The sequence below is a fragment of the Lissotriton vulgaris genome, chromosome 2_1 (genome assembly GCF_964263255.1).
Source record: "Lissotriton vulgaris chromosome 2_1, aLisVul1.2, whole genome shotgun sequence".
Classification (NCBI taxonomy): Eukaryota; Metazoa; Chordata; class Amphibia; order Caudata; family Salamandridae; genus Lissotriton; species Lissotriton vulgaris.
Genome location: NC_141687.1, coordinates 50235281 through 50484212, shown reverse-complemented (window position 1 = coordinate 50484212; position 248932 = coordinate 50235281). Strand labels below are relative to the sequence as shown.

General features: G+C 49.2%; 2 protein-coding genes across 2 annotated transcripts; both read right to left on the bottom strand.

Annotated features, from left to right (window-relative positions):
* Positions 1 to 45059: 45059 nt before the first annotated feature.
* On the bottom strand, positions 45060 to 183668 carry LOC147729535 (motor neuron and pancreas homeobox protein 1-like). The gene is made up of 4 exons (XM_086958445.1): positions 183270 to 183668; positions 181597 to 183220; positions 80644 to 80804; positions 45060 to 45799 (listed from the first exon to the last, which is right to left on the bottom strand). Exons 2-4 carry the CDS (start codon positions 182024 to 182026, stop codon positions 45479 to 45481), a joined length of 912 nt encoding a protein of 303 aa, XP_086814571.1. The 5' UTR covers positions 182027 to 183220; positions 183270 to 183668; the 3' UTR covers positions 45060 to 45478.
* Positions 183669 to 241989: 58321 nt separating this feature from the next.
* Positions 241990 to 246955, bottom strand: LOC147729534 (uncharacterized). The gene is made up of 2 exons (XM_086954007.1): positions 246204 to 246955; positions 241990 to 242071 (listed from the first exon to the last, which is right to left on the bottom strand). Exons 1-2 carry the CDS (start codon positions 246953 to 246955, stop codon positions 241990 to 241992), a joined length of 834 nt encoding a protein of 277 aa, XP_086810133.1.
* Positions 246956 to 248932: the final 1977 nt, after the last annotated feature.

Here is a 248932-nt window from a genome sequence, read left to right as displayed (position 1 = left end):
TAAAGCTCAGCGTTCCTGGCGTTCGTGACGGGCGGGCGGCACAGAAGTAACAGGACTCTGTCTTTTCCTTCTTGCCCAGAGAAGACAAAGACAGTGTGTGGTGATCTGTATTGCCATTGCTGTCATCCCATCACCCTGTGATGTCACTCCTTAGATTGTCCTGTACCGAGGATTCCTCCCCAGTGTTCCCTGCTTGGCAGTTGCTGCTGCTGTGTCCTCCCCTCAAGCTGGACGGCTCTCTTCTCCTGAATAAATCCTGAACCTAAACCAACTGCCTTCGCCTCATCTTTACATTGGCGACAGAGGATGGTCAGCAGCTCTTCAGCTGCTGTTAAAATCTTCAGGACTACTTCATCACGGAAGCGTTTTGATATTCAGGACTTTTTATTATTCTTCTCATGATCTTCATCGTCATGTGAGTACATTTACAGATTACTTTCTTCGCTGCACTCACTGAGAGCCGTCGCAGCTACAGAACTCTCTTCACCGCAATTGACCCTGCCCTGCTACTATTCTGCCAATTGAATTCTTCTGCACGTCTTTTATTGCGCGTCACCCAGCTTTGTGCCGTTCGCCTTTTTCTCTGTGCCAGCCCGCTCCGCTTCCATCAACTAACTTTCACCAGGCTTTTCGCCACACTTCCAGACTTTCCTACCTTTTCCTTCGCGCCTGCCACACTGCGCGCATTCTCCTCCGTTGTTCCTCTCTCCTCGGGCTGTGCCTCAGAGTGATGACGTCGTAGAACTCTCACGTCCAGGCTCCGTCAAGCAACCCAGCGTCCCAACGCATCAGGCGTCTTCCTGTTCCACGCACGCCGGTCACCATAGCAACTCAGACGCTGTTCCTTCTTCCAGTCACTGCTTGACTTCGTAACGTCACAAAGACTTTCCTTCGCTACACTCGGCTGTTCAGACATCGAACTTTGCAACGTCACAAAGGCTTTCTTCATTCATTACGCTGATGCGCACAGCTCTAGCGCATAGCAGATTAAATTACTCACAGCGGATTAAGCATTTTATTCATTCATTACGCTGATGCGCACAGCTCTAGCGCATGGCAGATTAAATTACTTACAGCAGATTAAGCATTTTACATGTTTTAAAAAAAAAACTTCTACTTCAACCTCGCGCTGACGCGCACAGCTTTCACGTTTATCATCATACTTCCACACTTATGTTCTACACGCTCATGTCTACATTACCTTCGTTTACACGCTGATGTGCACAGCATTTGCACACTGACGTGCACAGTTTTTATACACTATTGTGCACAACTTACACGCTGATGTGCACAGCATTTGCACACTGATGTACACTACGCTATTGTGCACTAATTACACGCTGATGTGCACAGCATTTGCACACTTTTGTGCACAGTTCTTACAAGCTATTGTATACTTTATTTGTTTTTTTTTTGTTTTTCTTTTTGCTAGCTCATTTCTTTCTATTTTAATCCTTCATTCAAAGAGAAAATAGAAGATACCACAATGCAAAGCGTTTCTCCCCCAGCTCCATTTCTTCAAACTCCCGGTGATCCTCCTCTCGAATGGAAACTATGGTTAAGATCCTTTATGGCCTACTTGGGTGCAATAGATGGTCTTAGATATCGAGCTGAAAGAAAAAAGAGTTTAATGTACTATCATCTGGGTGTCGAAGGCCAGAATGTCTTTGATCATCTCCCACCTTATGTTCCTCCTCCTGGCGAAGCTCCTGATGAATTCGACATAGCCATAGCCAAGTTAGACAAATACTTTGTTAAAACCAAAAACATGGTTGTTCATCGTTACAAATTCTTCACCAGGGCTCAAAAACCTGAAGAAAGCATTGACACTTTCGTTACCGCCTTGAAAATTCTAGCTTCTAAATGCGAATTTGACAATTTCACCTCTCAACTTATAAGAGATCAGCTGGTTGCTCGTTGTTCTTGTAAACAAATCCAGGGGAAGTTGTTATCATGCAAGGATCCTTCTCTTGATAAAGCTATTGACATAGCCAAGAGCATTGAGACTTCCTTGGAAGATTCCAAACAACTAGAAGTTTCCCTTTCCAATACTTCTATTTCTGGTGCTGTTTCCACTAAAATGCCTGCTCCTTTCAAGACTTCTAATTTTGTTCCTCGTGATTCACGCGGTTATTTTAGGAGAATGGGAAATACTAGCACAAGAAGACCCTTTATGCCTAACAGACAATTTAACAGTAACACCTTTTGTTTTAGATGTGGTTCTTCTTACCATTTTTCTAATTTCAAAAATTGTCCTGCTGCCAACCAACAATGCAGTCAATGTGGCAAAAATGGTCATTTTTCAAAGGTCTGCATGAGAGGTAAAAGAGGTGATGTACGTTGTGTTATGAATGAGAACGATTCTTCCCCTGATTTAAATTCTCTTGAGCATTCATCTGAATATTCTGAATTTGATGTTACCAGTCAGGAATATGTGGTTGTTGTGAAAGACAATGATATTGTTAGCCGTACTTTCCTTGTTCCTGATCCTGAAGTTGATGCCACTATTGACAAATGTCATATTCAACTACTTGTAGACACCGGTGCTCGCATCACTATTGTCTCCTACGATAAGTATTCTCACTTCTGGCATGACAAGTGTTTACTTCCTCCTGATGTTCTTTCTGTAGCCTTTGAGGGAAGTAGAATTAATCTTTTAGGTTATTTCTGGGCTGAGATTTCCATTTTTAGCAAATTTATCAAAGGAAAGGTTTATGTCGCTAAACGGGGCATCAATGTATTGGGTCTCATTCATCAAGCAGAGTTTGGTGTCACCATTAAGCCTGGTTTACCCAACCCTGTTTTTATTGAAGAGTGCAATATTCCTCATTCTATGTCTTCATCCCCTGCCCCCGTATGTAACATTTCGAATGATAAATCGTGGGAGCACAAATATAAAAAAGTTTTTGAAGATCGCCTTGGTAAAATCACCAACTTTCAACATTTTATCAAGGTCAAAGATGGCATTACTCCAGTCAAACACAAACTCAGAAATGTCCCACTCAGTATCAGAGAGGACTTGTCCAAACATCTTAAATCTCTGTGCGAACAAGAAATTATTGAGAAAGTTGAATCGACATTATGGCTTTCTCCCATCGTTCTTGCTAGGAAAAGGTCTGGTGACCTTAGGATGTGTGTGGATTTACGCAGTCTCAATCAGGCTATCTGGGTTGATGGCTTTCCTCTCCCTCGTATTGAGGATTTAATAGCAAAAGTAGGTTCATCCACTTGGTTTTCAAAATTTGACTTAAAGGCGGCCTACCACCAGATTGAGTTGCATCCTCTCTCACGTCACCTCACTGCCTTTGTTACACCTGATGGCGTATTCCAATTTCGTCGTCTTCCCTTTGGGTTGGCCTCTGCTGCCGCTGTTTTCCAGCGCATCATGTCAGAAATGTTTGAGAAACTCTCCAATGTGGTCGTCTTTCAAGACGATATTCTTATTTTCACTCAATCTGAGAACGAACATGACAAAGTCATTGACCAGGTCTTTCACATTTTGGAACATAGAGGCGTGACCTTACAAAAAAGCAAATGTGTTTTCAAAACCAGAGAAGTGGAATATCTTGGTCATATCATCTCTGAAAATGGCATCAAGCCAAGATCTGGTCTTGTCAAAAGCATCATTGAAGCTCCCGCCCCTTCCAACAAGGAACAGCTTTTGTCCTTTCTGGGTCTCTGTGAGTTTTACTCAAAATTCATGAGAGACTATGCCAAGACCACTGAGTGTTTTAGGCTTTTACTTAAAAAAGGTGCCACTTTCAGCTGGTCTGATGAGTGTGAAAAAGGTTTTCAACTTATCAAGAAGCACATTACCAACGCTCCTGCTCTTCAACCTTTCAATGGCAACAGAGAAACTGTTGTCACTGTTGATGCCTGTGAATATGGCTTAGGAGCTGTTCTTTCTCAAATGGCCTATGGTAAAGAATTTACCGTTGGATTTGCCTCCAGGACTCTCCGTCCTGTCGAAAGGAAATACTCCGTTATAGAGAAGGAACTGCTTGCCTGTGCTTGGAGTGTTGAGAAATTCAAGTCTTATCTATGGGGTAGACCGTTCATCCTTCAAACTGATCATCGTCCCCTTGTCGATATCTTATCAGGCAGAAACGTCAATCGCACCACTGCACGATTGGCTAGACTTTCCACTAAGCTTTTGGAATTAAATTTCAAGGCTGTTTATATCCCTGGCGGCAAAAATAGACGAGCAGACTGCTTGTCAAGGCTACCTCTACAAGAATCGGATGAGAATGACGAAACTGATATTGAGGAATGTTTTGTGGCCAACATCTCCCAAACGTCTGTTTCTTTCGCTGAATGTGACTGGATCAAGGCTGTCGAGAATGATGTCATCCTCAAAGATGTCATCTCCTTCATACAAAAAGGTTGGCCTAAAGAAAAAACTCTTTCTCCTGAGCTTCAAATTTATTGGAAAATTAACTCTGAACTTTCCTTGGAGAATGGTAAAATTGTTAGGGGTGATAAGTTTATTCCCCCTTCTGTTTACAGAGAGAAAATTATCACTGATGCACATTCCGGTCATCTTGGTGCCACCATCACCAAGAGAAACGTCAGATCGAATTTTTGGTGGCCAAGTATGGACAACCAGATTACTGAAGCCATCAAACTCTGTTCACGTTGTAACACTAGTGACAAGGTCCTCATTTTAGAAGGTGTCTCTAATTCTGTTGTTCCCCCTCCCGCTAGGGCCTGGCAAAAAATTGGTCTGGACTTCTTAGGTCCGTTCCATGTCCTTCCTAATACTTCCAAATACTACTTGGTCCTTGTTGATCATCTTTCCAGGTGGGTCGAAGTCGAACCTATCAATGTTCCTAACTCCAAGAGTGTTATTGATTGTTTGAGCAGAATCTTCCTCAGGGAAGGGTGTCCTGAAGAGATTCTCACCGACAACGGGGTTCAATTCATTTCCAAAGAGATGGGTGTCTTCCTTAACAATTGCTGTATTAGACATACCAGAACTCCGTTGTATCATCCCCAAAGAAACGGCAAAACCGAGAGATTTAACAGAGTCATTGTCGAATGTGTGCAAGCTGCTTTCAGGTCAAATAATTGTATCTTTCAAGCTGTAAAAGATCTTATATGGTCTTATCGCATTTCTCCCCATATTGCCACAGGTTTTTCCCCTTTCGAGCTAATGAGAGGAAGAAAAGCTTGCTCCCAAGCTGTCCCCTTTTGGATGGTCAAGAGTCTCCACCGGGGCTGTGATTTGGAAGCAGTATGGGAGTGTGCCAACAAAAAATCTTCTAGTTCTCTACCTTGTTCTGCTGTACCTAGAGAAGAGTCTTCCCATAACATTCATCCTGGTGACTGGGTTAGAATCAAGAATCCTGTCTTAGTTAAGAAAGGCCTTTCGAAATTTCTTGAATCCCAACAGGTTGTTGATGTTCGCAAGAATGCTGTCAAACTGTCTAATGGCAATTGGTGGAGCACTTCTCGGGTTGCCAGAGATCCCTCCCGTGCAACTGCTCCCTCATCTAATATCAATGTTGGCAATGGTTTAAAAGTTGATTCTCATGTTTGTGTTGACAATCGTTTAAGGAAAAGTTCGAGGGCTATTGTGAGGCCCAACAAATATCGTGATTACATCTGATTTGCCTTTTTCTTATTGTTTTACTATGTTCCTTAAATTGTTTTTTTTTTTAAAAAGGGGGAGGTGTGTGGTGATCTGTATTGTGTAAAGATGAGGCGAAGGCAACATTCATCCTGGTGACTGGGTTAGAATCAAGAATCCTGTCTTAGTTAAGAAAGGCCTTTCGAAATTTCTTGAATCCCAACAGGTTGTTGATGTTCGCAAGAATGCTGTCAAACTGTCTAATGGCAATTGGTGGAGCACTTCTCGGGTTGCCAGAGATCCCTCCCGTGCAACTGCTCCCTCATCTAATATCAATGTTGGCAATGGTTTAACAGTTGATTCTCATGTTTGTGTTGACAATCGTTTAAGGAAAAGTTCGAGGGCTATTGTGAGGCCCAACAAATATCGTGATTACATCTGATTTGCCTTTTTCTTATTGTTTTACTATGTTCCTTATATTGTTTTTTTTTTTAAAAAAGGGGGGAGGTGTGTGGTGATCTGTATTGCCATTGCTGTCATCCCATCACCCTGTGATGTCACTCCTTAGATTGTCCTGTACCGAGGATTCCTCCCCAGTGTTCCCTGCTTGGCAGTTGCTGCTGCTGTGTCCTCCCCTCAAGCTGGACGGCTCTCTTCTCCTGAATAAATCCTGAACCTAAACCAACTGCCTTCGCCTCATCTTTACATTGGCGACAGAGGATGGTCAGCAGCTCTTCAGCTGCTGTTAAAATCTTCAGGACTACTTCATCACGGAAGCGTTTTGATATTCAGGACTTTTTATTATTCTTCTCATGATCTTCATCGTCATGTGAGTACATTTACAGATTACTTTCTTCGCTGCACTCACTGAGAGCCGTCGCAGCTACAGAACTCTCTTCACCGCAATTGACCCTGCCCTGCTACTATTCTGCCAATTGAATTCTTCTGCACGTCTTTTATTGCGCGTCACCCAGCTTTGTGCCATTCGCCTTTTTCTCTGTGCCAGCCCGCTCCGCTTCCATCAACTAACTTTCACCAGGCTTTTCGCCACACTTCCAGACTTTCCTACCTTTTCCTTCGCGCCTGCCACACTGCGCGCATTCTCCTCCGTTGTTCCTCTCTCCTCGGGCTGTGCCTCAGAGTGATGACGTCGTAGAACTCTCACGTCCAGGCTCCGTCAAGCAACCCAGCGTCCCAACGCATCAGGCGTCTTCCTGTTCCACGCACGCCGGTCACCATAGCAACTCAGACGCTGTTCCTTCTTCCAGTCACTGCTTGACTTCGTAACGTCACAAAGACTTTCCTTCGCTACACTCGGCTGTTCAGACATCGAACTTTGCAACGTCACAAAGGCTTTCTTCATTCATTACGCTGATGCGCACAGCTCTAGCGCATAGCAGATTAAATTACTCACAGCGGATTAAGCATTTTATTCATTCATTACGCTGATGCGCACAGCTCTAGCGCATGGCAGATTAAATTACTTACAGCAGATTAAGCATTTTACATGTTTTAAAAAAAAAACTTCTACTTCAACCTCGCGCTGACGCGCACAGCTTTCACGTTTATCATCATACTTCCACACTTATGTTCTACACGCTCATGTCTACATTACCTTCGTTTACACGCTGATGTGCACAGCATTTGCACACTGACGTGCACAGTTTTTATACACTATTGTGCACAACTTACACGCTGATGTGCACAGCATTTGCACACTGATGTACACTACGCTATTGTGCACTAATTACACGCTGATGTGCACAGCATTTGCACACTTTTGTGCACAGTTCTTACAAGCTATTGTATACTTTATTTGTTTTTTTTTTGTTTTTCTTTTTTGCTAGCTCATTTCTTTCTATTTTAATCCTTCATTCAAAGAGAAAATAGAAGATACCACAATGCAAAGCGTTTCTCCCCCAGCTCCATTTCTTCAAACTCCCGGTGATCCTCCTCTCGAATGGAAACTATGGTTAAGATCCTTTATGGCCTACTTGGGTGCAATAGATGGTCTTAGATATCGAGCTGAAAGAAAAAAGAGTTTAATGTACTATCATCTGGGTGTCGAAGGCCAGAATGTCTTTGATCATCTCCCACCTTATGTTCCTCCTCCTGGCGAAGCTCCTGATGAATTCGACATAGCCATAGCCAAGTTAGACAAATACTTTGTTAAAACCAAAAACATGGTTGTTCATCGTTACAAATTCTTCACCAGGGCTCAAAAACCTGAAGAAAGCATTGACACTTTCGTTACCGCCTTGAAAATTCTAGCTTCTAAATGCGAATTTGACAATTTCACCTCTCAACTTATAAGAGATCAGCTGGTTGCTCGTTGTTCTTGTAAACAAATCCAGGGGAAGTTGTTATCATGCAAGGATCCTTCTCTTGATAAAGCTATTGACATAGCCAAGAGCATTGAGACTTCCTTGGAAGATTCCAAACAACTAGAAGTTTCCCTTTCCAATACTTCTATTTCTGGTGCTGTTTCCACTAAAATGCCTGCTCCTTTCAAGACTTCTAATTTTGTTCCTCGTGATTCACGCGGTTATTTTAGGAGAATGGGAAATACTAGCACAAGAAGACCCTTTATGCCTAACAGACAATTTAACAGTAACACCTTTTGTTTTAGATGTGGTTCTTCTTACCATTTTTCTAATTTCAAAAATTGTCCTGCTGCCAACCAACAATGCAGTCAATGTGGCAAAAATGGTCATTTTTCAAAGGTCTGCATGAGAGGTAAAAGAGGTGATGTACGTTGTGTTATGAATGAGAACGATTCTTCCCCTGATTTAAATTCTCTTGAGCATTCATCTGAATATTCTGAATTTGATGTTACCAGTCAGGAATATGTGGTTGTTGTGAAAGACAATGATATTGTTAGCCGTACTTTCCTTGTTCCTGATCCTGAAGTTGATGCCACTATTGACAAATGTCATATTCAACTACTTGTAGACACCGGTGCTCGCATCACTATTGTCTCCTACGATAAGTATTCTCACTTCTGGCATGACAAGTGTTTACTTCCTCCTGATGTTCTTTCTGTAGCCTTTGAGGGAAGTAGAATTAATCTTTTAGGTTATTTCTGGGCTGAGATTTCCATTTTTAGCAAATTTATCAAAGGAAAGGTTTATGTCGCTAAACGGGGCATCAATGTATTGGGTCTCATTCATCAAGCAGAGTTTGGTGTCACCATTAAGCCTGGTTTACCCAACCCTGTTTTTATTGAAGAGTGCAATATTCCTCATTCTATGTCTTCATCCCCTGCCCCCGTATGTAACATTTCGAATGATAAATCGTGGGAGCACAAATATAAAAAAGTTTTTGAAGATCGCCTTGGTAAAATCACCAACTTTCAACATTTTATCAAGGTCAAAGATGGCATTACTCCAGTCAAACACAAACTCAGAAATGTCCCACTCAGTATCAGAGAGGACTTGTCCAAACATCTTAAATCTCTGTGCGAACAAGAAATTATTGAGAAAGTTGAATCGACATTATGGCTTTCTCCCATCGTTCTTGCTAGGAAAAGGTCTGGTGACCTTAGGATGTGTGTGGATTTACGCAGTCTCAATCAGGCTATCTGGGTTGATGGCTTTCCTCTCCCTCGTATTGAGGATTTAATAGCAAAAGTAGGTTCATCCACTTGGTTTTCAAAATTTAACTTAAAGGCGGCCTACCACCAGATTGAGTTGCATCCTCTCTCACGTCACCTCACTGCCTTTGTTACACCTGATGGCGTATTCCAATTTCGTCGTCTTCCCTTTGGGTTGGCCTCTGCTGCCGCTGTTTTCCAGCGCATCATGTCAGAAATGTTTGAGAAACTCTCCAATGTGGTCGTCTTTCAAGACGATATTCTTATTTTCACTCAATCTGAGAACGAACATGACAAAGTCATTGACCAGGTCTTTCACATTTTGGAACATAGAGGCGTGACCTTACAAAAAAGCAAATGTGTTTTCAAAACCAGAGAAGTGGAATATCTTGGTCATATCATCTCTGAAAATGGCATCAAGCCAAGATCTGGTCTTGTCAAAAGCATCATTGAAGCTCCCGCCCCTTCCAACAAGGAACAGCTTTTGTCCTTTCTGGGTCTCTGTGAGTTTTACTCAAAATTCATGAGAGACTATGCCAAGACCACTGAGTGTTTTAGGCTTTTACTTAAAAAAGGTGCCACTTTCAGCTGGTCTGATGAGTGTGAAAAAGGTTTTCAACTTATCAAGAAGCACATTACCAACGCTCCTGCTCTTCAACCTTTCAATGGCAACAGAGAAACTGTTGTCACTGTTGATGCCTGTGAATATGGCTTAGGAGCTGTTCTTTCTCAAATGGCCTATGGTAAAGAATTTACCGTTGGATTTGCCTCCAGGACTCTCCGTCCTGTCGAAAGGAAATACTCTGTTATAGAGAAGGAACTGCTTGCCTGTGCTTGGAGTGTTGAGAAATTCAAGTCTTATCTATGGGGTAGACCGTTCATCCTTCAAACTGATCATCGTCCCCTTGTCGATATCTTATCAGGCAGAAACGTCAATCGCACCACTGCACGATTGGCTAGACTTTCCACTAAGCTTTTGGAATTAAATTTCAAGGCTGTTTATATCCCTGGCGGCAAAAATAGACGAGCAGACTGCTTGTCAAGGCTACCTCTACAAGAATCGGATGAGAATGACGAAACTGATATTGAGGAATGTTTTGTGGCCAACATCTCCCAAACGTCTGTTTCTTTCGCTGAATGTGACTGGATCAAGGCTGTCGAGAATGATGTCATCCTCAAAGATGTCATCTCCTTCATACAAAAAGGTTGGCCTAAAGAAAAAACTCTTTCTCCTGAGCTTCAAATTTATTGGAAAATTAACTCTGAACTTTCCTTGGAGAATGGTAAAATTGTTAGGGGTGATAAGTTTATTCCCCCTTCTGTTTACAGAGAGAAAATTATCACTGATGCACATTCCGGTCATCTTGGTGCCACCATCACCAAGAGAAACGTCAGATCGAATTTTTGGTGACCAAGTATGGACAACCAGATTACTGAAGCCATCAAACTCTGTTCACGTTGTAACACTAGTGACAAGGTCCTCATTTTAGAAGGTGTCTCTAATTCTGTTGTTCCCCCTCCCGCTAGGGCCTGGCAAAAAATTGGTCTGGACTTCTTAGGTCCGTTCCATGTCCTTCCTAATACTTCCAAATACTACTTGGTCCTTGTTGATCATCTTTCCAGGTGGGTCGAAGTCGAACCTATCAATGTTCCTAACTCCAAGAGTGTTATTGATTGTTTGAGCAGAATCTTCCTCAGGGAAGGGTGTCCTGAAGAGATTCTCACCGACAACGGGGTTCAATTCATTTCCAAAGAGATGGGTGTCTTCCTTAACAATTGCTGTATTAGACATACCAGAACTCCGTTGTATCATCCCCAAAGAAACGGCAAAACCGAGAGATTTAACAGAGTCATTGTCGAATGTGTGCAAGCTGCTTTCAGGTCAAATAATTGTATCTTTCAAGCTGTAAAAGATCTTATATGGTCTTATCGCATTTCTCCCCATATTGCCACAGGTTTTTCCCCTTTCGAGCTAATGAGAGGAAGAAAAGCTTGCTCCCAAGCTGTCCCCTTTTGGATGGTCAAGAGTCTCCACCGGGGCTGTGATTTGGAAGCAGTATGGGAGTGTGCCAACAAAAAATCTTCTAGTTCTCTACCTTGTTCTGCTGTACCTAGAGAAGAGTCTTCCCATAACATTCATCCTGGTGACTGGGTTAGAATCAAGAATCCTGTCTTAGTTAAGAAAGGCCTTTCGAAATTTCTTGAATCCCAACAGGTTGTTGATGTTCGCAAGAATGCTGTCAAACTGTCTAATGGCAATTGGTGGAGCACTTCTCGGGTTGCCAGAGATCCCTCCCGTGCAACTGCTCCCTCATCTAATATCAATGTTGGCAATGGTTCAAAAGTTGATTCTCATGTTTGTGTTGACAATCGTTTAAGGAAAAGTTCGAGGGCTATTGTGAGGCCCAACAAATATCGTGATTACATCTGATTTGCCTTTTTCTTATTGTTTTACTATGTTCCTTAAATTGTTTTTTTTTTTAAAAAGGGGGAGGTGTGTGGTGATCTGTATTGTGTAAAGATGAGGCGAAGGCAACATTCATCCTGGTGACTGGGTTAGAATCAAGAATCCTGTCTTAGTTAAGAAAGGCCTTTCGAAATTTCTTGAATCCCAACAGGTTGTTGATGTTCGCAAGAATGCTGTCAAACTGTCTAATGGCAATTGGTGGAGCACTTCTCGGGTTGCCAGAGATCCCTCCCGTGCAACTGCTCCCTCATCTAATATCAATGTTGGCAATGGTTTAACAGTTGATTCTCATGTTTGTGTTGACAATCGTTTAAGGAAAAGTTCGAGGGCTATTGTGAGGCCCAACAAATATCGTGATTACATCTGATTTGCCTTTTTCTTATTGTTTTACTATGTTCCTTATATTGTTTTTTTTTTTAAAAAAGGGGGGAGGTGTGTGGTGATCTGTATTGCCATTGCTGTCATCCCATCACCCTGTGATGTCACTCCTTAGATTGTCCTGTACCGAGGATTCCTCCCCAGTGTTCCCTGCTTGGCAGTTGCTGCTGCTGTGTCCTCCCCTCAAGCTGGACGGCTCTCTTCTCCTGAATAAATCCTGAACCTAAACCAACTGCCTTCGCCTCATCTTTACATTGGCGACAGAGGATGGTCAGCAGCTCTTCAGCTGCTGTTAAAATCTTCAGGACTACTTCATCACGGAAGCGTTTTGATATTCAGGACTTTTTATTATTCTTCTCATGATCTTCATCGTCATGTGAGTACATTTACAGATTACTTTCTTCGCTGCACTCACTGAGAGCCGTCGCAGCTACAGAACTCTCTTCACCGCAATTGACCCTGCCCTGCTACTATTCTGCCAATTGAATTCTTCTGCACGTCTTTTATTGCGCGTCACCCAGCTTTGTGCCATTCGCCTTTTTCTCTGTGCCAGCCCGCTCCGCTTCCATCAACTAACTTTCACCAGGCTTTTCGCCACATTTCCAGACTTTCCTACCTTTTCCTTCGCGCCTGCCACACTGCGCGCATTCTCCCCCGTTGTTCCTCTCTCCTCGGGCTGTGCCTCAGAGTGATGACGTCGTAGAACTCTCACGTCCAGGCTCCGTCAAGCAACCCAGCGTCCCAACCCATCAGGCGTCTTCCTGTTCCACGCACGCCGGTCACCATAGCAACTCAGACGCTGTTCCTTCTTCCAGTCACTGCTTGATTTCGTAACGTCACAAAGACTTTCCTTCGCTACACTCGGCTGTTCAGACATCGAACTTTGCAACGTCACAAAGGCTTTCTTCATTCATTACGCTGATGCGCACAGCTCTAGCGCATAGCAGATTAAATTACTCACAGCGGATTAAGCATTTTATTCATTCATTACGCTGATGCGCACAGCTCTAGCGCATGGCAGATTAAATTACTTACAGCAGATTAAGCATTTTACATGTTTAAAAAAAAACTTCTACTTCAACCTCGCGCTGACGCGCACAGCTTTCACGTTTATCATCATACTTCCACACTTATGTTCTACACGCTCATGTCTACATTACCTTCGTTTACACGCTGATGTGCACAGCATTTGCACACTGACGTGCACAGTTTTTATACACTATTGTGCACAACTTACACGCTGATGTGCACAGCATTTGCACACTGATGTACACTACGCTATTGTGCACAAATTACACGCTGATGTGCACAGCATTTGCACACTTTTGTGCACAGTTCTTACAAGCTATTGTATACTTTATTTATTTTTTTTGTTTTTTTTTTTTTGCTAGCTCATTTCTTTCTATTTTAATCCTTCATTCAAAGAGAAAATAGAAGATACCACAATGCAAAGCGTTTCTCCCCCAGCTCCATTTCTTCAAACTCCCGGTGATCCTCCTCTCGAATGGAAACTATGGTTAAGATCCTTTATGGCCTACTTGGGTGCAATAGATGGTCTTAGATATCGAGCTGAAAGAAAAAAGAGTTTAATGTACTATCATCTGGGTGTCGAAGGCCAGAATGTCTTTGATCATCTCCCACCTTATGTTCCTCCTCCTGGCGAAGCTCCTGATGAATTCGACATAGCCATAGCCAAGTTAGACAAATACTTTGTTAAAACCAAAAACATGGTTGTTCATCGTTACAAATTCTTCACCAGGGCTCAAAAACCTGAAGAAAGCATTGACACTTTCGTTACCGCCTTGAAAATTCTAGCTTCTAAATGCGAATTTGACAATTTCACCTCTCAACTTATAAGAGATCAGCTGGTTGCTCGTTGTTCTTGTAAACAAATCCAGGGGAAGTTGTTATCATGCAAGGATCCTTCTCTTGATAAAGCTATTGACATAGCCAAGAGCATTGAGACTTCCTTGGAAGATTCCAAACAACTAGAAGTTTCCCTTTCCAATACTTCTATTTCTGGTGCTGTTTCCACTAAAATGCCTGCTCCTTTCAAGACTTCTAATTTTGTTCCTTGTGATTCACGCGGTTATTTTAGGAGAATGGGAAATACTAGCACAAGAAGACCCTTTATGCCTAACAGACAATTTAACAGTAATACCTTTTGTTTTAGATGTGGTTTTTCTTACCATTTTTCTAATTTCAAAAATTGTCCTGCTGCCAACCAACAATGCAGTCAATGTGGCAAAAATGGTCATTTTTCAAAGGTCTGCATGAGAGGTAAAAGAGGTGATGTACGTTGTGTTATGAATGAGAACGATTCTTCCCCTGATTTAAATTCTCTTGAGCATTCATCTGAATATTCTGAATTTGATGTTACCAGTCAGGAATATGTGGTTGTTGTGAAAGACAATGATATTGTTAGCCGTACTTTCCTTGTTCCTGATCCTGAAGTTGATGCCACTATTGACAAATGTCATATTCAACTACTTGTAGACACCGGTGCTCGCATCACTATTGTCTCCTACGATAAGTATTCTCACTTCTGGCATGACAAGTGTTTACTTCCTCCTGATGTTCTTTCTGTAGCCTTTGAGGGAAGTAGAATTAATCTTTTAGGTTATTTCTGGGCTGAGATTTCCATTTTTAGCAAATTTATCAAAGGAAAGGTTTATGTCGCTAAACGGGGCATCAATGTATTGGGTCTCATTCATCAAGCAGAGTTTGGTGTCACCATTAAGCCTGGTTTACCCAACCCTGTTTTTATTGAAGAGTGCAATATTCCTCATTCTATGTCTTCATCCTCTGCCCCCGTATGTAACATTTCGAATGATAAATCGTGGGAGCACAAATATAAAAAAGTTTTTGAAGATTGCCTTGGTAAAATCACCAACTTTCAACATTTTATCAAGGTCAAAGATGGCATTACTCCAGTCAAACACAAACTCAGAAATGTCCCACTCAGTATCAGAGAGGACTTGTCCAAACATCTTAAATCTCTGTGCGAACAAGAAATTATTGAGAAAGTTGAATCGACATTATGGCTTTCTCCCATCGTTCTTGCTAGGAAAAGGTCTGGTGACCTTAGGATGTGTGTGGATTTACGCAGTCTCAATCAGGCTATCTGGGTTGATGGCTTTCCTCTCCCTCGTATTGAGGATTTAATAGCAAAAGTAGGTTCATCCACTTGGTTTTCAAAATTTGACTTAAAGGCGGCCTACCACCAGATTGAGTTGCATCCTCTCTCACGTCACCTCACTGCCTTTGTTACACCTGATGGCGTATTCCAATTTCGTCGTCTTCCCTTTGGGTTGGCCTCTGCTGCCGCTGTTTTCCAGCGCATCATGTCAGAAATGTTTGAGGAACTCTCCAATGTGGTCGTCTTTCAAGACGATATTCTTATTTTCACTCAATCTGAGAACGAACATGACAAAGTCATTGACCAGGTCTTTCACATTTTGGAACATAGAGGTGTGGCCTTACAAAAAAGCAAATGTGTTTTCAAAACCAGAGAAGTGGAATATCTTGGTCATATCATCTCTGAAAATGGCATCAAGCCAAGATCTGGTCTTGTCAAAAGCATCATTGAAGCTCCCGCCCCTTCCAACAAGGAACAGCTTTTGTCCTTTCTGGGTCTCTGTGAGTTTTACTCAAAATTCATGAGAGACTATGCCAAGACCACTGAGTGTTTTAGGCTTTTACTTAAAAAAGGTGCCACTTTCAGCTGGTCTGATGAGTGTGAAAAAGGTTTTCAACTTATCAAGAAGCACATTACCAACGCTCCTGCTCTTCAACCTTTCAATGGCAACAGAGAAACTGTTGTCACTGTTGATGCCTGTGAATATGGCTTAGGAGCTGTTCTTTCTCAAATGGCCTATGGTAAAGAATTTACCGTTGGATTTGCCTCCAGGACTCTCCGTCCTGTCGAAAGGAAATACTCCGTTATAGAGAAGGAACTGCTTGCCTGTGCTTGGAGTGTTGAGAAATTCAAGTCTTATCTATGGGGTAGACCGTTCATCCTTCAAACTGATCATCGTCACCTTGTCGATATCTTATCAGGCAGAAACGTCAATCGCACCACTGCACGATTGGCTAGACTTTCCACTAAGCTTTTGGAATTAAATTTCAAGGCTGTTTATATCCCTGGCGGCAAAAATAGACGAGCAGACTGCTTGTCAAGGCTACCTCTACAAGAATCGGATGAGAATGACGAAACTGATATTGAGGAATGTTTTGTGGCCAACATCTCCCAAACGTCTGTTTCTTTCGCTGAATGTGACTGGATCAAGGCTGTCGAGAATGATGTCATCCTCAAAGATGTCATCTCCTTCATACAAAAAGGTTGGCCTAAAGAAAAAACTCTTTCTCCTGAGCTTCAAATTTATTGGAAAATTAACTCTGAACTTTCCTTGGAGAATGGTAAAATTGTTAGGGGTGATAAGTTTATTCCCCCTTCTGTTTACAGAGAGAAAATTATCACTGATGCACATTCCGGTCATCTTGGTGCCACCATCACCAAGAGAAACGTCAGATCGAATTTTTGGTGGCCAAGTATGGACAACCAGATTACTGAAGCCATCAAACTCTGTTCACGTTGTAACACTAGTGACAAGGCCCTCATTTTAGAAGGTGTCTCTAATTCTGTTGTTCCCCCTCCCGCTAGGGCCTGGCAAAAAATTGGTCTGGACTTCTTAGGTCCGTTCCATGTCCTTCCTAATACTTCCAAATACTTCTTGGTCCTTGTTGATCATCTTTCCAGGTGGGTCGAAGTCGAACCTATCAATGTTCCTAACTCCAAGAGTGTTATTGATTGTTTGAGCAGAATCTTCCTCAGGGAAGGGTGTCCTGAAGAGATTCTCACCGACAACGGGGTTCAATTCATTTCCAAAGAGATGGGTGTCTTCCTTAACAATTGCTGTATTAGACATACCAGAACTCCGTTGTATCATCCCCAAAGCAACGGCAAAACCGAGAGATTTAACAGAGTCATTGTCGAATGTGTGCAAGTTGCTTTCAGGTCAAATAATTGTATCTTTCAAGCTGTAAAAGATCTTATATGGTCTTATCGCATTTCTCCCCATATTGCCACAGGTTGTTCCCCTTTCGAGCTAATGAGAGGAAGAAAAGCTTGCTCCCAAGCTGTCCCCTTTTGGATGGTCAAGAGTCTCCACCGGGGCTGTGATTTGGAAGCAGTATGGGAGTGTGCCAACAAAAAATCTTCTAGTTCTCTACCTTGTTCTGCTGTACCTAGAGAAGAGTCTTCCCATAACATTCATCCTGGTGACTGGGTTAGAATCAAGAATCCTGTCTTAGTTAAGAAAGGCCTTTCGAAATTTCTTGAATCCCAACAGGTTGTTGATGTTCGCAAGAATGCTGTCAAACTGTCTAATGGCAATTGGTGGAGCACTTCTCGGGTTGCCAGAGATCCCTCCCGTGCAACTGCTCCCTCATCTAATATCAATGTTGGCAATGGTTTAAAAGTTGATTCTCATGTTTGTGTTGACAATCGTTTAAGGAAAAGTTCGAGGGCTATTGTGAGGCCCAACAAATATCGTGATTACATCTGATTTGCCTTTTTCTTATTGTTTTACTATGTTCCTTAAATTGTTTTTTTTTTAAAAAGGGGGGAGGTGTGTGGTGATCTGTATTGCCATTGCTGTCATCCCATCACCCTGTGATGTCACTCCTTAGATTGTCCTGTACCGAGGATTCCTCCCCAGTGTTCCCTGCTTGGCAGTTGCTGCTGCTGTGTCCTCCCCTCAAGCTGGACGGCTCTCTTCTCCTGAATAAATCCTGAACCTAAACCAACTGCCTTCGCCTCATCTTTACACAGTGTCCACTTGTGCTCTGCCGCTTCAGCTGCCCCCTCATTCTTTCCCTCTTCCCGTCATGCAGTTCCTCTCCTACTGAAAACTGTGCCTTCAAGGAGCGGCTCTTACTCTTTCCTCTCCTTTCACTTCTTTGCTCCCCTGTGAAATGGATCCATTAAAGAAACCCACTTTTGCTGGAAGTATCGTATTATTTTGACATTTTAACTCCAAAGTAAGCAACGGGGAAAAAAGGTTAAAACTATGAAAAATAAGTAAAGTAAGACAAAGTGGTAGCAAATTGGCCAGATTGATTTTATTCACACCCAAACGCATTAGTGCCACTTTTACTGAGTTTGCGTGAAGCGCTATTTTTGTTTTCTTGTCTTTGTTTTCCCGGGCTTGGAACTAGTGCACCAATCCTGGAGATACTGCAATGCCTCGTAGTCATGTCCTTAACTTTTCAGGCAAAAGCGCTCACTGACTTCTGAATAGTGAGTGTAAAATCGTTAAGGTAACCCTGTTGTTCTTGCTTACATTATGCATGGTTTGCTAAATTTAGCATTCCCTATGCGTGTTTGCTTTTTTCAAGATGTTACTTTTTTTTTGTAGGCCGCATATTGCTCTTGTCTAGTGACTAATTGAGCTGCATCCAGGTGTTTATAGCGGGCAACAATTGGGTTGTAGTTTAAGGCAGTGTGAGTTTTTCTCAGTGGGGCAGTTTGGTGTTCAGTGGGGGAGAAGATGTGACACTATGGCCAATGCTGCTGAATTTGGAACTGGGGAACCAGGTTCAGCCTTAATAACCAGTCCACCAGGCCACTCCTGAGGGAGCACAATCCCATGCTAGACCTTAGAAGGCTTCGCAAGACCTTCAAACCCTGGTGTCTTAGCACCAGCAGGTGGACCCCAGCATGACAAGTTTTAAGTTAACCTTCAAGGCTTCTCCACCACAATACATACTGAAGTTCAGTTCCAGTCTTGCAGGCAGGCCTATGAAGCAGCACACCCTAGAACAACAGAGACTCTGTCACTGAGGTCACAGGACCCTTGAGAAGGGCCAGCTCTAGGGCATTGCAACTGGTGTGAAAGCACCAGGTGCTAACTTTGGGTGGCCAATTGCAAAAACAACAGTTGATGGACAGAATGCAGAACAATGTCTTACATTCACCCCAGTACAGAGATCTGGGTCTAAATCCATCGTTTTTTTGCTCACCACACCACCCCAGTTCAGACATGGCCATATGCAAACCAGCCTTGACCCTGTGCCTCATGGGAACAGTCCAGCCCGAACTGCCAAGCCATGTCTTCCCTGGACAAGAATCAAGCATCCTAGGAACGGTTTCTGGCTATCAGCCATCTTCAGCCAGGATGGCTTGACTCCAGTGACGTGGAGAGCACGGGACATATGTCTGAGCATACCCGTCCCACTCGGGGTGACAATTGCAAAAACAACAGTTGATGGACAGAATGCAAAACAATGTCATACATTCACCCCAGTACTGAGAACTGGGCCTAAATCCATCGTTTTTTTGCTCACCACACCGCCCCAGTTCAGACATGGCCATATGCAAATCAGCCTTGACCCTGTGCCTCATGGGAACAGTCCAGCCCGAACTGCCAAGCCATGTCTTCCCTGGACCGGAATCAAGCATCCTAGGACCGGTTTCTGGCTATCAGCCGTCTTCAGCCAGGATAGCTTGACTCCAGTGGCTTGAAGAGCATGGGACTCAGGTCCGAGCATACCTGTGCCACTCGGGGTGACAATTGCAAAAACAACAGTTGATGGACAGAATGCAGAACAATCTCATACATTCACCCCAGTACAGAGATCTGGGCTTAAATCCATTCCACACCGCTGGAATCAAGCTATCCTGGCTGATGACGGCTGATAGCCAGAAACTGGTCCTAGGATGCTTGATTCCGGTCCAGGGAAGACATGGCTTGGCAGTTCGGGCTTGACTGTTCCCATAAGGCACAGGGTCAAGGCTGATTTGCATATGGCCACGTCTGAACTGGGTTGGTGTGGTGAGCAAAAAAAGATGGATTTAGGCCCAGATCTCTGTACTGGGGTGAATGAATGACATTGTTCTGCATTCTGTCCATCAACTGTTGTTTTTGCATTTGTCACCCCGTGTGGGACGGGTATGCTCAGACGTGAGTCCTGTGCTCTCCACACCACTGGAATCAAGCTATCCTGGCTAATGACGGCTGATAGCCAGAAACCGGTCTTAGTATGCTTTATTCCGTTCCAGGGAAGACATGGCTTGGCAGTTCGGGCTTGACTGTTCCCATGAGGCACAGGGCCAAGGCTGATTTGCATATGGCCATGTCTGAACTGGGGTGGAGTGCAAAAAAAAGATGGATTTAGGCCCAGATCTCTGTACTGGGGTGAATGAAGGACATTGTTCTGCATTCTGTCCATCAACTGTTGTTTTTGACTTTGGGTGGAGTCATCATTTCTGCAAGTATATTTTTGTAGTTGACTCATGGAAAGGTAGCTCAGAGGGTTAATGTGCCACCTGCAAAGAACATGTACCATGCAGATCACAAAGTGCACATAATATAAATAGGTCAGTGGGCTACTGCTTTTCCTTTTATTACTTGCAGTTTATAAGTTAAAATCCTAACATAGAACAGTGAGATATTAACTGTCATCTAGGAGCTGCATACAAACTGCAAGGTATAAATTAGAGTGTTATGTTTTTACCCCTAGTCTTTGATTATCCTAATGTTGCAAAGAGTGTTCTTTTGGATAGAAATCAATTCTGATTATTAAAGAGAACCCCCATCCATGGTATTATATTTTACTTTATGAGTTTGTGTTTCTCCAGACCAATCACTATTAAACTATATAGCCTACTAGTATGGTGTCATGTGACTCCTCCACATTGTAGTCCTTAGTCTTATGTAACATTTTCTATACAGTGATTTACACACATATTGATTGTCACTGTGTAATGTGTGTGATGTAAAGTGCTCTGACACCCTACACTGGTATGAGTGGCTCTGTAAATCAAATTAAATGCTACTGAGAGAGAGTGTGGTTATGGAGACTTGAGGGGCACTGTTAAAGGGTGGTAGAGAGGGAATCCGTGGCGGAGGTGGTCATTGGAGGGCACCAACAAACATTAATGCACAGGGCGCCATCAGTGCTAACGCCCGCCCTGCCCTTGAGGCCAGTCTGCCTCACCGTAGGTAACTCTATTGGCCTTATTTCAGCAGTAGTAGCTGCACCACACCAGGGATTGGCAACGCAGGAGTTGCACTCAAACCAAACTAAGGGCCCCATTAGGATGCCGGGCAGATCGCCACTGTCATGCAGGCGGTGGCGATCCGCCCGACATCCTTCCCCCGCCCGACACCCATTTCCCCCCTCCATATTACAATGGCGGGAGGGACCGTGGCGGACGGCAAGACCATCCGCCGCTTTTCCGCCCGGTCAAGGAGTTGACCGGGAGGAAAAGGGTTTCATATGGTGGTGGTGCCTGTTTGACACCGCCAACCATATTAGGGTGAAGGCTGGGACATGTTTTTCTGTGGCGGCAACGCCGCCACGGAAAGGCATGCGGGAATGTATTGTGGGGGCCAGTTGCGGGCCCCCAGGGACTCCAGGGGGTTGGGGGGTGCACATGGGGGGGTACCTATGGTACCCCCCTGCACTTCACTGAACAACGTGACCGGCACCGCACGGTGCCTGTTATGTTGTGAATTGAAGTGCACAATGTGCATTTTTAGCATTGCGTCAGGCGGTGCTTGCCGCAATGTTAAACATGCGGGATGCGCCTGCCAGTGTGTCGGGCGCATCCTAATGGCCCCCACAGGACCGCCGCCCTTATGGCGGGTGGTCCCGTTTTACGTCGGGATGGCGGGCGGACTAATGGGCCCCTAAGTTCGCAAACTTTACAATCTCTCTTCTTCATTCATAAGCAATTTTAACATGTGCTGCCTGCTGTGTGGCCACTGGATTAATTATGCAACAAAGGAGGACAAAAGTATGCCACGGTGTTGACTAAATTATGCATAAAAAAAAGGTTGCAGCACAATGCAGTATATTTCATGATATTTCATTATTTTGACGTGTTCCCACGCTAACCCTATCGGGAAAGATTCTGCCTTATTAGTACCAATGTAACATAAAATGTAGCAGTGAGAAATGTGATCAGTCAATTTTTACATTAGGCCATCAACTCTGCAGCGACACAAGTCCCATTTTTTATAAACTTTTGATACGTTTGAGCTACAAACAATTTATTAGTTTAAAATGGTCGGATCATGCAGCAGATCCTGCATTATGGGGCAAATATGGCAAATTCATAATTATATAGAAAACATTTGCGAACTAGGATATTTTGCCATTTATGTTTGAACTGCCATTGTGGAAAAAGGGAGAGGTGCTGATAATAGAAACTCCATGTCTCGGAGACAAATCGCTTGTGTTTCCACATTTTGTCGTATTTAGGACATTCTGTGATTAGAAGCATATTCCACTTTCTGACTGTATTTTAATGTAATTAACTCATTATAACCTTAATTAATAATGTGTATCCATTGGTTGATTAAACTGGGCAGTGAAATGCCGAACAAATACTAAAAATTGCGATGGTTGCGCATTCTTGCCACACCTCTGGCTCCGCCAACTGATCCAATCCTTGGGTTATTCCCACCCTCCGAGTCTCCGCCCACAGTTCCTCTGCTTTTTTCCCCCCTCTTCGACCACTGCTTTACCCATATGGCGTGGACCTGTGACATGATAGCCCAGTAGTGGCGGACCATCCTTGCTGAACTGTCCAGCATGACCCAAGCCACACTTACACCCTTGCCATCGATTTATTTATTTATTTATTTATAAATTTATAGAGCGCCTGGTGACCCGTAGGCATCCCCGCGCTATAGAGTTGAAATAACCAGGAGGAGAAAGGACCGGAAGACTAATTGGGGAATAAGAAGGTTTTTAGTTTTTTCCTGAAGAGGGCGTGGCAGGGTTCCAGACGCAAATGGCTCCAGGACTCGTTCACAAAATCCTATCGTCTTGCGCCGTTTCATTGCTATCTCTTATTTGCCCTCTAAAAGGGAAACTGCCATCCAATGGGGTAGCAGGAACTGGCCCACACAAAGAGCGTGGATCAATAGTTTATTGCACTGTAACACAAACAGCGAATTGTACACAAGTCTGCAGCCGCCCACATCAAGACCTCGCAACATATGGCGGCCGCTGTGAAGATACCTTCTCACGCCTGAAGATGCTGTCAGCTCACAACCCCAGCAATGCCACCCCTCCCTGATGATGGCTGCACGCCTGCATGGAAGGGGGGTGAGATGCATTGCTCATCCTGTACTTGTTGATTCATAACTCTGTGCGGTACCTTTCTTTTTGCAAAATGCAAAATAAAGTTTTTTTTAAAAATTCCATACATATATATATAGTCAGGAACGATTACAACACCTTCCTAACTAGACAAACTAGCAATCTCAAACAGCACAGTGACAAGCATTACTTACTTAATCTCTTAGGACCAGCAGATGGGGCCAGGTGCAACAATCTTTTTTGGCGCCCCACGACCTCCTTCTCCACGGCTTCCCTCACAGCCAGTGCGGGCCTTAGCACTGGTGGCGCCCTGGGCGACAATATTTGTTGCCCACATCTACCACGGATTCCATCTCTAACACCCTTAACGGTGCTCCTCGAGTCTCTATAACCACTCTCTCTCAGACTGATTTCGTTTTATAGCACCGCTCATACCAATGTAGGTTGTCGGAGCACTTTAAATCACACACACATTGGGACAGAGACAATCATACGTGTAAATCAGTGTATAGGAAATGTTAGATAAGACAGAGGACTACAAGCTGTAGGAGTAATATGTCATCTATACTGGTAGGCAGGATAGTTTGAGTCCTTGGTCTGGAAAAGCACAAATTCATAATTTAAAACAGAACATCACTGTTAGGGGTTTTCTTTAATAATACAAATTGATTTCTTCTACCCAAATGAACCCTTTTTGCAAGTTTCGGATAATGAAAGAAAGGGCAAAAAGACATATAGGTCTAATACATACATACCTTGTAGTTTGCATGCGGCTCCTTGATGGCAGTTAATAGCTCACTGTGCTATATTGGAATTTTAATTTATAAACTGAACAAAATTAAGAAAGTATCCCTGGGACACAAGCAGTAACCCACTGACCTATTTACATTATATGTATTTTGTGATCTGCGTGGTACACATTCTTTGCAACAGGCACATTAACCCATTGAACTACCTTAGGATGAGTTAAAACTTCCACCAGACAAACCTACGATCTCGCTCCAGCAGGAACATTAATCACTGGAGTGATCTTGACGTTTTTATTGATGGCTGAAAATTGCTGGAAACAACGAATGACGCAGCGGGTGCTTTGAAAACGAACATATTCTTGTAAACAGGGCGCCCCCACCCCAAGTGGGCGCCCGGTGCGATGGCACCGATCACACCACTCTAGAGCCGGCACTGACCGGGAGATCTCTCAATAATGCCCCCAAATCAGGGGCGTAGCTCAGAGGATGTTGTCCCCCCCACCCGAATTATAGCTGTACTTTAACCCCAAACTATGAGTTAGGGACATTTTCCCTGGTGGGCAAGGGCTCGCGGCACCCTTTCTGCGTCACGCCCACACTATTTTCAGGCACCATTAAGACGCGGCCAGGCGTCTGCAACCGGTGCATGGACACAGGGGCTACCCACTCACCTGGCCGTGCACCGCCTAGCGCTGCGGCGGGCACAGCCTCAGGTGGGCGCTGCCCTTGAGGCGAAGGTGGCGTCTCCGCGCGCGGCCGAGTATGGAAGTGCGATAAATGCACATTTAATGGCATTTGTCTATGTTTACACCGTGAGTCATGCTGCAAACCCGCCGTAAATCACCAAGGAGAGAGCGGCGGAAGAGGGGGGGCTGGCTGCGGGCCTGGGGTGGGCAGCGATAAATCACCAGCGGCAAAAAAACACGCTTTACAGCCCCCGCCGCCGCCAGCCCAGGAGCAGGGATGGAATCGCGGCGTTTATCACTTTAATAGAGGTACTTTGGAAATTAAAGCTGTCGTCCTGTCACGGAACGGATCTAAACACTGTGACACCCTGGGGGGCCAAGCGATCCCTCGTCCCCTCCACCCTCTTCTCGCTTTTGCTGTCTTTCATTCCATTATAGTTACAGTCAGTAAATACTGGTTTGATGCGCATCTCACAGATGTGTGTCTGTCCTGAAGGCGTGTCACGCGGGTCGGATAAACGAGCTATTTCTTTTGAGATGCATGACACAATAACATCTTGTTTTTCATCTAGGTCTTCATACAGCGCTTTGTTCCGTTCCTAAGCGCTGTACATGACAGGGTCACTGTTTCCCCTTTTAACGCGACTCTATTTACCGACCTCGGAAGGATGAAAGCCGTGCCAGCCATGGCAGTGTGTGCACTGGCTGCTGCCGTAGTGATGCCAGGGGCCCTGGGCAGCGTCCTCTGACAGATGAGTGTTGGCACAGCCTGACGTCATGGCATTCCTGGCTTCAGGGCTCAATCAGGGCTTAGGGGTTTCTTATTTGTTTACAAATTACAATCAGTGGGCAGAAAAACCAGGGGGCTTATTTATCAGGACCCTGCATCCCATTTGCGTCAGGTAAGGTGGTCCTTGCGTGACGCAGAGCTCTCATAAAGCTCTGTGTCGCCACCAAGCCTGGCTTTGAGGAGCCTCATGAGTCATGAGTGAGGCGACGCTGCGCAAATGTTGCGTCGCCTTACTCTGCGCCCGAGAGGCGTTCCAAAGGCGTTGCGGTGGGTATCCCACACAAAAATCAGGGGCCCTTATTTATGAGGCCTTGCGTCAGTTTTGCGCCGCCGGTGCGTCACTTTTTGTGACGCACTAGTGGCGAACAAAATGCGCCTTGTTGCGCCATATTTAAAAAGTGACGCATCTAGGTAGATGCGTCACTTTTTAAACCCCTGCGCCACATTATACCTGCGTCAGGTATAATGTATGCAGAGGGGGCGTTCCCCCGCAAAAAGCCTCGTAATAGTGATTTCACTGCGTCACTTTTAGGATGCTGTTGCGTCAAAATCTTGCGCCTGCCTCACAGCAGGCGTAAGACTGACGCAAGCCCTTTCACATGGGGCTTTCCCCATGTGAAAGGACGCATTGCTGGAGTTGCATCACTTTTGTGACACACTCCAGCAATGCGTCACTTTTGCGCTTACAGATGCGTCAGAAATGCTGATGTATCTGTAAGTCCTTGCGACATGATGCGCCATACATTAAATATGACGCATCATTGGTGTCGCAAGGAGTGCGCAGTGAAAAGTGACGCATCGCTGTTTTCACGCAGCGATGCGTCACTTTTCATAAATGAGGCCCAAGGAATGTGACGCTGCCGCACATTTACAAAGTGATGTAAGTCTGGGGAAGTGCCGAATCCGTACACCCCCCCGAAGTGAACATTAACGAGGAGAAATACGTTTCTTTCAACTCGTTTCTCCTCTTCCATATGTGATGCTTCCTGCAGCACTCATAGAAAGAGGAAATCACCTCGTATGATTATTTTTGTTCAGGAAGTTGCCCCTTCTTGCACAAAAACAATCTCGCCTGCTACAGAGGCACCCTTGCACCATGCTGTAAGGATGCCTGCGTTGGCGCTAGGCTGCTGAAACTGCGCCAGCGCAGGGAGAAACAACAGGAATGCACCGCAGTGGATATATACGGTGCATTCCTGCCCTTTCACTGTGGCGTAGGGCAGCGAGGCAAGGTACCTTGCTGTGCTGCCCTGCGCCAAAATGCCATGAATGAGGCCTCTTGCGTGGGAACAGACACCTTACTAGTAGAGTACAACATCTGCCCACAGCTGTCCTTTCATGTCTACAAACTTGGACTCAATATATCTGCAGCTCTTGGTGGAAACCTGCACCACAAGTAGGTTTGAGCCCCTCTTCGGGACCCCCTGGAAGCATGTCCTTCCCAGAAGCATCTATCAGAATGGCGGCTTGCACGCGATGTCCATTAATGCCCGCCCCTTCACCATCTGACACTCACCGAAGAGAGGGTGCGTGGTTTCTCGGGCTGGATGACTCGATCCACTGGTCCAGGTTCTGTCTGGTGCCTCCACTCCATCTCCATCCTGCTGTGTGGCAGCCTCTGGGTACCAAGGCGCCATGGGTAACAGTGCCGCACTGGGCTCCTCCCTCCATCCTGAGGTGCGGCAGCTTCTGGGTACCAAGGCAGCATGGGTACCAGTGCTGCACTGGGCTCCTCTCTCCATCCTGCGGTGTGGCAGCCTCTGGGTACCAAGGCAGCATGGGTACCAGTGCCACACTGGTCTCCTCTCTCCATCCTGCGTTGTAGCAGCTCTGGGTACCAATGCAATACGGGTACCAGTGCCACACTGGGCTCCTAGCTCCATCCTGAGGTGTGGCAGCCTCTTGGTACCAAGGCAGCGTGTGTACCAGTGCCGCACTGGGCTCCTCTCGCCACGCTGAGATGTGGCAGCCTCTGGGTACCAAGGCAGCATGGGTACCAGTGCTGCACTGGGCTCCTCTCTCCACGCTGAGGTGTGGCCGCCTCTGGGTACCAAGGCAGCATGGGTACCAGTGCCGCACTGGGCTCCTCCCTCCATCCTGAGGCGTGGCAGCCTCTGGGTACCAATGCAGCATGGGTACCAGTGCCACACTGGGCTCCTCCCTCCATCCCTGGCTAGGGGCAGCCTCTCGGTACCAAGGCAGCATGGGTACCAGTGTCGCACTGGGCTCCTCTCTCCACGCTGAGGTGTGGCAGCCTCTGGGTACCAAGGCAGCATGGGTACCAGTGCCGCACTGGGCTATTCCCTCCATCCTGAGGTGTGGCAGCCTCTGGGTACCAAGGCAGCATGGGTACCAGTGCCGCACTGGGCTCCTCTCTCCACGCTGAGGTGTGGCAGCCTCTGGGTACCAAGGCAGCATGGGTACCAGTGCCGCACTGGGCTCCTCTCTCCACGCTGAGGTGTGGCAGCCTCTGGGTACCAAGGCAGCATGGGTACCAGTGCTGCACTAGGCTCCTCTCTCCACGCTGAGGTGTGGCAGCCTCTGGGTACCAAGGCAGCATGGGTACCAGTGCCGCACTGGGCTCCTCTCTCCATCCCTGGCTAGGGGCAGCCTCTGGGTATCTGTGCAGCATGGGTACCAGTGCCGCAGTGGGCTCCTCTCTCCATCCCTGGCTAGGGGCAGCCTCTGGGTACCCATGCAGCATGGGTACCAGTGCCGCACTGGGCTCCTCCCTCCATCCTGAGGTGTGGCAGCCTCTGGGTACCAAGGCAGCATGGGTACCAGTGCCGCGCTGGGCTCCTCCCTCCATCCTGAGGCGTGGCAGCCTCTGGGTACCAATGCAGCATGGGTACCAGTGCCGCACTGGGCTCCTCCCTCCTTCCCTGGCTAGGGGCAGCCTCTGGGTACCAAGGCAGCATGGGTACCAGTGCCGCACTGGGCTCCTCTCTCCACGCTGAGGTGTGGCAGCCTCTGGGTACCAAGGCAGCATGGGTACCAGTGCCGCACTGGGCTATTCCCTCCATCCTGAGGTGTGGCAGCCTCTGGGTACCAAGGCAGCATGGGTACCAGTGCCGCACTGGGCTCCTCTCTCCACGCTGAGGTGTGGCAGCCTCTGGGTACCAAGGCAGCATGGGTACCAGTGCCGCACTGGGCTCCTCTCTCCATCCCTGGCTAGGGGCAGCCTCTGGGTATCTGTGCAGCATGGGTACCAGTGCCGCAGTGGGCTCCTCTCTCCATCCCTGGCTAGGGGCAGCCTCTGGGTACCCATGCAGCATGGGTACCAGTGCCGCACTGGGCTCCTCCCTCCATCCTGAGGTGTGGCAGCCTCTGGGTACCAAGGCAGCATGGGTACCAGTGCTGCACTAGGCTCCTCTCTCCACGCTGAGGTGTGGCAGCCTCTGGGTACCAAGGCAGCATGGGTACCAGTGCCGCACTGGGCTCCTCTCTCCATCCCTGGCTAGGGGCAGCCTCTGGGTATCTGTGCAGCATGGGTACCAGTGCCGCAGTGGGCTCCTCTCTCCATCCCTGGCTAGGGGCAGCCTCTGGGTACCCATGCAGCATGGGTACCAGTGCCGCACTGGGCTCCTCCCTCCATCCTGAGGTGTGGCAGCCTCTGGGTACCAAGGCAGCATGGGTACCAGTGCCGCGCTGGGCTCCTCCCTCCATCCTGAGGCGTGGCAGCCTCTGGGTACCAAGGCAGCATGGGTACCAGTGCCACACTGGGCTCCTCCCTCCTTCCCTGGCTAGGGGCAGCCTCTGGGTACCAAGGCAGCATGGGTACCAGTGCCGCACTGGGCTCCTCTCTCCACGCTGAGGTGTGGCAGCCTCTGGGTACCAAGGCAGCATGGGTACCATTGCCGCACTGGGCTATTCCCTCCATCCTGGGGAGTGGCAGCATCTGGGTACCAAGGCAGCATGGGTACCAGTGCTGCACTGGGCTCCTCTCTCCATCCTGAGGTGTGGCAGCCTGTGGGTACCAATGCAGCGTGGGTACCAGTGCCGCACTGGGCTCCTCCCTCCATCCTGAGGCGTGGCCGCCTCTGGGTACCAATGCAGCATGGGTACCAGTGCCGCACTGGGCTCCTCTCTCCACGCTGAGGTGTGGCAGCCTCTGGGTACCAAGGCAGCATGGGTACCAGTGCTGCACTGGGCTCCTCTCTCCACGCTGAGGTGTGGCAGCCTCTGGGTACCAATGCAGCATGGGTACCAGCGCCGCACCGGGTTCCTCTCCCCATCCCTGGCTAGGGGCAGAAGACCTCCGGCACTATCGCTTCTGGCAGCCTCTCTTCAGTAAGCTGAATGTGACCTTCATGTGACCTTGGTAGATAAGGCATGACTTGTGTGCCCAGAGGCGCGGAGCCCTTCAGGAGCATCTGTGGCAGCTGATGTTCCTTCTTGTAGACCGTCCTTACATCTGGTGGGATCTGATTTGTTACTTTACAACATGTGTCCGCTCCTAGGAGCCTCTCAGGTCAGTGGAATTGCTGCTAACAGGATTAGTAATAAGCCAACCCACAAAGGAGGGGCGCAGCCAGCCAATCAGAAACCACTCTGCAAACTGCCAATGCTTTGGATCTTTCCGAATCACGCTGATGTGGACACATTCACGGTATTTCACCTGAGAGCGGCTCTTCTTTTTCTGAATCATTGTTGTGAAACAATCGGCAGAGTTTCCAGGTGCCAACCACGTGCTACATCCCGTTGTCTTCCAAAAAGAGGACAATCTCTTGGAATGAAACAAGTGACAGGGGTCCAGGCCCTCTGGGGTCATTCTTTATTCCACAACTTTTCAACCACCACTGAACAACTTTATGAAAGCCGGACCCTGAGAGGTGGGAACGAGAGAGGAGCTTCACTGCCAGGTGACACCGGGACAGGCGGGGCGCAACCCCTGCGCCCCGCACCCCAGGCTGCCGGGAGGACCCCGGCCTGTTGGGGTCGCTGTGCCTCGCAGCTGCTCCGGTGGGGCGAGGTCAGGCTTGTGATACAATGGAAGATACGCCTATTTATGGTCCTAAAGGGAACCGTCTTCGAAACTTCGAATAGTATTTTACTGACCAGTACATTGAAATTAGTTTCATGTTGAGAAAGTTGGATCACAAAATATAGCGAACAGAAATATGGAATACCAAAATGAATCATTTTTTTAATATCATTACCCTAAGCATCACCTTCTTATACACTTCCGGCCTGCACTAACTTTCCGCATTTCCGGCTGCCCCCTGCCCCCGCTGCTGGCGCTGGGTTGGTGCCAAGGCCGAGGATGCGCCCGGCGTGCGCCCGGGCAGACACCGGGTCCGGAAGAGGCTGGGCTGGGCCTCCCCTCTTTCGACTACGTTTTAAGGTATTTCTTTTATTACATTTTTGGGCTCTTGGGATTTTCCAGTGAATGTATTATGGGGAAACGTAAAAGAACTCCCCTGGGTCCTACTCCTGGCACCCTGTCCCCTGGCTAGATTCCCGCAGCCGGCAGAGGGGGTGATAAGCAAGGAGACTGAGCTGGCTGAGAGGCCCCCCTCCTTGTCACCCCGAGCTGTGCTACACATCTCGCAGGAGCCGTGTGATGTTTTAACGGTAAATAATGGCCCCGCTCAGACCATGAAAGATAAGAACCAGGGGCTGTTGACATTTCAATCGCCCCAGGCATTACTTCTGGCATCAGGGGCGGCCTTAGGCCTGTGCAAGCTGTGCACCTGCACAGGGCCACCAACCCCCAGGGGCCACCACGCCAATATATATCCTTCATATAATAATCCGCTGAGGATGGATACATTTTTGCGTGGCGGCCCCTGGCAGGGATTCCACTTCCAAACACCCTGACCCCCCCCTCTTCACTGGCCTCCGCGCTCTGCTCCTCCCGGACCCCCTCTTCCGGACCCCCCTACCTACGCTCCCTGCCCAGGGCCGCCATGAGCCTAGAGCCGCCCCTGCTGGCATGGAGCATACAGATAATTTGGAAGGGGTGCACCCCCCACTCAACCAATCTCCAGACAAGAGAGGTGGGGGGGGAGGGGCGAAGAGCCAAGGAGGGAAGAGGAAGAGAGCAGGGGGGACAAAATCCAAAAGGCTGCGCCGCTCGACCCTCAATGTTTCCGCAAAGCCCAGGATAAGTTATATACAAAAACAATGTGTTGACTGGAGGGTAATAATTAGCTTCACTAGTTGAGGAGGTCTCCAAGTGCGCCCTAACACCCCCAAGGATGCGTTGAGCCCTATTTTGACCTGTTTAGAGAAAACCGAGGAAAAACTGTCTAATCTGAACTTTGCCTGTGCTCAGGGTCGGCCGGCTCGGCCTTTGCTCCCCGGATTGGTTGGCCCGGTCTCCCACTCCATGTCATGAAGTGGGCTACAAGCCCCAGGGGAGTTTGATAATTCTTCTGGGGGGCAATGATTCTTGAAAGAGGGGCATGGTGTGAACCTAGGGAGAAACATCACAGATCACAAAGAAATGTCAATTAGAGAGGTGGGGCTTTGGGCCAAGTCAAAGCCCCCCTTGGCTTGTCAACGAACAGTCCTGCTTGTCCTCAAGAGCCTCAGAAGCTTCCAATGCTGCAGCCCCCCCTCGGGCGCTCATTCCCTGAGGCCGGATATGAGGGAGGACCACGGCCACCCGATGAATGAAGGGTGCATTGGGTACATGGTAGGCTGGGGGGAAGGGTCCAGGGCTGTCGCACAGCCAGATGATATCATGCGTGCTCGGGGAGTATCATGGGTGGGCAACACTCCCGAACCGGACAGTAACAATAGATCACCCTCGCTTCACCAGCGGGAAGGGCTGAGGGTGGCCTTGCAACTTTTATATCAGTTCAAATTCCATTGACTGAGGTCACAAAAGTTTGGTCTTCATCCAGTATTCTGATGAACCTTCTAGCCTTCCCAATTGAGCAGTGGTGGCTGGTGAGATTTGAAAGTGCTGTGGCGTAAAGTGTCCGTGGGAGAGCACTGTGGCGAGCGAGCGCAGCGAGCAGACCCGAACAATTATAAAGATGGGTTTGGAAAATTTTGAAAAATGAGTGGACAAATGGTGCATTTCCAAGCAAATGTGAGAAGCAATTGTGAAAGTGCAGTTATTACATTAATAAAGGGATGTCATATTACAACATGATAGCTGCTTATTCAGTATAACCACAGTGCATGTGTGCCTCACGGAGCCTGGTCGGGTGTGGGCTGTCCATAGGTCGGAGGTGTAGTGTTGGGGGTGATTGGAGGATGGAGTTCGATAGCCCTGAGGTAGCAGCAGGCGGCAGCCACCACCACCATACATCAATCTTCCCTCTTTGCCTCCAGTCTCCACCCGTCCCCCTTTAAATTGGCACCACCAGAATCTTACTCTTATTACAATAACTAGTAGGTGGTACCCCAACTCAATGGTACTTACACATGTAAGCGGGGGCTGTACACTTGTGCTAGGTCAGCAGGTTTAGGCTTGCCATAATTATGTTATGGAAGTTATTTAGCATCCAAGTTAAACATCTAAGAAGGTGAAATGGCTTCCGAAGTGCTGGACACCTGCGTATCACTTGTCTGTAATATTGGTTATTACTAAAGTGAAAGGTCATATTGTATTTTATACTTTGTACAAAAGAAATTGTCTTTTTCCCGACAGAACCACTCCTCCTACATCGAGTACGATGACTGCGCTCAGCCTCAGGTGAGTCAGCTTCCAGGTTTGATGCGATGGCGTCGCGATGATGATGATGGCAGTGCAGAACACGCCGCACTGCTCTTGCACTCAGCAATACTGGCATGAATTGCTCGATCGATCGCGTGAAGAAGTAAAGTTGAAGTAAGTAACTTAAACTATACACACTGCAGAGCCAGTCAGAGGCCTCCCAGCCAGGACAACGAGGTACTTGACTCGAGTCAGTGCTCCTCCAGGCTGACTCTCTCTCTCCAGACTGACACTCACACTAACCCACTTTGCAACAGCAAATGGGATGGCATGTGATTGTGATGTGACGTAAAGACGTACGCACGGAGGGGAAGGGGAGTACCCATCCCGGAGAAGAGAGAGCAGTGCTGATGACCATGACCAATCACTGCACGGCCTTACAATAAAGCCATGCAGTGATTGGTCATTATGCCCGCAATGCTCCAGGACATGCCCGAGTCCCCGACTCTGCCCAGTGACGGAAAGTAGCCAATCCAGGTACTGCGCTGCTGCCAAGCCTAAAGCAGCACTTGGATTGTCCTGGGGCAGGTGACCTCGCCACTCCTTAGGCGGCAGTAGGGCTGCGGCTTCGACCCACCCCCTCCTCAATTTTTGTACATAGATAGTGGCAAGTCCCTCAATACTGCGCATGTCAGGCTGGCTAGGGAAAGGCACCCGGCCAACCCGACATGCGCATTTTTGCTGCACTGGCTCAGGAATACCAGTATGCCGCAAGCCAAGTTGCTCCCACCCCCTCACCCCCGAGTGACGTCACAGTAGGAATGCCCGCGGCCGTGGCTGTGACAGACAGCTTGCTGCCGTGCCGCGGGCTGAATTTTTTTACTTAGGACTTAGTGCTGCTGCTGCCAGTGGACACTGGGGGCAAAATAATCAGTAGGACGACGCCCATATAATGGAACCGGCAATGCTTCTTTCATTGCCTGATACTTTTCATTTTCAAATTTACTTTTTTTAATTGGTTATATGCTTTTTAGAATGTAAAGTTGCTTTAACAAAGTATTTGTGGGGGCAATTTAGTAGCTGACTCCGCTACGTGGAGGAACGGAGCATGTTTTTGATGGAATGCGAAGTTAACAAATCTCCGCAAACTCTGCTAGCAAAGCAGAGTTCATTGCCTAGGCCTAGCTTATATTTTTGTCGGCCAAGCATTGTGGTGTTACACTACTGACTTGGGGTCCCCTGCCTCAACAAGTGAACATTAATTATATTATGTTTGTGTGTCCCTAAAAATCTTCCCACTTATAGATTGTCTGCACACAGAAATATTAAACATACATGCAGTCACTCTCAGTAGAAAACAAATCATATTTTATTGTGAGTCACTAAAATGACAAACAGAGCCTAGAATGTGACTGCGATACAAAAGGGGATGATGGACGGAGCGTTTGAGCAAATCAAACACTCACCCCAAGTCAACTGATCTGGGTTTAATCCATCACCATTCTTTAGTTCACTCAGCCACCCCAGTTCAGACATGGCCATATGCAAATCAGTCTGACCCTGTGCCTCATGGGAACAGTCCAGCCCGAACTGCCAAGCCATGTCTTCCCTGGACCGGAAACAAGCATCCTGGGACCGGTTTCGGATTCATAATCCTCATCAGCCAGGCTATCTTGAATCCAGTGGCCAAGTGAGCAAGGGACTCACGTCTGAGCATACCCTACTAACTTAGGGCGAACAAAGCGATACAAAAGGGGATGATGGGCGGAGCGTTTGAGCAAATCAAACACTCACCCCCAGTCAACTGATCTGGGTTTAATCCATCACCATTCTTTAGCTCACTCAGCCACCCCAGTTCAGACATGGCCATATGCAAATCAGTCTGACCCTGTGCCTCATGGGAAGAGTCCAGCCCGAACTGCCTAGCCATGTTTTCCCTGGACCGGAAACAAGCATCCTAGGACCTGTTTCGGATTCATAATCCTCATCAGCCAGTCTCTCTTGAATCCGGTGGCCAAGTGAGCAAGGGACTCACGTCTGAGCATACCCTGCCAACTTAGGGCGAACAAAGCGATACAAAAGGGGATGATGGACGGAGCGTTTGAGCAAATCAAACACTCACCCCCAGTCAACTGATCTGGGTTTAATCCATCAATATTCTATAGCTCACTCAGCCACCCTAGTTCAGACATGGCCATATGCAAATCAGTCTGACCCTGTGCCTCACGGGAACAGTTCAGCCCGAACTGCCAAGCTATGTCTTCCCAGCACTGGAAACAAGCATCCTGGTACCGGTTTACGATTCATAATCCTCATCAGCCAGGCTATCTTGAATCCAGTGGCCAAGTGAGCAAGGGACTCACATCTGAGCATACCCTGCCAACTTAGGGCGAACAAAGCTATACAAAAGGGGATGATGGACGGAGCGTTTGAGCAAATCAAACACTCACCCCCAGTCAACTGATCTGGGTTTAATCCATCACCATTCTTTAGCTCACTCAGCCACCCCAGTTCAGACATGGCCATATTCAAATCAGTCTAACCCTGTGCCTCATGGGAACAGTCCAGCCCGAACTGCCAAGCCATGTCTTCCCTGGACCGGAAACAAGCATCCTGGGACCGGTTTCGGATTCATAATCTTCATCAGCCAGGCTATCTTGAATCCAGTGGCCAAGTGAACAAGGGACTCACGTCTGAGCATACCATGCCAATTTAGGGCGAACAAAGCGATACAAAAGGGGATGATGGACGGAGCATTTGAGCAAATCAAACACTCACCCCCAGTCAACTGATTTAGGTTTAATCCATCACCATTCTTTAGCTCACTAAGCAACCCTAGTTCAGACATGGCCATATGCAAATCAGTCTGACCCTGTGCCTCATGGGAACAGTCCAGCCCGAACTGCCAAGCCATGTCTTCCCTGGAATGGAAACAAGTATCCTGGGACCGGTTTCGGATTCATAATCCTCATCAGCCAGGCTATCTTGAATCCAGTGGCCAAGTGAGCAAGAGACTCACGTCTGATCATACCCTGCCAATTTAGGGCGAACAAAGCGATACAAAAGGGGATTATGGACGGAGCGTTTTAGTAAATCAAACACTCACCCGAATCAATTGATCTGGGTTTAATCCATCACCATTCTTTAGCTAACTCAGCCACCCCAGTTCAAACATGGCCATATGCAAATCAGTCTGACCCTGTGCCTCATGGGAAGAGTCTAGCCCGACCTGCCAAGCCATGTCTTCCCTGGACCACAAACAAGCATCCCGGGACCGGTTTCGGATTCATAATCCTCATCAGCCAGGCTATCTTGAATCCAGTGGCCAAGTGAGCAAGGGACTCACGTCTGAGCATACCCTGCCAACTTAGGGCGAACAAAGCGATACAAAAGGGGATGATGGACGTCCTCGGAAGCTTGTTTCCGGTCCAGGGAAGGCATGGCTTGGCAGTTCGGGCTGGACTGTTCCCATGAGGCACAGGGTCAGACTGAGTTACATATGGCCACGTCTGAACTGGGGTGGCACAGTGGGGTAAAGAACGGTGATGGATTAAACCCAGATCTGTTGACAGGGTGTGAGTGTTTGATTGGTTCATATGCTCCGTCCATCACCACCCCCTTTTGCACCGCTTTGTTCGCCATATGTTGGCAGCGTATGCTCAGACGTAAGTCCCTTGCTCACTTTGCCTATGGATTGAAGCAAGCCGGGCTGAAGACGGCTGAAATTCCAGAAACCGGTCCTCGGAAGCTTGTTTCCGGTCCAGGGAAGGCATGGCTGGGCAGTTCGGGCTGGACTGTTCCTATGAGGCACAGGGTCAGACTGATTTGCATATGGCCATGTCTGAACTGGGGTGGCAGAGGGGGCTAAAGAACGGTGATGGATTAAACCCAGATCTGTTGACTGGGTGTGAGTGTTTGATTGGTTCATATGCTCCATCCATCACCACCCCCTTTTGTACCGCTTTGTTCGCCATAAGTTGGCAGGGTATGCTCAGACTTGAGTCCCTTGCTCACTTTGCCTCTGGATTCAAGCAAGCCGGGCTGAAGACGGCTGAAATGCCAGAAACCGGTCCTCAGAAGCTTCTTTCCGGTCCAGGGAAGGCATGGCTTGGCAGTTCGGGCTGGACTGTTCCCATGAGGCACAGGGTCAGACTGATTTGCATATGGCCATGTCTGAACTGGGGTGGCAGAGTGGGCTAAATAACGGTGATGGATTAAACCCAGATCTGTTGACTGGGTGCGAGTGTTTGATTGGTTCATATGCTCCGTCCATCACCACCCCCTTTTGTACCGCTTTGTTCGCCATAAGTTGGCAGGGTATGCTCAGACGTGAGTCCCTTGCTCACTTTGCCACTGGATTCAAGCAAGCCGAGCTGAAGACGGCTGAATGCCAGAAACCAGTCCTCGGAAGCTTGTTTCCGGTCCAGGGAAGGCATGGCTTGGCAGTTCGGGCTGGACTGTTCCCATGAGGCACAGGGTCAGACTTATTTGCATATGGCCATGTCTGAACTGGGGTGGCAGAGTGGGCTAAAGAACGGTGATGGATTAAACCCAGATCTGTTGACTGGGTGTGAGTGTTTGATTGGTTCATATGCTCCGTCCATCACCACCCCCTTTTGTACTAGAATGTGACTGCAGCATGTTTTTAGGTTGAGCCTGGCAGCGCAGGTGCTGTTGCGAGGCATGCTAATTTGGAGTATGGCTTTGAAGCCACGCCCACTCGCCACCTATATTTGTCATTGGCTTGTGTCATTTTCCTTCGTAAAGGCTGGCTGTAAAATCGTGATTAGGCTTGTTGGTCCCTCCTTGGTACTAACTTGTCCACATTTGTAACCTCCCATGTAGACTGGCCCTTTTACTTCTGTTGCGACATTGTATGTTTTGATTTAGACTGTAAGCACTCTTTTCTATAATGAGTTTCCTCGCCATGCGTGCTTTTACTTTCAATCAGCCCTGGACAATGGCCGCAGTTTCTTTAAAGTGAAATAGGTCTCGCTTTTACAAGAGTTGAGCGATTGCCATTGTAAATGACAATAGCTTAAACTCTCGTAAATGCAAGACCTATTGCATTGCAAATGCTTGTTTATATATTGCATCACGCTTAGGATGAATAAACTGGTGGGTGTCTTGCAATGGATGGCATTTTTGAATGTGATCATTGGCCTCATTTGCAGATTTTTGGTTATTTATTGCATTAAGAGGATTAGTGGTTGTTTTCTTTCTCCATCAGTTCCCCTGGATAGAGCTCTGCCCACCCATCCTGTCTGCACTTTCAGATTAGTGGGTAGTCACTGGGTGGGTCACACCCACCTGTGTAAGGCCACCTTAGAGTGGAGATCCCTACTCTCAATTTTCAGAAGAAGATCCTTTATTTTGTACATCAGTCTGAAACCTGGAGCTCAGAAAGCGTATCCACCTCTTGGTCTGTCTCCCGAGAGCGGGCAGCACAGGTTACTTTATACATCACGTGGAAGTGCTGACCTCCCACCACAGCTCTGCTGGGCCCAGTGTCTTTCCACATCCCCAGAAAAATACTGTGGGGCTTGAGTATGAGAGCGCTGCATCACTTTTGCACCACGTAAAGTGGTACATGCGTGGCGCAGGGCTCTCATTTCGATTTATGAACTGATTTAAAGCCGCCCTGTAAGGCTTCGAATGGCCTCATGGATCCTGAGTGAGGCGACTCAGTGCAAATTGCTGCGTCACTTTACTCTGCACCCAGGAGGCGGTCGATGGGCGTTCCGGTGGGTTTTTCCACACAACACCCATGGAATTTGACGCTGCTCCAGATTTAGAAAATTATGTAAACCTTGGGAAGCACTGAATCCGTATGCCTCCCGAGGTGAGGCGTAACAAGGAGAAATATGTTAATTTCTCCTCGCTTTTTCCCTCTTTCCATGTTGCTGCATTTTGCAGCCCACATGGAAAGAGGAAAACGCCTTGTAGGATTGTTTTTGTACAGGAACCTACACAAAACCAACCCTGCCTGCAACGGCGACACCCTTGCACCTTGCCTAAGTTGGCACCAAGCGGCCGCACTGTGCCAGCGCAGGGAGAAGTGACAGGAATGCAGCGAATTGCTTAAGTACGGTGCATTCCAGCCCTTTCACTTTAGCACAGGGCAGCCCAGCAAGGAGCCCTGCTGCACTGCCGTACATCAAAATCCCATAAATGAACCCCTGTAGTTGTCGAATATGGCCCCTGTGTCCAAGACCAGGGACAGCAATTGAGGCAGAGGTTCCCCGCTGGGAAAAGCCCCATGACAGACAAACCCACATCCAGGAGGAACCTGATAACCCATCTCTTCAAGCCTACAAACGGCTCTGCTGCCAGTCAGTCAGGTCTTAATAGCAGTCAGGTGTGAGCGTTGTGCAAGAAATCCATCCATGTATTCATTCATTGGTCCATCTATCCATCCATCCATCCATTGATTCATCCATTATGGGATTTCAGCCCTGGCTGGCTGGAATGTGGAAAGTGGGGTTTGAAATGTGGATGGTGCCGGATACCAGGGTGCAGCTGGACGGTGATGTACTGCCGAGGAGCACCTGCTCTGGGTGTACAGGATGACACCCAATGCGGTAACCCATCTCGTATTTTTGAGAGGTCACGTTCCTGGGTCCAAACTATATATGAATGGATGGGCAGATGCTCAATTGGTGCATCACGTTTGTCTGGAGTCGTTAATGTAAGGAAAAATGTGAAAAGTGAATGTGAAGTTTGTCCTCAAAGAAGTGGTTTGCGAGACCTGGTTGTAGTTAGGTGGGTCAAAGTTCAGAAACTAAGGGCCACATGTACGAAACTGTGAAATAGCGAGTTCCTAATTGCGATATCCTTCGACTCACAATTTGGAAATCATTATCACAAATGCATGACACTCTTTTGAGTTTCATTTGCGATTCCCAGTGGGTGGCAAATAGACCTATCTCATGAGTATTAATGAGGTAAGTCTCGGTTTGCGACCCATTGGAAATCACTAAAATCATAGGGATGTTGGCCTGCTGGGGTCAGACCCCATGTATGTGATTGCTTTTAAATAAAGCAATGTTTTTTAAATGCAGCTTGTTTTACTTAAAGAAAAGCTGGATGCATTTTTAAAAAAAAGGAAAAGTTAACTTTCCATTTTTTAAGAGTAGGCAGTGGTCCCCGGGATCACTGCCTGCTCTTAAACAATGCATTTACAAACATTCACAAAGGGTAAGGGATCCCTTGGAGAGCCCTTCCAGGTTGAAAATGGTTTATCACTAATTTGAAATTGGCAGTATATTGCAAATGTTTTTCAACTGCATTTTGGTCGCAAAACATTGACACATACTACTGTGATTCGGTATTAGGAAGGGACGCCCTAAACACACACCATTCTAATACCGAATTGCAAACCCAATTTGCTGTTTGATAATAGGTTACAGAATCACAAAGTGGGCTTTCTACATCCCAAAAAGCCTCTTTGCATTCACAAATGGACAAATTGCTACAGGTTATGTCATTGGTGGTGAACACCAGGAATGGCAAGATATGAATAAAGACAGAATTGCTGGTGAACCCCGGAAGAAGGTGGAAGTTGTAGATGCTTGTTCCGGAGCAGCAGAAGTCCTGCAGAAAAATTAGTCAAAGCCATTGCAGAGAAGTGCACAGGAAGACACATGGAGACAAGAACGTTTTAAGCATTACATTGTAGGTAAACAAGGTTTGTTTCGTTCTACACACTTGCTTTTCTTCGTATTGCACATCGGCTTATTTATAGTGTACTTTTGTGAAGTATTTGTTATGTTCTCAATGCCTTATATTGATTTCATCTTTGTCTTTATGATAGGTATTTTTATTTGCATGTTAATGTTTCACTTTTTGCTGTGGCTCGTATTTATTATAGTAAGGGGGAAATGTGTTGGAATTGCAGCCCTGGCTGGAATGTGGAATTTGGGGGTTGGAATGTGGAAGGTGGGGTTTGGAATGTGGGAGGTAAGGATTGGAATGTGGAAGGTGTGGGATTGGAATGTGGAAGGTGGGGTTTGGAATGTGGAAGGTGGGGATTGGAATGTGGAAGGTGGGGATTGGAATGTGGAAGGTGGGGTTTGGAATGTGAAAGGTGGGGATTTTGATGTGGTAGGTGAGGATTGGAATGTGGAAAGTAGGGTTTGGAATGTGAAAGTTAGGGATTGGAATGTGGAAGGTGGGGATTGGAATGTGAAAGGTGGGTTTGGAATGTGGAAGGTGGTAATTGGAATGTGGAAGGTGGGGATTGTAATGTGGAAGGTGGGGATTGTAATGTGGAAGGTGGGGATTGGAATGTGGAAGGTGGGGATTGGAATGTGGAAGGTGGGAATTGGAATGTGGAAGGTGGGGATTGGAATGTGGAAGGTGGGTTTGGAATGTGGAAGGTGGGAATTGGAATGTGGAAGGTGGGATTGGAATGTGGAAGGTGGTGATTGGAAGGTGGGGATTGGAATGTGGAAGGTGGGTTTGGAATGTGGAAGGTGGGAATTGGAATGTGGAAGGTGGGGATTGGAATGTGGAAGGTGGTGATTGGAATGTGGAAGGTGGTGATTGGAATGTGGAAGGTGGGTTTGGGATGTGGAAGGTGGGAATTGGAATGTGGAAGGTGGGGATTGGAATGTGGAAGGTGGTGATTGGAATGTGGAAGGTGGGGATTGGAATGTGGAAGGTGGGTTTGGAATGTGGAAGGTGGGAATTGGAATGTGGAAGGTGGGGATTGGAATGTGGAAGGTGGTGATTGGAATGTGGAAGGTGGGGATTGAAATGTGGAAGGTGGGTTTGGAATGTGGAAGGTGGAAATTGGAATGTGGCCGGTGCAGGGATTGCAGGGTGTCGGTCTAGAGCGATGTACTGGTGGTCGCTGTATGTACTCGCACCAAGGATAAGGATTCCCTTCCCTGCTTTCCCACACCTTAGCATCTTCTGTCCCCATCCCATGTCCTGGGCATTCACTCCTTCATCGAATTGATGTTAGTTTATGGCTTGCGATACTGCATCAAGCTCCTGTTACGATTTCAACCAATTGAGAAATTTAATGGCAACCATACGTTAAGGACACCAAAGCAAAGAGTAAGGGGCCTATTTATGAGTGGTTTGCGTCACTCTTCCACCACGCAACATGGTGCAAGTGCGACACAAACGATACATGTCATTTATGAAGCCGCGCAAGGCCCCTTTGCACGGCCCTCAGTGGCTCCATCCATAAGGAGTAAAGCAACGCAGCACAAAACGCTGCGTTTCCTCACTCGGACCTGGGAAGGTGTCCCATGGGCGTTGTGCAGGTGTTCTCATGCAACTCTCATGTTTTTTGACTCTCAGATTTACCAGAACTGGTCGGCCTCGGAATGAGCCGAAAAGTGTTGCCGTCTCAGGTGACGCGTCACGACGAGGTGTATAATTATATCCCCTCGTTACTTCCTCGGTCTATGCGTGCTGTATTCTGCAGCACACATAGGAAGATGAATATACCTCTAAAGGATCAGTTCTGTGCAGGATCACAAGATTAAATAGACGAAGACTGCAAATATCTATTGGGGACAAACCAGAGAAATCTATGTTTAAAGTTTTCAGGTCCAAAGCCGTGCAATGCCTTGAAAGCAATACACAGGGGCTTGAATTCAATCCAGCTTTTCTACAGGAAGCCAGTGCAACAAAGGCAAGGCGTGCGATACGGACTGATGTTTCGGGATGGCCAGCAGCAGTCGAGCAGCTGCATTTTGGAGAACCTGCAGTTTGTTTCGAAATCTTTTCTGGATATTAAAAAAGAGCTCACTGCAATAGTACTTTTTTGACAACATAAGTGCTGAAAGGACCGTTCCCTGCAGGTCCTGTGGAATGAAAGGCAGGTCTTTCCTGAAAGTGTTTAACATGAGAAAGCAAATAATAATAATAATAATAATCCACATTTGTAAAGCGCACAATCACCTGTTAGGGTCTCTAGGCGCTAGGGGCCGTCGGAAAGATAAAGTAAGCTAATGCCTAGAGTGACATGGTGCTGAACTGATCTGCCTCCGGAGCCTGGGATCGAACCGTGATCCCAGATTCCGGAGTCAGTCGCCCTAGCCGCGACGCCACACCTCTTCCAAAGACAATGTGATAGAGTTTATTTGGACTTCAAAGGATAGCTTATAATCAAAATACACTCCTACATTTTTTTACCTTGGTACCTGGGAAGGGGAGCTCTCCCAAGTGCTGTTGCCACTAATTATGAGAATTAGGAGACCAAAAAGAGGTATTCCTCCCGAACAGCAGGCTCTCTGTCTTTCCAGAGTTTAACTTCAGACAGTTACTAGATACCCAGTTTCCAATTCCACACATACCATCATGGAATCAGGGCTGGACTGGCCGTAGCGGGCACCGGGCGTTTCCCCTATGGGCCACCAGGGTGGAGGGTGGTTTTAGATCCCTTGGGGGGCGTTTTTGTTACCGGGGGATGGTTTTGCAGCGTAGCCTGATTTCCTCTGAGGCAATAAGCAAAGCTAACTCAGTACTGTGCTGGCTTCTAAAGCCGTCTTGTGTAGCATCTAGGAGATCGTTGTTCTTGATAAACAATTTTTGCAAGAAGGGGAGCCGTGAAATTGACCTATAATTATTATGGGTTCTTCCAGTCTTTTTTTTTAAGAGGAAGAATGGAGGGCTTCTTCTTTGGGGAAGTGGCCTTCTGTAAACATCCTATTAAAGATGTCTCTCAAATGATTAGCCGTGATGTCAGCTACTAAGTGAAGAGGACAGGGATTCAAGGGGGACCCTGACCTTTTTTGGCAGAGAAAGGTCTGAACCATAGATTCTGAAAGGGGTTAAATGCTTCCAAGAGGGTGTTATTGTCCAATAGGCCATCAGAAGATGTGGTCCCCACCAATGTGGGAGATGTTATCTCCTCCTCAGATTTCCCATTAGCGGTATGATTGTAGGCAAAGGTATTATAAACCGCTTTGATTTTATTCTGAAAAAAATATGCGAATAAATTGCAGAATTCTTGATTGACTTAGTTATTTTTTGGTTCTGGTAAGTTGCTCAGCTTGTTCACTGTTGCAGAGTTCTTTTGGGACGTTCAGTGAGGCTTTTATTTTGGCAATGAAGTAACAAGATTTGGCTTTAGAACCATAACTTTGGTGGCCTGGATAGCCATTTTGTAAGAAATTTTATCATAGGGGTCATTCCTTTCGAGCCTACGACATGCTTATTTTTGGCTTCTGAGGTTGTCGTTGAACCAGGTTTCAGAGAAGGAAGTCCTTTTATTATTGAGAATTTTAATAGGGGCTAGCAAATTAACATTTCAGGAAATCCATTTATGATAGTTATTTTAATAGCCTTGTCTAAGTCTGCAGAAATCTCAGGTATAAATTTAGCGAAATGCGCTTTAAGGGCCTCCGGAGTAATTTGATGCCAAGAACGTCTTAGAGTTCGGCGTGGTAGAGAGTGGGCAGTAGGACCCCCAACGTCCATACTAAGGTGAAACATAACCACAGCTTGGTCCGACCAGGTGAGGGGAAGGATGGATGTGACTCTGAGGTTGGGGTTGTCAGAATAAATCCTATCTAAACAATGGCCGGCAACATGTGTGGGTCCTTTTACCAGATGAACAAGACCCGCTCTTGCCAAGGAGTCAGTAAAAAGAATGCCATCACTGTCTAATGGCTTTTCCAGATGGATATTAAATCCCCTAAAATGGTATAGTCAGTTACATTGACTTTAATGTCCATCAGCTGACTACTGTTGTTCAGAAATGCTGCTCTAGGGCCCGGGGTCTATAGATAAGAGCCCCGTTGAAGCACTATTGATTTCTCTGAGTTATTTTATATGAAAGCGCTTCATAGTCTGAAATGGCCTGCAATGGCCCGAAGGATGCCTTGAAATAATCCCTGTATATAATCCCTAACCCCTCACCCTTTTCCCCGGACGATCTAGCCTAGAGATGACAAAATTACGGGGAGAAGCCACGATGAGATCCGGGACCGAGGCAATATCTGCCCAGGTCTCGGTGATAAATGTTATTTCTAGCGAATGAGTCTCTTGAAAATCGGCGAAAGCCAGTGCATTTTCAACACAATGGTAGGTGTCTTGCTCCCATTACGTCATGACGTTTCACAAGAAAAGAGACCGCCTTGCACTGTAGCAAATAGCTTTATCGAGAAAACATGATGCAATTTAAGACAGTATCGTCCATCCCACTCCATCGTCCCCAAATTACATTCACTGACACAGAATAATTAAGAGATAAATAGAGCAATGATGCCCATAAGTTATTCAGTTCTCTGAGAATAGTGTCCTCTCAGAAAGGAGGTGAGCAGTGACGCTCTGCCGTCCCTCCATGCTGCCGTGCTCACCCGCTCTTGCTGAGAGCGGCGGCCATTTTGGAGTCTGTTGCTCTGTTTTGCCCTCCGCCAGCTTGAGAAGCGGCGGCCCCAGCATGGACACGAAAGACCATGACTATAAGTAGTCTGTTTAATGTAGTCTTATAAATAAATGAGTTCATGTGTCTTAACCATGCTCCTTCATCTTGTCTGTTGTACCAAGCCACGCGCCTTCATACGGCAGACATGATCCGCCCGGCGGGACTAAGCTCCACCTCTGAGCACGAGGAATCTGGGCTGTAGGCCAGGTCTGCTGTATGGTGTAAGAAGTCCGGGCTGCTCTGGTGCTGCTCCAGGTCCACGTCCTCCTCGTCCTGGTCCAAATCTTCCTCATTGTCCTCCTCGGCCTCCGTTGGAGCACGCAGCTCCTGGGCAGGCTTGACCGAGGCCTTGCTGCCTGCTTTCTGCTTCTCCACCTCGGCTTGTGCCTGTTGCTCCTTAGCTTTCCGGCTCCGCTTCCACTTCATCCTCCGGTTCTGGAACCAGATCTTTACCTGTGGGAACAAGAAAGGTGTTTAGATGAGTTCTGAACCAGGCAGTACAAGAAAAGGCTCACGCTTCGGATCATGGACAGTGACCCCATCAAGCATCACTGCGCAGTGGTGAAGAAGCCATATACATGGGGCCCGATGTAGGTCGGTCGGTAACGGCCGAAAAGCGGTATTTTCGGCCGTTACCGACCGGTATACCTGAAATGGTATGTAGGGGCACAATTTTACAGAATCGGTAAATTTACCGATTCGGTAAATTTACCGATTCTGTAGAATACCGAATCGGTATTTTTACCGATTCGGTAATTCTCCGATGTAGGTGGGACTCTTCAGAGTCCCAGGAGCCTTAACGAATCGGTATTTTACCATCAAATCCAATTTGATGGTAAAATACCGATTCAGGTGCGCATGCACATGTGTGCATGCACACCTATGCCATGTGACAGGCAGACCTGCCCTTAGGGCAGGTATGCCTGCCACATGGCACCCGTGCCTGTTTTGGGGGTGCCAGAGGGTGTCAAAGTGACACCCCCTGCACCCTTGTGTGAATCGGTATTTACCGATTCTGTAAATACCGAATCGGTAATGCCCATTCATTCCTATGGGCTTTGAAGCCCATAGGAATGAATGGGCATTACCGATTCTGTATTTACAGAATCGGTAAATACCGATTGTTAAAGATTCGGTATTTGAACATCTGGATATACCTACATATCCACACTTTAGATTTACTGATTTTTAATTACCGAATCGGTAAAATTCGGTAATTAAAAATCGGTAAATCTAATTTACCTACATCTGGCCCATTGTTGCTACAGTATACTCCCCTCTTGGAGGTGGACACACTATGGGCCTGATTCATAGAACTAACTTAAGACAAAATCCTAAACTTACTACCATTTTGGTATTCCCAGAAGGCACTTACTCATTGATGAGTAAGTGCCTTCTGTGAACACAAAAATGAGTAAGTGTTTTCTGTGAATACCAAAATGGTAGTGAGCTTTGGATTTTGTCTTAAGCTACTTCTGTAAATCGGGCCCTACGAAAGCCGAGGTTTGTCCCACACCTGCTTTACTCTTCTACGAAGTGATACATTGATACATGGACACCAGTGTCACAGAACGTGTGCTGCGCCTATCTAGTCTGCTCATCTCCATCAGTTGCAATACGAAGAACCCCACTTAACGTCCTGCATCGCTTTGGTCTCACACTATGATTACTCCCCTGTGTCTGCCATGTGCCTTCTGAACCTTGTTGTGGGTCTGGCCCTGTAGCTTCCTATGTCAGGTGATCCCCCCTCTCTACGTTATGTCGTTCCCCTGGTTTGAGAGTTGTGAAGCTGTGAGTCACCCCTAACACCACTGTCAGCAGCTTGACTGTACAGTAATAACCCATCCCCCTACGGGATCCGTGGACAGACACCTACACTCCAGCTCTTCCAAAAAGTACTATCCGCACTCGTGCCACCGTGGCATTCCAGAATGCCAAGTACGGGGAGCGTGAGAAGTTTAACGCATAACGGAGTATAGAGTGTTGTACACTTAGAAGGACAGTGTGAATAAGAAACAACAGTGGAGGAACCTTGGGACATGTAAGGAAACAGGCTCTTTAGCACCTTCCATGCTGCCGTCGGCCAATCGCCGACGTGGCCCCGCCCGTTTTGCGGAAGTGCCGTACTGCCGCAAAATCGCAGCAGCATGAAACGGGTTAATAGTTTACAGCAAATGTCTGCCTCCATTTTGACTCCTTGTGTAATGGCTCTGAAATGCACTGAGCTTTCTAAACAGGACTCCGTGCGTGTGCTCTGCCTCTTAAAAGGGTGTACGTTTAATTGGTTTGTCCCAGATTGGCATTGCTGAACTTACTTGTAAGTCCCTAGTGTATGGTACCAGGGGTGCCCAGGGCCTGTAAGTTAAGAGTGTCTCCCAGGGTCTGCAGCACTGGTCGTGACACCCTGAGCGGGACAAGGTATAACCGGGCTCCCAGTGTGTCACTGCAGACGGGAAGGGCCGCCTTTAACTGCTAACTCAACTCTGACATTTAAAGTAATGGCAATGACCAAACCTCCTGTTTTAATGTATGTAAGTCACCCCTTTGGCAGGCCTGATGAGCCCTAAGGCAGGGGGGTGTATGTTAAAAGGTGAAACATGTAAAAAAAAAAAAATCAAAAATTTCTTTATTCGGTTTTCAATTGGTACAAAACCATAAAAGTACAGATAATGTTTTTGAAACACCGAGGAGTTTCAGTAATACAAACATCTATGAAACAGTAAAAAATAAAATTCATTTAGGACTATAACAAGTCATAAAATACACGTGAACAGTCCTTTAAAATCAATATGAACATGTGCTTTTACATGTTACTGCAGTAAAAACCTTAAATTGTCATTTTTACTGTGAAAAGGTTAGTAGCCCCATAGGCAAGTGCAGAGTTTCAGGCTGGCACCCCAGCCCTGCTAACCTCTGAGCGGGACTACTAAGGTTGGAGCTGTTTGGTATCAAAAGAATCAGGGCATTAAATCTGATTCAATAGTTACATCAAATTTAATGTCAATGGTCTCCCAGTGATGATGTATTAGGTCCTTTTTAGGTTTCGCTGGGGGGCGGAGCCGTTAGGCTCCTCCTCCAGAGAAATCTGTAGTTTCTAGTATGGGTGACTTGAACACGCCTCTCTGCTTCATTGGCTAGCTCCATAAATGGAGGCTAGCCATTGGAACAGAGAGGCGTCCGTCAATGCCGGACCAGACACGGGGGCGTTCCCGAGATTCTTTGGCTTTTGCCGACGTCACGCGACGCCGGGAACGCCCCCGAGTCTGGTCCGGCCGGGCCGTGCTTGCTGCTGTCCTGCCTTGTGTCCCTCCTCCCGCCGTCCCCACGTTTCCCGCCTCCCTCCCGCCGTCAGTTCCTCTCGTGTCCTTTCCCGCCCCCCTCCCGCCCCCTGTGTCCTCTCCCGCCCCCTCCCGCCGTCCGTTCCCCTCGTGTCCTTTCCCGCCCCCCTCCCGCCCCCTGTGTCCTCTCCCGCCCCCTCCCGCCGTCCGTTCCTCTCCCGCCCCCCACTGTCCTCGTAGGTGCTTGTTCTGTCTTCTGTCACTGTCTCTCTCAGTTCGTCTCACTGAGGCCCTGATACGCACCTTTCGCAGGGGAGGGGGGGGGGCGTGCGCTCAGTAGGAGAGAGCATGTAGAGCACTGCTGAGACCGCCCTGTTTTTCAGCTCCTCGCGGGGGATGCTTTCAACGCAAACCACCCCTCCCCAATCCTTCCCGGAAAGCAGTCTGCTGTGATAGGGAGACCTTGTAATCCACGCCTTAGGCCAGGCAAAGCACAGAGGCGTGGCCCCGCTCTCATCGCTGATGATTGGTTAAGGTTGCCTGGCCTCGACAGGACCGCCTCAGGGTGTCAGGTCACGTGCCCCGACCGGCATCTGGAGTCAGCGTGGAGACAGTGTGCAGTGCGAGGCGTCGCTCTGAGGCGCTGCACCTGCCGCTTCAAGGCGCTGCTCCTCGACGCACCATGCTCCCTGCAGCCTACCTCCTCCTGCTCTCAGCCCGGCTCCTCGCCTGTCCTGCAGCCGCCAGCGGTGAGTCTGCAGCGGACTGTTGCCGGGGCGATGCTCCGCTCTGTGCATGAGACTGACTTTATTATTATTTGTTGAAGCTTTATACAGCGCCCACTCGTCCCGCAGGCATCGTAGCGCTGCAAATGAGCAGCAGCGACGTCACACAGAGTATCAGTCAGTTTTTTTTGGGGGGGGGGGGGAGGTTGGGATGCCGAGCCCACACCGGGACTAGAACCTGGCTTCGAAGGGGCAGCGCTGGCTGTCCGGTCTCAGCCTCCCCTTAACAGGGATCACAGGGAGGGTTGGAGTCGCTCACCTCACCCGCAGGAGGGGATGCTTCAGCCTCGGGGCCAGACTCCCTCCGGCTATGCATGGCAGACACGTGTCTACTACTGCACCGCAGGCAGAAGCGCGTCAAATAAATGAAGGCATCCTCCTAGTGCAAGCACGGAAAATGTTTAATGGAGGGAATGGAATCAGCACTTTATTCATGTCATTTCGTTTCAAAAGCTTTATTCGGTTTGTCAATAACAACCGTATAAGCAATCATTAAAGTACAAAACTATGGTTAACAGCCCTCAATACATTCATCATGGGTAACTTTATGTACAACCTAAACAAAATGTATTCGTGCAAAATCGCATAAAAGTGCCAAGTGCTAGCTATATAAATTGCATGATGTGCACATGTCGCAATAAGGTACCATATGCTCCTCTTCCTCACGCTGGCATTTGCAGTAAGTCCCGCGGGGCGCACTCATCTTCGTGGTGTGTCGAGCCACGCTGGGGGGGACGGGAGCGGTAAAGTTGGAAACTCCCGGCGTTTGCAGCGCTCATGCTAAAGAGGGGGAGGGGTGGAGCGGGGGGCCCACGCCGGGTTTCATGGGATGCCTACTCAGCAGGGTGAACGATACGTGTTCAGGTTGCTTCCCCCGCCCCCTTGTCCCGCTGAAGAAACCAGGGCAGTAGAGTCAGGTTTATGGCCGCGGACTGATTGAGCCTCCAGAGCCCTCGTGTGATCCACTTTTCAAGCGTCGGTGCCAATAATGTGCTGGGTGCGTTGTTTTCTTACCACCAACCCCCTCTAATACCTTTTGTATGGTAGCTCTCTCGCTTCCCAAGTTTCAAAATGGCCCTAAAGCGCTACGTGCAGCGAGGACGTGGCTCCTTCGAGGCGCATGGCTCTTGCTCGGTAAAAAGTTTTTGGGTCCCGGTTTAGTTTTCAGGCCCCCACTCTGAGAGCAAAGTACGCTTTAAGGGGCTCCTTGGGGGGCGCATACCCCCAGGGCAGAGCGTGCGGGTCTGTGCTAGTCTCCGCCTCGGCGCCCTGCAGCGCTACCTGCGGCTCCCCGGGGGTGCCTTCACAGCTGCTCCCTAAGTGGTTAATTGGCTGGGAATGGGCGGCTGCGCCCTGCTCCCGCCGCAGGCCCGGATGTTTGCCCTACGCGCCTTACCTGCTCTGTTTACTCTGCAGCCAGAAAGCTAATCCCTGGGGGTCATCTGGACAGCGGTGTTTCAAGTCCGTACAAGGAAATTGCTGCCATATTTTCATTAAAACAAAAAAATAGCAATTATACTATTTTTACACTTGCCTCGTGAGTTTATTCAGATCTCAATATTTTTGTTTGATTGTAGAAAGCAATGAATGGTCGTGAGTATATGTAAAGTGACACCCTCACGCTGCGAACATTACCGAGTGTTATTGTTAGTCCGAAGCCATGCTGTGAAGTAGGTTTTCGTAGAGTTTAGGTTCCAGGAATAAGTTGACACCTCTGAGTACAGAGTAGGGGCAGGTGAAACCAGTTGGCTACAGTAGTACGTTTAAACTTTATATTACAGTAACGATATGTTTTAAGTTTTTTCCCACTAAAAAATTGTTGTATGCCCAGGTATTTAGCATTGACAACAGCTAAACGCTGTTTTAAGTCATTGTATTGTCTGGAATATTGATTAATAACAGGGCACAAATCCTTATCAAGGTGAAGCAGCAGCTCCTTCACAGAGCCAGGACTCAGGCCCCAAGGTCAGGGTTCACATCTCTATAAGATGAAGCATCAAGTGACTCCCAAGGCCAGGCTCTGATTCCAACCAAGACCAAGGGGGGCTCTTGTGTGGTGTGTGTGGGGGGCTCTTGTGTGTGTGTGTGTGGGGGGCTCTTGTGTGGGTGTGTGTGTGCAAATGCAATACGTCTTGCATTTGCGACAGAGTAAGCTATTGGCATTGTAAATGAGAATGCCATTTATTTATCTGTTTTCAAAACCAACACATAAATAAAAAGTTTGTCATTTACAATGCCAATAGCTCAAACTTTTCCGAAGGCGAAACCGTTGCATTGTAAATGCTTGTTCTATGATGAGTCTGTCAATCCACAAATGACGAGGGTGAGCGGACTGGAGGCGGAGCGGCCCGGAATGCAGCAAAGCTGTCCCTGAGTGCACGGGGCCTGGAGGACTGCTGAGAAGTCAGGAGCTGCCGCTGATGAGGAGCAGGGTACTGGGCGCCACTCGCAACCTTTGTGGCAAGCCGCGCCTGCCGCAAGAACGTCGTGTTGTAGCTGGTGGGCTCCGTGACTCAAGTGGAAGGCGGCCGGCAGCATAGAGGGGCTCCCGAGCAAGGTCGGAGGTGAGCGGTGGAGGCCTGAGCAACCGAGAACTGGAGCCGATCGGCGCGGGAAGGCGGACTGAAGGCGGGGCGGCCTGGAATACCACAGCGCTGTCCCTGAGAGTGCGGGGCCCGAGGGGCTTTAGAGATGCGCCCGCCCATGTAGTTGCAGTCCCAGGAGAGGAGAGTGACTGCTGCGTGAAGCGCTACTGAAGGCCGGTAAGGAGTGGGACCCAGGGCAGATCGGGAGGCCCCAAGGAGACGCTGACACACCTGGGCGGGAGGCTGCATTGAAACGCCTGAATAGACTGCGATAGGGCTGAGAGGCAAGCAGAGGCGAGCTGAGAGGTAGCCAGTGGAGCCCCACAGAAACCCTGCTCTTGGGAAGACTGGCGCCTCCAGAAGCCTGATAGCCACCAGTAAACCCGGAGTTCGCCAGCAAACAGCGCCGCTCCAACACCGGGACCCTGCAATAAATGTGACTGAACTCGAGCATTAGCATATGCCCTGGCGCAGCACGGGCGCCGTTTTTGACAAGCTCACTGGCAGGGAAGGGTCGGGGGGCATCACTTTCTCTGTGGCTCATACCCATACCTTTGTTTCTGCAGTTTTCGGCGGGGGGCATCTTCCTTCCATACCTCCCCTCAGCCGCCGCAAGCATCATCCGCGGCTGCCGAACGAGGGGGGGTATACCGGCCCTTACAAACTCCTTGCAGACTACATTACCCAGGAGCCATAGCGGCGCGACACGCCGCCCAGTGACATTTCGCGCCAGGAGGCGCTTGAAAAGCAGTCCACCCCCCACGTCGCGGGATCGCGCACGGGTCAGCCCAAGCCCTTTGTGGCCCTCAGAGCACCGAGGAGGCCGGGTCGGGGCACCCCTCTTGGATGGTCTCTTAGGACTAAAGATATGACCTGAGGTTTGCTTAAATAGAGACCAACTATTTAGAGCCTACCAACAATTGTTCCTGTTTATTTATTTATTTATTTTTTTCCGTAGCCCTCTAGTCTTTTTAAGACCTCCTAGATATTCATTATTCTCACTCAAGGTTTGCAGCTGGGTCATTAGCTAGTCGCACCATGACTTCTAAAGGGTCAGCCAAACAATCTGCCTCGCAAGGAGGGCCATTAAAGGGGACACTGGACCTATATTTAACTAGGGTAACATCGGCATTTGAGTCAATAGAACATAGCCTCCCTAAAGACACCTTAGGTAGCAAACGATACCCTCCAATCCTAATTGACTCGCCAAACTCTTTATTACAGAGGGAATTAAACGCAATTTGCAAAACTAGGTATATCCCCATTGAACAGGGATTTGAACAATCCAGCCGTACAACATGCCCTACGGGTACTGGAAGCCCTCCGTTTAGGAATTCGCATCAACCTAATAAAAGTCCACTGGATGTCCCAGTTGTAATTACAGATAAAATTCCCACCCTTAGCACATCCTTATGTTCCTTCCCAGAGTATAAAACGTAAAGGAATGAAATATAAGGGGAAACCATCAAAATATCGAAAAACAACTCTAAATCGCTCTTTGGTTACTGTCACCACCACCCCCGAGATACCCAAAGCGGGTCAAATACTGGAAACCCCTATATCCCTTTTACCATCTATTTTGTTGGCCCACATTGAAAAATTGGTAAACACTCTATTATCCCCGCTCATGGAAAAGGTTAGAGAGCATTGGGGAAAAGCTCTCAACACTAGACAATAATACTAAGCCAACTAAGCCAAACAAGCAACCTCAGAGAACTGCTGCCACAAAAATGTCTGACACGACAGCACACAATAAAATTGCCCAGAATAACCCTCTTGATCCTGTACTGTCAGTTATTAAAAACAAGGAGGTAGCCAATGAACTGACAAAGGCCCATAGCTCTGTTCCCAGAGCTGGGCGGTCGAAAGTAGGTAAATGTTCTGATGGGCTAGCCGGGAGTAATAGATCGATAAATTTACCACCAGAGGCAGCACCCTACGTATGTGTCCTCGGGGGTGCCTGTGCTCGCCACCGGGAAGATTGAAGGTCACCAGGACCTCAAAAATAAAGTGCAGTTCTGGCTGACAAAAAATAGACCGCTTCCATCCAACATTAACGGGACAACCCTAAATGTTAGAAGGGTGGGGTGGATAGGCTCCCGTCCTAAGAACATAACGGGAGACCTGGTCATTGTCAACTTCCGGGACAACTTGGTAGTCCCCTACCTACAAAGCTGGGAGCCACAAATAGGAGATGGGCCCATATCAACACTTGAATTGTGTGATTTTTACCCAAGATCTGCATATTCGCCAAGCACTAGGTGGAGTGTAGAGGGATACCACTGGGAGGGCAGGAGGGGCCCTGTACCAACTAGTTATCAGCAGTTACCCCCCCATAACTCCCAGAACCTACCCCTTGGCCCAGATATGTTACCCTGATAGATCAAGGACTTTACTCCTATCAACTTCGTATTGTTTGATTGTAAGGAAATCTGATGTATTTTTATCTTGAATTTTATTGTCATTTTAATGTAAATGATTTTTGTATATTGTACGCTTTTATGGTTAATAATCTTAACCGAATAAAGTATCTATCTATAAATGTCAATGGTGGGCAAAGTCAACTTTAGAAGTTGCCATTTCAGTTGTCCAAGGTTTCCAAGGCTCCCCTACTGATGTACACATGACTCATACTGAAGACAGCTTTCTGCCCTCGTGGGGAGATGAGCTAATGACTCCCAGGGAAGGACACAATAGAGGCATTCATGGGAGAAATATTTTACCAGTGCAGTAGTGTATGCGGAACCCCGCAGATACATCCCCAGGTGAGGCACACCAATGTGGATCACAAGAAGTGGTTCAACTTTCGTTTGTAGGTTTATGTTTATTTCATTTTCGTAATTTTTTCACGTTATTCATTTTTAAGGTATTTCAGTCTGATATTGACAGCATATCAGAAGACAACGAGTGTTGATAAGCGTTAACACATGAACAATTAGACTCCAATGCATTTCGGGCATGAGTGCCCTTGGTCACGGAGAGCTGAGGAGGAAGAAAATAAAAGAGCGATGGTAAGGGGACATGCGATAATTACGCGGGTCGGGGAATGTATACTGGTGCTATGGTGTGTGGGTTGTCAAACAACTTAAGTTAAAGTGCTCGAGGCTAAAGTGAGGTAAAGGGTATGTGAGGGAAGTATTACCGCCGGTGAGAAGGTCTATGTCTAAGAAATACACTCTCGCTATAAAGTAAAGCCTTACTTCAGGGTTACGCGTGGCGCGCAAAGACGTTGTCTGTCGGTCATCCGTTCGTTGTCTGATGTGCTCGTGAAACAAGCCGTTTAATATTTACGTAAACAGTGATGACGGACTAGCGCCCGATGGATATGGGGGCCATATTGGAGTGGTGAAAACTAAGAGACAGTGCAAGTGGTGCTGGAAAAAAGGTACATGCAACGTAAAAAAAGTTGGAAAGTGAAGGAATAGAAGAGAACAGAGAAGCAGCTAAACATTACATCATAAACGGTGTTATAGGTAACAGCTAAATTCAGTACGATCATTAAGCCCGTGGGGCTTCAATGTTTGTAGAAGGTAAATCCATTCAAGTTCTCTCTTCAATAACAATTTGGTATTGTCAATGCCTTCTTTCTTAGGTACGATCTCCAAGATTATGAATTTCAATTGGGCGATGGTATGGCGTGCATCCACAAAATGCATAGCAATATTGGACTTTTCCGATCTCAGTCTGATGTTCGACTTGTGCTCATTGAGACGAGTTTTAATTTTGCGTTCAGTTTTGCCAACGTATAGTTTGCCACACGGGCATTTCAGAGCATAAATCAAGTTGGTGGAATCGCAAGTAGCATCAACTTGGAGTCTGATGTTGTGTCCTTTCATAGGGTGTTGTATCTTATTGCCTTTAATCATGCTGTTGCAGTGATTGCAATTCAAACACGGCTGAGTGCCACGATGATGTACAGGTGACTCTGTGGGTCTGGCCAAGATTTCTTTAATATTTCGGCTCCTAGTGTGAGCAAATATAGGCGGTTCATTGAAGATGCCCTGAAAATCAGGTTCATTCTGCAGTATTGGCCAATGTTTCCATATGATCTTTTTGTACGCTGCACTCGCTGTGGAAAATTTGGACACAAGTACCATGCGTTGCTCTATGTTTTTATGAGTCTTGGCCAGGCTTTCCTGCCTGGATATGTTGGCTACACGGGATTGTGCATCTTGAAGAACAGTGTCGGGATAGCCACGTATCCGAAATCTGTCTGACATTTCCATGATGCGTTTGTCAACCATTGTCTCATCAGATACGATGCGCTTGACGCGCAGCATTTGAGAGTAGGGAAGATGTTTTTTCAGCGAGCCTTGGTGGAAGCTGGCAAAGTGGAGGGCATTGTTACGATCTGTGCTCTTTCTGTGAAGATCAGTGACTAATCCATCAGGAGTGTTCTTGATGTGAACATCTAGGAAAGCAATGATCATATGGAAACATTGGCCAATACTGCAGAATGAACCTGATTTTCAGGGCATCTTCAATGAACCGCCTATATTTGCTCACACTAGGAGCCGAAATATTAAAGAAATCTTGGCCAGACCCACAGAGTCACCTGTACATCATCGTGGCACTCAGCCGTGTTTGAATTGCAATCACTGCAACAGCGTGATTAAAGGCAATAAGATACAACACCCTATGAAAGGACACAACATCAGACTCCAAGTTGATGCTACTTGCGATTCCACCAACTTGATTTATGCTCTGAAATGCCCGTGTGGCAAACTATACGTTGGCAAAACTGAAGGCAAAATTAAAACTCGTCTCAATGAGCACAAGTCGAACATCAGACTGAGATCGGAAAAGTCCAATATTGCTATGCATTTTGTGGATGCACGCCATACCATCGCCCAATTGAAATTCATAATCTTGGAGATCGTACCTAAGAAAGAAGGCATTGACAATACCAAATTGTTATTGAAGAGAGAACTTGAATGGATTTACCTTCTACAAACATTGAAGCCCCACGGGCTTAATGATCGTACTGAATTTAGCTGTTACCTATAACACCGTTTATGATGTAATGTTTAGCTGCTTCTCTGTTCTCTTCTATTCCTTCACTTTCCAACTTTTTTTACGTTGCATGTACCTTTTTTCCAGCACCACTTGCACTGTCTCTTAGTTTTCACCACTCCAATATGGCCCCCATATCCATCGGGCGCTAGTCCGTCATCACTGTTTACGTAAATATTAAACGGCTTGTTTCACGAGCACATCAGACAACGAACGGATGACCGACAGACAACGTCTTTGCGCGCCACGCGTAACCCTGAAGTAAGGCTTTACTTTATAGCGAGAGTGTATTTCTTAGACATAGACCTTCTCACCGGCGGTAATACTTCCCTCACATACCCTTTACCTCACTTTAGCCTCGAGCACTTTAACTTAAGTTGTTTGACAACCCACACACCATAGCACCAGTATACATTCCCCGACCCGCGTAATTATCGCATGTCCCCTTACCATCGCTCTTTTATTTTCTTCCTCCTCAGCTCTCCGTGACCAAGGGCACTCATGCCCGAAATGCATTGGAGTCTAATTGTTCATGTGTTAACGCTTATCAACACTCGTTGTCTTCTGATATGCTGTCAATATCAGACTGAAATACCTTAAAAATGAATAACGTGAAAAAATTACGAAAATGAAATAAACATAAACCTACAAACGAAAGTTGAACCACTTCTTGTGATCCACATTGGTGTGCCTCACCTGGGGATGTATCTGCGGGGTTCCGCATACACTACTGCACTGATATCTACAGGTGTTCAGACGGATAACACCACCCTTTGAGTAGCACCCAGAACTTTGAAGCCTCATTTTGAACTATACTAATCTCGTTGTGCACCCTCCCACTTCCACTATTTAGAAATATTTTACCTCCCTCCTGCAAGAAACCACACGAGTGTTAGCCCAAAAGGCGAGCTTCAAAGGAGAAGCCGCCTTTGAAGGGCAAATGGGTAACACTTAGGAGATGGGCACCCAATGGTTTAGGCAGACAGGCTGGCACTGGGGACAGAAGAGGAGAGTCCAGTGTTCAAACCGTTTTTTTTCCAGGGACGTATAGCCACTTGGTAGCCACAATTCTGGGGGTGGGCTAAGGAGCTCTGATTGCCATGAGAAGGTCTCATCATGTTGGGAGTGGGCAGAATGGTGCATCCTGAGATAGCCAGGTGCCACACTTCCCAGGAAGTGGTGATCAAGAGGGAGGGAGCATGGGAACCCATTGGCTGCCAAACGCATCCTACCCTAAGGGCATTTTATGAAGGTAAATAGGACATCCCTGGCAATCAGACCTCATATCTCGACCTACTTGAAAGAAGTTCTGTAGAAAGACTGCCCTCTTGCACCGAAGGACCAGCAAAGAGGGGCTGCACCGCCGAAGACTGCACCCACTGCACATGGTTGCTAGCGAAGAGAGGACTGTGCCTGCTGTGTCCTGCTGAAAAGGGAGTTGTCTCCTGGGCCCAGTCAAGCCAAGAGACTCCAAAGTCCAGCTGACTGGCCCCCTGTTCGCAGCACATGGACACAGCAGCTGAAGAAGCTTGCTGGGGCAAGTTGGTAGCCTAAAGACTTCAAGTCGCTACCACCACCACCGCCGTGCAGCACCATGGACCAGGAACTGATGCACAGAGTTGCACCCAAGTTTGCTGAACCTGGGAGTGCTGTTGGAGAGTTACTGAGACCCTCAGAAGGTGACTTATCGACTCAGGAAGGACTGGCCTGTGACTACAACACCTCGACCCTGCAACCAGATGGCCCTCACCATCTTCGTGGACCTGAGGAATCCCTTCAGGAAGACCACCATTGATTGCACCACATCCACAGCATCCTTGGAGCATTTTCTCATCCTTGCTGCCTATCATCAGGACCACTCCATAGCAATCCATTGCAATGAGGATGAAGTGCCTGGAACTACTGGAGGACTGCTTTTTCTGTGAAGGTAACTATTCTTGAGAACCTTGCCGGTCCCCCTTACAAGCTCCTTGCCTAATTTGGTCCCTCCAAGTACGTTTAACCCTCTGCATTGACACTTATCTAAGTTTTCCTTGAAAAGGTTTTTAAGTGTCAAATTTGTTGAATTTGTCAAAGCTTGTTCACAGTTGCGTGAAAGCATTTTGATTTATTATTGCTTGTAAAATCTATATCCCCGGAACTCTCTGGTGGATCTTTTTAGTTCTGATGTCTAAATGCTTATACAAATACAGTCTATTGTTATAAATTGGTGTCGGATCTCTTGAGTGTTGTGCTGATTTTTTCTTCAATTCTTTTGGTGCTGTTCAAATGCTTTACATGTGTCCCTCTGTGTAAGTCTTGCCGCCCAGAGGCACAGCTGCCCAGGGTTGAGCGGAGGGTTTTTCATTTGAAACCAACTGGACCTGAAGGGGTTGGTAAGTGTATTACGCAGCGAGGTCGCACAACCACAGCATATTATACACCCCATTTCCTCACAGGACACACCACAGACAGTGTGAGGAACTTAAGGCATAGCACACTACAGGCAGTACGAGGTGCATGTTACACCCGGAAAGACAGTGTGAGGAGCTTGAGGTACAGTACACTATAGACAATGTGAGGAGCTTGAGGTACAGTACACTATAGACAGTGTGAGGATCTTGAGGCACTGTACACACCAGACAGTGAGAGGAGCTTGAGGTACAGTACGCTATAGACAGTGTGATGAGCTTGAGGTACAGTACACCAGGGGCGGTGTGTCCCTGAGGGCGTGGGGACGTTGCCCCACTCATTATATGGCCCCCTGGCACAGTCTTTCAAATCATAGAAAACTTACTTTACTAAACAAAGTCATTCACTGAAGAGCGCCTGAGGCAGGCCCTGGTGAAACCAGTCTGGCCGGGACTGAGGGGGTGGGGCATGTATTGACAGGCAGGTATTTCACCAGCCAGGGCAGCATGCTGTGAACAGTTGGCCCCAAGTGCGCATGTCGGGTTGGACGGCTGCCTTCCACCGGCCAGCCCGACATGCGTACTGGAGGCATCTCCACCTGAGCATTAATGAGCCAGGGGTGACTCAAAGCTGCAGCCCCTGGCCTCAGTAATGAGCGGTGAGGCCGCCTGCCCAGCCAATCCTAGCGCTGCCGTAACAGCAAGAGCAGCGCCGGGATTGGTTCAGAGAGAGACGCGTGCGTTGGTTACATGGGGTCTCCCTGGCAGTATGTGCTGTGATGTCACGTGAGCCAACGAAGGCTTCGAAGGAGGCTGTCTCTCTCCCCCATTATGGTGCGACACGAACACGCTTCGAGAGACAGCCTCTGGCTGCTTGCTGTTACGGGCCTGCGCCTCGGCACGCATTTGGAAAGTAAAGATTGAGCTCAGCTGCTTTAAGTTGAACAAGAGGTAAGTGAAAGCAAGTTTAATTAGTGAGTGAGTTCCTTGTTAATTAAGCAAAATGTGCCAGCAAACACAAAAGAATACTAAGGGCCTCATTTATGAGGCTGTGCGTCACTTTTATGCCGGCGGTGCGTCACTTTTTGTGACGCACCAGTGGCGTAAAAAATGCGCCTTGTTGCGCCATATTTACAAAGTGACGCATCTAGGTAGATGTGTCACTTTTTTGTAAACCCTAGCACCACATTATACTTGCACCGGGTATAATGTATCAATCAATCAATCAATCATTGCATTTCTAAAGCGCGCTACATACCCGTGAGGGTCTCAAGGCGCTAGGGGGTGGGGCCGCTCCTGATCGAAGAGCCAGGTCTTGAGGAGTCTTCTGAAGGCCAGTAGGTCCTGAGTCTGTCGTAGGTTGGTTGGGAGAGTGTTCCAAGTGTTGGCGGCGAGATAGGAGAAGGATCTTCCGCCGGCTGTGGTTTTCTGGATACGAGGGACTGTGGCGAGGGCGAGGTTGGCTGAGCGGAGGCTTCGGGAGGGGGTGTAGAAGCTGAGTTGGTTGTTGAGGTACGCTGATCCGGTGTTGTGAAGTGCTTTGTGTGCGTGGATGAGGAGCTTGAATGTGATCCTCTTGTTGACGGGGAGCCAGTGCAGGCCTCTCAGGTGGGGTGTGATGTGGCTGCGGCGAGGAACGTCGAGGATTAGTCGAGCTGAGGTGTTCTGGACTCGTTGTAGTCGTCCCAGGAGCTTGTTTGTTGTTCCAGAGTAGAGGGCGTTCCCGTAGTCGAGTCGGCTGGTGACGAGGGCCTGGGTGACGGTCTTTCTCGTGTCTATAGGGATCCATTTGAAGATTCTGCGGAGCATTCGGAGGGTGTTGAAGCAGGACGCGGAGACCGCGTTGACTTGCCTGGTCATGGAGAGGGTGGAGTTGAGGATGGCCCCCAGGTTGCGTGCGTGGTCCGTGGGTTCCGGGGCTGTGCCTAGTGATGTGGGCCACCAGGAGTCGTCCCAGGCTGATGGGGTGGGTCCGAGGATGAGGACCTCCGTCTTGTGTGAGTTCAGCTTCAGTCTGCTGTCCTTCATCCAGTCGGCTACGGCCCTCATTCTTCTGTGGAGGTTGGCTTTGGCGGTGTGGGGGTCTTCGGTGAGGGATATGATTAGCTGGGTGTCGTCGGCGTAGGAGATGATGTTGAGGTTATGTAGTCGTGCGACGTGGGCGAGAGGAGCCATGTAGATATTGAACAGCGTCGGGCTGAGGGAGGATCCATGTGGAACGCCGCAGATGGTTTTTGAGCGAAAGGGTGGGAGGCGGACGCTCTGGGTTCTGCCGGAGAGGAAGGATGTGGTCCAGGCCAGGGCCTTCTCTTGGATGCCGGCGTCTTGGAGGCGTGTTGATAAAGTGCCATGGCAGACTGTGTCAAAGGCTGCTGATAGGTCCAGGAGGATGAGGGTGGCTGTTTCTCCTTTGTCCATCAAGGTCCTGATGTCGTCAGTGGTGGCGATGAGGGTGGTCTCGGTGCTGTGGTTGCTGCGAAAACCGGATTGAGAGGGGTCCAGGATATTGTTGTCTTGTTGTATGCAAGGGGGACATTTTGACGCAAGAAAGGGTCATGGAAGTGACGCAGTGAATTTTTTAAGATTTCACTGCGCCATTTCTTGGCTGCTAATGCGTTAAAATCTTACGCCTGCTTCATGGCAGGCGTAAGACTGACGCAGGCACTAACGACATGGGACTTGCCCATGTGAAAGTACACATTGTTGGAGTTGCGTCACTTTTTTGACACACTCCAGCAATGCGTCACTTTTGCGCCCACAGGTACGTCAGAAATACTGACGTATCGGTAACTCCTTGCGACATGATGCATCATATTATAAATATGACGCATCAATCATGTCGCAAGGAGTGCGCACTGAGAAATGACGCATCGCTGCTTTCACGCAGCGATGCGTCACTTCTCATAAATGAGGCCCCAAGTGTGCAGCTAAAACACAAAACAGTATTAAAGATGAGAGCATGTGGCCTAATGGCTAGAGCGGGTGACCTTGAAGCTGGGGAACAGTGTTCGAGTCTTGGCAGGAACCTGGGGAAATCACTCCCACGCCTAACAAAAATGAGTGTCCGTCTGTAATGCAACTGGTGCTATGTAAAGCGCTCTGATACTTTCGGGTGGAGTTCGAGCTATATAAACCCCCCAAAAAAGTGAGCAGTCAAAAATGCTGAGCGGTCCTCAGCTAGGTTTTCTTAATTAAAATATATATTTACTATACCCTATTGCACGCTAGTATTTCTATAGCACCTTCCTACCTCTTTTCGAGGCACCAAAGCACCTTCAAGAGGGTCAGATGAGTAAAACCGGGTTCTCTAGCCCTTGGATGGGAGAAGGCTGCCAGCTGTGGTAACACGTGCTTGAGTTGAATGTTGGTCCCTGCGTGAGACCGGGAGAGCGTGCTCCAGCCCTGCTGCAGTGCCGCGTATGCACGTCTGTGCCTGTGTAGGAATGTGAGGTTAGGAATACAAGGACCATTGATACGCCGGACACTGTGGTCTGAGAATCAATTGAGCTGTGGTCATTGACGGCCCTTCTCTTTGAGAGTACATCTCAAAGCTTGGGGTGTTTTTTTGGCAAAGAGCATAATTTGACACGGGGCTGTCCCGGACCCGATTTTTTTTACTTAGGTTATATAATCTGAGTTTGGATTGTAAAAAGGTTGGTCCCATCACCTGGACCGTCCAATGTGCAAGTCTAACACTCCGAGCACCCCTCAACCCCGTGTCCCCCCAAACATGCTTGTAGAAATGTGATAAGTGGTGCACTTTACAGTCCGTATGTGCACATATATGTCCAAGGGGGCGCTGCTGTTTTTGAGCTGTCCAGTCTAACATTTAATTTACGCCACAGAGCTAGCCTGCACATCACAATGACACCCAACAGCTTACAACCAGTGCAGGTAAGTGCGTCGCATGTTCCCCTGGCCCTTTAAGCCACCTATATTGCCCCATTAGCTTACTGGGCTAGCCTGGTCCTGGGACTGTTGCAGCTGTCTGGTGAAACGCTGCAGGGTTTTTACTGGAGTGGTGAGAGGTATTTTTGCAAAAAGACATTTGTGAGTTTGTTATGTGCTGCTGTTTATTGCTTGGCAGAGGATGCGGCGTAGGGGCCAGAGCTGCCGACTTTGGAGCTGGGGAACGGCCGGGCTGGAGTCGCGGCGTCCTCTCAGCACCCTGTGATTCTGGGCGAATCCCTTGACCTCCTCGAGCCTTTGAAAGAACAATGGGACAGACATGACACTTTATGTTTTTGTAAAAGAAATGCGCGATTCGACCACAACGTGTCGCTGTCGGCCCATTTCTGGACGTGGTAGGCGAAACCATTCAGGAAAACGGGGTGGAAACATGGGGCCTTATTTATGAAGGACTTGCGCCGCCGGTGCGTCACTTTTAACATAGGAAAAAGTGACGCACCGGCGGCGCAAGTCCTTCATAAATAAGGCCCATGCTGCGCGCTTACTGAAACTGGTTCGTTTCCTGAGGTCGAGCCAGGCCGCCAGTTCGGCCCATCATTTTTACCGATAATAGCGGGCGGTTTCAGAGCGCAACGGAGCATGTCACATGGATGTCACCTCTTTTCTGATTGATTGATTTGCTGGAACGCATAATCTCTCTATTTTTGTAGATTCTATAAGAATGTGTTGTCTTTTCTTTCTTGTGTGGTGCTCTTCTGTTTACATGTTTCGCCCATTCCGAGTTTGAAAGCAATTTGCTGATTGGCAGTTGTTTATTGCTGGCTTGAGTCTGCCAAGCCCACACTACCCTCACACACCGGGTACACAGTGGGGTTGCAAGGGTGCCACTGGCTCAATCAGGAGCTCTCTGGCCAGAGGGCTGTGCTGAGGGGTCCCCCTGGAGGTTGGGCCCCTACCCCCGCACCGCGGGGGCTGGGGGGCACGTGTTACACCCCTGAGGGTGCCAAGGTCCTTGCTGCAAGCCAGGCTGCTCATCCCTTTGTTTGGTAGTAAAAAAGGAAGCTATTTAAGGTGCCTAGTAGATCCCTTACATCCCCCGGTGCTACTGCACCTGACAGACTATTGACAGTCATGCCTCAGGTACACAGGTACCCATCTGCCTCCTGCACCCATGGGCATAAATATACTTTACAACCTCTGAAGGTACAGAAAAGTGCCCAGTTGGCACAGTATTTGCGATAAAGTACCCCCTGCCATACATTATAGGGATATTGAAAATCACCAAAGAGTCCCTTGTCCATATAGAAGAGCTCATGCATTTTGAAGTGAGTGTAAGGCCAGAAAAAGTCAAAAACACTTCAGAAAATAGGAGAGGACTTAATGAGTGTTGGTGCGTTTCTTTCATGAGCCTCAAACGCGGTCTTAAAACTCTTCTCTTCCAATGTCAATGCCTCCCTGAGTCTCTGATTCCTTTCAATGTGTCCAGTGCAGACTCCAGTGTTATTAACTATCTGCCTTCAGTGTCGAAGAATATATCGGCTGGGGCATTCCACCTGGAGCCCAGAGTATCTCTTGATTAAAATTATATTCCCACAAAGTCCTTTGCTCCCAAGCTTTTAACCTTGGGATCATAATTCAGGCAAGAAATTATTTGCATTAAAAACCAACATTAGCAAAGGCTTGTTTAGGTTTGAGTTTTGTAAAACTTTATTATTGGGTGGGCTGCCAGGCCTCACAATACAAATAAAGATACTGGCCTAAAGCCAAATTATTTTTGGGTCTTTAAAAAGCACACGTGACCACACTAGACTCTGGAACTGAAAGGAACTAATTTGAGTGTGGTTGCGCTGCATGTGGGAGGGCAGAATGGCGTCACCCAGTCATTCACAGTGAAATAGCCAATGGCTGAAGTAGGCGGACCCGTTCCCCCATATTTTATGCTGTAGTGGGTGGAATCAAACTGGGAATGACACAACAACAGGTCATTGGATGAAGAGGGATAATTGAAAGCCCTTTTAACTAAGTACATTATGTGTATAATTTTGTAAAATGAAAACGTCTTGTCTGGTACAAGACCTAAAAAGGGTCTGCTGGTGACCAATAAAAAGTAGCCATGGCTGTCTGTTTGTGGCCTCATTTTTTTAAATTAGCTTTGCTGTTCAGTTCATAACTTTTTGTAGTCCACCCGTCTCTTTGTCTGGAAGCCAGGGTAAGTTGTGTGGCGATGATCTATATAAAATGCAAAAAGAACAGTTGATGGACAGAATGCAGAACAATGTCATACATTCACCCCAGTACAGAGATCTGGGCCTAAATCCATCGTTTTTTTGCTCGCCATGCCATTCCAATGTGGACCCAGCCATATGCAAATCAGCCTTGACCCTGTGCCCCATGGGAACAGTCCAACCCGAACCGTTAGTCCAGGTCCTCCCTGGACTGCAAACAAGCATCCTAGTACTGGTTTCGGGTTTTCAACCCTCACCAGCCAAGATATCTTGACTTCCAGTGACATGGAGAGCATGGGACCCACGTCTGGGCATACCCGTCCCACTTGAGGTGACAAATGCAAAAAGCCATGTTACACAGCTTTAGAGTGCTATGTTGTTTAACTGTTTCTATACTTCACTGGCTTCTTTATTTGTGGTTTCAAGGACATGTCAGTATTAAACAGCACTCCTAAATTCCTGATTTTACAATTTCTTTGGATTGCTTATAAGTCATGCCTGGACATGGCCGTTGCCACAGTGTTTTTATAAAATATCATTATGTTAAAATCCTGAATTCGTAATCAATAATTTAGTTAGTCTGAAAAATAAAAAGACAATGACAACCACAAATTAGGGTCCGGGGAGTGTGAGAATTGAATGACTCAAGACCTGTGCAAGAAAGTGGAGGAGGTGAAAGGGGGTTTTGATGGGCTAAAAGGGGAAATTGCAAGAAGCATAGTTCCGGTGGGCTTCTTTGTAATGAGTGTCCTTATTTTCAATAGGTCCAACAGAACAAGTATCTCAGACTTTAGACCAGGGATCTCCTACCTGTGATTACTGAAACAGACCAAGAGCTACTAGTATTACTAGTTTGATAATAGTTACCTCATCAGACAAGATTACTTTAGAGCCCACCATACACCAGCGATCCCCTCAGTGCGTTCAGACTGGTTGCCAGCGGTATTGTAAATAAGGCGTTAATATATGAATTCCTCAAAATGAGTAATACATAACAGCCATAGCTGCAAGGCCTCTCTTTTATCCCTACTTGGAAAAAGTCTCCCCAATGTCACATGATTAATCACTCAAATATTAGTTTTAAAAATGTACTTTGGAAATTCAGCCATTTTCTCCAAATAGGTAAGGAGTTCTGGTGGGATTCACAATGCCTCTGCTGGTGGGATTCACAATGGCCTCTGCTGGTGGGATTCACAATGGCCTCTGCTGGTGGGATTCACAATGGCCTCTGCTGGTGGGATTCACAATGGCCTCTGCTGGTGGGATTCACAATGCCTCTGCTGGTGGGATTCACAATGGCCTCTGCTGGTGGGATTCACAATGGCCTCTGCTGGTGGGATTCACAATGCCTCTTCTAGTGGGATTCACAATGGCCTCTGCTGGTAGGATTCACAATGGCCTCTGCTGGTGGGATTCACAATGCCTCTTCTAGTGGGAATCACAATGGCCTCTGCTGGTGGGATTCACAATGCCTCTTCTAGTGGGATTCACAATGGCCTCTGCTGGTAGGATTCACAATGGCCTCTGCTGGTGGGATTCACAATGGCCTCTGCTGGTGGGATTCACAATGGCCTCTGCTGGTGGGATTCACAATACCTCTGCTGGTGGGATTCACAATGGCCTCTGCTGGTGGGATTCACAATGGCCTCTGCTGGTGGGATTCACAATGCCTCTTCTAGTGGGATTCACAATGGCCTCTGCTGGTAGGATTCACAATGGCCTCTGCTGGTGGGATTCACAATGCCCCTTCTAGTGGGAATCACAATGGCCTCTGCTGGTGGGATTCACAATGTCTCTTCTAGTGGGATTCACAATGGCCTCTGCTGGTAGGATTCACAATGGCCTCTGCTGGTGGGATTCACAATGCCTCTTCTAGTGGGAATCACAATGGCCTCTGCTGGTGGGATTCACAATGGCCTCTGCTGGTGGGATTCACAATAGCTTCTTCTAGTGGGATTCACAATGGCCTCTGCTAGCGGGAATCACAATGGCCTCTGCTGGTGGGATTCACAATGCCTCTGCTGGTAGGATTCACAATGGCCTCTGCTGGTGGGATTCACAATGGCCTCTGCTGGTGGGATTCACAATGGCCTCTGCTGGTGGGATTCACAATGCCTCTTCTAGTGGGATTCACAATGGCCTCTGCTGGTGGGATTCACAATGGCCTCTGCTGGTATGATTCACAATGGCCTCTGCTGGTGGGATTCAAAATGCCTCTGCTGGTGGGATTCACAATGACCTCTGCTGGTGGGATTCACAATGCCTCTGCTGGTGGGATTCACAATGGCCTCTGCTGGTATGATTCACAATGGCCTCTGCTGGTGGGATTCACAATGCCTCTTCTAGTGGTATTCACAATAGCATCTGCTGGTATGATTCACAATGCCTCTGCTGGTGGGATTCACAATGGCCTCTGCTGGTGAGATTCACAATAGCCTCTTGTAGTGGGATTCACAATGCCTCTTCTAGTGGGATTCACAATGGCCTCTGCTGGTGGGATTCACAATGGCCTCTGCTGGTGAGATTCAAAATGCCTCTGCTGGTGGGATTCACAATGACCTCTGCTGGTGGTATTCACAATGGCATCTGCTGGTGGGATTCACAATGGCCTCTGCTGGTGGGATTCACAATGGCCTCTGCTGGTGGGATTCACAATGCCTCTTCTAGTGGGAATCACAATGGCCTCTGCTGGTGGGATTCACAATGCCTCTTCTAGTGGGATTCACAATGGCCTCTGCTGGTAGGATTCACAATGGCCTCTGCTGGTGGGATTCACAATGGTCTCTGCTGGTATGATTCACAATGGCCTCTGCTGGTGGGATTCACAATGCCTCTGCTGGTGGGATTCACAATGGCCTCTGCTGGTGGGATTCACAATGCCTCTGCTGGTGGGATTCACAATGGCCTCTGCTGGTGGGATTCACAATGGCCTCTGCTGGTGGGATTCACAATGCCTCTGCTGGTGGGATTCACAATGGCCTCTGCTGGTGGGATTCACAATGGCCTCTGCTGGTGGGATTCACAATGCCTCTTCTAGTGGGATTCACAATGGCCTCTGCTGGTAGGATTCACAATGGCCTCTGCTGGTGGGATTCACAACGCCTCTTCTAGTGGGAATCACAATGGCCTCTGCTGGTGGGATTCACAATGCCTCTTCTAGTGGGATTCACAATGGCCTCTGCTGGTAGGATTCACAATGGCCTCTGCTGGTGGGATTCACAATGGCCTCTGCTGGTGGGATTCACAATGGCCTCTGCTGGTGGGATTCACAATACCTCTGCTGGTGGGATTCACAATGGCCTCTGCTGGTGGGATTCACAATGGCCTCTGCTGGTGGGATTCACAATGGCCTCTGCTGGTGGGATTCAATCAATCAATCAATCAGTGACACTTATAAAGCGCGCTACATACCCGTGGGGTCTCAAGGCGCTGGGGGGGGGGGGGCCGCTACTGCTCGAACAGCCAGGTCTTCAGCTTCTTCCTGAAGGAGAGGTGGTCTTGGGTCAGGCGCAGGTCGGTCGGGAGGGAGTTCCAGGTCTTGGCGGCCAGGTGGGAGAAGGACCTTCCTCCTGTAGTCGCTCTTCGGATGCGGGGGACGGCGGCGAGGGCGTGGTTGGCTGATCGGAGGTGGCGGTTGGGAGCGTAGAAGTTGACTCGGCTGTTGAGGTAGCTCGGGCCTTGGTCGTGTAGGGCTTTGTGTGCGTGGGTGAGGAGGCGGAAGGTGATTCTTTTGTTGACGGGGAGCCAGTGAAGGTCTCGCAGATGTCCGGAGATGTGGCTGGTTCGTGGGATGTCGAGGATGAGTCTGGCTGAGGCGTTCTGGATCCGCTGGAGTCTCTTCTGGAGCTTGGCGGTGGTCCCGGCGTAGAGGGCGTTGCCGTAGTCCAGTCGGCTGGTGACGAGGGCCTGGGTGACGGTCTTCCTGGTCTCGGTGGGGATCCACCAGAAGATCTTCCGTAGCATGCGTAGGATGTTGAAGCATGCCGAGGAGACGTTGTTGACTTGCCTGGTCATGGAGAGGGAGGAGTCCAGGATGAAGCCCAGGTTGCGTGCATGGTCTGTCGGTTTGGGTGCGGTGCCCAGGGCGGGAGGCCACCAGGAGTCGTCCCAGGCGGAGGGAGAGGAGCCCAGGATGAGGACCTCCGTCTTGTCCGAGTTCAGTTTCAGGCGGCTGGTCGTCATCCACTCGGCTACCTCTTTCATCCCTTCGTGCAGGTTGGCTCTGGCGGCGGCGGGGTCGTTGGTCAGGGAGAGGATCAGCTGGGTGTCGTCGGCGTAGGAGATTATGCTGAGGTTGTGTTTGCGTACGATGGCCGCGAGGGGGCTCATGTAGACGTTGAAGAGGGTGGGGCTCAGAGATGATCCTTGGGGGACGCCGCAGATGACTTCGGTGGCCTCTGACTTGTACGGTGGTAGGCGGACTCTCTGTGTTCTCCCGTCGAGGAAGGAGGTGATCCACTCCAGCGCCTTGTCCTGGATTCCGACGTTGCTGAGGCGCCGTACTAGGGTGCGGTGGCAGACCGTGTCGAATGCCGCGGAGAGGTCTAGGAGGATGAGGGCCGCTGTTTCTCCATTGTCCATCAGGGCTCGGATGTCGTCGGTGGCGGCGATGAGGGCGGTCTCGGTGCTGTGGTTGGCTCGGAAGCCGGACTGTGAGGGGTCGAGGGATCCGTTCGTCTCGAGGAAAGCGGCCATCTGCTTGTTGACGGTCTTCTCGATGACTTTGGCTGGAAACGGGAGGAGCGAGATGGGGCGGTAATTCTTGAGGTCGGTGGGGTCCGCTGTTGGTTTCTTGAGTAGGGCGCTGAGTTCGGCGTGTTTCCAGCTCTCGGGGAAGATGGTGGTGTCGAGGGATGTGTTGATGATGTCTCGCAGGTGGGGTGCGATGACAGCGTCGGCTTTGTTGAAGACGTGGTGAGGGCAGGGGTCGGTCGGTGATCCGGAGTGGATGGAGTTCATCGTGCGGATGGTGTCTTCGGTGCTGATCTGGGTCCAGGCGTGGAGGGTGGTGGTGGGGGGTGGTTGTTCGGTCATGGTGTGCGTTGGTTGGTTGTTGAAGCTGTTGTGTATGTCCGCGATCTTGTTGTGGAAGTATGAAGCCAGGGAGTTGCAGAGGTCTTGCGATGGGGTGATGTCGTTGTTTCCTGCGCTGGGGTTGGAAAGCTCTTTGACGATGTTGAAGAGTTCCTTGCAGTTGTGTGCGTTGTTGTCCAACCGGTCCTTGAATGCTGTTTTCTTGGCGGCGCGGATCAGCTGGTGGTGTTTCCGGGTGGCAAGTTTGAAGGAGGTCCTGTTGTCCGGTGTCGGTTCCCTTCTCCAGACTTTCTCGAGGGCTCGGCAGTTCTTCTTGGAGCTCTTGAGTTCGTCGGTGAACCATGGGGCTTTCTTGCTGCCGGGTCTGCTGGGCGGGGTCCTCAGTGGGGCGAGTTCGTCCGCGCAGTTGCTGATCCACTTCGTGAGGTTGTCGGCGGCCTGGCTGGGGTTCGCTGAGCTGGCAGGAGGGTGCTGGCTCAGGGAGGTGGCGAGCTGGTCTGCTGTGATCTTGTTCCAGCTTCTGCGGGCGGTCTGTTGCTGGTGGTGGTGGGTCGTTGTTTTCTTGAAGGTGAAGTGGACGCAGCTGTGGTCCGTCCATTGAAGCTCTGTGGTGTGGCTGAAGTTGATGTCCTTGCTGGATGAGAAGACAGCGTCGAGTGTGTGTCCGGCGAGGTGGGTGGGGGTGGACACCAGTTGCTTGAGTCCCAGGTTGGTGAGGTTGTCGAGCAGGGTGCTGGTGTTGCGGTCGTTGTTGTTCTCCAGATGGAAGTTGAGGTCTCCCAGGAGGATGTAGTCAGCGGAGGGGAGGGCATGTGGGCTGACGAAGTCGGCGATGTCCTCGCTGAATTGTGTGCGTGGTCCAGGGGGTCGGTAGATCAGGGTGCCTCTGAGGGTGGTGTTCGGGTTGGTGTGGATCTGGAAATGCAGGTGTTCGGCGGTGGTCAGGGAGTTGTCGGTGCTGGTCGTGAGACGGATGGTGCTCCTGTGGATGATGGCGATGCCTCCTCCCATCTGGTTGGCGTTTCGGTCCCTCCGGACGATCTTGTAGCCCTCTGGGATGGCGATGGCGATGTCGGGAGCTGAAGAGGCGTTCATCCAGGTCTCCGTGAGGAAGGCAACGTCTGGAGCTGTGGTGTCGAGGAGGTTCCAGAGTTCGATGGCATGTCTGTGGATGGAGCGGGTGTTGAGCAGGATGCACTTGAGGTGGGTACTGCTGGTGTTCGGCTTGGTGGGTGCTGGTGCGAGGCAGGTCCGGATGCAGGTGAACTTGCAGGCGTGGCAGCTGAAGGGTCCGTGGGTACGTTGTGGAGAGGCTTGATGGCATTCTGGGAGTCGGCCGGTGTTGAGAGCGGTGAGGGTGGCGGCGGAGTACGTCAGGCGGGTCGGTCGGGGTCTTCGTGGGCCAGGGGTCCTGGCGCTGGTCGCGATCCGGTCGCGGACGGGCGTAGACGGGCTTACCTTTGGCGCGCCTTCGGCGCACAATCGGCGCGCCCGCTGCGCGTGACCGCTGCGCGTCCGCACGGTCGCCATTTAAGGCGAAGTGCGCGGGTGGGCGGAGCAGCTGGGAGGCGGGAGCGGGGAGGGAACAGAAGAGAAAAAGGGGCGGGGCCAATGTCGGTGGCGGGAAGCGAGAGCGGAGGGCGGCGAGGTAGGCGGCCAATCAGGAAGGAAACAGGACACGGCACAGGGGATACAAAGAAATTAACAGGCACAAATTTAGGGCAAAACAAATAAAAACGGCAAAATACGCGAGCAGACGGCAGAAACAGACAAGCACAAATTTAGGGCAAAACAAGGAAAAACAGCAAAATACGCGAGCAGACGGCAGAAACAGACAAGCACAAATTTCGGGCAAAACAAATAAAAACAGCACAATACGCGAGCAGACGGCAGAAACAGACAAGCACAAATTTAGGGCAAAACAAGGAAAAACAGCAAAATACGCGCGCAGACGGCAGAAACAGACAAGCACAAATTTAGGGCAAAACAACTGGGAAACCAGAGGGGAGCGACCACGGCGTCAGCGAGGCCGGCGGCGAGGCAGAAGGCAGGCAGAGGGGAACACACGCAGCAGCTGGTGGCCGTGCGGCGCGGGGGTGTCCCACAAGTGGGTCTTCTAGTGGGATTCACAATGGCCTCTGCTGGTAGGATTCACAATGGCCTCTGCTGGTGGGATTCACAATGCCTCTTCTAGTGGGAATCACAATGGCCTCTGCTGGTGGGATTCACAATGCCTCTTCTAGTGGGATTCACAATGGCCTCTGCTGGTAGGATTCACAATGGCCTCTGCTGGTGGGATTCACAATGCCTCTTCTAGTGGGAATCACAATGGCCTCTGCTGGTATGATTCACAATGGCCTCTGCTGGTGGAATTCACAATGCCTCTTCTAGTGGTATTCACAATAGCATCTGCTGGTATGATTCACAATGCCTCTGCTGGTGGGATTCACAATGGCCTCTGCTGGTGAGATTCACAATAGCCTCTTCTAGTGGGATTCACAATGCCTCTTCTAGTGGGATTCACAATGGCCTCTGCTGGTGGGATTCACAATGGCCTCTGCTGGTGAGATTCAAAATGCCTCTGCTGGTGGGATTCACAATGACCTCTGCTGGTGGGATTCACAATGGCATCTGCTGGTGGGATTCACAATGGCCTCTCCTGGTGGGATTCACAATGGCCTCTGCTGGTGGGATTCACAATGCCTCTTCTAGTGGGAATCACAATGGCCTCTGCTGGTGGGATTCACAATGCCTCTTCTAGTGGGATTCACAATGGCCTCTGCTGGTAGGATTCACAATGGCCTCTGCTGGTGGGATTCACAATGGCCTCTGCTGGTGGGATTCACAATGGCCTCTGCTGGTGGGATTCACAATAGCCTCTTCCAGTGGGGTTCACAATGGCCTCTGCTGGAGGGATTCACAATGACTCTGCTGGTGGGATTCACAATGGTCTCTGCTGGTATGATTCACAATGGCCTCTGCTGGTGGGATTCACAATGCCTCTGCTGGTGGGATTCACAATGGCCTCTGCTGGTGGGATTCACAATGCCTCTGCTGGTGGGATTCACAATGGCCTCTGCTGGTGGGATTCACAATGGCCTCTGCTGGTGGGATTCACAATGCCTCTGCTGGTGGGATTCACAATGGCCTCTGCTGGTGGGATTCACAATGGCCTCTGCTGGTGGGATTCACAATGCCTCTTCTAGTGGGATTCACAATGGCCTCTGCTGGTAGGATTCACAATGGCCTCTGCTGGTGGGATTCACAACGCCTCTTCTAGTGGGAATCACAATGGCCTCTGCTGGTGGGATTCACAATGCCTCTTCTAGTGGGATTCACAATGGCCTCTGCTGGTAGGATTCACAATGGCCTCTGCTGGTGGGATTCACAATGGCCTCTGCTGGTGGGATTCACAATGGCCTCTGCTGGTGGGATTCACAATACCTCTGCTGGTGGGATTCACAATGGCCTCTGCTGGTGGGATTCACAATGGCCTCTGCTGGTGGGATTCACAATGGCCTCTGCTGGTGGGATTCACAATGCCTCTTCTAGTGGGATTCACAATGGCCTCTGCTGGTAGGATTCACAATGGCCTCTGCTGGTGGGATTCACAATGCCTCTTCTAGTGGGAATCATAATGGCCTCTGCTGGTGGGATTCACAATGCCTCTTCTAGTGGGATTCACAATGGCCTCTGCTGGTAGGATTCACAATGGCCTCTGCTGGTGGGATTCACAATGCCTCTTCTAGTGGGAATCACAATGGCCTCTGCTGGTGGGATTCACAATGGCCTCTGCTGGTGGGATTCACAATAGCTTCTTCTAGTGGGATTCACAATGGCCTCTGCTAGTGGGATTCACAATGGCCTCTGCTGGTGGGATTCACAATGCCTCTGCTGGTGGGATTCACAATGGCCTCTGCTGGTGGGATTCACAATGGCCTCTGCTGGTGGGATTCACAATGGCCTCTGCTGGTGGGATTCACAATGCCTCTTCTAGTGAGATTCACAATGGCCTCTGCTGGTGGGATTCACAATGGCCTCTGCTGGTATGATTCACAATGGCCTCTGCTGGTGGGATTCAAAATGCCTCTGCTGGTGGGATTCACAATGACCTCTGCTGGTGGGTTTCACAATGCCTCTGCTGGTGGGATTCACAATGGCCTCTGCTGGTATGATTCACAATGGCCTCTGCTGGTGGGATTCACAATGCCTCTTCTAGTGGTATTCACAATAGCATCTGCTGGTATGATTCACAATGCCTCTGCTGGTGGGATTCACAATGGCCTCTGCTGGTGAGATTCACAATAGCCTCTTCTAGTGGGATTCACAATGCCTCTTCTAGTGGGATTCACAATGGCCTCTGCTGGTGGGATTCACAATGGCCTCTGCTGGTGAGATTCAAAATGCCTCTGCTGGTGGGATTCACAATGACCTCTGCTGGTGGGATTCACAATGGCATCTGCTGGTGGGATTCACAATGGCCTCTGCTGGTGGGATTCACAATGGCCTCTGCTGGTGGGATTCACAATGGCATCTGCTGGTGGGATTCACAATGGCCTCTGCTGGTGGAATTCACAATAGCCTCTTCTAGTGGGATTCACAATGGCCTCTGCTGGTGGGATTCACAATAGCCTCTTCTAGTGGGGTTCACAATGGCCTCTGCTGGAGGGATTCACAATGACTCTGCTGGTGGGATTCACAATGGCCTCTGCTGGTATGATTCACAATGGCCTCTGTTGGTGAGATTCACAATGCCTCTTCTAGTGGGATTCACAATGGCCTCTGCTGGTATGATTCACAATGGCCTCTGCTGGTGGGATTCACAATGGGCTCTGCTGGTGGGATTCACAAGGGCATCTACTGGTGGGATTCACAATGGCCTCTGCTGGTATGATTCACAATGTCCTCTGCTGGTATGATTCACAATGGCCTCTGCTGGTGGGATTCACAATGGCATCTGCTGGTGGGATTCACAATGGCCTCTGCTGGTGGGATTCACAATAGCCTCTTCTAGTGGGATTCACAATGGCCTCTGCTGGTGGGATTCACAATGGCCTCTGCTGGTGGGATTCACAATAGCCTCTTCTAGTGGGATTCACAATCGCCTCTTCTAGTGGGATTCACAATCGCCTCTGCTGGTGGGATTCACAATAGCCTCTTCTAGTGGGATTCACAATCGCCTCTGCTGGTAGGATTCATGATGGTCTCTGCTGTTGGGATTCACAATGGTTTCTACTGATGTAATTCACAATGGCCTCTGCTGGTGAAATTCACAATGGCCTCTGAAGGTGTGATTCACAATAATTCTATGCTGGTGTAATTCACAATGGCCTCTGCTGGTGTGATTCACAATAGCCTGTGCCGGTGTAATTCACAATAGTCTCTTCTGGTGTAATTCACCATAGTCTCTTCTGGTGTAATTCACAATAGTCTCTTCTGGTGTAATTCACCATAGTCTCCTCTGGTGTAATTCACAATAGTCTCCTCTGGTGTCATTCACAATAGTCTCTGCTGGTGTATTTCACAATAGTCTTCTCTGGTGTAATTCACAATAGTCTCTGCTGGTGTAATTCACATTAGCCTCTGCTGGTGTAATTCACAATAATCCTTTGCTGGTGCAATTCACAATAGTCTCTTCTGGTGTAATTCACAATAGTCTCCTCTGGTGTCATTCACAATAGTCTCTGCTGGTGTATTTCACAATAGTCTCCTCTGGTGTAATTCACAATAGTCTCTGCTGGTGTAATTCACAATAATCCTTTTCTGGTGTAATTCACAATGGCCTCTCTTGGTGTGATTCACAATAATCCTTTGCTGGTGTAATTCACAATGGCCTCTCCTGGTGTGATTCACAATAATCCTTTGCTGGTGTAATTCACAATGGCCTCTGCTGGTGTGATTTACAAAAGCCTGTGCCGGTGTACTTCACAATAGTCTCTTCTGGTGTAATTCACCATAGTCTCTTCTGGTGTAATTCACAATAGTCTCTGCTGGTGTAATTCACATTAGCCTCTGCTGGTGTAATTCACAATAATCCTTTGCTGGTGTAATTCACAATAGTCTCTTCTGGTGTAATTCACAATAGTCTCCTCTGGTGTCATTCACAATAGTCTCTGCTGGTGTATTTCACAATAGTCTCCTCTGGTGTCATTCACAATAGTCTCCTCTGGTGTCATTCACAATAGTCTCTGCTGGTGTATTTCACAATAGTCTCTTCTGGTGTAATTCACAATAGTCTCTGCTGGTGTAATTCACAATAATCCTTTTCTGGTGTAATTCACAATGGCCTCTCCTGGTGTGATTCACAATAATCCTTTGCTGGTGTAATTCACAATGGCCTCTGCTGGTGTGATTTACAAAAGCCTGTGCCGGTGTACTTCACAATAGTCTCTTCTGGTGTAATTCACCATAGTCTCTTCTGGTGTAATTCACAATAGTCTCCTCTGGTGTCATTCACAATAGTCTCTGCTGGTGTATTCCACAATAGTCTCTTCTGGTGTAATTCACAATAGTCTCTTCTGGTGTAATTCACCATAGTCTCTTCTGGTGTAATTCATAATAGTCTCTTCTGGTGTAATTCACAATAGTCTCCTCTGGTGTCAATCACAATAGTCTCTGCTGGTGTAATTCACAATAGTCTCTGCTGGTGTATTCCACAATAGTCTCTTCTGGTGTAATTCACAATAGTCTCTTCTGGTGTAATTCACCATAGTCTCTTCTGGTGTAATTCACAATAGTCTCTTCTGGTGTAATTCACAATAGTCTCCTCTGGTGTCAATCACAATAGTCTCTGCTGGTGTAATTCACAATAGTCTCTGCTGGTGTATTCCACAATAGTCTCTTCTGGTGTAATTCACCATAGTCTCTTCTGGTGTAATTCACAATAGTCTCTTCTGGTGTAATTCACAATAGTCTCCTCTGGTGTCAATCACAATAGTCTCTGCTGGTGTAATTCACAATAGTCTCTGCTGGTGTAATTCACAATAGTCTCTGCTGGTGTAATTCACAATAGTCTCCTCTGGTGTCATTCACATTAGCCTCTGCTGGTGTATTTCACAATAGTCTCTTCTGGTGTAATTCACAATAGTCTCCTCTGGTGTAATTCACAACAGTCTCTGCTGGCGTCATTCACAATAATCCTTTGCTGGTGTAATTCACAATGGCCTCTGCTGGTGTAATTCACAATAGCCTGTGCTGGTGCTATTCACAATAGTCTCCTCTGGTGTAATTCACAATAGTCTCCTCTGGTGTAATTCACAATAGTCTCTGCTGGTGTAATTCACAATAGTCTCCTTTGGTGTCATTCACATTAGCCTCTGCTGGTGTATTTCACAATAGTCTCTTCTGGTGTAATTCACAATAGTCTCCTCTGGTGTAATTCACAACAGTCTCTGCTGGTGTAATTCACAATAATCCTTTGCTGGTGTAATTCACAATGGCCTCTGTTGGTGTGATTCACAATAGCCTGTGCTGGTGCTATTCACAATAGTCTCCTCTGGTGTAATTCACAATAGTCTCCTCTGGTGTAATTCACAACAGTCTCTGCTGGTGTAATTCACAATAATCCTTTGCTGGTGTAATTCACAATAGTCTCTTCTGGTGTAATTCACCATAGTCTCTTCTGGTGTAATTCACAATAGTCTCTTCTGGTGTAATTCACAATAGTCTCCTCTGGTGTCATTCACAATAGTGTCTGCTGGTGTAATTCACAATAGTCTCTGCTGGTATAATTCACAATAGTCTCATCTGGTGTCATTCACAATAGTCTCTGCTGGTGTATTCCACAATAGTCTCTTCTGGTGTAATTCACAATAGTCTCTTCTGGTGTAATTCACCATAGTCTCTTCTGGTGTAATTCATAATAGTCTCTTCTGGTGTAATTCACAATAGTCTCCTCTGGTGTCAATCACAATAGTCTCTGCTGGTGTAATTCACAATAGTCTCTGCTGGTGTATTCCACAATAGTCTCTTCTGGTGTAATTCACAATAGTCTCTTCTGGTGTAATTCACCATAGTCTCTTCTGGTGTAATTCACAATAGTCTCTTCTGGTGTAATTCACAATAGTCTCCTCTGGTGTCAATCACAATAGTCTCTGCTGGTGTAATTCACAATAGTCTCTGCTGGTGTATTCCACAATAGTCTCTTCTGGTGTAATTCACCATAGTCCCTTCTGGTGTAATTCACAATAGTCTCTTCTGGTGTAATTCACAATAGTCTCCTCTGGTGTCAATCACAATAGTCTCTGCTGGTGTAATTCACAATAGTCTCTGCTGGTGTAATTCACAATAGTCTCTGCTGGTGTAATTCACAATAGTCTCCTCTGGTGTCATTCACATTAGCCTCTGCTGGTGTATTTCACAATAGTCTCTTCTGGTGTAATTCACAATAGTCTCCTCTGGTGTAATTCACAACAGTCTCTGCTGGCGTCATTCACAATAATCCTTTGCTGGTGTAATTCACAATGGCCTCTGCTGGTGTAATTCACAATAGCCTGTGCTGGTGCTATTCACAATAGTCTCCTCTGGTGTAATTCACAATAGTCTCCTCTGGTGTAATTCACAATAGTCTCTGCTGGTGTAATTCACAATAGTCTCCTTTGGTGTCATTCACATTAGCCTCTGCTGGTGTATTTCACAATAGTCTCTTCTGGTGTAATTCACAATAGTCTCCTCTGGTGTAATTCACAACAGTCTCTGCTGGTGTAATTCACAATAATCCTTTGCTGGTGTAATTCACAATGGCCTCTGTTGGTGTGATTCACAATAGCCTGTGCTGGTGCTATTCACAATAGTCTCCTCTGGTGTAATTCACAATAGTCTCCTCTGGTGTAATTCACAACAGTCTCTGCTGGTGTAATTCACAATAATCCTTTGCTGGTGTAATTCACAATGGCCTCTGCTGGTGTAATTCACAATAATCCTTTACTGGTGTAATTCACAATGGCCTCTGCTGGTGTAATTCACAATAATCCTTTGCTGGTGTAATTCACAATGGCCTCTGCTGGTGTGATTCACAATAGCCTGTGCTGGTGCTATTCACAATAGTCTCCTCTGGTGTAATTCACAATGGTCTATGCTGGTGTAATTCAGAATAATCCTTTGCTGGTGTAATTCACAATGGTCTCTGCTTATGTGGTTCACAATAGCCTGTGCTGGTGTAATTCACAATGGTCACTGCTGGTGTAGTTTACAACGGCCTCTGCTGGTGTAATTCGCAATGGCTTCTGGTTGTGTGATTCCATTACACAAGATACCATCATGAATTACACCATTGTGAATTACAACTGCACAGACTATTATAAATGACAGCAGCAAAAACTATTGTGAATTACACCAGCAGGGTTCGTCGTGAATTACACCAGCAGGGTTCGTCGTGAATTGCACCAGCAGGGTTCGTCGTGAATTGCACCAGCAGGGTTCGTCGTGAATTACACCAGCAGGGATCGTCGTGAATTACAATACGAAAGACCATCACAAATTACACCACAGAAGGCCATGTTGAATTACACCAGCATAGGACTGTATCAATTACACCAGTGACGACTATGAGGAATCACTAAGCAGAGGCCATGATGAATTACACCGACAAAGGCCAGCGTACATTCCACTGGGCCTTATCTCGATCAAGTCAAGGTCACAGTTGAGTTGTATCACGTGTTGCAAAGTTCTGTCTTCCCACGTCCACCATCCAAAATCCAATCATCAAGCCAAAGAGATACCAAAATGCCATTTTTGATTTGCCCTTTTCACATTGCAAAGCTAAGATGAACTGTTATGATACTGCGATCATGAGTTACTTCACAGGTGTGTCCTATTTATAGCGCAAATAATCGGTTTACACAGAGAGCAAATTAAGCAACCTTGTAATTAGAGAAAGGACCCTTAGGGACTGGTATACTGCATTCATAGGGATATTGTCTTCTATTTTTTTTTATTTTTACTAAATGTTTTTGCAAACAGTTTAACTACCGTGACTTTTCTATTTATAGGAGTGTGACCCCCAGAGGCCTGCCCCCATAACTACCACAGCATTCCTGTTTATAAGAGTGTGACCCCGGAGGTCTGCCACCAGTATTACCTGCGTCTCCGTCAGCATCAGCGACGTAGCCACCTCGAAGCGCTTTGGCCGGGACAGGTACTTGTTGACTTTGAACTGATTCTCCAGTTCCAGGAGCTGTTGGCTGGTGAAAGCGGTGCGGGGCCGCCGGCACTTCCCCATCAGGCCGGCCTGAGCTGAGGCTGTAGGGAGCAAGAAAAACAATTCTAAGGTGAGGAGCCAAGCTAGAGTCTCATGCCTGTGCATCTGGACAGATGTTGTCTCCACCCTAAACAAATGACATAACAAGTCATCCTACAAGATGCAGGCCTGCCAGTGACTTAAATAGTTGCATGCAATACAGAGGAACAGAGGTAATAGCAGCCCCTTTCTAGAAAGAACCCAAACCAGCAGGATGTAAATAACTGCCCCTGCTCTGCTTGCTGTAGTCCCCAGTGAGACCTCCTTCCCAGCATACCTGCTCATCAGAGTCACAACATGAACTGTAGAGAGCACAGCCTTCACGGTGAGACATTCAGCATATACTACCTTTACTGGCACTGACCACTAGGCTTTCACTATTCTTACAGGTAGCTTTCCCCACACTGGACACTGGACATTCAGTTTTGTCACAGGAAGCCTTCACACAGGAAGCCTTCAAGGCACTGGACATTCAGCGTTACCACAGGAAGCCTACACACAGGAAGCCTTCAAGGCACTGGACATTCAGCGTTACCACAGGAAGCCTTCACACAAAGCCTTCAAGGCACTGGACATTCAGTGTTACCACAGGAAACCTTTACACGCAAAGCCTTCAAGGCACTGGACATTCAGCGTTACCACAGGAAGCCTTCACACAAAGCCTTCAAGGCACTGGACATTCAGTGTTACCACAGGAAACCTTTACACGCAAAGCCTACAAGGCACTGGGCATTCAGCGTTACCACAGGAAGCCTACACACAGGAAGCCTTCAAGGCACTGGACATTCAGCGTTACCACAGGAAGCCTTCACACAAAGCCTTCAAGGCACTGGACATTCAGCGTTACCACAGGAAGCCTTCACGCAAAGCCTACAAGGCACTGGACATTCAGCGTTACCACAGGAAGCCTTCACGCAAAGCCTACAAGGCACTGGGCATTCAGCGTTACCACAGGAAGCCTACACACAGGAAGCCTTCAAGGCACTGGACATTCAGCGTTACCACAGGAAGCCTTCAAGGCACTGGACATTCAGTGTTACCACAGGAAACCTTTACACGCAAAGCCTTCAAGGCACTGGACATTCAGTGTTACCACAGGAAACCTTTACACGCAAAGCCTACAAGGCACTGGGCATTCAGCGTTACCACAGGAAGCCTACACACAGGAAGCCTTCAAAGCACTGGACATTCAGCGTTACCACAGGAAGCCTTCAAGGCACTGGACATTCAGTGTTACCACAGGAAACCTTTACACGCAAAGCCTTCAAGGCACTGGACATTCAGTGTTACCACAGGAAACCTTTACACGCAAAGCCTACAAGGCACTGGGCATTCAGCGTTACCACAGGAAGCCTACACACAGGAAGCCTTCAAGGCACTGGACATTCAGCGTTACCACAGGAAGCCTTCACACACAAAGCCTTCAAGGCACTGGACATTCAGTGTTACCACAGGAAACCTTTACACGCAAAGCCTTCAAGGCACTGGACATTCAGCGTTACCACAGGAAACCTTTACACGCAAAGCCTTCAAGGCACTGGACATTCAGCGTTACCACAGGAAGCCTTCACACACAAAGCCTTCAAGGCACTGGACATTCAGTGTTACCACAGGAAACCTTTACACGCAAAGCCTTCAAGGCACTGGACATTCAGCGTTACCACAGGAAGCCTTCACGCAAAGCCTTCAAGGCACTGGACATTCAGCGTTACCACAGGAAGCCTACACACAGGAAGCCTTCAAGGCACTGGACATTCAGCGTTACCACAGGAAGCCTTCACACAAAGCCTTCAAGGCACTGGACATTCAGCGTTCCCAGAGGAAGCCTTCACACAAAGCCTTCAAGGCACTGGACATTCAGCGTTACCACAGGAAACCTTCACACAGGAAGCCTTTAAGGCACTGGACATTCAGTGTAATCACAGGAAGCCTTCACACAAAGCCTTCAAGGCACTGGACATTCAGCGTTACCACAGGAAGCCTACACACAGGAAGCCTTCAAGGCACTGGACATTCAGCGTTACCACAGGAAGCCTTCACACAGGAAGCCTTCAAGGCACTGGACATTCAGCGTTACCACAGGAAGCCTTCACACAAAGCCTTCAAGGCACTGGACATTCAGTGTTACCAGAGGAAGCCTTCAAGGCACTGGACCTTCAGTGTTACCAGAGGAAGCCTACACACAGGAAGCCTTCAAGGCACTGGACATTCAGCGTTACCAGAGGAAGCCTACACACAGGAAGCCTTCAAGGCACTGGACATTCAGCGTTACCAGAGGAAGTCTACACACAGGAAGCCTTCAAGGCACTGGACATTCAGCGTTACCACAGGAAACCTTTACACGCAAAGCCTACAAGGCACTGGACATTCAGCGTTACCACAGGAAGCCTTTACACGCGCAGCCTTCAAGGCACTGGACATTCAGCGTTACCACAGGAAGCCTTCAAAGGCACTGGACATTCAGCGTTACCACAGGAAGCCTTCAAAGGCACTGGACATTCAGCGTTACCACAGGAAGCCTTTACACAGGAAGCCTTTACACGCAAAGCCTTCAAGGCACTGGACATTCAGCGTTACCACAGGAAGCCTTCACGCAAAGCCTTCAAGGCACTGGACATTCAGTGTTACCACAGGAAGCCTTTACACACAAAGCCTTCAAGGCACTGGACATTCAGCGTTACCACAGGAAGCCTTCACGCAAAGCCTCCAAGGCACTGGACATTCAGCGTTACCACAGGAAGCCTTCACGCAAAGCCTTCAAGGCACTGGACATTCAGCGTTACCACAGGAAGCCTTCACGCAAAGCCTTCAAGGCACTGGACATTCAGCGTTACCACGGGAAGCCTTCACGCAAAGCCTTCAAGGCACTGGACATTCAGCGTTACCACAGGAAGCCTTCACACAAAGCCTTCAAGGCACTGGACATTCAGCGTTACCACAGGAAACCTACACACAGGAAGCCTTTAAGGCACTGCACATTCACGATATCAGTGGAAGCCATCACACAGAAGGCCTTCAAGATGATGGACGCTCAGCGGTATCACAGGAAGCCATCACAGCACTGACACTCAGCGTTGTCACAGGAAGCCATCACAAGTTAAAGTCAACGTGGAAAATGAAAGAACGCAGCACAGCTCAATAATTAATAATCTGATCCGCAATCTCGAATAAAGTCAAAGTCCATCACCCTTGAATCGTCTGTAAATTATGGATGTTTTCAAATCGATCAGATTTGCCCTTTTCTTTATTTTCATACGAACTGCAGAAGTGTTTGCTAAATTAATGCCCATACACAAAAAAAACAGGACAAAACATGTCATGAATGGTCTGATCATAACTGGTATGTTGTTTCTTTATATGCCTCCCCCTAAAAAATAAAATGCTCACTATTGAAGTTTTACAAAAGCCAAGAAAGAACACAAACGCATTGACAAAGCCAAAAGGAAAGCAGCCACTAATTGTCTCCATTTTCATTTCATATTTTCCTAGTAGATGCTACGAACTATGAACACACACTCAGTAGATACTGTGCAGACTCCCTTAAGGTCTACTCTGCCAGGTCCTTTAGGAGTAACTTAGGTGCTACTACAAGTATGAGAGGTTAATTTGAAAACATTTATGAGTGTCCTAAACACAGCTTTTTGTAGTTGGTTTTTAAATTTACATTGTATCTCCTTGGTTCCCCAGATGTGACCCTTTTTAACTTGGCCGTGGTAGTTTAGATACACACCACCTTAAGTGTATACCCAACCTCTGATTGTACCTATAACTCAATCAAACCCCGAATTACACACATATGGCGTACAGTTAAGCATGTCAACATTCGTGCGTGTCACGTATTTTACAAACAGATACTACTTATTGGTTTTTTGAGGCATGCATGCATTGCTCCGTGTAGGTCACACTCCTCGAGGTCTTGTGTTGATCCGTGTAGGTCACACTCCTCCAGGTCGTGCATTGCTTCGTGTAGGTCACACTCCTCCAGGTCGTGCGTTGCTCCATGTAGGTCACACTCCTCCAGGTCGTGCGTTGCTTCGTGTAGGTCACACTCCTCCAGGTCGTGCGTTGCTCCATGTAGTTCACACTCCTCCAGGTCGTGCGTTGCTCCATGTAGGTCACACTCCTCCAGGTCGTGCGTTGCTTCGTGTAGGTCACACTCCTCCAGGTCGTGCGTTGCTCCATGTAGGTCACACTCCTCCAGGTCGTGCGTTGCTACGTGTAGGTCACACTCCTCCAGGTCGTGCGTTGCTTCGTGTAGGTCACACTCCTCCAGGTCATGTGTTTACTCATGAAGGTCACACTCCTCCAGGTCGTGCGTTGCTTCGTGTAGGTCACACTCCTCCAGGTCGTGCGTTGCTCCATGTAGGTCACACTCCTCCAGGTGGTCGTGCGTTGCTTCGTGTAGGTCACACTCCTCCAGGTCGTGCGTTGCTTCGTGTAGGTCACACTCCTCCAGGTCATGCGTTTACTCATGAAGGTCACACTCCTCCAGGTCGTGCGTTGCTTCGTGTAGGTCACACTCCTCCAGGTCGTGCGTTGCTCCGTGTAGGTCACACTCCTCGAGGTCTTGTGTTGATCCGTGTAGGTCACACTCCTCCAGGTCGTGCATTGCTTCGTGTAGGTCACACTCCTCCAGGTCGTGCGTTGCTCCATGTAGGTCACACTCCTCCAGGTCGTGCGTTGCTTCGTGTAGGTCACACTCCTCCAGGTCGTGCGTTGCTCCATGTAGGTCACACTCCTCCAGGTCGTGCGTTGCTTCGTGTAGGTCACACTCCTCCAGGTCGTGCGTTGCTCCATGTAGCTCACACTCCTCCAGGTCGTTCGTTGCTACGTGTAGGTCACACTCCTCCAGGTCGTGCATTGCTTCGTGTAGGTCACACTCCTCCAGGTCATGCGTTTACTCATGAAGGTCACACTCCTCCAGGTCGTGCGTTGCTTCGTGTAGGTCACACTCCTCCAGGTCGTGCGTTGCTCCATGTAGGTCACACTCCTCCAGGTCGTGCGTTGCTTCGTGTAGGTCACACTCCTCCAGGTCGTGCGTTGCTTCGTGTAGGTCACACTCCTCCAGGTCATGCGTTTACTCATGAAGGTCACACTCCTCCAGGTCATGTGTTGCTACGTGTAGGTCACACTGCTCCAGGTCATGCATTGTTCTGTGTAGGTCACACTCTTCCAGGTCGTGCGTTGCTTCATGTAGGTCATACTCCTCCTGGTCATGCGTTTACTCATGAAGGTCACGCTCCTCCAGGTCGTGCGTTGCTTCATGTAGCTCACACTGCTCCAGGTCATGCATTGTTCTGTGTAGGTCACACTCCTCGAGGTCATGCATTGCTTCATGTAGGTCACACTCCTCCAGGTCGTGCTTTCTTTTATGTAGCTCACACTCCTCCAGGTCATACGTTGCTTCTTGTATGTTACATTCTTGCATGTCGTGCGTTACTCCATGTAGGTCACACTCCTCCAGGGCGTGCGTTGCTTCATGTAGGTCACACTCCTCCAGGGCTTGCGTTGCTTCATGTAGGTCACACTCCTCCAAGTCATGCGTTTACTCATGAAGGTCACACTCTTCCAGGTCATGCGTTTCTTCGTGTAGGTCACACTCCTCCAGGTAATGCATTGCTTCCTGTAGGTCACACCCCTCAAGGTCTTGCGTTGCTCCGTGTAGGTCACACTCCTCCAGGTCGTGCTTTCCTTTGTGTAGCTCACACTCCTCCAGGTCGTGCGTTGCTTCATGTAGGTCACACTCCTCCAGGTAATGCGCTTACTCATGAAGGTCACACTCCTCCAGGTCGTGCTTTGCTTCAGGTAGGTCACACTCCTCCATGTTGTGTATTGCTCCGTGTAGGTCACACTCCTCCAGGTCATGCGTTTCCACATGTAGGTCACAGTCCTCCAGGTCATGCGTTTCCACATGTAGGTCACAGTCCTCCAGGTCATGCGTTTCCACATGTAGGTCACACTGCTCCAGGTCATGAATTGCTACGTGTAGGTCACACTCCTCCAGGTCGTGTGTTTACTCATGAAGGTCACACTCCTCCAGGTCGTGCATTGCTTTGTGTAGGTCACACTCCTCCAGGTCGTGCGTTGCTCCGTGTATTTCACACTCCTCCAGGTCATGCGTTGCTACGTTTAGGTCACACTCCTCCAGGTCGTGCGTTGCTACGTGTAGGTCACACTCCTCCAGGTCATGTGTTTCTCGTGTTGGTCACACTCCTCAAAGTCATGGACCCTAGTTCTCTCAGTCAGTATTCAGCACCCCTCTCCTAGTTTATTTCCATTCTTATTTAATTCTTTGACTATTGAGTTTACATCAACTCTACTAGGGGACTGGTCCAGGAGTCAAAATGGTAACATTTTAAACTGAGGGTTAATAAGGTGAGGAGGATATCATGTTTGGGGCAGAGGAGCCCATCCACGGGCTCTAAATCAGGCCCCTGTTCTGATAAACCTCCAGCGGGTCATCCCAACCTCCAGTGACAGCAGCCTTCGGTGGGACAGAGTGGCTCTTTATGAGATGTATTCTTTTCAGAAATGTGATGTCTCTGCCTCCCTTCCCCTCCCTGCTGTTAGCCTCTTAGCATTACTCAGCCTTTCCACTCATGCAGGTCTCGTGCCAGCTCCGCCTGTGACACCTCTCCTGTCCAGCTTGCCCACAGTCCTCTACCCTCTGCTGCCTGTATACCCACTGCCCTCTGTTGTAGCTTCTTCCGCTCATTTCTTGCTCTGTTTTGCCTTTTCTGTTCATTTTTCTGCCGTCCGCTTGTTTTTCTGTCCTCTCTTTTGAATGAGTGAATGAATGAAGACATTTATAAAGCAAGCAGCTACTCAACCAGAGGGTACCGGCGCTAAACAAGCCCCCCCATCAACCCAACTGACGCCCCTTTCAGCGGGTAACCAGGTCTAACGATGCTTCTAGAAGATGGCTAAGTCAATGAGAGAATAGCCAGGTTTGAAGCTGCTTCTTGAAAACGGCTAGCTCGGTCACAGTTCTGAGAGACAATGGAAGCAGGTTCCAGGCCTTTGCTCCCAGGAACATAAAGGAACTCCCGACAGACCGGGAACGGTATATTCCGGGAACGGAAGCCAAGCTCACGGTGGATGATCTCAGGGTTCTTGGTGGCGCGTATTGGGTTACTCTCCTTCTGAGGTAGCCCGCACCACTCCCATGAAGGGCCTTAAAAAATAACACCAGAGCTTTAAATCTGCTGCTCTTTTTAACTGGTAGCCAGTGTAGGGCCCTGAGGTGCCGGGATATATGGGTCCTGGCCTTAAGCACGAGAACCTCTCTAGCAGCTGCATTTTGGGCCACCTGCAAGCGACTGAGCAGGCATTCCGGGATGCCAAGGTATAGGACAATCACATAATCCAGTCTGAAATGACCAGTGCCTGGACCACGTTCTTCCTACAATCAAGTGGCAGAAGGCGAAGAAATGTCCTCAACATACGCATAAGGTCAAAGCTGGTAGTTACTAGTGACTGTACTTGGGCTCTCATCGAGAGAGTATCGTCTATCATAACGCCCAGATTTTTTACCGTCTTTTGCCCAGAGAGAGGAGGCGACATATCTTGGGGTCACCAGTGTCTCCATTCTTCCGGAGGTGGGGAGAAGAAAAAGATAATTTCAGACGTCTCCGGGTTACATTTTAGTTGATTAGTCCGCAGCCATTTAAACACCTTTGTGAGGCAAATTTTAATCTTCTCACCCTCTACGTCCGCTACCCTATCACAGGTAAAAAAGGAACTGAGTGTCATCGGCATATGAAATTATTTTAGCACCATATGCTTCTGCCAGTGGCGCCAGAGGGGACATATACAGGTTGAAAAGAGTGGAGATAAGTATAGAGCCCTGTGGAAATCTGACTATCAGACTGGGGATAGAGGCCGCAGAGGGGGGAGTCGAAGCCTCCGGACTTCTATCCTCTAGAAAGGGAGAGAGCCTTCCTAGTGCAGAAACGCCAATTCCGGCTTCCCGCAGCCTGTCCAGGAGCCTATCATGAGGAACAGCATCAAAGGCAGCTGACCGGTCTAATAAAATCAGGATGGCTTTACCCCCAGATCAAGTTTCTCCTTGATGTTTTCCGAAACCTCCAGCAAGGCGGATTCTGTACTATGGTTGGCTCTAAAGCCCAACTTGCTAATGTGCAATAGGTTATTCTTTTCAGCCTAGTCCGAGAAAACCATATTCACATATTTCTCCAAAACCTTGGAAAAAGTCGGCAGCAGTGAAATAAGCCTAAAGTTCGCTGACCCTTTAGGGTCTGTTGAGGGCTTCTTGAGCAGTGGGATGATTTTAGCCTGTTTAAACGTAGAAGGCATATGGCCAGGGGTTAACGAGGATTTAAAGCTGTGGCTACCGTCACCAGCAGTTTTGCAGGCCATGGGTCGGCTGGGGTACCTGACTTAAGACCCTTAATAAAATCAAGGGATACTTTAGGTTCCAGCTGGGAAAACTGCAGAAGGGCAGGGGTTTCTCCGGATGGCAACCCCACTGTAGGAGCTAATCGGTCTGCACGATCATCTGGGGACCCCCTAGTGACAGATTCCTGAATAGTCACAATTTTTCCGTGAAAGAAAGTCGCTAGTTAGTGTGTCCATTTGGAGGAGAGGGTGAGAACCCTGGCCACTGATGATGGGGCCGTGAAGGCTTTTACGATTATAAACATCTCCTTGCTTTTATTGCTACATGACTCAATTTTGTCTTTCAGATAGTTTTTTAGAGCCTCTTGAACTTTAGTATAATGGGACTTCAAGGCCAATTTGTACTCATGTTTGTCAAGGGATTGAAGTTTTTCTGCCATTTCCTTTCTAGACGTTTACAGTCGCTCTTGCTTATTCTCAGCCTTTTGCCTTTTTCTGCTGTTTTGTCTGCCCTCTGTTTTGCCTTTCTGGTAATTTTTCTGCCCTCTGTTCGGCCTTCTATGTTCATTTTTCTGCCCTCTGTATTTGCCCTTTTCTGCTTTCTGTTTGGCCTTTTCTGCATATTTTTGGTCCTCTGTTTTGCTGTTTTCTGCTCTGTTTTGTACACATTGATGAGTTCAACCTCCTCGACGCCTTTCAATCTGGTTTCAGAAAAGGCTGTAGCACGGAAACAGCTATGCTCAACGTCTTTGACGACATTCACAAGGCCCTAGACGAAGGTGATGCCTGCCTACTCATCCTTATTGACCTTTCTGCGTCCTTCGACACAGTAAACCATCCAGTCCTTCTGGAGACCCTGTTGAAACGTTCCGGCACAAGTGGCACAGTACTTAAATGGTTCACCTCCTTCCTTCAACATCGCTCGCAACAAATAAAAATGAATTCCTGTCTCTCAAAGCCAACTAAAGTCACACTTGGGGTCCCGCAAGGCTCAATCCTCTCCCCGTCCCTCTTCAATCTCTTCCTGGAGCCCCTCACAATCAAATTGAAAAAAGCCGGAGTGAACTGCCACCTTTTCGTTTTCTACCCCACGATGACCTCAAGACAGTAGTCCAGTCCCTAGTTCTCTCTAAAATCGACTACGGGAACGCCATCCATAAAGGGACTCCAAAAGCTCACCTAGCCCCTATAAGGGCAGCGCTGAACATGTCCGCTCGACTCGTATCTGGAGTTAAAAGATTTGAACACATCACTCCAGCTCTCAACTGCCTCAATTGGCTTCCCATGGAAGGGAGATGTATCTATAAACTGTCTTGCATCACACACAAAACCCTTCACTCTTCTGCCCCCAACTACCTAAATAACTAACTGATAAGAGCAGGTCAATCCAGAACGCTGAGAAGCTCCAACTCTCTCCTTCTTATTCCTCTGAAAATGAAAAAAAACAAACAATACCGATCGTTTTCTGGCAACACTCCCAGGATATGGAACGCTCTTCCGGGAGTCCTCAGATGCAACCCCTCCTTCCCCTGTTTCAAAAGGGACCTGAAACTCCATCTCCTAAACAAATACTTTCATGACCAACGTCAACTACCCTAGAATACTATATCCGAGATGTCTCCTCTCTCCCCGGTCATTCAAGGATAGTGGGTGTCCGGACTATGTCATTCTCACCTGTTTCTTTTTATTGCTCGCTCCCCCTCCGATGCACTGCATATTTATTTCCCATGATGTATTTTTTTTATTTTTCTTTGGTTTGCTTCCTTACTGCCGGCCTACGATGTAATGTAATGTCCTTCTGCTGTTTGTAAATCGCTCTGATACCTACGGGTTAAGCTAGCGCTATATAAAACTTTAAAAATAAAATAAAATTGTCCAGTTTTTACTCATAAAAGCCTAATCTGCATTGACTGTCGACGTTCATAAAGAAAGACTGTACCAAGGTTACACTTGAGCCGAGGCCTGACCAGTCTCTCAATAAACTCAATAACTATAAACTCTCAATAATAAGTAGTGAGACTTTTGTGTTGGACATCGGACATGTAAAGTATTGTTTCCAGATGCAAGGAGTGCCCTTTGCCACTCACTCAGCGAGGTTCAGATAAAAGGGGCACAGAGTGATCCCTTTGTATCAGTCTCGTCTATTGGCCTGGCTCGAAGTGAGCAGTAAAAGGGCTCAGGGTGGCCTCTCTGTATCCGTCTCGTCGATTGGCCTGGCATGATGTGGGCAGTGCACACGGTGGGGGTGGGGATGGGGTTACGCCCCTGCTCTACCTGCCTCCTGTGGTACACACATAACTCGAAGGTTGCGTCTGCCGCACGCTTCTGTGCCCCATCCATTCCTTCTTCAGTTCTAGGGGTTCTGCACACTTTCTCTTGACCTGATTGGCTGGGATAGATAATCTGCACGTGATTTTAAAAAATATCCAAAGTCTGCGGGAAACGTAGAAATCTAATTTTTGTTGTTATAGCTGAAAAGTCTTCCCCAACCCGCGACACTGTTTTTAGGTCGAGGTAATATCCGGTCTGCCGAAAGCAGAACCGGAAGTACCGAGATTTAATGTTTCTCAGTGTGGACTATTTGTCCCGCCTCTGTTTTTGCCTCTCTCCCATTGGCTGGCTTCCTAAACGGAGGCCAGCCTTTGGAGGAGAGAGCTGTCCCTCCGAATAGGCTCTGTCTTTTTCGGATTTGGAGTTGTGTTCGGTGTTCTTCTTTCCACTTTTAGGCCACGCCCATTCTGAGAACACCGAACACGCCCCCAATCCGAAAAATTTGGAACGTTCTGCAGCCGCCATTTTCTTTCCCCCCGCAGTGAAGGTGAGCCTTGAGCCTCTGCCTCTGCCCCCGTTTGTGCCGTTTTTAGTGCTCCTGCACCTCTGTTTGTGCCGTTGTTCTAGCTTTCCTTTATTTATTTAATTCACCGGGATCCAGCTGTCTCTCTAGCAGTGGGCTTTCCGCGAGAGGGCCTCGCTGGGGGCAGTCATGCAGCGAGCGGCAGAGGCAGGGGGCTCCTTCGCCAGTTGAGCTTGACTGGCGAGAGGAAGTACGCAGTTTAATGTGGCTTCTCAAATAAATTATTGAACCCGTTCAAGACACTCCGCGCCTTCCTCACTACAATGTCATGTCTTTTCGCTGATGTGTGCATTCAAACAGTGTTTACATCATCTGTTCCTGCGCCGGAAGAGGTCCGCCAAAAAGTTCCAACAAAACGGAAGTAAACACGCATGCCATGCTCTTTGGGCAGTAAATGGTAGTGGATGCTTTCCGCTCTGAGCTGGAAGTGCGCAGGCGTGCGCGATGTGGGCATGCGCTGTGCTCCAGTCTCAAGATGGAGGGTAGCCGTTGGTATTACAGCCGGGAGCAGCTACAACAGAGCCCGTCCTGCCGAGGTTTTACAGCCGGGAGCTGCTAAACAGAGCCCGTCCCGCCGTACAGGGCTCGACGCTGATAAAGAAGGTTGGTAAGCCCTCAGTCAGCTGGGTGCTGCGGCCAGCGAAGCGCCTCTGTGTGCATGCGTCTGGAGTTAGACGTTCCTAATACTAACTCGCTGCTGGGAAAATTGCGCCGGGCTCGGAAGCCATCTGGGGGTGCGCGGGGCAAGGAGGGGAGAGAGAGGAGCTGGAGCTGACTGTCGCCGGGAACTGGCCAAGTGCCCGGGCATGGCAGAGGCTCAGTCGTCAGGTAAGTGTGATTGACACGCGCTTGATGTTGTGGGGATCTGTTTGGGCGATATGTTGGGGAACATCTGATGATGAACGATGTCTGTGATTTGTTTTGTGGGTCTTCGCGTTCTTGGGGTTGTTGCTTTCAGGAGTATACCTCTTCCCCTTGTTAAATACAAGCAGCAGATCCCCTTCCTTTGAAAGTGAACGGTGACAGCAGCGGTCGGACAGTCTGGTATTCCACATGACTGGGGTGGAATCCGCCGATAATACGACCCCAAACATTATTAAGAGAGATATTGCAATTTTAATGTAATTGTTCAAGCCCTTTCATAAAAAACGGAAGTAGCTCTATTTGCTCCAACTGTCACCACAGGCATGATATCTTCCGATGCCAGTGTTTTTAACTTTCCGGGTGAAAAGCAGCTCCTCATGGTTAGAATGGCGTGCTTCCTTCCTGGAGTGCCCGGGTAGGTAGCAGGCATGATTTCTACCTGCTACTGTTAACAGTACAGTAGTAGGCGAGTCCAGTGTGATGAGATGAACTGGGGGGTTGAGGTGCTTCTGTGCTAGATGGGTGTCCCACTTGCTCCCTCTCGCTCCGTGGCAGCCCATCTCCCACCCTCCCCCGCTCATCAGGCCGGCCGCCATGTTACTCGTTGTGATCTGTTTTTCTGCCCTCTGTTCCCTGCTTGTGCTCAATTGCCTCTGTACCCTCGTTGTGATCTGTTTTTTCTGGCCTCTGTTCCCTGTGTGTGGCTGTGTGTGTGTGTGTGGTGGGGGCTCTGTGTTTGTGTGTGGGGGGCTCTGTGTGTGGGGGGGGCTCTGTGTTTGTGTGGGGGGCTCTGTGTGTGTGTGTGGGGGGGGCTCTGGGTGGGTAGCTTTTTTGTAGGTGGCTCTGTGTGGGTGGCTCTGTCTGTGTGGGGATGGCTCTGTGTGTGTGGGGGGCTCTGCGTGTGTGTGGGAGGGCTCTGTGTGTGTGGGGGGGAGGCTTTGTGTGTGTGTGGGGGGCTTTGTGTGTGTGAGGGGGCGCTGTGCATGTGTGGGGCTCTGTGTGTGTGTGGGGCTCTGTGTGGGTAGCTTTTTTTGTAGGTGGCTCTATGTGTGGGTGGCTCTGTCTGTGTGAGGGTGGCTCTGTGTGTGTGTGTGTGTGTGGGTGGCTCTGTGTGGGTGGCTCCGTGGGCGTCTCTGTATGTGTGTGGGTGGCTCTGTGTGTGGGTTTAGAGATTAAGCTATTGGCATTGTAAATGACAATGCCATTTATTTATGATTTTTAAAAAAAACTAATCAACAATGCCAATAGCTCTACCTTTAATAATGCCGAGACCATTGCATTGTAAATGCTTGTTGTTTAACTCAGTACAACTCGGACACATCTTACCTTCTTAATCCACTGCTGCCTATCTCATCTTCTCATAATGACTTTATTACTGTAGTTATTAAACGACTGAAGGATTGATTGTCTGCGCTCATCCAGCTGTTGAAATCAATCCTCTGAGCGGCGGCTTCTATAAGCTTGCTGTAAACTCTGGGTGATTGCGCACAGCTGGTCCTGATAACACGCGCAGCCCGTAGGCCCGTCCGCGCGCACCTGCCCCCCCAGGGGCACCTTATCTTGCCCCCTCCCCACGTGTTACTGAGCCTGGCAATCAGGCGCTGCCAACAAAGGGCCTTTGAGGGCGCAAACCTTGGGCAGCGGCGCGCGTGCGTGCGACGGAGTGGACGCTGCCAGGCCTCCTTCACCGCAGCATCTTCATCACATGACCTCGGCTTTGAGGTAACACTTGGGCCTCCAATAGGAGTTTCCGATTATTCATCAAATGAACTTACACAAGTAAAATCTGTGGAAATTTTACGGGTAAAAAAGACCTGCCAAAAATCGGTACATGGACATTTTGGTCTGCATGTTATGCCCCATACTCATAGCGGCCAAGGTTTCAGATTGCCATGTGTGACATTTTCATAATTTCAACGACTATGACTGACACTTTCTCACGAGCAAAAATCAAGCAATGAAGACGAGGGAAACTTCTAAATATCAAAAATTACAGCCAGTTGAACAAGAAACTCCAAGAAGTTCTTGAAACAGCTACAGAGCACCAGAAATGCAAGGGTGCTAACCCTAGTGCTCCCATCTGTAACCTTATATTAAATGGCAAAATTACAGGAAGCTAAAAATAATGACATTCACAGCTGAAACGCTTAGCACTTAGAACTTGGTACACTGCATGCGATACATACATTTATTACATGGGATTCAGTTGTGCACGTTTATTTTAAGGTTAGACTACTGGAGTGCTAAATTATAGGCAGCTATCAGAGCTCCTCCGGCCTGTTGACCAATTTTTTATTAAAAGTCTCACTTTGCTCTCAGGAGTGACGGCAAAGGGAGCAGGAGCAGTGGCAGCAGGAGAGTGATGACGAGTGACAGGCATTAAGCTGCCACAGCCGCTTGCAGAAAGCCAGGACTATGTGGGCGATTACAGACGAAAGGATGAGACAGTCGGGCGGTGGCGACAAGGAAGCTTGGAGTCCGCAGTGTGGGGCGCCCTCTCAGCCACAGTGCACGCGCTGCAGCCACAGCCCGCCAGCCACCCAGGGGCTTTACATGATCGACATGCTCCCTCCGAGGTTCAAGTTCGGTGAGGCGTACCTAGTCAGATCACCTCATCGGCATGATGTTGGAGTAGCCCAAGGCTCGGTTCAGGCTGGTAGATGGCCATCGGCGGCGCCGTGGACGGGCCGGTCGGGGATGACATGATAGCTGTGAGACACACTGCAGGCAGCATAAGTGAAATCGCCTCCATGTCCCCACCCATCGCTTAACTCGAGCCTCACTTCCTGCTCCCTGTGTGTAACAGCGGTACAAAAGGGGGTGGTAATGGACGGAGCATCTGAACCAATCAAACACTCACACCCAGTCAAAAGATCTGGGTTTAATCCATCACCGTTCTTTAGCCCACTCTGCCACCCCAGTTCAGACATGGCTATATGCAAATAAGTCTGACCCTGTGCCTCATGGAAACAGTCCAGCCCGAACTGCCAAGCCATGTCTTCCCTGGACCGGAAACAAGCTTCTGAGGACTGGTTTCTGGCATTCCAGCTGTCTTCAGCCCGGCTTGCTTGAATCCAGTGGCAAAGTGAGCAAGGGACTCACGTCTGAGCATACCCTGCCACACTTGAACCCACGGGCGCTGGGAAACCATTTAGCCAGCAGCCTCCTGCCCGGCGCCGGCAGCCCATTAATTTTGCAACATTGTATAAGCAACACAGTCAGAGATAATGGCTGAGAGCAGCAACAGTGACACTTACGGAGCCAAGCACTCAGAGCAGCTGAGCCGCACTGCCTCCGAGGCACCACCAGACAGCATGCGCTGCGCGTTACCTACACCCTGGCATTATGTTTTTTTGGCATTTCTGCACTGTCAGCAGAGTGAGCAAAAATGTGTGACAACGCATTTCAGTGTGGTGTTGCGGAACACCACATTGAAATCCGTTAGCGTCACGCCTTGTGTGGGATACTTGGCAGGACTGCATACTTGCCCTTGTTATCTCTAGGCCTGGGCTATGAACTATGCTCCCTTCGCAGAGTTTGCAGAGCACACGTAGCACGGATCACACATAGTTTTTTCCTTGCTCGCCAACAACGAGCACCAGCGAGGAAAATGTAATGCTTGACCACCTCCCAGGGAGATTTCTCCAGGTGGGCAGTCGTGAACGGTTGTTTTGGGAAACCTTCCGTTCGCGTTGATAAAGCTACAGCTCGAGTAGAACATCAACTCGAGTGGTTGAAAGAAGCAGGACCCTCTTGCGTTGGTGCCGTTTGCATTGATTTTCCAGCTCAGGACAAACACCAGGCACTAAAAATCAGCACACAGCGAGCAACCTAACACACACCACTGCTTACAGAACTCCGCGTGGTGCGGCAGAGTTTTTGGTCACTTTGTGGAGTTCCTCCGCAAACTCGCCCCAGGCCTAGTCATCTCATCTGATAAATTACAAACCCCAACAATTAGCACAAAGTGATGAAAGGAATGTTTAATCTAATCTCAGCCTCTGGCCATCGGAAAACTGTGCAGATTTCTTTGAAAAAAATGACCTGAGTTTCAAACAGTGTCATGGAGGGACTGGTTTGTGGGGGTTACAGGATGAATAATAGTTCTGTGGTTCCAGTTTTGTTAGTTGGGGTCATTTACCTCTCTGAAGTTGTTGGACCACCCTACTACTGGATGCAAAACCGAGCACCAAGTCCATCCTTTTAGGCAGAACATTTCAGGGTTTTCTCAGGAGATGGTGTGAGCTACAGACTCAGAACTCAGCACAAAGTATGTACTCTATGCACAGCGAAATACTACTTAATGAAGATGGAGAAGTGAGAAGCACCGCAACACATCTTGTACATTACAGACTGATCTTGCCTCCTGACTTTGGCACAGGGCAGTGCTTAATTTGAGCCAGTGGTTTCCATTACCCAGCACTGGCACTTAATCATCACCACCGGCGCTTGAGCACCAGTTAAGGACACATTCATTTTTGGTAGGCACGGGGAGATCAAGTGATTTGCTCGGAATCACAAGTTGTTGAGCCGACGCAGAGACTCGAACCTGGTACCCCAGCGCCGAAGTTGGCAGCTCTGACCATTACGCCACATTCTGCGGCACTTGCAGGGTTTGTTGGTTCTGTGTTAGGCAACGCTAACAAGATATATGGTTGGTCAAAGCTGCCTTCTGAAGAGAGCACAGCTCTTGTATTTTTTTTTTAAAGGCATGGACTGCTGACTGGTGGGAACCAGGTTCAAGTCTCGGCATCGGCGTCAACATCCTGTGAGAAGCACTTGGGAGTTAAAATAACACACAGCAAGGTGGAGGGAGAGAGAGAAGCAGACAACAGAGAAAGCTGTAAAACATGTTTATGCAGTTTTTAGCCAAAGAGAACAATTTAATTCCTCAAAAGTATGCAGCAGAAGAACACAAGTAATGAAGCTGTGCTCAGGGGCAGGGATAAACACAAGAAGAGGAAGGAAAGCTCACATTAGTTAACAAATAAAAAGCAAGTAATTTTGACTGACTGTAAAGCCAACTCGTAGTAAGCAACGGGCGCGCTCAAAGCCCATTGTAAGCTGACAATATTTGTTTGTGCAAACCAGAGAACTTGTTCTTTCTGGTAGGCGAGTCTCAAAAATAAGTAGGTCCCTAGAAGTGAGCAGTGGAAGGATACAATTCAGTTAATCAAAAGGAAGGTAAAGAGGGTAAGCTCCAGGGGAGGGACAAACATAAAAAGAGGAAAGCAAGTCATGGAATAAGAAACAAGCAACCGATGATAACCAAAGAGTGGGATGTCGGCCCACTTTACGTTTTTGGCTTGTGCTGTCTGGTAGGTGAGACTGAAACAGAGAGTTTTTTGATCCTTTCTGAGAGGGAAGAAGTGAATGGGTGCCCTGGGCCTGAAGGAATGGTGCAAAGCTGAATGGTGTTTCAGGAAACTGTATTTCGCCACCAGAGCGCTCCTGATTTACTGAAATTGCCTTACCTTGCTTCACGAAGGCTCTGACCCTAAATGCCTCCCTTTAACAATATTTGAAAAAAATAGAACAAAAAAAACGAAAATGCGTGCCCTACAAATACGTTTTGACCAAAAAACAGGAAAGTGCATTTAGAATGCAAAAAAGTATGGCACACTCTACATCCCTCCTAGGATCAGCAGAATTGAGATCACAAACCATTCAATACCTGACAATATTACAGCGAGTGACATCACCAAAACTTTGACCGGCAGAGGGACAGGTGTGAGTGTGTCTTTATATGTTCTTAATAAGTGACTCCGGGCTCGATCGACTTAATTCCAATTAGAGGTATAAACCGCAGTTACTAGAAGTGTCAGGAGGTGAAGAGATGCACACTGACCCTAGAGCCACAAACACTGCACGTCATTCAACATGGCTTGTCACCTGGGGGTAGCAAGACCTCCTGGGGAGTCTTGCACACCTATTTACAGCCCTGCTCCCCCTCCCCTTCCCCCAAGCCAGGTGAGGGTACACACAACACAAGGGATTATCTGCAGCAGGTGTGCCAAGGCACGCAATGCAAACTAAAAACATTTGCAGTTTGCACCGGGTGTTTACACAGGGAGTCCGGCTGGATTCGCATGAGGGCCGAGCCAGTGCTTCGCCCAACCAGAGGCTCAGGAATGTCCTGGTCCTCACATCACTGTTGGCAGGCACTTGGAATAGAGATTTGTGAATTCACGCAGAACTGGAGCCACTTACCCATCGCCCTATCGCTGGCCTCGTGCAGTTTAAAGGAGTCTATCTCAGTCCTCATCACTGGTCTTACACACTTCAATGCAGTTTCTCTCATGCACCATCACGGGCCTTGCACTCTTCAGTGGTGACCCACTCATTCTCCATCGTCGGTCTAATACACTTCAATGGAGTTTCACTCACTTCCCATCACTTGCCACCTACACTTCAAAGAGTATCACTCCTTACCTAGCTCTGGTGATTTACACTTCAGCGGCGACCCACTCATTCCTCATCACTGGCCTCATCTAATTCAGCTGAGTCTCACTCATTCCCCATCACTGGCCTTGCACACTTCACTGGTGATGCACCCATTCACCATCACCAGTCAAATACACTTCAATTAAGTTTCAATGGAATTCCAATCACTTCTCATCACTGGAGAACAACAACGACCGCAACACCACCACCCTGCTGGACAACCTCGCTAACCTGGGACTCAAGCAACTGGTGTCCACCCCCACCCACCTCGCCGGACACACACTCGACGCAGTCTTCTCTTCCAGCACAGACATCGACTTCAGCCACGCCACAGAGCTTCAATGGACGGACCACAGCTGCGTCCACTTCACCTTCAAGAGAACGACGACCCACCACCACCAGCAACAGGCCGCCCGCAGAAGCTGGAACAAGATCACAGCAGACCAGCTCGCCACCTCCCTGAGCCAGCACCCTCCTGCCAGCTCAGCGAACCCCAGCCAGGCCGCCGACAACCTCACGAAGTGGATCAGCAACTGCGCGGACGAGCTCGCCCCGCTGAGGACCCCGCCCAGCAGACCCAGCAGCAAGAAAGCCCCATGGTTCACCGACGAACTCAAGAGCTCCAAGAAGAACTGCCGAGCCCTCGAGAAAGTCTGGAGAAGGGAACCTACACCGGACAACAGGACCTCCTTCAAACTTGCCACCCGGAAGCACCACCAGCTGATCCGCGCCGCCAAGAAAACAGCATTCAAGGAACGGTTGGACAACAACGCACACAACTGCAAGGAACTCTTCAACATCGTGAAAGAGCTTTCCAACCCCAGCGCAGGAAACAACGACATCACCCCATCGCAAGACCTCTGCAACTCCCTCGCTTCATACTTCCACAACAAGATCGCGGACATACACAACAGCTTCAACAACACCATGACCGAACAGCCACCCCCCACCACCACCCTCCACGCCTGGACCCCGATCAGCACCGAAGACACCATCCGCACGATGAACTCCATCCACTCCGGATCACCGACCGACCCCTGCCCTCACCACGTCTTCAACAAGGCCGACGCTGTCATCGCACCCCACCTGCGAGACATCATCAACACATCATTCGACACCGCCACCTTCCCTGAGAGCTGGAAACACGCCGAACTCAGCGCCCTACTCAAGAAACCAACAGCGGACCCCACCGAACTCAAGAACTACCGCCCCATCTCGCTCCTCCCGTTTCCCGCCAAAGTCATCGAGAAGACCGTCAACAAGCAGATGGCCGCCTTCCTCGAGACGAACGGATCCCTCGACCCCTCACAGTCCGGCTTCCGAGCCAATCACAGCACCGAGACCGCCCTCATCGCCGCCACCGATGACATCCGAGCCCTGATGGACAATGGAGAAACAGCGGCCCTCATCCTCCTAGACCTCTCCGCGGCTTTCGACACGGTCTGCCACCGCACCCTAGTACAGCGCCTCAGCAACATCGGAATCCAGGACAAGGCGCTGGAATGGATCTTCTCCTTCCTCGACGGGAGAACACAGAGAGTCTGCCTACCACCGTACAAGTCAGAGGCCTCCGAAGTCATCTGCGGCGTCCCTCAAGGATCATCTCTGAGCCCCACCCTCTTCAACGTCTACATGAGCCCCCTCGCGGCCATCGTACGCAAACACAACCTCAGCATAATCTCCTACGCCGACGACACCCAGCTGATCCTCTCCCTGACCAACGACCCCGCCTCCGCCAGAGCCAACCTGCACGAAGGGATGAAAGAGGTAGCCGAGTGGATGACGACCAGCCGCCTGAAACTGAACTCTGACAAGACGGAGGTCCTCATCCTGGGCTCTTCCCCCTCCGCCTGGGACGACTCCTGGTGGCCTCCCGCCCTGGGCACCGCACCCAAACCGACAGACCATGCACGCAACCTGGGCTTCATCCTGGACTCCTCCCTCTCCATGACCAGGCAAGTCAACAACGTCTCCTCGGCGTGCTTCAACATCCTACGCATGCTACGGAAGATCTTTCGGTGGATTCCCACCGAGACCAGGAAGACCGTCACCCAGGCCCTCGTCACCAGCCGACTGGACTACGGCAACGCCCTCTACGCCGGTACCACCGCCAAGCTCCAGAAGAGACTCCAGCGGATCCAGAACGCCTCAGCCAGACTCATCCTCGACATCCCACGAACCAGCCACATCACCGGACATCTGAGAGACCTTCACTGGCTCCCCGTCAACAAAAGAATCACCTTCCGCCTCCTCACCCACGCACACAAAGCCCTACACGACCAAGGCCCGAGCTACCTCAACAGCCGGATCAACTTCTACGCTCCCAAACGCCACCTCCGATCAGCCAACCACGCCCTCGCCGACGTCCCCCGCATCCGAAGAGCGACTACAGGAGGAAGGTCCTTCTCCTACCTGGCCGCCAAGACCTGGAACTCCCTCCCGACCGACCTGCGCCTGACCCAAGACCACCTCTCCTTCAGGAAGAAGCTGAAGACCTGGCTGTTCGAGCAGTAGCGGCACCCCCCCCCCACCCCCCAGCGCCTTGAGACCCTACGGGTATGTAGCGCGCTCTATAAGTGTCACTGATTGATTGATTGACTTTCCATTACTTGCCTTCTACTCATTCACCATTATCGGTCTAATACATTTTAATAGGGTTTCACTCAATTTCCATCACTTGCCTCCTACACTTCAAAGAGTCTCACTCCTTACCCATCTCTGGTGCTTTACACTTCATTCACACTGAATTAATAAAGCTTGTCATGTCCCTGGCAAGCTACGAAGCGTTTTAGGTGAAGGGTGTAGGAGAGTAGGGTCTGCTTCCTATGGTCACCCCCACTTTTTGCTGTGATTTTCTGGTTTTTCGACTGTAGTGTGGCTGTGAGCCTGCTAATCAGACCCACAGCCCAGCTGTTCTCTCTCTGAATTGATACCATGTACTTTAGGTACATACCAGATTGGGTATTGGGTCACCTTTGTGAGTCCCTGTATAGTGTACCATAGGTACCCAGGGCATAGGTGCATCCAAGGCCTACCAGGGGCTGCAGCATGTATTATGCCACCCCTGGATGGCCCTCCAAACTGACACCACAGGCTGATCACTCAGCTTGGGTAAGGTGGTGTTGGACAGGCCACGTGAAGGGCTCGCTCCCTCCCCGCATGACAAGGCCCGAGCCCGGCCCTCCAGGTGTTACCCACAGAAACCACCCGCTCCCCGACTCATACGGGACTCCTGCTCCCGGACATCTCTGCATCATGGGCCCGAATCACTACCGGCCCCCTCGCCCGGCCTGGGCGCCATCTTGGACGCTGCACCACAAGGTCGCGTGGCCTCCGATCGACCCTAACCCTGGGCCTGGCCAGGCCCCGGCATCCCGGCACCACCATCCACCCAGGAGGTGAACGGATCACTTGGCAGGTCAATGGGAGAAAGAAGTGTCGATGGCTCTCCCCCGCCAGGTGCCGATCGCCCCCAGCTCCCCCAGGCGCTGGCTCCACCCCCCTGCTGGGTGTCTGGACTCCCTCATCCTGGACCTCCCAACCTCCAAGTGCGAGGGTCCGGACATCAAAGGGCGCCAGACCTATAACTGGGGCAGCTCCAGAGCAGGAAGGCAGTTGTATCCTGGAGTCGAGAGACGCAGTGAAGAACTCATCCTTGACGGACTACTGGCGCTGCCGTAGCCCTGCCTTGCGAAATACTGCTTTGCCTGCTGGCGCTGCCGCAACCTTCTGAAACCTTCATCCTCGTCGGGACCTGCTGGCGTGGCCGCGGACCGTTTGTAACTACCACCTTCTCGGGACCTGCTGGCTCCGCCGCGGCCCGATCATCTAGAACGCCGAGCTCGAGGATTGTGAGCTATCCCTCTTATCATCGCATCTACCAGATTGGTAACAAGACTGTCCCGCTACCCCTTTTCCCCAAACCAAGAGACTAGAGTCGAGGGGACTCCTGAGTCCAGACCTCCTTGTACCATTCCACCGTACTTAAGATTGCTTATAAAGAACGTTAAACCTTATTCCTGTGTGGTGTACATCTGTGGGGGGGAAGTTACTCGTCTGTACGATCGCTGGAGACGGCTCTCCCCGGAGACCTCTCCCCTTATCCTCGGCCGACCCTCCCGGTCCGTCTAACAGGTGGTGTAATCACCCCTTACTTAGATATAGTATACCTATATCTACCTTATATATAGACACATATGCACCTATAAGTCACTCCTAGGTAGGCCTCGACAATCCTGGAGGCAGAGTGCTTGGTTTTATGTGAAGAGGGTGCCCTAGCATGAGCTGAGCCCCTCTGCAGCTTTTGGAACCATCTCCTTATAGCTGTTCTGTGATATAGCCATACCATATACTCTTTAGTGCATTATAATCCTCACGGTTAATGCTAACTTTGGTTAGGCTTTATCAAAACATGTCGTGTAAGGTGTCAAACACTTTGGAATACTACCCCCCCCCCCCCCCCCCCGCCACCAATTCTGGCGGCGGGGGTAGCTTTCCACCCTTCTAGAGGGAGAAGGCATGTAGTTACTGCTTTACCCGGTTAAAGTTAAACAGAGCCTCAGCATCACAAAATGGACTCTGCTGCCACAGACACAAGTCTGACCTCCTGATGCTGGACAAAACTCCAGCAGGGGAGGCCTGGATAATAGGTTTCCTGTCCAGGGAGGTGCCAGCAACTCCCCAGACAGGCAGATGTGTATTGGGACAGGGAGGGCAGCATCAGCAGATGCTTTTTAAGACACTGTCCTTTCATTTGGTATTCAAGGGATTATAATTGGTAAAACAGCTTGCTTCACATGCTCTCTGAAGTCTTAGCTTAAGACTGCTGGTCCGTGCTACCACTAGGATAGCTGGTCTATAAGGTTGACTTTACAACCACCATCGATAAGGGTCCATTAGACTGGTGCAAGGTGCCCGCTAGAACTAGTGGACATCATATGCCAGGCTAACTTCTCACAAAAGGTATTAATAAAACAGTGTCGGTTTATTGTATGGCTTATGAGGGACTTGTTTCAGTGATGACTATAGTCTTTTAGGGGTTAACACACAAAACCGTACTCACATAAAAGGCCTTAACAGAACCAGGAAGCTGCTGAGAGGAAGTACTTTTCACATTCCAACACGTTCCTGCGCGCTCCTCTCCTCAACGACGCTCAACATGACGTAACCCGGGTCTCTATACTCACCGAGTTGCATCTGTGACCTGCATGTTTAAGGGCTGCGAGCGCATGCCTAGGGCGGTTATTTAGTAATGTGGCTGGAATGTGTCTATGCTCCAAGGGAGTGGAACTCTGAAGCAGCCAGAGGTTTTTAAACTATTCCGCCAGGAACGCTGCCATGGAATAATATACTTTATTGGCAAATTAGGACCGCCTGCCCCCGTCTACCCTACTGCCTCCGGTAGGCCCAGTTACAGCATGCCCAGCATTGTCCCAAGGGCTAGCTACACAGACGCAGGGGTTGAATTATTGTCTTGTGTGTGTCCTATGCTTTATAGTCTTGATCGCGGTATTACTTATACAGCAGAGAAGTAATATGGCCATAGGGACCGAGGTACAGCTCTCTGCAGAGCTTACCGTGAACAGGCCTCAGGCACTGAGGGTGGGAGAGGGTCACACAGACCGGGCAATAATACAACGCAAACAAGGTAAGGGCGAGAGAGGGGCAGTGTGCACAGCTTACAGGCACACCCCTTATACAAGGAGGTGAGAGGGCGACCCCTGCAGACCTTACAGGAGCACAGCTTACACAGACAAGCATTTGCAATGCAATAGATCTCGCATTTACAAGAGTTTGAACTGTTGACATAATAAATGACAATGCCTTTTATTTTTGTTTTCATTTTTAAAACATAAAGAAAAGGCATTGTCATTTACAATGCCAATAGCTTAAACATGCGGAAACATGAGACCTATTGCATTGAAAATGCTTGTTTTATTTTCCCCTTTTCTGTCAGATGCCAGGCACTCAGCAGGGGGCGACACTACTTCACGATAGCAGAGGCGCCACCGCTGAACCCCTCAAAGTAGGAAAGATGAAAGATATACCCAATCTCCGCACCCCTCAAAGCAGGAAAGATGAACGATAGACCCAATCACCGCACCCCTCAAAGCAGGAAAGATGAACGATAGACCCAATCACCGCACCCTCAAAGGAGGAAAGATGAAGGGTAGACCCAATCACTGCACCCCTCAAAGGAGGAAAGATGAAGGATAGACCCAATCACCGCATCCCTCAAAGGAGGAAAGATGAACGATAGACCCAGTCACCGCACCCTTCAAAGGAGGAAAGATGAAGGACAGACCCAATCACCGCACCCCTCAAAGGAGGAAAGATGAACGATAGACCCAATCACCGCACCCCTCAAAGGAGGAAAGATGAAGGTTAGACCCAATCACCGCACCCCTCAAAGGAGGAAAGATGAAGGATAGATCCAATCACCGCACCCCTCAAAGGAGGAAAGATGAATGTAGACCCAATCATCACACCCCTCAAAGGAGGAAAGATGAAGGATAGACCCAATCACCGCACCCCTCAAAGGATGAAAGATGAACGATAGACCCAATCACCGCACCCCTCAAAGGAGGAAAGATGAAGGTTAGACCCAATCACCGCACCCCTCAAAGGAGGAAAGATGAAGGATAGACCCAATCACAGCACCCCTCAAAGGAGGAAAGATGAACGATAGACCCAATCACCGCACCCCTCAAAGGAGGAAAGATGAAGGATAGACCCAATCACAGCACCCCTCAAAGGAGGAAAGATGAAGGATAGACCCAATCACCGCACCACTCAAAGGAGGAAAGATGAAGGTTAGACCCAATCACTGCACCCCTCAAAGGAGGAAAGATGAATGTAGACCCAATCATCGCACCCCTCAAAGGAGGAAAGATGAAGGATAGACCCAATCACCGCACCCCTCAAAGGATGAAAGATGAACGATAGACCCAATCACCGCACCCCTCAAAGGAGGAAAGATGAAGGATAGACCCAATCACCGCACCCCTCAAAGGAGGAAAGATGAAGGTTAGACCCAATCACCGCACCACTCAAAGGAGGAAAGATGAAGGTTAGACCCAATCACTGCACCCCTCAAAGGAGGAAAGATGAAGGATAGACCCAATCATCGCACCCCTCAAAGGAGGAAAGATGAAGGATAGACCCAATCACCGCACCCCTCAAAGGATGAAAGATGAACGATAGACCCAATCACCGCACCCCTCAAAGGAGGAAAGATGAAGGTTAGACCCAATCACCGCACCCCTCAAAGGAGGAAAGATGAAGGTTAGACCCAATCACCGCACCCCTCAAAGGAGGAAAGATGAAGGTTAGACCCAATCACCGCACCCCTCAAAGGAGGAAAGATGAAGGATAGACCCAATCACAGCACCCCTCAAAGGAGGAAAGATGAACGATAGACTAAATCACCTCACCCCTCAAAGGAGGAAAGATGAACGATAGACCCAATCACCGCACCCCTCAAAGGATGAAAGATGAACGATAGACCCAATCACCGCACCCTCAAAGGAGTAAAGATGAAGGTTAGACCCAATCACCGCACCCTCAAAGGAGGAAAGATGAAGGATAGACCCAATCACCGCACCCCTCAAAGGAGGAAAGATGAAGGATAGACCCAATCACCGCACCCTCAAAGGAGGAAAGATGAACGATAGACCCAATCACTGCACCCTCAAAGGAGGAAAGATGAAGGATAGACCCAATCACAGCACCCCTCAAAGGAGGAAAGATGAACGATAGACCCAATCACTGCACCCTCAAAGGAGGAAAGATGAACGATAGACCCAATCACCGCACCCTCAAAGGAGGAAAGATGAACGATAGACCCATTCACCCCTCGTTTGACATTTCGTCCTCCATTTTCAAGAGATGATCATGCTTTTGATTTCATTCTACGATTCTCTGACCATCATTCTTACACTGGAGGTGTCTGTTAATTGACTGGGACATCAAGCTGCAGTTTTAATGAAGGTTTTAGGAGTCTATCCTTCCGGTGTAAATCACTGCCCTGGGATCCTATTCAAGGAGATTCTGTGCGATGGGTGGAGGGGAAAACTAATGGGAGACGGGGGAACCACGGGTAGAGGTGATAACTGGCCACATATACATCATTTAAAAACATTTCTTCACTGACACTCAGCTAATAAAAGCAAGATATTAATGTGCAGATTGTCATCCGTGCATGTCTCTGCACTCCCCTAGTCTACGAATTATGGCAGCGATTACTGTAGCAGAACATGGAATAAAGAGCATCCATAGCAATGCATGGAATTAGAAGCTCCCATAGCAATGCATGGAATAAAGAGTGCCCAGAGCAATGCACAGAATAAAGAGTGCCCAGAGCAATGCACAGAATAAAGTATGACCAGAGCAATGCACGGTATAAAGAGCATTCGTAGCATTGCAAGCAATAAAGAGCGCCCACCAATGCATGGAATAAAGAGCACCCATAGCAATGCATGGAATAAAGAGCACCCATAGCAATGCATGGAATAAAAAGCGTCCAGAGGAATGCACAGAATAAAGAGCGTCCAGAGGAATGCACGGAATAAAGAGTGCCTAGAGCAATGCATGGAATAAAGAGCGCCCAGAGCAATGCATGGACTAAAGAGCGCCCAGAGCAATGCATGGAATAAATAGCGCGAATAGAAATGCATGGACTAAAGAGCGCCCATAGCAATGCATGGAATAAAGAGCGCCCGGAGCAATGCAAGAAATAAAGAGCACAACCTCAGCATAATCTCCTACGCCGACGACACCCAGCTGATCCTCTCCCTGACCAACGACCCCGCCGCCGCCAGAGCCAACCTGCACGAAGGGATGAAAGAGGTAGCTGAGTGGATGACGACCAGCCGCCTGAAACTGAACTCGGACAAGACGGAGGTCCTCATCCTGGGCTCTTTACCCTCCGCCTGGGACGACTCCTGGTGGCCTCCCGCCCTGGGCACCGCACCCAAACCGACAGACCATGCACGCAACCTGGGCTTTATCCTGGACTCCTCCCTCTCCATGACCAGGCAAGTCAACAACGTCTCCTCGGCGTCCTTCAACATCCTACGCATGCTACGGAAGATCTTCTGGCGGATCCCCACCGAGACCAGGAAGACCGTCACCCAGGCCCTCGTCACTAGCCGACTGGACTACGGCAACGCCCTCTACGCCGGTACCACCGCCAAGCTCCAGAAGAGACTCCAGCGGATCCAGAACGCCTCAGCCAGACTCATCCTTGACATCCCACGAACCAGCCACATCTCCGGACATCTGAGAGACCTTCACTGGCTCCCCGTCAACAAAAGAATCACCTTCCGCCTCCTCACCCACGCACACAAAGCCCTACACGACCAAGGCCCGAGCTACCTCAACAGCCGAATCAACTTCTACGCTCCCAAACGCCACCTCCGATCAGCCAACCACGCCCTCGCCGCCGTCCCCCGCATCCGAAGAGCGACTACAGGAGGAAGGTCCTTCTCCTACCTGGCCGCCAAGACCTGGAACTCCCTCCCGACCGACCTGCGCCTGACCCAAGACCACCTCTCCTTCAGGAAGAAGCTGAAGACCTGGCTGTTCGAGCAGTAGCGGCACCCCCCCACCCCCAGCGCCTTGAGGCCCTACGGGTATGTAGTGCGCTCTATAAATGTCATTGATTGATTGATTGATGCAAGGAATAAAGTATGACCAGAGCAATGCATGGAATAAAGACTGTCCGTAGCAATGCAAGCAATAAAGATCGCCCACCAATGCATGGAATAAAGAATGCCTAGAGCAATGCATGGACTAAAGAGCGCCCAGAGCAATGCATGGACTAAAGAGCGCCCAGAGCAATGCATGGACTAAAGAGCGCCCAGAGCAATGCATGGAATAAAGAGCGCCCATAGCAATGCATGGAATAAAGAGCGCCCATAGCAATGCATGGAATAAAGAGCGCCCAGAGCCATGCATGGAATAAAGAGCGCCCATAGCAATGCATGGACTAAAGAGCGCCCAGAGCAATGCATGGAATAAAGAGCGCCCAGAGCCATGCATGGAATAAAGAGTGCCCAGAGCAATGCATGGAATAAATCGCGTCCAGAGCAATGTATGGCATAAAGAGCGCCCAGAGCAAAGCATGGGATGTGGTGTGCCCATGCATTCCTGGCTTCTCATGTGATCATTGTGTTGAATAAAGAACACCCCAAACATTTCTGTCCTGTGTGACTGCATCAATGCAATGAATAAGAAGCATCCATGGCTGCGCATGTCCGTCTACCTTATTCTATTGCAGCACCGAATAGAGAATAGACCCAGCAGTATCCATCCTTCTGTCTCGCTGCATTGAATGACGAGCATCCCCAAATGTTTCTGCTTCACTATCTCACTGCACTCCAGTCCTTCTGTCTCACTGTACCACTGCATGGGGTAAAGAGCGGACACCTGCACTCCTGTCCTTCTCACTGTATCACTGCACTCCTGTCGTTCTCAGTGTATCACTGCACTCCTGTCCTTCTCACTGTATCACTGCACTCCTGTCCTTCTCACTGTATCACTGCACTCCTGTCGTTCTCAGTGTATCACTGCACTCCTGTCCTTCTAACTGTATCACTGCACTCCTGTCGTTCTCACTGTATCACTGCACTCCTGTCCTTCTCACTGTATCAGTGCACTCCTGTTCTTCTCACTGTATCACTGCACTCCTGTCCTTTTCACTGTATCACTGCACTCCTGTCCTTCTCACTGTATCACTGCACTCCTGTCGTTCTCAGTGTATCACTGCACTCCTGTTCTTCTCACTGTATCACTGCACTCCTGTCCTTTTCACTGTATCACTGCACTCCTGTCCTTCTCACTGTATCACTGCACTCCTGTCGTTCTCAGTGTATCACTGCACTCCTGTCCTTCTAACTGTATCACTGCACTCCTGTCGTTCTCACTGTATCGGTGCACTCCTGTCCTTCTCACTGTATCAGTGCACTCCTGTCCTTCTCACTGTATCACTGCACTCCTGTCCTTCTCACTGTATCACTGCACAACTGTCCTTCTCTCTCACTGTATCACTGCACTCCTGTCCTTTTCTCTCACTGTATCAGTGCACTCCTGTCCTTCTCACTGTATCGTTGCACTCCTGTTCTTCTCACTGTATCACTGCACTCCTGTCCTTCTCACTGTATCACTGCACTCCTGTCCTTCTCACTGTATCACTGCACTCCTGTTGTTCTCAGTGTATCACTGCACTCCTGTCCTTCTTACTGAATCACTGCACTCCTGTCGTTCTCAGTGTATCACTGCACTCCTGTCCTTCTCACTGTATCACTGCACTCCTGTCGTTCTCACTGTATCGGTGCACTCCTGTCCTTCTCACTGTATCAGTGCACTCCTGTCCTTCTCACTGTATCAGTGCGCTCCTGTCCTTCTCACTGTATCACTGCACTCCTGTCCTTCTCACTGTATCACTGCACAACTGTCCTTCTCTCTCACTGTATCACTGCACTCCTGTCCTTTTCACTGTATCACTGCACTCCTGTCCTTCTCACTGTATCACTGCACTCCTGTCCTTCTCACTGTACACTGCACTCCTATCCTTCTCACTGTATCGGTGCACTCCTGTCCTTCTCACTGTATCGCTGCAATCCTGTCCTTCTCACTGTATCACTGCACTCCTGTCCTTCTCTCTGTATCACTGCACTCCTGTCCTCCTCAGTGTATCAGTGCACTCCTGTCCTTCTCACTGTATAACTGCACTCCTGTCCTTATCTCTCACTGTATCACTGCACTCCTGTCCTTCTCACTGTATCACTGCACTCCTGCCCTTTTCTCTCACTGTATCAGTGCACTCCTGTCCTTCTCTCTCACTGTATCACTGCACTCCTGTCCTTCTCACTGTATCAGTGCACTCCTGTCCTTCTCACTGTATCACTGCACTCCTGTCCTTCTCACTCTATCACTGCCTCCTGTCCTTCTCACTGTATCACTGCACTCCTGTCCTTTTCTCTCACTGTATCAGTGCACTCCTGTCCTTCTCACTGTATCACTGCACTCCTGTCCTTCTCACTGTATCCCTGCACTCCTTTCCTTCTCACTGTATCACTGCACTCCTGTCCTTCTCACTGTATCACTGCACTCCTGTCCTTTTCTCTCAATGTATCAGTACACTCCTGTCCTTCTCATTGTATCACTGCACTCCTGTCCTTCTCTCTCACTGTATCACTGCACTCCTGTCATTTTCTCTCACTGTATCAGTGCACTCCTGTCCTTCTCACTGTATCACATTCACTGCACTCCTGTCCTTCTCACTGCACACCTGTCCTCCTCTCTGTATCACTGCACTCCTGTTCTTCTCACTGTATCACTGCACTCCTGTCCTTCTCACTGTATCACTGCACTCCTGTCCTTCTCACTGTATCACTGCACTCCTGTTGTTCTCAGTGTATCACTGCACTCCTGTCCTTCTCACTGTATCACTGCACTCCTGTCGTTCTCAGTGTATCACTGCACTCCTGTCCTTCTCACTGTATCACTGCACTCCTGTAGTTCTCACTGTATCGGTGCACTCCTGTCCTTCTCACTGTATCAGTGCACTCCTGTCCTTCTCACTGTATCAGTGCGCTCCTGTCCTTCTCACTGTATCACTGCACTCCTGTCCTTCTCACTGTATCACTGCACAACTGTCCTTCTCTCTCACTGTATCACTGCACTCCTGTCCTTTTCACTGTATCAGTGCACTCCTATCCTTCTCACTGTATCACTGCACTCCTGTCCTTCTCACTGCATCACTGCACTCCTATCCTTCTCACTGTATCAGTGCACTCCTGTCCTTCTCACTGTATCGCTGCAATCCTGTCCTTCTCACTGTATCACTGCACTCCTGTCCTTCTCTCTGTATCACTGCACTCCTGTCCTCCTCAGTGTATCAGTGCACTCCTGTCCTTCTCACTGTATAACTGCACTCCTGTCCTTATCTCTCACTGTATCACTGCACTCCTGTCCTTCTCACTGTATCACTGCACTCCTGCCCTTTTCTCTCACTGTATCAGTGCACTCCTGTCCTTCTCTCTCACTGTATCACTGCACTCCTGTCCTTCTCACTGTATCAGTGCACTCCTGTCCTTCTCACTGTATCACTGCACTCCTGTCCTTCTCACTGTATCACTGCACTCCTGTCCTTCTCACTCTATCACTGCCTCCTGTCCTTCTCACTGTATCACTGCACTCCTGTCCCTTTCTCTCACTGTATCAGTGCACTCCTGTCCTTCTCACTGTATCACTGCACTCCTGTCCTTCTCACTGTATCCCTGCACTCCTTTCCTTCTCACTGTATCACTGCACTCCTGTCCTTCTCACTGTATCACTGCACTCCTGTCCTTTTCTCTCACTGTATCAGTACACTCCTGTCCTTCTCATTGTATCACTGCACTCCTGTCCTTCTCTCTCACTGTATCACTGCACTCCTGTCATTTTCTCTCACTGTATCAGTGCACTCCTGTCCTTCTCACTGTATCACATTCACTGCACTCCTGTCCTTCTCACTGCACACCTGTCCTCCTCTCTGTATCACTGCACTCCTGTCCTTCTCACTGTATCGCTGCACTCCTGTCCTTCTCACTGTATCACTGCACTCCTGTCCTTCTCTCTCACTGTATCACTGCACTCCTGTCCTTTTCTCTCACTGTATCAGTGCACTCCTGTCCTTCTCACTGTATCACTGTACTCCTGTCCTTCTCACTGTATCACTGTACTCCTGTTCAAGTTCAAGTTCAAGTTCGGGGATTTGTATAGCGCACTACTCACCCAGAGGGTCTCAAGGCGCTTGGGGAAGGGGGTTCATTATTTGTCGAATAGCCAGGTTTTAAGTTCTTTTCTGAAGGAGATGTGGTTTTGAGTAAGGCGGAGGTGAGTGGGGAGTGAGTTCCAGGTCTTGGCCTCCAGGAAGGAGAAGGATCTGCCACCCATGGTGGATTTTCGGATGCACGGGACTGCGGTGAGGGCTTGATTGGACGATCTTAGTTGGCGGGTGGGTGTGTAGAAGGACAGTCGAGTGTTGAGGCATTCGGGTCCTAGATTGTAGAGGGCTTTGTGTGCGTGGGTGAGAAGACGGAACGTAATTCTCTTGTTGATGGGAAGCCAGTGGAGGTCTTTTAGGTGTCCGGTGATGTGATCTTGGCGAGGGATGTCCAATATGAGTCTCGCTGATGCGGTTTTGGATGCGTTGGAGTTTTTTTCTGTAGTTTTGCTGTGATTCCGGCGTATAGTGTGTTACCATAACCCAGTCGACTCGTGACCAGTGCGTGGGTGACAGTCTTTCTTGTCTCGAGGGGGATCCAGCGGAAGATCTTTTTGAGAATACGAAGTACGTTGAAGCAGGAGGATGAGACTGCGTTGACTTGTCTGGACATTGAGAGAGAGGAGTCTAGGATGAAGCCAAGGTTACGTGAGTGGTCTGTGGGTGTGGGTGCTGTGCCCAGAGCGGGAGGCCACCAAGAGTCGTCCCAGGCAGAGGGGGAAGATCCTAGGATGAGCACCTCCGTTTTGTCTGAGTTGAGTTTTAGGCGGCTATGTTTCATCCATTCGGCTACTTCTTTCATGCCTTCGTGAAGATTGGTTTGGGCGGTGTTAGGGTCTTTGGTGAGGGAAAGGATTAACTGGGTGTCGTCGGCGTAAGAGATAATGTTAAGGTTGTGTTGGCGCGCGATGGATGCGAGTGGGCTCATGTAAACGTTGAAGAGTGTGGGACTGAGTGATGATCCTTGTGGTACTCCACAGATGACTTCAGTGGCCTCTGAGTTGAATGGGGGAAGTCGGACTCTTTGAGTTCTCCCAGCGAGGAATGAGATGATCCAGTCCAAGGCTTTTCCTTGTATGCCGATGTTGCTGAGGCGTTGTATAAGGGTGCTGTGGCAGACTGTGTTGAAAGCGGCGGAGAGGTCGAGTAGAATGAGGGCCGCTGTTTCTCCGTTATCCAGTAGTGTTCGGATGTCGTCTGTTGCTGCAATGTGGGCCGTTTCGGTGCTGTGTTTGGCTCGAAATACGGATTGAGAGAGATCAAGGGAGTTGTTGGATTCAAGGAAGGCGGCGAGCTGGCTGTTGACGGCTTTCTCAATGACTTTGGCGGGGAAAGGGAGGAGGGATATGGGTCGGTAGTTTTTAAGTTCAGAGGGGTCTGCTGTGGGTTTCCTCAAGAGGGGGCTGAGTTCGGCGTGTTTCCAGCTTTCTGGGATGGTGGCAGAGTTGAACGAGCAGTTGATGACATCACGGAGATGGGGTGCGATGATGGAGTCAGCTTTGTTGAAGATGTGGTGGGGGCAGGGGTCGGTTGGCGAGCCAGAGTGGATTGAGTTCATTAGGTGGATGGTGTCTTCAGTGGCGATTGGGTTCCAGGCGCTGAGGTTGTTCGTTGGCGGTGTAAGATCTGAGGGCGGTGGGGGGGGTTGTTCGCTGGGGATGTTCTCGAAGCTGTTGTAAATATCGGCAATTTTGTTGTAGAAGAAGGAGGATAACGCATCGCAGAGGTCTTGGGAGGGAGTGATGTCGTTAGATGCTGCGGTGGGGTTGGTGAATTCTTTGACGATGTTGAAAAGTTCCTTGCTGTTGTGGGCGTTGTTGTCGAGACGATCCTTGAATGCTGATTTCTTGGTGGATCGAATCAGTTGGTGGTGTTTGTGGGTGGCTGCCTTGAGGGTGGCCATGTTGTCGGTGGTTGGGTTATTTCTCCATGTTTTCTCCAGGGTGTGGCATAGCTTCTTGGATTTTTTGAGGTCATCATTAAACCAGGGAGCCTTTTTGCTTACTGATTTGATCTGGTGCTATTTCAGGGGTGCTAATTCGTCAGCACTGTGGGTGATCCATTGCTTGAGTTTTGTGGCTGCTTGGTTTGGGTCCAATGAGAGGGTGGGAGGGTTTTGGTTGAGTGATGTGAGGAGTTGGTCGGAGGTGATTTTGTTCCAGTTTCTCCGAGGAATAGGTTGTGGGCGGTTGTGGGTCAAGTTGGTTTTGTAGCTGAAGTGAACACATCTGTGGTCCGTCCAATGGAGAGCTGTGGTGCGATCGAAGGAAATGTGCTTGCTGGAGGTGAAGATAGGGTTGAGCGTGTGTCCGGCTACATGGGTGGGGGTGTCAACAAGTTGTTTGAGTCCGAGATTGGTCAGGTTGTCCAGAAGGGAGTTGGTGTTGCTGTTGTGATTATTTTCAAGGTGGTAGTTGAGGTCTCCTAAAAGAATGTAGTTCTCGGAGGCGAGGGCATGTGGGCTGACGAAGTCAGTGATGTCATCACTGAATTGAGTGTGGGTTCCTGGAGGCCTGTAGATGAGGGTGCCTCTAAGTGTGGTCCTAGGGTCGGTGTGGATCTGAAAGTGGAGATGTTCGGCGGTTGCAAGATTGTCGTCTGAGCTGGTCGTGATTTTGATGGTGTTCCTATGGATGATGGCGATGCCTCCTCCTGTTTGATTGGTGCGGTCTTTTCGGATGATCTTGTAGGCGTCCGGTATGGCTATGGCGATGTCGGGTGCTGATGATGTGTTCCTCCATGTTTCTGTAAGGAAGGCGATGTCCGGTGACGCAGTGTCGAGTAGGTCCCAAAGTTCAGTTGCGTGTCTGTGGATCGAGCGGGTGTTCAGCAGGATGCACTTCAGGTGGTTAGAATCGGAGCTGTGTAGGGAGGAAGTGGATTTGGTGTGGGTCCTGAAGCAGTTGAACTTGCAGGAGATGCAGGCGAATGGACGGTGGGTACGTCCTGGGGTGGCTTCGCAGCATTGTGGTGTGCGTCTGGGGTTGAGGGCTAGGAGAATTGGGGCATCATATGTGAATCTAGTGGGTTGGGTACGGCGGGGGCCAGGGGGTCTGGCGCTGGGCGCGGTCCAGGCGCGGACGGGCATAGACGGGCTTACCTTTGGCGCACCTTCGGCGCGCATGGGGCGCGACCGCTGCGCGTGAACGCTGCGCGTAGGTGCGTCTGACCTAAGTGGGTAGTGGGGGGGCGGAGCATGGGAGGGGCAGCTGGGAGGCGGGAGGCGGGAGCGGGGAGGAGACACGGGCCACGAGTGAAGAGAATAAACAAAATGGCAGTAGGTAAAGCGAAACTGGGGCACAATATCAGCAACACAATGATAATGAGGCTTAATTCAAATCACAACAACGCAGCGCAATTGGGCTCTGAAATAATTAAGATAAAAACGATACAGGCTTAATTGAAATCACCGCAATGCAGCGCAACTGGGCTCTAATATTAAAGCAACAAAACGATACCAAGCTCTATGTGCTCGTTGAAGCGCTCTCGGGTTGCAGGCGATGTCACAGGCAAAGCAATTCAGCAGAGGAAGCAGGGAGGTGAGGCAGAGGAACGTGGGGGGAGCGACCACTACGGAGCAAGTCCTTCTCTCTGTATCACTGCACTCCTGTCCTTCTCACTGTATCACTGCACTCCTGTCCTTCTCACTGTATCACTGCACTCCTGTCATTCTCACTGTATCACTGCACTCCTTTCCTTTTCTCTCACTGTATCAATGCACTCCTGTCCTTCTCACTATATCACCGCACTCCTGTCCTTCTCACTGTATCACTGAACTCCTGTCCTTCTCAGTGTGTCACTGCACTCCTGTCCTTTTCTCTCACTGTATCAGTTCACTCTTGTCCTTCTCACTGTACCACTGCACTCCTGTCCTTCTCACTGTATCACTGCACTCCTGTCCTTTTCTCTCACTGTATCAGTACACTCATGTCCTTCTCTCTCACTGTATAACTGCACTCCTGTCATTTTTTCTCACTGTATCAGTGCACGCCTGTTCTTCTCACTGTATCAGTGCACTCCTGTCCTTCTCACTGTATCACTGCACTCCTGTCCTTCTCACTGTATCACTGCACTCCTGTCCATTTTCTCTCACTGTATCAGTGCACTCCTGTCCTTCTCACTGTATCACTGCACTCCTGTCCTTCTCACTGTATAACTGCACTCCTGTCCTTCTCACTGTATCACTGCACTCCTGTCCTTCTCAGTGTATAACTGCACTCCTGTCCTTTTCTCTCACTGTATCAGTGCACTCCTGTCCTTCTCACTGTATCACTGCACTCCTGTCTTTCTCACTGTATCACTGCACTCCTGTCCTTTTTTCTCACTGTATCAATGCACTCCTGTCCTTCTCACTATATCACCGCACTCCTGTCCTTCTCACTGTATCACTGAACTCCTGTCCTTCTCAGTGTGTCACTGCACTCCTGTCCTTTTCTCTCACTGTATCAGTTCACTCTTGTCCTTCTCACTGTATCACTACACTCCTGTCCTTTTCTCTCACTGTATCAGTGCACTCCTGTCCTTCTCACTGTATCACTGCACTCCTGTCCTACTCACTGTATCACTGCACTCCTGTCCTTCTCACTGTATCACTGCACTCCTGTCCTTTTCTCTCACTGTATCAGTACACTCCTGTTCTTCTCATTGTATCACTGCACTCTTGTCATTTTCTCTCACTGTATCAGTGCACTCCTGTCCTTCTCACTGTATCACTGCACTCCTGTCCTTCTCACTGTATCACTGCACTCCTGTCCTTCTCTCTCACTGTATCACTGCACTCCTGTCCTTCTCTCTCACTGTATCACTGCACTCCTGTCCTTTCCTCTCACTGTATCAGTGCACTCCTGTCCTTCTCTCTGTATCGTTGCACTCCTGTTCTTCTCACTGTATCACTGCACTCCTGTCCTTCTCACTGTATCACTGCACTCCTGTCCTTCTCTCTCACTGTATCACTGCACTCCTGTCCTTTTCTCTCTCTGTATCAGTGCACTCCTGTCCTCCTCACTGTATAACTGCACTCCTGTCCTTCTCTCTGTATCACTGCACTCCTGTCCTTCTCACTGTATCACTGCACTCCTGTCCTTCTCACTGTATCACTGCACTCCTGTCCTTCTCAGTGTATCACGGCACTCCTGTCCTTTTCTCTCACTGTATCAGTGCAGTCCTGTCCTTCTCACTGTATCACTGCACTCCTGTCATTCTCACTGTATCGCTGCACTCCTGTCCTTCTCACTCACTGTATCACTGAACTCCTGTCCTTCTCAGTGTGTCACTGCACTCCTGTCCTTTTCTCTCACTGTATCAGTGCACTCCTGTCCTACTCACTGTATCACTGCACTCCTGTCCATCTCACTGTATCACTGCACTCCTGTCCTTCTCAGTGTATCACTGCACTCCTTTCCTTTTCTCTCACTGTATCAGTGCACTCTTGTCCTTCTCACTGTATCACTGCACTCCTGTCCTTCTGACTGTATCACTGCACTCCTGTCCTTCTCAGTGTATCACTGCACTCCTTTCCTTCTCACTGTATCACTGCACTCCTGTCCTTCTCTCTCACTGTATCACTGCACTCCTGTCCTTCTCTCTCACTGTATCACTGCACTCCTGTCCTTCTCTCTCACTGTATCACTGCACTCCTGTCCTTTCCTCTCACTGTATCAGTGCACTCCTGTCCTTCTCTCTGTATCGTTGCACTCCTGTTCTTCTCACTGTATCACTGCACTCCTGTCCTTCTCACTGTATCACTGCACTCCTGTCCTTCTCACTGTATCACTGCACTCCTGTCCTTCTCTCTCACTGTATCACTGCACTCCTGTCCTTTTCTCTCTCTGTATCAGTGCACTCCTGTCCTCCTCACTGTATAACTGCACTCCTGTCCTTCTCTCTGTATCACTGCACTCCTGTCCTTCTCACTGTATCACTGCACTCCTGTCCTTTTCTCTCACTGTATCAGTACACTCCTGTTCTTCTCATTGTATCACTGCACTCCTGTCCTTCTCACTGTATCACTGCACTCCTGTCCTTCTCTCTCACTGTATCACTGCACTCCTGTCCTTCTCTCTCACTGTATCACTGCACTCCTGTCCTTTCCTCTCACTGTATCAGTGCACTCCTGTCCTTCTCTCTGTATCGTTGCACTCCTGTTCTTCTCACTGTATCACTGCACTCCTGTCCTTCTCACTGTATCACTGCACTCCTGTCCTTCTCTCTCACTGTATCACTGCACTCCTGTCCTTTTCTCTCTCTGTATCAGTGCACTCCTGTCCTCCTCACTGTATAACTGCACTCCTGTCCTTCTCTCTGTATCACTGCACTCCTGTCCTTCTCACTGTATCACTGCACTCCTGTCCTTCTCACTGTATCACTGCACTCCTGTCCTTCTCAGTGTATCACGGCACTCCTGTCCTTTTCTCTCACTGTATCAGTGCAGTCCTGTCCTTCTCACTGTATCACTGCACTCCTGTCATTCTCACTGTATCGCTGCACTCCTGTCCTTCTCACTCACTGTATCACTGAACTCCTGTCCTTCTCAGTGTGTCACTGCACTCCTGTCCTTTTCTCTCACTGTATCAGTGCACTCCTGTCCTACTCACTGTATCACTGCACTCCTGTCCATCTCACTGTATCACTGCACTCCTGTCCTTCTCAGTGTATCACTGCACTCCTTTCCTTTTCTCTCACTGTATCAGTGCACTCTTGTCCTTCTCACTGTATCACTGCACTCCTGTCCTTCTGACTGTATCACTGCACTCCTGTCCTTCTCAGTGTATCACTGCACTCCTTTCCTTCTCACTGTATCACTGCACTCCTGTCCTTCTCTCTCACTGTATCACTGCACTCCTGTCCTTCTCTCTCACTGTATCACTGCACTCCTGTCCTTCTCACTGTATCACTGCACTCCTGTCCTTCTCTCTCACTGTATCACTGCACTCCTGTCCTTCTCTCTCACTGTATCACTGCACTCCTGTCCTTTCCTCTCACTGTATCAGTGCACTCCTGTCCTTCTCTCTGTATCGTTGCACTCCTGTTCTTCTCACTGTATCACTGCACTCCTGTCCTTCTCACTGTATCACTGCACTCCTGTCCTTCTCTCTCACTGTATCACTGCATTCCTGTCCTTTTCTCTCTCTGTATCAGTGCACTCCTGTCCTCCTCACTGTATAACTGCACTCCTGTCCTTCTCTCTGTATCACTGCACTCCTGTCCTTCTCACTGTATTACTGCACTCCTGTCCTTCTCAGTGTATCACGGCACTCCTGTCCTTTTCTCTCACTGTATCAGTTCACTCTTGTCCTTCTCACTGTATCACTACACTCCTGTCCTTTTCTCTCACTGTATCAGTGCACTCCTGTCCTTCTCACTGTATCACTGCACTCCTGTCCTACTCACTGTATCACTGCACTCCTGTCCTTCTCACTGTATCACTGCACTCCTGTCCTTTTCTCTCACTGTATCAGTACACTCCTGTTCTTCTCATTGTATCACTGCACTCTTGTCATTTTCTCTCACTGTATCAGTGCACTCCTGTCCTTCTCACTGTATCACTGCACTCCTGTCCTTCTCTCTCACTGTATCACTGCACTCCTGTCCTTCTCTCTCACTGTATCACTGCACTCCTGTCCTTTCCTCTCACTGTATCAGTGCACTCCTGTCCTTCTCTCTGTATCGTTGCACTCCTGTTCTTCTCACTGTATCACTGCACTCCTGTCCTTCTCACTGTATCACTGCACTCCTGTCCTTCTCTCTCACTGTATCACTGCACTCCTGTCCTTTTCTCTCTCTGTATCAGTGCACTCCTGTCCTCCTCACTGTATAACTGCACTCCTGTCCTTCTCTCTGTATCACTGCACTCCTGTCCTTCTCACTGTATCACTGCACTCCTGTCCTTCTCACTGTATCACTGCACTCCTGTCCTTCTCAGTGTATCACGGCACTCCTGTCCTTTTCTCTCACTGTATCAGTGCAGTCCTGTCCTTCTCACTGTATCACTGCACTCCTGTCATTCTCACTGTATCGCTGCACTCCTGTCCTTCTCACTCACTGTATCACTGAACTCCTGTCCTTCTCAGTGTGTCACTGCACTCCTGTCCTTTTCTCTCACTGTATCAGTGCACTCCTGTCCTACTCACTGTATCACTGCACTCCTGTCCATCTCACTGTATCACTGCACTCCTGTCCTTCTCAGTGTATCACTGCACTCCTTTCCTTTTCTCTCACTGTATCAGTGCACTCTTGTCCTTCTCACTGTATCACTGCACTCCTGTCCTTCTGACTGTATCACTGCACTCCTGTCCTTCTCAGTGTATCACTGCACTCCTTTCCTTCTCACTGTATCACTGCACTCCTGTCCTTCTCTCTCACTGTATCACTGCACTCCTGTCCTTCTCTCTCACTGTATCACTGCACTCCTGTCCTTCTCTCTCACTGTATCACTGCACTCCTGTCCTTTCCTCTCACTGTATCAGTGCACTCCTGTCCTTCTCTCTGTATCGTTGCACTCCTGTTCTTCTCACTGTATCACTGCACTCCTGTCCTTCTCACTGTATCACTGCACTCCTGTCCTTCTCACTGTATCACTGCACTCCTGTCCTTCTCTCTCACTGTATCACTGCACTCCTGTCCTTTTCTCTCTCTGTATCAGTGCACTCCTGTCCTCCTCACTGTATAACTGCACTCCTGTCCTTCTCTCTGTATCACTGCACTCCTGTCCTTCTCACTGTATCACTGCACTCCTGTCCTTTTCTCTCACTGTATCAGTACACTCCTGTTCTTCTCATTGTATCACTGCACTCCTGTCCTTCTCACTGTATCACTGCACTCCTGTCCTTCTCTCTCACTGTATCACTGCACTCCTGTCCTTCTCTCTCACTGTATCACTGCACTCCTGTCCTTTCCTCTCACTGTATCAGTGCACTCCTGTCCTTCTCTCTGTATCGTTGCACTCCTGTTCTTCTCACTGTATCACTGCACTCCTGTCCTTCTCACTGTATCACTGCACTCCTGTCCTTCTCTCTCACTGTATCACTGCACTCCTGTCCTTTTCTCTCTCGGTATCAGTGCACTCCTGTCCTCCTCACTGTATAACTGCACTCCTGTCCTTCTCTCTGTATCACTGCACTCCTGTCCTTCTCACTGTATCACTGCACTCCTGTCCTTCTCACTGTATCACTGCACTCCTGTCCTTCTCAGTGTATCACGGCACTCCTGTCCTTTTCTCTCACTGTATCAGTGCAGTCCTGTCCTTCTCACTGTATCACTGCACTCCTGTCATTCTCACTGTATCGCTGCACTCCTGTCCTTCTCACTCACTGTATCACTGAACTCCTGTCCTTCTCAGTGTGTCACTGCACTCCTGTCCTTTTCTCTCACTGTATCAGTGCACTCCTGTCCTACTCACTGTATCACTGCACTCCTGTCCATCTCACTGTATCACTGCACTCCTGTCCTTCTCAGTGTATCACTGCACTCCTTTCCTTTTCTCTCACTGTATCAGTGCACTCTTGTCCTTCTCACTGTATCACTGCACTCCTGTCCTTCTGACTGTATCACTGCACTCCTGTCCTTCTCAGTGTATCACTGCACTCCTTTCCTTCTCACTGTATCACTGCACTCCTGTCCTTCTCTCTCACTGTATCACTGCACTCCTGTCCTTCTCTCTCACTGTATCACTGCACTCCTGTCCTTCTCACTGTATCACTGCACTCCTGTCCTTCTCTCTCACTGTATCACTGCACTCCTGTCCTTCTCTCTCACTGTATCACTGCACTCCTGTCCTTTCCTCTCACTGTATCAGTGCACTCCTGTCCTTCTCTCTGTATCGTTGCACTCCTGTTCTTCTCACTGTATCACTGCACTCCTGTCCTTCTCACTGTATCACTGCACTCCTGTCCTTCTCTCTCACTGTATCACTGCACTCCTGTCCTTTTCTCTCTCTGTATCAGTGCACTCCTGTCCTCCTCACTGTATAACTGCACTCCTGTCCTTCTCTCTGTATCACTGCACTCCTGTCCTTCTCACTGTATCACTGCACTCCTGTCCTTCTCAGTGTATCACGGCACTCCTGTCCTTTTCTCTCACTGTATCAGTGCAGTCCTGTCCTTCTCACTGTATCACTGCACTCCTGTCATTCTCACTGTATCGCTGCACTCCTGTCCTTCTCACTCACTGTATCACTGAACTCCTGTCCTTCTCAGTGTGTCACTGCACTCCTGTCCTTTTCTCTCACTGTATCAGTGCACTCCTGTCCTACTCACTGTATCACTGCACTCCTGTCCATCTCACTGTATCACTGCACTCCTGTCCTTCTCAGTGTATCACTGCACTCCTTTCCTTTTCTCTCACTGTATCAGTGCACTCTTGTCCTTCTCACTGTATCACTGCACTCCTGTCCTTCTCACTGTATCACTGCACTCCTGTCCTTCTCAGTGTATCACTGCACTCCTTTCCTCTCACTGTATCAGTGCACTCTTGTCCTTCTCACTGTATCACTGCACTCCTGTCCTCCTCACTGTATAACTGCACTCCTGTCCTTCTCACTGTATCACTGCACTCCTGTCCTTCTCACTGTATCAGTGCACGCCTGTCCTTCTCACTGTATCACTGCACTCCTGTCCTTTTCTCTCACTGTATAACTGCACTCCTGTCCTTCTCACTGTATCACTGCGCCCCTCCCACTGTCTCACTGTATCACTGCGCCCCTCCTCCTGTCTCACTGTATCACTGCGCCCCTCCTTCAGTCTCACTGTATCACTGCAGGGGGTAAAGAGAGTCTCAGTCGTGCTCTGTCTTTGCATCTGGCGGCCATGACACTGCCATAAGTATATTTCCAGAAGGTTAATGATGATCTCCAGTAATGAACTTGAAATATTTGCTCAATGAATTATTTCCAATTAATGTCCTTCGTCTTCATGGAGAGAGGAAATTGGGCTGGGAATGTGTCCAACAGCAAACGAGGGGCGGAAATGAGTCCCTTTTACATATTGACAGCGCTTGATAAGAGCGGCAGCTCTAGGGCCGCGGCGGGCAGGGCCCAGACAGATGTATCTCCAGGTCTCCGCTGCTGCAATCTTTAGGTGTCAGCCTTTGGCCCAGATGTCACTGGTTGTACGCACAATCCGAACTGCTGCCGGGTGCCATGGGTGACGGTCTACGGAGCTTCAGCACCCTGGACAGCTCAAAAGCCCTCTTCAGTCCTACGAACTGGAAGGGCGCGATTCACAGAACTAACTTACGACAAAATCCTAAACTTACTACCATTTTGTTATTCACAGAAGGCACTTACTCATTTCAGTATTCCCAGAAGTTAGGAGTCCTAACTTTAATACTCCTAAACTGAGAAAAATCCTAACTTTAAGACTTTCAGTATTCACAGAAGGCATTTGGGAGTCCTAAAGTCAGGACTCCTAACTTCTGTGACTACCGAAATGAGTCAGTGCCTTCTGTGAATACCAAAATAGTAGTAAGTTTAGGATTTTGCCTTAAGTTCGTTCTGTGAATCCGTCCTGAAGTCTTTGGGCAGCCACAGGAACAGGTTTGGGGCGTTTTGAAGGCAACAAAAACACTGCCCATGCATGTCCAAGAGTGACACCCCTTTTGTGCTACACCATAAAGGCAAAGCTTCATTTAACAGGAAAGTGTGCAAATCTACCGGTTAAAATGAATGTTCTTTGTTCTCTTGTGGTCCCAGGAGGCCTGGGCTAAGATTGCCATTGTGGTGAACCTTTCCCATTTTTCAGAGCTGCCAGGGCACTACCCAGTGAATCATCGTGGGCTACAGGAGCTCGCAGGGTTGGTGTAGGGCCTGGGAAGTTCCTTTGTCCTGCTCTGGTGCACTCGTGGGATAGCAGGTTGCTCTGTTATGGTACATGTGCTCAGACATAGGTGTAACAGGCGGTAGGAGACAGTATCCAGGTGAGTCGCGTCTGCCAGGGGCTGGACTCTTGCAAGAGTCAGTGAGGAACACTGAGTCCGGCCTGACATTTCTAGTGATGTTCAGGGTGGGTTCTCCATGGAGAAAAGGTTAAAAATTTAGGCTTTTTAAAACAGAATTTTCACATAAATTTGCTTAAAAACAACCGTAGGTTATGAAAGGGCACTTATTGAATATTTAAGCTCTTCATTATGTGCCAAGCCATGAAGAATTACCCTCACAAGTTGTTCCTTTTTTTAAACATGTAAAGTGTTTGTTCCTTGACGGTCAATGACGAGTTCCTTTATGCCAGGACCAGCGTTTTGCCAGGGTTGCCTGCCCTTGCTTGTATCCCCGCTCGCGTCCCTAATTCAATCAATCAATCAATCAATCAGTGACACTTGTAAAGCGCGCTACATACCCGTAGGGTCTCAAGGCGCTTGGGGGGGGGGGGGCCGCTACTGCTCGAACAGCCAGGTCTTCAGCTTCTTCCTGAAGGAGAGGTGGTCTTGGGTCAGGCGCAGGTCGGACGGGAGGGAGTTCCAGGTCTTGGCGGCCAGGTAGGAGAAGGACCTTCCTCCTGTAGTCGCTCTTCGGATGCGGGGGACGGCGGCGAGGGCGTGGTTGGCTGATCGGAGGTGGCGTTTGGGAGCGTAGAAGTTGATTCGGCTGTTGAGGTAGCTCGGGCCTTGGTCGTGTAGGGCTTTGTGTGCGTGGGTGAGGAGGCGGAAGGTGATTCTCTTGTTGATAGGGAGCCAGTGAAGGTCTCTCAGATGTCCGGAGATGTGGCTGGATCGTGGGATGTCGAGGATGAGTCTGGCTGAGGCGTTTTGGATCCGCTGGAGTCTCTTCTGGAGCTTGGCGGTGGTCCCGGCGTAGAGGGCGTTGCCGTAGTCCAGTCGGCTGGTGACGAGGGCCTGGGTGACGGTCTTCCTGGTCTCTGTGGGGATCCACCAGAAGATCTTTCGTAGCATGCGTAGGATGTTGAAGCACGCCGAGGAGACGCTGTTGACTTGCCTGGTCATGGAGAGGGAGGAGTCCAGGATGAAGCCCAGGTTTCGTGCATGGTCTGTCGGTTTGGGTGCGGTGCCCAGGGCGGGAGGCCACCAGGAGTCGTCCCAGGCGGAGGGTGAGGAGCCCAGGATGAGGACCTCCGTCTTGTCCGTCTTGCCTCCAGCACGCCAGCCCAGCATGTTGCCAAGCATCTCTCGTGTGCCACAAATTACCTCTCGTTTGCTAGTGCCAGCATTTCAATATGTGCCTGGCACAGGAATTGGTGGGATTCTGCTCACTGCTAGTTACTCGTTAATGCAGAGTTCTGGCGAAATTCCGCCAATTACTGTCTGGTGGAAGTTTTCTCCCGTGAGGCTCCAGAAATGTGCGCTGGCGAGTGAGATTTGGTGTCCACTTGCGTGGTTTTTGTGTTGCAGGTGGCTGCGGCAGTTGTGAGCGGTAAGTGTCTGCCATTCAAGGAGATTTGCCGCCACTCGAGTAGGTTTTCTCCTCGAGCTGCTGCAGAATCAGCTGAAATGGCCACGTGCTCTTGTGCAATGCACGGCGACGGTCGCGCTGATTTTCAACTCTGCTTGCGCTACCGGCGCTAAATTGCAGACTGAGCTGCACCTTTCCCGCCTGTTGGCAGACTCCCGCGGAGTTTTTATGTAACTCAGTGGAATTCTGCGGCCTGAAACTCGGCGAGTTCCTCCCACCCCCAATGCCCTTGTATACCACAAATTGTAGACAATACGCCATTGCAACCATCTTACCTCTGACTGTATCCATGTACAAAGGGTGAACCATCTGGTAAAATAACATCTGATATGTTAGGGCCAGTATTTTATCAGTGTTGCTGTATCCTATACCAAGAATTGCATCCTTATGCTAGCGTCAGCATTATGCCAGTGGTACGCCTTGTGCCAAAATTACCTCCAACATGTCAGTGTCAGCTTTTTGCCACAGGTGCCCCTCGTGTCAAGAATTACGTTCAGTCTGCCAGTGCCAGCATTTGGAAATGGGAACCCCTCGTGGATGTTGTGGCTTCTAGACAGCCCAACAAGGCAGCATTCTCACAAAAACCTTCACCTCCAAAACTTAAATGGTATTCACAAAACAAGGAGCCACCTTCAATCACTCCTTTATACGTCACGAGACCTCTATCCCCACCTTCCACTTACCAGCGGCACTCGCCAATCAGCTAAGCCAATCCTTAGCCCCGGTTCATTTCATCAGATGGGCGGCTCTGTCACTCAGTGTGAAGGACAGTAGACCCTCCCACTGAAGCTTTGAACAACTCCCATTCTGCAGATGCGTCAGAACACCCAGTTTTTTACTCAAACATCCAACTAAAAACAATAAAACTGCCTCATTCCCACTTCCTCTGCTTGAGTGTATTGTTTAAGATCTAAGCTTGAATTCTGTGTGAATATGTAATTTTAAAAAAACGAAATAATGGGAAATATGGAAAATAAAACAAGGAATGGAGCAGAGAAATATATTCAAATAAATAGCTAGATCGAATGTAAGAGAAATAAGCTCACAAATCAAGCGGTTAGCATAAAGGCAAATAAAAGACAATCAATCAATCAATCAAAGACATTTATAGAGCGCACTACTTACCCGTAGGGTCTCAAGGCGCTGGGGGGAGGGGGGTGCCGTTACTGCTCGAACAGCCAGGTCTTCAGCTTCTTCCTGAAGGAGAGGTGATCTTGGGTAAGGCGCAGGTCGGTCGGGAGGGAGTTCCAGGTCTTGGCGGCCAGGTAGGAGAAGGACCTTCCTCCTGTTGTCGCTCTTCGGATGCGGGGGACGGCGGCGAGGGCGTGGTTGGCTGATCGGAGGTGGCGTTTGGGAGCGTAGAAGTTGATTCGGTTGTTGAGGTAGCTCGGTCCTTGGTCGTGTAGGGCTTTGTGTGCGTGGGTGAGGAGGCGGAAGGTGATTCTTTTGTTGACGGGGAGCCAATGCAGGTCTCTCAGATGTCCGGAGATGTGGCTGGTTCGTGGGATGTCGAGGATGAGTCTGGCTGAGGCGTTCTTGATCCGCTGGAGTCTCTTCTGGAGCTTGGCGGTGGTACCGGCGTAGAGGGCGTTGCCGTAGTCCAGTCGGCTGGTGACGAGGGCCTGGGTGACGGTCTTCCTGGTCTCGGTGGGGATCCACCAGAAGATCTTTCGTAGCATGCGTAGGATATTTAAGCATGCCGAGGAGACGTTGTTGACTTGCCTGGTCATGGAGAGGGAGGAGTCCAGGATGAAGCCCAGGTTGCGTGCGTGGTCTGTCGGTTTGGGTGCGGTGCCCAGGGCTGGAGGCCACCAGGAGTCGTCCCAGGCGGAGGGGGAAGAGCCCAGGATGAGGACCTCCGTCTTGTCTGAGTTCAATTTCAGGCGGCTGGTCGTCATCCACTCGGCTACCTCTTTCATCCCTTCGTGCAGGTTGGCTCTGGCGGCGGCGGGGTCGTTGGTCAGGGAGAGGATCAGCTGGGTGTCGTCGGCGTAGGAGATTATGTTCAGGTTGTGTCGTCGTGCGATGGCCGCGAGGGGGCTCATGTAGACGTTGAAGAGGGTGGGGCTCAGCGAGGATCCTTGAGGGACGCCGCAGATGACTTCGGTTGCCTCTGACTTGTACGGTGGTAGGCGGACTCTCTGTGTTCGTCCGTCGAGGAAGGAGATGATCCATTCCAGAGCCTTCTCCTGGATTCCGACGCTGCTGAGGCGCTGAACTAGGGTGCGGTGGCAGACAGTGTTGAATGCCGCGGAGAGGTCCAGGAGGATGAGGGCCGCTGTTTCTCCGTTGTCCATCAGGGCTCAGATGTCATCGGTGGCGGCGATGAGGGCGGTCTCGGTGCTGTGGTTGGCTCGGAAGCCAGACTGTGAGGGGTCGAGGGATCCATTCGTCTCAAGGAAGGCGGCCAGCTGCTTGTTGCCGGTCTTCTCGATGACTTTGGCTGGAAACGGGAGGAGCGAGATGGGGCGGTAATTCTTGAGTTCGGTGGGGTCCGCTGTGGGTTTCTTGAGTAGAGCGCTGAGTTCGGCGTGCTTCCAGCTCTCAGGGAAGGTGGCGGTGTCGAAGGAAGTGTTGATGATGTCTCGCAGGTGGGGTGCGATGACAGCGTCAGCCTTGTTGAAGACATGGTGGGGGCAAGGGTCGGTCGGAGATCCGGAGTGGATGGAGTTCATCGTGCGGACGGTGTCTTCAGTGCTGATCGGAGTCCAGGCGCGGAGGGTGGTGGTGGGGGGTGGAGGTTCGGTCGTGGTGTGCGTTGGTTGGTTGTTGAAGCTGTTGTGTATGTCCGCGATCTTGTTGTGGAAGTATGAGGCGAGGGAGTCGCAGAGGTCTTGCGATGGGGTGATGTCGTTGTTTCCTGCGCTGGGGTTGGATAGCTCTTTCACGATGTTGAAGAGTTCCTTGCAGTTGTGTGCGTTGTTGTCCAGCCGGTCCTTGAATGCAGTTTTCTTGGCGGCGCGGATCAGCTGGTGGTGCTTCCGGGTGGCAAGCTTGAAGGTGGTCATGTTGTCCGGTGTTGGTTCCATTCTCCAGACTTTCTCGAGGGCTCGGCAGTTCTTCTTGGAGCTCTTGAGTTCGTTGGTGAACCATGGGGCTTTCTTGCTGCCGGGTCTGCTGGGCGGGGTCCTCAGCGGGGCGAGCTCGTCCGCGCAGTTGCTGATCCACTTTGTGAGGTTGTCGGCGGCCTGGCTGGGGTTCGCTGAGCTGGCAGGAGGGTGCTGGCTCAGGGAGGTGGCGAGCTGGTCGGCTGTGATCTTGTTCCAGCTTCTGCGGGCAACCTGTTGTTGGTGGTGGTGGGTCGTCGTTCTTTTGAAGGTGAAGTGGACGCAGCTGTGGTCCGTCCATTGAAGCTCTGTGGCGTGGCTGAAGGCGATGTCTTTGCTGGATGAGAAGACTGCGTCGAGTGTGTGTCCGGCGAGGTGGGTGGGGGTGGACACCAGCTGCTTGAGTCCAAGATTGGCGAGGTTGTCGAGCAGGGTGCTGGTGTTGCGGTCGTTGTTGTTCTCCAGGTGGAAGTTGAGGTCTCCCAGGAGGATGTAGTCAGCGGAGGGGAGGGCGTGCGGGCTGACGAAGTCGGCGATGTCCTCGCTGAATTGGGTGCGTGGTCCCGGAGGTCGGTAGATCAGAGTGCCTCTGAGGGTGGTCTTCGGGTCGGTGTGGATCTGGAAGTGCAGGTGTTTGGCGGTGGTAAGGGTGTTGTCGGTGCTGGTCGTGATACGGATGGTGTTCCTGTGGATGATGGCGATGCCTCCTCCCATCTGGTTGGCTGTGCGGTCCCTCCGGGTGATCTTGTAGCCCTCTGGGATGGCGATGGCGATGTCGGGAGCTGAAGAGGCGTTCATCCAGGTCTCCGTGAGGAAGGCAACGTCAGGGGCTGTGGTGTCGAGGAGGTTCCAGAGTTCGATGGCGTGTCTGTGGACGGAGCGGGTGTTGAGCAGGATGCACTTGAGGTGGGTGCTGCTGGAGTTCGACTTGGCGGGTGCTGGTACGATGCAGGTCCGGATGCAGGTGAACTTGCAGGCGTGGCAGCTGAAGGGTCCGTGGGTGCGTCGTGGTGTGGCGTGGTAGCACCCTGGGAGTCGACCGGCGTTGAGTGCGCTGAGGTTGGCGGCGGAGTACGTCAGGCGGGTCGGCCGGGGTCTTCGGGGGCCAGGGGTCCTGGCACTGGGCGCGGTCCAGGCGCGGACGGGCGTAGACGGGCTTACCTTTGGCGCGCCTTCGGCGCACAATCGGCGCGCCCGCTGCGCGTTCGCACGGTCGCCATATATGGCGAAGTGCGCGGGGGGGCGGAGCAGCTGGGAGGCGGGAGCGGGGAGGGTACAGAAGGCAAAAGGGGCGGGGTTTCACAGCGGTGGCGGGAAGCGGGGAGGGGGGACGAACGGCGGCAAAAAACGGCGGCAAACAGGAAGGAAACCAACAGAAAACAGGCAATACAATATTACAACACCAATCTAACAAGGCTAAAACAGCTGGGGCAGGTTAGGAGAGCAGGGACCACGCCGCTCGGGGGCAGGGGGCGTGGTCACGCGGCGGTAGCGAGGCAGTCAGGCAGGGGAGAGCACACGCAGCAGCTGGTGGCCTTGCGGCGCGGGGGTGTCCTAGAGCTAGGTCACACTCACCTGCGACGCACGGTCGCCATATATGGCCAAGTGCGCGGGGGGGGCGGAGCAGCTGGGAGGCGGGAGCGGGGAGGGTACAGAAGGCAAAAGGGGCGGGGTTTCGCGGCAGTGGCGGGAAACGGGGAGGGGGGACGAACGGCGGCAAAAAACGGCGGCAAACAGGAAGGAAACCAACAGAAGACAGAAAACAGGCAATACAATATTACAACACCAATCTAACAAGGCTAAAACAGCTGGGGCAGGTTAGGAGAGCAGGGACCACGCCGCTCGGGGGCAGGGGGCGTGGTCACGCGGCGGTAGCGAGGCAGTCAGGCAGGGGAGAGCACACGCAGCAGCTGGTGGCCGTGCGGCGCGGGGGTGTCCTAGAGCTAGGTCACGAGCAAGACAAAAGATTAAAATCAGAATGGAAACAGATTGTAGCATAGTCAAGATACATACAGTAACACAGACAGCAGCTTGGAAGCAGGCACGCGACGCACGCATGAACGTGTACACGTCATGATGTCATGGAGCAACATCATTTAATAAGAGCGCGCATGCATGAGCATGTAAGTTGCACACACTACACCAGGCATACTTTATGTTTGTATTTACCAATCCAAGATGGCGGACAGCACTCGGCGCAGCGCATAACGCAACAAATAATGTTCACTCGCAGAAATGTGCATTTGTGACAGTTGTCAGGCCCTAAAAAAAATAAGAATTTAAATGGGGCTGGGGGACCAATAAGGAGCAGGAACGGGGACGAAATGAGGCGAAGCAGAAGGGAGCAGAGGAAGTGAGGGGTTAAATATGTGTTTTAAGAAGCGGAGTAGGGGGCGAAAGAAGCTACACAGAGTGCACGATGGGAGTGGGTATCCGACCAGAAGAGCAGCAGTCGAGTGAGAGGGCACGGGGAAAGGGGAATGGGAATCTGGGGGCCTTAGAAGGACGTGGGGGAGAAGGGGGTCGACTTCAAGAAAAATAAAGAAATTTAAGATACGAGAGTGGGCTATTTAATACAGTGCTGGATTAATGGGCAGTTGTGGTTTTAAACATAGAAAAGATAATAAGAGATACAACACGAAGCAGTCCTTTGAAAGAGAGGATGTTGACTTCATCAAACAAACGCATAAGAATAGAAAGGGAAGCTATGAGAGACATGTATCAAAACACCAAAAATGTATTCCGTTGGAAAGAAAGAGAGGTACTTTGAAACTACAGAGAGATATAGATTAAAGAAGAGATAAATGCACGTGAGAGACTAGAATAAACGCGAAATAGAAAAAAATGCGAACATATTGATGAAACATTAAAAAAACGAAAACATGGTGGAAAAATAGACAAATGAAAAAAAACAAAAAATGAAACGTGTAAAATTATGAGAGAAATGAATTGAATCAGGAAGAAAGTAATAAAAATGCAAGCAGAATAAGAAAGACCACAAAGAGGAAAAATAATGAAAAGTTAGATATGTGGATTAACAAAGAGAAAACAGACTACGATGGAGAGAAACGATAAAAGCGTGGAGACATGACGGAGGAAAGACAAAACTAGCCACCAAAGTAGCTCAGTCTGTCGAGCACCTGCTGCAGAGACCGAATTGAGGTTTGCAAAAGAAAATAGTCCCTACTCCGCTTCTCACCATTTGATTACCAATCAAAGGTACTTGTAATTAAACTGACAGGCTCAGTGGTGATGTACTACCCCCGCAGACTGTTAAAGGGGCCCCTGGCATCCTGTACCTGCTTAGGGGCCCTGAAGTCTGGGGGCCAGGGGCCCGTGTTACTCTCCTGGTCTGAGTGATACATAATGTGAAATCCATGCTTGCTGCAGTGAAATTAAAATGTATTTTTACCGTGACAGGTGGGGGCCCATTTTTTACACGATAAACATTGTTAAAACGATCATTACGAAGGTGCGTAGAATTTGGATATCAGAACAACCTATGTTTACCCGAAGGATTCATTTCCCCTGAACCATAAAGTCTCCCTGTTGTCCCATAACCCAGATAAGGCTTTGTAAACATTTATATAAACTGCGCCTCTCGGGGCCGGCCATAAATCAGCTCTCGCCCGGAGCCGCCGGCGCTCTATCGATCGCCCCATTGCCTCATCATATTAATTAAAGGGTGACTAATTAGCACCCTCGATCGCGGCCTGTGAATCTACTGCGCCTGCGCTCAGCTTCTAGGCGCAAAATCCCGCGTAAGGGAAGGAGGCTCGGGTATAGAAGGACTCGTTCTGTTCCACCCTGGCTTAACTCGCCTTTGGATTTTCAATCAGCAAACGGGACACGTCAGATTTAATGCATTTCCTGATTCCAAGCCTGGTTTCAACCAAGAACACTCTGCATTCTGGGACTTGTAGTTACCAAGTTTATATGATCAATGTAGACCTAAACGGCTCGGCCTGTAAAGTCCTGTTGGATATAAGGCCGAGACTAGCTAAACGTGAAACTTATGATGCGTGGATCACACGACAAAACGCCTTTCTCAACTCGAGTTCATGCCAGCTACATTTCACCAACAATATTTTTCATTTATTTGACATCGCACTGAAATGTATGTATGTATGTATAATGTATGTATAACACACTTGTAAAGCGCTTGCTGTCACCCAACGGGCATCCAGGCGCTGAGATCTAACAGGTCCTGAAGCACAATCAAGAGAAGGGTCAGAGAGTGATTATCCTAGCCTGGGAAATAAATGAGTTTTTAAAAGTTTTTTAAAAGAAAGAAGGTCTCCCACGCATCTAAGCGATAGTTGCAAGTCGTTCCACAATTTAGATGCCGTGAAACCAAAAGAGCGGCCACCCATTCGCTTTCTCCGGAACTTAGGAACAACCGCCAAATAGGCGGAAGCAGATCGGAGGGCTCTTGCGGGGATGTACCATGTGAACATCTCCTGCAGAGGCAACGGTCCAGAATCATGTAGAGCCCGGAAGACCAAACAAAGCGCCTTAAATTCAATCCGTTGAGGGATAGGGAGCCAGTGTAAATCTCTGAGAGCTGCAGAGGAGGAATCAGAGCGGCGGCGGGAGAGTGCTAACTTAGCCGCGAAGTTCTGCACTCTTTGCAGCTTACCTAACGCCGTAGCAGGTGCCCCCAGAAGTAGTGCATTGCAGTAATCCAATCTGCTAAGGATAATGCTGCGCACTACTTCTGGTCTGGCATTAACAGGAAGCAAAGGAAGAATCTTCCTGAGAGAGCGCAGAAGGCCCATGCAGGTGGATACTGTTTTATCAATGAAACCGTCCAGTTGAATACTTGGTTCCATTGTCACTCCTAGATTCCGAACCGAGGTTGCTACTGCCGCCGTGCCCTGAAAGGAGGAAGGCCAAAAGTCTTGTGGCAAAGATCGAGGGACCCGGTCCACTGAGCAGTGTAACACCTCTGTCTTAGTGCTGTTAAATTGCAGCGAGTTGTTGCTCAGCCATGTTGCCGTGGTGACCATGCAATGGTGAAAGGTCTCCAAGGACACCGCATTCTCCCCTTCAAAGGAGAAAATGAGCTGGGTGTCATCAGCGTAGTTGGTGACTGAAATGCCAAATGTTTTTATTAACTTGATCAGGGGGCGGAGGTATAGATTAAAAAGGATGGGGCTGATGGCCGAGCCCTGGGGTACTCCCTGACCAACCCTCTTAACGCTGGATTTATAGGGGGGGAGGGCTACCACCTGATGTCTATTGGCCAGGTATGAAACCAGCCACTCCCGGGCGGTGCCCGTCACCCCCACCTCCTCCAATCTCCTGGTCAAGATGGCGTGGCTGACCGTCGCTTTAATGAAAGTCGCTTTAATGAAATAAAATCACACTGTTGTTTAATCACTTCTCATTCAAGACATATTCTTATGTCAGGAGCAGGCCACCACTTCACTGTTGACTACAAGACAGCTGGTGCGTGTCCACTAGGGCTCACATGGCATCTGCCCCTGGTTTAGCACCAGCTTCGATTATGAGCGAAGTGCAAACTGGGCTCACTTAGATTTTGTGCTTCCTTTTCCCACCAGTTACTTGCTGGTGGGAAAAGTGGGTGCAAAACACAGAAAATATGGAAATTGCATGCACAAAAAAGGCACAAGCTATGAACGCTTTTCATAGTCCCTTTGTGGCATCATGTCCTGTTTTTTTAATGCATAAAACAACCACAGTCACTACTTCATTGTATCATTTGGGTTTCTTGATTGCAGAATCACTTGCTTAGTTTGTCATTTGTAATTGCTCTCAGTTACCTTTCCTTCATGCAAGAATTGTTTGGCATTCATGATTTAATGCCGCTTTAACCAAACAGTTCACCATCATATCTTAAATGTGACTTCCATACATTGCAGCCAGCGCGCGGCAGTCATGGGGTTTGGGGCCTGATGAACTGTGGTGAAAGGCTGGAGAAAGAAAGCAGGATTGGAAACGCCAACCGGGCTTGCTTTTGGGACCCACTGGCTGTCAGCGATGCAGCACACCTTGGCTCAATAGAGCCGGACCCCCTAGGATGCTCCCCGCCCCACCCTCCTGAGATCCCACAATCAATACTAGACACTTTCAGAATGTGGGTATAAACGGCCATGTTTAATTTCTGACATCAACACTCATAAACATGACAATTTCACTTACATAATTTACATTATTCATAAACCAATATTTACCCTTTTAATATTGACAATCACAATCAAATATCATAACTATCGGTTATCAGATATTAATTTGCTCCAGCACCAACGGGCCCTCTGGCTCGCATCCCCTAACTGAGAGCCACGCAAGGCGCAACCCACCTGTGTCCTTGAGTGGTGGGCCCCAGCCCTCTAGTCCTTGTCCGCCATTTATGGGGCCCACACCTCTACCACCGGGCTGCCAAGGAGGTTCGTAGGGAATAACCAGGGGCCGCTGCCCCATGCCTTAGTTCGTGACCTGGCGCCCTTGCCTCCCCAGCCGGTGTCCCCATTCTCCCTCTGGGGGGCTTCCCGTCTCTCCCCTCAGTGCTGGTCTAGGTAGTATGTAAGGAAGACTCCTGTTAACCCTGCAAGGCAATGTTCTGTGGCCTTTTTTCTGCCACCTTCCACTCCTAAACCCCCTCCCAACACCTAATCTAAGGGACGGGTGTGTGGGAGATAGTTGGCCTCGAACACTCCTCTGGGGCCCGGCGCAGAAAAAGGAATTGCCTGGTGGCTCTGGGGCCTAATCAGGCCATTGGCTCCACCCCTCCCCCCGCGCTGGACCCCGATGGAAGTACGTCACAGGGTGACCCGGAAGTATTCCCCTAAGGACGGTCGCCAATTGGGCTACCCGGCAAGGCTATGGGAGGCGCGGCGTGGATCCAGGAGGTTGGGCCCTAATGGCGCGCTACCTAAATCTCACGCTTTCCAGATGAACGAAAAAAGCCTTATTGCACCGCCGCCGCGCCATTTTGTAGATGTGTGCGGATCTCTAAAATGAGATGCCGCTTGGTTTTTCTTTTCATTTGCCAATCCGAGTTGGATTTGTAAATTAAAAAAGTGCAATAGCTTTTTTTTTTAAGCTGATGGGTGAAAGCAACACAGGAGGACAAAAACAACATAGGGGGCTGGGGTGGAAGCAACACATGTATATGGGTGCCGGAAGAAATAAGGGAGGCATGGATGGAGGGAAGCGATATGGAGGGTTTTGGCGGGAGTAAATAGGGGGCTTGGGTAGAGGGAAGCAACATGGAGGGTTTGAGCGGGGTGGAAAAAAGCAATCGGGCAACATGGATTGTTCAAAGGTAAAAAACAGAGTCAGAGCAATGTGGGTCTGGGGAGGAAGTACATGGGTGAGAAAGCAGTGCCGGGGAGTAAAGAGGACGAGGCCAAGCGCATCAAGGACGGGTCGGGAGAGAAGCGCACAGGTGAGAGAAAGCAACAAGGAATAAGGCGGGGGGGAGAGATGCACACCAGGGAGACACTGGAGAACGCATGCACACTCGTGGAGTGCTCAAGACAAAAGAAAAAAGTAGTTCCCTAATAGTGAACAGTGGAAGGACACAAGTAAATTGACAATGGTCTCAGACAAGGCAAGCCATCAAATAAGAAGCAAGTAAATAAGAAGGGACAGTAATGCTGACCAATCATAGGCGATGGGTGGGCTGCAGCGCCCCGGTGTTCTTTGTAAGCCCACAATATATCTTTGGCAAGGAGACAGCTGCACTCTCTGATAGGCTTGTCCTAGAAAGTAGTTCCCTAAAGCGAGCAGTGGAAGGACACAAGCAAACTGAAAATGCTATCGGGGAGTGACTGACACAAGATGGGCAAGGGAAGCCGTCGAATAGGAAGCAAGTAAATGAGAGTGACAGTAAAGCCGACCAATGGTAAGTAATGGGCAAGTTGCAAGCCCCCTATGCTCCTGGCTAGCCCACAATGTGTCTTTTTCAACCAGACGCACTGTCTGGTAGGCGCACTCCAAAAGGGCACAGCCTTGATAAGTAAGGCCGGACTTATTTGATTTTATTCGGTGCAACAAGAGGGGCGCTGTAAGAGTTGGGTGAAATTATATCTGCAGGGCCTCAGTGTTGAGCACACAGCTCAGTTGAGGTCTGTGCTGGGGCTACTGAGGGAGGTGTCAGGCTGGGATCTGGCTGGGACTGGGAGACGAGTGGGCATCTTCTGCATAAGGAACAGCATAGTCAGAAGGGAGCAAATGAGGGACCCTCAACCTCCCTCGAAATCACTGGCTGTGCTTGAGCCTACAGAGGCAGGGAAGCGCCTCGTAACTTCTGCCCCTGTGGGCTGAAGAGTCAAACTGGCTCTTGCTGCAATTGCAGAAATAGGGCTTCCAGGTGACATGATTTCCGGGCTGAATTTGGATGGCATGAGCTATAAAAATCCATGCAGAGGTGACCTCATCCTTTTCTGTTCCAGTTCTGGAAATTACTTCCCTTTTCATTAGTCTAGGGCCATGTTTTTGGGCACCTCATCTTCCACCCCCATCCTGGTGACTGTTTGCTGATTGGACGCAGGTTTACTGCAAGGTGTGTGCCTTGGGGACGCCGCCCGCTGGGGTTAATTTACTAGGAAATGACAATGCGCTGCATCATTTAAAAAACTGCAGGATGCACCATGTTCACAAGGATACGGCGCACCCCTGTGTTTTCCCTTGCACCCACCAGCGCTGAAAATAGATGCCTAGCACCAGCGCAGACCCCCTTGCACCATTTTGCAAGGGTGCCTGTGTTGCAGGGATAATTGTTTATGTGCAGGAAGGTACAAAAATAGGGTGGCAGTTAGGGAAATCGGCGCACACACAACAATGGTACAGAGTAATTTTGCTAAATATCACAATATCCATATACTTTAGTTGGTGATCAGGAGAAGGGAGAGCCACCGAATCTTCCTCAATTAGAAAAGAGAACTTCTACTCGATGTTTAATTGGAATGTCTGAGGACTAAATAAGTCAAGAAATTGTTATATTTGTAGTATCCACTGTCCTTTACTCAAACATCCAGGCATTTCACATTGACGTTTATTAATAAAGCTCCTTGCCATCAATACAGCTCCTTGCCAACAAGTGTTTCGTCTGTTTTTAATTTAAAACAAGACTTCATCAGGGCGAAGTCTCTATGTACTTTTACGCTGTAACAGCTTCTACATCAGATAAGTCCCCAATTTATCAAATATCTCAAACATCTGTTTGCAAAAGAATTCATAATATGTTGTCAGTGCATCTTTGTATCATGGGAAAAGGTTGTGCCGTTCATGGCGGGAACAACCTTTTCCCACAATAAGAAGATGCACTGACAACATATTATAAATTCTTTTCTGGCTTTTGTCTAATGTTTTTCTTTTTGTTGGTAGAGCATAGCATCCACAGGACATGTTTGTTTTAATTTTGTGCAAAAGTCTCTTATGTGTTATTTTTGTTAAAGAAATACAACCCTATATTACTGCAACACATGTCCTTCTTTGGTGTTTGAGAGGAGGGGACAGCCATATCTGTACTCCTCCTCTGCCTTTTGCTAGAATGCATCCATTGCAATCCATTCACCTTCTAGACCCTGCTTTCACTGCACTCAACTGCATGGCTATCAACAAACCTACACCCATCATCTGGACTGACCACAACCGTGTCAGCTTCAAAATCAACACCCCACCACCGGAGACCAATCACAACTGGCCCAGCCCACCGATGCTCGAAAAATATAGGAGAGAAAAACTGAGTTTCTGCCCTCTCTAATAACCGCCCACAGCATACCGGCAACCTACCAAACAACATCAGGAACTTAAGTGAATAGATCACCATCTGCAACTGACACACGGGCCCCATACAAGCAAAACCAAACAACAAGAACACAAACTCAGGTTAGTTGGTACAAACGGACAGAGCTCCCTACTACCATACCCAGGTGAGAGTATGGTAGTCATCAAAAAGGCATCAACACACTCCTCGCCACCCACCCCACCAATTCCTCAACACTATGCAATCAGGATTCAAACCCAACCATAGCACAGAGACAGCTCTCATCGCAGCAACAGACAACATCCGATGATCAAATTGCTCAGCACCAGGAACAACTTCATCACCTGCATGAACGAAGTGACCAAATGGATGAAGTCCACCTGTTGTAAACAGAACATTGACAAGACAGGAGTGGTGATCTTCAGAAAAGATGCCTTGCCATGGTACCGTACCAGTGGTACCTTCGCCACCACCTAGAGCTAGCCTGGGCAATCGGACCATGTCTTGGTCCCTTGGCACAGACCGCATCCTCCAACCACCCCAAAGGATCACTGTCCCTTAGCACAACGGCACATGTATGGGAAGGCAGATAAGAGCTGCAACAGTTACTGACCCAACCCCTGCAAGGTTGCAGCTTCCTTACCCATTGCTGCAAGCACCCCCTTTGAGGTCCATGTGACACTGGGGTTCTCTGTGCCTTAATCCCTGTGAGATGCCCGGGGGCCCCTAAATGTCTCAGCCAGCCATGAATTTACCCCGCTACAGACCAGCATGGTTCACCTACCACCTGCCCCACTCACCAACTGCAAGACATACAGAAGGCCAATTATTCACACACATGGAAGTTCTACTGGCAGTGGGGGCAACTACATCAGGGGCAAAAACAACCCCCTGCTCTGCTGCAAACCGCCGGGGATGCGCCCCAACCTGGCCTATTCCAAAAGGGTAGAGGTGTTTCTTCTCAGGCACTTCACAGAGTTGTTAAGTAGTCGGGCATCCAGGCCGCACCGCCATCACTGGGCATCCAGGCCGCAACGCCATCACCGGGCATCCAGGCCGCACCGCCATCGCTGGGCATCCAGGCCGCAACGCCATCACCGGGCATCCAGGCCGCAACGCCATCGCTGTCTTGTCAGTGACTATGACTAAAGGCGGCCTCCAGTAAAGGCTCGGCCATCTTTCTTTAGAAAAAGTTTATTTCGGCCGAAAGGCCATAAAAGCAACTATGTAAGTCCCCATATACAGATATGAACATGAATAAAACATTAGATAAAAACAACTAAAAACATTTTATGTCTGGCCAAGTCCATCAATCTCCCGGGGCAGCGAGACTGTTTGAAATGAAATGTTGACATATATCACAGTCTATTTTGTAAATTCATTTTCAGATAAAAACACCAAAAGGACATTTTTGTAAACCACATTCATTATAGATCCATCAGCAAGTAAAATTAATACAGTGCATAAGACTCTTAACGTGTATCGAAGTGCTATGTCCATGTGCAGCAAGTGTTGCGGCAGGGCCAAAATATTCAATATGTTGCAACCATCAGGATATTCGATGCAAAAGTGCAAAAATGTATCATTAACTGTGAATATTGACCTGCACCTATGCTAGCCGAGTTAACATATGCTGGGCAACAAAGAATCAACGTGCGGCTCACCTGCACCGCATTATGTTGTACGGACTATTGCACTTTAAAGTGTGACCGTTAATGATCGCAGTGTTGTTGGGGACATCTTAAGTAAACTCTTCGTGCGCACCACATGGAGAACAAGAAATCTGCGACTGAAAAAACTATATGTAGGCTGGCATTGCATTTCAAAATTCTGCAAGCCTCTACACAATGCCTGGTTCCCAGATGTCTGCATGTCTGTGTAAGCCATCGTTTTCTACCCAGGGCAAATTAATAATATGTGTTGTTCAGTTTCAACTCCAATATTACATGCTGGGCCGACTGAGCATTCTGAACCAGCCCATTTGGATGTAAAGGCATACAATGGAGTACCCCAAGCCTGAATTGCAGGTATCGCTTCCTAGCCACTGCTGATTAATGTCATCCAGAGCCAGCTCTAGTCTACACTGGTCTTTAATTTCTTGGAACGCTATAGTGAGTCCGCCAGTTGTGCAACTCCCCTGTATCATGGTCAATTTGTGCTCCCAGTAGAGCTTATTTAACATCTTCTTTGACACAGTGGAGCAACTTGTTTCTGGACGAGTCCACAAGTGACCCACTCCCAAGCATGTTTCGTATGTAAGACAACCATGGTATTTTTCCTGCAGCGGGTAGACTGATCGCCTCCTTTAGTTCTTCTCTAAAGCTAGCCAGTTCTGGGGTGGCCCAAAGACGATGCCAGAATAGAAGGGGTCTAAGGGCAACGACCTCTGCCATTGGTCTGACCCCCAAATCTAGTCCGAGTGGAGTAAGGGGGAAACTACGGGGGAGACCGAATAGTTGTCTTACAAAATAATTTTCAGCCTGAGTAAGACTGTTAAAATTGCCGCACCCCTAGAGTTCCGCCCCGTAAAGAGATGCTCCTCTAGCGTGGGTCCCATATATTTACAAAACTGGGCCAACTGGTTTGTGGCAAGAGTTTCGAAATACTTTGGTCAAACCCCCCCATTGTCTGGGCTAGTTTCAGATTGGATTTATTGATTTGTGCACCCCAATCCATTTTATTGGTGATTGTTAAGCCAAGGTACTCAAAAACCGGGACCCTTTCTAGTGGGGTGCCATCCAGGCATGGATTTGGTCGGGTACATTTTCCTGGGATAAAGGCCATGTACTTCATCTTTTGTGAATTAATCTCAAGACCCCTTTCCTTACAAAATATCACAAATTGATTGAGAATTCTCGGTATGCCCATGGGGGATTTAGAGATTAGCAAGGTGTCATCGGCAAACCTCATTGCCGGAATGTTACGAGTCGCCAGTTTGAGTGCATCTAAATCTTGCCCTAAGTGTAAAAATTCAATTAACCCATTCATAAAAAGACAGAAAAGTGTTGGAGATCGGACACATCTCTGTCGAACTCCCTTTGCTACTGGGAGAGGAGTAGTGAGTTCCCCATATTTACCGAACCGTATTCGGCAAAAGTTTCCCTTATGTAACCGCTTCAACATTTTGCACATCCATAACACTTCATGCCTTCTTACCATCCCCAGTCACCGGGGGAACTCAGCACAGCACTAGGACCCTGCAAGGGAAGATGGCAGGCTAGGCCCAACCTAGGACCATCCTAAGCAGGACCGCACAAGGGAAGATGGCAGGCCGGGCCCAACGTAGGACCAACCTAACCAAGGAAGACGGCCGGCCGGGCCCAACGTGCGAGCTTCGTATGCAGGACCGCGCGAGGGAAGATGGCAGGCCGGGCCCAACGTGCGAGCTTCGTATGCAGGACCGCGCGAGGGAAGATGGCATTCCGGGCCCAACCTAGGACCATCCTATGCAGGACCGCACAAGGGAAGATGGCAGGCCGGGCCCAACCTAGGACCATCCTAAGCAGGACCGCGCGAGGGAAGATGGCAGGCCAGGCCCAACGTAGTTCCAACCTAACCAAGGAAGACGGCAGGCCGGGCCGAACGTGCGAGCTTCATATGCAGGACCCTGCAAGGGAAGATGGCAGGCCAGGCCCAACCTAGGACCATCCTATGCAGGACCGCGCGAGGGAAGATGGCAGGTTGGGCCCAACCTAGGACCATCCTATGCAGGACCGCGCGAGGGAAGATGGCAGGCCGGGCCCAACCTAGGACCATCCTATGCAGGACCGCGCGAGGGAAGATGGCAGGCTGGGCCCAACGAAAGACCAACCTAACCAAGAAAGTTGGCAGGTCGGGCCCAACGTGCGAGCTTCGTATGCAGGACCGCGCGAGGGAAGATGGCAGGCTGGGCCCAGCCTATGACCAGGGCCCGGCCCTGTTGGCTGGCCACACCGTGCCTTCCATAACGTCGGTTCTCCCCGTTTTGGGGAGAGCCTTTGTGCATTTCCATCACATTTCAGAATAACAAAAAATGTGCTTCATTTGCTTTTTCTCTGCTGATATATTATGAACTATACATTTAAAAGTGTTTTCGAAAAAAAGAGCACCCTTTCCTTTCTCACCAGCAAGATTGTCACAGAGTTCATTTTGCAAAACCCTCAGAGAGAGAAAAGGAGGACCGATTTCCAGGTTGAAAGAAAAAGCAGCCACGTGAGGGCCTGACATGACCTCCGACCTTGAACGCACAGCGACCCGACAAGACAGACACTGCATGCAAGGGTATCTTTATATGTTATTCATTTTCGGAGCTCCAGAGGGTTATTGTGGGGGGTGCTGGAAATCCGCCCCTTCTCCCAGCGTCTGTGCACTCACATTATAATAGAGAAGAGATGCATGCACACACACACATGCCGAAAGTCACACAAGCAACAGCACACTGTCAGACAAACACGATACACACCAGCCGTACTCACACGTGCTTAATGTCACAAACACCGTACTCACAAGGAGTGCAGGCGCACACACACACACACAGCACTCACAAGGAGTGCAGGCGCGCACACACACACTCACAAGGAGTGCAGGCGCACACACACACACACACACTCACAAGGAGTGCAGGCGCACACACACACACACAGCACTCACAAGGAGTGCAGGCGCACACACACACACACACACTCACAAGGAGTGCAGGCGCGCACACACACACTCACAAGGAGTGCAGGCGCACACACACACACACACTCACAAGGAGTGCAGGCGCACACACACACACACAGCACTCACAAGGAGTGCAGGCGCGCACACACACACTCACAAGGAGTGCAGGCGCACACACACACACACAGCACTCACAAGGAGTGCAGGCGCACACACACACACACACTCATGTGAAAAATAAATACAAACTTAGTGAACATTATCGGCGCCATCTTGCCCCTTTCCAGGCCCACTCGTGCGCGTAAGCGACAGCCATTTTGAGCACCATGGCCTCCCTGCCCCTCACTAATAGCCAGCGCGTCTCTCTCTCTCTCTTAACCTCGCAAGCATTCCCCCGCACGCTGACAACCCCCGCTCTCTCATGCCTCGGGTCATAAACCCCTCTTCAGCGCAGCTTCACCACGGAATCCCATCCTGTTCCCAGCGCGACACCTCCCCTCATTCCTTTCATGGCCTCAGATCCTTCTGATACAAACCCCTTTTTCCTCTGCCCCCGTTTGCCTTCCCTGTTCCCAGGCCGCCACCTGGCTCTGCGGATACTGTTTATTACCCCGTACAGTAGGAAGCTTCCCCTCTCCATCAAAAGACCCCCGAACCGATCAAAGCCCCCACCCCATGAGATCCGATCAACCCCATGCATTCCGTGAATCGGCGGAATGCCCTGCTGTGCGACGACTATCACCTGTTGTGACCAGGGTGGGGAATCCAACTGTAAATGTGTGTGGGAACGGGTCTGAAGGGGAGATTCCGAGGATGTTCTTTCAAGTTCTAAAGTATTGCGAGAATGTGTTATGTGCAATAAAGGTCGTAAACCCTAGTATAAGAGGCCAGGCCTCAGAGATGTGGTTAGAGCACCTCGTGACGATACTTGCTGTCTGAATTGATGTGTTCTCCTCCGGAGAGAATAAAATCCTCGTTTCCCGCCTTCCAGTCTCCAGCGCCTGCTTCTTCATTGATTAATATTGGTGGGTCATAGAGGCGATACTGCCGGGCAACATAAAAGGGTCTCTGGTTACCGGTTGTCTTTGGAACCCTTTTTAACAATTGGCGTCCCAAACGTGGGGCCCATCAGCGACTCGTGGATCCAGTGGGAGAGGTCCCGATGACAGAGTGAACGACTGCAACGATCGGAAGGTACCCTGTCCGATAGACCCTCGTCTGACAGCCGATCATCCGAACTTCACTGGTTCCGAACAGACCTCTCTCGAGTGATCTGCGGTCCTGACTGGGAACCATCAGGAGTGCCACGAGAAGTACGAAGAGAAGAGGACGATCGGGCGCTGGATTCGGAAGACGAGAAACTGTCCATGCGGTCCGGGTAAGGTCGTGTAAACACGACGAAATTGCGATAGTGATAGATAATAGGAAGTGATTGATAATTGTTGAGAAAATACTAGTATTACTTTTTGTTAATTTATTGGAGATTCACTGTCTACAAACGGAGAAACAACAGGCTCTCCCTTTATAAACAGCGAAGGATAGGTACGCACCCGTCGGACCTATCTTTCTCCCCCACTGAACAATTGCCCCTTCCCCCTATTGATTAACTGTTATAGATTGTTTTCTGGAGATTCTCTGTCTGCAAACAGGGAAAGATAGGTCCCCTCTTTGCAGATAGTGAAAGGGTAGGTGACGCGAACTTTTGCGAGCCTACTTATTCTCCCCATTGACCATATTGATTTTTTATTTTTGACCTAACATTGATTGATTGCTCAGAATTGGTTCATGAGGTATTCACTACGTGCAAACAACGTAGAATAGAAATATTCTGTCTAGTCTTTGCGCGCAGTGATAAGATAGGTAGTGCTGACTATTATCCCATTGCGATCCGTCATGCCTGTCTTCTCCCCACTGGTCAATAGCCTGTTTAACCCGGACCGCTTATTAGAGATGAACCATCCGGCTCCGCTGGAAGGCACCCCTAATAAGGACATGTTCATGAAGCATGGATTAATTGCTATAGCCTATAGTGAGCTGTGGCATAAATATACGAAAAGGGATCGAGAAAGACAGTGGCCACTGAGAGGATCCTTTGATCTCGACAAAATAGAAACAGTAGAAATAGCCCTTCGTAGGAATGAAACAACACCTATTATGCTCGATAGTCTCGGTATGTGGCGCAAAGAAGCCACGCAACGAAGGGAAGGCGACGAATTTAGAAAAAGTGAAGGGACACGACGGACAACCCTCCAAACGTCTAGTAGGCAAAGGGAAGGACCAGCGATGGCACAGCCCCGAGGAGTAGACATGAAAAGCGAATGGTGTAAAGGGATGTGCCGACAAGCCAACCCCGGAACACAACGACCCGAAGGTAATCCCCCGACATTACGCACAGGACGGACAGATTTAAAACAAAACCAATGTGCTTTCTGTAAATGTCTTGGACACTGGAAAGCCCAATGCCCGACTCTGCAAAGCATAGGTAAGAATGGAGGGTTGACAGAAAGGACGGACCGACAGAAAGGAAAAAGACGTGAGATAAAAACCAATCAGACTAGTGCAGACAGAACAGACAGGACCACCCCGTTCGATTATGCTCGGTGGCACAGATTTCGTCAGACCAATTTTAACGACATGTTAGAGTTCTGGGACTGATTGCTCTCTGTTGCTCCCCCACTCTGAAAAACAAACACAACTGCAGGTCAGTGTAAACAACCCCCCGTTAGAGAAAAGATTCAAGAAAGCCAAGCGTCTATTATATAACATAGGATTTAATTACGGTAAAACACACAACCAACAGTAAATAGAATAACTAGTAGAACTCTCTAAAAAGCAAACTTGACTAATAGGAAAAATACAAAACATGTTATGCTCACTCCGGAAGTCCTCGAAATGTAACAGTTCGATGGTCCCGCCCATCCGAAACACATAGCACGTGTGGGGCGGGGCCTGCCAGCAACCATGAGCCCAAAAGGAGATTGCCGGCGAGAAGGTACTGGAGACCCCACACAGCGGGCAATGAAATGGTCTTCCCATATTGCCCTTCCAGGGATGGCGTCCCCCGGACCGCGAGTAGGGAGGAGGCGGATGAAGGTGACCCCCTCCCTTGTATCTCCTGGTCCGGCCATCACGAATTCCTCCATCGAACGGATGCAGGGTGGGCAGGGAGGAAGAGGCGACGCGGACGAGCCTCTTCCACCTCCACAGGTAGGAGGCTTCCCTGCCCTGGCCCGACACCGATGTCCTCCAGCCGGGCGACGGCCATATTTCCGCAACACAGGACACACAATGCCCGACTCGTATATTTTCTCAGTACAGGATGTACAAGACCCGGCTGGTATACTTGCGTGGTACAGGACACACAATGTCCGATGGGCATATTTACGGAGCACCGGATGTACAGTGGTCCCCCAAGAGTCGGAATCAGGGGTGTAGGGTGGTCATCATGTGCGCCCCTGATTCCAAGGGACGGTGTAGGATGCGCCAGGAGAGGGAGACGGCACAGACGAGCCTCCCTTACCTCCCCAGACGAAGGCTCCACCGCTGCACCCTGGCGCCCCGAACCAAAATGTCCTGCTCCAACCGCATGATGCTCTGTTTTTCGCCATCACAAGAAGTTTTCCTCCACTCCTGATGGATACGGCAAAGGTTGCTGCAGGGCCTCAAAATGGCGTCTGGTCCCTCGAAAGGCGGGTCTAGGCCGCTGGAGTAACTTTGTCCGAAATTGCAACTCGGGCGCTTGCCCACCTGGGCGCAAGCCCCCACCATCGACAAACATCCCCTCGACTTTGAAGATTCTACCAAAGTCCCAAGAGCCCTCGGCCCCTTTAGGCTTCCGGTGAGGAACAGTTGCATTGATCTCAAATGAAATAACCACGGCACAGCAACAAGATGGCGGTGCTCTCGTGTCTGCATCAGCTTCCGTCTGAACCACCCAGGAACATTATGGGCTAACGAACTCGAGCAAGTTCCGGCTGAACATCAACATGACCTGGTAAGAGAGACTTTACCCCCTCCCTCTCTTGATTGACGGTCCACACCACCAGCCCCCTTTGTTAGCACAGTTTTCTTTTGGACTACCGAAAGGGACTCTGGTCCAACCGCCAATTGGCGGGGATATTTTGCCCCTGATGCTACTTCCGGACTAAACCGGCCTCGCCCAAAATGGCGCTGGTATCAATGGAAACTAACGGATGCCTCGTGGTATTCCTTAGCTAATGAAACTGGACGTACTAAGATATATATATATATATACGAACCATTGCGCACTCGATGTTAAAGGGAGGAGGGTTCACTTGATGAACATTTAAGAAGGGTTCCGTAAAAATGTTGATTTCAATGAACAATTTATTTTTGATATTTGTTGTAACTGATACATAACGTCGCTCATGATGCACGCCCGCGGTTTTGCATTTAGGAAATGTGATTACGATGAGCTTGACTGTGTTTCCATCTATGAACTGAAATGCCCCTGATTCCTTCGTCACGCAATGAAATGTTTTTGGTTACTTACAAATAATTAATTAGACCTTTTTTACATGTTCTTGTACTACAAAATAACCCCCTACTGTATGTGCTTCCATCGACGACATGTCAGGCCAAAATATGAATTGCGCTCTCACATTTTACGTACTGAATAATTCTACAAATAAAAGTCTTAAAAGCTATGGATAGGCTTCGCGTACTTTTGTAAATACGGGTATCGGTGGGAGGGTTTTTCTGTGCGCAACTGTTCTGCTCTCTTTTTTAAGGTTATCCGAGAAATGGTTGTTCGGCCCTGGGTTGATGGTCAAATCGAAGGTATGATACGCTGCCTCCAAGATATGCGACTAAGCTCGGGAACTGACGTATGAAGAAGGACCTCGACTTCAGAGAGTGGGTAAAGTAAAATGGTGTGATTGATAAATTGTTATAAGGATATGGTGGTCGAAGGTACTAAGGTACAGTTGAACGAAGAACTGGTATGCCTTAAGAACATCACAGCATTGGGAATGATTTAGGGACCCCGATGACCGGATACATCTACGAAACCGGGTACCTCGCGCTAGGCACCTCCGATTCCTCTTTTTAGCGTTTTTCACTACACACGATCCTTAATGCCATCCTCGAACCTCCCCATGAACCACCTATCACATTGCCTGCCCCCATGACTTTAAGAAACCAGAACCCTAAGGGATTATATCCCGAAGAGACAAGTACGAGTATGTGGTAAGTAAAGGATTTTCGTGCCCTTACATTTGATGTGTTCGAATGTTGTCCCCCTACCTCCCCTATTTCTCCCCCCTTTTTTTTCTCTGCAGGTTACATTAGAATCCCGATTAGAGTATCATAAGGGATCTGGAACCACGTCACGCCCGATGCAGGAAGACGGACTAACGCTACAAAATGGCACCACAAGGACGCTCTCACGACCTTTTTACCAAATCCAACGCTTTTCTGTCCCAAAACTGCATGCTTCCTACCTCCTAACACAGACCCGAAACATCTAACGTTGGGTAACGCACTGAATAGCCCAAACAATACACGGTCATTCTCTATGCCACACGTGTACTGTTCGGCCTATTGTCTCTCTCTCTCTCTCTCTCTCTCTCTCTCTCTCTCTCTCTCTCTCTCTCTCTCTCTCTCTCTCACTCACTCTTCCACCCCTCCACACTTTCCCTCTTCCTAGCAACTGGCACCTAATTGGCGAACCTGGTGCACCTCCTGATTGGCCCCAAATACCACAAGTATTTGCGCAAATTTGTCCTAAATAAAATTGTATTGGTACCACGTTACTACCTCTCCTTTTCTACTAAAATATGGATGAAATTTAAATTGACCGATAGGAAAGGGACAGGTAAGACGACTAAGGTTCCCTAAATTTGACCCACTCTCAGGGAACTATTTGTCAGTGGCTCCTATGATAAAAAATGTGTCTGTGGTAATGCGACCATCCCCATTGAAAATTGTCTCCGTACCCCAAGCTGTAAGAAATGATCGAGACACCCCCATCTACCCAAAATGCCCCCAGTTTGGTATCCATAAGATCCCTCCTTCCCCGAGGATAAGTTTAATAATTATTGCAAGCCACCCCTCCCGAGTTTTTGTAGTAACCAGGTTGCGAGGATTTATATAGAAAGTTAGAAGGATGTGTGCAAAGTTGAAAATTAGATTGAAAAACGAAAGAACTTGTTGCAGTGAGCATGGTTGAAAATAAGATGCTTTTATGTGATACAGACTTGTTTAGCCTATGTTCATCCCTCAGAAGGATGCCTATCAGACTATGGTGAATAGCACGTTACTTGTACTAGGGAAATGGGTCTCTGCCAGAAGAACTGACATCTACTATACTAGACATATGACAAATGAACGAAATAATCATCAAAGCGCCAAAGAGTTAGCCAGCGAAAGGAAATTGTAAGGGATCCAGCAAACCCATCATCAATTGTTTATACGTTAGCCGCAAGAATCTCCAATATGGCGGGTGCTTACCCCAGTTGCTTGGTGCTGGGAGAGAAATAGACTTATGTAATTACCTTTTTCTGCAAAATCTCTAAAGACTGTCTTTTCAAAACTCATTTAAGGGTATCACTGTCGGAGGAGAAAGAGACCGGATGTGGGAGCACGCGGCCTGACTGCGGATTGTGGAACATCAGCGACGGAGGCCGAGGCGAGACCACAGCAGTAAGGAGACGCCGGACGAGGCACTGTTTCAAACAAAGCTAAGGAAAAGGCTGACCTGAAGCCCCTGCTCTATGATCAACGTGTGCCAAGAGTCCCCGCTCTCTGAACATGGTTACGGACTCGCCTGTCGCAAACTCTCCGCCTCCCCCTGATCTGTCCCCGACTTGGCCTTGCTCCATCCCCTCCTCCTCCGACCTACCATAAGGACTGTTCACACCCGCACCTTTCCATCCGAACTCCCAAATTCCTCCAAAACCTACTGAGCTACCCAGAGAAGAGTACTCCCTGCGTCAGAAAGGGGGGGGAGCTCCGACTAAGTAGACCACGAACTATGTTAAATCCCAGAACGGTGACCTAGAACTCCACCAAGGGTCACCCCCGAAGAAAAGATAAACAAAGTCTGTGGTTCGGCCCGCTACCAAGCACCCTGAAGATGATGGAAGCAACAGGAAGTGCCCACCACAGAGACTCAAGGAACGAACAGATCTCACAGTTCTGGAACAAATTGCATTTTCCATTGCAAAATCTATGCTCTGCATTACGGAAGAAGATGCACCTGCCCCAAAACCGTAACGCATTGCTCCTATGAGGCCTGGCGAAACAAGACAAAAATGTACCCCTGCCCGCAGACCTCCAACGACTCAATCCACATGAACATTCCTGTTGACGGACCGAATTGTAATCCAGGTGCTTAACAGTGCCAACAGAAGATGACAAAAGACAACGAGAACTCTGATATTTTTACTGTCTCTCCTTTCTCTCCCAAGCACCATTGGACTGACTACGCACTCGCCGTATACAAAAAGGACTTACTCATATGATAACTTACCAGTTCTTATTCTCTGATCTGTACCCAACGCCCTCGCTACGTAATTCTAGTCTGATATTGCATTACAATGACTTTTCCTGCAATCAACTTAACGATGAACCCGCCTACTAACTGATGAGATTTTTCAATATGATGTTTATAATGTGGTGTTTACGTACAGTTCTTTCACCTAAGTCCCCTCTCCCTTACTTATGATCACTGCATATAGGGGTAGATAGGAAATAGGCCAGCAAGATGTCTTGGAAATGTTAAAGGGAGGACTGTGAAAAATAAATACAAACTTAGTGAACATTATCGGCGCCATCTTGCCCCTTTCCAGGCCCACTCGTGCGCGTAAGCGACAGCCATTTTGAGCACCATGGCCTCCCTGCCCCTCACTAATAGCCAGCGCGTCTCTCTCTCTCTCTTAACCTCGCAAGCATTCCCCCGCACGCTGACAACCCCCGCTCTCTCATGCCTCGGGTCATAAACCCCTCTTCAGCGCAGCTTCACCACGGAATCCCATCCTGTTCCCAGCGCGACACCTCCCCTCATTCCTTTCATGGCCTCAGATCCTTCTGATACAAACCCCTTTTTCCTCTGCCCCCGTTTGCCTTCCCTGTTCCCAGGCCGCCACCTGGCTCTGCGGATACTGTTTATTACCCCGTACAGTAGGAAGCTTCCCCTCTCCATCAAAAGACCCCCGAACCGATCAAAGCCCCCACCCCATGAGATCCGATCAACCCCATGCATTCCGTGAATCGGCGGAATGCCCTGCTGTGCGACGACTATCACCTGTTGTGACCAGGGTGGGGAATCCAACTGTAAATGTGTGTGGGAACGGGTCTGAAGGGGAGATTCCGAGGATGTTCTTTCAAGTTCTAAAGTATTGCGAGAATGTGTTATGTGCAATAAAGGTCGTAAACCCTAGTATAAGAGGCCAGGCCTCAGAGATGTGGTTAGAGCACCTCGTGACGATACTTGCTGTCTGAATTGATGTGTTCTCCTCCGGAGAGAATAAAATCCTCGTTTCCCGCCTTCCAGTCTCCAGCGCCTGCTTCTTCATTGATTAATATTGGTGGGTCATAGAGGCGATACTGCCGGGCAACATAAAAGGGTCTCTGGTTACCGGTTGTCTTTGGAACCCTTTTTAACACTCACAAGGAGTGCAGGCGCACACACACACACACAGCACTCACAAGGAGTGCAGGCGCACACACACACACAGCACTCACAAGGAGTGCAGGCGCGCACACACACACACACAGGCGCCTTCTCAGAGACACGCATTCCCACGGCCACACACACACATGCACAGACACACACACACGGAGTGCAGGCGCACACACACACACACACTCACAAGGAGTGCAGGCGCACACACACACACAGCACTCACAAGGAGTGCAGGCGCGCACACACACACTCACAAGGAGTGCAGGCGCACACACACACACACACTCACAAGGAGTGCAGGCGCACACACACACACACAGCACTCACAAGGAGTGCAGGCGCGCACACACACACTCACAAGGAGTGCAGGCGCACACACACACACTCACAAGGAGTGCAGGTGCACACACACACACAGCACTCACAAGGAGTGCAGGCGCACACACACACACACACAGGCGCCTTCTCAGAGACACGCATTCCCACGGCCACACATACACACATGCACACACACGGAGTGAAGGCACACACGCACACACACGGGCACCTTCTCAGAGACACACATTCCCACGGCCACACACATGCACAGACACACACACACGGAATGCAGGCACACACGCACACACACAGGCGCCCTTTCAGAGACGCATATTTCCACGGCCACACACACACATGCACAGACACACACACACGGAGTGCAGGCACACACGCACACACACAGGCGCTTTCTCAGAGACGTACATTCCCACGGTCACACACGCACAGACGCCGTGCTCCAGGCCGTGCCGCCGAGCTGTCATCTGCACTCACCCCCCTCCGTGACATGGGCGTGTCCCCGGGTGGCGGCTCTCTTCACTTCCACTAATGGGCCGTGAAATCCTCCCTGTCCGCACACAGAAGGCGGGTTTACAAGCTTTCACCACAGAGGACAACTTCCCCTCTCTGTGGAGCAGCGGGAGCTTTGGTTAACAGATTAACGCGGGGGAGGGGGGGGGCACAAAGGAACCAGCCCCCTCCCTCCATCGCCCACCAGCCCCGCAGGTCTATAAACACCAGGGGACCTGTGATGGGGCCTGGACGGAGAGGGCAGACGGGTGAGGATGTGTGATGAGGGGAGGGGGGTGTAATGGGCGGCAGCCTGTAGGAAGGTGTGCCCCTCCCTCCTTCTGGGAGCAGGACCCCCGCACCGGCAGACAGACGGAGCCCACTTCAATCCTGACGCTTTCCTTGCAGGAGGGACGGGCTGTCAAGGGCGGCATTTCAGCAGCATGTGTCTCCCACAACTGATGCAAAACCAGCCACTAGCCGGATCAGTTATGCTATTATACCAGAAATAACAAATATTAAGAACATTAAGAAATGATAGGCGAGATGGAAGGACCTATGTAAATTACGTAAAGCCATGGGAATAATATATTCATTTAATCGAGAGCTGCAATAGCTTTTTGCGCCTAAGTTCAAAGGTCGACGCACCCGAAAGCGAAGGCCACTTACGCTCCTAGACAGGCCAATATGGATCTAGCCACTGAAGTGGGTTGAACAGGTGATTGACAGCACTGGCTTCATTTCACCAAGATCAAAGAGGAAGTGACAAGCCATGACCTTTGACCAGTCAGTGACGTCACGGGAAACGACATAGTTAGCACGTGTATTGGGAAAAGACAGCTCTGCTCGTTACTCATCTTAGTGGAACTCGAAAGGGTAAAAAGCTGAGTGGAGCTCAAAAGCAGCTCCGGGGCGAATGCATTGTCTCGTTCGACCCACCCTGAGACAGCGGATGATTTCTGACCGCATGACATCACAAGCATGACGTCAACTAGCCTTTGACTTTAATGAAGTCCCAGGAAGTGGGCGCACAAACATCCTATAACAAGTGTAAAGCGAGCGAGCAGCTGGTGAATCTGTTTCAGAGGCAGGCATGAGCAGGGCACAGGAGTTGTAGGGGTAACATATATTCTTAACCCCCATCCTACTTATCTATGCTTAGTAGGTATTAATACCAGTACAAAGAAACCGGCCTAACACATGGAGCGGTTTTAGAACGGGAGACTGAAACTAATGCCCACTGAATTACCCCCCAACACTGGGTTACGGAGTGGCGCGCTAATCGCCACACAGCACTATAAACCTTGCCAGGGGCAGTAGGTGCTGTATATAAAGACCAATACAATAAAGACCGTGTTACCCCCTGCTGACACTATGGATCTCTCCAGCCTCCAGGTACTTTGCAGAGTTTCTAGCTTCTTCGTCAGTTCCCCGGTGGTTCCTCCAGGTGGCGCTAATACAAAGATGCTGAGGGGCTTATTTATAAGTCCTTGCGTCACTTTTTTACGCCGCCGGTGCGTCACTTTTTGTGATGCACCAGCGGCGTAAAAAATGCACCATGTTGTGTCATATTTACAAAGTGACGCATCTAGGTAGATGCGTCACTTTGTAAACCCTGCGCCACATTATACCTACGCCAGGTTTAATGTATGCCGGGGGGGGGCGTTCTGACGCAAGTAAGCCCCGCAGAAGTGACGCAGTGAAATCTATGAGATTTCACTGCAACACTTCTAGGATGCAAATACGTCAATATCTTACGCCTGCCTCACAGCAGGCTTAAGACTCATGCAGGCACATTTCACATGGGACTTGCCCATGTGGTAATGACCCACTGCTAGAGTTGAGTCCGTTTTCCGACACACTCCAGCAATGCGTAATTTTTGTGCCTACAGATACGTCAGAAATACTAACGTATCTGTAAGTCCTTGCGACATGATGCGTCATACAGTAAAGTTGATGCATTAATCATGTCGCAAGGAGGGCGCAATGAAAAAGGACGCATCGCTGTTTTCAAGCAACAATGATCACTTAACTTTCCATAAATGAGGTACCCTGTAGTTTTACTCCAGTGGGTTTCGTACTCCAGAGAGGAGCGTAGCGGTCACACGCGCCTCTGCCCCCTCACATGAAGCTATTGGGTGGCAGAGCAATGCTTTTCAATTCATGTGCTTAAATGACAAGTCCCACAAGGACAAGCTCAATAACTTAACTATGAATCCATTGGTGGGTAAAATGGACAGGGTAGGCTTCATGTTACGTAATTTAAAATAAAACAGACAGGGCCCGAGTCACAAAGGTAAACTTACACTTTCATGAAAATTTACCATTGCTTGCTTTTCACAAAGGATTTACGAGTAGAGTCTCCTACATAAAAAGGTAGGTATTTGTAATGTGCCGAGAGTTCTCACATGTAAAGATACTACTCATATATGTTATGTTATGTTATGTTATTGAGCTTTTGTATAGCGTACAGCTACTCACAGGGAGTGTCCCGACGCTTTCCACCCTCAACTCATATTGAAATAACACAACACAGCTAAAAACAGACAACAGAACAAAACAAAAACAATGGGCAATAAAACAGACTAGGAGTTAAAAAGCCAGGTCTTCAGGCCCCTCCTAAACTGGAGCAAATTGGCAGTACTCCGGAGAGAAAATGGAAGCAGATTCCAAAGCTGGGGGGCTCTGCAACCAAAAGACCGCCCTCCCGCACGGGCCCTCCCGCACGGGCCTTCCTGCCCCCTGATGGCCATCTGGAGCGGGTAAAGGGGGTCCCCCCAGATATCCCCTTGCATGTAGGTGCTGGCACGCACTTATTGATGAACACCCTCCTGCAAGCAGATCTCTCATCCCTTTTAAAAGCGCGGGCGGGTCACGCTGCCCAGAGGCTGCTTCGAAGCCGCTCCGTTTTTCACCTGAATGCGCTGCGCTCGGGGCAGCAAGAGTTTGTGGCTGCCGTGTGGGCAACGCATTCCATGTAATAGGGCACATTCTCCTTGTTGGCGCTGAGCACACCTTTTGAAAGGCGCACCCGTCGCTAACAAGGAAAAAGCGCTGCATTGTATAATATGTCCCCAGGTCTGAATATGTAGAGAGACGCATATTGTTTCCAAGTTATGGCCGGAGTGGTCATGTCAGCCATGCACACGCCCAGCTCTTCACCCCTCATCACATTGTTTGCTCATCTTCTAAATGGCGGCAATCTGGTTCCCCAGAACTCCCCTCCCCCACCCTCCCTCTTCACTTGAAATCTTTTCTTCCTGGTCTGGGCGCACAGAGGGAGGGGCCTCGTTCTGTCGGATCCGAAAGCAAAGAGGCACGTGCCGAGTCCTGGGAGCCCATCAGGCTGCATCTGGAGAGAGTCACACACGTGGATCTGTGAGAAGGAAGCTACCAGGGCCGGACTGACTACCGAGCGCTTTGGAATGCTGCCGAGCTGGGGGCTGATGTCACTGCGGTGGGGGCGGATGTCACTGCGGTGGGGGCGGATTTTGTTCATGGAGACCTGTGTGTGCTTCGAAATAATTAAAGCAAAACGAATTTCGTTCAGTACCAGCAGGTCCCATCAACAAAATCAGCCCCCAGCTCGGCAGCATGCCAAAACACCCGGTAGTCAGTCCGGCCCTGGAAGCTACACTCTGCAGACGCGTGCACAGGGGCAGGTGGCTGCTGACGGGTGCCTCGACTCTACCAACCGGGTCTGTGCTCCCATAGGCTGATAAAACCTCCACAGGGGTCAGAGGGGGCAACCGGGTTCTTTTAGCTACTCCTGTTTTTGGTCTCATGACGTGTTCAGCTAAAATAAGTCACACAGCTTGTAGCAACTTCGGTTTCCATGACAATATTTCCCCGGACTTACGGTGGAACTTCGGCAGGGGGCGGTGAAGCTGCCTTATCAGAGCCCCTATATTTAACTGTTATCTTGTTTATTTATGTCATTTGTCATGAGTAAATTCCACTTCCCTTTCCTCCGCCTGCCCAAGGCGAATGCAATAATTCATTCCATTGCACGTCATCCCCAGTCCCCAGCGGTGAATGGTCAAACCTCCAATGATGCAGTGTCCAGTCACACAGGCACAAAGACCCATCACACAGGCACACAGGCCGGTCCCACAGGCACACAGGCCTGTCACGCAGGCACACAGGCCTGTCAGACAGGCACACAGGCCTGTCACACAGACACACAGGCACACAGGCCTGTCAGACAGGCACACAGGCCTGTCACACAGACACACAGGCACACAGGCCTGTCACACAGGCACACAGGCCTGTCAGACAGGCACACAGGTCTATCAGGCAGACACACAGGCCTGTCACACAGGCACACAGGTCTATCACACAGGCACACAGGCCTGTCACGCTGGCACACAGGCCTGTCACACAGGCACACAGGTCTGTCACGCAGGCACACAGGCCTGTCACACAGGCTTGGCACACAGGCCTGTCACACAGGCAACCTTTGACTTCAGGCTTCTCTGGTACAAAGTGTTCATCACTTCAGATTCCTACGTGACGCTGTTTGCATTTGTGCGCTTTATAAATATGAATCCTATCCTATCCTATCCTATCCTTCCCTCTGCGCCTCTTCCTTGCCCGCAGTGAATGGCTTTGGGTACCAGAGTCCTCTGTGATGTAGATCCGAGATGGGGCCAGAGGCCTCAGGGAGGGCTGGCATTAGACCACATGTCAGCACCTGATGCCCTGTGTGAGCCACTTATCTGCAACCTCCAATTGTAGTCATTTTGTACAAAAAAATGTGTTCTTTGAATTTGATGCCCCACTTCACTCGGTACCTGGGGTGGCCAACTGCTTTGCCAATAGGAACAGGCTGCCCCTGGTCATAGCAGTCCCAGGCAGCATATATTCTCCTGTCCCTAGTGATTCTGGGAGTGCAGCCCCCCATAAAAGCCACAACTGGTGCCTTTAGATTGGGCAGCCCCCTGTACCAGAGTCCTGGGAGTTGAACTCATTGGGTGCGGGGCTTGGGTCTCTGGCTCTGCTGCTCTCGCTCAGTGCCGGGTTTGCCTATTATGACCTATTATCATAGCCTGGTGAGCCAGACCCCCATAATCAGGGGGATCAGGGGTTTGTCCAGGGGTGGATGAGGACTAGAAGGCCCAGGCAGCTTGAGAAGCTCAGAGGCTTTACCTCCCAGATCTGCCGGCGACGGCGGTAATACACCCTAATCTTGAATCTAGGCGCCCTCAAAGGAATAGCGTGAAGATTTCATCGACAGAGGGAATCCTCAATGCTGTTTTGCTTTTGGGTGATTGTCTCTTTGTCTGTGGAATGGTGGGGTCTGGGGCGCTGATATTGCTCCTGGGGGTATTAATGCTTGTCTATACCTTTACTGTGAGTTCACCCTGTGAGGCTTTGATCAGCAATGTTTGCCCTCAGCGTGGGTCACGGGGCAGAGGGTCTTGATGGCCGTGTTTAGGTCTCGCCTGAGCCAGCGCATGCGCTGACTCAGGGCGAGACATTTAGCAAGTGGGTTCTCAAAGTGCTACCCACGGCTTTTGCTGGTCTAAAGCTTGCGTTCACGCAAGCGTGAACTTGCACAGCTGTCAGCTTTCAGCATCAGAGGCTTTTGGGGTAAAAGGGGAGCAAATTTGCACTGGGTTATGTGCCTGTTTAAAAAGGAGAAAGAAAACTAACAAACTAATGACTAGAAACACACATTAATTGTGCTAATCTATTATGATATTTTATTTTTATGACATCTTTTTTTGTAGAGATTATTTTTCTTAGTTCATTATAGTTATAATTTACTACATATAAAAATGACAATACATGTACAAAAGGTGAGAGAATAAACAATTGAATCAATTATTATAAAAAAATACAGAAGTGCATTCCCATATCAACGCGTTTCGGCGTAAGCCTTCTTCAGGAAGTCTGTATTCATGCACTAATGTCTTTAACTGAGAAACAGAGATTATGTGTCATTAGTATGGCGTAGCGTTTTCATTCTTCACATATTTTTTATGTACATTTCATTTAATGATTTGTTCGCTCAAAATCGATCTCTCTAGTAACACCCTGCGATGGTAGCATGACTAAGCCCAAAATTCCATATATATACACACATTTTAAAATTGACACATATAAACACATGTTCGGTTCTTTATATACAAAGTCAAGATTTTTCTGCAAAATCTATAACAGGTTATTACAGATTCTCACCGCATAGTTTATGAAACTATATATGCTATATACACTATATAAATTTTTATACATTCAGTTAATACATATCATTGTCTAATAATGCAAAGCTCAAGGACTAGTGATTCGAGCCCATAGATAAAAGCATCCTCCAATACATATTAGACTTATTTCTACAGTATGACTGGAAAGTCATGTATGGAGGGGGAAGGAGAGATCCTGTACTTGTAACTATTGTAAATTAACGTAGGGTGGCCTGGCTAACTTTCAGCATCAGAGGCACCATCTGGAGTGTGATTACTTTCACTTTTGGTGGTACTGCGCGCGCGCAAGCGGATTCCTGCTGTCACTTTTTCCATCTTATTTTTTTTTTACTTCTTCAAATGCAAAGCACCTTGTTCTTTGCCTGCATGCGCGACCCCTGCTTTCACTTTTGCCGTCTTTTTTTTTACGAGCGTGGCAGCTCACTTTTATTTTCTTCCCCCGGCCATGATTTGTGCTTTCTCATGAGCGCAGCCGCTCACAGCACAATGGTGTTGAATTAGCAGGCAGGGTCCAGCCGACTTCAGACCAGCAACATTACAGGCTAGGTTCCCACTAATGGAGCAACTTGCACCTCAGCTGTGCCAATCCAGTGAACGGCCAGAAACAGGGGGTTGCTACAACCAGCGTAGCAGACCCTGAGCTGGGTCCTAAGTGCAAAAAGCAAGCAGTGTACACTCTCGGGCTTTCTTGGGCGACCCCCGTCCCTTGTCAGCAGTAACTAGGGAAAAGGTCACACTCACAGCACGTCAGAATGCTCCACACTTGGATCCCACCACACACCCGCATCGCACCACCCCTGCAGCTTCATGGGGGCAGCCAGGGGTGTCACGGCACCATAGGGCATCACAGTCCATGGCCCACTAGATCACCATTCTGCAGTTTGCAGCCGGGAATCGGCTCCACCTCCTCACCTCTCAGCACTGGATGTCAATAGCTTAGTGCCAGCAGCCTTGCCTCTCGGGCCGTGGCCTAAGTCCCAGCCGTTGTAAAAGGAGCCCCCAGTCCTGCCACAATGCTGTTTGCAGTGGTGCCTTCTCCTTCAGGCACAACAGGGCAGTCAGGAAGCAGGGGAAGGGACTCTGTGGGCACAGAGCAGGTTTCACTGTAGAATAATCACCGGATAAACGGGGCAAAGAGCATAGCTCACTTAGAGCACTCCCACCATGATGGCTGCTCAAGCCACGACCCCCAACCTCCCTCATAATAAATTGTATTCATGTGAAGTGTTATTTAACCTACAGGATTTGGGGATTATGTTCTCTGGTTTTCCATACATGATGTGATATAAGACAGACATACATACGTGTGGTGAAGTGGATTCCTCACACCTCCGGACCCAGTGCCACTGCCCCCCAACATTTTTGAGACCTACGCCGCTGGGCGTTGACACACCCCAACTTGCAAACAACTTGCAAACATGAAAGCAAATAAGCGTAGGCATGAGATCAAAAACTGGTGAGAAAGTTCATAAAGGCTACTGCGCCTGCTTCAGAGATGTGTGTGTACCTGCAGGGAACCTGCTCGACTGTCAACAGAGCTGACCCAATGTCTAATTTCTCTGGGCACTAAAACGTCTATCAATGAGCTCGGGCGACATCACACCATGTTCATGACCTGGGGTTTTCTATGCATGTGACGAAACCAACCAATTAGCTGCCAAAATCTCACCAATCCTAATTACGGCACACAGTATACCAGGTCTTCCCTATGAAGCAACGAGCTGCCACTTTTGCTTGTGAGAAAAAAAGTGCCTGTTTGTTTACGTTTGTACGCTGGAAGGGCCAAGAGCTGGGAAATAAAATAGAAACTATATACAATATTCACTAATGTTGTGTAATATTGCAATTATACCTGTACTTGCTCTAATAGTTCTTTAGAAATGATCAAGACAGATCATGTAGGAATGTGGATATCTGACTATATGGTTACCCCAACTTTTTGCCTAGTTTTTAGCTGGTTTCTGACTTAGTTGGCATGGGATCCTTCTATTCAGAGCCCCAGGCTATCTGCTCTCTCTCTAAATTGATACCATGTACTTTAGGTACATACCTAATTGGGAATTGGCCCACATTTGTGAGCCACTGTATAGTGTACCATAGGTACCCAGGGCATAGGTGCATCCAAGGCCTACCAGGGGCTGCAGCATGAATTATGCCACCCCTGGCTGGCCCTCCAAACTGACACCACAGGCTGATCACTCAGCTTGGGCAAGGTGGTGTAATCACCCCTTGCTTAGATATAGTATTCCTATATCTATCCATATATATAGACACATATATACCTATAAGTCACGCCTATGGCAGGCCTTGACAATCCTGAAGGCAGAGTGCTTGGTTTTATGTGAGATGGTGCTCTATCTGCTCTTTGCTAACTGTGCAGCTTCTGAGGTACCCTCGAAGTTGTAAATTGGAGTTTGAGAAGCCCCAGAACCGAGCAGCATTTGCACCGAAGCTCAGCCCTCCACACTCCACGAGTGCCGCGTGGGGCCTGCGCCTGCATTTCAGCTCACTGTGTCTTACCGGTTGCTAGCCCATTGGCTAGTGAGCCCTACAAAGACTTCTTTTTGAAACTACACTGCTTACCTGGTTGCTCCGGCCGTGCTCCAGCTTCCCTGTGAAGGAGAAGCTCCCCAGACCTTGCTGGTCTGAACTGAAGCCAATCTTCCCATCCTGCATGGATTGCATTTGCCAAAGCTTGTTGGGATTAATCCGGATACCGACACCGCAGTCAACTAGATCCTTTGTTGGACAGCTCGAATCCAGCTCCTGGTCGTCGCCGACACCTCCTGGTCCTCGTGGCTGCAGAGACAAGCTTCACCTCTTCACCTGATTGCATCTCGACATTGCCTGGTTGCTTCATGGTCACTGGCTAGTGACCCAGACTCTGTCCCCTCTGCTTTCAGGTTCTTCACTACTCCGATCCACCCTTGGATCCACTCAGACGCTTTTCTCCTGGTCGCCTGCAGCACTTTCTTGCAGCTCTCCTTAGGAAACAGCGACAAAACCCGACACGAAAGAACACCTATGCACCCGGCTTCCCTGGGTGAGGTAACTTGAGTACTCTGGTGCTCCCATGTGTGTTGACTCTCGAAGTGTCCTATTTTAAAGGGGTTTTATTGTAGTCCATGTTAACTCGTGTGTGTGTTTAGACACTGCAAACGCCTCCCGTGGTCCTCCTACTTCTTATACCACTTACTTAGTAAATGGTTCGTGAGGCCCCTAGGGCAGAATTGTATTTGTGCAACTTAAATTATGCTTATTGAGTAACTTGAGCTGTATCTCGATCTCTGACCTCATAAAGAGTTCAGAGGGGTTGTGTTAGTAATAAATACATATATATTTTACTAGCAGCCCGCCCCAGCGTTGCCTGGGGCAGAAAGGGGCTGGGGGCAGTACACCCGCTCCCGCCCCGCCCCCCTCCCGCACCGACTCCCTCCCGCCCGACTCACTCGTGCCCCGACTCACTCCCGCCCCCCTCCCGCCCAGACTCACTTGCGCCCCCCTCCCGCCCAGACTCACTCGCGCCCCTCTCCCGCCCAGACTCACTCGCGGCCCCCGAATTGTTCTTCTAATCCTAAACCCTTTGCACCCCAGTACCTCCTCCGAAACTGCTGCCTCTACACCTTTCCTCTGGCCCCGCAAAGATCCCGCAACCTTCGGCAGCTCCGAGCAGCGCGGCAGTAAGTCCTGGGGAGCAGAGGATGCGTTCCAGCAACTCTCCGGGCAGTGCGCTCAAGCGCGGACCCTCCGCTCCACCGCACTCGTCTCTCGGACTCTCAGCGCCGTAGACATAGAAGAGAGACACGGCCCTGAGAGACTGAAATCGAGGCATTACTGGACCGCCCTCCTCCTTGTCGTCATCACGCACGTCGCGTCGTGGCCAGCGCTAGGTCCCGGCCGGCGCTACTTTCAGCGGAGTACTTTGTTTAGAAACGTAATTTTTTTAATTTACTTTTTTATTTTTATTTATATAGCCTATGTCCATCTACACACCCTGACATTTTCATAGATGTATGAGGACATGAGCCTTATGGCCCTACCTAACACCCAAATTCCCCAGCTTATAACCACAGAGAACATTGAGACAGCCAAAGTTGCAGGAACCAACTTAGATAGCAATAGGGGTACTAGGGAAGGGGCTATTCCTAAAAAGAAGCAGGGGCTTCAAAATAAAGAAGATCATAGGACCAAAACTCCGAAATCCAAGCAAGTCAGAGGCAAAAGGGAGAAAGGTGCTTCCTCTGACCCTATTGTGAATATATCAGGACCGCCATCTCCCCCTAGAATGATCAATTCAACCTCACTACCACAACTCAGCAACAACGCACCATTAGACACTACCTCAGACGACATCACTTTAGAGGATATAGGCACACTAGTTAGGTCTCTGCTGAGCCCCCTTGAGGCAAGACTTATCAAGATCGAAGCTAGACTAGTTAGCATCGAAAAGGCAACCGTGCAACTTGCCGACTCAAGGAAAATTGTTAACAGTGGGGCCAAAACAACAAGAGATGGACCAGGACCAAAATCCACCAAAGGCAATGGTCCTCCCACAACAATAAATAATAAGCCCACACAAACTAATCCCAAACCCTCACAACCTGCACCAATCAACGCTCCGGCATCACTAGTTGCAAACAAGGCCCCTATCCCTACCCAACAAACGGCAACTGCTACCCCAAAATCAACCCTTCCACTGGAAGATAATATTCCGCCTCCGGCTAAAGCTAAGAGAGATCCTCCTACTACTGGAGAGAAACCTAATACTACTCCCAAACCTAAATCCATAAACCTCCCCCCAGAAGCAGCACCCTACACTCTAGTTCTGGCGGGGGTTCCTGAACTAAATTCCACCACATTTGAATCCACCACTTCACTCAAAAACAAAGTAATCAACTGGCTCTCCGTAAACAGACCGCTACCGAGAGGAACTACTAGCGATATATCCATGGCTAGGAGGGCAACGTGGGTGGGCTACACTAAGAAATCCATTAGAGGTGACTGTATTCTGGTCACCTTCAGAGATCCGAATACAGCCGCATATATCTGTACCTGTGCTGCTGATGAGGATTTTGCTAGCACCATCCAACCATTACCCCTCTCATTTTTTTACCCCTCAAATCTGTATAACCTTGAGGACCACAGGTGGAGGTACCACCAGGAGTTGCTGAAGGGTTGGGAAAACTGTCACAGGGAGAACAACAACTATCCGTCACACAGGGAAAGACCAACAGAGCAGTTCCCTACATATGGGGATGAGGCCGGCTGGGAAACTGTCACAAGAAGGAGGGGGGGAGGTGGTGGACACAGGAGGGGAATTCCAGGGCCACATAGAATACACTACCCCGCCTATTTATCTACCCATAACCGATACAGCAGTCTTGAAATGGTAGACTGACATGCGGTTGATGAGGGGAGCGCTACTCAAATATCTCCCACAAACGAGCCCAAATTCGCCACAGCTGCTGATACTTATTTTTTAGCACCTGGCACAGTTGATCCCAGACAGGTTCCAAGCGTTACGCCTTCCTCTCCTTCCCCTGACAACAGACCCAAGGGTACGTCCCTCGTCCCCACAAATCCACGGCCGCCCCACGAGTGTACCACTACCAACTCGGTTTTTATGGGCAGGGCCTCCACCCAACCACTAGAAATAACAGTGATTTCTTGGAATGTGGCAGGCCTTGCTAGCAAAATAGATTGCACAGAATGGGGTACATACATCAGATCAAAAAATATCATTCTTCTACAAGAAACTTGGGCGCGCGAAGAAAGAGCATTCCCGGGTTTTGCCTCCTTCTTTAAAGCAGCTAAATGGGGGGAAAGGGGTAGGCCATCTGGGGGACTAACTACATGGGTAGCCACGGACTTAGGTTGCCAAGCTACTTATTTAGAGACCGCTTCTGATGATCTATTGGCTGTCTCACTTGAGTGGCCGGACTCATCGAAGTTGCTAGTAATCAATATCTACTCAAGGCCGGTTCCAATGCACAAAGAATCTGGCACAGTGGATGAGCTAGCCAAGCTCTTAGAAGGAATCCCAAGCGAACTTGCTTGCCTGGTAGGAGGCGATTTCAATGCTCAATACGAACCACTGCCTGGGCTACGTGATGGTCCTTCCCTGGAGGAAGATTCATATTGGCTTATACCTGAGACGGTGGCACCACCCCCACGGGCCTGGACTCCTTTAGCCCTACAGATAACTGCCCTCACCCTTAACCTTGGTTTAAGGGCATGCAATGGTCGTACCAAATCAGACACACCAAGTACCCATACTTTTAACAAACCCGGCAGCGAATCCAGATTGGACTATATTATGGTCAAACTGTTTATGTGGCCAGCAATAGTCGACTTTAAAGTCACCCCAAGATTAGACAGTGACCACAATTCCCTGGAACTGACTTATTCCCTGCCTGGGAGAGAGGCAATAATCAATGGGTCGGACAAAGATAAAACGGGCCTCCTACTTGAAAATAATCGTAGGAAGGTCAAGTGGGAGAAACTGGCCAGCAACCCAGAACGAATATCCCGGCTATATGAAAGGATAATCCCATTACTGGAGGATGCCTTCCAGCTAGGAACTAGGGTCTTAGACGATGCTACTAGAGGAGAGCTTGCACAAATACATGCAGGCATCATCACCACCCTAGAGCAGGACCTATTCTCATCTGCAAGGCAAAGGAATGGCCCTAAACCGAAGACATCTTGGTATAATGCCGCTTGCAGGGAAGCCAAGGCCCACTTGCTACTTGCTATAAAGGAACACCATAACAAAGATGAAATCCGCGCCAGGAGAAGATCATATAAAATCCTCCTGGAGAACGCAAGGGCAGAATGGGACCACGACTACTGGGAAAACCTCACTAATGCATTAACAGCTAGAGATTCCCGTAAATTTTGGCGCGTAGTGGCGAACGGCACGGAGGATTTATCCTCCGCAATAGAGCCCAATATAGCCCCTACGGTATGGCAGACCCACTTTGAGGCCCTGTACGCAGAGGGTGGGGGTGAACAGAACAGAGATGGTCCCACAATTTCATCCTGTCCCACTAGGGTTGTTTTCACTGAAAAAGAAGTGAGGGACGCCATTAAAGGCCTAGCTGCCGGAAAAGCCCCAGGACTTGATGGGGTGCCCGGGGACCTGTTTAAGCAGGAACCCGGGATATGGGCACCCTATCTTACACTAATATTCAATGCCATTGCGGGGGGACTGGAGGTGCCCGATACTTTGAGGGGAGCAGAGGTGGTCCCAATTTACAAAAAGGGATCCCCCCTGCTCCCTTCCAACTATCGTCCTATCAGTCTAATCGACATATCCCAAAAATTGTTCGGTAGACTGATTCTGAATCGACTGCAGGCCTGGACCGAAGAAATGGAAATTTTGTCCCCTTACCAGGCAGGATTCAGGGAGGGTGTATCAACCATAGACCAAATCTTCAGGTTAAATCTCCTCTACTGGAGAACAGCTGTAATCGAGGGCGGCAGTCTATATACCATCTTTGTAGACTTACGTGCCGCCTTTGATTTGGTTCCCAGAGCGAGGCTATGGAGAGTCATGGAAGAGTTGAATGTCCCTACTGACATCCTGACAATCCTGATGAGACTCCACCACAACAACTACGCTCGCGTAAGGTGTGGCAAAGGTGGCAAACTAACCGAAAGGTTCCCCGTTCGCAGAGGTGTGAGACAGGGTTGCGTGCTCGCACCGACCCTGTTCTGCATCTTTGTGAACGGGGTTGTTGCCCACCTAAACAGGATCCCCAACTCCGATGCCCCAAAATTGACCGGCAGCAGGGTGCCTGCAATCATGTTTGCAGACGACACCCTGCTGCTGTCTAAATCCCCCATGGGGATTCAGCACATTTTGGACGGTTTTCTAGACTTTTGTAATGATCGGGGATTGGAAATCAACCCCCAAAAAACTAAGTTCATGATCCTGAACCCCAACCCCCAGAATCGAGCCCCACCCAAGCTAGGCACAACACAACTGGAACGTGTGCACAATATTGAATATTTGGGGATCACGTTAAACGAACATCTATCGTGGACGTCTCATCAGGCCAAAGTGACCATCAAACTGGCACAGTTGGCGGGTGGCACTATGCGCCTGGCGAACAAATCCTTTTATCGTCCACTAACCCCAATTATTCACATATATAAAACTCAAGCACGGGTGGGTGTCACATATGGGGGTGAGCTCTGGGGTCACACTCATCTCCCAAAGTTACAGTCCACCGAAAATAAATTCCTGAGACAGGTCACTGCCCTCCCCCAGAGCACTCCATTACTCCCCCTTAGATTAGATCTGGGAGTAAGACCAATAACAGAGGAGCTAGGTCTTAAACCCCTAACCTTTTGGAGGCGTTTGTGGTGCAGCCCCGATCTCTTAAATTACAGAGAGGAACTCCAGGAATTCTTGCAGCTGCGGAATGCCACGAGGATCCCGTGGCTGACCTATGTCAAGGGAAGGCTCGAGGATCTGGGCTACCCGGAACTATGGACGGATCCTTCCAACTCCTGTACAAAGATTTCAAAGAAGGTACTCGCGAGAGCATACTACGAACTGATGCTCACAAGAGCTATCAACGACAGCCGTGAAGGATCCGTGACACACTTATTCCTGAAAGCGAAAGACTCTTACTGTCTCGAAGTACTCTTGATGCGATCTCCCCTCTGCTAACGAGGAAACTATTCTTTCAATGGAGATACGGATGCCTCCCTCTAGCATTTTTTACAGCGTCTTGGTCTCCTCGCTCCACCATAGCAACTTTCCCTGTCTGTGCTCATCCGAAGGAGGATGAAGTTCACGCGGTTTTCTTCTGCAAGGGCTACGAGAGGAGCAGGAAATGTTGGTTAGTCCCGTTACTCAGGAACTTGGGCTTCAGATCCTTCCAACCTGCCTATAGAGTCTTAAACAACAACTAATAATACAGAGTTCCCCGGGCAAAGTCAACTAAATGACTGGCATGAGCCTCTCTCTCATCGAGTCAGGCAGAAAGGGTGAGTGTTGTGGACCCTTTTCGGAATTTTTAGGGATACCTCACACAGGTCACCGGTTGGACTACACTTGTAATCCCACCCGGTGATCGTCCAGCGTCATCATCGGTATCCTGCCCCTGCGACAGACTGGCGGTGCAATGCCTGTCGGGCAACAACAGATGTCGCACTTTGGCGGGGATCTTCTATTCCGTAGCCAAAGGGTATGTGGGTGTGAGGGGCCTAAAAAAGAAGGGGTTTATGGTTGTGCAAAAGTGAGCGTGGGTGAGATTAAAAAAAGTCAGTAGAGTCCAAAAGATAGATTTTTAATGGCATGGCTCACTGCTTTATTAAAATAGTAAGGGGTATTGAGGCGGGACAATCAATGTAGTAGAGCCTCATTCAACCCTTAGTGAACAAATGGTCAACATGTTTCTCGCCACGAAGGCAATTCGTCAGGACCAAAAAATATAAACAGTGCTCATATAATTGCAGGGGATCCCTCAGTGGTCAGAGGGATCCAGTATACGACCTGGTGTGTGTCGTATGGTAATCCTTCGTCAGGACCCTTCCCAGAACTGAATAGGAGAGAGGAGAAGAAGGGCGTCATCAGAAGATTCTATATATCTCTCTATGTCCCTCGGTAGACCTTACATGCACCTTTGACATGCTAGAATAGTGTAGCGAGGTGTCGATGGGTCTCTGGAGGCCCCATCGTGAAGAGATATGAGAGTGAGAGAGAGACAGAAAGCCATTGAGAAGAACGTGGAATTCTCGCGTTCTGTGACTGTCAGGAGTATACATTTGATGGGCATGCATGAGGTCTGCCCTGGGATATGGCATGCACAATAGTATATATCAGACTCATTTTGCTGAAACATGTCATGCGTTAAAAATCTTGTGATCTAGACGGCTGAGAATTAGCCATTGGCACACGTGATTTCAAGCAGTGTTTAAGACAACATTTACGGAGAAAAAAAAAAAAAAAAAACAATATTTAGACATTTCCTTGAAAAGACGAGCACTAGATGGCGTCAGTGTGCTAAAAGGGGACTAAACCTTATGGTGAACCAACAAACATGCCGGGATATTGTAGCGTAAACGAGCTTAGTTAGGACCTTACCCGTATTCTTTACTAGGGAAGCTCCCTCGCGCTGACCTGGTGGGGCCAGAACTTGGTGTAAGACACCTGAAAGGAGTAAGTATTGCCGCCAGGTTAGGGATTGGTCGGTCAGCGCGTCTTACCGTTTTACCCGCTTCAAGCTCGGTCCCTGCCACGGCGATCAGATGGAAACGCTCGCGGAGGTCGTAGCACGGAGCAGAGCGCCTTACCTGATTGTTCTTGGCAGAGGGCGTCTAGGCACCTACCCCTCCCACTTCGGATGATACCGCAGGACAGCCGGTGGAGCTGCAACGTCCCGGAGACTCTGGTTAAGACCGGGAAGTGCGGGCATTAGGTGGGCGTGTTCAGGGCGTGTTGCCAGGCAACGGAATGCCGTGAATGAACAGCGAAGATTCCCTCGTTGTATGTCGAGGAGGGAAGAAAAGCTGGGTGCCATCTTGGATGGGGGAAGTAGTATAGAAACACTGTTGATATTGCTAAGGAGGTAGTAGTAGGTTCATCTACAGATCCCTCTATGCTAACAACAGGGACAGGGGTAATTCTATTTCTTGGTTCGAAAAGTTTCTGGCATAATAAGGACAAAGTAGTCCCAGCATTCAGCTATCTGGTGAGCATTGTCCAGGGCACTGCATCGTTTAGACCATTTCCATCGGTATGTAGACGGTGTACCCATCTCTGCTCCAGTCTGAACAGGGCTTGTTGGTTCATTCCAGGTTGGCATTCTAGGACAGTCCACTGTATCTCTTCAGTGGTGTGTTTGTGTTCCTTACAGTGGTCATAAAGCCTGGTGTGTGTTTTGGTACATCGGATATTACTATTGTGCTCCATTATGCGTTGTTTGACAGGACGCATCGTCATCCCGATGTACAGCATCTTGCAGGGGCACACTAAGATATATATACATCTCGAGCTGTTACAGTTGGTGTGTTTGTTTATAGTCCAGATGAAATCCCCTGGGAGTTCAATAGTTTTACCTTGGATCGTTTGGGGGCATACTACACAGGAACCACACCTGTAGTGTCCAGTGACAGGGGGTAGATCCCATAGAGTCCTGACTGTTCGAGTACACGATTTCTTTGGGCGGGTGTGGATCAGTGTGTCCTTCAGGTTCGCGGTCCTCTTGAAAGCAAACCGTGGTCGCGCCAGTTCCATCCCTGCAGAGTTCAAGATACCCCAATGTGTGGTCACAGCTTTTTTAATGAACGACGAATGCCTGGTGTAAGAGGTGACACAGGTGATGGTGTCATCTGGTTCTTTTGGGTGAACCTCGAGAAGGGCATCTCTGTTATTATTCAATGCTCGTTTTAACGATTTCTTCAACAACCGTGTTGGGTATCCTCTGTCCTGGAGCTTATGTTGCAGGGTCTGGGCCTCTTGTTTGAAGTTTTGGACAGAGCTGCAGTTTCTCCGTATTCGAAGGAATTGCCCAAAAGGCAAATTGTCTCGCAGAGCTTTTGTATGGTGGCTTTGGTAGAGGAGTAAACTGTTTCTGTCAGTATCCTTCTTGTATAACGAGGTAGTGATTGATTCCGATTCTAGCCTGATGGTTAGATCGAGAAAAGGTATTGATGTTTCTGAGATGGTGCCGGTAAATTTCAGGAAGGGGTCTTGTAGATTAGAGTCTTAAAGACAGATCTTTCTCCTATTGTTGTCTTTGCACTTTCAAAATTTTTAACCTCCCTGTGGTTTACTCGTAGTCGCGTGCTGAAAAGATTTGTATAACAGACCCCCTGATAGACTTTAGCACAGTACACTGTACCCTCTGTTCTTCTTTTAATGTATTTTAATGTCTTAACGATTGGATCACATCATGTTTAATACGTTTATAACTGTGTATATTTTGTTATGTATCTTTTATGATCTGTGATCGAAATAAAGATTTTGAAACGAATGAAACATAGATGTATCGTGTGTGTAGATTGGCGCTGTGGTTCCCGAGTTTACCTGGCCAAAAGGTGCAAATTCTCTCTTTATAATAGTAGTATAGATATATATCTTGTGTGGTGTCCTTTCATTTGATGTGCCCTCCATCCTTTAAAAATACACCTGGCATTGGGGAATAGAGCCCCTGTGCCATAAATGGCCCGAAGAGTGGAGCTGCATGCCCCCGTCCCCTTCAAAAATGCATTGGGCCCTGACGAATGGGCTCCCTGGGGCTAAAAACTGCCTGGGGAAGGGGCTGTATGTGCCCCTCCCATTCAAAAATGCCAGGACCCAGGAATAGGGTCCAAGATGCAGAAAACAGCCCGGGGAAGGGGACCATGTGCCCCCTCAAAAATGAGGCAGGCTGCAGGAGATAGGGTCCCCGAGACAAAATTCGTCCAGGCCCTTGTTTAAAAATAGGCGTGGAAGTCATGGTTTGTTTGTTTTTTTTCTAATTGCCACAGGTTCGCAGATTCTCCTAGAATCTGTGCAAAAATTAAAAAATAAACTTTTTGACACCAGGCGGGGTACCTCTAGGAACCCACCACCAGGTCTAGGGGGTCAGGGTATTCCAACTCCTTCTCCTTGTGTCTTTTTTCTTTTTTTTAGGACTCAGGACTGGGTCCCGAGTCCTAAGATGGCTGTCACCACTTCCTGGTTGAGGTGGTGGCAGACAATTAGATCTCAGCTTGAGATCTGTTGAGATCCGCATAGGCTCCTTGTGCCGATATATACATCGTTTTTGAGCAGTAATAACTCAAAAACTACTGAACGGATTTACACCAAATGAGAAAAAGTATTTTTTCTGGACCTAGAACTAGCTTTCTGCCAAATTTGGTGCAAATCCATGCAACGGTTTAGGCTGTAGATGTGTCTAAAGTTCTTATGAGACAATGAATGGGGAGAACTTGTTCTGGGACCCCCTTTTTTTCTCGGCCCCTGCTGGACGGATCACCCAAAGACCTGCCATGCACAAACTAGTGAAAAAGTAGCATGCTTTTGAAACGTTTTGTGGAGATTTGTCAAGCGGCACCAAAGTTCTTAGCAACACAAATAATACATTTTCTAGGGAACCACGTTACTGACCTTACCTACCCTGTGGCGACTGCAAAAATATTTCTTTTCTACTTAATTGTGCACAGCCTTTGTCCAAGTAAGCGGTGTAAGTGTTTACAAACATCATGTGCTTCTCATGGACCATAGGTGTGTAGAGCTATTGAACACGTTCCAAATCTGTATATTGAAGAGTAACTATGTGTGCAGCTGACAGTGTATACACTGTTCTTAGTAGATACTACTCCATACTCTGTCGTGCATTTCTCGTGGGAGTTTTACTGTCTGCAAACAGTGTGGTTTAGAGTAAACTCTCTCTAAAGAGTAAACAGTGTTAACAGTTCCTACTTTTCTATTTATATCCATTTCATTTCTCAGTGTGGGTTTGGTGACGGTCAGGGGTTTGATAGAGGTAAAGACCGTAGTAGGGCATTAGTTACAGGGCTTGAGTATCTGGAGCACCTTTGGTTTCCCTGAACAGCTCTCTGCAGATTGAGCACTGTGTGCAGGACAGGGACCCTTTCATCTGTGGTTCGTAGTCAACATGAACTCAGCTACCCAGGAAAGGTATGGCATAGGGTCAATGTCGCTCATAACAAGCTTGCTGTGCATATGGGGGTCGTACGTATGATACTTGCATTCATAGCGCTAATGCTTTACCCATTTACAGAGCTATGTATACAAAAGAAGCTTGGATGATGTCATCATTGATGTCATAAATGATATCATAGGACATGTAATGAATGTTGTAATATGTGAGGTAATAAGCAGTGCATGGTGGGGGCACAAGTTATAATTACCTCTGCTAAGAATCACTAGTGAATTTCTATGCCTTTTTTAGTTCAAAATGTTAATGTTGTCACTGACATTTTCACCTAACTATAACGTTACTTTAACCTTTGTTTTCTTCTGTAAATTGCTAAGGTTTTTAAAAAAACAAAGAATCAATGTATATGTATATATATATGTATTGTTTGTTTTTTGTAATTTGGAAGCAATGTTAATGTATGTTTAGGGATGTAGTAATGTGTATACATTATGTTTTTTTTAAATAATATGATTTGTTGTGATTATTATGTACAACTAAGACTGGTTCTATTTGAATTTTCAGAACCATTGGGAAACATTATTACAATTGCCCTGATGAAGGCGGTCATATACTAACTATACCGCCGAAACGTGTCGATGCTCAAGGAGCGAAACTGCAATAAAAAATTAAGGAAAATTCAAAATAACCGTTTTATTTGAATTTAGTCCTTTTCCCGTAGCTCCTTTTTATTGGAATGTTGAATTTATTTATTATATATTGTTTCGTCCTGTATGTGTTTCCCATTTTTTAACAAAATATAATATATGTTAATAAATTGTCTAAAGATCTACTTTTATTAGAGTGTTTTCACTTATATTGATTTTTTAATTGTTTATATTGCTTCCTTGTTACTATTTGATATTGGTGAGTCTATTTGTTTGTCTGCAAGAACCTGTGTGTCTATGGTAATCCGCCCAAAGGGAATTATTTTTTGACTTTTTAAAAAAACAAAAACAGATCTTTTTATCACACATAACTATAATGTTTCTTTAATCTTCGTTTTTCAGTGAATTTCTAAGTTTTTAAACATGAAGTAATATTTTATTACCATACCTAAAGCTAAAACTCCACACAGGACTGTATGTTTTTTAAAGGGTGGAGGGGGAGGGGGGGGCGAGTGGCCACTCGCCCAGAGACTTCTTAGACCCGAAGGACCCCATCCCCCACAAGAGCAGGGGTAGGGAAAGAAATGTATGTTCCTTACCTGCAAGAGCATTTTTTGCAGCTTCCATCGGGTGGAAGTAGGCAAGTCCCTGCCAAAAGTCCCGCGGGCAGGGCACCTGTGTCCTAGGAGTGGGCTTCCTGGGACACAGTTTGTGAAATGGGGTCCCCCAGGGCTTTAACTGACTTGGGTTGGGGGTTGCAAGGCCTTTCTCCCCTTTCTAATTAACACCGGGCCCCAGGGGATGGGGTTCCAGGGACCACAATCAGTTTGGGAAGGAGGACCTACTGGCCCCTATCCTCTTCATTCCAATTTTGCCCTGGGGAATGGGGTCCCTAGAGCCACTATCCAGTCGAGGGATGGAACTGTGCACCCGCCACCCCTTAATTAATGCCAAAGGTGATGTGGTCCGCAGGGCCACAATTCGCTCTGGGAGGAGGGCAGTGCGGCGGAGAAGGGAGCCTTTTGCCCCCTGTCCTGTTTTTAAACTTGGCCACGGGGGAAGGGGTCCCTGGTCCAAATTGGCTCGAGGAAGAGGGCCCCTTCACGCTCCCTACTTACAGGTAAAATCCTATATCAGGCTGCCATTTTCTTCCCCGATCCCGGGATTTGAACCTGTGACCATAAGGTCAAACACAGCACTAATGCATCCACTGCAGGGTGCTGTGTTTGACCTTATGGTCACAGGTTCAAATCCCGGTGGATCCACTCAGCCTGTCATCCATCTGCGGTTGTATGACAATGAACATTTGTTATTCTGCGCAAAGACGCCCCTTTGGGGGTGAATGTGCATTTTACAATTACACATTTTATGGTGGGCAGGGTGCAACACAGGTTGAGAAAAGACAATAGATTGTGAGGTTTATGTGGGTATTATTGCAATTATTAATATATATTTCTTATATAGCGCCTGAATCGACCCCCGAAGGGGTATCTCCGCGCTTGCCTTGGGAACCCGTCCTGGCTTTTCCCTGTGAGATAGCCCCTAACGGGCATCCCCAAGGTGAAAGCCAGGCATCCCGCCGCGGGGGGGCTGTTGTGGAGATTAAGCAAGCTTAATGCCCAGAGTTGCAGAGTGTGAACCCATGATTAGGTCAGGCACCGAAGCGAGAATTATCGAGTCCGTGGACATTTGAGGTCAAGACCCTGCCACGTCGGGAATTGAACCCTGGTCCTGGGTCTGACCTCTGCTTCAGGGTCTGCCGCTCTAATTATTGAGCCACACTTCTCCACAATGCTTTGTGGTTTAGAAAACGTAGTTGCTCGGTTGCATTTGGCCTGGACTGCTTGATTAGTAAAGGAATATTGTGCACAACTTTGACGATTGAGCATTGTGCAGTCACTCTGAAGAGTTGTATTTATACTGCACAGCTGTCTGGGTCGATGGTGGTGGTCCACCGTTTCACTGCTAGGCAACAGTTTCATTAGACAGGTTGAGGGTCTGGAAGATGGATGCATAACTGGTGGAAACTGCGATCCCAACATTCTGCGACCCAGGACTTTGAGGGTAACTGATGGCAACAATTCTAACATAACATTGTAGGACATTTTGACTACTGGGTCTCTTAGATTTCTTAATGTGGAACACGGAGAGGTATCCTGAGTAGGTATTCCAGAGCAAAAGTTGCTCTGATATTAACAGCTGAGTGTACCTTTGTATTAGGTTGTTGCTCATGTGCTCAAAATCAGAAATGACACCGCACCATGGAAGGTGTTCGAAACACAGAATTTGCTGTAGTGTAATTATACAAAATTATGCTAAATTATGCTAAATTACGTTAAACGCACTAATAATTAAAACATTGGCCAAACGGTCCGCTCCAGTACAAATTCAACTTGAAACTGTAATTTCAAGTTGATTTCCGGTCGTTCATGTTCAAAAGGCCCCCCCTTACATTTGGATTTGTAGTTTTGCACTAAATAATTCCCCAAATGGTCCTCTTGGGTACAAAATGTATCAGAAATGTGTGTGGACCACCTGCGTGAAAGGAATGGCCACTTGCGCTCAAGACGCAGGCCTTCGCGTTAGGATTCCTAGTTTTGCACTCAGAAATCACCCCAAGAGTCCGCTCGAGTAAAACAATCTAAATGAAATGTTTGTTGACTACCCACGTTAAAGGAACTGCCTCGCGGTTTCAAAACACTGCCACTCAAAAACTCCCCTCTCGCCCCCCAAACAAGGGGCACATTAGGCAATTTGGCAAAATGGCATTAGCTCTGTAACTGTGCATACATTTCATTACACAAAATTGCCAAAATGATGCCAATTACGTGTAATGAGAAATGCATCTCACACTCAAAAAATTACCCAAACGCTCAGTTCACGAAAAAATTCAACTCAAACGTGTCATTTCACCTTGATTTCCAGTCGGTCACATTCAAAACACTGCAGCTCATGTTCTAGATTCTTTTTTGCTCCAAAAATGCCCAAACGGTTTTACTCAAGTAAAAACATGTACCTAAAATGCTTGCTGCCTCCCCGCATTGAAGGAACTGACACACACATTCAAACACTGCCGCGCGCTCTCAAAAATGATCCGAACGGGGCATCTCGTATTACAATTTCTCCCCAAAGGGGATTCTCATTACACGACATGGTTTGGATAATCTCTGTTATTTCACGTAAATGTCATTGTAATAATAACTAAAATTGCGCTAACTGTGCCGGTGTCATTAAAATTTCACCCCGGCCTAGTGATGAGTTAGACAGAACTAACAGGAATCTGGCTCTGAAGGGAGAGCCATCAGGAACCCTTGGACAAGGGGTGATGGCCGGCTCTAATAAAACCTTGTTTAACCTAAAGCGCAATGTAAACAATGAGGCTGCATCACTGCTGCCGACGATTACATGAATCTGCCGGAGGATAAATAACATGGCTTTGTCTATAATTGGACAGATGTGGACGTGTTGCGGTAGAAAGACCTTGGAACAGTAAAATTGACCGACGGAATGGACGGGAGTCTGCCTTGCGTACTCCCTAGGCCAACACTGAGGGGGGGAGACGGTAAGCTCTCCACTGTAAAATATGGCCACGGCTGGGGAGGCTAGGGCGACAGGTTACGAGCCTCCTGGGTCCCTGGTCAGCCTGGTGGTCGGAGGATAGGGCCCCTGGAGAAGGCGGACAATGATCAGAGGTTTGGGGCCCATTCCTTATGGGCACAGGTGGGTTGCACCTTGCGTGGATGCACGGCATGGAAGAGGGGAGCCGGAAGGCCCCTTAGTGCCGGAGGATTAAAATCCTGCTGATGAAGATCTTGAAAGTCAATAATAAAATTGTGTTGATAATTGTAAATAATGAATTTGAAATGCCTTGTCATCTTTATGAAATGTCAAATATTAAACATGGCCGTTTTACACCCACGCAAACCTCTGTCGATGATTCTAATGTGGGTTGTCAGGTTATCAGAAGGGAGTGGGGAACATGCTGGGGGATCCGGGTCCTATGATTACTCCGTCAAATTCTATATCATTGAAAATATAAGCAGGAGATCATGTATTCCACTTTTTCTTATCTTGTTTTTGTTTCCTGATGCGTTGATTACAATTTATACCATCACTGATTGATTAATATTTGGATGTAGAAATGACAGTGAGCGCTACCGTTTGTTAAGTTTATTGCACCAAAATTGGTAAATAAAGTTTAAAAAAAAAATATATATATATATAAGCAGGAGCTACGTGTCATCATGCCTCAACAGAGGAAGACACAAAAAGTTAATTTTTATAAATTATATTCAAGATTACCAGTAAATGTACACAGTTATGATAAGTAACAAGGTGATTTAAATAAATCTGAATGACCCTTGCATCAGTGTAGAAATGTTGGGAATTATGATAAACATGTTATGGATTACATCAGTGGGACAGGCGGCTATACCCCTACCCATTTCAAACATTTAATGTCATTTAAATAAATAAATTAGTGGGAGATTGTCAAACCTCTGGGCTTTTGGACAGGACACTGTCTCCCAGAAACAATCGAAGCCCGCCAGCATTGGTGAGCTCTGATTTAGTTTAATTGCTCTCTGGCATCTGTGGTCGCAGCCTGGCTCCCTCTACCAGGAAGGCGGCCATCTTAGGAATGATTAATAAAAAAGGTAGGCAGATTTACCTTACAATTATCTCCACATGTCTAAGTGTCTCGCTTGAAATTTTTTGCTAATGTTTTGGGAACACACATAATAAAAGTGGGTCGATGCAGGACATACTCTCCCCAAGAACTGAGACATGGTTTTGAGTCGAGTCCTCAGTGGCGGCACCCCACGCGCTTCCGGAAAGGGGTCATTAAACACCACTCCTATTCCACCCAGTGCCCATTTGCCACAGGAATGATGTCATCTTCAAGCACCAGATCTGCATCCAGGTCAACACCATTTCCCACCTCTCACCAAAAGTTGAATTCAGCAACGTCCAATAGGGGTGATTGATGCAGGGGCTGGGGAGGAGGCTGCAAACTGAATGCAATGCCGCAGCACAGCTGATCTCAGGTGTGGGGAACCCTCACCCCGCGCCTGGGGAAGGACTTTCAGAGCCATAACCAAACTGATAATTTGCCAACTGGACAGTCCTTTTTTTACTTTCAACAAGACCGTTTTTGAGCTTTTTGTTGCAATCGGGTGGCCACTGTGGGTATTTTTGTCAGTTCTGTAGTAGCGGCCTGCACTAACCGTGATAGAGCCCCAACCCTGACTCCAGCAAACAAGCATTGAACCTCAGAGACCCCACTGACCAGCACTGAAGCAAATATACTATTTTAAATCATCCTGCAGAAGAGCGCCATGATGGGGACCAAACACAGCAAGATACGGGGACTGCAAAATAACAACATATTTTTGTTGAAATTTCACGACTACTAATAATCAAGATTTTATAACTTTCACTTGAGAGTATCTCAACTGAAGATTGAACTTGCATTCAAAGTCCCAGGACATAACATCAGGCGGCTGACTGGGGAGAGCATGTCTTGCTAGAACCTGTCTCCTGTAGACATAAATTATCCAAAATTTCACACCACGAAATCCTGTAGAGGTTCATGAAGTTTGTGTAGTAGGTAGACGTATTAAAAAAACCTGTGAAAGCCTTAAACTCACTAACATGAAGGACAGCTGTCTACACCAGCTCTGATTCTCCCCAAAAATGTACAAGAAAAAATGACCACCGCCAAGAATAAAATGTTGAAAACATGATGAAACCCGTCTATCCTGTCATTCATTCCAAGTCCCCCGGAGTGTGGCCCTGCAATCCACCCGCCGCCTCTACAGCCCCTCTTGCCATGCTAGCATGCACTGTACGGGGCGTTGATGGGTTCGCGCCCCACACACTGGAGCATAATTAGGAATATTGCATGCTTGCACCACGACACATCCTTTCAACCCTCGCAGTACACCGTCTGTACCCTCCACACATGCCAGTGCCTCGCAGCTGTTCCTCCATACCCATCCTGTACCCTTTCACCAACCTCTACGTCACAGCCCTCACTACAACACTCACATAATACACACTCGTGACGTTCATCCGTTCCTTCGCATGCCTGCCCTATGCCCCATCTATGTACCTCTTTGTAACTATTCTATACCTTTCTTTATACCCCTGCTATGCCCTCTTCTGTACCCTGCACTGGACTCTCTGCACCTTTCTGTATATCCCAGGACTTCAGCCTCTCCTCCTTACCTCTGCAGTGCACCCTTCATCTGTACCCTGCACTGCACCCTTCATCTGTACCCTGCAGTGCAGCCTTCATCTGTACCCTGCACTGCACCCTTCATCTGTACCCTGCAGTGCACCCTTCATCTGTACCCTGCAGTGCAGCCTTCATCTGTACCATGCACTGCACCCTCTACACTTTTCTCTATACCTCTTCTCTTCAATCCATCTTCCATACCCAGGCATGACAGCCCCGTTTGTACCCGGTGCACCACCCTCTACACTTTTCTGTGTGCCTCTTCCCTTCAGTCCACCCCACATAGCCAGGCATTACAGCCCCTTCTGTACCCGGCACTGCACCCTCTACCCTTCTATACCCTGATCTTGACTCCTTCCTGTATGCCCTGCACTACAGCCCTCTGCTGCACCCGGAGCTGTACCCTCTAGTCCTTTCTCTGTACCCCTGAAGGTAGTTATCCCCTCTAGATTTGTGCTCTTCGACCGCCCCAAATTCCTGCTCCACGTCTCTCCACTATACCCTTGGGGCCCAGAATCACCCACCGCCCCCTTCTCTATACATGTATCACTGCACCAGCCTGCTGGACTATCCCACTGCACTGCTCTGGACATCACTGCGTGCACTGACTGCAAGACCGCTCCGAGTCTCCTCACTGCACCAGGCTTCTGAACCTGCATAGCAGAGGGTCCCCTGTGCCAGGTTACTGCTCCTTGTGCTCCTGTCTGTACCACTGCACCATGGGCTGCCCACTGCACTGCAGCCCTCCTCGGTGCCACTGCACCAGCCTCTCGTTTAGAACTCTGTCCAGCTGCCTGCACTCCGCTTCAGCATCCCAGTAATGCGTCCCCTCCCTCCCTACCCCCAGGATCCCTGTTCCATGGTTCCCTGCACATTCCAGCCCCAGAGCCCCTTCTCTACAACCCTGTCCCTCTCTACGCCCCTTCTCCCTGCCCCGTGCCCCCACGACACGCTCTTTGGTACCAGAACCCTCTCCTAGCCAACCGTGCCATTCAACCTTCCTCCTAGCCTCTTCTCCCCCGGAAGTGCATAGTAAGTATATCCAGCCTTGACATTCAACCTTCCTCCTAGCCCCGGCTCCCCCGGAAGTACATAGTATGTATATCCAGCTTAATTGACATGGCTCAACCTTCCTCCTAGCCTCTTCTCCCCCGGAAGTGCATAGTATGTCTTTCTAGCCTTGACATTCAGCCTTCCTCCGAGCCCTGGCTCCCTCTTCCCCGGAAGTGCACAGTATTGAAATCCAGCTTTGACATGAGACCTCCTGCCTCGTATTCAGCTCTTCATCTTTTACCCAGCCCTGGCATTCATTATTCCGTGCCATTAGCTCTTATCCACACTGGCATGCCCTCTTCCCCAGGTGGCATTAAATGCCCTTCCTCTTAATCCCCGGCAGTCCATTTCTCGCCCCTTCTACTGGTCACAGTTACCAGCGTCCACCCCTTCTGGCTCTGCCCACCCTGCCCTCCTGCCCCTTCATCTGGGTACTCACCGTGGAAGTCTGGCAGCCGGGGTATCACGATGCCCGCTCGGATCCAGTGCTCCAGGGGGAAGGAGCCCGCCATGGCCACCGCCTTCAGGTGCTCTGGGCTGGGTTGGTGCAGGTGGGCGAAGCCGCTGTAGGTGAAGGCAGGATGCTGGGTGGCCAGGGGGTAGAGCGGGGCTGGGTACATGGCTGGCAGTGCCCCCTGGCTCAGAGCGGTAAGTCCAGAGGGCTGCAAGTTCAGGAGGCCCGGCTTGGGTATGAGGTGGGACATGGGCCCTGCATGTGCCCGATGGGTGGGCATCTCCATGCCCGGGCTCGCGGGCGAGTGCGCTGGGCTCAGTCCTTGCGGGGAGGCATCAGGCCGGGGCTTGGGGGGCTCCTCTGCCAGCAGGGCATCGATGCGGAAGTTCCTGGAGTTTTCCATGGATTTCAGCATGGTGAGGTCTATTCTGGTCACCCTCAGGGCTGCCCCTGCTGGGAATGATTTGAGGTGAATGAGCGTCAGTGATTCTGGGGTGTGATTGTCAGGGGGGGGCGCCACCCTCTGATGAGATCCAAGGAGCCCCAGCCTGGTGTCCCTTTCTGCACTGTGTGCTCTTCGGCAGCTTCAGGGGTGTTCTGGTCGGTTTCTCCAGTGGACAGGGAGGTCCCTTAACAGACAATCCTGACGGACCAGGGCACTGCAGTGAACGTGTGACCGTCCCTTGGCAGGTGGTAAGTGGGGGGTTCAGCAGAAAAGTCAGGTCCCTTTGCTATGCTTGACAGACGGCAGCCAAGCCCTCAGGAAGTCACAGAACCCCTTGCCCGCCTTCCCAGATAGTCGTTCTGGTGCCAGGCCTGAGGTCATTTGGTGGATGTTTCCTGCTGGTGATGACAGAATGCCTCCTGCCCAGGTGTGCTGACTCTTGGGTGGCAGCGTTCCCTGCGCCCCCTGCTGTGGAGTCTTCGGGGGTCCGACTGGTGCTGATGAGGTGTGTCTGCACAGGTGTGGACCCACCTGTGGTATCGGCAGGTGACAGCCAAGGTACTCCTGCCCAGGTGGAGGGAACCTTTGGTGGTGTTAGGGGGTGGCAGAAGAGGTTCTCCTGCCCAGGTTGAGGGGACCTTTGCTGATTTTAGCAGCTGGGGGCAGAGCTCCTCCTGCCCAGGTTGGGGGACCCTCTGGCTGCTTCAGTGGGTCTCAGGTATGTGGAATGGTTGTATCCGCTGGTGATGCTCGCACAGGTGTGAGGGTCCTTTGTCAGTCTTGGCCCCTGTAGGTGGGTGATCATTCGTCAGAGGACTGAGGGTGCTCTGGAGGGGTGATGGGCGTCGATTCTTCTTCACAGACTTTGGCGCCAGTGGTGGATGTGCCTGACTTGAAGCCTACGTGCAGGTAGGACTACCTGTGCCCAGGTGTGCAGCCTCTTTGGCAGTCGGGTCTCTTGGTCCTACAGCACAGGTGCCATTTCTAAAGATTGATGGGGTCAACCTGTGCCCCTGGGCAACCTGTGGAACGAGAAGCACGTGCAAGGAACAACCCTAACCAGACATCACCCTTGAGTGGCGTCAGATGCCCTCTCCAGGCCGCTTGGCATCACTCCTATGAGAAGGGTGGCAGCTGGCATTGCCCTACAGTGAAGTGATGCGGCTCCTTGGCACCCTGGCGGTGCTGCAGCCCCTTGGCACCCTGGCGGTACTGCTCTTCGTCCCCCTGGCAGTGCTGCCGCCCCTTGGCACCCTGAAGGTGCCGCTCTGCTCCTCAGATTTGTGGTTACTCCCCGGGTGGCCTCCGCCCTGCAGCCAGTAGCCGCAGCCCCGGAGCAGGGGTGTGAAGAATGGATTCCGGCTGCACCGCGTCAGTCTCTCCTCTCTGCTGCCCGGCTCGGCTACCTGGCTCCACCCGGCTCGGCTCCCCGGCTCCACCCGGCTCGGGTGGACTCTCTGGTCTCCTCCTGGCACCAGCGCCCTGCACCTGCCTCGCCTTCAGTAGCCTGCAGTGCCACCCTGGTGCTGAGAGAGCCTTCCTCGTGCCACCCTCACCCCTGCCGCTTGCCTGAGGATGTCTCACCCGTGCTGACCCCGCTTTCCTCGCACCCTCCAGCTCACACCTCCCTCCCTCTCTGCTTCCAAGCCCGGCTCGTGTGTCCTTCCCTCCCTCTCTCTCTGCCCAAGTGTCTCCGGGACAGATGCTTCCATTGGCTCCCTCTGCTGCACCCTCTCAGAGGAGGGGGGCGGGGGGGGGGGGGGGGGGGGAGGGGGCAGCTATTGACAGCTGACAAATTAACAACTTACCCTCCAATTTCTGCCTGGACCCCTCCAGCCTTGACAGTTCACACCCCCTCTGAGCTTCTCACTTGGCAGAGACCCTCCCTGAAGCCTCGTGTGACACTCTCCATGGAGCCGGGTGTGGGACCCTCCCTGGAGCTTCGTGTGAGACCCTCCCTGGAGCCAGGTGTGAGACCCTCCCTGGAGCCTAGCGTGAGACCCTCCCTGAGCTTAGTGTGAGACCCTCCCTAAGCCTAGTGTGAGACCCTCCATGAGCCTAGTGTGAGACCCTCCCTGGAGCCGGGTGTGAGACCCTCTCTGGAGCCTAGTGTGAGACCCTCCCTGGAGCCAGGTGTGAGACCCTTCCTGGAGCCTAGTGTGAGACCCTCCAGGGAGCCTTGTGTGAGACCCTCCCTGAGCCTAGTGTGAGACCCTCCAGGGAGCCTAGTGTGAGACCCTCCCTGAGCCTAGTGTGAGACCCTCCCTGAGCCAGATGTGAGACCCTCCCTTGAGCCAGGTGTGAGACCCGCCCTGGAGTCAGGTGTGAGACCCTCCCTGGACCTTAGCGTAAGACCCTCCCAGGAGCCCCGGGTGAGACCCTTCCTGGAGCCTAGTGTGAGACCCTTCCTGGAGCATAGTGTGAGACCCTATCTGGATCCAGGTGTGAGATCCTCCCTGGAGCCTCGTGTGAAACCCTCCCTGGAGCCACGTGTGAGACCCTTCTTGGACCTGGGTATGAGACCCTCCCTGGAGCCTCGTGTGGGACCATCCCTGGAGCCTAGTGTGAGACCCTCCCTGGAGCCTCATGTGAGACCCTCCCTGGTGCCAGGTGTGAGACCATCCCTGGAGCCTTGTGTGGGACCCGCCCTGGAGGCTCGTGTGAGACCCTCTCTGGAGCCTACTGTGAGACCCTCCCTGGACCCAGGTGTGAGACCCTCCCTGGAGCCTAGTGTGAGACCCTCTCTGGAGCCAGGTGTGAGACCCTCCCTGGAGCCTAGTGTGAGACCCTCCCTGGAGCCTAGTGTGAGACCCTCCCTGGAGCCTCGTGTGAGACCCTCCCAGGAGCCTAGTGTGAGACCCTCCCTGGAGCCTAGTGTGAGACCCTCCCTTGAGCCTAGTGTGAGACCCTCCCTGGAGCCAGGTGTGAGACCCTCCCTGGAGCCCTAGTGTGAGACCCTCCTTGGAGCCTAGTGTGAGACCCTCCCTGGAGCCTAGTGTGAGACCCTCCCTGGAGCCTTGTGTGAGACCCTCCCTGGAGCCAGGTGTGAGACCCTCCCTGGAGCCTAGTGTGAGACCCTCCCTGGAGCCTAGTGTGAGACCCTCCCTGGAGCCTCGAGTGAGACCCTCCCAGGAGCCTAGTGTGAGACCCTCCCTGGAGGCTAGTGTGAGACCCTCCCTGGAGCCTAGTGTGAGACCCTCCCTTGAGCCTAGTGTGAGACCCTCCCTGGAGCCTAGCCTAAGACCCTCCCAGGAGCCTTCTGTGAGACCCTCCCTGGAGCCTCGTGTGAGACCCTCCCTGGAGCCTCGTGTGGGACCCTTCCTATAGCCTGGTGTGAGACCCTCCCTGGAGCCAGGCGTGAGACCCTCTCTGGAGACTAGTGTGAGACCCTCCCTGGAGCCTCGTGTGAGAACCTCCCTGGAGCCACGTGTGAGACCCACCCTGGAGCATCGTGTGGGACCGTCCCTGGAGCCAGGTGTGAGACCCTCTCTGGAGCCTCGCATCGGACCTTCCCTGGAGCCTCGTGTGAGACCCTCTCTTGAGCCTAGTGTGAGACCCTCCCTGGAGCCAGGTGTGAGACCATCTCTGGAGCCTAGTGTGAGACCCTCACTGGAGCCTCGTGTGAGACCCGCCCTGGAGTCAGGTGTGAGACCCTCCCTGGAGCCTAGTGTGTGACCCTCCCTGGAGCCTAGTGTGAGACCCTCCCTGGAGCCTCATGTGAGACCCTCCCTGGTGCCTAGCGTGAGACCCTCCCTGGAGCCAGGTGTGAGACCATCTCTAGAGCCTAGTGTGAGACCCTCCCTGGAGCCTCGTGTGAGACCCTCCCTGAGCCTAGTGTGAGACCCTCCCTTGAGCCAGGTGTGAGACCCTCCCTGGAGCCTAGCGTGAGACCCTCCCTGGAGCTTAGCGTAAGACCCTCCCATGAGCCTCGTGTGAGACCCTTCCTGGAGCCAGGTGTGAGACCCTCCCTGGAGCCTAGCGTGAGACCCTCCCTGAGCTTAGTGTGAGACCCTCCCTGGAGCCTAGTGTGAGACCCTGCTTGGAGCCTCGTGTGAGACCCTTCCTGGAGCCAGGTGTGAGACCCTCCCTGAGCTGAGTGTGAGACCCTCCCTGGAGCCTAGTGTGAGACCCTCCCTGAGCCTAGTGTGAGACCCTCCCTGGAGCCGGGTGTGAGACCCTCTCTGGAGCCTAGTGTGAGACCCTCCCTGGAGCCAGGTGTAAGACCCTGCTTGGAGCCTCGTGTGAGACCCTTCCTGGAGCCAGGTGTGAGACCCTCCCTGGAGCCTAGCGTGAGACCCTCCCTGAGCTTAGTGTGAGACCCTCCCTGGAGCCTAGTGTGAGACCCTCCCTGAGCCTAGTGTGAGACCCTCCCGGGAGCCTCGTGTGAGACCCTTCCTGGAGCCAGGTTTGAGACCCTCCCTGGAGCCTAGTGTGAGTCCCTCCCTGGAACCTCGTGTGAGACCCTCCCTGGAGCCTCGCGTGAAACCCTCCCTGGAGCCACGTGTGAGGCCCTTCTTGGAGCTTAGTGTGAGACCCTCCCTGAGCCTAGTGTGAGACCCTCCCTGAGCCTAGTGTGAGACCCTCCCTGAGCCTAGTGTGAGACCCTCCCTGGAGCCGGGTGTGAGACCCTCTCTGGAGCCTAGTGTGAGACCCTCCCTGGAGCCAGGTGTGAGACCCTTCCTGGAGCCAGGTGTGAGACCCTCCCTGGAGCCTCGTGTGGACCCTCCCTGGAGCCTAGTGTGAGACCCTCTCTGGAGCCCGGTGTGTGACCCTCCCTGGAGCCTAGTGTGAGACCCTCCCTGGAGCCTAGTGTGAGACCCTCCCTGGAGCCTAGTGTGAGACCCTCCCTGGAGCCTCGTGTGAGACCCTCCCTGGAGCCTCGCGTGAAACCCTCCCTGGAGCCACGTGTGAGACCCTTCTTGGAGCCTAGTGTGAGACCCTTCTTGGAGCTGGGTATGAGACCCTCCCTAGAGCCTCGTGTGGGACCCTCCCTGGAGCCAGGTGTGAGACCCTTCGTGGAGCCTCGCGTGGGACCCTTCCTGGAGCCTCGCGTGGGACCCTTCCTGGAGCCTCGTGTGAGATCCTCCCTGGAGCCAGGTGTGAGACCCTCCCTGGAGCCTCGCGTGGGACCCTTCCTGGAGCGTCGTGTGAGACCCTCCCTGGAGCCTAGTGTGAGACCCTCCCTGGAGCCACGTGTGAAACCCTCCCTGGAGCCACGTGTGAGACCCTTCTTGGAGCTGGGTATGAGACCCTCCCTGGAGCCAGGTGTGAGACCCTCCCTGGAGCCTCGCGTGGGACCCTTCCTGGAGCGTCGTGTGAGACCCTTCCTGGAGCGTCGTGTGAGACCCTCCCTGGAGCCTCTTGTGAGACCCTCTCTGGAGCCTAGTGTGAGACCCTCCCTGGAGCCAGGCGTGGGACCCTCCCTGGAGCCAGGCGTGGAGAAGTGTGGCTCAATGGTTAGAGCGGCAGACCCTGATGCAGAGGTCTAGCCCGGGACCAGGGTTCAATTCCCCGCCTCGGCGGGTCTTGGGCTCAAAATTCCACAGACCAGATAATTCTCGCCCCGGTGTCTATTCCAATCAAGGAGTCCCACTCTGCAACTCTGGGCAATAGCTTGCTTAATCTCCACAACGGCCCCCACAACGCTAAGGGTGCCCAGGAGTGGACGCCTCACAGGGAAATCCAGGATGGGTCCCACAGCGGTATTCATCAAGCGCCTTGAGACCCTTGCGGGTGAGTAGTGCGCTATACAAGCATCAATTTACATTTACATTTTACTCTCCCTGGAGGCTAGTGTGAGACCCTCCTGGAGCTTCGTGTGAGACCCTCCCTAGAGCCAGGTGTGAGACCCTCCCTGGAGCCAGGTGTGAGACCCTCCCTGGACCCTAGTGTGAGACCCTCCCTGGAGCCTAGTGTGAGACCCTCCCTGGAGCCAGGTGTGAGACCCTCCCTGGAGCCAGGTGTGAGACCCTCCCTGGAGCCAGGTGTGAGACCCTCCCTGGAGCCTAGTGTGAGACCCACCCTGCAGCCTCGTGTGAGACCCTCCCAGGAGTCTAGTGTGAGACCCTCCCTGGAGCCTAGCGTAAGACCCTCCCAGGAGCGTCGTGTGAGACCCTCTCTATAGCCAAGTGTGAGACCCACCCTGGAGCCAAGTGTGAGACCCACCCTGGAGCCTAGTGTGAGACCCTCCCTGGAGCCTAGTGTGAGACCCTCCCTGGAGCCAGGTGTGAGACCCTCCCTGGAGCCTAGTGTGAGACCCTCCCTGGAGCCAGGTGTGAGACCCTCCCTGGAGCCTAGTGTGAGACCCACCCTGCAGCCTCGTGTGAGACCCTCCCAGGAGCCTAGTGTGAGACCCTCCCTGGAGCCTAGCGTAAGACCCTCCCAGGAGCGTTGTGTGAGACCCTCTCTGTAGCCAAGTGTGAGACCCACCCTGGAGCCAAGTGTGAGACCCACCCTGGAGCCTTGTGTGAGACCCTCCCAGGAGCCTAGTGTGAGACCCTCCCTGGAGCCTAGTGTGAGACCCTCCCTGGAGCCTAGCGTAAGACCCTCCCAGGAGCCTTCTGTGAGACCCTCCCTGGAGTCAGGTGTGAGACCCTCCCTGGAGCCTCGTGTGAGACCCTCCCAGGAGCCTCGTGTGAGACCCCCCCAGGAGCCTAGTGTGAGACCCTCCCAGGAGCCTTCTGTGAGACCCTCCCTGGAGCCAGGTGTGAGACCCTCCCTGGAGCCTCCTGTGAGAGTCTCCTGGGCCTAGTGTGAGACCCTCTCTTGAGCCTAGTGTGAGACCCTCCCTGGAGCCGAGTATGAGACCCTCCTTGGAGCCTCGTGTGAGACTCACTCTTGAGCCTAGTGTGAGACCCTCCCTGGAGCCAGGTGTGAGACCCTCCCTGGAGCCTCGTGTGAGACCCTCCCTGGAGCCGGGTGTGGGACCCTCCTTGGAGCCTAGTGTGAGACCCTCCCTGGAGCCGGGTATGAGACCCTCCTTGGAGCCTCGTGTGAGACTCTTTTTTTTTTTAATTTTTTTTTTTTATTGGAGTTCATGGTGCAATAAGGAAATACATAAATACATTACCATATGCAAGGTTTAAGAACATCTGATACATATATGAACAATTAAAGAACACAGTATTGTAATGTAATGTGGAGGTGAAAAATTGAATAAAAATCAATCAATAAATATAGCAATACAGTACATTTCAGATTCTTATTCTATCATCCATCCACTTCTTAACCGGGGCCCATAATCGTCTTCCCATTTCTCTTTTTTTAGCGCCTTTAAATTCATAAAGGCTAGACTCAATATTGTAAATAGCCAAGAATCTAGAGATCCACATCTGAAAAGACGGGGCTGTTACATCCTTCCAACCGGCCGAAATAATAATTCTAAGTACGGCAACTGACATAAAAACCAAAGCGGCCTCGTCATCTGTTAAAACCAGTTTAGAATCTGAGCCAAATAGCATTAGTGTTGGGGATAGATCGATCTTATGACCTAGCAGCCCCTCCCAGTATTTTGTTATTCCATCCAGGACAGGGGTCAATCGTTCACATGTAAAGAACATATGTATTAGGTCTGCTTGTCCCTTATCGCATCTTGGGCAACAATCATCATTCTTGACACCCCAGGCAAATAATTTAGCCGGTGTATGGTATAGATTAAAGACTGTTTTGAAGTGTTGTGCTCGTAGATTGGACGCCCGAAAAATCTTTTTGTTCAAGATTAATGCTAGGTCCAAATCTACATCCGGGTTTCCCAATTTAATTGCCCAATCACTTTCCACTTTTCCTACATCGTCCTGTAATCTGGACACAAACAGATTGTACATATCTTTAATCTTCCTACATCTTCTTCTCATACCTTCAACCACAGGAAAATCTACAAGGGGTTTAAGCTTTGGTCTACAAGCATGTAAAATGCCGGAGATTTGGCCATATATAAGCCAATGATTTGAGGGGAGGCCATATCTCCTTTGCATGTCCTCAAACCCGCTTATCCTATCTCCTACCATTAGATCTCCAATAGTCTTAACCCCTAAATCCTTCCAGACTTGCAGTATCCCGTCATTGTTTAAATGAGAAAAGAGGCTAGAGTTAAACAAGAGAAGAGACGGATTGACTTTAGGAATATGAAACATTTTTAAAATTGATTTCCAAACATACCATGCACCAAGCAGGACCTTAAATCGTGCCTTTCTATAAAACCTATATTCCAGTTCGGTTAACAGTAATCCCAAAGCTTTCTCCCCCATTAGTAATCGAAAGATGGAAGGGGGACCCTGGTTGTCTACAATAATCACATCAGTGTCAGATTGAAACAGAATTGGCATCTGGGTTAGGAGACAGGTCCAATGATATAGTGTGAGACCCTCCCTGGAGCCAGGTGTGAGACCCTCCCTGGAGCCTCGTGTGAGACCCTTCCTGGAGCCTCGTGTGAGACCCTCCCTGGAGCCAGGTGTGAGACCCTCCATGGAGCCAGGTGTGAGACCCTCCATGGAGCCGGGTGTGAGACCCTCCATGGAGCCTCGAGTGAGACCCTCCCTGGAGCCTCGTGTGAGACCCTCTCTGGAGGCGGGTGTGAGACCCTCCCTGGAACCTCGTGTGAGACCCTCCCTGGAGCCAGGTGTGAGACCCTCCATGGAGCCAGGTGTGAGACCCTCCATGGAGCCGGGTGTGAGACCCTCCATGGAGCCTCGAGTGAGACCCTCCCTGGAGCCAGGTGTGAGACCCTCCCTGGAGCCTCGTGTGAGACCCTTCCTGGAGCCTCGTGTGAGACCCTCCCTGGAGCCAGGTGTGAGACCCTCCATGGAGCCAGGTGTGAGACCCTCCATGGAGCCGGGTGTGAGACCCTCCATGGAGCCTCGAGTGAGACCCTCCCTGGAGCCTTGTGTGAGACCCTCTCTGGAGGCGGGTGTGAGACCCTCCCTGGAACCTCGTGTGAGACCCTCCCTGGAGCGTCGTGTGGGACCCTCTCTGGAGCGTCGTGTGAGACCCTCCCTGGAGCGTCGTGTGAGACCCTCCCTGGATCGTCGTGTGAGACCCTCCCTGGAGCTTCGTGTGCGACCCTCCATGGAGCCGGCTGTTATCTCCATAAAACCCCTCACAGCCAAATCACAGTTGTTGTTTCTACACTTAACTCAGCACCAACACCAGTGGTGTGAGAAGAAAACCCGACCCCACCCTACGGGTCACCAAGAAATGTTCCCATGCACCGAGAGGGCGGCCACGGGAGCTCCCGACTCCCAGAAGAGGGAGGGGAAATGTTATCTAGGAAATATTCTATCCTTGAGGTAACAAAAGTTGCACCTAGAACGACCTGGTGCCATTTTTAATCACAAAGTGTAAAAATATGCCATTTTCAAACTGCATCGAAAAAAAAACAAATACAGCGTGGTTTCATTTCATATTGCAAAATGAAGTTCAATTGTGGGGCTTTGAGCTCTCAATAGTGCCATCTTTTACAGTTTTATATCGCGCGAACTCGACCGCGGGGACTGGGGCGCTTTACACGAGCGCCCTGGAGCGCTTTACACTCGGACACGTTCATGTAAGCACGTCATCTGTCCAGGATCACAGGGGGCCGAGTCGACGCCGGCACTCGATGCTGGTCCCCCACTTGCAATGTCGGCAGCACCTTCGGGTCCCAAGACCGTGGGCAGAAGCTTCATGTAACATCAGGGCTTTAAGTGGGATGAAAAAACTGGGAGGTCTCTCAAAGGGGCGTGGCCAGTGTAATTAGGGGCGTGGCTTTAAATCACTTACGCAAAAAATCTGTGCTTAGCATAGTGTGCCGCCCGACTTGTATTTTGATGTTTCCGTCATTGCATCCAGATATTTGATACAAGTAACATCATACCTACAATAAGTAAGTAATATTGGCTTTGTCAATAGTTATTACTTGCAGAAGATAAATAAGCTGCAACTATGACTTGTATATAATATTGACAAAGCTTCCAATTAAATCCCTGGTGACCCTACACAATGTTTCTGCCCCAGAGTTTCAGAAAGAGAAGGGAAATCCAGAAAATGACTCTTTAAGGATTTCCCTTCCCCCACAACGCTCCCCTGGCATGACGTCATGCTGTAACTTCTCTACTACTGAGAAGTGAGCAGTGCACATCCATGTGCCTGGTGCTGTCTCGAAACGGGTCTCTATCAGGCTTTGTTTTGCGCCCTGGCACTTTTTTCCGGACTGCAGTGACAGCAAACAGCGCTCATTGCAGTCCGGGGAAAAAAAAACGGCCTGCCTGTGTCAGGGCTCAAAACAGAGCCCGATAGAGACCCGTTTCGAGGCCCCCTGAAAAAAACTGCCGGTGCTCAGACCCCTTGAGACCCGGCCTACTTAAAGCCCTGTGTAACATAATAAAGATATTCTTGTGCGTTCGATCAGAATTGGCTCGTAGAAAGTGTTCAAGGCGCTGGATTGCGTGGGTCGCCGTTTGCTGCTAAGAGGGCGCCTCCTGGACCAATCAGTGTGACATGATAAGTGACGGGGGAGCTGGGACTGCAGTCGTAGGCAACTGAGATACTGCTTCTCACGGCAGAATGTTGGCGGAGGCAGCGCTTTTAAGCGCTATACAGGTTTTTTTCCTCCAATAATTTCGCAGTACAAGGATAGCTGCACTTCGAGTATAAAATATTCCTAAATGCCGACAGATTAATACAAAGTTTACACTCAGACCCCTCCTGGCCGCCGCGCGCCCTCGGCCTCCCAAGAACCTGTTGCTATGGGAACAGCATCCGCAGGGGACCAGGAGGCTGCGAGGGGGGCCAGTGCCAGGGGCCCCCATGTGATGGGGCCGCCGAGGACCCGTCGCAGACTCTGCCGGAGACGGCACGCGCTGCGTCTCGAGCATATATTGTGCTCGGAGTTGTCATCTCAGCCACGTCGTTGCTAATGAAAACGCATATAAATTGCCTTTACATTTTCATTCACTTCCATATTTTTTTCCGAGTCTGTCTCAAGTTTTTCCGCTGTTTCTTTGTTTTTTCCTGGTCTCGTTTGCATTATTATCATAGTGAATTATTTCGAAATATATGCGCGATAATATACATTTTATAGAACGTTTTAAATAATCAACTGTTTTCGTTTGCTACTAGTGTCACTAGCTGATCAGATTCTGGGAACTTTACAAGTCTCCAAATAATTAAATGCAAGAAAAGAATATCAGCCGTTGTTAGCTTTGTGTCCATTCATTGCTTTTTTGTATTATCCGCGTTTTCCTTACATCGGTTTCAATATTTATATTTGCCTTATTTTCATTTTTGTTCATTTCTCTCCTTCGTCTCTCTCCTCACTCTTCTCCAACAGGAGAGAGCAGAACTTTATTTTGCTAACATTTAATTTACCGCTAATGTGCCCCAGATCACAGGGCGCGTCGTGGAACACTTCCTGGTACGGATATATTCCTGAAGGTGGGGACCGAGGAGAAGTGCAGTCTATTTAAATCTTCACCCGGGGTTTAAACGTACGTAAATCCGGGAGTGGGGGGAGTTGGGGGTCTCTCTGGGGCAGAGTCACTAGTCTGCATGTTTTTAATCACTCGGGCGCCTTTTATCTGCGGAAAAGAGGTGATTGCAGGTAATTGAAGCCAACGGCTGCGCAGCCTTTATCCGAAGGGACATTATGGCATCTTTGATGCCGGCCTCTGCCCCGCCGAGGGCTGTAAACCGTTTTTGTTTTTAATTGCACGTCGCTGATATGGGAAATTAATAACTCGGGACGTGTTTGTTTAATTCCAGTATCTCTTGTCATGAAGGGTCTTCTTTGGAGGACGGGTTTCTGATAAGGGCAGGTGAGGGCCGTGTGAGGGGGTGGGCGGCAGATGGGGCTGTCTGCTGCAAGCAATTCTTTTTATGTTTTTTTACAGCCTCGTAAAATGATTACAAAACCAAATGATGGCTTTATTGTGCACTCAGTAACAGCTTAACTACGGAAGGCCTGGCGGGGCCAGCTTCCACAAGGAAAAAGATGTTTATATATTGGAGGTGTTTATAATCCGAGAAAGGGGTGGGGAGGGCGGCAGAAGCAGAGAAGGGAAAGGAAACGAACTCAGAGCTGAAACAAGACGAAAGAAAAGGAAACACCAACGAAGGAATGGAAACAAGAAAGAAACAATAAAAGGAAAACAGAAGAAAACGCGGAAACAAAGCGAAATAAAGAGAATGAAAGAAAGGTCGACACAGAAACGGTGGCCAGATGCACAGTAATAAGAGTGACTCCCATTTTGCACTGCGCTTCATAGCACCTTTGCCGTCGCTCAGCACTGGCGGAGTTATAGTTCAACGGTACTCAGATTACCGACGCCTGCAGAATGAAAAGCTAAACTGGTTATGCCAGAGTAGAACTCGTGCCCTGCAGCCAAACACGTGCCACAGGCGAGCGTTTACCTCACTGAGCTATCTTAGCAGAAGGGAAAGGGAAGAAAACAGTATTGGGAAGGGAAAAAAACAATTTTTTAAAGGAATAAAAGAAAAAAATGGAAAGACGAAAGTACAACTAAAATACAAGTCATCACAATGCACAGATTAACTGACAGAGAAAGGAAAGGAGATACACATCTGGATATAAAAAGAATGAGGGAAACGAAAGAGAGAAAGAAAAAAAAGAAACCCGACTGGGCAGGAAAAGGAACAAAAATAAGGAAAGTGATATGTTGAAGACACGAAAATAAAAAGACCCATAGCAAGGCTGTGGGGGGGCACGCCCTCCGCCCTGCCACCAGTCTGCCTCGTCTAATTTCTGGTGTTTCACCGTGATAAGCATTACAAATTACAATATGATTATTGTACGACTCATGTGAATTTTATATTTTACTAGAATACCACGGAGACGAAGGAGTGGGGAGGTGTTTGCGCGGTGGCGTGTTTGTTTCTGTGTGTGTTGGTGTGTGTGTGCTGGTCTGGTTGTGCTGGTGCGTGTGTTTCTGTGTTTTGGAGTATGTGTATGTTGGTGTGTGTGTGCCGGTGTGTGTGTGTGCATGTTGGTGTGTGTTTTGTGCTGGTGTGTGTATGTTGGTGTATGTGTGTTGGAATGTGTTGTGTATGTTGGGGTGTGTGTTGGTGTATGTGTTTTGTCATGCGAGTCTCTGTTGGTGCGCGTGTGTGATGTCTGTACGTACAGTGGGACGGTGCCGTGGGTGATGCGTGTTTGCATTTAGGTGCAGATTTACAAGCTCCTTGCGCCACTTTTGCGTCACTTTGAACAAGGTAAAAGTGACGCAAAAGGCGCGCAAGGGCCTTGTAAATCTGCCCCTTAGTATTTGTAGGATTCTGTGTGTGCGTGGTGTGTTTGTTAGTGGCGTGTCTGTGGTGTGTGTGTTGGTTCTGTATGTCATCTGTATACATTTGTGCCATGGAGGCGAAGGGCAATGAAATGGTGACGCATCGCATTCAATGGCATGTCCCTGTAGAGGGCGCCAGAGGCGAGGAGCAGGAACACGGATGGGGATCAGGGAGAGACGAGAGAGGCAGAGACCGAAAGAGGAGGAGTGACTGACAATGACAAAGAGAGCAGAGAACTGCAGAGGGAGAATTAGAAAACAAATAGAGTGAGGGACCTGGAGAAGAAACATGAAGGTATGAACAAAAGACGCAGCTATGAGAATAAAACAAGAAGCATAACGAGAACGGGGCCTATATCAAAGAAAGAGAAGATTGAAATGTATTTGAGGATAGAGTCGGAGAGGGCAGAATAGAAACAGAGAAGAAGAGAACGAAGAAGCTGCCGAGAGTTGGTGCAAAGAGAACAGAGAACAGTGGAGAGGGCGGAAGGTGAGAACGAGAAGGAGGAAAAGAGAGGAAAGGCGGGAGGAGCAGGCAGAGAGGTAACCTTTACACGAGACGCCAAACGAGAGACAAACGAGGAAGGGTATGAGTGAAATTTGGAACAATAGGGGGAGGAAGAGTGAGGGGCAGGGAATAAAAGAATCCAAGGCAGAGTGGAGGGAGAGAGGGCAGGAAAGGAGGAGGGGAGACAGAGAGCACCAGACTTCAGGGAGAGGAGAGATAAGCTAGGCACAGAGAGAAGAACGAGGAATAGAAACGAGGAAAGAGCAAGACGCACGTGAGAGGTAGGAGTGGACACAAAAGAGCGAGAGATACAGGAGTGAATGGGGGGGGGGGGCTTGGTGAGGGACAAGGAAAAAAACAGACTAAAGACACGGGAAGAGGTAAAGAGAGAGAGAGGAGGGGCATGCAAGAGAGATGAAGGGCTCGAAGAAAAGAGTGTGTGAGAAGCAGAGATATACCTTGAATTAGACAGAGACAAGGCTGAAGAGAAGAAAAGAGATTGAGAGCGAGGAGGGAAAGAATAACAAGTGTGTGAGAGAGTGTGAAGAGGCGAGGAACAAGAGAGATGGAGAGACTGATAATGAAACACACAAGTTGCAGAGGACAAAAAAGCCTTTAGGTAGCCGGGCCTGGTGGCCCAGTGGACTAAAGCCTGCACTGTGTAGGGGGTGGGGTTTGACCTCAAGGTCATAGGTTCAAATCCCAGTGGGTCCACGTAGTCCTTCATCCTTCTGAGGTCAATAAAATGAGTAACAATATTGATCTGTTATTCACCGCTAAGATATTATTGGGTGAATGTGCACTTTACAAATACACACCATGTGTTCTTAGAATGAGGAATAACAAGGCGGGAAAGGATGAGACCATGACAGGCAAGGGAAGGAGATGTTTATATATTCCTAGGTCTTTGAGTAGAAGTTGGTTTTCAGACAGGCGGAAGTACTGCACTTTGTCAAATCAACAAGCAGCACAGAGGCCAGCCTCGACCATTGGTATGAACCTGGATGGATTCAAACCCTAGTGCAAGCCAGTCAGGCGCATCCTGGACACACCGCCAGGGCAGGGCCTCGGGGGCACAGGCCTCTGGACCCCCGTAAGGCTCCACCATCCTGGACACACCGCCAGGGCAGCTCCGTGTCAGGGCCTCGGGGGCACAGGCCTCCGGACCCCCGTAAGGCTCCACCATCCTGGACACACCGCCAGGGCAGGGCCTCGGGGGCACAGGCCTCCGGACCCCTGTAAGGCTCCACCATCCTGGACACACCCCCAGAGCAGCTCTGTGTCTGGGCCTCGGGGGCACAGGCCTCCGGACCCCCGTAAGGCTCCACCATCCTGGACACACCGCCAGGGCAGGGCCTCGGGGGCACAGGCCTCCGGACCCCCGTAAGGCTCCACTATCCTGGACACACCGCCAGGGCAGCTCCGTGTCAGGGCCTCAGGGGCACAGGCCTCCGGACCCCCGTAAGGCTCCACCATCCTGGACACACCGCCAGGGCAGCTCCGTGTCAGGGCCTCGGGGGCACAGGCCTCCGGACCACGGTAAGGCTCCACCATCCTGGACACACCGCCGGGGCAGGGCCTCTAGGGCACAGGCCTCCAGACCCCTGTAAGGCTCCACCATCCTGGACACACTGCCAGGGCAGGGCCTCGGGGGCACAGGCCTCCTGACCCCCGCAAGGCTCCACCATCCTGGACACACCGCCAGGGCAGGGCCTCTAGGGCACAGGCCTCCAGACCCCTGTAAGGCTCCACCATCCTGGACACACTGCCAGGGCAGGGCCTCAGGGGCACAGGCCTCCGGACCCCCGTAAGGCTCCACCATCCTGGACACACCGCCAGGGCAGGGCCTCGGGGGCACAGCCCTCCGGACCCCCGTAAGGCTCCACCATCCTGGACACACTACCAGGGCAGGGCCTCAGGGGCACAGGCCTCCGGACCCCCGTAAGGCTCCACCATCTTGGACACACCGCCAGGGCAGGGCCTCTAGGGCACAGGCCTCCTGACCCCCTTAAGGCTCCACCATCCTGGACACACCGCCAAGGCAGGGCCTCGGGGGCACAGGCCCCCTGACCCCCGAATGGCTCCACCATCCTGGACACACCGCCAGGGCAGGGCCTTGGGGGCACAGACCTCTGGACCCCCGTAAGGCTCCACCATCCTGGACACACCGCCAGGGCAGGGCCTCGGGGGCACATGCCTCCGGACCCCTGTAAGGCTCCACCATCCTGGACACACCGCCAGGGCAGGGCCTCGGGGCACAGGCCTCTGGACCCCTGTAAGGCTCCACCATCCTGGACACACCGCCAGGGCAGCTCCGTGTCAGGGCCTCGGGGGCACAGGCCTCCGGACCCCCGTAAGGCTCCACCATCCTGGACACACCGCCAGGGCAGGGCCTCGGGGGCACAGGCCTCCGGACCCCCGTAAGGCTCCACCATCCTGGACACACCGCCAGGGCAGGGCCTCGGGGGCACAGGCCTCCGGACCCCAGTAAGGCTCCACCATCCTGGACACACCGCCAGGGCAGGGCCTCTAGGGCACAGGCCTCCTGACCCCCGCAAGGCTCAACCATCTTGGACACACCGCCAGGGCAGGGCCTCTAGGGCACAGGCCTCTGGACCACCGTAAGGCTCCACCATCCTGGACACACCGCCAGGGCAGGGCCTCAGGGGCACAGGCCTCCGGACCCAGTAAGGCTCCACCATCCTGGACACACCGCCAGGGCAGCTCCGTGTCAGGGCCTCGGGGGCACAGGCCTCCGGACCCCCGTAAGGCTCCACCATCCTGGACACACCGCCAGGGCAGCTCCGTGTCAGGGCCTCGGAGGCACAGGCCTCCGGACCCCCGTAAGGCTCAACCATCCTGGACACACCGCCAGGGCAGCTCCGTGTCGGGGCCTCGGGGCACAGGCCTCCGGACCCCCGTAAGGCTCCACCATCCTGGACACACCGCCAGGGCAGGGCCTCGGGGGCACAGGCCTCCGGACCCCAGTAAGGCTCCTCCATCCTGGACACACCGCCAGGGCAGGGCCTCTAGGGCACAGGCCTCCTGACCACCGTAAGGATCCACCATCTTGGACACACTGCCAGGGCAGGGCCTCTAGGGCACAGGCCTCCGGACCACCGTAAGGCTCCACCATCCTGGACACACCGCCAGGGCAGGGCCTTGGGGGCACAGGTCTCCGGACCCCCGTAAGGCTCCACCATCCTGGACACACCGCCAGGGCAGCTCCGTGTCAGGGCCTCGGGGGCACAGGCCTCCGGACCCCTGTAAGGCTTCACCATCCTGGACACACCGCCAGGGCAGGGCCTCAGGGGCACAGGCCTCCTGACCACCGTAAGGCTCCACCATCCTGGACACACCGCCAGGGCAGGGCCTTGGGGGCACAGGCCCCCTGACCCCCGTAAGGCTCCACCATCCTGGACACAACACCAGGGCAGGGCCTCGGGGGCACAGGTCTCCGGACACTCGTAAGGCTCCTCCATCCTGGACACACCGCCAGGGCAGGGCCTCAGGGGCACAGGCCTCCGGACCCCTGTAAGGCTCCACCATCCTGGACACACCGCCAGGGCAGCTCCGTGTCAGGGCCTCGGGGGCACAGGCCTCCGGACCCCTGTAAGGCTCCACTATCCTGGACACACCACCAGGGCAGGGCCTTGGGGGCACAGGCCCCCTGACCCCCGTAAGGCTCCACCATCCTGGACACACCGCCAGGGCAGGGCCTTGGGGGCACAGGCCCCCTGACCCCCGTAAGGCTCCACCATCCTGGACACAACGCCAGGGCAGGGCTTTGGGGGGCAGTGGGCACAGGTCTCCGGACACTCGTAAGGCTCCTCCATCCTGGACACACCGCCAGGGCAGGGCCTCGGGGGCACAGGCCTCCGGAACCCCGTAAGGCTCCACCATCCTGGGCACACCCCCAGGGCAGGGCCTCGGGGGCACAGGCCTCCTGACCCCCGCAAGGCTCCACCATCCTGGACACACCGCCAGGGCAGGGCCTCGGGGGCACAGGCCCCCTGACCCCCGTACGGCTCCACCATCCTGGACACACCACCAGGGCAGCTCTGTGTCAGGGCCTCGGGGGCACAGACCTCCGGACCCCTGTAAGGGTCCACCATCCTGGACACACCGCCAGGGCAGGGCCTCTAGGGCACAGGCCCCCTGACCCCTGTAAGGCTCCACCATCCTGGACACACCCCCAGGGCAGGGCCTCCGGGGCACAGACCTCCGGACCCCTGTAAGGCTCCACCATCCTGGACACACCGCCAGGGCAGGGCCTCGGGGGCACATGCCTCCGGAACCCCGTAAGGCTCCACCATCCTGGACACACCGCCAGGGCAGGGCCTCGGGGGCACAGGCCTCCGGACCCCCGTAAGGCTCCACCATCCTGGAAACACCGCCAGGGCAGCTCCGTGTCAGGGCCTCGGGGGCACAGGCCTCCGGACCCCCGTATGGCTCCACATTTTGCACTTTGCCTCTCTGAGCCCCGACAATTGCATCATTTAATCTGGCATTGTTGATAGAAAACGACTTTCATCTTTTCATGATTTTTGCAGAGTGCAGGTCAGCCGATCCTGCAGTGTGCATGCCAGCCCTCCCGGCCTCCACTCCAGGCTTCTGATGACAGGAGGGGGTGGGGGGGGGGGGGGGGGGGTTGAGCTGGGAGGACTGAGCCACAATCCGGCTACAGAGCGCTGTTCAAATACAACCCTCTGTAGGTGGGTGTCGGGAGTGCGCCTGTCTGAGGGGCGCAGTTCAACTACAGTCCCTTGCGACAGGCACCATCCATGTTGTTTAGCAGATATACATACTGCGCACACCGCAGGCAGCACAGTGTGTCTCCTAGTATGCAGCTGTGAGGGGAAGTGTAAGTGAGTCAGGGGTGTTGCCCCAGGGCCAAGAGTCAGTGAGTGGGAAAGGGTAACTGTGTGTAAGTGTGTTTGTAAGTGAGAATGGGAACCAGTAAGTATGAGTACGTTTGTCAGTGACAGCCGCGCCCTGTGGAGGGAGTAACGGTGGGGCAGAAAGGCGCGGCGGGGAGGGGCAGGGTGGGGGGTGCTAAAAACTGGAATATGGATAATTGGCGGTAAGTAAACAATTTAATTAATAAAACGAATTTCGTAGCATGCTCTGCATCGCATTTTGCAGAACAGAAGTAAAAGGGCCAGACAGTCCTCATGGGAGGTTACAAGTGAACACAAGGTGATGCTAAGGAGGGACTAACAAGCCTATTAACAAATCAGAAGCCAGTATTTTCGAACAACAAATACACAAGCCACTGAAAAATATGGGCAGGGAGTGGGTGGAGCTCTAAGTCCATACTCCAATGCAGCATCCCTCGTAGAGCAGTGCATGCGCTGGCCAGGCTCGACCTAAAATATGAAAGACTCACTCTGCCTCAAACACAGTCTTATTCTATAGATTTAAAAAGTGGTGAAAATATATTTTCTCCATTTCCTAAACTTAAACAGACTGACTGACAGTAGTGGGAAATTTGTTTGCTCAATTTCATGGCAGGTACAAAACGTAAGTTTGGATCTTTCATTTTTACACAGGCCTCAAAAAACGCAGTGACTAGCTCTGCCCTACTGCTTTCCAATAATGCAACGTTTTTCAATATGGTCACAGACCTGCACAACCTGAAATGTAGGTGCCTAGAGATGAGAAACCACACACATGTGGTGTGAGAGCATGAATGAAAGTCGTGAAGAATAGCATTCTATAGATCACTTGTGGTCGGTAACAATACGAGCTGGCATAGACTACCATTAACCACTATGGGAAATTTTCCAGTGAGAAAGCGACTTCAAGACTCGCATGAGCTCACCTGCCCTCAGAACGGCATCTGGGTTGTCAGGAAAGATGTGAATGGGAAGGCCTGGTTCCACCGGACCTATCACTGTGAAGACTAGCCCAGATCAGACAATGATTCTACTGGCACATGCATGGAGGATGTGGGAGGGGTGGTTGAATATGAGAAGGAGAGTTAAGACCACTGAGTAGGATAACAATCCAATCTCAGATTATTTAAGAGCAAACAAAGCCACACCATAGGAAGTTAAAAAAAACATCTAATGCAGCTCCCTTATGAAAGCACTTGGGGCAAATGTGTATTTTTCCGTGAGAAAACACTGACTTCTGTAAGCTTCCAGCAATTAATGCACCCATGTAAGAATTGACAGACTGACTTAAATGACATTAGCACTTACAGTTTAGCAGGGGCGGTGGGTGACATTTGAAAGTGGTAGGGCGCAAAGTGATTTGCATACAGCACCGTAGCGAGCGAGCGCAGTGAGCGAGCCCGAACCCCAAAAGGGGGGCTTGGGGGGATAACCCACCCCAAGAAAATTTTGAAAAAAAAGAAGAAAAATCGTGCATTTTCAAGCAAATTTGAGAAAGCAGGAAGTTTAATAAAGCAATTGTGAAAGTGCAGTTATTACATTAATAGATGGCATAACATAGGTAGCTGCTTATTCAGTGTAACCACAGAGCTTCATACATTCTATCCTATTATGCTCAGACTGAATCCTGTCACCAGGCCAACTGGCTCACTTTCAAGAACAGGACCGTATTCAAACCACTTACATGTGTGGAAAATAAATACAAACTTGGTGAACATTATCGGCGCCATCTTGCCCCCTTTTCAAGCCCATTCGTGCGCGTAAGCGGCAGCCATTTTGAACACCATGGCCTCCCTGCCCCTCGCTGATAGTCAGCGCGTCTCTCTCTCTCTTAACCTTGCAAGCATCCCCCCGCACATTGGCAACCCCCGCTCTCTCATGCCTTGGGTCATAAACCCCTCTTCAGCGCAGCTTCACCACGGAATCCCATCCTGTTCCCAGCGCGACACCTCCCCTCATTCCTTTCATGGCCTCAAACCCTTTTGATGCAAACCCCCTTTTCCTGTGTCCCCGTTTGTCTTCCCTGTTCCCAGGCCGCCACCTGGCTCTGCGGATACTGTTTATTACCCCGTACAGTAGGAAGCTTCCCCTCCCCATCAAAAGACCCCCGAACCGATCAAAGCCCCCACCCCATGAGATCCGACCAACCCCATGCATTCCGTGAATCGGCGGAATGCCCTGCTGTGCGACAACCATCACCTGTTGTGACCGGGGTGGGGAATCCAACTGTAAATGTATGTGGGAACGGGCCTAAAGGGGAGATTCCGAGGATGTTCTTTCAACTATTAACGTATTGCGAGAATGTGTTATGTGCAATAAAGGTCATAAACCCTAGTATAAGAGGCCAGGCCTCAGAGATGTGGTTAGAGCACCTCGTGACGATACTTGCTGTCTGAATTGATGTGTTCTCCTCCGGAGAGAATAAAATCCTCGTTTCCTGCCTTCCAGTCTCCAGCGCCTGCTTCTTCATTGGTTAACATTGGTGGGTCATAGAGGCGATATCGCCGGGCAACAAAAAGGGTCTTTGGTTACTGGTTGTCTTTGGAACCCTTTTTAACAATTGGCGTCCCAAACGTGGGGCCCATCAGCGACTCGTGGATCCAGTGGGAGAGGTCCTGACGACAGAGTGAACGACTGCAACGATCGGAAGGTACCCTGTCCGATAGACCCTCGTCTGACAGCCGATCATCCGAACTTCACTGGTTCCGAACAGACCTCTCTCGAGTGATCTGCGGTCCTGACTGGGAACCATCAGGAGTGCCACGAGAAGTACGAAGAGAAGAGGACGATCGGGCGCTGGATTCGGAAGACAAGAAACTGTCCATGCGGTCCGGGTAAGGTCGTGTAAACACGACGAATTGCGAAAGTGATAGATAATTGAAAGTGATTGATAATTGTTGAGAAAATACTAGTATTACTTTTTGTTAATTTATTGGAGATTCACTGTCTACAAACGGAGAAACAACAGGCTCTCCCTTTATAAACAGCGAAGGATAGGTACGCACCCGTCGGACCTATCTTTCTCCCCCACTGAACAATTGCCCCTTCCCCCCATTGATTAACTGTTATAGATTGTTTTCTGGAGATTCTCTGTCTGCAAACAGGGAAGAATAGGTCCCCTCTTTGCAGATAGTGAAAGGGTAGGTGACGCGAACTTTTGCGAGCCTACTTATTCTCCCCATTGACCATATTGATTTTTTATTTTTGACCTAACATTGATTGCTCGAGATTGGTTCATGAGGTATTCACTACGTGCAAACAACGTAGAATAGAAATATTCTGTCTAGTCTTTGCGCGCAGTGATAAGATAGGTAGTGCTGACTATTATCCCATTGCGATCCGTCATGCCTGTCTTCTCCCCACTGGTTAGTAGCCTGTTTTACCCGGACCGCTTATTAGAGATGAACCATCCGGCTCCGCTGGAAGGCACCCCTAATAAGGACATGTTCATGAAGCATGGATTAATCGCTATAGCCTATAGTGAGCTATGGCATAAATATACGAAAAAGGATCGAGAAAGTCAGTGGCCACTGAGAGGATCCTTTGATCTTGACAAAATAGAAACGGTGGAAATAGCCCTTCGTAGGAATGAAACAACACCTATTATGCTCGATAGTCTCGGCATGTGGCGCAAAGAAGCCACACGACGAAGGGAAGGCGACGAAGTTAGAAAAGATGAAGGGACACGACGGACAACCCTCCGAACGTCTAGTAGGCAAAGGGAAGGGCCAGCGATGGCACAGTCCCGAGGAGTAGACATGAAAAGAGAACAGTGTAAAGGGGTGTGCCGACAAGTCAACCCCGGAACACAACGACCCGAAGGTAATCCCCCGACACTATGCACAGGACGAACAGATGTAAAACAAAACCAATGTGCTTTCTGTAAATGTCTTGGACACTGGAAAGCCCAATGCCCGACTCTGCAGAGCATAGGTAAGAACGGAGGGTCGACAGAAAGAACAGGCCGACAGAAAGGGAAAAGGCACGAGATAAAAACCAATCAGACTAGTGCAGACAGGACAGACAGAACCACCCCGTTTGATTATGCTCGATGGCACAGATTTCGTCAGACCAATTTTAACGACATGTTAGAGTTCTGGGACTGATTGCTCTCTGTTGCTCCCCCACTCTGAAAAACAAACACAACTGCAGGTCAGTGTAAACAACCCCCCGTTAGAGAAAAGACTCAAGAAAGCCAAGCGTCTATTATATAACTTAGGATTTAATTACGGTAAAACACACAACCAACAGTAAATAGAATAACTAGTAGAACTCTCTAAAAAACAAACTTGACTAAAAGGAAAAATACAAAACATGTTATGCTCACTCCGGAAGTCCTCGAAATGTAACAGTTCGATGGTCCCGCCCATCCGAAACACATAGCACGTGTGGGGCGGGGCCTGCCAACAACCATGGGCCAAAAAGAGATCGCTGGCGAGAAGGTACTGGAGACTCCACAAAGCAGGCAATGAAATGGTCTTTCCATACTACCCTTCCAGGGATGGCGTCCCCCGGGCCGCGAGTAGGGAGGGGGCGGCTGCAAATGACCCCCTCCCTCGTATCTCCTGGTCCGGCCATCACGAATTCCTCCATCGAACGGATGCAGGGTGGGCAGGGAGGGAGAGGCGACGCGGACGAGCCTCTCCCACCTCCACAGGTAGGAGGCTTCCCTGCCCTGGCCCGGCGCCGATGTCCTCCAGCCGGGCGACGGCCATATACCTACGCTGCACAGGAAATATAATACCCGACTGGTATATTTCCGCAGCACAGGACATACAATGCCCGGCTAGTATACTTGCACGGCACAGGACATACAATGTCCGACGGGCATATTTGCGGAGCACCGGATGTACAATGGTCCCCCAAGAGTCGGAATCAGGGGTGTAGGGTGGTCATCATGTGCACCCCTGATTCAAAAAGGACGGCGTGGGATGCGCCGGGAGAGGGAGACGGCACAGACAAGCCTCCCTCACCTCCCCAGATGAAGGCTCCACTGCTGCACCCTGGCGCCCCGAACCAAAAATGTCCTGCTCCAGCAACATGATGCTCTGTCTTCCGCCATCACAAGAAGTTTCTTCCACTCCTGATGGATACGACAAAGGTGGCTGCCACAGGGTCTCAAAATGGCGTCTGGGCCCTCGAAAGGCGGGTTTAGGCCGCTGGAGTAACTTTGTCCGAAATTGCAGGTCGGGCACTTGCCCACCTGGGCGCAAGCCCACACCATCGACAAACATCCCCTCGACTTTGAAGATTCTACCAAAGTCCCAAGAGCCCTCAGCCCCTTCAGGCTTCCGGTGAGGAACAGCTGCATTGATCTCAACTGAAATAACCACGGCACAGCAACAAGATGGCGGTGCTCTCGTGTCTGCATCAGCTTCCGTCTGAACCACCCAGGAACATCATGGGCTAACGAACTTGAGTAAGTTCCGGCTGAGCATCAACATGACCCGGTAAGAAAGACTCTATCCCCCTCCCTCTCTTGATTGACGGTCCACACCACCAGCCCCTCTGTTAGCACAGTTTTCTTTTGAACTGCCGAAAGGGACTCTGGTCCAACCGCCAATCGTCGGGGATATTTTGCCCCTGATGCTACTTCCGGACTAAACCGGCCTCGCCCAAAATGGCGCCGGTATCAATGGAAACTAACGGATGCCTCGTGGTGTTCCTTAGCTAATGAAACTTGATGTACTAAGATATATATATATATACGAACCATTGCGCACTCGATGTTAAAGGGAGGAGGGTTCACTTGGCGAACATTTAAGAAGGGTTCCGTAAAATGTTGATTTCAATGAACAATTTATTTTTGATATTTGTTGTAACTGGTACATAACGTCGCCTATGATGCACACCCACGGTTTACATCTAGGAAATGTGATTACGATGAGCTTGACTGTGTTTCCATTTATGAACTGAAATGCCCCTGATTCCTTCGTCACGCAATGAAATGTTTCTAGTTACTTGCAAATAACTAATTAGGCCTTTTTTACATGTTCTTGTGCTACAAAATAACCCCCTACTGTATGTGCTTCCCTCGACGACATGTCAGGCCAAAATATGATTGCGCTCTCACATTTTACGTACTGAATAATTCTACAAATAAAGGTCTTAAAAAACTATGGATAGGCATCGCATACTTTTGTAAATACGGGTATCGGTGGGAGGGTTTTTCTGTGCGCAACCGTTCTGCTCTTTTTTTAAGGTTATCCGAGAAATGGTTGTTCGGCCTTGGGTTGATGGTCGAATCAAAGGTATGATACGCTGCCTCCAAGATATGCGACTAAGCTCAGGAACTAACGTATGAAGAAGGACCTCGACTTCTGAGAATGGGTAAAGTAAAACGGTGTGATTGATAAAATGTTATAAAGATATGGTGGTCGAAGGTACTAAGGTACAGGGTTGAACGAAGAACTGATATGCCTTAGAACATCACAGCTTTGGGAATGATTTAGGGATCCCGATGGCCGGATACATCTACAAAACCGGGTACCTCACGCTAGGCACCTCTGATTCCTCTTTTTAGCGTTTTCCCTACACACGATCCTTGATGCCATCCTCGAACCTCCCCATGAACCACCAATCACATTGCCCGCCCCCATGACTTTAGGAAACCAAAACCCTAAGGGATTATATCCCGAAGAGATAAGTACGAGTATGTGGTAAGTAAAGGACTTTCGCGCCCATACATTTGATGTGTTCGAATGTTGTCCCCCCACCTTCCCTTTTTCCTCCCTTTTCCCTCTGCAGGTTACATTGGAATCCCGATTAGAGTATCGTAAAGGGTCTGGAACCACGTCACGCCCGATGCATGAAAACGGACTAGCGCTGCAAAACGGCACAACAAGGACGCTCTACCTAATGCACGACCTTTCTGTACCTGATCTAATGCTCTTCTGTCCCAAAACTGCATGCTTCCTGCATCCTAACACAGACCCGAAACGTCTAAACGTTAGGTAACGCACTGAATAGCCCAAACAATACACGGTCATTCCCCATGTCACACGTGTACTGTTTGGCCTATTGTCTGTCTCTCTCTCTCTCTCTCTCTCTCTCTCTCTCTCTCTCTCTTACTCTCTCTCTCTCTCTCTCTCTCTCTCTCTCTCTCTCACTCACTCTTCCACCCCTCCACACTTTCCCTCTTCCTAGCAACTGGCACCTAATTGGCGAACCTGGTGCACCTCCTGATTGGCCCCAAATACCACAAGTATTTGCACAAATTTGTCCTAAATAAAATTGTATCGGTACCACGTTACTACCTCTCCTTTTCTACTAAAATATGGATGAAATTTAAATTGACCGAAAGGAAAGGGACAGGTAAGACGACTAAGGTTCCCTAAATTTGACCCACTCTCAGGGAACTATTTGTCAGTGGCTTCTATGATAAAATGTGTCTGTGGTAATGCGACCATCCCCATTGCAAATTGTCTCCGTACCCCAAGCTGTAAGAAATGATCGAGACACCCCCATCTACCCAAAATGCCCCCAGTTTGGTATCAGCTGCCCTGAACGGGAACTTGAAAAACGCCCCTTGCTCCGATTCGCTGTGTTCCTAATCGTTTTCCATAAGATCCCACCTTCCCCGAGGATAAGTTTAATAATTATCGCAAACCACCCCCCGAGTTTTTGTAGTAACCAGGTTGCGAGGATTTATATAGAAAGTTAGAAAGATGTATGCAAAGTTAAAAATTAGATCGAAAATCGAAAGAACTTGTTGCTGTAAGCCTTGCTGAAAATAAGATGTTTTGATGTAATGAAGACTTGTTTAGCCTATGTTCATCCCTCAGAAGGATGCCTATCAGACTATGGTGAATAGCACGTTGCACTTTTTGTAAAATACAAGGCCCTGAAGACCAGCCTAGCCTTGCAAGACTCGTACTAGGGAAATGGGTCTCTGCCAGAAGAACTGACATCTACTATAATAGACATATGCAATGAATGAGTACCAGACCTCGTACCTATTACAAATGAACGTAATAATCATCAAAGCGTCAAAGAATTAGCCAACAAAAGGAAGTTGTAAGGAATCCAGCAAATCCATCATCAATTGTTTATACGTTAGCCGCAAAAATCTCAAATGTAGCGAGTGCTTACCCCAGTTGCTTGGTGTTGGGAGAGAAAATAGATTTATGTAATTACCTTTTTCTGCAAAATCTCTAAAGACTGTCTTTTCAACACTCATTTAAGGGTATCACTGTCGGAGGAGAAAGAGACCGGATGTGGGAGCACGCGGCCTGACTGCGGATTGTGGAACATCGGCGACGAAGGCCGAGGCGAGACCACAGCAGTAAGGAGACACAGGACGGGGCACTGTTTCAGACGAAGCTAAGGAAAGGGGCTGACCTGAAGCCCCTGCTCTATGATCAACGTGTGCCAAAAAGTCCCCGCTCTCTGAACATGGTTACAGACCCGCCTGTCGCAACCTCTCCGTCCCCCTGATCTGTTCCCGACTTGGCCTTGCTCCATCCCCTCCTCCTCCGACCTACCATACGGACTGTTCGCACCCGCACCTTTCCACCCGAACTCCCAAGTTCCTCCAAATCCTACTGAGCTACCCAGAGAAGAGTACTCCCTGCGTCAGAAGGGAGGGAGCTCCGACTAAGTAGACCACGAACTATGTTAAATCCCAGAACGGTGACCTAGAACTCCACCAAGGGTCGCCCCCGAAGAAAAGATAAACAAAGTCTGTGGTTCTGCCCGCTACCAAGCACCTTGAAGATGATGGAAGCAACAGGAAATGCCCACCACAGAGACTCAAGAAACGAACAGATCTCACAATTCTGGAACAATTGCATTTTCCATTGCAAATCTATGCTCTGCATTGCGGAAGAAGATGCACCTGCTCCAAAACCGTAACGCATTTCTCCTACGAGGTCTGACGAAAACCAAACAAAATGCACCCCTACCCGCAGACCCCCAACGACTCAATCCACATGAACATTTCTGTTGATAGGTAATCCAGGTGCTCAACAGTGCCGACAGAAGACGACAAAAGACAACGAGAACTCTGATATTTTTTACTATATCTCCTTTCTCTCCCAATCACCATTGGACTAACTATGCACCCGCCGAATGCAAAGAGGACTTACTTATATGATAACTTACCAGTTCTTATTCCAAATGACTATAAGCATCTATGATCTGTACCCAACGCCCTCGCTACGTAATTCTAGTCTGATATTGCATTACGATGACTTTTTCTGCAACCAACTTAACGATGAACCCGCCTACTAAATGATGAGATTTTTCAATATGATGTTTATAATGTGATGTTTATGTACAGTTCTTTCGCCTAAGTCCCCTCTCCCTTACTTATGATCGCTGCATATAGGTGTAGATAGGAAATAGGCCAGCAAGATGTCTTGGAAATGTTAAAGGGAGGACTGTGGAAAATAAATACAAACTTGGTGAACATTATCGGCGCCATCTTGCCCCCTTTTCAAGCCCATTCGTGCGCGTAAGCGGCAGCCATTTTGAACACCATGGCCTCCCTGCCCCTCGCTGATAGTCAGCGCGTCTCTCTCTCTCTTAACCTTGCAAGCATCCCCCCGCACATTGGCAACCCCCGCTCTCTCATGCCTTGGGTCATAAACCCCTCTTCAGCGCAGCTTCACCACGGAATCCCATCCTGTTCCCAGCGCGACACCTCCCCTCATTCCTTTCATGGCCTCAAACCCTTTTGATGCAAACCCCCTTTTCCTGTGTCCCCGTTTGTCTTCCCTGTTCCCAGGCCGCCACCTGGCTCTGCGGATACTGTTTATTACCCCGTACAGTAGGAAGCTTCCCCTCCCCATCAAAAGACCCCCGAACCGATCAAAGCCCCCACCCCATGAGATCCGACCAACCCCATGCATTCCGTGAATCGGCGGAATGCCCTGCTGTGCGACAACCATCACCTGTTGTGACCGGGGTGGGGAATCCAACTGTAAATGTATGTGGGAACGGGCCTAAAGGGGAGATTCCGAGGATGTTCTTTCAACTATTAACGTATTGCGAGAATGTGTTATGTGCAATAAAGGTCATAAACCCTAGTATAAGAGGCCAGGCCTCAGAGATGTGGTTAGAGCACCTCGTGACGATACTTGCTGTCTGAATTGATGTGTTCTCCTCCGGAGAGAATAAAATCCTCGTTTCCTGCCTTCCAGTCTCCAGCGCCTGCTTCTTCATTGGTTAACATTGGTGGGTCATAGAGGCGATATCGCCGGGCAACAAAAAGGGTCTTTGGTTACTGGTTGTCTTTGGAACCCTTTTTAACACATGGACATACAAATCAGCAAATGACATGGCATTCAACCTACTCTCTGACACCCTACCATGCTACACACCAACTCGGAACTTTAGATTCACCAATCACAACTTTCAAATCAGCAAATGACACGGCTCCCAACACCCTCTCTGACACTCTACCATACTACACAGCAGATCAGAACCTTAGATCCACCAATCACAACCTTTAAACAACACCAAAGCCACCATGTTTGCCTCCTAGTTCTGGGACTTTTACATCTCTGTCCTTCTACACTGAAACTCCACATCACCCAATATGTGGCCCATCCAATCTCTGCAGGAATTTCAGATGGCATTGAAAAGACATGTGCTTCAAGGAAAAAGCACAGCGGCATGGCGGATATCGACAATGGCATTTAAAGAACGTGCAATAACGTTATATGGGCAAACATTTTTGTTGTTTTCCCCAAACATTTTTTATTAAGTAAATAGAACACTATGAGCGATCCGTACAGGAGAGCTGCATAATTGTGACCAATTGACTACTATCAACAATCAAGGGGAGAGGATGTAGCCTTTCGGCTAGAGTGGTCGGCTTCGAAGCTGGGTAACCTGGTTAGAGTCTCAGCAACAACACTCTACATCCTGTGATTCAGGGCAGATCACTTAATCTCCCCTGTGCCTACCAATAAAAAAATGAAGGTGTTCATCTATAACGAAACTGGTGCTCATGTAAAGCGCTCTGATACCCGATGTCTCAGGTCTAGTTTGCGCTATATAAAACTCAAAAAAGAAAAAATCTGAACTTCAAGGTCTGCTTAGCCATACAATATGACTATTCAATGATCAAATTATACAGGTCCTACACACGGTCACTGCGAGGAACCTATGAAGCAATGACTGATGACTCATATGCATTCCCCATAGGCCTATACACCCAGGAAGCAGCACATGACTCTTGCTGTAGCTACTCCGCGAGTCACTCTTGTGGAATGCTCAAGAGGAACTGACACTTTTCTAAGCGGAACAGCTTTGAAAAACCGGAAAGAGAATGAGCTTTACTCTGTAATGCTAGGAGTGTTGTCTTTATATCTTTGGCACCTCACCTGTTCTAGGGCCCTCCGGTACGCATGCTTGAGCCTGGAACTTCCCATTATCAGAATAAGTGAGTGGATGGGGTTGTCTGCTTGTTGGTCTCTGGTCTTTGTGGCTGTGTGCATGTGTGAGTATGGTTGAGTTTACATGTGCTGGTGTTTGTGGCTGTTTGCATGTGTGAGCAGGTTTGCGTTTACATGTGCTGGTGTTTTTGGCTGTTTGCATGTGTGAGTATGTTTGAGTTTACATGTGTTTGGGAAAAGAATTACAATCAATGCAATGAACTCCCCACTGTATTATTTATGTCCTGAGTAATTTGCCACAGCCTCCTGTGCACTGAGATATCTACACAACAATATTGACCTCCTAACTGCAGCTAGGCAACATGCAGACATGCAATTTCATAAAAACTCATACTTACAGGCCTTGGGGATAGCATTTATACCAGATAAAAGCCAGCCACTCTGTTTCTATTAATGTCAGATTTCTGCATCCGTTATCTCTCTAGAGGAACCATGACCAAGGCTGAGAGGTAAAGTGGGCGTAAAATTAGACTTTAAATTTGCTTTTGAAGTGAGATGAAATCCAAATATTGGCAAAGTGAATGCGTTTGACTTTTATAGAAAATACAGACACACACCATCCAAGCACATGTTGACTTGACATAGATGATACATGCATGTAAACATCCAAGCACTCTCAGACTAACACACCTATAGTACCACATGCATACATACCATCGGGCAGACCCCCATGCTGACAGAACAACAGACCCCAGGCAAACAGAACAAGAGACCCCCACCCCAGGCACACAGAACAATAGACCGCCCCAGGCACACAGAACAATAGACCGCCCCAGGCACACAGAACAACAGACCCCCAGGCACACCGAACAACAGACCCCCAGGCACACAGAACAACAGACCCCCATGCACACAGAACAACAGACCCCCATGCACACAGAACAACAGACCACCCCAGGGACACAGAACAACCGGCCCCCTGGCACACAGAACAACCGGCCCCCTGGCACACAGAACAACAGACCACCCCAGGCACACAGAACAACCGGTCCCCAGGCACACAGAACAACAGACCGCCCCAGGCACACAGAATAAGAGACCCCCAGGAACACAGAACAAGAGACCCCCAGGAACACAGAACAGACCCCCCACACACAGAACAACCCCCCCCCCCCATACACACAGAACAGCAGACCCCCAGTCCGACAGAACAACAGACCCCCAGGCACACAGAACAACAGACCCCCAGGCACACAGAACAACAGACCCCCAGGCACTCAGAACAACAGACCCCCAGGCACACAGAACAACAGACCCCCAGGCACACAGAACAACAGACCCCATGCACACAGAACAACAGACCCCCATTCACAGAGAACAACAGACCCCCAAGAGCGGATGATTCACTCTGAGACTAAAGTGATATCGGGAGGATACTTGGTGTTGATTTGCAATCAGTGGACAATGTCTGTTTATAACCAAAGCAACATTGGGTGATGTAACTGAACTGCACACCTGACCTGTACATGGGCGTAGGGTGAATCTCAATGAGAATTGCAGTTGTACACTCTACAAATTCCCTTTTTGGATTTACCTTTCACATTCAGGTGTCAGGTGTAAAACATGGACATGCCATGGCTTCCTGTCAAACAGGCCATCCTCAAGGACCCAACAGGTGATTCCGTTTTAGGAGACGGGGACATAGTATGTGTTTGCCATGGTTGGCTAGTGTGGGGCAGCCATTGCACAATATACACAATGATGTGTTTGATATATACCACCTGAGTAGATGTATGTATTCCATCTTCAGTGGGAAAGCTGTGAACTCACTAGCCTAAATCATGCTGTATGCCTATAGCTTGAACCTTTACCAAGAGAGAGGCCCTCGGTGCCTCTACTGGGGTGCAGCCACTGACAGCGCCCACCCTCTTCAGGAACCCTCCTCATTGTCTATATGTTGCATATACCTTGCACAGAGCCATGGCCTCAAGTGTGTTTCCGTGTCAGTCACCCTGTGAAAAGTGTTCACAGTGCCAGGCTTTAGAGGTTCCTGGGACACCCTTGACAACGTCTGGTGACAGTTTTGCAAACTGTAGGCAACCTCTTGGCTGGTTTCCCTTCTGTGCCACAGAGAGGAGTCTTTGTGCCATGGTCGTGGTTCTTGTTGGGAAGCATACCTTCATATGTATGGGGAAAGTAGCCATGAAAGAGAGAGAAAGTTGCAAGGGAATCTACGTGCACTTGCACTGCTCTTATGTATGCATACCTATATATTCCATATTAAAGATAGAATATAGGGCGAATGTCGACGTCCTTCAGCCATAGTGCTGCATTTGCGCTATAAATGTCCTTCTCTTCTTTGTAAAACGTGCTTCTTTGCTTAGTATCCCCACGGTTATATTTGTGTATATTTAATTACTTTTTCTTTAAGTTTCCTGTAGCTTGGACATAATCAAGGAGAACGCTAGAGCGTGTTACAGAGATTGCATTAATATATCACATTTGCTGTTTATATTTACAATGTTATCACAGAGTTAGCATTTCATAAGAACACAAGAAGATCAGAACATCTCATCTGTAGATTTATATTTACAGTGGTCGGTACTGTAATAAAGTTTGTGTATTGGAAGCAGATGTATACACTATAGCGCAAGGGAGGCGAACCCTGTACTAGAAAAACGTCATGAGATAGAATTCTTGTCCAGGAGGAGAGTGTGCGGGCGTGGACAGTATGAAGGAAGGTGGAACCAGAATCCATTCCTCAAGATGAGGTGGCCTTATGTATAAATTATTAATTGAACCCAAATGCAGTACATGTGTGAAAGAACGACAAGCATATATACATAACATACAGGTATGTATCCAAGCAAAGACCACTCTCTTTCTACCCATTATAATCCACGAGGGGCTTCCATTAATTGTTACATTCATCATTAAGTCCCCCTCGGGACGCAACCAGCCTTTTACACTTGAGAGCCGCGATCGCGCCAAGTAAAAGGAGCTCCAGGGACTAATTTATTTAGCACGACATGGTGCAGACAAAGGCACGACTGAAGTGCGTCTCAGAGCTCGTCTCCGGGCTGCAATAGTCCACACCTTTACTTACTTGTGAATTTGGAGCGCCTACCGCCCAGCCCACACTGGCGCACTTTGCCTCCTTGGAAAAGTCCATAATAAATGTCTCCAACAAACTTGTGCAGCTCGGGGTCCGAGGCGATGACCAGGTCCACTCCCGTCTGACAGAGCATTTTCCCAGTCATCCACTTTTGGGTACCCATAGCAACAGTTATGGTCAGAAAAGAGCCAAAACTTGAAGCCGAAACCAAGGAAAACAGGGTCTTTTTGAAACAGCCCGGCATTCTAGGCGTTTCAGGAGATCATGTTCAGGCTGCTGTGGGGCAAGGGTGTTCGCAAACACTGCGGCGGTGGTGAGCGGGACAAACACAAGAGGGCTTGAAGGTAGCGTCAATATTTTGACCCTGCAGGAGAGAAAGAGGGAAGCTGTCATACCTGCCTTCGGGGGAAGCGAGTAAATGCCCGCCATTACTCCTGACACCTTCCGAGCGGTTAACTAGCCAATCCTGACGCTGCATGCAGTGCCAGGATTGGCTAGGGGGGCACATTTAGTACTCGCCCTTTTTCAACCTGTTTTCAGCGGCGGCGCTGCTGTAAGAAGCAGCACCCCTCTGGCCTCTCTATGGGGAAAGTCTAGCGTGCATGCTCGGGCAAGGTGGCACCTCAACTTGTCATGCGCAGTACTGCTGCAGCTGAGTGTGGACGTCACTCAAGCTGCAGCAGCCCAGCCAGCCCCACCTCCTGCACACTCCCGATTGAGTCGGGTGTGTCCCACTCCCGGTGGATTCCCGGCGTTAATAATGACACAGAGTTTAATGATTGCCGAAAATACCACGGTGCGTCCATGTGGCTTAGTGGGGCTATGCCCCTACGCCCCAATGCACGCACCGCGGCTGCAGTTTAGTCATTTACGGAAACGTGGCATAATGAAACACAGCCCGTAAGATTCTTAAAATAAATATATCACATGTCTTGTAGGCTAATCTATCTAATGCACCTTAGCTTAAAAAGGTATTTTTCCAGGCATAAATAACACTGCAAAAGTTTGCTACGCATGTTTAAAAAAAAAAACAAGCTTGCACAGAGAGATGCAACGTAATTCGTAAAAAGAACAAAAGACGCACGAGCAAAAAAGAAACGGAGAGGGCGGAGTAAGTGAGTGGCCGGGATGTGTGGGTGAGGACAGAAGAGTGCGCAAGCTTGGAAGAGCAGTCTTCTATTTTTCAAAGCACATACTTGCACTTGTGGTGCGTACCTGCGTGCTCACACAAGGTGTATGCCGCCACAAGCACAAGTATATGCTTCGAAAAAGAGCTGAACGACTAAAGGTCTCCTAAGCAGCGCATGCGCGTTGCGTAGGCGAGACCTAAAAAATGGTGCACATGCACCACTTTGAAAAACACTCAAACATGTTTCAGTAACGTTCCCCCTTAAAGACCTGGCTCTTTAACTCTTGAGTTAGTTCATTATCTTTTCGGCAATCTTTCGCACATCGACCCTTAGCGCCAAGAAACCTCCGGGCAAAGGCGCGCTCTATACATTTTCAAATTAAATCAAATCTTAGAAACCAGCTACTGCTCCATTCACACAGCGACCATTTCTTGAAATTGACCACGTGCACTGCTGTGTTCCCTATCTGCTGAGTCACACTGTACAACCCCCAGAGACAGAGCCAGAACCCAGAATCCCTGATGATGAACGGGGGACTAATTAAATGAACTCTAGATGGATGAGTAAATGGATGGATGATTGAATCAATAGACAGGCAGACACATGGACTAATGAATGGATGGTTACATAAAGCGCTCTGATACCTTCCGGTCTACCCAGCGCTATACAAAACTCTTTAAATAAAATAAATAAATATATAAATAGGTGAGGGATGCATAGACGGGCAGTTAAACAATATGTAGATGGATGCATAAGCAAATAGAGGTGACTTTTATAGGGGAGTATGATATAAGGCAGAGCTGCACCCTTAGAACATACGTTAGAATCCATATGTAGAGTCTCCTCCCACGCTACAGTGTCTGGGTCACAACAGGGACTGCGACGAAGGAACGGGTAGGGCCGGAGGTCAGCTCCTGCGCTGGCCATCTCTGCCCCTAGATCCAAGCAGTCGTCGACTGCTCTGGTACACGGAGTCTCCAGTGAGGCTTGTGAGTGCAGTGGCGTGGCCCTGCTCAGCTACTCACTGCTCCCACACAAGCTATTGACACCAAGGGCCCAATTTATGCCTATGCAGCACATTTTTCTCATACTCAAATGCCTTGGATCTGAAACCACCTTCCTCAATAACATCGGAACTTTCCAAACTCTTGTACAATTCAGAAAGGAACTGAGACACACCTCATTTGAAAATATCACATTTCTCAAAATAGGATTGTACGCATCAACCAGTATATCAACAGGGGCGCATAGGGAGTCCAGGTTCTGCAGCCAATGGCCCTGAGAGACACACAAAGACGTCAGGCCCTTTCCGCATGGTCTCCCTCACACTTTGCTCCCCAAAACTGATGGTTATGGCTCTGAAAGTGCACTGGAGCCTGCTGCCAGGCTTCAGTGCCAGTGCTGTCTCCCTAACAAGGATGTAACCAAAGCGGTACCCCGCATTGGCAAGGACTTTAACCTTATAAGTCCCTAGTAAATGATAGCAAGGGTCCCCAGGGCATGGGTGTTAAAGGGTCACCAGGGCCTGAAGCACTGTTTGTGCCACCATCAGTGTCCCAAGTAAACAGATGGCAGAAGGCCTACCATTGCCGACTGCAAGAACAGGGCAAACTGCCGACTCAACTTTGCCCTCACCATGAGTGGCAAAGTCAAATCACTATTTTAATAAACATCAGTTGCCCCTAAGGTAGGCCTCACGAGCCCAGGAGGCAGGTTGCACTGTATTTAAAGTGTGGACAAAAATGTGCAAGCTTATATGTCCATATGGTGCCTTTTCCATTAAGGGCTACTGTATGTGATCAGGGGCCCATAGGATCACATGGACTGGTCATGTCAGACAGCACCACCTTGTGGCAGACTGACATAAGCACCAGTGTTGACAATTGAGTGCTGGTGCCGAGAACAGGAAGCCACCGGCTCAAATTAAGCACTGAGTGTTACTATACTCAGGGCCACTGGAATTATGTAATTCAGTAGCTGCCATTTGTTTTCATATAAATATGTATTTTCTGCATTGGCTACTTAGTCCATCATCTTCTGCATAATTTGAAGATTTCAGCAAAAAATGAAACCGTTTCTAGTTCAAACAGATCATAAGTAAAGTTACTGAAAACGCAGAGAAGTTGTCGCACACAGGCCCTTCGCATGGGGTAACTGTTTATCTTTCAGTTGTTTATTTTTGTATTTGGTTGTTAAACTGGTATTGATGAGGTGAAATCTCTGCCCAGACAGCATTAGCATGTGTAAAAGTGCAAAATAATGAAGAAATAGTATTAAAAAAATGCACTGCGTTATGTTGAATAATTTGCCTTTTCTTGCCATGTAATTTAGTCAACCATGCCACATAATTTGATGCTCCCCTGCCGCATAATTCCAGTGGCCCCGATTATACTAATTACGACCTGGCTCAACCCTAGAGCGTAATGCTAATTTCTCCCTTGTCACAGGCTCTCCGCCTCACAGCGCCAGGATACCCACTGGGTCACAGTGCACTGTATAAGCATTGGTTACATTACATTACATACTCATGTCTTCTTAATTAGGGTGATATTCCTTCTTTTCCTTTTAAGTATTTGCGTGTTATTGCTGGTTCTTTGATTTTCTATCTATTGGTTGCTCAATTATCTCAAATAACAAATCAAAAGCTTTCCCTGCTGGAGTGAACCGTGTAACCTGTCCTCTCACTTCTGAAATGACTGACCAACTGAAAGAGACCTTTATTGTACTGAAGATTAGAGGTTTTCTTTCTTTCTTTCTTTCTTTCTTTCGTTCTTTCTTTCTTTCTTTCTTTCTTTCTTTCTTTCAATCTTTCTTTCTTTCTCTCTTTCTTTCTTTCTTTCTTTCTTTCTTTCTTTCTTTCTTTCTTTCTTTCTATCTTTCTTTCTTTCTTTCTTTCTTTCTTTCTTTCTTTCTTTCAATCTTTCTTTCTTTCTCTCTTTCTTTCTTTCTTTCTTTCTTTCTTTCTTTCTATCTTTCTTTCTTTCTTTCTTTCTTTCTTTCTTTCTTTCTTTCTTTCTTTCTTTCTTTCTTTCAATCTTTCTTTCTTTCTTTCTTTCTTTCTTTCTTTCTTTCAATCTTTCTTTCTTTCTCTCTTTCTTTCTTTCTTTCTTTCTTTCTTTCTTTCTTTCTTTCTTTCTTCCTTCCTTCCTTCCTTTCTTTCTTTCTTTCTTTCTTTCTTTCTTTCTTTCAATCTTTCTTTCTTTCTCTCTTTCTTTCTTTCTTTCTTTCTTTCTTTCTTTCTTTCTTTCTTTCTTTCAATCTTTCTTTCTTTCTTTCTTTCTTTCTTTCTTTCTTTCTTTCTTTCTTTCAATCTTTCTTTCTTTCTTTCTTTCTTTCTTTCTTTCTTTCTTTCTTTCTTTATTTATTTATTTCTTTCTTTCCTTCTTTCTTTTCTTTCTTTATTTCTTTCTTTCCTTCTTTCTTTTCTTTCTTTATTTCTTTCTTTTCTTTCTTTCTTTCTTTCTTTCTTTCTTTCTTTCTTTCTTTCTTTCAATCTTTCTTTCTTTCTTTCTTTCTTTCTTTCTTTCTTTCTTTCTTTCAATCTTTCTTTCTTTCTTTCTTTCTTTCTTTCTTTCTTTTTTTCTTTCTTTCTTTCTTTCTTTCTTTCTTTATTTATTTCTTTCTTTCCTTCTTTCTTTTCTTTCTTTATTTCTTTCTTTCCTTCTTTCTTTTCTTTCTTTATTTCTTTCTTTTCTTTCTTTCTTTCTTTCTTCTGGTTCCTTTCAATCAAGTTTGTATTTTAAAAAAGCAGAAGTGATAAAAAACAAAGGGAAAAAATAAGTTTTCAGTCTTTTCCCTGCCTGTTTCCAGGGTTCCTTCCTATGTGTAAAGTTTTCTTTGCCCTTTGTGCCCTCCTGGCCATAGCCAGCCCCGCAAGCGAGCACCCACCTGGGTGGCACACTCCTCCGGGAGGGGGCTGTGTGCTGACCCAATCAGGGTTGTATTGAGGCAGTGCGGTGGATCAGGGTACAGCCTCCTCTCCTCCGATGGTGTTCCTCGAACCCGGTCTCCTTGCATTGACAGGCTGTCTAGGCAGTGTTCCTCACCTCTTTGCTGTCATCTTCTTTCTAACCTCCCTTCTGCATTCATCCCTCGAAGAAAAAAAACAAAAGTCTTCTTTTTGTTTCTTCTCTCTCTCTGTCTCAGTATACCCTTTGTTCTTTGTCATATTTTAGTTTTCTTTTTCTCCTCCTTAGGTCGCACCTGGAGAGAAGCCACCACTGGGATGTCAGGTGAGCCTTTTCCAGGGTCTTCACCTCCAGGTTCTTCGCCTTCCTTACGTTCTTCCACTCTTTAATTTTTTCCATCTGTGAAAAATGGGATAACAGGACAGCAAGTCAGCATTACTCTGGTCTGATCCCTTCCTCTAGCCCAATATCTTTGAAGTGAAGGACATGGATGATTCTGTAAACACATTCTTCTCTTTATACTTCCACATAGTTCTTCTTGAAGTATTAGTAACCCACACGTGTTTCGTCCGACCTCCTCACCAATGACTTCATCAGGGCATGTTATCCACTTAAATTGCAAAAGCCTATATCCTATATCCGTTCCAATTGTACTATATGTAATTCACAATTATCAGACCAAAGTCTAATCTGGCCAACTGCAACATCAAATAAACAAGAGTAGCCCTTTGTTGGCTAGAAATATTTGGGCAGGAAGTGTGTGAAAGAATAAAGAGTATCTGGTTAAAGAATCACCTTGAGCCCTTCAGTGTACATTCAAGGATATTGGACCATACGTTTCCGAGCCTAGCTGTTCTTGGAAGGCATTGATGTGTCTACTCACCCCTTGTGTTTGCACCTTTAGAACTCATAAATCAGTAGTAAACTGTAGCTGGAGCTTGTGCTGACGTCACCCTCTCCAACCCTTATTACATCACCAATCCCTCCCTATGCCTGGCTTCAAATTGACAGGACTGTAGAAAACAACATAATACTCTGACGTCATTGCCCTTATTTCTACTTAACCAGGTGAAAGAGACAAGATGTAAGTAGAGAATAAAGGGACACTCTTCAAGATAATATCTTGGTTCACCCACGGCCCGCTTGACTGCCAAGCACTCCTTTATTATTGCTGGGTATTTAGCTTCCCTTGGGAACAGTTTGCGGATCACAAACAAAACGGGACACTATTCACTAAGCTCCTGCAAACTGCCACTGCAGGCTGCATGGCTTGGTGCAGACTAAAAGAGAAAACATGACATGGAACACAGCCTGTGTGTCCCACCTGCCGACACTGCAAGCAGTACCAGTAAGTCACCCCTAAAGCAGGCCCTACTGCCCTAAGACGTGGAACTCTATACTACATGTGAGGGCATAACTGCATCTGCAGATATGCCCCCGTTCTGGTCCATTCCATTACTACCAGTACAAGTGATCAAGGAAACTATTTTAAAGGCATGTGCTGGACAGTAGTGGAAATGAGTTTCTCAGCTACATGATGACTCCACTGAAAATAGGGATGTTTGGTATCAAACATCTTATTTTATTAAACTCACACTGATGCCAGTGTCCTATTTAGTAATACATGCACCCAGAAGGCACCTTAGAGGTGTCCCCTGAAGACTGACTGGTTTTTGCCAGCATGCTACCAGAGACTGGTTTCTGACCCCCAAGGGTGAGGGCCTTTGCGCTCCAAGGGCCATAAAGCAAGCGTGTTTGAGCAGGGAGTGCTTTCCTCCCACACCCATAGGATGACTTGTGGATTAGCATTCCAAGGCCGGGGAGCTTCAAAGAGGCCCACTGCCTTTGGTCTGCAAATCTGGCTTCTCTCACAAGAGAAGAAACAAACCCCCTTTGTCCAGAGCCCTTGGCACCTGGACAGGTGGGAAAATTAGCTAGACAGGAAAGAAATGTCCACTCTCAGACGAGTACCACTCCTGAACTGGCTACCTGATGCGCATGTGACTTTTCAGAAGTGACCATCTTGGTGATGGCAAATTTAGGATCACTGGGACAGGGTTATGCCCACTTCCCCCAGGAGGTGGTCATAAAGTGGCGCATAGTGACCCAAGGGGTAAGCAGCCCATTCGCTACTACCCCACACTCACCTAACACCCCTAAATTCAGGATTTAGGGGAGCCTGAGCACCGGGAAATCAGATCCCTTGACCAAAAGAAGAAGCCAGGCCGAAGAGCTGTGAAAACAAGAACTGCAGAAGAAGCAACTGACTTGGAACCAGCCCTGCTGGCCTGTTTGTCTATTCTCGACAGTTGCGCCAAAGTCATTTCGCCATGCAAGCTGCAGATACTCCAAAGTTCGGGTTTACTGCCAGCACTACTCCAAAGACTCCGGAACTCTGCACTGTGCTTCCTAGCCCGAGCTGAAGTGACCCAACCGTGCCAGTATGGGCCCTGGCCCTCCAGAGAAAAAGCCTGACTTAGACTTGCCCACTGTGGACTTCCCGCCACCACTTCCAGCCTCTGCTTGCAGGCCCCCTCCAACGCATGTGTTCCCGATGACGATAATCCAATGCCTAAAGACACCTCCCCACCCATTGCCCTTTGAGAAGAGGACTAAAGGCATCCCCACATCCCCGAGAATCGTAAGAGTTGAGTCCCATCCTGTTGGTTCAGCCCACTGGTCCCTCAGTCCAAGCCTGCAGTCGTTTTTCTGACTGACGGATTTCCATAGACTTGAATGGGGCATCCGGCGCTGTAAGGCAGCTCTGCACTTGGCAGCCCCAGTGCTGCTCTAAGTAAACTGTTGGCGCTGCTTTAGACCCACCCCATACTCATCATACATCCAAAATATTGGTCCCATATGTCGCTGTGGAGTGCCCAAATGGAAGGCATGTTTTTCCTCCAGCAGTTAATATCACCATGAAATGCTTCCATTCCGATTTAAAGTATCAAAATCACCCGATTCTGAAAAACACAACTATACATCTGGACATCCCAGAGCCTCCCAAGGCGACCTTTTGGTGTTGCCTGTAACCTTGCCCCATACTCACCTTAAGACCCGGAGAGGGGTCCTGTAAGTAGTTGTTAAGGCACCCTATGCAGGGTGTGCTTTCTTCCTAAGTTAAACTTGATGAAACGTGCTTCAATTACGATTTAAAGAATCAAAAACCTGTTTTCTTCAAACATGCTATTTTAAAAAGTACTTATTTGATTTTGATGTTCTTGGTGCCTAAAGTTATATAAAGATAATTGTTATTTTTATAAATTGGTGTGGATCTCCTTATTAAGTCGTGTGTATCATTTACTGGCTGTGTGGGTGCAACAGATTTTTAACTTTCCTCTCTGATAAGCCTAAGACTGCTCGACCACACTACCCCCTAAAATATCACCTTGGGATTGCAAGAGCAAGCCCTTGTTCACCGGTAAGGAATACCTAGACTCCATGCATGGTTTACCTCCTTGGTAAACATATAAAGAGGCAGCTTCCTACATCATGGCTGTGTTCCTCAACATGTCAGTAAGGGGAGTTGAGATATTGGAGTAGTTGGGAATAAAACTCCTACAAGGCCCAAAAAAGTCAGAAGGTATCCATGGTACCTGACTTTTTTGTGACCTAACTTAGATTTCTGTGCAGTATTATGAAGATAGGCTCTTTGGAGAGTAGTCAGTGTGGCCTTTAAGTGTTTCAGGTGGTCTTGCCAAGTTTTACTAAAAATGACTATGTCTTCCAGATAAGCAGATGCATAATCTCTGTGTGGTTTCAGAATTCAAGTAATTGACCTTTGACAGGTAACGTGTGCCCCCATGCAGTCCAAAAGAAGAACGGCAACCTTGAAAAGTCCATATAGTGTTGAGAAGGTGGCTTTCTCTTTATCCTCTGGGTGCAAATGGATCTTCCAGTACTCTTTTGTGAGGTATATTGTGGATATATGGTGAGAATCCCCTAATTGTTCAATTAGTTTGTCTATTCTAGGTAGAGGATAATTATCAAACTTTTATATTTTGTTCTTAGCTCAAAAATCAATACAAAAGTGGACGGTTCCACCCAATTTAGGTACAAGGACTATTGGAGAACACCATTCACTAACAGCAGGTTCTGGTAATGCTAGCTTAAGCATCTGTTTAACCTCTCCCTCAATGGCCTTTCTTCTAGCTTCCGGAACATAGAGGAACGTTGTTTATGAACCTTCTCTGGTTCCGTGTGAGTGGTGTTGGTAGCTAGATGAGTTTTATCAGGGAGGTCAGAAAAGATTTTATTAAAGGGTAAGCATTGGTGATACAACTCTACCTTTTGCTCCTTTGTCAATAGTTCATCCTAGGTCTTTTCTCAGGAAAAATCTGGAGTTATAGTTTGTGTGGTTTGGAAGGAAGACCGATCCATTTCTTTAGTGGATTAATATGATATATTTGCCTATGTCCAGTTGCCATTTGTAACTCATAGGTGACCTTCCCTATTCTGTTTATTATCTTATATGGCCCTTGCCATTCAGACTGTAACTTATTTTCTGAGGTAGGCAGTAGGAAAAGGCCCATTTGCTGCCTTTTAGATCTTTCCACATTTTCCCTCTGTTATAAAAATATTGTTGTTGTTGAGCTTTATCTAAGTTATTTTGTTCCAATTCTCTTAGTTTCCATAATCAGGTTTTTAGCTTACTTGTATAATCTAAGAGAGTTCTCTCTTCTTGAGAATCCTTCTCTCAAACCTCTTGTGCCATTTTGAGTAACCATGTGGGGTAAACTCCGCTCCACAGGTGGAATTATGGAGTTTTCAGACTCTGCGCTCCACTTAAAATGCGCAGTTTGCAAAAAAAAACTCTGCAAACAACTGGCGGAGCGTAGTTTACCAGCGGGTGCGCCTCTCATCCTACATGGCCGACCTTTACAGTACATTACCCAAAAGGCCAAGTGGGTGAGAGTACATTGCGCATGCGCCTTCCCCTCGCCGTCTTCCCCGCCTTCTCCCCCTGCTTCCAAGTTTTGAATGTTGCGTCCGTTGAAGTTGAGCCAACATCCCCGGCCGATTATGTAGCCACCAAAGCTCACCTAAAAGAAAAGACACCATTTCGGGTGATAAAAAGAATGGACGCTTACTGCGGATCAATCTTGCTGAGACCCAGAACTGGGGATCTCGAAGGCAGCCGGTTGGATCTTGGAAGGCGTCTCTTGGTACGGGCGCTTCTGTGGATCCCTGCATGCTGGCTTTGCTTGTGGGGGTCAGTCCGGCTGACCTCAGAAGAATGCACAAGCCATTCAAATAATTCCCAAGGCATCCGGGGCTCAGCCACAAGGAGATAATAACCTGGATGGACAAAATGGGCTTCCTCCGCCTGCTGGGCTGCTCAACTAAAGAAAAGTACGTTCTGACTTTTTACTTTCATTTCATTTAATAACTCAAGTACTGAATGCCGAACCGTCCTAAACACAATCATGTGTCCTAGTATCTATTAGTACAGAAGAAACCTATTTCTAATTTAAAAGATAAACATTGTTTGACCGGGCACTGGAATAGGAAAGCGTAGGTGCCTGTTTACTGGTGCACAATCATGCACCTGCAGCAGCGCAGGGCATTCTTGTCTAATCATTTAAAATAATGCCTTCTGTAAATTAGGACTTACTGTAAATCGTGTTTATACATTGTGGCATTTATCCGCAGTTTAATAATGAGGCAGGGTACCCGTGGGAATGGAGGTGGGTTTCGTCTCTACAACTTTTAGTTTTAGACTATATTAAATGTTATTTTATAGATGCCTGTGTTTGCCTGTGGATTGAGCGTAAGGCTGAAGTCACCAGAGATAGACAGTGAAACTGCTGTGTGTTGTGGTGGGCTGCTCTTTCATACATGCTCATGCATATTTTAGAGTGCAGATGACAGGGCAGTACACCCTCCTGGAACGAGAGAGAGAGCTCACTACCCCGGGTCAGGTGAACTTACTATCCCTGATAAAGTACCCTGATGCACTGCAAGATTGCATATAAATCTAAAAAAGTGGCTTAATTTCCGAGGCCCAGAAGGACAGACAGCACCTCGGGTCTGAGCAGTGTTGGAGAAGGGCTGTGCAGACAATGACTGTTGCGTGTGGGAGGGAAGTTGGAAACACACAGTCGTCTGTGGCTGGGAGATTAGATTGAGATTACTCCCCTCAGCAGGTGTGGCATCTGCACACACAGGGCCCTCTGAAGTGCGATCCACCTGGGCCAGGCTGATATAAGAACAGTGTCAGGATTCAGTACAGTGTAACCGCCAGCTACAGCAGGTGGAGCCCACTCCTTGCTGTAGTGGCAGCTTCTGCCTGCCAACATCTGCTTGCCCAGGCGTATCCCGCACTATGGCATTACAGAGAGTACATGCATTGCAGAGCAATATTCTACTCCGCCCACTCACTGAACTCTACGAAATTCAGCAGACTCCGAGGAATTCCATGGAGTGAAACTCTGCGAGCCCCGCCTACCCTTAATTTTGAGTAGTGGTCCAGGCAAAAGTCCAAAAAGCAACTTGAAAGATGAGCAGCCAAAGCTACTCTGAACTTGACCTCTGATTACAAAAAGAGTTAGAGGGAGTAATTAGTCCCAGTTTCTTTCATCCCCAGTAAGAGTTTTCTTTAGTGTCAATTTCAAGGTACCATTGAACCTCTCCACTAGGCAGTCGATCTGAGGGTGATATACAATGGTACATAAGTGTTTTATATCTAGCTGTCGACACACCTGTTCCATTAATTTTGACACAAAAGCTGTTCCCTAATCAGTTAAGATTTATTTTGGAGCCCCACTCTGGAAAAGATTTCAATTATGACATTAGAAAATGTCTTGGGGGTGGTTTCTCTGAGAGGGACTGGATCAGGATATTGTGTTGTAGTATCAACTAAAAATAGTACTTATTTATATCCCATGCTAGAGGGTTTAAAATAACTAGGAGATCCAATCTGACTGACTGGCATGCTTCATCTGAAAGCCCTTGTCCAGATACCTAGTGTATCTGGACTAGGCCTAGGCAGTATATTCCGTTCCACTTGCGGAATTTGCTGATTTTGGGTAATTTCGTGTTCTGTGGAGAACGTGGAATTGCCAAAAATTTCACGATCTGCGGCTTCACAGAATTTTTTGCTTGTTCGCGCTTTCAAAATGCGTGTTCATGAGATATTTCCCCCCGAGCACGCAAACAGCGTTCGAGAACAGGAAAAAAGCATCGCAAACGGGCGGAACAAGCAATTCCGCGTGTTCGTGGAACTTTTGCGTGCTCGCTGAGATTTTTTACCATTTCGCAGAGCTTTGCGTAGCGCGACTACGCAAATTCTGCCCACCCCTAATCTGGATAGGCTCAACCTTGGTAGCCAAGAGAGCTCTTTTGTTATCGGGTGGGATCCTATATTTAATATAGTTTAGGGTGTCCTGAGGGTTAATTTTTTTGTTAAAGGACACCCTGAAGGAGTTAAAAACAGGTGGGGATGCAGTAAGGAAATTAGTATCCTCTGTATGCCGGGGTCAACACGTTTCAGCCATCACACCAGTGTATCACCAGGCCAATTGGCTTTCATGAGGACCTCACAAGGATACCGTTAGTATCCTATTCATGTGCATTCAATAGTGAAACGTCCATTCACTATACTCATACATGCCATACATACCGACTCATTTGGTCTCTATGTCCACATTTTTCTGATATACAATATAATTTGTCCATTATTTCTTCCTTCGTGGCTTGATGCGGCTTGAACAATCTATCAGAAGCATCCTTCGCGTGAAAAAAAGTAGGCCCTAGATGTGTGGAATGGGTGTCCTTTTTCCTTACAGAAGCGGAGACAATATGTTTCTGCATTGGCGTCAAGTTTACCCAGGATAACCTTTTTAAAGTATTCATATGTTGACATCTTATAGGGTTTGGTAGCTTGGTAAGCGGCTTGAGCTTCTTTGTGAACAACAGTGCTAGATAATGAGGCCAACTCTTGGTCTTTCGTCTATTTTAATGTTCTTTTTCTCGACCTTAGGTCGTGTCTGGGGAGAAGCCACAACCAGGATGTCAGCTAAGTTATTTTCAGGATCTTCTCTTCCTCTCAGAGTGCTTGCTTGTAAAGCACACCTTTAACTTTTGGGACATCTTGGTGCTGTATATCAGGTGTTTATTGTTACCTAGAGGTATTCATATTATTGACTTTGCAAGGATGAAAAGTTGTATGGATCCTCCAGGATGCAAATTTTTGGCTGTAGGATCAAACTCTGGTTTCCTGGAGCAGATGCATTAGCTCACTGAGCCATAAAGACCCAGTGTTGATGAGCATTTGACGTTGAAGGTGAAGAAAAGATGTGCAGGTTGGTGTGTCACTTATAGTGCATGTCCCAAGCAGCGATTGCATTCAGAGTCCATTTGGGAAGTGACCAGTCACATCACGAATCATGAAAGGCCATGTTTAAGGGTCTGATTTAGAGACCATAGTACAGTATGTAATCCATCAAGGCGGTCGCGTAAAACACTAGTAATAGTTTACTAGTAGTATTTTACTCCTTCAGCCTGATGTAATACCTTACTACATATTTAGAGTTATCCACTGGCCTTGTGGGCAACTCTAGTCATTGACAGGAAACAACCAGGCGGAATACCTGTACTGCACACTTAGGGGCTGATTTATCAGACTTTCACACAACCCAACACAGCAAGACAACTTGCTGCGTTGCATGAATGGGAGAGGGTTGGAATGCACAATGTTTACCAATGCATGGCACATTCCTCCTCTCTGCCTGCGCTGGTGCAGAATGTGCTGCCTTGCACCGACGCAGGCACCCTTGTGCCATGGTGTAAGGGTACCTGCGTTGCTGGCAGACTATAGGGGTACCTTCCTCCGCAAAAACAATCCTCAGAGGCATTTTTTCTTTCTAATGTGCTGCAAAAGGCAGCACACTTAGAAAGAGGAAAGAAGAAGGAGAAAAAAAGATATTTCTCCTTGCTGCGCCTCTGGTCGGTCGGCGTACAATCCTGACCCATTCTCAGGTCTACCCGTGTTGGTAAGTCAGGGAATGCATCAGAACGCATGGTGGACGCTCCACCCATGCAACGCAACCACCACGAAGTGTAACGCAAGGCAGCGACCTGTGCTGCCGTGCGTTACACCAGGATTACTCAGTCATGCAGGGTGGCCTTGCGTGGCTATGTAAATCTGAATCTAGGTTTTACATCTCCCTGCATCGCCTTGCATGGTGCAAGGACGATGCAAAACTATGTTAAATCCGTTCCAGAGAGTTTCTCACTGGACCTGAGGGCAACTCTGACATTGTCAGGATCCGCCATCGTGACGTATCAATGAAAGTTTGACCGAAGGCTCCCTCAAACATGGCGGCTGGCTGTCAAACTTTTAACCTGTTTTTTTTCTTCAAAAGCAAATTCCAAAGCAGGGTTTTCTTTTTGAAAAAACACAAAATAATGACCCCCACAGCATGCAAGTTTTCTCCCATTGGGCGGAGGTCATTTAAATGTTTTTACTGCCCCTTACTGCTGCCAGATCTTTCATGGCAGTCAGGGATAGTAAGAACTGGTCATTCGACGGCCCACCCTAAATAAGATGGCGGTCAAACAGCAAAAACGCCAACGGCCCGAACTCAGTTGGGCCAACAGAGGAGTATGTCAGTGTGGGAGCCAGCGTAGGCGTATGTCGTTAACATAACTAACTTCTGCCCAACTGTAAATCAGGTGGGGGGACCTTCCGTTGAATGGAGAGGGTACTCTGTCGCCGTAGCGATGAGTATCCTCTCCACCAAACTTACCCAACCCCTAAGTATCCTCCAGAAGTCCTAGCCCGGAATCAGCAGGAGTGAGCTACCGCAGTAGTGTGAAGCAGCATGGCACCCAATATACTACTACCTCTACTACAGGCTGTGGGCACAGGGCTCACTACAAAACTGTAGGCCCCAGTTCTCGGAGTCCTTTCTGCACTAAACTGCAAATATTCCAGGTGACTTAAATACTCAATTTCCAGGTTTGCCTCGCAGACCTGTATCTCGCGTCACAGCTCTACGAAGCTGGCATATCACCATCAAAACGCTATTAGGAAATATCTTTGAGTGTGCACATAGTAAGCAACCAGGAAATGTCTTTTAGTGTGCACATAGTAAGCAACTAGGAAATGTCTTTGAGTGTGCACATAGTAAGCAGACAGGAAATGTCTTTGAGTGTGCACATAGTAAGCAACTAGGAAATGTCTTTGAGTGTGCACATAGTAAGCAACTAGGAAATGTCTTTGAGTGTGCACATAGTAAGCAGACAGGAAATGTCTTTGAGTGTGCACATAGTAAGCAGACAGGAAATGTCTTTTAGTGTGCACATAGTAAGCAACCAGGAAATGTCTTTTAGTGTGCACATAGTAAGCAACTAGGAAATGTCTTTTAGTGTGCACATTGTAAGCAGACAGGAAATGTCTTTGAGTGTGCACATAGTAAGCAGACAGGAAATGTCTTTTAGTGTGCACATAGTAAGCAACCAGGAAATGTCTTTTAGTGTGCACATAGTAAGCAACTAGGAAATGTCTTTTAGTGCGCACATAGTAAGCAACTAGGAAATGTATTTTGGTGTGCACATAGTAAGCAACCAGGAAATGTATTTTAGTGTGCACATAGTAAGCAACTAGGAAATGTCTTTTAGTGTGCACATTGTAAGCAGACAGGAAATGTCTTTGAGTGTGCACATAGTAAGCAGACAGGAAATGTCTTTTAGTGTGCACATAGTAAGCAACCAGGAAATGTCTTTTAGTGTGCACATAGTAAGCAACTAGGAAATGTATTTTAGTGTGCACATAGTAAGCAACTAGGAAATGTCTTTTAGTGTGCACATTGTAAGCAGACAGGAAATGTCTTTGAGTGTGCACATAGTAAGCAGACAGGAAATGTATTTTAGTGTGCACATAGTAAGCAACCAGGAAATGTCTTTTAGTGTGCACATAGTAAGCAACTAGGAAATGTATTTTAGTGTGCACATAGTAAGCAACCAGGAAATGTCTTTGAGTGTGCACATAGTAAGCAACTAGGAAATGTCTTTTAGTGTGCACATAGTAAGCAACCAGGAAATGTCTTTTAGTGTGCACGTAGTAAGCAACCAGGAAATGTCTTTTAGTGTGCACATAGTAAGCAACCAGGAAATGTATTTGAGTGTGCACATAGTAAGCAACCAGGAAATGTCTTTTAGTGTGCACATAGTAAGCAACTAGGAAATGTCTTTCAGTGTGCACATAGTAAGCAACCAGGAAATGTCTTTTAGTGTGTACATGGTAAGCAACTAGGAAATGTCTTTTAGTGTGCACATTGTAAGCAGACAAGAAATGTCTTTGAGTGTGCATACTATGAAAAGAAAAATATATAGTGGACCAAAATGTTGTCATTAGATATGTAAGTATATAGAATTTAAAATATTTAACATTAAATTAATTAAAAAATATATTTTAACTTTATAAAAATATTACATGTAAAAAGTGTGCATAAAATATAAATAATACATAAACATATATAAGGTAAAACATAAATGAATATGCAAAGTTTAAGAATAATTTAAAAAGTAATAACAATAGTTTGTAAACGAATTGTTAAATAAACATATATAATGAAATAAAAAATACTAATAATTATTAAGATACAAAAATACATTAATACAACTAATATCACTAAACTGAAGTTCAAAGCTACATTGCTAAAACACAAACAAAAAAGTTTAAATAAAAAAAATATTACACAGCAAAAAAATACACCTTGTATGTACATTTCTAAAATACATTCTCATTCATGCATGGATTTCATATGGGGGTGGGGGGGTCAGCACCTAATTTACACAAAATGTAGCCAATCAGGATGCTTCCTAGAAGAGAAATAGACGGCACACATGGGTGCCCCTCCCCCAACAGCAGCAGCCTATCTCTACATATTGACTTTTGGTATTGGATTCAGGGCTCGAGTCAATGGTAGATGCGGGTAAACACCATCTACCCACTATTTTCAGAGAGTAGATACCATCTACGCTGCTGCAAAGTGGCCACTTTCAGCGGAGTGCAACGCTCCTTCCCTACTTCTCCTGGAATTTACCGAAAGATGCTGAACTCGTCTGGTGTAATTTTGACACCGGGACACTCTCAGCAGCACCTAGACATTGTCTGCTTTTGTTCCGAGCAGCAACGTGCAGGCGGGGAAGTGGCTTATCAGATTCCAGCTTCACCCATAGCAAAAACTGGAGCTAAAGGGCTATAAGGCCTCTTTTTGTTGGAGTATCCTGGCTGGGGGCTATGGGGAGCCTCACACCTGCATGCAATGGAGGGGAAACAAAGGCTCACACCTTATCACTCTGCAGGTACTTCACAGGCTTTTGACTTTGTTCAGTCTCTGTATATAAACAGATATACATGCCCTGTAAGGATGTCAGATGTGTTGGTCACCCCAGTATTTAAGCAAGTAACAATTTAACCCCTTAACCACGGGGCAAATTCTCCCGCAGTGCGGGAGAATTAAAGAGTGGGCGGGGCTGCGTGAGCCAACGGACGTGCGCAGCACCAGCGAGGTAGTGCTTGCGTCGGCCAAACGGGTTGAATACCATAATTTAGTTTGATTTCTTTTATAGCGCTTTAGCACAACTTATCCCAATGCAGTGTGTCAGTGCACTGTACATCACTCATACAGATTATACATAAACAATAAATCATATGTGTGAATGTGTGTATGTCAGTATAAAGGATGTGTTACATAAGACAGTGAGGGTTACAAGGTGCCGGATACACATATCTTTCATACCTCACTGTGCTATGTTAGAAGAATTACAATTTATGAACAGCAGGTAACAAAAGGATCTCTGTCTTAAAGGCAGTAACAGCCTTACCCATTTACATAAAATAAAAATCTGTCATCTGCATGTTATGTGCTTTGCAGGAGACATATTAACCCTCTATGGTAATTTGATTCAAAACTAGCACTTGGTACAACAAAGAACTCTCCAGCAAACATGTTCTCCTCCAGAGTTATTGCTATAACTTGGATTAGGTATGAGGTGTTCTCTCCTTTGTTCTCAGCAACCTGGAGGGAGGGTGGCCGGGGGGCAGGGTGTGTGTGTGTGCATGCATACGTGTGTGTGTGCATGAGTGTGTGTCATAGAGTTACAATGTTTATGTATGCTTGGATATTAGATGGAGTGAGCAGGCCGAGCCGCAAGAGGCTGGTCCTGGTGGGGCATTGATGTTACATCTACTTGGCATTGGTAACCTGTCATTAAGACTATCTTCAAATAAACTCATTGTATACCCTATACTACCTGCCCACAGAGGATCAGTCTTTGATTGTAACATTATCTTGCCATTATTAATACCTGAGATTTAGCTGGTACACAAAGATCTCTGCACCAGGTGCCTTAACCCTATAGGAGATTTTAAAATACAGACATTGCATCCAACTAAGCAGAACCGATTTACTGCCACATTTCTCCTTGTTGACAATTTCTTTGTGCCAGGGTTTAAAAAATATATATATTGAGGCTGAGATTTTACGTCGGGGTTGCGTCAATATTTTGGCACAACTCCAAGGCAAAATCAAATTTGTTATGTATTGTAGTGTGCTTAAATGTACTCATGATAGACCTGCTAAACATACGAGTCTTAAGATCTGATGTCACTTCCTGTGAGGTCATGGGATGTGATGCCACTTCATTTGACGCCACATGCGATGTCATGTGCCATGATGTCTCTTCCATTGATGACACACGCAGTGACGTCGCTTCCTGTTATGTGGGGTGATGTCACACCTAGTCTGCCTAGCTCGGCGAGTCATCCCATTTCTGTATTTTAGGACTTGAGCCCTGATTGGATTAGAGTCCACCGATTACTCCAAAAAGAGGCGAACTTCCGGCCCGCGCTTTTCTTTTAAGTAACATTGTTTTGAGATGTATTCGTCCAATTGCTTCCACATCAGCCAATCAAGACTGTAAATCGCAGAATGGTGTCAGGCTCACATGTAATCATCATAGGCCTGAAAGCTTTGTGTTCGGCTGTCACGGGGCGAGGGGGCGACCCTGCCTCAGTGCAGGTTCGTTCGGTCGGATCCTTAGAACGCTCCCGTCTCACCACTGAAGACCTGGAAGCACGGCGCCACCGGCGCACTGTGTGATCTTTAGTTCCTGACTTTTAGTTAGGTGGCTCCCTTGACGCTTGTTTCGTGTAACACATCACGAGAGAGACCGAGCCATCGGGGAGGTGTAAAAAAGAGTGTGGGGAGAGAAAGGGAGGAGAGACCGGAGGTTAGTACAGATGAAGAGAAAGACGGAGAGAGAGGCTCTGTCAGAAGGGGGAGAGGCCCCTGCCGGTGGGGGCCAGCCGAGGGAGGAGAGACCGGGAGGAAGTGACCTGTTTGCAGTCGAACCTGATCTTGACGGGCGTCGGCGACACGAGATGATGAGTTCAGGGCCCCGGGGGCAGGCGCCCCTCCCCGGTGGGACGGAGGCGGCGCAGGCTCTGATTAGCTCCACGTCCCTGGCCCTGGGGGAGGGGCCCCGAGCCATCCATCAGGGCCCGGGGGACAGCTCACCTGGCGACTAACTGGAAATGACAACACTAATAAGAGAAAGTAATCATGCCTTAGCCTGCTCTCCCTTTCCCCCCACCCCTGTGACGCATCACTCACCTGGGGGGCAGGAGACCTGCCTGGGGGGTGTTTATAGAGCGCAGACCTGATATCGGAGCGCTTTACAAGCGCGCCGGCCCCCTCGACACAGGGACACGCTCATATTGTTGTCGGCGCGGGGAGATCAGAGGATTCGCCCAGAATCACAGGAAGCTGAGCTGACGCCGAGACTTGAACGTGTTCGAGAGCTCAGGACGTTACACCACATCTCCTATAGCAGAAAGACGAACCCTGGCCCCTCACTTCTTTTAACATATTCTCTTTACAAAAAAAATGCAATTGTTCAGACGCAGCGAGCACGTTATATGCCCAGAACCACACAACGGTGGTGAAATGCTGAAGCCAGAGTAGAAACTCAGGGGTTCAAAAGTAACAAAGAGCTCCTGCCTAGACTTCCTGTCTTCATGGGGTGATGCAGGGAGGCACAAACATGCCCTTGGCAAATCCCAGACTGAAAGAAAATCTTATTTAAATACCATGGGGCATATTTATAACCCCTGTGTGCTGCCCCAATGTCACTTTTTGTGCTGTTCTGGTGGCGCACAGGGCTTAGCCGTATCTACAAAGGCAGGTAAAGGCAACCTGCCTGGCTTTTCATGGCCTTGTAGATATGGAGTTTTACAACGCAGCAAAAGTTGCTGCCTTGCCTTCCTCTGTGCCCCGGATGGGGCCCATAGTCGTCGTGGTAGGTGTTCCCGCTCAACACCCATGGAATTTGACGCTGCCCCAGATCTACAACATCTCGTAAAGCTCAGCTGCGCCTGTACTCTGGTTAGGAGGAAGAACACTCAAGGGAGGTGGCCTGTGGGCCTACAAGATCGCGGTGCATAAATAACGATGCTCACACATGCATTAGTGCAACAGGACTGAACCTCGAGCGGTTTAGCCCCCCTTATTTATCTGTTCGGCTGTGCACGGCCAAACAGTTTCATGCCTTCGTCACTATCTGTGGCCTTGAGCCTGACTGGCTCACTACATCCCATTCAACCTTAGATGAGTTGTGACACTCTCAGCTGGGCACACACAAAGTCACATGCTTGTGACTGGGCACTGGATTCGGCTGTAGGCCATACCTGTGTCCAGCTTTATGTTGGGAGACGGGGTCTTCTACTGACTCATCCGTTTGGGGCAAAACCCCTTCCGGAGGTTGACTTGGTTCGGGGATAGTCCCTCGTGAGCCAACAGAGTTCTCTTCCGGAGCAGTAGTGCTGTGGGTCTCTTCAGGCATCGCTATGCCCAACCTTCCTAGGTCTAGCTGTCTAACTGGCCTTTCCAGCACCCCAGAGCCAACATTTACTAATCAACCTGGCCACTTCATATTGAATACTGTGGACATTTAAACAGAAATCTGAGAGCTCACACAGCCCAGCTTATATAGCCGCAGCCTGAAGCAATATAGCTGCAATCACTGGCGCTTCCTCCTCACTTTCACCTCAGTCCTGATGAAGACCCCGCCCCCAATGCCCCAATTTTACTGTTCCGTTTAGGGGTCGAAACGTTGACACTTCTTTATTTTATTGTCAGGCATGTATGACAGAGAATGTATATCTGCAATTCTGTTATGATTTGACATTTAATGTATTTGGCAGGAAACTGTCTGGATAGTCCTGTAGTAAGGCAATCCAGACTCGAGGTGGTTGTAGGATAAGTATTTATTAAAGTTAAAGTGACAACAGGTGAGGGCCAAGGGAAACGGTCTCATCTCCTCAGCAGCTCAACCTACAATGGTAAAACACTAGAACACAAGTGCACTCCACACTCTACATTCTTAACACGAGGCATGGAGAGAATACACATTAAAGAAATACACAACATAACACATCCCCCCCCCTTATACAATAGAAGGAAAGAAAGGTGAAGTGGAAGAGGAAAAAATAAAAGAAGGGAAAAACACAAAGTCAAAGGTAAAATCCTTAAGTAGGAACAACCAACTATACAACGAAGTCTTTAAGCCAACCGGGGGCAACTCTTGTTCTTTTGTCAGGCAAAACACTGACCTTATCTTGAGTACCAGATGTGCCCAGACTCGAGGAGGAAGATGCACTGGTTTCATGAGTGCAACCCACACCCACTCCCCCCTCAATATGCGGAGGAAGATTGGATAGTCTAGGCACATCAACAGAAACAAAATCATTACCAAGCTGAGATTGAACCTGACTATTTTCAAATTGATCCTCCACCCAATCAAAATTGTTGACACAGGAATCAGGAAGAATCTCAATAAAATTCTGATCAGGATTTAAAGCAATGTTCTTAAGATTCCACACTCTTCCGTCATCAAGTCTCACAGAATTCCTCAAAATCTCCGCGACTTTGCATGGTGGTTCAAAGCGACTTTCCCCCTTGGGTACCTTGAAAGGTTTCTTAACTCTTACCCAATCGCCAACCTTGACCAAGACCTCTTTGGTGTTGTGATGAGAGTCATAAAACTCTCTGCTCTTTTCATGATTAGACAGCAATTTATCCTTGACCTCAACAGGAGACCAAGAAGCTATTTTCCCATCAAAAAGCCATGCAGGATTAAATTTACATCTCGCTGTCCTGCCTCTCAACATGGTGAACGGGGAAGTGCCAGTGCTGTTTTGCACAGTGACTCTGTATGACCAGACAGCCTTTTGAACCTGTACTTTCCAGTCAAGTTTACTATGCACTGAGGCCTGAATGACACCCTTAATTACTCTGTTAAATCTTTCGACAGTGCCGTTCCCACTAGGGTTGTACAGTGCGGTAGTTTTGTGTTTGATACCACACTTGACAAAATACTCCTTAGCCTGCTTGGAAGTAAATTGGACACCATTGTCAGATAGCACACAAGCTGGCAACCCTTCCGTCATGAATATCTTATCAAGAAAATTAAGCACAGTGAGAGTGTCTACTTTGTCTACAAATTTTACAATAGGCCATTTTGAAAAAAGGTCAATGGCAACTAACCCATACTCTTTAGAATCCCCAATGGGTCCAATAATGTCAACTGCGATAGTGTCCCAAGGGAAGTCAGGAATTAGACCATCACTCATCTTGGGCTTAAGCGTTCTAAGGGTCTTGTCAGCGGACCCACAAACAGCACACTTCTTAACAAAAACCTCAGTTTCACCGTCAATACCTGGCCACCAAAACATTCCTTTGACGGTAGACTTGGTCCTCATAATACCAAAATGCCCCTCATGACAAAGTTGCAAAATTCTCTTCCTCAAGGATACGGGTGGGATAATCCTATCACCCCTAAAAAGTAAGTCACTTTCAGATGACAATTCCGTGCGGATTTGCCAAAAGGCGTCCAGTCCAGGAACACTCCTTTTTTTGGGCCAGCCCTTGCAGATATATTCTAAAACACTTTTTAAAACAGTATCCTTTTCTTGTTCAGCCATCCATTCAATTTTACCTATAGCAGGCTCACCACAGTCATGTACTAAAGCCACACAATACTCACTCCAGGGGTCATCATCACATACTTCGAGAGGAGGTGGAAGTCTAGATAGACAATCAGCAACACGGTTGTCCCTCCCAGGTAAGTAAACCATTTTATAGATGTATTCCTTCATCCGCATAGACAACCTGGCTAACCTCGCAGACGCACCAGAAATACCTTCACACGACAATATACGAATCAAGGGTTTGTGATCTGTGCGAATTGTCACAGGCTTCCCCCAAACGAATGCTCGAAAATGTTCTAAAGCCCATGCGCATGCAAGAGCCTCTCTTTCGATAATGGGATACCTACACTCAGCTGGGGAAAGGGCTCTGGAAGCAAATAAGATGATCCTCTCCTTACCATCCTCATCAAGTTGTGACAAAACGGCACCTAAACCCTTGTCACTTGCGTCAGTGGTCAACAAACAGTCAATATTGGGGTCAAAACTGGCAAGTGCATTCACGTTTTGTAATTCACTCTTGATCAATTTAAACTCATCCTCGCACAACTCATTCCAAACAAACTTAGCGTTCTTTTTCAACAGTGCACGTAAATTGTAAACTTTCGCAGCAAAATTTTTTATAAACTTAGCACAGTACTCGGCCATGCCAAGAAATGCTCTCACCTCATCTTTGGAAACAGGGGCAGAGAACTTAACTATATTTTCAATTAAAGTTGGTTTGGGTTCAACACCTTCCTCACTAATGATGTGTCCCAAATATGCAACACTCCTTTGACTGAACTTGCATTTGGATAACTCTACAGTCAGGCCAGCTGACTGTAAGGTTTCCAAAACCTGTTGAAGTTTTAAGTCATGACTCTCTTTATCTTTTGCAGCAACCAGGATATCATCCTGAAAGAAAGAGATGTTCTCCATGTCCCCAAAAAGTTTGTGCATCAACCGCTGAAAAACAGCAGCGGCTGAGGCCAAACCAAAAGGCATACGCCTAAACTGGTAACAACCAAACGGTGTAATGAACGCCGTTAGGTTTTTAGAGTCGGGATCTAACATTACCTGGTGGTAAGCGGCAGAGAGATCCACCGTGGAAAACCATGTAGCACCTTTCAGGGAAGATACCATCTCATTGATTCTTGGAAGGGGAAATTTTTCGATCACAATATTATTGTTCAAATGGCGCAAATCGATGCATAAACGGATTTTTCCGTTGGGTTTCCGGGCAACCACAATCGGAGAAATCCATTCAGATGTTTCAATCTCTTCAATTATACCCTTAGCAAGTAGTCCCTGAATCTCTTTTTTGACCTCCTCTCTTATCAGCATAGGTATCGGTCTTACCTTGTGAACCTTGGGTAGCGCGTCAGCTTTTAAAATTATCCTATGTTCAAATCCCTTCAAAGCACCAAGCTCCTTACTAAACACCCTGGGGAATTTTTCAGAGAGAGTTACTTCCATTCTACTACAGTCATCCAAAATTAAAACTTTTTCTTTAGAATTAGGGTCTAAGATGATGTGTAATTTTTTCTGGTCGAACCATCCTAAAACTGATGGTCCCACCTTTGCTACATATAACTTCGCTCTTGTGGACCTGCCCTTAAATAGAAACGTAAGCCACCTAAAGCCAATCATTCCAATTCTGTTGCCTGTAAAGCTGATTGGGCAAACATCCGACGGGTACAATTGCTCACCAATCTTCTTTACAAATTTTTTTTTCCAAACCTCTTCATTTATAATCGTATATGGGGAACCAGAATCCGCATACACATTTATCACCACTCCACCAAGAGATATCTCACAAATTGGTTTCCCTTTGAGGGAATCCTCAGAGATATTAATCACATAGTTCCCACGAACACTCTTAATGCAACATTCATCCTCATCATCTACTTCTTCCATACTCTCCCCCTCCTCCTCATATACATATTTCACATTGCTGCGTCTGCGACACATTTTACTAAAGTGACCTAAAAGTCCACAAATACCACACTTCTTCTTTAGCGCAGGACACAGTCTACTGAAAGCTAGATGTTCTTTACTATCACATCTATAGCATCTCCTATCCTCCATGTTCCTGTTTGGAAATCTTGTAGGCTGACTAGTCCATCTCCCTTGTTGCTGCTGTTGACGAAAATTCTTATTAGGGGCCTGAATTTTACAAACTGCTCCTGACGTCTTAGACACATCTTTCTCAGTCTCCTTCACTACAGTGGCACACCTTCCTGACATCTCAGACTTTCTCATGATGGCTACCACATCGTCGAGAGGTGCATCTCCATTAACCCAAAGACGATCTTGTAGCCCTGAGTTGTTGTTGTGCATCACAAGTTGGTCACGAATTAAGTCATCATGTAAATTATCAAATTTACAATCAATGGCGAGCTTCCTAAGATCATCCAACCACTCATCTACAGTTTCCTCCTTAGTTTGCCTCCTTTGAAAAAATTTATGTCTTATGACCCCGACACATACTTTGGGAGCAAAGTATTTATCCATGTTTTTGATGGCATTCCCAAATTCATCAAGATCAGGATCATCAGTTTTACTCATTCTGGAAAATGTCTTTAACCCTACTGGTCCCAGTGAATGTAGAAGTAGTCTTTTTTTCTGTTCGGGTTTCATTTTTTTGGTTTCATCTACAGCTTCCAAATAATTGATAAAATACTCTTTCCATTCTAACCATTTTATGCTTGGCTGGGTACCTTTCACCCAAAAAGGTTCCGGAGGACTAATTGAAAAATTTTGTTGTGCCATATTCGTGTCCTTATTAACTGTAGTGACACTAGAATCACCTTCTTCCATGCACAAAGGTAAAATACCAATAGAAAATATGAGCCTTCGCTCGACCTTCTCACCTGTTATAATGTCACAAAATCCAAAAATATATATAACCTTTTTCTTTTTAAAACTAAAATTCACCTTACTGTATTGTCCAGAATGTCCTTGTGTAGATCAACCTTCTCCGTTTATTTTTTTTTTTTTTTTTTAAAAGAAAAGCGCAGTCACTTATATGTCGAAACTTCTCCTTACTGAAATGCCGATCTGTAACTGCGAGTGGTAAACAAACTCAACTAAGATGGCCGCCACGTTGGGGTCACGTTGCGTGACCTGCGTCTGACGTAGTTCTTGACAGAGGGCGCGCTGGTGAAGGACGCGCGAGGCTCCTCTGAAGACAGCGCACGCAATGGAACGGCAAGCGAAATTGAACAATGCCGGTAGGCTGCTTAATAACGGCTGTTAAAAGAGGCCTTGATCGATTTAAGCTCGCATGTAATAGTAGACACAGAGTAGGCAAAGGGAGATAAAAAAAAATATGATGTGACTCACGCAAGTCTTTTTTTCCTTTTGCTCCGGTCAACTTTTCTTCGTTATTTTCCGTTTTTCTTTAAATGACAAATTCCTTTGACGCATTCCTTGATGAAATATACGTCTTGAAAAGCGCTTTGACGCTGGTTTCCCTCGTCGCCAATTTGTAGTAAGGCAATCCAGACTCGAGGTGGTTGTAGGATAAGTATTTATTAAAGTTAAAGTGACAACAGGTGAGGGCCAAGGGAAACGGTCTCATCTCCTCAGCAGCTCAACCTACAATGGTAAAACACTAGAACACAAGTGCACTCCACACTCTACATTCTTAACACGAGGCATGGAGAGAATACACATTAAAGAAATACACAACATAACAAGTCCTTTATCTAATTATTTACTGATGCTTATATATGCGCACTACTGTCCTTTCTCACTATCCCTTCCATGCACCTTCACTTCACCTTTTTTTGTGCACCAGTTTGTAGAAAAATATATAGTTATGATTTTTCTCGTACTTTATATCTTGATTCATTCCAGTGCTGTGATGAAATGAAATCACATTCATTAGTGAAATAACTGCATGGTGGTGTTCTATGTTGTTCAGATACAATAGATTAATTCTTGCTTCGTCTATCTGCTTTTAAATTGCTCTCCACTGTGACATTACCTCATTGAACAACCTTCCTGGGTCACCCTCTTCCACTGTCTCTTCTGGGTACATGTTCCGCGTTGGCACGAACCTCAAAGTGTTCCTGGTTGTAGTGTGCTGACCTCTGCAGGCCATGACCATTGTTCCTGGCACAGTGGTCACTGCCCATGACCCCCAGTAATAGGGGTTGCATAATTCCACCCTTGTTAGCATCTCTTATTAGCACTTGGTCACCAACACACAGTTGCCGCTGTGCTGCCCGTCTGGCCTGGCTGGTGCTCTCATTGGTTTGCCTTCTCTTTGTCTGCACTTCTGCTTCACTGAGTGCTGCAGGTTGACAGCCCGGTCCAATTGAATGCTGTCACGGACTGTCGTTGAAACATTAGGTGCATGGGCGTGCACATGTTTGTAGAATGTGGTGTATCGCGATACGCCAGCAGGAACATGTGAAGTACCCACTCGTAGTCCTGATTCTGCTTCGCCACTCCTCGGAGTGCTTTACTCAATGTCCTCATAAACCTCCCGACTGTGCCGTTCGCCTGGGGCCACTGCGGCATTATCTTCCGTTGTTTGATACCCAGTGTCGAGAGATGCTGGCCGAAGTCTATTCCCTGGAATGGAATGGAGGGAGTTGATGGGGGGCCTCAAAGTAGATTGTTCGATCCATGTCATTTCATTATTTGCAGATGACCTGCTTATTTACCTCCGGGCTGGTGCGAATGTCATTCCATTGGCCATGCAGCTCCTTGAGGAATTTAGAAGGTGCTCGGGTCTCCGGGTAAACCGGAGTAAAACATGTGTTTCCCAGTGGTTGCTGCATCGAGTCGTCCTATTTCTTGTCCACCTAATTTACTTTGGGTTCCGCACACCTTTAAATACTTGCGCATCCAGGTCTTTCATGATCTGGACGATCTCTGTGAGGGAAACCTGGGGTGGGGGGATTTGGTCTCTGAAGTTCTGTGTCTCCGAGTGACACGGCTGCCCCGTAACCAGGGCCGTCTGACTACCGGGTGTTTTGGAATTCTGCCGAGCTGGGGCCAGAGTTCACTGCAGTGGGACCTGATTTTGTTCATGTCGACCTGCCTGTACTTCGAAATCATTAAAGCAAAACAAATTTCGTTCAGTACCCGCAGGTCCCCATCAATGAAATCTGCCCTCAGGTCAGCAGCATTCCCTAACGCCCGGTAGCCAGTCCGGCCTTGCCCGTAACTCTGGCGTTGACTTGGGATCGGGCGTTGGCTACTGAGCCCCCCCGCCGCCGGTACCACGAGTTCATGGCCTGCGACTGGGCCACGCACTGGAAAGACCCTAACCGGCAGGATCGCTTGCCACCTACCCAGCTCCAGAGTGCCCATTAGATCGGGTCGCCTCTGAGGTGAGTGGGTCCCGGGCTTCTGCCCCCCCCCATCCCCCCCTCACCCCCCTTGCAGCGCACCGCTCGTCCTGCGGCCTACCTCTGCTCGGCTCACTCAGCCTGTTTTCCTCCCGGAGGCCCCACTGCGTCAGGGGCCGCGGGTGAGCCCGGGAGCCAGCCACCCACCGTTTGTACGGGCTGATTATAAAGGGGGACTGGGGGCGCCTGGTGACCTGTGCTCACACGGCCACGCTAGTGAAGCGCTCAGCAAGGCTGATAAAACACTTTGGCAGCCTCATGCAAGTACGGTGATGCCGGATTTTTGAAGCAACGTAGTGCCCGTGACATTCTTTGCTCCCGCCCGCGCTCATTTGGGGCCCACCAGTAGGTGGGGGGGGGGGAAGCATTGACACTGACCACTGAAATGTGTGACAAAGGCCGCTTTTATTGGAATCAGGTGCACCTAACACAAAACAACCCCCTTGGCCTGTGCCGAACAAAACTAATGCTCACTAAATATGAACTGCCTAACCCCCCCCAACCCCACCCCTAACATGTTCCCCCAAACATTGCAATTGTAAACCACACATTCGCTCCACAACCTACCCTCCTACAGCATGCCCCAATGACCTCCATGACCTCACCCCTGCTACCCCGAGTCCCCAGGCCTGCAGGAAAACCCCCCTATCTCCTTAGGACAGCGCCACTCGAAAGCCGGATACGCCTTTCGACCCCCCCACTAGGACTCCTGCCTCCTGGGATACCTGAGCACCTCCAAAGCCCCATCCAACGCCTCCTTCAGCTGGACTGTATAAAGCTCCATTCCATACCTAGACAGGTGAACCCCATCCTTCCGGAAAAAATATATTGCGCCGTACCGCAACTCCGGGTGCTCCATTCTCCCCACCCCCTCCCTGTCACAGAAGTCCCGCATTTCCCGATTGATCTTCCTTTGGGCTCTGTCAATGGCCGCCGGGCGCTCAGCCCCCCTCCACACCCGCCTAGGAATGAATTCCGACCATATAACATGGCAGCCCGCCCACTGCTCCTGGATCTCCTTCAGGTCCCTCTTCATTTGTTTGAGTAGCGCTAACCCCTTACATTGTACCAGGTCGTTCTCCCCCAGGTGAATCACTACCACATCCGGACACACCCCCCCCTCACTATCGAGTTCAACAATGGGAATAACTCATGCCACCGCCTACCCCCTTTCCCTCTCCAATGGCACCTATACAATCCCGGATCCAATCCCAAATTGAGTGTTCGATGCCTGTCCCACTCCGCTTGCTCTGCCCGTTTGACGAAAGAGTGGCCCACAACATAAACATTCAGCACTGCCACCTCTGGCCCCGCCACAGCACCTGTAAAGACACACATGTCAGAATCGGGAATCACTGCGGCATCAACCCCTCCACCTCCCTCAACCGCACATACGTCCTGTAACAGTCAGACTTCCATCGCCCCAGCCTCTGTATCTCTTCCTTCCCCCAACCCCTCCGAGCCGCCTCCGTCGCCGCCCCGATTCGAAAGGAATGCGTCCCGAACGCCAGGGGATCTTCTCCCACGCACCGGAGGGCGCTCCGCAGGACCCACAACGCTTGCGACGGGGTGACGCCCATTCCCCCACCTCGACCAAAAACCTCCCCCCGCGTCTCGCCCTCGTGCTCCATCAACCGCCTACCCCACGCCGCCGGGCACACCCCCTCCCGGCCGCCCGGACCCAGTACCACCCAGGTTCCAACCCCCCTCTGATCCGTCTTTGACCGCCGCAAGCGCACGGCCACCTCCCGCAGTTCCACATCCCCCCACAACAACCCCCCCTCCCCCTACCCCCCAGCAGCTCTGACACCCGGAAAGCCCCGAAGAAAAGCCAAGACATCAAAGTTGAAAACCGCACAACCTCGCCGTCGTCCCTGCACACCCTCGGGAGCGCCCTGACCACTCCCTCCAGCAGTTCCACCGTGATGGGACGGCGCAGCCGCGCCGTAGACCCCCTCTCTCTCGCCCACCCCTCCAACAACCTGGTCCCCAGCTCACCCGCCGACGGGGGGTACCCCCACCACAAATTGCCCATGAAAGCCACCGCCGACAACTTGCCCGCGATCGAGACCCTCGACAAACCTTTCTCCATGAGCGCCAGCATGAACCTCACCACTTGCTCCTCGCGCCGCCACCGGACCTCGCTGCGCACCGCACCTGACTGCAGGAATTCCTCCCAAGCTAGCTCGTACGTCTTCCACGTAGACACTGCCACCGACGCCTTCACCAATTGAAAGACCCGGCCTCGCCCACCGACCACAGTTCCTCCGGCACCGGTGTCCTGACCTCCTCCGCCGTCGTGGCTAGCCCATGGAACCTCTCCCACTGTGAACGAGACAACGCATCAGCAATGTCATTGTCCACACCCGGGACGTGGCGCGCCTGAAACAGAATATCATTCTCCAAACAGCGCAGCACAAACACCCTCATCAGTTTCAGCACTTGCGGGTCCCTGGCCGACTGTCTGTTCACCACCTGCACTACCGCCATGTTGTCCACCCGGAACAAAACCCGTTTGTGGGCCAGTGCCCCCGCCCACACCGTGACTGCCACCACCAACGGGAACAACTCCAGGAACGCAATGCTCCTCCCCCCCGCCTGCCACTGCTCCGGCCACTGCTCCGCGCACCACTTCCCGTCCCAAAACAGCCCGAAGCCGCAGACGCCCGCCGCATCCGAGAACATGGTGACGTCCCACTCCCAGTCCTCCGCCGGCGCCATTGGTACCCCGTTGAAACGCTCCAGGAACGCCCGCCACATGCGCAGGTCCTCCTTCATTCCCGCGGAAAGGCGCACATGATGGTGAGGCAACGGCAAACCGGACAACGCCAACCCCAACCGCCGACAGAAAGTTCGGCCCGCCCGCACCACACGGCACGCAAAGTTCAAATGACCGAGCAACACCTGCACTTCCCGCACCGTCACCTTCTTTCGCGACAACATTCCATCCACTAGATCTCGCATGGCAGACCTCTTGTCTTCAGGTAGGCGTGCTTCCATGGCGACCGAGTCGAGTTCGATACCGAGAAAGGACAACACCGTACTGGGACCGCACGTCTTCTCTGGCGCCAGGGGAACCCCAAACTCCCCCATCAACCCGGCCAAACCATCCAGCAGCCGCTGACAGTCCGCCGCATCGGGCCGCCCCACCAGGAAAAAGTCATCCAGATAGTGCGTCACTGACTCCGAGCCTGTGCGCCTGGAAAAGACCCACTGTAGGAACGAGCTGAAACGCTCAAACAGCGCGCATGAAATGGAACACCCCATTGGCAGCGCCTTATCCACAAAGATGAGACTTTGGAACTGTATCCCCAGCAACTGGTGATCTGCCGGGTGCACTGGAAGAAGCCGGAACGCCGACTTGATATCGCACTTCGCCATCAACGCGCCCTTGCCCTCCGCCGTGACCAGCCTCCGCGCTACGTCCACCGACGAGTATGTCACCGTCGCCAAATCCGCCGCAATGTATGCGTTGACTGATTCCCCCTCCGGCCACGACAAGTGCTGTATCAATCGGAACTGCCCCTCCTCCTTCTTGGGCACCACCCCGATGGGGGATATTATCAGGCCGGGCAACGGCGGCGCTGTAAAGGGGCCCGCCATCCTCCCTTCCCTGACTTCTTTGAAGAGCTTCTCGCGTACAATTCCCTTATGTGCATTCACCGACTTCAGGTTGTCCGCCCAGCGAGCAATCCGCGGTCCCTCGTACCCCAGCCTGAAACCTTCCCGGAACCCCCGACGTAGCACGGCCGCATCCTCCGCCCGCGGATATGCCGCCAACCAGGGCTCCATCCGCTCGATCCTAACCGGCGTACGAGCCTTTTCCCAAGGCCCCCGCTCCCCCCCCTCTGCCCCCACCCCGTCCTCCCCACGTCCCACCTATGGGTGGGGCCCCTCCTTGGGCGGGCTGTTGTCCCGGGGGGCCCCCGGGGCCCCAGCAACGCATAGCCGGGTGTTTCCGGCCGCAGGACGAGCATTCGTGTCGAAATTTGCACGCTGCCCTCCCGCAGGCTCCCCTGTTGAAGTCCCAACAGGCTCCCACTGCCGCCTGGCTTCCCGAGTCTCCCTGACCCACCCCCCCCGGGTGGTGCGGGCCACAAAGGGGGGCGACGCCAGTGGAAGGCCGCTCGCCGTATAGATGGTGCGGCCGAACTTCGCCCCTCCCATCGTCTGCTGGTACAAGTCTGAATCCAGCTCCCCCCATTGAGCTTCCGGGTCAGCCGCCATGCGCGCCCGGAACTCCTCATCGTAGTGTGACCATGCATACCCGCCATAAGTCACCTGCGCCCTCCGCACAACGTCCATGCACTTGAACAATGCGACGCACCGGTCCGGGAACTTCTCGCAGTACACGCTCGCATAGATGAGGAACGCCGCCGACCAGTTGTCTAATGTCAGAGGGACCTTCGGGCGCCTAGCTAGCTCCTGCTCCTCCTCCTTAGACCCCTCCTTGGACGTCAACTCCCTGTGCAGTAGTTTCAGGATGTCTACGTATTCCCCTTTCCAGATCTTCTCCTTCGTTGCCACCGATAGGTGAGCTCCCAACGGCTTGGTGAGTCCCATATACGGAAGCTTTCGCACCGGCACCACGCAACTCTCCTTCCCCCCCACCCGCCGTCTCTTTCTCCCCCGCCGCCGGTGTGACACTGCCCGCGCTCAGCCCGTCGCCCTGCGCCGACCCGTCCCCGCACCAGCCGCCACCCATCTTCCCCGTCGCCCCCCGTCCCCACTGACACCTCCACACACCGCCTCTTGCCACCCCCCGCGCCATCACCTGTCTTACCTGGCGTCAAGGTCGGCGTCCTTGCTGGATCCCGCCGCCTAACCAGTGGAGCTGAGGGGGCCGTCACCCTTGGCGCTTCTTGCCTTGCTGGCACATCTCGCCTTGCTGGCACCTGCAACACACTGTCAACAATGTTACCAGCCCCCCCGTCCTCCCTAAGCTCCCCCTCCTCTTCGGAATCCGCATCACCCAGTTCCACACCACTCCGGCCCCCCACCTGGGGTTCCAGCCTGCTCAAACCCGCTTTCTCCCGACACACTCGCATCAGATCCATCCACTCTGCACTCACTCGTCCGCTCTCCCCCGCAGTCAAATCAATGTCAGTCATATCCATCCTCGCTCCCCCACCCCCGGCGGCCGTAGTGACCCTTCGGGGAGGGGCCGGCGGAGACGCATTCCGCCTCAATTCGCTGTGCTCGCGAAGTAGGTCCCTCGCTGGAGCTCGGCCGTCCGCACCAAACAGAGCCGGCCCATCCACTCGGTGGGTGGGAGCCGCATGTTGCTCCCCCGAGCGCCTCGCAAACAGCTCCTGCCAAGGAAAAAAGGTGGAGTCCAGCATGCCAGGGTAACAGCCG

Excerpts from the sequence above, each read along its gene's own strand:
- LOC147729535 (XM_086958445.1), bottom strand. The coding sequence starts at position 182,026 with ATGCTGAAATCCATGGAAAACTCCAGGAACTTCCGCATCGATGCCCTG. Across the intron at positions 80,805-181,596 it reads CCGGCTGCCAGACTTCCACG|CCTCAGCTCAGGCCGGCCTG; the intron begins GTGAGTACCCAG and ends TGCTCCCTACAG. Across the intron at positions 45,800-80,643 it reads TGATGCTGACGGAGACGCAG|GTAAAGATCTGGTTCCAGAA; the intron begins GTAATACTGGTG and ends TTGTTCCCACAG.
- LOC147729534 (XM_086954007.1), bottom strand. The coding sequence starts at position 246,955 with ATGGCGAAGTGCGATATCAAGTCGGCGTTCCGGCTTCTTCCAGTGCAC. Across the intron at positions 242,072-246,203 it reads CTGTTTTGGGACGGGAAGTG|CACTGGAATGAATCAAGATA; the intron begins GTGCGCGGAGCA and ends ATTTCATCACAG.